This window comes from Orcinus orca, chromosome 10 (assembly GCF_937001465.1).
Source record: "Orcinus orca chromosome 10, mOrcOrc1.1, whole genome shotgun sequence".
NCBI classification, from domain to species: Eukaryota; Metazoa; Chordata; class Mammalia; order Artiodactyla; family Delphinidae; genus Orcinus; species Orcinus orca.
The window spans coordinates 84,010,645-84,271,050 of record NC_064568.1 but is presented as its reverse complement, the minus strand read 5'-3'; the positions used below and the strand labels follow the sequence as shown (position 1 = coordinate 84,271,050).

Below are 260,406 nucleotides of genomic sequence, written 5' to 3'. Positions count from 1 at the left end.
AATATCGAATAGGAGTAGTGGTATATGGAATATAAATAATGAAATGAAACAGAGTGGCTGAATGACTACTACAAGTAGTCAGAAAAGGCTTTTCTGGAGAGCTGACATTCTAACTGAAATATAAATGTCCAGCCTTGGGAAGTTCTGAAGAAGACCCTGTCAGGCAAAGGGAATTGCTTATGCAGTCTATACGGTAGGAATGAATCTGATGTGTTTACAGGAAATGAAAGAAAGTCATTGGGTCTAAAGCAGTGGATTAAGGGGAATGTGGTAATAAAACTAGGCTAGAGAGGTGAGCAGGGGCCAGGATATGTATTCTAAGCATGGTGGGACACCATTGGAAGGGAAGGACATGATCTGATTTTTGTTTTTAAAATATTCTGGTCCCTTAAGGAAGCAAGAGAGAAAAAAGCAGAAGCAAGGAGACCCGTCAAAGAGGCTACTGCAGTAATCCAGATGAGAGAAGATGGTGGCACCAACCACAGGTCCAAAGTGGACATGAAGAGAAATAAAAGGATTCAAGGTATACTTTGGAGACAAACCCAAAACAATTTGCTAAAAGATTGTTGTAGACTCCTAAATTCTCACACAAAAAGATGTTTAAATACTGGGTTAAACATATGAAGTTGCCATTTCTGTGTGTCAGAAGCAGTGAAATATCAGCAATTTCAAATGATTTAACCTAGTGGAAACAAAATAAGAACAGAGAAAAAGCTAGAGAGAAATGGAACAGGAGAAGGGACTTTGAATTGTGTGGGGGCCTAATTAATTTGTTAAATGAAAATTTGTATTCTTTTCTCCTTAAAACTTTCTGTGGAAGGCACCCTTTGTTAAGCCCTTTGTCTAAAGGGAAATTGCCAACAAACCTGATGAGATTCAGAACACCACTATAATAACATGTCTCTGTACAAACTTCCTTCTGGATAGCACGTTTCCTGAACTGATAAAGTCAAGGTTATCAATGAAAGGCAGTAGAGCAGAGGTTAAAAGCAGAATGCCTGGGTATGAATCCTTACTCTGCCTGTTACTAGTTATATGACCTTGGCTTACTTTCTGTGCCTCAGGTCTCCCATCTGTAAAACGGTGGTAAAATGGTTATCTACCTCATAAGGTAGGAATTACATAAGTGACCAAATGTAATGGGTTTAGAACAGTGCCTGACACATAGTAAGTGCTATGTTAGCCTCTGCCAATAGCGCAGTTAGGTCTTCTTGTTTATCAAAATGCATCATGTTCAGCATTTTCTTCCCCCCAGACTGCTTAAATTAGTTAACTGGCATTTGATCTTCATGAATTCACTGCATTTGTTGCTGTTGTGTGTGTTTTAAAATAATTCCTGTAATGTTAACAATTACCCTAATTCTGAACTGCTCCCTGCTCCCTAAATACCTAACCCCAAACCCAGCCCGGACGGCCCCACCCGTCCACCGGCGGAGAACACCACCCCGGTGACCCTCACTGGGGCACCCACCCGCCAGCTCTCGTCTCCTGGCGGTTTCCAGCCCCCGGCGCCGGGTCCAGCTCACAGCGCCGTTTACCGGGCCGCAAATCCCCGCCCGGGGAGCTCTGGAACCTTTAGCTACCGGAAGTGGCTGGGAGTCGCGAGAGCGCTGAAAAAGGGGGCCGGTCTTTCCCGGGTTCAGAAACACTGAGGTTGCCCCTGGAAAGAAGCCCAGGGCTCCCAGGTGGAGGAATAGGAGACCCGTTTGGGGGAGATCCGGAAACGCGTTGCCTTGCAGCCGGTTCGGACGCAGCTACGGCGGCGGGGGCATTCTCGAAAAGTCGACCAACCACGAGCCTGTGGAAACCTCCAGGATTGTGCGAGAGGCCTGAAAGTGACTTTGGGGACAGCCTTCTTCCTCGGCCCGCAGCTTCCTTTCCGCTCCCTCCGCGCAATTGTCGACCCCAGTCCGCGGCTCCCTAGAGCGCGGGTCCGGCGGGCCCAGGCCGGGAGTGGGCCGAAGCCTTAGGGGCCTCGGGTGCAGGAAAGGCCCGGTCAACCGCGGACAGGGAAAGGGGGTTTCTTCTGCTTAAGTTCATCCTGGAGGGCAGGTGCCTCTCTCCTGCGAGAGGGTCTGGCTGGGACGTTCGCGTCTCTGGGTCACACTAGGAAGGGGCACCGAGGAGCTTCCTCCACTCACGTCTCGGGGTTGCCAACTGTACCTGCTGTGCCCCGCTCACCGTGATCTGGCAGGACCTTGTGCACTAAGGGAGAGGAAGACTGGCCTCTGTTTAAACTTCTCTGATCCTTAGGGGAAATGAGGGCCCAGGATGAAATGGGTGAAGAGTACCGGCGCTAGTATTCTTTAAACCTGGATTCAAATTCCCGCTCCACCACTTTCCTGTTAGGATCAAGGGCAATGTTTTTAACCTCTCTAAGCCTCGGTTTCCTTGTTTGTGTAAATCAGAATAATATAGTGCCTGTTTCATAGGATGGTTGTGATGACTGTGAGAGTGCACGTTAAAAAACTTAGTCTTTAGACGTTTTCCTCCCCTCCCCATCACTCATCCATGTCAGACAAATAGGACTAATTAACCAACTGTCACTTTTGCTTTTCTGGAGCTCGTGTGAAGAAAAGTAAAGTGCAAGACTTGTGTAAGGGAGAAACCACGAAGAATACAAAAGATTGACAGTCATTGTGAGCTTCACATAGTTGCCCATCCCAGCATTTTCACCTCACTTGGCTCCTGGCACATGGTAGGTTCTTGATAAGTACTTACTTGGATGAATGAGGACAGATCTAGGGAAAAGGAATTAAAGAACAGAAGGGAGAAAGTGAATCAGACTGACTAAATTTAGCTAGTTGACAAAACAAGCGAAACCACTTTTCTTGTCAGAAATGTATGGTAGTCACTAGGCTCCTGTGTCAGACAAAGGACTTTACTTAATGACACAAGCATCATGAGCTTCATGCTCCCCTTGTCCTCGAAGCCAGAGGAGTGCCGAGGAGGGGCCCCAGTGGGTGCTGCTCACACAATGGGTTTGCATCCTAGCAGAGGAACCCCAAGCATAGGAAAAGCTGGTGTTTGCCCAGCCTTGCCCCAGAGTGAGGCAATATCTTTATTATCCTGGTCAGGAAACAAATCTGCTCCACAAAGAGATACAAACATCTTTGAAAAGATAATCTGAAAGAAAATCTGTCAGAACCCTTGGAGAAATGTGAGAGATCCTTGGAGAATTGTTTCCCAACACTCTAGGTAATAGCATCTGGGGTTAGAGGAGATGTCAGCCTTTTTTTTTAAAAACTTTATATACATCAAGATTCTAGTTTTTATCATATTTTGTTATTTTAATTTTTAAAAATATAATAAAAATAAAAGGCAAACAGAAGTTTACATTTGTTTTAGTAAGGGATAAGGAGCCACTCAGGGTCTGTGACTGGGGAAATTATAATGATGTTTAAGGAACATGAATCTAGTAAACATATCTGGAATGGACTAAAGTTATGAAGATTATCTCAAGGCTGCAGTCATGTAGGTATGAGGTAATTAGAGGAAGGTGGCTATAATAGAGAAGAGCAACATTTCAAAGGAGAAATCTGCTGCCTCCCACCCTGGAATTGATTTAAAGCAACTTTCACCTGGCCCACAGGGCCCCCGATCAAAACCAGTTCTCACAGTGAAAATTTAAAGTCACCACTCTGCAGTAATAATGAGGATATGGCAACACCAGTCACAAATCAAGTAGGTGGCCTGGCTCAGCTCCTAGCTGAGAAGCTGTACCGGTGCCTTGTGGCCTTCCCTAGCTCAGCAGGCCTATCCACCAAGCTTGCAACTTCTGCCCTGCTCACTGTTTTGCATTTTTATTCTGTTTCTGATCAGTAGAGATTCAAAGAATGTTTCAACCTAAATGTTTCTTTTTTCCACTTTTTTATATTAACCCATTTCTATGTTTAAAGCAGCGTGGATTAAATACTTAACATACTCATTTACCTAGAAGACATCTGCCAACTTGGTCTTCAGCATTCATTCCCCAACTGATTTATTTAAAGTTTCCTTCTGTTCTCTGGATTGTCTCTTTCTGTTCTCTGGATTGTCTCTTTCTTTTGGGGGGGTCAGATCTCTGTTACTCTTGTCCCGCCTTTCATGCTCTGCACCTGATTTTCATTAAATGTCCTCTGGATTGGATGCTTATATTTAGGAATGGGGTCCTGTGCTGGTTAATTTAGGTAGTATGAGTTTCCGCTACAGTTGTAGGAGGCTGCTTGTGCAGCTCGTATTATCCCAATGGAAATTCTCAGTCCGGGTTGTATGTAAGTAGGCAGGCCTCCCTTTAGAGTGAGTGGGAGCAAGCAGACAGGCTGGGAGCCTACACAGTTACCAAAATGAGAACCTCTTTCTCCTCCTCCTTGTTCCATTGTAGAGGTCCAGAGTCATTTCAAATTTTGCTATGCTTCTTTCTGAGGCCTCAGTTTTCTTATTAAGAGCCCTCCCGATCATTTTAGGAAACAGGTATCAAGCTAGAGGGCAGAAGCCCCAGCTTCCAGTTAAAAAAGGGAGATATCCAACTGTCCCAAATGCAGTTCTTAAATGAATAGCCCATTCTTGCCATTTGCACCTCTTGGTCCTGAGGTTTGAACTTCTCCAGGATTCTTCTGCAGATGCATACCTGGCCCTGGTGTCTTACAGGGCAATTTCCTCTGCTTCTTCAACAATCTGATCCCAAATGCTGATTCTTTTCCAGAAATTCCTCAAAATTTCTGCTCCACTCTTTATTTTCTAGCACTGTTATTTATTTATTTTGTTTTAAATTTTTTCAGTCATTTAAGTGTGTTCTTGGGAGGGAAAGGAAGTAGATATATGTCACCCTTCCAACTTGAACTTAAAACAAGCCATGTTCTTCTATACCACCTCTCTCTCACTTTCTCATTTTTACACACCTCATTTTTGGATTCTTAGAGAAGGCTTTCTGATTAAAGTGAAATCTGAGCCAGACCTCGAAGGATGGATAGAGTTTAGGTAAGTGGAGAGTAGTAGGAAGTACACTTCTAGCAGAGGGGTCAGTATGAGCAAAAGTGTGATACTGAATGAAGTAGCAGGTATGAGAACCAAGTCACCTCCTATTAAGCCAGACATTAAAGAGATTTGCAAAATGTGAAATGATTCCACTCCTTTTACTTTTTTTGAAAATATAGTTAAATTTCATAAAATATTAAAGTAACAAAATATGTTACTTAAGTTAACATGTAATGGGTATGTTATTGTTAAAGAATAAATATTTTTAATTCCTGTTTTAATTTCGAACAAAGTAAATCTTGATGGATATGACCCATATAAACATAAGCTCTTTGGAGTCCTCATTAGTTTTTAAGAGTATAAAAGGAATCATGAGACCAAAATATTTGAGAATTAATATGCTAGTCCATACACTATATGAAGTGATGCTTCTGAAACTAAAATGTAGAGCAACTACGGAAAATGTGGGAACACCCTTGTGGCCCTAGGTGTGGAAAATATTTGGAGCCTTATTAAAAACTTGTCACCTGCTTATACAAATAAGGAAAGTATGAGTAACCAGGGTCTAACTTTTTTTGTGCTTTGGTGGGGCTGTCATGGTTGTTGGACCTAGCGACTCAGGCAGTTTAAAATATGTTCTAAACCCTGTTGTGGCTAATTATAGTAGTGATTTAAAAGGGTGAAATGCTTACTTCCCATAGCAGGAAGTCAATAGATAACATATCTATACCTGAAAAATCAAGAAATGGCAGTGTTAGCGTGTTATTTATAAATATGGAGGTTATATCAAGAGTAAAAGGAAAGAGTTAAAGTGGTTGTCTCTGGGGAATAGATATTGATAACGGAAGGGAAGAATGAGGCCTGGTGTTTTTCACACCATAAACCTGAGAGTACTATTCAATTTTATTTACTTTTTTTTTTTTTTTTTAGGCTGCATTGGGTCTGTTGCTGCCTGCGGGCTTTCTCTAGTTGTGGTGAGGCGGGGCTACTCTTTGTTGCGATGTGTGGCCTTCTCTTGTTGCAGAGCACAAACTCTAGGCATGCGGACTTCGGTAGTTGCAGCACATGGGCTCAGTAGTTGTGGCTCACAGGCTCTAGAGCACAGGCTCAGTAGTTGTGGCGCACAGGCTTGGTTGCTCTGCAGTATGTGGGATCTTCCCGGACCAGGGATCGAACCCATGTCCCCTGCATTGGCAGGTGGATTCTTATCCACTGCGCCACGAGGGGAGTCCGTACTTTTTTAAAATGTATTTTTATTAGTAAAATGCCCAAATCAGGTGTGCAACTCAATGAATTTTTACATATGTATGCAACCATGTTAACTACAACTCCAATCAGTGGTAAACATTTTTTTGTCTTCTGTCACCAGAGATTAATTTTACTTGTTCATACAAGGCTACTTTTATTCAACATAATATTTTTTAGATTCATCTACATTGTTCATCTACCAGTAGCTCCTTTTAATTTCTGAGTAGTATTCCACTGTATGAACATAACACTATTTGATTCTCTGTTATCCTGTTGATGAGCATTTGGGTTTTTCCAGTTTGGGCCTACTATGAATAAAGCTGCTATGGACTTATGTTTTCATATCTCTTAGGTAAATACTTAAGGGTGAGATCACTGGGTCATAATGTAGGCATTATTTAACTTCATTAAAAATTGCCATTTTTCAAACTAGTACCATTTTACACTCCCATTAGGAGTGTATAAGAGTTCCAGTTGCTTCATATCCTCATTAGCACTTGGTATTGTCAGTCATTTTAATTTTAGCCATTCTAATGGATGTGTAGTAGCTTTAGTTTTATATTTCCTTGATGAATATGACCTTGAGTACCTTTTAATGTACTTATTGATAATTCATATATATTCTTTGGTAAAGTGTGTGTCCATAACTTTTGCCTATTTATGTTTGTCTGCTTATGATTGAGTTGTAAGAGTTCTTTATATATTCTGGATACCAGCTATCAGAAATATGTATTGAAAATACAGAACTATGAGATATGAGGCAAGAACTATGAGATAAAGAGTAGAAATAAGTGTTTTGAAAGAGCTGAAGCACTGTAACTTCTCAATGTTTATTGTTATTTGTTTCATTGTGATGATTAGATGACAAAACTCTTAAAAACAAATCAAAGCTACTGGGGGTAGACAAAATATTTTTAGGTTAAGGTTGGGGACTGGATAGAAACATCGGTGGTGGCTATCAGCAGGAACAGATAAGGAGGGGAAATTAAGATGAAGACTGTAGGGACTTCCCTGGTGGTTAAGAATCGGCCTGCCAATGCTAGGAGACACGGGTTCAAGCCCTGGTCCCACATGCCGCGCAGTAACTAAGCGCAGGCGCCACAACTACTGAGCCTGCGCTCTAGAGCCCGTGCTCTGCAGCAAGAGAAGCCACCGCAATGAGAAGCACTCACACCGCAACAAAGAGTAGCCCCCGCTCACCGCAACTAAAGGAAGCCTTTGTGCAGCAACGAAGACCCTACACAGCCAAAAATAAATAAATAAAATAAATAAATATATTTTTTAAAAAGTGAAGACTGGAGGGGAACCTGAAAACCCAAAATAAATGAGTAGTTAGAAAAAGTGTTAAAGGAATAAAAATGGGGGACCAAAGTAAAACAGTTTTCATGTGAAAATAAATTAAGGAAAAACCTCATTTAAATTGGAGTCAGGAAGCCCTGAAGGAGAGCTCTCACGCATGTACCACTGTTACAGCCTGCATAACCAGCAGGAATAAGGAAGATACAAATGATTTTAACGAGGTCAGCTTATACAGAATTCTTTGTATAAATTTTTCTCTGTCACAACTTCTTATCCATGATAATAAGAACGTTACTTCTCTTCTGGTACAAGGGAGGACATTTTTCACATGGGAACTGCATCACCTGCTTTCAAGAAGATCACTTCTTGTCCTAGCAACAAGGCACTGACCACTGCTTGCAGCTAATGAGAAACCGCCATAACAACTAACTCTTGTTCTTCTCCAATGAACTTTTATTCAAGACAACCCTCCCCAGTCTCCTCCTAAAACCTAGTAAAAGCTGACCTTCCCTTTGTCTCTTGCACTTGCCTATGATTCACTATGGCTTGCCTGACCGAAATTGCAATTTTCTGCTTTTCCTGCATAAACCCATTTTGCTGTTTAAAAAATTGTGTTTTATTTCTAAGGTTAACATCCACAACCTCCACCCCAAAATCCTACGTAGTCTGAAAAGTTAAAATTGTAAGGGTGTATAAAGAATGAACATAGATTTGAACTTAGGTTTTTCGAAATTTGTGGTATTAGAACTAGGGTCTACTACTGAAGCTTAAGGCACAGATTACGTCATGATGCTAAGCTTAACTCAGCACTAAAAATAAACTACAAAGCAGGTTTGGTAAGAGACTGCAATTCATTAAGATAGGAAAGGGTGGAACATATGTACAGACTCGAAGAGAATTTACATTTAATTATAATTATTTTTCGAATACTTAATAGTATATGGTATACTATTACTAGGTGCCGTAGGGGATTCGAAAAGCTATGAACCATGATTAACAAAATTCCTCAAGAGATCTGCAGTCTATGTGAGAGGACTGGACATATTTATGAAGCGAGAACAGTAAAGTACAGGGGTAACTAACCCGGCCAAACGCGAGTCTAGTTAATTAGCATCATAAGGATCCTTAAGGCGCATCCTCCTCCACCGATACCCCAGCTTCCGCCTGCTCTCATCGCTGGCCCCCGCACGCCCTCGGATCAGCCCGCCGGGGGACGGTTACCTCCCCAGCGACCGTGCGGAGCGGACTGGGTGAGCCAGGTGCGCGGGGCAGAGGTGACACCACAGTCCGTTATTCCCCACGACTTTCCCGATGCCCTAGAGCCGCGCAACCCTGCGACGCGTAGACGCAAGAGGAACGCTAGGCCCAGAGTACTGGTGAGAGGGGCGCGGTGCCCCCGTCCGCTTAGTCGGCCGACCATAGAGCTTTCAGACCTCCAGGATTCCTAGAGAGCTCCCGGAAGTGGCTTGGGGCAAGATGCTTGCTGGCCGGTGCTGTGCCTCCGCACGTTTGGAAGTTAGGGGTTGGAGGGGCCTGGTCCGGTTACAGCTTTCGCCCCTTTTTCTACCAGCCCTCCCTCCAGGTCTGTCCACACTTTGCAGCCTCACTTCCCCACCCGGGCCGCCGCTGGAACTCACGGTGAGTACGGTTCGGGCTCCGGGCCGGAGGAAGGGGAGGGCTTTGTGGCCAGACCAGGCCGCAGGTGAGAACAAGCGTGAGGGGTCTTGAGAGGGGACCTGAGCCGAAGTCGGCGCCCCGGTGATTCGGTGGATCAAGGGTCGCTTTGGTTGCCAGCGCAGGCCGAGTCCGCGTGCCTAAACTTTTTGCGAGGGAACCTTTAGTAGAGATTCGCTGTCTTCATCGCTAATCGTTTTGTGGCGTTATTTGCAGTCGATTTTGTCTTAAAATAGGAAACTGTTCCCGGGTTATCTTTTTTTTCCCCCTTGTTATCTTTCATCCTCCTCTTTCCACGATCTGAATTGTTTTTACTTAGCAATTTTGCATTTCCGTCACAATTCTTTTTTTTTTTAAGATATATTTTGCTTTTGGAAACCCCAGTTATCCTTGGAAGCCAATTTTTCCTGCTCAGTTATTTTGCTCTTTGTGGTGTATTCAGAATGTGGTGGTGTGTTGACTGCATAAATGTACAAAAGAAACATTTTTTGACAACTTCGTGGTGATGTAAAATTCAGACTTATTCAGAATACTTAGTTTATTAAAGCTAATTGAAGCAGATGCCTGGGAACTCTTTCGGAGGGGCCCCATTTCCAAAACTCAAGTGACTCATGAGTAATTTTTGTCAGGCAACATTAAGACTGCCACTACCACCTCTAAAAAATAATCCCTATTTCTATTTGATTAGTTCAGTTAAGTATACTTATGCAGTAATCATTGTTGTAGCAAATGCATACATATTTTGAATTTCTGCTGTGGTTAAGTGTAAAATGTGGTAGATGTTAAAACTTAACGCAGTTTGAGATACCTATAAAGCACAGTGTTTGCTTCACCTTTATCTTTAAAGCCTGGAAAATATCTTTGTTTTGTTTTATTTTCAGCTCTCAAACATCCCAAATTAGACTTAAATTAGTCTAAAGGAAGAAAACATTCTTTCGTCATCTGTTGAAATGCTGTTAAAATGGGTTGTGCTTTCAGTAGTTCACAGGATTATAGCGTTTGAGATGAGAAGAAGCTTTAAAGATTGATTATTTTAGCTTCTTAAATCAAGAAACTTGATGAGGTATTCTTAAAAGAGAATGTAAGACGCAGTCTTGATCCACAAGGTGCTTACCAACCTAAATACAGGTGCATATACTTTGAGAGGAGGGTACATAGTAGACTAATTTTGTAGTACATATCTTTGTACTTGTTTAGTTATAGGCTGTAATTTTCAAAAACTGTCTCATGGGAGAGGGAAGAGGCTAAAAATGGAAAGTTAGCTCTAAAAAGAATAATCAAATGGATAAGATTTGTTGGTTGATTTGGTTTAAAATATGAACAAATCTGACGATTAGATGACTCCCATCAGTTTCACTACTGAGATTTTAATGTCATTTAGTATTATTTTACCGTTTTAACATATCAACAATATAAAGTTCTTGCGTGATGCACACTTAACATTGAAACCTTTTAAAGCTAGTATTGACGAGCATTGATTATAAGATGGAAGATGGCTAGTAGTTCAGTACTTAAAGATGAACCTTGACTTTAGGAAATTCATAGGAAAACATGGTAAAACTATGACTATGCAGAATCACATTCAAAACAATTAGAGTTCAGAATTCATGTCCCATAGTAATGACCTTTTAAGTTTTTAAACTATAAGTATCTGTTTTAAGAATTTATTAAATTTTCCTTGATTTTTTAAATGAATTATTTTAAAACCATGGATGTTAACCCTGTCTGTTCAAAACAAAATTGTTTACCCCTTGTCTCAAACCCTCCACAAAATCTCAGCCTCTTGTCCAAATTCACTCTTCCCTCAAATCTCTGTATTCCAGGAAATTCACCCACTTCTCTGTAAAGTTATCATCTATGAATTAAACCCTCTGTTGTCAGTTACCATATTTAACGTTATCTCTTGCTCCTTGATTTCTCCTATCTGTAGTTTACTCCCAAAACTACTGTCACCAGTCTTGTCTGATTCTAAAGATAACTTTTCAAATTCTCTTCCTTTTCTGTCCACTCTCTCTAAGTAGGGGTTCTTAACCTTCCTGGAGTCCTTAGGTGGGCGTTTGGTGTATGAACCCGATGAAATTGAATGTAAACTTTTGTGCCTATGGGCTTTTTTATGGGGAGAAGTTCTGTGTTTTCATTAGACTGAGAGACTATGAGCCAACCCTACCCCACCCTCTCGGCCCAAAACCCCTGAAAGATAGAGACACTGCTTTGAAGACTCATGTCAGGAACAATATGTAATCTGATTTTCCTTATAAGTGCCTACCTCTTCTTTGCCTTGGCGGACTACAGGTCTGGGATTTTATCTTGATGTTCGCATTTCTTGCCAGTTGCTTTTGGATATGATGCCCTTGGTTATGCTCTTTTCCATTCTCTACAGTGCTGCCTTCAGTTATGTTTTTCTCCATCCTGTTTTCCACAGTGCTGCCATTGTGATCTTTCTGACATACAAATATGTAATATAACTTCCCTGCTTAAAAAGAGATACAAAGAAAAAGGTCACGGCTACAAACTAACATTTGCAAGAAAACCATGGCCATGGGCTGACATTTGCAGTACATACTGTACACAGTGTGATAAATCCTATGTCTGGACCATGTAAAAAATAACTTGGCAAGAATGAGCACCTTAGGGCTTCCCTGGTGGTGCAGTGGTTGAGAGTCCACCTGCCGATGCAGGGGACGCGGGTTCGTGCCCCGGTCCGGGAAGATCCCACATGTCGCGGAGTGGCTGGGCCCGTGAGCCATGGCCGCTGAGCCTGCGCATCCGGAGCCTGTGCTGCGCAACAGGAGAGGCCACAACAGTGAGAGACCCGCGTACCACAAAAACAAAACAAAACAAAACAAAAAGCAAAAAAACAAACAAAAAAGAATGAGCACCTTAATCTTCTGGGGCAGGGGGTTGGGGGTATTGGCGGCTGAGGAGTGAGGGCAACAGGGAAAACCTAATTTAAAAGGTAATAGGTAAGCTGAGACTTTTTAAGTTAGAGTTGAATGATTTCCACGAGACCAGGATTTATCAGCCTCGACATTGACACTTTGGACCAGATCATTCTTTGTTGTGGGACTTATGTTATGCATTGTAGTACGTTTTGTTTTGTTTTGTTTTGTTTTGTTTTGTTTTGTTTTGTTTTGTTTGTGGTACGTGGGCCTCTCACTGTTGTGGCCTCTCCCATTGCAGAGCACAGGCTCCGGATGGACGTGCAGGCTCAGCGGCCATGGCTCACAGGCCCAGCCGCTCCGCGACATGTGGGATCTTCCCAGACCGGGGCACGAACCCGTGTCCCCTGCATCGGCAGGCGGACTCTCAACTACTGCGCCACCAGGGAAGCCCTGTAGTATGTTTTTTGTTTGTTTGTTTGTTTGCTGTTAGTACCTCGACATATCTTTTTTTGGGGGGGAAACAATTCAACCCACAGTAAGCATCTTTATGGAACATGAATGGAAAGAAAGCATAACCAAAGGCAGGAAGAGCACTTACCACTGCTACTGCAGGCACGAGATGATGCCTAATACCAAAGGTAAAAGCCATAGACATATATCCCCCAAAGAAATAGGACCCTGTAATTGAACAGGTCTAAAGAAGACCTCAGGCCTTATATCTAAAACTTACTCTTCAACAAATATAAATACAGTCTGTGTCGGGTATTGTAAATAATAGCCCTCTAATGTTCTTCAATTCTATCAGTAAGATAAAAGATAAAAAGACCTGTACTCATGGGAAACATACAGTTAAGTTAGAAAGTCAAAACTCCTTTGCAACTAATAATACACAATTATGGCAAAAGTAACATTAAAGTAATACATACTTATGTAACAGATGTATAGAATAAGAGGGAAATCACTTCCAATTGGAACCATTAAGAAAGGATTTTAAGAAGCATTTTATCTTGTCCTTTGAGAATAGGTAAATAGTGTGGGTACTAATGAAAGAAATCGGAAGACTTAAATAAATGGACAGATATACCATGTTTATGGAATAGAAAACAATATTGTTAAGATGTCAGTTGTCCCTCAACTGAGTTACAGATTCAACACAAATCCTATTCCAGGAATTTTTTTTATAGGAGAAGCCAATTATAACATTTATATCAAAAGGCAACAGAACTAGAAAAGCTGAAACAATTTTGAAAATGAACAACAAAGTTGCAGGACTCTTAGTAATTTCAAGATTTTAAAAGCCACAGCAATCAAGACAGTTTTGTATTGGCAAAAAGAAAAACATATAGGTCAGTGGAACAAAATAGACTCCAGAAAGAGATCCACACATGTATAGTCACTTGATTTTTGACAAAGATGCGAAGACAATTCAATGGGTAAAGTTTAATCTGTTTTTGCAAATAGTGCTGGAACAATTGATATTTGTATGCAAAAAAATGAACCTCCATCCATACCTCAAACTCTGAACAAAAATTAACTTAAAAGCAATCATAGAACTAAAGGTAAAACTTAAAACTATAAAACTTTTAGGAAAAAAACAGGAGAAAATCCTTGTGACCTTAGATTAAGCAAAGATTTCTTAGATATGACACCAAAAGTACAATACCTAAAAGGAAAAAGTTGACAAACTTCAAAAATTTATGAATTTCAGGGCTTCTCTGGTGGCGCAGTGGTTGAGAGTCCTCCTGCCGATGCAGGGGACGCGGGTTCGTGCCCCGGTCTGGGAAGATCCCACATGCCGCGGAGCGGCTGGGCCCGTGAGCCATGGCCGCTGAGCCTGCGCGTCCGGAGCCTGTGCTCCGCAACGGGAGAGGCCACAACAGTGAGAGGCCCGCATACCACAAAAAAAAAAAAATTACGAATTTCTGTTCTTGGAAAGGCACTTTTAAAAGAATGTAAAGGAGGAAATATTTGCAAGTCACGTATTTCATAAAGGACTTGTATCCAAAATATGTAAGGAATTCTCAAAGCTCAATTATAAAAAAAACTAATTTTATAAATAGGCAAAAGTTTTGAACAGATACTTACCAAAAAAGATACAGTTGTCCCTTGGTATCCATGGGGGATTTGTTCCAGGACCCCTCATGGATACTAAAATTCGTCGATGCTCGAGTCTCATATAAAATGGCATAGTCTTTGCATATAACCTACACACATCCTCACGTATACTTTAAATCATCTCAAGATTACTTATAATACCTAATAAAATGTAAAGGCTATGTAAATAGTTGGTGGTGTGTAGCAAATTCAGGTTTTCCTTTTGGGAACTTTCTGGAATTTTTTTTTCCCCAAACATCTTTGATCCGTGGTTGATTGAATCAAGGGATGTGGAACCCATGGATATGAAGGACCAACTATATGGATGACAAATAAGCACAGGAAAGGGTGCTCAACGTCATTAGTCAATAGAGAAATGCAAATTAAAACCCTTGTGAGATACCACTATATGCCTTTAGGATATCTAAATCTATATATATGTCTATATATTTATTTATTTATATGTCAAATGCTGGTCAGGATATGGAGCAACTGCAGTTCTCACATCTTGCTAGTGGAATGCAAAGTATTATAGCCACTTTGGAAAACAGTTTGGCAGTTTCTTATAAAGTTATACATATACTTACAATATGACCTAGCAATTTTACTTCTGGATGTTTACCCAGGTGAAATGAAAACTGTGTTCACACAGAAACTCACGTGCAGATGTTTATAGTGGCATCACTTGTAATCATCAAAAACTGGAAGCAATTGAGATACTGTCAACTAGAGAATGGGTAAACATTCATCCATATAAGGAATAAACTCCTGATATGTACAACAGCATTGATGATCTCAAGTACAATATGCTACGTGAAAGATGCCAGACTCAAAAGGCTACATACTGTATGACTTTATTTATAAAACATTCTGGAACATCATTAGTGTATGGGACTAGGTTTTGGGGTTGCAGGTGTTGATAGGGCATCCAGGTTCCTTGGAGATGCAGGACCTGTGCCCCAGAGAAGAGTTACAGAGCTTGAGGTAAAGTCCATAGTAGAAGTTAACCTGGAGACAGGGGGAAGATGGCAGGGGGAGCACATGTATGATAATGTTAGGTAGAGAAGAAGAAAGTGTTAGGACAGTTCTTGACAATATCTTGAGCTAGATTATATGGAAATTAGTCTCATGTTGAGAGTGAGGGGCAGGTTGAGAGCCAAAGTGTGTAGAAACAGTATAGCTGGTATAGCGAATGTTGAAAGGAGTTAAATCAGCAGCCCTGAGGGCCAGATGAGGTTAAATGCAGAATTTCAGTTAGACCCAGTCTACATGGTTTCCTGACTTTGTTTAGCCATGTTCCACATCCCCAAGAGAGAAAGCAGAAGGAAAGGGTTATTCCCAGATGGGATTGGCATGCAGAAGGCTAAGGAGGCAAGGAGTTATTTCTGGAGAGGATCGCTTAAATGACTGAGCCATGAAGTCCATGTCATGGAAGGGAACTTGTTAAGATATCTCAGTAGATTACTATGACCTTTGACTTGCCTTTACACTATTTGTCATTTTCTCTTCCCAAAGAAGTACCCTTAAAGAAGAGGCCCTCAGGTTCTCTTAAGAAGATAAAGTAGTGGAAACGAGTCTCCTGAGCTTTTCTGGCCCTAAATGGCTGCAGAATCAAGGAAGTCTTCAGCCCCATCCCCACCAGACCAGGCTCCTGAAGAGGACCTTGTAATCATCAAGGTAGAGGAAGATCATGGTTGGGACCAGGAATCAAGTCTACATGAAAATAACCCTCCTGGCCAAGAGCTGTTCCGCCTGCGCTTCAGGAAGTTATGCTACCAAGAGACACTAGGACCCCGAGAAGCTCTGATCCAACTCCGAGCACTTTGCCACCAGTGGCTGAGGCCAGATTTGAACACCAAGGAGCAGATCCTGGAGCTGCTGGTGCTGGAGCAGTTCTTGACCATCCTGCCTGAGGAGCTCCAGACTCTGGTTAAGGAACATCATCTAGAGAATGGAGAGGAGGTGGTGACTCTATTGGAGGATTTGGAAAGGCAAATTGATATACTGGGACGGCCAGTAAGTAGAAGGAGGTGGGCATGCTCTGACTGTGAGAGTCCAGGAAGCTGGGTGGAGGGACATTGACACAACAATGGGAGAATAAATGCTGAGCATGAGTTTGTGTTGCAGGAGGATGAAAAGAGTTATCGTGTGGTATGGCTTGTATTTGTAGAGTTCTTTTTATTCTTGTAAAGGATATAAATCCATTTTTTATCCTCATAACATCCCTACAACTGTATTATTGTTCTGTTTGCTAGATGGGAAACTGATGCATAGAGAGCTTAACTTACTTTTTCAGGGGCACCCAAATAACTAAATGCAGATCTGAGCCCGTAACTCAGGTTTCCTAGTTTCTTATCAAAAGTTGTTTCCACTAAAGAGCACTGTTTTAAGCTTCTGTTTATCATTCTTCCCCTTTCTTGGGAATGCAGAATATCAGCATTGTGGGCAGGAGGGAGGGCATCAGCAGAAATCTTTTCCTTCAGTACTAAGCAGGAATGATGCCTTTCTGTGCAAATCAACATGTTTGTGTTCCTAACTAAGTGAGATTCTGCTTTTTCCTTCCCCCAGTATATATCCCTTTAGATGTGCTCTTGGTACTGTTACATTGTTCACTTCATTTCTCAAAGGGATTCCTTGTAATGCAGGTGTCTTGTTTCTAGGTCCCTGCTCGTGCACATGGACATAGGGTACTCTGGGAGGAGGTCGTGCATTCCAAATCTGCACCAGAGCCTCCGGATACTCAGCTCCAACCTGTGGCAACCCAGAATGAATCTCCAGTGCTCCAAGGGCCACAAGACAGAGGTGAGGAGCTAGATTTCATTGATGAGGAGTGGGAAAGCAGAGAGGAAAGAAAGTACCTTTGGGACACCTGTCTAGTTCCTGGAAGGAGCTAGCCTCTACTGTTTACAGACCAGCAATAAGACCTGATTTAAATGTTTATCTAGGCTTCAAATACAGACTCTTAGTTCCAGTGGTAAACTCATGAACAAATTAAAGAATTTGGGGGTTTTATGTATTCATACATTTCTGTTACCACAGTGTATTTTACAACATAGGCATTTTGAGGTTTTGCTGGTATCATGACACTTTATTTGTAAATATTTCAGTATGTATTTTCTTAAACAAGAGTGTTTTCATAGATAACCACAATAAATTGATCACAATTAGGATTTTTTTTTTTTTTTTTTTTTTTTTTTTGTGGTATGCGGGCCTCTCACTGTTGTGGCCTCTCCCGTTGCGGAGCACAGGCTCCGGACGCGCAGGCTCAGCGGCCATGGCTCACGGGCCCAGCCGCTCCGTGGCATGTGAGATCCTCCCGAACCGGGGCGTGAACCCGTGTCCCCCACATTGGCAGATGGACTCTCAACCACTGCGCCACCAGGGAAGCCCCCACAATTAGGAAATTTAACACTGATGCAATACTAATCTAGTCCACAGTTCATACTCAGTTTTTGCTGGTTGTCCCAATAATGTTCTTCCAGAGTCTAGTCCAAGATCCCACTTTGCAATTAGCTGTCCTGTCTCTTTAGTCTCCTTTAACTTGGAGTAGTTCTTCACCCTTCCTTTGCCTTTCACGATCTTGACATTTTTGAAGAGTACAAGTCAGTTATTTTGTAGAATGACAACAATTTGAGTTTGTGTGATGTTTCCTCATATGTAGATTCAAGTTGTATATTTTTGGCATGAACATCCCAGAAGTGATGTTGTCCTCAGGAATACAACAGGAATTTGCCTGTTATTGGTAATGTTATCTTTGATGACTTGGTTAAGGTTATTCTTGCTAGGTTTTTGTTACTGTTTTTCCCTTTGTAGTTAATAAGTAATTTGTGGGGAGATACTCTTGAGTCTGTGTAAATATCCTGGTCCTCATGAAACTTTTGTTGCTGAAACACTAGTTTCAGTATTTATTGATGCTTCTTGACTGAATCAGTGATTACTAAAGTGATTATTTTCTAACTCTGTCATTTCTTCTACATTTATTTATTTATTGTAATGGAGAGTGTTCTCTCCTTCCCGCATTTTATTTTATTTATTCATTTTTTATTTATCAATATGGACTCATAAATTCTTATTTTATTCCAGAAATGTTCTGTTACTATCTTTATTTTGATGCTTAAATTGTCTCAGAGTTGGCCAGAGGAGGCCTCTTCAGTCTGGCTCCTGTGTCCTATTGACATTTCTCCATCACTTTTTGAGAATTTTCTTACAGAACAAGATAAGGTGTTCTAGTCTCATCTCATACTTGCCCTGAATTTCTTATTTTTTCATTTGTGTGGTTTATAGTAATTTGTTCTAAATTAGTGGATTTTTAATATTTCTAAAGAAGTTTAGAAACATTTTCAATTAATAATACAATCCTTATGTAAAATTCTAATGCCTGTTGCCCAAGACACAGTAGTCTATGTTTATTTTGATATTACCCTGTCTGGTTTCTATAGGAAGCAGATGCTGGCAGTCATGGTAGACATTTCAAAAAAGTAGTAGAGTTAGTAGAGATAGATTGGTTCTCATATTCAGCTTGGCAAGAGATCAGGACCTAAAGAAATACTGTGTACAAGCACAAGGATGGAATATAGCTTTGGTGAGAAGAAGTTGTAATGCACTTCCTGTTAGGAAACCAGTACACTTTCTATTTTTGACATGTAACTTCAGGCTGAGTGGGACATCAAAGTGCAGATGTTTTGTGAGCAACCATAGGTATGAACCCAGAGTCCAAGATTAACAGCATTTCATATTCAAAATCTCTGGCATGCATATCGGCTGAAATACAAATAATTTTGGAATGTGTTAGTGCTGGTTCCTATAACCACAGGACAAGGCTGGTCTCATTCATAGCTCCTTTCTCCTCTCTCAGCCATATCTGCTTCACAGAGTCCTACTCCTTCCCAGAAAGGAAGTCCTCGAGACCAGGAGATGAGAGCTACACTTCTTACAGCAGGGTTCCAGGTGAGTTGTGCTCCTCACTGAAACCCCATAGCTCCATTAAGAACTTGCCCCATGTTCTTCTGCATAGAGACAGGTTGATCCTTGATTTTCCCCCAGTGAATCTGGTGCATTTTCCTGTTCTTTCCTGCTAGCTATGCAGATCCCTTTACACAGTACATTCCCACCTCTTGATCCACTCCAACCCTGGTGGATCTCTCTGACACTCTGGGTTTGAACTGTGGAACAGTCCCAGTCCCAGATGGGCATCTTGTTTTGTTTCAGACTTTGGAGAAGATTGAAGACATGGCTGTGTCCCTAATTCGAGAGGAATGGCTTCTTGATTCATCACAGAAGGATCTGAGTAGAGATAACAGGCCAGAGAATTACAGAAACATGTTCTCCCTGGGTAAGGAAAGCTCTGGTTATTATTATCATTTACAGTTTTGTGTTTGTTTATGTGTACAGTAGCTTTGAGCTTTCTGAAAGACATAGTTGAGTTTAAACTCAGGATCCAACAGAAAGATAAAATATTGAGACTTCTGGAGTTCTAAAAGGAACTTTTGCAGCCACTATGGAAAACAGCATGGAGGTTCCTTAAAAAACTAAAAATAGAGTTACCATATGATCCAGCAATCCCACTCCTGGGTGTGTATCTGGAAAAGACAGAAGCTGTAATTTGAAAAGATACATGCGCCCCAATGTTCATAGCAGCACTATTTACAATAGCCAAGACATGGAAGCAACCTAAGTGTCCATCAGCAGATGAATGGATAAAGACGATGTGGTGTGTGTGTATGTGTATGTGTGTATATATATATATATATATATATCTCAATACAATGGAATATTACTAGGCCATGAAAAAGAATGAAATAATGCCATTTGCAGCCACATGGATGGACCTAGAGATTATCATACTAAGTGAAGTAAGTCAGACAGAGAATCTAAAAAATAGTGGAATCTAAAATATAGTACAAATGAACTTATTTACAAAACAGAAATAGACTCACAGACACAGAAAACAAACTTATGGTTACCAAAGGGGAAGGTGAGGAGAGGGATAAATTAGGAGTATGGGATTAAGATACACACTACCATATATAAAATTGATAAACAACAAGGATTTACTGTATAGCACAGCAACTATTATATTCAATATCTTATAATAACCTATAATGGAAAAGAATTCTAAAAAAGAATAAAGATATATACACATATATATGTGTAACTGAATCACTTTACGGTACACCCAAAACTAACACGATATTGTAAACCAACTATACTTCAATTAAAAAAATAAATAGAAATAAAATAACCAGGATAAATAAATAAATTTAAAAAAATAAAAGGGCACTTTTATTCTCTAATCTAGGACTTACCTTACAGTTTGTAACTGGGTATTGGTCTCTTTGCCAGTTGGAAATTGAAATCTTTTAGTGCTCTCTGAGTTCACATAGATTCTCTCACTTAGACCTATTGTGCTCCTCCCTTTTAATGACTGGGACTTTTTCATTCCTTTTCCACTCATTAGGTCTTTTCATAGTTCCATATTCCTTCCCACTTCCCAACTTCCACTTCTCCGCAGTTGATCCCTTCTCTACTTTAGTCCTTCTTCCATCAACCCTATTTTTTTTTTTTTCTTTTTTGCGGTATGCGGGCCTCTCACTGTTGTGGCCTCTCCCATTGTGGAGCACAGGCTCCGGACGCGCAGGCTCAACGGCCATGGCTCACGGGCCCAGCCGCTCTGCGGCACGTGGGATCCTCCCGGACCGGGGCACGAACCCGTGTCCCCTGCATCGGCAGGCGAACTCTCAACCACTGCGCCACCAGGGAAGCCCCATCGACCCTATTTTTTGATGGCAGTTCTTCCCCAGTTGGTGTGTGGTACTTCTGTTTGACCCTGCTCCTTTCTCCCCATATTAACAAAGGCATTTCAGAGACAGGTGGGAGCTTTGCATTTACTTGTAGCTGTTCCAAGTGTATATTCCTTTCCCCCATCTTTGATTTTTTTCTCCTAGCACAGAGTATAGGAAGTGACGTTGGCTTGATGTTTATTACATTTTTATTCCAGGTGGTGAGACCAGGAATGAGAACAGGGAATTAGCTTCAAAACAGGTAATATCTACTGGAATCCAACCACATGGAGAGACAGCTGCCAAATGCAACGGGGATGTTATCGGGGGTCTTGAGCATGGAGAAGCCCGAGACCTTCTGGGCACATTAGAGAGGCAGCGGGGAAATCCCACCCAAGAGAGACGACATAAATGTGATGAATGTGGGAAGAGCTTTGCTCAGAGTTCAGGTCTTGTTCGCCACTGGAGAATCCACACTGGGGAGAAACCCTATCAGTGTAATGTGTGTGGTAAAGCCTTCAGTTACAGGTCAGCCCTTCTTTCCCATCAGGATATCCACAACAAAGTAAAACGCTACCACTGTAAGGAGTGTGGTAAAGCCTTCAGTCAAAACACAGGCCTGATCCTGCACCAGAGAATCCATACTGGGGAGAAGCCGTATCAGTGCAATCAGTGTGGGAAGGCTTTCAGTCAGAGTGCGGGCCTTATTCTGCACCAGAGAATCCACAGTGGGGAGAGACCCTATGAATGTAATGAGTGTGGGAAAGCTTTCAGTCATAGCTCACACCTCATCGGACATCAGAGAATCCACACTGGGGAGAAGCCCTATGAGTGTGATGAGTGTGGGAAAACCTTCAGGCGGAGCTCACATCTTATTGGCCATCAGAGAAGCCACACTGGGGAGAAACCCTACAAATGCAATGAGTGTGGGAGGGCCTTCAGTCAAAAGTCAGGCCTTATTGAACATCAGAGAATCCACACTGGAGAAAGACCCTATAAATGTAAAGAATGTGGGAAAGCTTTCAATGGGAACACTGGCCTCATTCAGCATCTGAGAATTCACACAGGGGAGAAGCCCTATCAATGTAATGAGTGTGGGAAAGCCTTTATTCAGAGGTCAAGTCTCATTCGACATCAGAGAATCCACAGTGGAGAAAAGTCTGAATCCACGGGAGTTTAGGAAAAAACTTTAGTCATAGATTGGGCATTATTCAGCATTAGAGGAACCATGTGCTAGTGAGAGGTCTTTCAGTGTAACAAAAAGGCAGAAAGTTCAGCATCATTACAACCTTATCTAGGGTCAGAATTGATAGTGGTGACAAAGTTAGAATAGCTCTTCAGTAGTTTGGGCACAGTGCCTTGATGCAGGTTGATTAGCTTGACTATCTTGGGAGGTGTCTGATGGAGTGGAGCTCCTGATGGCCTAAGGTATCCTTTAGAAGCTTAAAATAGCATTAGAGCAAGTTGCTCGTTGCGGCTTGAGGCACTTAACTTTGTCTTTTTGGTGAGTAGCTATAGGTTTGAGAGAGGCTACTCCTCCTAGTTCTCTGTTTCTTCCCATCTGTGATCCCTTCTCCCATTTATTCCCCTAAAGGTGCACTTGTGCTCCTAATCTGACCTAAGAAGCTGCTTTAGAGTTTGAAGCAGCCTCTATGTGAGACTTATATTTAGCTCTCTAAGATCCTAGTTCTAGGGAAATTTTTACAGACATCTCATGTATTTATGCTTAAGTGTGCATTTTATTTTATTCTAATGCTCCTGATAGTGGAAATCCATATTCCCATGCAAACTCAGAATGCTATATTTTTAACAGCACTCCAGCATTTTTCTTCATATATCACCTTCACTGACTCCACTGAGTCATTGAGCATCCATACGTATCCTTCACCACTCCCAGTCCCAGTACCTGTGTCAGCGAGGAAGTGGACGCATTAGTGATGGTTGTGGGAATGATGCAGAGAAAGAGGTGAGTGGAGACTCAGCCCCGCTGCTCTTGAGCTTGGATGGTTGTGCCTTTTGGTGACTTCTGACTCTGCTTTCCACCTTCCCAGTGTACACTGTGGTACAAATAGGTGTTTACACTATCCTTGTTAAGGCATCACCTGGGGAAAAAAAAGGAGACAGAGGTGCTTGAAGAAGACATAAAAATCCTTACAAAGAATGTATACTCATCTCTTTTGGCCCATTACAGTACCACTCTCTCAGGGGTCTGCACAAACCCCCTGACTAGATGGTCTACACTCTTGTCTTTACCCTGGACCCACCTCCTTAGATGGCCTCAGCACCTCCCTCATTCTTCATCTCTTTCTTGCCATATCTACAGCGGTAATCAGTTGAATACTTCACCTCACAGTTCCTCATTCTTCTGAATTCTGGTGCACTCCATCTGTAATCCAGCAAAGACACAGTATTAAACTCATCATCACCAAGCACTATATTTCATCTTTGAAGCTTTCAGTATACCAGGGGATATTGTATAAAGTAATGAGGCTGGTTTAAAGTAACACCTACAACTTCCAGAAGAATCCAAATATGGGTTGTCCTTTAAATTGGGCAGTTCTAGCTATTCCAGTAGTGCTATTATTCCAAGTGCTACCACTCCTCTAGATATTTGGAACATTCTCAAGATTCCCATTTAATAGACATACAAGAAAACTCTATTACTCTTGAATTTCATCTCATTTTTGACCACTTGATTACTCACTTATTCACCATATTTGGAATTGAATAACTTTTGGCTGTTTCCAAAATCAGCTGTCAGAATTGGAATTAATTCCATTAATCCTATCCAGAAGAAAATAATACACATTGTGATGAAAATTCCAAGAGAAATTATGAAATTTCACACTGTGACTATCATGAACAGGGACAGCACTTTCTAATCATGTTGTTTTATGATTGATGTTTTCAAAAATCAGTTGTAAAATCAGGTATCATAGAGGTCCACCTTTTGGATCATAAATTCCTTCCCTATAACATCCCTTCCCTACCCCAGTATGGCCCATATTGACCACTAATAACATCAAGGTTATCTACATCTATTTCATTGAACCATTGGTACCCACTTGTCATTTGTCATCCTGGTTTCCTTGGTTAACTTCTTCAAAACAATGCTTTTCAGTATCCTTTATTTTCTTATCTTCCCTCCTCCCTCCTCCCTCCTCCCTCCTCCCTCCTCCCCCCTCCCCCCTCCCCCCCTCCCTCCCTCCCTCCTCCCTCCTCCCTCTCCCTCTCCCTCTCCCTCTTTTTGGCCTATAGATTACTATTCCTAATTCCCTGGTACTTGAAATTACAAGAAACCAGAAATAAATCTAGTTGTCTCTAGATCCTTGCTCTCCACTTTAGTTGTGCCTTATTGTCCTTAAGATACTACCTGAGGCAAATGCTACCTGTGTACAGATATTACATAGGATGAGTACATTGTCAGAGGGAGAGTATGTGTGTGTGCATGTGCATGTATACACACACTCCTCCCATGTATTGATAGTTTAGGGGAACAGTTGTCTCCTATTCCAATGAAAGCTCTCAGCAGAGTACCATATTGAAATGACTGTAGATGTACCAGTTAACATCTCTACTCAGAGTAATGTGTAGCCAGACTTAAATCTCAGAATTACTAATATCTGGCAGAAATTTAAAGAAAATATGACCAGAAAGATTACTATTTTACTGGGATGCATGTGAGAAAAGAATATGACTTGAAAGAACGATATATACCAAGGCTGATTCAGCACACCTATAGAGATAGCCAAGTAGTATAAGACAGTAGAAAAAGGCTATTGTTTCTTTGGGGGCATAAGTAGAAGCCCATTCTTGGTCTCCTGTTTTCACTCTTAGCATTAGAATATTGTTGATCACTCTGTATGACCTTATTTTGCTCCTAACTATGAGTGACATGCACTAAGTTCCTTTATCCTGCATATTCTGTTTTTATGCTCTTAATCTGAAATGAACTGTTCACCAGTACTTTCTTCTCCCATCCTCAGCTTTTCATTTTAGGACCTGGTGTAATAAAGTGGTTCTTCCGTAACTGTTGCGATCCAGCATAGTCCTAGTAGAGACATCTTAGGTTTCAAAGATTTTCTCCATTGAGTAAGATGGCAGTATTAGAATGCAGTGATTGATTCCCATATGGGAACAGTTAGTTTTACTCTTGGTTCTGAGGCTCTAGATAATAATAGCTGACATTTATTGAGCACTCACTATGTGCCAAACCCAGTGTTACATATTTCTTATGCTTATGGTAGATATTGTATACTCCACTGTATGGATGGGGAAACTGAGGCTTAGAGAGCTGAATGAGTTGATCAAGATCACAACTAGTAAGTGATAGAGCAGGGATTCTAACCTACATAGTCTGATTCTCAAGCCTGTGCTCCTGACAGCTGGTCTGCTGTGTCTCTAATGAACACCCTAACCCTGGCCTGCCATTTAAAAATTATGTATTCCTGGGCTTCCCTGGTGGCGCAGTGGTTGAGAGTCCGCCTGCCGATGCAGGGGACACGGATTCGTGCCCCAGTCCGGGAAGATCCCACATGCCGCGGAGCGGCTGGGCCCGTGAGCCATGGCAGCTGAGCCTGTGTGTCTGGAGCCTGTGCTGCGCAACGGGAGAGGCCACAACAGTGAGAGGCCTGCGTACCGCAAAAAAATAAAAATAAAAAATTATGTATTCCTGGTTACTGAGGGAGGAAATGTGCACCGTAGTGCAAATCCATACAGTTACTAGAAAATTGGTTGAAAATGCCATTTTGGTTTATAATTATATCATCTTTAAATGTTGATACTTTTGATGCTTTGTAGTACTAGAAAGCTAAATTCTGCAAGGAAAACATGTTTAAAGAAGTAAAACATTTTTAAAAACTGGGAGGACAAAGCAGTAACTTATAGATTCAAGTACATTTCTCTCTGAACTGCCCCAGGGAAAGTAGCATTGTGGAGGGAAATGAAATATCCATGCCCTAGGCCAGGCAGATGGACAGTCAGGATGACACCAGTAAGTTCATCTACAGCATAAAATGTGTAAAAGCTTCAACTTTACTGCTCATTTCCAACTACCATTTTATTCTTCTGTCATTCATGGTTTCTCAAACATGTCATCCATTATTAAACCCCGTTTCCTCATTAATCTATTCTTAAAACTTCTCCTTGTTGGCTTTTGCATTCCACTGAAATATCCTCAGAATCATCAGTGGATAAATATTAATGCCTTTTCTTAGTTCTTGTCCTTCTAGATCTATATTTCATACTTGGGAATTTCCCCTGCATCTCAGGGATTCTCCTTTGACTTGTGGGATCCTTTTTGGTCAGTTTCTTCACTTTTAGCTTTTCTTTGTTGGTCTTTTCTTCCTCTCCACTGAGAAAATCTCCATGTCTTAATTTTATTCACTACTTTTTCTATACTCCTATTTAACCATTGTGATAGTTTACACTTACCTTCTTATATTTGAGTAACTTAATATTTCCTGCCCTGTGGGCTGTCTCCCACAGGTACTATAGGTACCTGTGAACTTTTCCACAGGTACCTATACAACTTGGTATTTGAAAACAGAACTCATCACTCTGTCCCCAACCCCTGTTTTCCTTTTAAATAGGCATCTTTGCTTAACATCTTTACCCTGAACAGACTCACTACCCTTCATATTTCTTATCCCAATCTTAGAGTGGTCTTTTAGTCTTTTTCTGGTCTCCATCGTTCATGTCCAAAGTCTTGCTAAGTTGTACCAATTCTTAGTCAGTTTTCTCCTTGAGGCTGGACTTTTTTACGTTTCTGCTATCCCTTCATATCCTTCTCTGCAGATCCATATCATCTGAGGCCCAGGTTATTGTAATTCTTTCTTTTCAGTTTACTTACTCCCAAGATCCCCACCTTGTATGCTTCCAAGATGGTCCTCCTCAAACTCCATTTTCATGATATCTCATTTTCACTCAAGAACACCCAGCAAATAATTCCTATCAGAGCAATGATGTTCAAAGCTCTCCATTACCTTGCCCTCCATACTTAATCTGCCTCAGCTTCATTACTGTCTAGCATATTCACCTTGATTTATCATGGTTAAACTTCCTGTGACCTTCCACTGTTGTCTTATAAGCCCTTGCCTCTGTGCCTTTCTCATGCTGTTCCTTTTGCTTAGATTTCTCTTTGGCCCCAGCTCATGTTCATTACTCCCTTCAAAGCCTAGCTTCCATTACATCTTCTGAATGAGCTCTCCCTGACGATTTCATCTCACACTGAGACCGCCCTTATTCTGTGCTGCCTCAGCACTGATCCTTTTGAGTTTTTACTATGGTCCATGCAGTTACTAATATGTTGTTTTGTAATTATTTTCTACCATTCTGTATTGTAGTTTCACATTTGTATTTATTTCCCAAGTTAAATTGTAAGCTCCTTGAGGGCAGGAATAATAACTTTTACATTTGTATCTTTGCACCCCTTAGTGCCTAGTACAGTGGTGAGCACATAGTAGGCGTTTAATAAATGCTTGTCGAATTATTGTGTGGATTATTTTTTTATATACAGAAAATTTTACACTGCTTTTGAGGATATATGTCTCTTCTTATTTTGTGCACAGACCCATTTCCATTGTACATCAATAACTGCCTGTACCTAAGACTAAAGACCAAAAAATTCAACTTTAGGAGGGTATGTGTGAAAAGTTGAAATGTGAAGCTTTCTGTTTGTTTGGTCAGAGTTATTTATTGGTTAAGAAAGAAAATAGGAAACTCTAAAGATTACTGTTTATCGTTGCAAAAGTGCTTGAGAATAGGCTTTTGTATCTCAAGTTAGACTGGTGGTTCTCAACTGGAGAAATCTGGCAATGTCTGGAGACAATTTCAGTTGTGCCTTTAGTGGATGGCTGGGATACCACTGGCATCTAGTGTTAAGGCTGGAGATATTGCTAAACATCCTGCGTGCACAGGACAACCCCCACAACAAAAGAATTATCAAGCTCCGTATGTTTAATAGTGCCAAGGTTGAGAAACCCTGGTCTAGATATATTTAAGGTAAATAGGAAAAAGAAGAGAGATGAAATACTAGATTTTTTTTACAATTAGAAAAATTAGCTATACCAAGCTTTATGAGAATCCTAAGTGTTTATATATTTTGTAGTTTGTAAGATTAGAAAAAGCCTTAACGTTTGGAGTTTACAGCAACATACCTGTATGTTTTAAGATTGCTTTCAGCATCAAATCTGCCTCCATCCTTTATACCAAGTGGAAGATGTTGTAGGAGTACAAGTCTAGTTTTAGCCTTCTATATCTTGGTTCATTACATAAAATACAAGGTAAAACACTGGGGCCTATCTCTTTAGCAGGGGGCCTGCAACTTACCAAAGATTTAGCTTTGGGGACAACAGATGACCCTCGACAGTCCCTTGGACAGCCACTAGACAGGAATAACTGTCAACTTCCCAAGGAAACCCCAAGCCAGAACGTTGTCAAAGTTTGCCAAGTATTAAAACACATCCCCACTTAAAAAGTTTTTAACATACTCTGTTAATCCTACTTAAGAAACACATGTAGGGGGAAATATTAGTAGGAAATTTAGTTAATTAGGAAATTGAGTAGTGTAAAAGAAGACTTTTAAAAAACTAGTCTCCTTTTGTAACTCAATGGTACTTCCTTCAACAGGTTTAAAGAGTAACAATCCCAGAGTTAGAAAAATCAGTTTATGTGACACAGCAAAGAAATAACTGTGTTGATCTGTTGTGTTTACTCATACAGTCTATAGAATGCTAGGTTTGGAAGTGACTTTTTTTTTTTTTTTTTGCGGTACGCGGGCCTCTCACTGATGTGGCCCCTCCCGCTGCGGAACACAGGCTCCGGACGCGCAGGCCTAGCGGCCATGGCTCACGGGCCTATCCACTCCGCGGCATGTGGGATCTTCGCGGACCGGGGCACGAACCCGTGTCCCCTGCATCGTCAGGCGGACTCTCAACCCTGGAAGTGACTTTTGAGATCATTTTCCAGCCCGTTATTCTGTAAATGAAGGTCCAGAGAGGCCATGTGGCTTGCACCAGGTCACCCATTAAGTTAGTGGTACAGGCGAAACTAGAATCCAGGCTTGCTGAGGCTTTGCCTATTTCTTTTTTGGCTAGTCATGACCCTTGTTTTATGTTCTTGTTTCATACTGTGCCATGGGATGTATTCATACTTATTGCCTCCACTTGTAGTGTTTCATTTTAGGAATTATTCCTTTCATCAGCTTGTATGTCCAAACGAGTATACTGACTGGTGTCTTGAGTTAAATTCTTTAATAAACGACTGAGTAGTCCAAGGGATTTTGCAGTACCGCCGCCCTTTTGAAAGTCCTGCCCTCTCAGGTCTGGTTCCTAATCTTGGAGAAAGCACATAGGATGTGCAGCATTGGCTTCAGAATACTAATAATGAAGACCAGAGCTCTTAGGGACCTGTGGGTCAGTTTTAGGAATCCTGTAGGGCCCAGACTGGAGATGTTGCCCTTTCCCAGCTGCAGTGTCTTTAAATTCCAATATTCAAGGGTGATCCTACCCTGGGTAAAATCAGGAAGCAAAAAATCACCTTCGTGACGGGTGAGGCAGGAATTCGGAGTCTTTCAAAGACTCGGGGCAGAGGAGCTCCCAGGAATGACAGTATTGCCCAGACCCCACAACTGCCTGTCTGGGTACAAGCTAGGCCCCGCCCCGGAAGTGCTGAGAGGGACTTCCGGTCGCGGGGAGCTCTCGGACCAGGTTGCTGCTCGGGCTGTAGTAGTAGGGTCCTCTGCGTTTGGGCGGTGGCGTGGTGGGCGTTGCTCAGCTGCAACCCCTCGGATTCCTTCTCCTTGGTCGGACCAGGTGGAGCGTTGGCATGAGCCCCGAGAGGCAGTCCTGGGACGGTGGGCGCTAAGCCCAGATGCAACCTCCCAGGGAAGGGTTTTTCTCGCGATTTAGTGCTGCTGGAGTCCATCCACATTTGGACTACTTCTCTCGGGATTATAACCCCTATCTTTCTGAGGTCTTCAGAGATTTATTGAGTCACATTAACAACGTGTACCCCTGGTACATTTGGAATCAATGCCCACCAGACCCCTCAGCTTGCCATTCCAAACAAAAGGGAGAAACTGCAAATGAGTGGAAGTATTAGGATCTCTAAATTTAGGAGAGGTTTCCTCTTCCACATCTGCGTTTCGTGCCCATACTTCCTTTAGAATGCAGAATACACCTCTGTATTTCAGCTTGGCAATAAATAATCGCCCTTCCCCTTTAGCAGTAACTTTTCCGTCCACACGTGTGCAGACCCGCCTACCAGCAACGGCGGTGCTGTTCTCTCCCGACGCACGTCTCCAGGCCCTCTCCCAGTAGTGCTCCGAGGCAATGGCAAGGAGATTCCTGTGGCACAGGGCCACGCCTGCTAATCCCAGTTGGTGATCTGACAGCCCTTCTTTGAAAGTTAGCCCCTTATTTGATATGGCTTTCTTTCTTTTTCTTTTTTTTTCTCCCATTACCCTCAGTAATTAGTGTAACAGCTGTGGCAATCTGCTTTTTCTTTGAGTAAATTAATGTTTCTTTTACAGAAGTATTCTGGAAAAGGGAGGCCCTCAAGAGGAATCTTACTGAATTGCAGACTCTCCAATTAACAAGAAAGCTGCATGTATGCATTTTTAGAAGACCTGCTTTTGCTGGTTCCAAGGATTCTGTTACTGGAAAACTGCTCTGAGCTGGCTCCAGCAGCTCGGTTGACAATGGCTGAGTCCAGTTCCTGACTATTCTGATGAGGAATGCCAGGTCTCGGAATGGGAGTGGCATTGGGGGGAGAGGTGAGAGGGTCTTTGGGAAAGTGACTAAGCTGGAGGACCTCAAGAGGGAGTATGATGAACCTAGACAAGAGGGCAGCAAAGGAGAGGTATTATCAAGTCATCTTAAAACTTTCAGCCTCTTAGTGATGATTCTTCTTTTTTTTTTTCCTACGTTTTATGTATGCGAGTCTAAAGTCAGACTGTGATAGTAGCCAAATAACTTAATCTCTGTGCTTCCATTTCCTCGTCTGTAAATGAGGATGATAAAAGCAACTGCCTTTTACATTACATGAACATTACCTGGTACAAAAGAAGTGCTATCTAGATATTTGTTGTAATTATTTCTTCCTCTCCTTACCTTCCTGGGACTTGGCCTGCTCTGCTGATTTATTTGTTTATACAGTGATTCCCCATAATTTCACGTGTTTAATTTTTTCTAGGTCCCATTTCTTGCACACAGTCAAGAAGTGATCTATTAATAAATGTCAGCTCTGGCAGCAGAAGGAGAACCACTGTCTCTGCAGCTCCTAGCCAGGAATACACTATTGAAATATCAATTACAGGGACCCTTCTCCCTACAGGAGTGTTGTTAGGTGTTAAACTTTGACATTCTGTAGTTTTCTGAAGGTTCTGGATATAAGGGACCTGAGGACACTTTTTTTTTTTCTTAAACTTCTGTTTAATGAGATCAGCATAACTGCGTGGTTATGACTGCTCAGCAATCTGGTTAAGTTCAAAATGAGGGTGGAACAATAGGGAATCCAGCTCAGCTTTGCCAATTCCATGATTTGTATTATTCAGAAGTTCTCCCTTTGCTGTCTGTTGTCTGAGCTATAAGTTGTAAGTATATTTTCCATTTTTTATTTGTTTTTCACTCGACTTAAGTGGGTTTTTTTGTTTTACCTTGCTGGAGTATGGATTCTTTGCGGGGTCAAATTTATCAATCTTTTCATTTATGGCCTCTGGATTTTGGTTCTTAATTAGAAAGAGAGGGCTTCCTACTCTGAAGTTATAAAAGACTTCTCCCATGTTTTCCTCTGGCACTTGTATGGTTTCATTTATAACATTTACAACTTCTATTTATTTGAAATATTTACCAGTGTACAGAGTGAGGTCGGAATCCAGTTTAATATTTTTCCAGATGATTACCCAGTTCTCTGCATACATTTATTAAAAAGTCTATTCATCTTTTTCTTACTGATTGGCTACCTTTATTATATGCTAGATTTCTGCCTGTGATTGCATCTATTTCTGAACCTTCTATTCTGAATCATTTGTTTATCTCCTTCACCAGTGCCACACTGTTTAATTATTGAGGCTTTATAATATGTTTAAAATTCTTTAGGACAAGTGCCCCTTCATTGCCCTTCTTTTTCAGTTTTCGCAGGCGGAGTCTTGCTTGTTTAGTTTTCTATGTGAACTTTAAAATCTACTTATTAAAAGGTTCGTATTTTTTTGGAATAGTGTTAAATTTACAAATTAATATAGGGATTACTTTCTAAGACCTAAGCCTTGAGATACCATTCGCTGGTTCTGCTGGGAGGCAAATGGAAGGAGTTGGGACTGTAACAGATCTAGGTTCAAATTCCACCTCGGCGCTTTTATTAGTTGTCCAACCTCAGAAAACTTATCTGCTTCTTAGATTTCTTATATATGAGAGGATAACTGTAACGTCTGCCCTGCAGGATTAAAGGAGCTAAAAAGCCTAAAATGCCTTTTTCTGTGTGAATAGAATCCTTTCCACTCTGCTCATTTCAGGGCCTCAGCTCATGAACCACTGAGAGGGAAGCCTCCAGGATCCCAGAGCGGACCACCAGGTGCCTGGGGCGGGGTTCCGCGGAAGTCGACCTCTCCGAGCCAGTGCGGGCGTCAAACGACCTGTCTATTCATCAAATCACGGTTTTCCAGGTGAGACCTCTCGCGTCATTCTCCTTGGGTTTGGAGTGAGCTGTAGGGCGAAGAGCAGCAGAGAGGGTTACTAACGCGCCGCACCTCGTTGCCTCACACCTGCCCCTCTACCTTGCTCCCCGACCCTTCCCTTCCCCTCACCCTGCCGCCTCTCCCCTTTCCCCGCCTTCTTTGCACACTCCTCCCTTCTCTTTTACTATATTTTCCTTTCTCATTTCCCACGGCTTCTTTTTCTGTCCTTTCCCTCCTCCTTCTCCTCTGGGCCGTTGCCACACTGGCATTGCCGACTCCCCCAGAGACCCCCGAGTTACCCAATCGCTTTTCTGGCGGGGCCGATTTCCAGGCGGGTGTGGGGAGGTGGAGTAGACTTTCTTTTCTCTTGGCCGTGTGCCCTCAGCTCTCCTTTGTTCTGATAACCTTAGTAGCTGACGGACGCTTGGCAATTTTATTTAGTTGTTCTTGAAATATTTTCATTTTGCCTCAAAGGAAAAAATCAGTTTAGCTGAATGCTCTACTCACGGAAACTCCTTTCTTTTGGTATCTATATCTCATTCCCCTCTGCCTCCAACCTTTTTCTTCTGTTTAAATGATGAAAGCAAATGTCCCTCTTTCTTCTTGATAGCTTTTCTTTGGAATTAAAAATCTTAAGGTATCTGATAACAGCTCAGAAAGGTAACTTTATACATATTTGTAGCCTTAAGATAATTTATCCAGAAAAAATACTGTATTTATTGTCCTTTGTAGTTGCCTAAAGTCAGTATCAGCAGTTTGGGGCTGTGAGGGGAATATATTAGGGAAAAGAAGGCACATTGAGGCAGCCACAGGAAAGGCTAATTCAAGTGTGAGCAAGCTACAGACCAGAAGGGGTTTGGGTAGGACTAGACGTTCTCTGTGTTTTGCTAAGGGCAAAGCGACTTGCACCACATGCTTCCATGGTAGCCATGTTTCTGGACTCTGGGCAAGCGTTCATTTGCATGTGACCTGTGCACTGAGTTAGCCTTTTTCAGTGTTGCCAAGGAGCTACTGTTCAGAGAAACTGGATAGAACAGCATCACTTAGAAATGGTACAGTTCGTAAGCCATGGAGAGTATAGTGCCCATATGAAAGTAAACCTGTGACTGATCTGTGGGGCTCGAAACTGGATTAAGGAAATCAGAGGCTTTAAAAGTACATGTTTCTATAAAGAAATATTGGAAAGACACAAGAAGCTAATAAAATTGATTACCTATGGAGGTGGCAAACTGAGGGGGGATCAGGGTGGAAACAAGTCTTCTTTTTATATATCTTTTGAGACCATTTTGACTTTTGAATTGTATATTACCTATTGAAAGACATAGACAAATTTTTAAATAAAATTTTTAGAATAGTTTCTGATCTCTGGGCATTTTGGATTAGCAGAAAAATTGTGAAGGTAGTACAGAGAGTTCTTATATCCCCCACACCCAGTTTCTTTCTTTTTTTTTTTTTTTTGGCTGCACCACGTGGCATGTAAAATCGTAGTTTCCCAACCAGGGATCAAACCTGTGCCCACTGCATTGAAAGCATGAATTCTTAACCACTGGATCACCAGGGAAGTCCCCAGTTTCCCCTGTTATTAACATCTTACATTATATAGAATACTTATCACAACTATTGAGTTACTATTGCCTATTATTATTAAAGTCCATACTTTATTCACGCTTCCTTAATTTTTACCTAATGTTCTTTTTTCTAGTCCAGGATCCCATCCAGCATACCATATTACATTTAATTGTCATGTCTCCATATGCTCCTCTTGACTGTGACAGTTTCTCAGACTTTCCTTGTTTTTGATGACTTTGACAGTTTTGAGGAGTACTTTAAGGTTTCTTTGTAGAACGTTACTCAATTGAAATTTGATGTTTTTCTCATTATCATGCTGAGGTTAGAGGTTTGGGGGTGTTGACTTATCACTATTGAGACATAAAACAATTTGTAAGATGGAAAAAGGCAGAGGGAGATAATTTGTGTAATTTGAGTTTGAAGCAAAAGTTTTATTAAGTTTGGAGATAGAATTGAGTTTGTTCCCAGGGGATAAAAGAGTGGGAGCAGTCCAACAAGTTATCCACACATTGGTCTGAATTATAAAGATGGAGTGGACCCTTCTTTGGAGAGATAAAGGGTCTGTTCTGTCACAGTTCCAGAGAAGACAAAGCACCCCTGTTGCTGAGATACTGTCTGTCATAGCAACATCAGCTGCAGCAATAGTAGAGGTAGCAGTAGACAGAGCTTCTTTTATCTCCATGTCTCTCTTCCAACCCAAATAGTGTGGACTTGTGTGAGTGATAAAACACAATGATAATGTTATTGTCATTTTTCCCAAACTAATTCATTATCAGTTGAACTTCTGGTTTTTTGCCTTCTCTGTTCCTGTGCTCCTTCATCTGCTCTGTTATCTGCAAATCTCTGCAACTCCTGTCTTGTTTCCCAATTTAATTAAATTTGATAAAAAGTCTTAAGTAGAAACTATCTATTATTTTATATACTCACTTATATCCCAGATTTTGTGCTTTAAATACCTTTATAAAGGGTAGACTTAAATAGTTATTTGAGTCAGGTGTTCATTCCAATAGTTCTGTGGTGGTACAGACTGAAGAAAAACATTTGATCTGGCCACCGTGTGATCGGTGTGTCCTGGGTTTGTGGAACATGTTTGAGAGTCCTAGTTTAGTCTTTATTACATCATATTGCTTTAGCATCAGGGAATAAATTACATTTGAAAGGTCTTTTTATTTCAGGAATCAAGGCCAAAGGTATGAACAAGGTGTCAATTCTGAAGGGAAGATTTTTGTAAGGATGGACCCACACCCGAAGGTCCCCAGCATATATGATAGGGATACTTTACAGATTCCTGAGAATGAAAAACCTTTTCAGTATGAGGACCAGTTAGAAAGGCATGTGGACAAGCCTGAAGAAGAAAGATGGTATAAATGCAGTGAGTGTGGAAAGAAGTTTGCCCAGAGCTCAAGCCTTGTTCGACATCGGAGAATCCACACCGGAGAGAAACCCTATGAGTGTGATCACTGTGGAAAAGCCTTCAATGCACGCTCAACCCTCACTGTGCATGAAAGAATCCACACTGGTGAGAAACCCTATACTTGTAATGAGTGTAGGAAAGCATTCAGTGTGAGGGCACACCTAATTATACATCAGAGAATCCACAATGGAGAGAAACCCTATGAATGTAATGAATGTGGCAGAGCATTTAGTGTGAGCTCAGACCTCATCAAACATCAGAGAATCCACTCTGGTGAGAAACCTTATGAGTGTGATGAGTGTAGGAAAGCCTTCAGCGTGAGCTCAGACCTCATCAAACATCAGAGAATCCACACAGGAGAGAAGCCATATGAGTGTAAGGAGTGTGGGAAGGCCTTCTATGTGAACTCAGCCCTTACTAATCACCAGAGGATTCATTCTGGAGAAAAGCCCTATAAGTGTGGAGAATGCAGGAAAGCATTCAGCCAGATCTCAACTCTTATTCTTCATCAGAGAATCCATACTGGAGAGAAACCGTATGAGTGTGACGAGTGTGGGAAAGCATTCCGTGGGAGCTCTAATCTTACTAAACACCAGAAAATACATGCCAAAGGAAAGTGTCATCAGTGACTTACATGGTGAAGATATTACAAAGGCCTTTTTTTTTTAATATCAGAAGTTGTCACCAAAGGAAGGGTATGGTAAAAGTTAATGTTTTAATTGACACTTCGTTTCTTGGACTATCAAAGAAGTGAGAAGTCAATGAAAAAGGACTCCATCATCGTAATGATTGACTTAAGTCTCTAAGATCACATCTACTTCTGAGAACGCAGTTTTACTACTCATAAGGTAAATTATAGCATAATATAGTTTGTTATGGTTTAGTAAGAGCAAACTTCAGTATTTCAAACATGATTTTTCCTTTTCTTATGTGCAAGCCTTTTGTTGTTGTTGTTGCTACCAGTATTATAGGTGAAACATTAAATTTTGAAATTGGAAGTAATGTTGGTTGGTGAGACAGGGACTACATGTCCTCATTGAATCTGCAAATAACTAACCTATTGGTCTTGATTTCTTTGGCTTTAATGTACTGCTATGCTCTTAGAGACGGTTAAATGAGTTAGTGACCTCGTGGCAGAAGGCATACTCTCTTTTTGGCTAGGAATCCCAACTGATAATTCTTCAAAGTTATTCTTTTTTTTTTTTTTTTTTTGACCATGCCATGCGGCTTGCAGGATCTTAGTTCCCCAACCAGGGATCAAACTCGGGCCCTCTGCAGTGAAGGGGCTGAGTCCTAACCACTGAACCGCCAGGGAATTCCCTCTTCAAGGTTATTCTTGCTTAGTTAAAGCCCCAGGCCTGGCTAAGACTCCGCATTCCCAACGCAGGTGGCCCAGGTTCGATCCCTGGTCAGGGAACTAGATCCCACATGCCGCAACTAAGAGTTCGAATGCCCAACTAAAGATCCCGCATGCTGCAACGAAGATCCCATTTGCTGCAGCCAAGACCCAGCGCAGCCAAATAAATACATAAAAATAGATGAATTTTTTTAAAAAGGCTAATTATAAGCCCCAGGCCTTTTGGACTTAATAATCCAATAAACCCCAGAACTTAACTGAGCTTCCTAAACCAAAAACCTCTCAAAAGAGTGTCAGGTGCTTCCGACCCTTGCATTCAGTGTTTCTCAAAGTGTAATGTGGCATATGCAAAGACTCAGAGGTATGAGAATGGAACAAGCTTGGGGAACTGTTGTTGAGTTGGGGTTGGCATTAGTCTTAGGATGGCTTTCAACGATCTGTTTGAGAATAGAGATGCAGACGTAGAGAACAGAGGTGTAGACACGGGGGTGGGGGGATGAATTTGGAGATTGGGATTGACATATGTGCACTGCCATGGTGTAAAACATGGCTAGTAGGAACCTACTGTATAGTGCAGGGAGCTCAGCTTGGTGCTCTGTGGTGACCTAGATGGGTGGGATGGGGTGGGGGTGGGAAGGAGGGGATATATATACACATGTAGCTGATTCACTTCGTTGTACAGCAGAAACTAACCCAACATTGTAAAGCAACTATACTCCAATTAAAAAAAACAATGATCTATCTGAGTGACTATGTGAAACGATATCTGTAATCAACCAGGAGAGCTCAGATTTGGGAGGTGGTAGAAAGTTAATGAATTCAGTTAGAGAAATGTCTTTGTTATATCTGTGGAAATCCCAGTAGAGCTGTTCACCAGACTATAGCCTAACTTCCTAACTATCCCCAGGCCTAAAACTCAAACTCTGTATTCTCTGCACATATGAAACTCAAAGGAAATCTGGACTTTAAAATTACTTTGTTATTATTTTTCTATTTTAGTAGTGATTTCTTACTCCTGGGTAATGGGCCTGAAATCCTTTTGATCCCTGAAACTTAGTAATTCGAGGTTCAAGGTGAGCACCAAATTGATAGAAATTGCAGATTGCTTTGGTCCACACTGTGGACAAGTAGGAGGGAACACTCTGTGGGAAGTTGAAGTGGTATTCACTTCAGAGTAAGACTCTGTGTTGCAAAGGATGCACAGTTTCCCTGAATTCTCATCAGCAATTCAAGCAAGTCAGCTATAAGGCACACTGGATTCCAGGTAGCTTAAGCTAACTTGTGCCCTCAAACACTGAGGTCACAGACGCATGTTAAAAAGCACATCATGAAGTCTCTGTTATTGAGATGGTGCTTACCACACTACTCAGGTAACTTTAGGCCTGGACATGGGGCCTGAAGGTAGAGAATGTCATGGTTCTGCAGCTCAAATTGAGGAGATAGGACCTCAATCAGGGCATGAGGCATGTTACAGAAAGTAAGGCACGTACTTACAGGCAGTGAAGGGCCTCAAAGAAGCACCAGGAAGTTGACTGTGCTATGCTGGGTTGAAGGTGTTAATTCTTTGCCTTACTTTTTCCTGTCTTTGGCAATTGAAGGACACTGTGGTTTCCCCCTGCTCTGCTCTGGAGAGACTTCCCTGTCACCCCCTGTCTATGTTGTTATCGCCATTGTTTTCAGTATTTACCTCTTTGGGCCCAGCTGTCTTGGTTTGTTCATAGGATGGTGGTTTGCAGGCAGAGTCGTCTGGGTGGAGCACACCCTTCTGGGATCAGCACTGAAGTGATGCCATATCCCACCCAGACCAGCACAACTGTGATTCCTAAGCAGTAAGTGGTGAGTATTTTGAAAACTTTGAAGGAACAGACATTCTGGAAAAAGAAATTTCATTTACTGAAGAATTGAGTGTTAGGATATCAGGATATATGTAACATGGTTATTCCTTATAAGCTCAGATTAAGGTATTAATGATTATCTATTTTAGGTTGGGCCTTGTGTCAGGTACTAGGAATACAAAGATAAATGAAAAAAGCACCCTACTCTCCAGAGGCTTACAGTCTATTTGCGGACAGGGAGAAAGGAGTAGATAGAAAATAATAATTACAGTGATAAAGCCATTGGATTTATACTGAATGCTTTTCATTGTAAGTGTAACAAGTACTTATGAGAAGGTTGGAAAAGCTTTGAAGGAGGATGAAATCTTGAAGAAAGAATGAGTTCTTCAGCCACGTGAAAAGGAATGAAGGAAGGTACAGTGGGAATAACATGTGAAAATCATGGTGCATCTGGGGGAGGAGAAGGAAGTTTTCAATGTGTATGATTTTTCAGACCTGACCATAGGCAGTTACAAAGGCTTTATCCCTCATGGGTGTAAAGCTACCCTCCTACACAAGGCTTTGAGGCACAGCCAGCGCATGCAGTCTCTGAAGGGAGTTGCAGTCAAAGACTGAGACCGCCTGGCCAGCCATGCTTTTAGGCATATCTGTACTCTTAGCCCAGGCACCTCCTTTTGGGGCCCTTTTTACTGGGGGTCTTGCCCGAGTAACTCTTCAAGATTCTCTCACCCTGATAAGGCAAGACACTTTTCTCCACTCTGACTCAGTACTAGTACTTCTACAATCCTAGCCTTTCCCCTCTTTCTTCCCCTGGCCTCCAGGTCCAGAAAATGACTGGAGCCTTTTGTTTGGTGCTGTGTTGGCAGTGACACAGTCCCCACACCTGTGCTGATTCACCTGACCCCTGCCTGGCACTGTTGCATGGATAAGAATAACACACTGCAGGAGCCAGCCCTTTTTTGTTGTTGGGCCTCTCTTGCTAATGCTATTGCAGTAAGTGATTAAAGGCTTGGCTGTTACTTTCATTTTTGCCTGTGTTAACTGACTAATGCAACACATTCTCACCACTCTAGAATCCAGGCTAGAAGAATGCTCCTACCTTGAATATGCTGCTGTTATGGCAAAAGAAAAACAGTGGTAGGACCACATGATGGCTTTTAAAGCATCTATTCAGGAGGAGCATATGTCATTTCCACTTACGTTTCGTTAGTCAAAGCAGTTCAAATCACCAAGCTTACTATCCATAGGGTGGAGAAAAATGAAGCTTACAAAGAGGACAGTGAATAACTAAGAAAAGTAATATAATTTACCATTGAGATAGTGGATCTACCATATTGGTCAATATTTTTGGAATGCTTCCTATGCTGGGGCTTTTTCTGAGTACCTTACATGTGTATTTTTCTCAATAAAAAATAATGAAATGAGATAACATACTACTATATTCCCATTTTACAGCTAAAAATATTGAGGAACAGAGACAGCTAGGAAATGGCAGAGCCAGGAATTGAAACCAGAAGTTCAACTTGACGATGTTTTCTCTTAACCACTCTGCTATATTATGAAAGTTTTGATCTGAAGGTTGTTTATGCACCACAGTGGGCCAGTGTGTTATGCTGGTAAAAACTTTAAAGGTGAAATTCAAGAGCCCTTGGTCTCAACCTATCTTTACCTCTAAGTAATCCTGTTACCTAGGCTAATGCCACCCAGCTGGGCCTCAGTTTTACATCCTTAAAAATAAGGAGACAGGCTAGATATTCTCTGATACACTTTACAGCTTTGAGGTTTTTATCATCTCTCCAAATAGATAGTAAAATGCTTTGTTATGTGATGACCTCTTCTTTAATCTGCTACTTTATATATTGTTATGTTCACTGGAGCTCTTGCACAAATGAGTCTCCTCACCAGTCCTTTCTGTTTTACTTCTCCTGCTTTACATTAGTGATGATACTAATAATGAGTAGCTTCCATTTATTTAGACCTATTCTGTTCCCGGTACTTTTTCAGGCTCCTTAGGGTAAATTATTTCATTTAAAAGTATAGATGCTATATTTAGAAAAGAAGCAAAGGTGAAAAAAAAATGCTCTAAACATCCCTTTTGAGAACTTAAAGCACAGGAAAATAAACCCAAGAAAGCAGAAGGAAGAAATTACTAAAGATAAGAGCAGAAAGTAATGGAAAAGCAAGTATGTATTCTTACTTAGAACTTTCACACATAAAGAGTTGTGTTTTATGTAGTTTCTCTCCGTAGGCTACTCTCATGTATGTTACATTTGACTCCCTCTTTCTGCCTCTGGGGAGAAGATGCTAATTTCATGATCAACCTGTTCTTTCAGATGGTAACTCCTGGCCTTAAGTAAGGAGTCTGTTTCAAAGCAGAGTTTTCCAGAAGAAGTCTAACAAACAAGGGAGATGTTCAGAAGACTAAGTGGGAACATCATCAGGGGCTCCACACTGGACAAGTTCATGGACTTCTGAATAATTTACCCAAGTGAGAGAGGAGCTCCTTTGAGGACGCACAACTTACATTGCCTCAAGCCATGGAGAATATCACTCCGATAAAGAGGCCTAAGATACCTGGGAGAATTCACCCTGAAGTTCAGTCCTGTCGATGCTGTGGGCATGGGAAATTCTGCATTCAGCTTGTGCACAATTTCCAACTTCAACTGTAATAAAAGAAGCAGCCACTCGTAAAGCGAGTGGAAGTCACCAAACCAAAAATATCCCTCCCTCATAAGACAAACCCTGGTACACCAGCATCCCTGACCAAGCACCAGCACATCCAAACTTAAAGAAAGCCCTATAGATCCTCAACCAGGAACGACCTTCAGTGTAATCCCAAGTCTCAATAAACAACAGAGAAGCCATCCTGAAGAGAGTTTCATGAGAATAAAGAATGTGGCAAAACCTTCAGACACTGGAGTGGTCTTAGACATCAGAGAACCCTTGGGGATATCTTCAGTGTCAGAAGCCTTCTCTGTGAGGTCAAGTCTCATTAAACATAAGCAAATTCATTTTGGACAGGGACTTTATCTATGTCACGAATGTGGCAAAGCCTTTAAGTTCTCTGATAGCCTTGCTAAACATCAGAGAATCCATACTGAAGAGAAAACTTATTGGTGTAAAGAGTATAATACTGTAGGATTCATTGTGTTTCGAGTCTGGTCACCCGCCAAAGAACCCACAATGGAAAGCACCATTATGAATGTAGTGAGTGGGGGAAGGCCTTTGTTTGGAAGCCAGCACTTAATTACCAGAAAACCCATGCTAGAGAGAAAATCCATAAATATTAAAATGTGGGAAGGCCTTCACTTAAAAGCTCAATCTTATACATTGGAAAATCCATACTGGAACAAAACGCTATGTATGTATGACCACTGTGGGGACGCTTTCAGCGTTAGCTCAACTCTTAAAGTGTAGCAAAGATTCCTTGTAGGGGAAAGCTCTTTAAGGGTAAATAATGTAGGAAAGCCTTCAGTCAAAGTTCATATCTTATCAGGAATTCCCTGGCAGTCCAGTAGGACTCCAAACTTTAACTGCCCCCCACCCCCATCAAAAAGAAAGAAAGAAAAAAAAAGTTCAGATCTTATCAAACATCAGGATCCACACTGGAGAGAAGCCTTATGACTGGGACAGGTGTGGGAAAATCTCTTGAACTCATCTCTTACTAAACATCAGAGGATACACAACAAAAATGAACCTCAATAGTCAAATATGTGGTAGAGGTATAACATAGAACTTTTCAACATCAAATGTCACCACTGAGAAAAAACCCAATTGCAAAAAATCACTTTAACTGGCATCATTTTATGCAGTTAGACAAGTATTACCAGAGAGACTTTGTCAGGTCACTTTGGGCAAAGCTGAATTAAAACAGATTCCTGTGACAAATCTCAGTGGATATTTAACTGTCTTTGGCACAGTTAGCTTTTCATTTTCTACAGTAAATGTAGAGAGAGTAGGGGGATGTCTTTAAAACTAACCACAACCTTGGATAATCCAAATATTATTTATTACATTTATTTTTTGTTTGGAATTCATGATGCTAATTAAATACTTTTTCTAAGAATGATTTTGACATTGATTCCTGGGATGCAATGGGTATACGCTTCTACCAGACTTACACCCTTTTACTTTTTTTTTTAAAACATCTTTATTGGAGTATAATTGCTTTACAATGGTGTGTTAGTTTCTGCTGTATAACAAAGTGAGTCAGCTATACGTATACATATATCCCCATATCCCCTCCCTCTGTCTCCCTCCCATCCTCCCTTCCCACCCCTCTAGGTGGTCACAAAGCACCGAGCTGATCTCACTGTGCTATGCTGCTGTTTCCCACTAGCTAGCTATCTTGGTGGTGTATATATTTGGTGGTGTATATATGTCCATGCCACTCTCTCACTTCGTCCCAGCTTACCCTTCCCCCTCCCTGTGTCCTCAACTCCGTTCTCTACGTCTGCGTCTTTATTCCTGTCCTGCCCCTAGGTTCGTCAGAACCGGTTTTTTTTTTTAGATTATGTATGTATGTGTTAGCATACGGTATTTGTTTTTCTCTTCTGACTTAACGTCACTCTGTATGACAGACTCTAGGTCCATCCACCTCACTACAAATAATTCAATTTTGTTTCTTTTTATGGCTGAGTAATATTCCATTGTATATATGTGCCACATCTTCTTTATCGATTCATCTGTCGATGGACACTTAGGTTGTTTCCATGTCCTGGCTATTGTAAATAGTGCTGCAATGAACATTGTGGTACACGACTCTTTTTGTATTACAGTTTTCTCAGGGTATATGCCCAGTAGTGGGATTGCTGGGTCGTATGGTAGTTCTACTTTTCGTTTCTTAAGGAACCTCCATACTGTTCTCCATAGAGGCTGTATCAATTTACATTCCCACCAACAGTGCAAGAGGGTTCCCTTTTCTCCACACCCCCTCCAGCATTTATTGTTTGTAGATTTTTTTATGATGGCCATTCTGACCTGTGTGAGGTGATACCTCATTATAGTTTTGATTTGCATTTCTCTAATGATTAGTGATCCCTTTTTATCGTGTTAGTATATCTGGGAAATGCAGCAAATATCTGTGTTTTGGTAAATCATTTCACAAAATTTCCTATCCTTTGTTAAAAAAAAAAAAGATGGTGAAATGTGGGTGGGCCATGTGTACATGTGATATGCTGAACACAGACCGTATTTACCCCATTCATCTTTGGGTCTCCAATATATAAAGTATTGACTGACGCAGAGAAGGCTTGTGACACATGCTGTTGAATGACTGCTTGAAGGGCTCTGTTTATGGGTTGGCATCTATTCAGCCTGAAGAGGGATCTCTAATCGTTTGCTATTGGATCTGCCCTCTTCCCAGACCTGGTCAAGAAATGACCTTGGGTGCTCAGTGGGGATTGATTACAAACTCATTTCATGGTGCATCATAATCATTGGTCTGTGTGTGGCCTTACTTTCAATTTTATACATTTAGGCTTTTAACCAACTCCTTATTATAAAGTCTTGGTCTGAACACCTTTGAGAGTTTTTCTGGAAAACATATGCAGGAATGAAATTGCTGGGTCATAGGTTATGCACTATGTCAATTTTACTAGCAGGTAATGGTTCCTGTTCCTTGGGAACTAAGAGATCTATCTGGTGCCTTACATGATCATGATATCACCTTTTCTGTGTGGGTTCCTAAGAGCAGCAGATATCCCAATCAGCCAGGCACCCTCTCATCTGATGAGGATGGGGTGAGGTGAATCTCCAAGATAGAATAAAGAAACTTCAATTTCAAAAATAATGCCTGACTTCTCAGGGTTTGTTGAAGCAAACTGATTCTACTATTTAAAATACAATGTGGTTAGGGACTTACCTGGTAGTCCAGAGGATAAGACTCTGTGCTCCAAATGCAGGGGGCCTGGGTTCAATCCCTGGTCAGGGAACTAGATCCCACATGGCACACTTAAGTGTTCGCATGCCGCAACTAAGAAGCCCACGTGCTGCAACTAAAAGACCCCACATGCCACAACAAAGATCCTGCATGCTGCAACTAGGACCTGGCACAGCCAAAAATAAATACTTTTAAAAATACTGAAAAAATAAAATACAGTGTGATTAAAAGCTACATATCAGACCATGTTGTGGATAAAGGGGAAAATTAAAGGTTTTTCCCTTCTACCTAAGAACATCATCCCAGAAAGGGAGTGTACCGAGTGCATAGGTCCTGACATTGGCCTGGAGACACCAAAATTGGATTCTGGGGACTGCCAAGGTGAGGGTTAGTGCTGGTAAATTCCTTCCCTTTGGTGTGGGGACCCCAGATGACCACACTCTAAATATAAGCGTGAACCACACACAGACAGGCTCACCCAGGGGGCTGCAGCTCAGCTTTTGAATTTCTCAATTTCTACAGTTGGATTTAAGTGATTCCATAATGCTAGTGTTCTCAGGTACCAGGAAATCCTCTCTGTAAGGACGTAATAGTCTATTAGCTCTCAAGTATTTTTACAAACAATTTTGTGAAAACCTTTTTTAAACTAGGCACAAGAGAAGACAAATAATGCAAAGAAAAGTCAACAGAAGCAATTGAGAGTAGAAACATTTCTACTGGGAATTCAGAATTTGAGTTACTGGGCACAGATTTTAAAATAATACGTACAATGTTCAGAAATGAAAGATAAGAATTTTAACAAAAAATGGGGAACAATGAAAAGAACTAAATGGAAATTCTGAAATTGAAAAACAAAAACAAAGAATTTGTGGATGCATATAGCAGCAGATGAAACAGCTGAAGAAAAAATGAGTGAACTACATAGTTGAGAAGAAAATATCTAGAATGAAGCACAAAAAGGACAAAAAGGATGGATTATATAGGAAAAGGGTAAGAGACAGAGAATACAGATCTAAAATATTTGTAATTAGGGTTGCAGGAGAAATTAACAAAACCAAAGCCAGACACGATATTTAAATACATAAGAACTTCCTAAAATTTAATTTAGACACGTGGTTAGCTCCACTGACAACAAAGCCCCAATCCTTAGGTGCTTTCCAAAAGTCACCCCATTAACATAAAAGATCTCAACATTGAGGAAATTCCAAGGTTTTTAGGAGCCTAGTACCAGGAATGAGGAGAAAGACCAAATATATTTCTCTTATTATAAATCACAATAATCACAGGCACAATCTACCAAAACCCCAACAAGGATAAGTAGATCATCTGATTGGCCTTTATCTATTAAAGAAATTGAATCAATAATTAATAATCTTCCAAAACAGCACCAGTGCAGGTGGGTTCACTGGTAAATTCTACCAAACATTTCAGTAGAAATTCTATAAATATTATTTCTTAACAGATAATAGAGGCAGAGGGAATACTTACTAATTCATTCTGTAAAGCTAGAATTACCCCAATACCAAAACAAGACAAAGACATTACTTGAAAGGAAAACTACAGACCAATATATTTCATGAATAGATGCAAAAATATGCAACAAAATATTAGTAAATTGAATCCAACAATGTATAAAAAGAATTATACAACATGACCAAGTGGGATTTATCCCAGGTATGCAAGGTTGGTTCACCATTTAAAAATCAGTTAATGTAATCCATCACATCAATAGGCTAAAGAAGAAAAAATATATAATCATATCAATAGGTGCAGAAAAAGCATTTGACAAAATCTAACACCCTTTCATAATAAAAATTCTCAGCAAACTAGGGATGGAGAGGAACTTCCTCAACTTGATAAAGAACATCTACCAAAGACTTCCCTGGTGGCACAGTGGTTAATAATCCACCTGCCAATGCAGGGGACACAGGTTCGAGCCCTGGTCCGGAAAGATCCCACATGCCGCAGAGCAACTGAGCCCACGTGCCACAACTACTGAACCTGCACTCTAGAGCCCGTGAGCCACAACTACTGAAGCCAGCGCGCCTAGAGCGCATGCTCCACAACAAGAGCAGCCACTGCAACGAGAAGCCCATACACCACAACGAAGAGTAGCCCCCACTCACCACAACTAGAGAAAGCCCATGTGCAGCAATGAAAACCCAACACAGCCAAAAATAAATAAATAAATAATAATAATAAAAGATAAGCAGTAGCTTCAAAAAAAAAATCTACCAAAACTACAGCTAACATCATACTTAATGGTAAAAAAAACTAGATGCTTTCCTGCTAAGATGAGGAGTAGGACAAAGATGTCTCTTCTCACTTCCATTCAACATTATACTGGAAGACTTAATGCAAATAGAGAGCCCAGAAGTAAACCCACACACCTACAGTCAATTAATCTTTGACAAAGGAGGCAAGAATATACAATGGGGAAAAGAGTCTCTTCAGCAAGTGGTGTTGGCAAAGCTGGACAGCCACATGTAAATCATTGAATTTAGAACACTGACTCACACCATACACAAAAATAAACTCAAAATGGCTTAAAGACTTAAATATAAGACATGATACCGTAAAGCTCCTACAAGAGAACCTAGACAAAACATTCTCTGACATAAATCGTAGCAATGTTTTCTTAAGTCAGTCTCCCAAGGCGATAGAAATAAAAGCAAAAGTAAACAAATGGGACCTAATCAAATGTATAAGCTTTTTTTACATAGCAAAGGAAACCATAAACAAAATGAAAAGACAACCTACAGAATGGGAGAAAATATTTCCAAATGATGTGACAGACAAGGGCTTAATTTCCAAAATGTACAAACAGCTCATACAACTCAATAACAACAACAACAAAAAAAACCCAATTGAAAAGTGGGCAGAAGACCTAAATTGACATTTCTCCAAAGAAGACACACAGGCCAACAGGCACATGAAAAAAATGTGCAACATCAACTAATTATTAGAGAAATTCAAAACTACAATGAGGTATCACCTTACTCTTGTCAGAATGACCATCATCAAAAAGTATACAAATAGGGACTTCCCTGGTTGTCCAGTGGTTAGGACTCCATGATCCCAATGCAGGGGGCCTGGGTTCAATCCCTGGGCAGGGAACTAGATCCTGTATGCCTCAGCTAAAAGCCTGCATGCTGCAACTAAAGATCCCACATGCCGCAACTAAAAAAACAGATCCCACATGCTGCAACGAAGATCCCACATATAGCAACAAAGATCACTCTTGCCGCAATTAAGACCTGACCCAGCCAAATAAATAAATAATTTTTTTATTTTTAAAATATACAGGGACTTCCCTGGTGGTCCAGTGGGTAAGACTCCATGCTCCCAGTGCAGGGGCCCTGGGTTCGATCCTTGGTCTGGGAACTAGATTCCACATGCACACCACAACTAAGAATCCGCATGCCGCAAGTAAGACCTGGCGCAGCCAAATAAATAAACAATAAAAAGGTAGATTGGTAATTTTTAAAAAGTATACAAATAATAAATGCTGGAGATGGTGTGGAGGAAAAGGAACGCTCCTACACTGTTGGTGGGAATGTAAATTGGTACAGCCACTTTGGAAAACAGTATGAAAATTCCTTAAAAAACTAAAAATAGAGTTACCATATTTTACAATTTTAATTTACAATTCCCTAATGACATATGATGTGGAGCATCTATTCATATGATTATTTACCATCTGTATATCTTCTCTGGTGAGGTGTCTATGCAGATCTTTTGCCCATTTAAAAAACTGAGTTGTTTGTTTTCTTATTGTTGAGTTTTAGGAGTTCTTTGTATATTTCAGATAACAGTCCTTCTTTAAAAAAATTCATTTTATTAAAGGATAGTTGATTTACAATGTTGTGTTTAGTTTCAGGTGTGGATCCTGCAATTCCACTCCTGTGCCTATATCTGGAGAAAACTATAATTCGAAAAGATACATGCACCCCAATGTTCATAGCAGCACTCTTTACAATAGCCAAGACATGGAAGCAACCTAAACGCACATTGACAGAGGAATGGATAAAGAAGATGTGGTATGTATATACAGTGGAATATTACTCAGCCATAAAAAAGAGTAAATGAAATAATGCCATTTGCAGCAACACGGTTGTACCTAGAGATTATCATACTAAGTGAAGTAAGACAGAGAAAGACAAATATCATATGATATTGCTTATATATGGAATCTAAAAAAAGAGAGAGATACAAATGAACTTATTTACATAACAGAAATAGACTCACAGACATAGAAAACAAACTTATGGTTAGCAAAGGGGAAGGAGGGGGAGGGATAAATTAGGAGGTTGGGATTAACACATACACACTACTATATATAAAATAGATAGCCAGCAAGGACCTACTGTATAACAGGGAACTATACTCAGTATTTTGTAATAACCTGTAAGGGAAAAGAATCTGAAAAAGAACATATAGGGAATTCCCTTGTGGTCCAGTGGTTAAGACTCAATGCTCTGATGCAGGGGGCCCGGGTTCAATCCCTGGTCAGGGAACTAGATCCCGCATGCCGCAACTAAAAGATCCTGCGTGCCACAACTAAGATCCGGTGCAGCCAAATAAATAAATAAATAAAAATAAATAATAAGAAAAAAAGAACATATATATATATATATATATTCTTTTTTATGGATATGTATATAACTTAGTCACTGAGCTGTACACCTGAAACTAAACACAACATTGTAAATCAACTATCCTTTAATAAAATGAATTTTTTTAAAGAAGGACTGTTATCTGAAATATACAAAGAACTCCTAAAACTCAACAATAAGAAAACAAACAACTCAGTTTTTTAAATGGGCAAAAGATCTGCATAGACACCTCACCAGAGAAGATATACAGATGGTAAATAATCATATGAATAGATGCTCCACATCATATGTCATTAGGGAATTGTAAATTAAAACAAGGAGATACCACTACACACCTATTAGAATAGCTAAATTGCTAAACAGTGACAACTCCAAATGCTGATGAAGATGTGGAGCAACAGGAACTCTCATACATTCTTTGTGGGAATGCAAAATGGTACAGCCACTTCAGAAAACAGTTTAGCAGTTTCTTACAAAAGTAAACATACTCTTACCATATGATTCAGCAATTGCATTCCTTGGTATTTATCCAAATGAATCAAAAACTTATGTCCAAAAAAAAAAAAAAAAACTTATGTCCACACAAAACCTGCACAAGGATGTTCATAGCAGCTTTATTCATAACTGATAAAACTTGGAAACAAGAAAGATTTCCTTCAGTAAGTGAGCGGATTAACTGTGGTACATCCAGACAATAGAATACTCAGCAATAAAAAGAAATGAACTATTATGCTATGAAAATCCATGGAGAAATGAATGTTATATGCTTTTGCTAAGTGAAGAGGCCAATCTGAAAAGGCTACAAACTCTGGTTCCAACTACATGACATTGTGGAACAGGCAAAACGATGGAGACATAAAAAGATCAGTGGTTGCTGGGGGTTATAGGGGTTGGAGTGTGGGAATGATGAATGGGTGGAGCATAGGGGATTTTTAGGGCGGTGAAACTGTTTAGTATGATGCTTGTAATGGTTGATGCATGTTATTATGTTTTCTAAAGCCATAGAATGTATTACACAGTTTATATTAACCTTAATATAAACTATGGACTTTAGCTAATAATACTTTATCAATATTGGCTCACTGATTGTAACCAAAGATACCGCACTAATGCAAGATGTTAATAATAGGGTTTTTGTGTAGCCGGGGAGGGGGTTTGGAGGGGCCATGTGTGAAGTCTATACTTTCTGCTCCATTTTTTCTGTAAACCTAAAACTACTCTTTAAAAATAAAGTCTATTAGGTTTTTTAAAGCTATTTTTCAGCAAAAAGACATCGGTTGGGAGTAAAAAGGGAAGTGGGAGCCGATATCTGGTGTTCATATAACAAAGAGCTCATATCCAGAATGTAAAAAGAACTTTCACTCATCAATAATAAATACACAACAGAAAGGGCTCTGGGGGCTTCCCTGGTGGCGCAGTGGTTGAGAATCTGCCTGCTAATGCAGGGGACACGGGTTCGAGCCCTGGTCTGGGAAGATCCCACATGCCGCGGAACAACTAGGCCCGTGAGCCACAACTACCGAGCCTGCGCGTCTGGAGCCTGTGCTCCGCAACAAGAGAGGCCGCAATAGTGAGAGGCCCGCGCACCCCGATGAAGAGTGGCCCCCGCTTGCCACAACTAGAGAAAGCCCTTGCACAGAAACGAAGACCCAACACAGCCAAAAATAAATAAATAAAGAATAGAATTCTTTAAAAAAAAAAGCGGGGGGGCTCTGAGCTAACTCCTGGAGTGTGGCAAGTCTCAGCAACCTTGTGGGTGATTTGAACTTTATCAACTGGCTCAGATTTCCTCAGGAGAAGGCAGGGGGTGAGAAAGAGGGGAATAAAAATCCAAACGCCGGAATGAAGCGCTCCTCCCGCCCTGGCCGAACCTGGTGAAGGCAGTAAAGCCGGCGGAGTAGTAAGGTTGATCATAGAGAGGACCGCGCCTCCGGATTCCTAGGCGGGCACCGGAAGTGGCCTCGTGGTCCTGGGCGCCTTTTGCTCGGCCGTTTTGGGTTCCTGGTTGGCCCGGCGGCACGGTGGCTTAAGATTTTGCCTTAACTACCTGCCAGGGCTAGTCTCCAGGGAGCGCCAGTCATCCCCAGAGCTGCGGGTGAGCGGTCGGGCTTCTCCCCAGCCAAGCTGCAGAACGCCCCATCACTGTTGTCCCACGGCCCAGAGGTGGGACGGGGAGGAGGTCTTTGCGGCTTGCGTGTCCTGTTCTCCCCCCAGCACGTGCACACAATGCTTGGTAACGAGCTCAGTGACGATTTGTCTCTCTACTGTTCGGCTTGGATTTGTCGCTGTTATTTTGATTTTATAGTATAGCATAAACCACTCAGATTTTGCTTAATTCTCATTCTTTCATACACGATGGAGGCGGGGTGGGGGGTTGCGGTGGGAGAGGGAAATGCCTCAACTGAGGGTTAGGTGCTTAATCCTTTATTCCCTGAACGAACACTATAACCAGTTTATGGAGCTGTAGTATATTACTCCTCTGTATAAGTAGTTTGATTCCTTTAAATGTCGTAAAAGTTTTACTGGAAAAATAACTATGACTCGGCTCATGTATATTGTCATAGTAAGTTTACTAAAGTGTGGCAAGATCCATCTTCCCTTACCTTGCTAAGGATCAGGAAGCCTCCTTTTCCCTCTACAGGAGTGTCCCAAGACCCATCCTGCCCTGCTGAAGCAGTTCTATGAAGGGGTGGTAGATTATGAGTATACATGAAAGAAAGCCTTGGTAAATGAGCTATGGTGGTCGCCAGCCTTGGCTCATGTGATTTTTTTCTTCCTGTAATGTAGTTCTTATAAACTAAAAAGTCTTTAAAGTCTGAGAATGTGGCCTCATTTCCCACAATAGAAGTTCTAATGCTAATATTTATGTAGCACTTTTCTGTATATCAGCAGCCAAGTGCCCTTTCTCAGTAATTCTGATCTATTTTCACGGATCTCAGGAATATTATCCTCCTAATGTTCCGCTACTCAGGAACATCACCTTGGCAGTGAGTCTTCATTATTAATGACATAGGTTCTTGACTGCTGTAGTTATTCTGCTGTTTTAAGTGTGTTCTCCTCCCACAGGAGTGCTCTGATCCTAAGGTTCTTCCTGATTCCTGGTATGTAAGACAAGTGAATCCTATCCTGAGCCATTGCACTCTAAGATGTCCACCAAGTTGAGAGAACATGCAGCCTTGATTCCTGTGGTGCACACTCGAGAGGAGCAGGAGGGACTGAGAATCGTGAAGGTAGAGGAAGAGGAGAACCATGCTTGGGAGCAGAAACCTCGCCAAGTAGGGAATGTGCACCCTTATCAGGAACTTTTCCGCCAGTGCTTCAGGCAGTTCCGTTACCAGGCGGCCCCTGGACCTCGAGAGGCTCTGAGCCGGCTCCGGGAGCTCTGCCAAAAGTGGCTGCGGCCTGAGATGCACACCAAGGAGCAGATCCTGGAGCTGCTGGTGCTGGAGCAGTTCCTGACCATCCTGCCCGAGGAGCTGCAGGCCAGGGTATGGGAGTATCATCCAGGGAGTGGAGAGGAAGTGGTGACTGTGCTGGAAAATCTGGAGACAGAACTTGGAGACAAAGGACAACAGGTGGGAAAAGGGTAATCTATTGTTCATTTATGAGAACCCCAGGGGTCTACCAGCAAAGAGAGTGGGCTGGGTAAGCAAGAGGATTTTATGACCATTATTTTCTGGGCTGACACATTATCCTATGTTTTCCCTTTAAAGCTCTGCTGCTTTTGTGAACTGATTAAGACACTGGTATCTTCATCATTCTGCTTTCTGTACCCATAGGAAAATTTATGTTTAATCAAACTTTGAGGTTTAGTTAACTATTGCTGATCCTCTCATGAACCCAGCTCTTCTTGTATGTCCTTAGGTCCAAGCCAGTGCACATTACAAACAAGAAGTGCTGTGGAAGGAAGTAGGACCTGTAAGCCTCGCAAAGCAGTCACTTAACATCCAGCTGAAGTGTGATCCTTGGGAGCATTTTCCTCTGCAAGAGAATGGTAAGCTTTAAAATGTGAATCTTTTGTGATCTTTTGGAAGCACTGAGTATAGCGTCTGCTAGGAAGCAGTATTTCTGGTGAAAAAAGTGGTATCTAGAATAGCAGAATAAGTTTAACACCAGAAGGTTATTTACAAAGTGAGCATATCTAGAGTTGATTTAATTTTGCATTGGGATATGTGGTATTTTTTAATTGGGTTATGATAGTGGTTTACAGTTCTAACTGTGAGTCCAAATCATTATGGAACCCTTTTTAACAATACAGGTACCCAGATCTACCATAGATTTACTATAGTGGGCTCTAGTACTATATGTTTTAATTAGCTACTATAGAACAATAGTGGTAGCTTATATTTTAAAAATCCAAGTAGTATAGAAAAATACGAAATGAAAATAGAAGTTCCATTCCGAAGAGTTAACCACTGTTAACATTCTCCAGTATATACTTCTAAAATTTTTCTTGTATGTTCAAGCCTCTCCCCACTTTTTAGGGAAAATTGTATCCTGACGTATTGACTATATTTTAAAAATTTTTTATATTCTTGATGCTCTGGCATTTGGGGCCTTGATCATGGACAGACTGGCCTTCCCAGGGCTAGCTAATTCCTAGAGACAGGAAAGGACTCCCCTGCAAGTGGGCCTTTCATATACAGTCCAACCAATATGGAGCCCAGTCCCCCAACCATCTCCTTTATCAAACCTTCACACACCAAGCCAATATTCCCCCTGCCCTAAATCACTCCAGGGTCAGATACCAGAGAACTAGGGACCATCCCTATAGCCCAGAGTGTGCCAAAAGTATTCAAATTATCCATCCTAAGCTTACTCAGCATACCTACCCTGCCTTATCCATTCCCTCCTGGGGAAACTCCAATAAAGGCTCTAGGCCATGCTCTCCCCTCTTCCCCTTCTGCCTCCTGATCGATCGTGGTGCTTTCCCATGCAGCCCTGCATGGCAGACTACGTCTTCTGTTCCTTGGGATCTACGAGTGTAAAAAATTTCTTTCTTCGTATAGTCCTTTCCATGTCTGCGTGTCTTACCATACCCACTTAAAACAAATCCTGGATACATTTTAACATACATATTATACACACCACTTTGCATTTTGCTTTTTTTTTTTACCTAATGAGAATATTCATTCATGCACCAAATATTTATTGAACATCAACTATGTGTCCAGCAGTATTCTAAGCATTGGGGATATAGAGGTGAACAAGAAGGCCAAAGTCTCTGCCCTCATGCAACTTACATTCTAGTTAAATCAGTGGGTACCACAATCTCAGTTCCTTCATTCAGTTGCAGTCGATGTTTGTGGCCTAGAGAAAACATGCAGAAATAATGTTATTCTTATCAGTAGAGTTATTTTATTCTTTTTGATGTTTAGTTTTCTGTTGCATACATGTATAATAGTTAATAGTCTCCTACTGATGTGCATTTAAGCTGTTTCCAGTATTTTCATTATTTTATTTATTTATTTATTTGGTCGTGCCATGTGGCTTCTGAGATCTTAGTTCCCCTACCAGGGATTGAACCTGCACCCTCAGCAGTGAAAGCATGGAGTCCTAACCACTGGACTGCCAGGGAATTCCCTCTTTTTGTTATTTTAAACACTGCATCAGTGGATGTCTTTATGTAAAAGTCTTTTGGCTCTTGTGTGAAAATATTGGAGGAAAAAAATTCCTTTAAATGCAGTGAGAGATTGATAGCCACTGGAGTAAAGTAGAAAACTTATTATGTAGGCAACAATGTTATAGTGATTACCTCTAGGGAAAGTAAAAGGGCACAGGGTGATGGAGAAAGATGAATTGGGATTTGGACTTTTTACTTTTATACCTTTTGTACTGTTGAAATTTTTACCATGAGTATCTATTCTTTTTATAGTAAAAATAAAGAGCGCGGTCTTTGAATTCAGATAAACCTGAGTTTCAGGCCAGGATTTATCACTTAATAGTCATGTGACCACAGACCAATTATTTAATTTCTGTGTTTCAGTTGCTATATCTATTACCCAGCTCATTGTGTTGCTGTGAGCATCACCAAATATTGGGTGATCACTTGGTGTTTTAGCTATCCCATTTCCATGTAACAAACCACTCCAAAACTTAGTGGCTAAAAGGAACAACCATTATGTTATCTCTCACAGTTCTCTGGATTGACTGGGATAAACAGGATGGTTCTTCTACTGTACATGATATCAATTTAAGCTGTAGTTATCAGGGGGCTTGCCTGGACTGTGATGCTCGAGATACTTCACTCGCATCTCATACTTTAGCAGGAGATGGCTAGAAAACTGGGCTTAGCAAGATTCTGAGATGCATGGGCCTCAGGTTATCTCATTCTCTCACTCTTTAGTGGGGTAACTGGACTTCTTACATGGTAACTCAGGGATCTCAAAAGCATCTTTTTAAAGTCTTAATCCTTGAACTGACGTATCATCACTTTCACCATATTCTGTTGGATAAAGCAAGCCACAGGCCAGCCTAGACCCTGTGTGGGAGGGGGGTGGACTACACAAGGGATGAATGCTAGAAGGTACGTTCATTGGGGGCCCTTTGAAGACTCTTGGGAAATTTACATTTCTTTCCTGCCATTCTGAGTTTTTAGATCTGGGCTGGGGCCCAAACGTGTTTTATTTATTTATTTTTATTCTCTATGACTCATAGGTGCAGTGAGTATCAAAAACCATTAGGATGATAGTTCTTGCTTATTTAGCACAATCCTTGATATTAATAAGCATTCATAATGTTATCAATTATTATTACTAATCTTACTTCCAAACATTTATGTGGGACATGTGGCACTTAAATAATCGACTTGCTCTTTCAGCAGGAGCTGAGACCAGGAATGTGACTGGTGAATTTGCTCCAAAGCAGATTTCTGCAGAAAGGAAATCATTGGTTGCTTTCCAGGATCCAAAGTGTGGAGAAATTTTTCAATATAGGGGTAAATCAGAACAGCAAAAGGTCAACCCCATGAGAGTAAAACGACACAAATGTAAGGAGTGTGGAAAGGCCTTTGCTCAGAGCTCAGGGCTTGTTCGACATTGGAGAATTCACACTGGAGAGAAACCTTATAAATGCAATCAATGTGGAAAAGCAGTCAGCTATAAATCAGCCCTTCTTTCACACCAGGAAATTCATAATAAAATAAAACGCTATCAGTGTAATGAATGTGGGAAAGCCTTCAGTCAAAACACAGGCCTGGTTCTTCATCAGAGGATCCATACTGGGAAAAGACCTTATGGATGTAAAGAGTGCGGTAAATCCTTTAGTCAAAGTTCACACCTTATTGGACATCTGAGGATCCATACTGGAGAGAAACCCTTCAAATGCAATGAGTGCGAGAGGGCCTTCACTCAGAGGTCAGGACTCATGGAACATCAGAGAAGTCACACTGGAGAGAAACCGTATATGTGTAAGGAATGTGGGAAAGCTTTCCGAGGGAGCACCAGCCTCACTCAGCACCTGAGGATCCACACTGGGGAGAAGCCCTATCAGTGTGAGGAATGTGGACGAGCCTTCATTCAGAGGTCAAGCCTTGTTCGTCATCAGAGGATCCACAGAGGGCAGAAGTCTGTTTCTGTATCCTAATTGTAAGAAGGCCTTTAATCATAAATCAGGCCTTACTGAACACTTTAGAAAGCTATGCTGAATACAGACCCAATCACTGTGTAATAAATTCAAGAAATTAGGGATGTGGTGTCTCCATTGTTATTCTAAGTAGCCAAACTAGAAGAGATTCTGATATCATCCAACAGATTGAAAGAAGCTGGTAGCTTGTCAATGGAGCAGACCATTCACATTTTGGCCTGAGTCTGTTGTGGATGCTGCTATTTCTTTCTCCCATTCTTTTGGTCCTTCTCCTTTGGTCCTTAAGCACTTTTGCTCCTTGAAGTCACTACCATCACATACCCTGAATAGCCTGATGATTCAGTGGCTCTCAGATTTTGAACGGAAGATCACTGAGACTGTTACCACTACTGTATACTATGCAAAGGAGAACTTAGCAGGATGAACAGGGAAAGTGATGCTGTTGTTAAAGTTATATAAATGAGGGGTAAGCTAGGTAAGTTACACTTAAAAGTGACTACTCAACGACATAGCTTGCTGTTTTGTTTGCCTTCTCTTCACCCTGTTGGTGAGGGAAGAAGTCCTACCCTAGGATTTGGAAGATGACCAAACACATGACACCCGACACTGGACAGATGGGATCGACAGCAGTTAATTAGCCGCTTATACTCATAGCCTAGGGGAGGAGGGCCACTTGGGAGCAGAGGGAACAAATAGGAGCTTTGGGATACAGGCTTTGTAGTAATAAGATGGGGTGATGTCTGGTTTCCTTGGGAGGATGTGATTGGCTTGTTTGAATAATTTCATAGGCAGGCAAGGAGGTGAAACCCAGTAGGTTGAGGAGTGTAGCTAGTGCAGCTGATGGGGAACGAGCCAAGTGGGGTCACTTCCTGCTGGGTGGGAGGCATATATAGCAAGAGCAGAGGAACCGATGGTTAGGCTTTTGGGTCCCTGTGAGGCTCAAAGATGTCAAGGCAGCACAGGAAGTTTTAGGCCTTGCTTCTCACTTTGTCAACTTAGAAAAAAGGCATAGTTTTTAGGAAAGAGTTATAATGTATATCTGTGCCCTCAAGAGTGCTGTTTATTCATATGTACTCTTTTTTTTTTCTTTTTCTTTTTGAATCTCAGTGATACACATTCCTCCTCCAGTTTATCTCTAGGAAAAAATCCCGGAAATACCTTTGACCATCCAGCATGCCAGTTGGACTTGATCCCATATTGGTAGTGGGATTGAAGAGACATCAGGTAGCAGAGTCTATAATGCTTCTCCTACATCTTTCTGACTTTCTTATGCTAAAAACCAGTAGAGATCTCAAGCTCAGCTCCCTCACTGTCCACTGTTATCGTCTGGATACCTATGTCCTCATTATGCTTTAGTTTATCTTTTCAACCTTTGGAATAGACAGTCTGAAAAGCATTGGTGTTGTCTTCTACTCTGAAAGAAATATACTTTTCACTATTAGGAGGATTTGAGAAACTAGAAAGTTTATAAGGTAGAAAGTGTATAAAAGTGGGGTATTTCACTATATTCATATTTTTATAGGGACGGTATAAATAAATACCAACCCAGAAAACTCCGGAGGTGCTAATTGTTCATCCTTAGTGCCATCACTTACTTTGTTTTGCCTTGTTTCAAGGCTCAGGTAGGAAATACCTTAGAGGTTGACATCTACAGGTCAGAGGGAAATACCTATGACAAAAATAAAAGAGAAGTGGATAGAACATTAAATCTCCCTGAAGTGAGACACCTTGAAATTTAAAATGCAGACTTTCACAGAATACTTGTACATTTGAGGAATTTTCAACCAAGTGGATGAAAGCTCCTGTGAAATGTGCTGATGAACTGAGATTTTCTGGCAGTGGGAACTATGCCAGAGATGAAAACTGGCATGAGATATATTTGGCAGACATTTGTGTAGCTCATTCATTGTTTTTAGGAACTGAATTAGCTGTCACCTTAAAAACACTTAGAAATTTTATGCAGAAATGGGATTTCCATATTATTTTGAAAAAAATAAGATCTGGCATCACTGGGCCAGACCTCTTACCTTCCAGTTCTTTCCATGTCCCACACTCTAGCTTCATTATGTGTCTGAGCCCTGGAGACATTTGAATTTGCTTATCTGGAGAATGACTACTTCAGAGGAGGGTTTTATTTAATAGCAGAGTAAACTAAATAGAAACAAGGTGAAGTCATCCTTGACTTTTTGATAGGTTGTTTGCAAAAAATGGAAAACCATAAATTGAGAAATTTGAAAAGTAGGATACAGGTTTCCCCTGCTACCTGAAAGTGAAGCATTACTATGAAACTTTTTGTAAGCCGAAATGACATAAAGCAAAGAGGCAGTTACCTTAGGACACATTTTGCTAACGAATGCACAAAATCGAGATAAAGCACAGATACTCACAGACACAGTTCAAAGCTATAGTGGCTTAATGCTGAGTGTAGCTCCCAGGGAAGGAGCTTGGTGGTGCCACTCTTGCTGCTTGATTTGCACGATACCTCTCTACAAGGCTGGCTGCAAAACAAATGTTGAACGCTATTTTTGCTTTTCACCCTTTTTTGGCAAACAAAATGCTCTTCGGCTTTCTTTCAGTTAGTGAAAACAGGTACTAATGTAGGTCTTTATTTGTAAAGGCGAAGAGGCGTAAAGCAAATTTTCAAAAAGCAGGGGATACTTGTATTTCTTGATTTAGTTTAAATAAAAATAATGAAAACATACATAAGTGTCAATAATGTTACCTTTGTGGACTTGCTAACCTTAAGAGTTAGGCATGTGTTTACAAAAGTAAATATAACAGGTCTCTCCACAGTGACTTGGCTAGTATACATTTCTGAAGATATGTGTTTAAAGAACGGTTATTGCGTACATATGTGTCATGCATTTTAAGGGTATTTAAAAAGGTAAATAAAACACGGATTCAATGGTGAATTTACAATTCAAGAAAGAAAATTTACAATACAAAACAAGGATAAATGAACACAAATCAAAAACAGTTCTGCCTGGGAGAATTGGGAAAGTATATAAAGAAGGTGGGCATTTGTGGGACTTTACGGATGAATAGGATTTTGGTTATTAGTCGAGATTCTAAGAGAAACAGTATATATTATTCTTTAAAAAAAAAAAAAAAAGGAATTGGCTCAGATGATTGGGGGCTACTCAGTCCAAAATATGCAGAGCAGGCTGGCAGGTGAACTCAGGCAGGATTTCTGTGTTACAGTTTTAAGGCAAAATTCCCTCTTGGGGATATCAGTTTTGTCTCAAGGGCTTCAGCTGATTGGATGAAGCCCACCCATTATGGAGGGTAATATCCTTTGCTTCAAGTCAACAGATTGAAGATGTTTGTCCCATCTATAAAATACCTTCACAGCAACATCTACACTTGTGCTAGAACAACTGGGCACCGTAGGCAAGCCAGGTTTACATATAAAATTTAACCATCACAGATATATAGAAAAAAGCAGAAGAAGCTGTTAACACCACACGTGTCACTGATATTGCACAGGGGTGTTATGTGCAATTCCTTTTCAAGGGTGCTGTGTAGAGTAGTAGGTTATATCAAGACTTGTTTCTCTGGGCTGTTTACATCAAAATTGTGTCTTATTTGCTTAAGTATGCCTTCCGTGTTAGAGTCCATTTTAAAGACATTCAAAGCACTTCGGAGGTACCAGTATACAGGAACAAACCCAAGAATGGCATCAGGGAAATCTCAACCTGACTCGCCCAGTGCCCCTTAGAAAGCATAAAACTTGGTTGGTGAGCTAAACAGGTTGGAAAAACTTCCCTGGGTTCATTTCGTTATCCATCCACACATTTTATAATAAATCTGACCTGTCGATATAATTGACTTTGGTCCTTGGAACAGAGAAAGTGAGTGACTTGTTTAAAGTGACCTAGTGCAAGGCTTTAAAATTTCTTGACTCCAAGTCTGGCATCCTTTATGCTACTGTTTTCCGACGTACATTTCCTGGGTGCAGTGGTCGACTCACAAACACCGAGAGGGCGCCAGGCTGCTCTCTAGAAGAGTCTGGGTCTGCAGAAGCTGTGAAGGAGGGGGAGCTCTGCAAGGCGGCCTGGAGAGGCCGGCGGCAGGGCGGCCCGGGTGAGGAGGGAGCGCCTGGTAGCCACCAGTGGGGCGCCAGCGAGATCATAGAGATGCTCAGACCTTCCAAGTTCCTGTACAAACCCCGGAAGTACAGTCTCCGGGACCGAGATCCTAGGTGACTTGTCCAGCTGTATACTTGTGTGCACGTGTCGGGTCACACTCCAGCGCTTCTCCCTCTTTTCTCTAGAGCAGAGCCGGCCGTTTTCTGGCTTCGGGGTGAAGAACCGGGGTTCCTGAGTGGGTTGTAAAGAGAGGGCAGATGCTAGAGTCGAGTTTGGGGGGCGTGGGTGGGGGCGACGCCCCGCTCTCCGTGCGCAGCTGCGGCTGCCAGGTGCGCCCAAACACCCACGAGACCCCCATAGCGCATGCGGAGTGTGACTTCGTTGGCGCAGGGGAAGCAGGGTGGGCTGGATTTCCCTGGCGTTTGCTGCCATGCAAAGACATACCTGTCTCCGCAGCCTTCGCAACAGTTTGTCCCTAAACTGTTAGGCTTGGTTTGTCACTATTTTATGTCATAAAGTTAACAAGCTTATGTAAATTCTTGGCCGCCCAGGTAATTTTGTTCTGTTTACAATATGTTCCTATCCCCCAGAGCCCAGGAGAGCCTTCACCTTGACTCTGTACCCTAAGTCAAGTGAACTTTGTCTTGAGCCATCATAGCCCAAGATATCAAAAGTTTGGTGTAACCCTGACTTCTGTAGTTCATGTTACTAGGAGCAGGAGGGTTTGCACATAGTGAAAGTGGAAAAGAAGCACATGCTTGGGAGAGGCCTAGGTTGCCTGGGAAGGTGCATCCTCACCAGAAGTTCTGCCCCTAGCGTTTCAGGCAGTTCTGCTACCAGGAGGTCCCTGGACCTCACAAATTTTGAACTTTGTCATTACTGGCTGAAGCCAGAGATGCACACCAAGGAGCAGATCCTGGAACTGCTGGTGATGGAGTAGTTCCTGACCCTATTGGAACGGGAGAGCTTTGTACTTAGATACAGGAGAATCATCCAGCTAAGAGGCAGTAGTTGTGCAGGAGAGTCTGAAGACACAGCTTGGATATGCAGGCCAGCAAGTGGGAAAGGGGTAATCCAATATTATGTTATAAAAATGCTGAATCCTGAGCTTCCAAGTATGGGAAGGGATAGAAGCAAATCAAGATTTTATGTCCTTTCTTTACTGGGGCTAAAGCAGTGTCTTTCTGTTTTTCTTCTTCAAAGATCTGCTCTTGAGACTGTGATATTTGTCTGTCTCCTAACTCCATTGGAAATTTTCTTTTTAACTGAATGCTGAGGTTTTAGCTATTAGCAATGATTTCCAAACCAATTGGGCCTGTTTGTAAAGGAGCAGTAAGTGTAGTGGTCAGACTGCAAGAATTTATATCTAGAGTGTACCGCTTACTAGCTCTGTGATCTTAGGCAAGTTATTTAACCTCATCAGAATCCTTTACGTGTACAATGAGAAAATTTTTTTATCCTTAGGTTCAAGCCCATGCACAAAAGCAGAAAGTATTCTGGAAGGGGGCAAGATCTTTAATCAGAGAAGTCATTGAATATCTAGCTCAAGAATAACCCTTGGGAGCCCACCCCTCTATAGCAAAGTGGTGAGTATAAAAAAGAGCCTTCTGGGGAGAAGTAGTTTCTTTAGTGGCAATATGACATGCCTGTCTTTATGCTTTTCATAAGGACAGCCAGGTCTGATCTGAGTAGGAATAAGGCAGAAAATTCATCATACATGTAATGATGCTTTGCCATCAGTTACACAGAACCGAGAACTTAGCTTTGGGGGGAACTTCTCAGGTACCATCTTAATGGGGGCTTGGCCTTCGGATGTTCCTGCTCTTTACACTGTTTATTTATTTTTATATTTATTTTTATTATATTACTCCTTGAGTGACCTTTATACCACCATTTAATTTTTGGTCAAAGAAGCAAAGATGCAAGGACAATGCTTTCCATTTAACCTCCTATTTTCTATTAACTTTTGTAAAAATAACCTGTCAGGGTTAATGAGAAAAGGTATGCTGCTTTTACAAAAACTCAAATCAGAGAAAACATTTGAAAGATGAGGGGTATGCATATCATGAAACAACCATGTGAAAAAGATACACATTTCCCTCAGATTAATGTATGATACAATCTGAAAGGCACCTGTTTCCCTCAGAGTAACTTATTTATGGTCTACGGAACTTTAGTTTGCCATGCACAGTTTCTTGCTTGGGGAGACTTAATGAATACTCAGTTTCCTCTAAGGAATTAAGTGAATTGCACTAATAGTATCTCCTGTGACAAAGGGAAAACAAATTCTACCTGACCTTATTCCCATAGAAGCACTATGTTAAGTCAAAATGATGTAAAACACAAGCATTTAGGACCTGTAGACTTTTTCTACTTGTATATTAAATTTGTTATGTTTGAAATTCCTATCAAAATATAAATATGGCCGTATATCCTATTATTAATTTCATCTGTATGAAACATTCAAGTATATTCCCTAGTCGTCTTCTTTTTTTTTTTTTTGGTTGTGCCAGGTCTTAGTTGTAGCATGTGGGATCTTTAGTTGCAGTATGCAAACTCTTAGTCACAGCATGTGGGATCTAGTTCCCTGACCAGAGATAGAACCCGAGCCCCCTACATTGGGAGCACGGAGTCTTAGCCACTGGACCACCAGGGAAGTCCCTATTCTCTAGTCTTTTTCCCAGTATATTTAAGGCACAAAAAGTACACTCCAAGTTAAAGTACAAAATACATCCAATTCTCTTTAGGCTGTCCTTCCAGAAGGAAAGATGGAAAACTGCATGATTGGGATATGGTGGGATATGTCTACTACTTATTGGTGGACAAGGAACAACTGAGTTTGAGGGACCTCCCAGCTTTTAGTGTAGGAAAGTAGGAGTGGGGATCCTTGGTGTCTCTGTGTCAGATGTGTCTTCAGCCCGTAGACAGGGCCTAGAGTAGTGCAGCTAAAGGAATGGTACTCACTGGCCAAAAATGTCTCTTGGATTATTTTCTCAGGTCACATTGGAACCTGATATTTAAAAAGACATTTGGGACATTTGATATTTAAAAACAAAGGAAATAAGATCAGATACATGAAAGCCAGAGATGGGGAAAGTGATATAAGTCTTCCGCATACTGGCCTCTTCTCCCAGGTTCATTGACATATTGAATAGTTGTATCAGTCATTCAGCCAGCTAATCCCCTGATGTGTGGAGTTCCATGGTTGTGAGAATTCAATAGAGATTAAAATTACAAGAGATTTTAGTCTAATGACAGGGGAAAATACAATGTCCCTTCTTTATGTGATATATTCAGTGGGTGTAGCTGTATCAAATAGTGAGAAGATGTAAGTTGAGGAAATTAATAATTTGATTCTTTAGTCTAACATTATAATATTAAAGAAAAGCAATAAAGCATACCATAAATATCAACCTGAGCTTTTTGGACCTTCCTCAACCATAGAACCAAGAGCCTCCATAAATCTAATTATAGCAGCCCCTCAGTGTTAACCTAACCCCAGCACATGCTTCTAAAAGTATTAATCATACAGAGTATGTATTTATGAAGCCCTTCCTCTGTGTCATTAACTATACCAAGGACATATGCAGAGATAAGTAGAACATGAATTTATAATCGATTAAAGCAGAATAGGCTACATAAACAATAAGTAATTATATTATAAAGTCCAAATAATGTTAAAGCACATTAATTCTGACTGAAGGAGTCAGCAGAGTCTTCACAGAAAAGAAGACATTGGTGGTAGCTTTTAATAAGTACAGCTTTGAAAAAAGGGAGAGAACTTGTTGACACCTTATTTGTAATTGTAATATACAAAGATGACATTCAAAACAATGTGAGATTTCTTTACAAAAGAACACTTGGTGACAACACATTTATGTGTGTGGATATGTATACACACCTACATATACAAGCATACATTTCTTATACATTATTACAAATCTATTTGAAAAATAGTGCCAAAATAAAATATGATTAGGAAGGCACATTATGCCAATAAAATATATGAACAGGGACTTCCCTGGTGGTCCAGTGGTTGGGACTTCGCCTTCCAATGCAGGGGGTGCAGGTTTGATCCCTGGTTGAGGAGCTGGGATCCCACATGCCTCGTGGCCAAGGGGCCAAAGTGTGGAACAGAAGCAATGTTGTGATGGGTTCAATGGAGACGTTAAAAATGGTCCACATAAAAAAAAAATTTATTTTTTAAATGAACAGAGTCTTTTTTATTGAGGTACACTTCTATTTTTGTGAATTGTCTGAAATTATATTAGGAAATAGACACAATCCAACATTGAGACAAGATTGCATACCTTCCAGGAACATCCTGTATGGAAGAGGGAAAATGGTTTGGTTATTGAACTTACATCCCATTTGTCTAGTGAAAACAGGTTGTCCTTGTTGTATGGTCTGTAATTTACTAAGAAACAAACAACACCACAAAAAGTTGACCTAATTGTCTACGTGGATAGATCCTCTAATCAGTAATATATCCTTCAGGGGTGGTTCACCAACACTTAATCAGAAAGGCCACACTCCAGAGGAAGTTAGCATTAAGCACAGCAATTAGCTCTATCTCCAATTAATAGCAGAGGTTTTACTAATTTACATACTGAATGTTAGAAGTGAGTTTTCATTGGTGGAATTTGTGATATTAAAGATATATAGTGACTAAAAGAATTTAGAGTCTCTTCCTTCTACCTTTGCATGAACATCTAGAGTCCTTCATGGCTCACCTTTTAGAATGGCACTCGAGGCTTGATTCGCAACCTTTTCTGATGTCAGAAGATTCCGTTTGCCTGATCCTGACTCTAAGATTAACTGCATCCTTAGCAACATTTCCTTCCAATGAACCTTTCACCCAAGATGTGAGAGGAGCAGCCACGCAGACAGAGAAACTGGGAATTCATCATTCTCCCAGAACGGGCTATATGACTTTTGTCCATGCTTGCTGTCAATGTTTCACTCTTAAATTAAGGAAAATGTTTCTTATAAATATTAGGTTATAAGCATTAGAGGAAGCAATCATTTCATATAGCTCATTCTAACAAATAATGAGCAAGTGTCCAAATTTTATTTAACTCATTAATGGAGGAGCCAACAGAATGGTAGACTTGATTCCACGAGAATATACAAAATTGAAATTCATATAATTAGTGAGGGGAAAATATTGCAATAAAATTGCTAAATTAGATACAAAATTGGTTAGTATTCTCTTCTGGGCAGAGGAAAATTTTATATCTTTTCAGTTTTCTATAAGTTAACCTCTAACTTTATAGGACTGTAAAACATTTGAAATCTAATCAATTGTAGGTCAATGTTAAATTCCCCGAGAGTCAAAATGTTCTAGCATATTTTTGCCTATTTCCAATTTTTGATAATTTTCCTGAACATTGCTAATAAATGTCTGTATGCATAGCAGATTTCAGTCTAAAACCAGAACTGATAGCTGGGGGAGAGGATCCCAAAGCCCTCATGAATCTCGATTGCTGGCTTCTGATACTTATCAAAATGAGCCTAATAATTATGAATGAGAAAATTAGCTATGTTCAGTACATTACAGTCATGTTCAGTCTTGAGACCCCTCCACGTTTTCAGAAGTTGGCACATGTAGATATTTAAAAATCACAAGTAAATAGGAGCAAGATTGATGTAACATGTTTTCTGTTTTGTTTTTGAGGTTTTTTTTTAGCTAGGCTATGTGGCTTGTGGGATCTTAGTTCCCCAACCAGGGATCGAACCCGGGCCCACAGCAGTGAAAGCATGAAGTCGTAACCACTGGACAGCCAGGGAACTCCCAAGATTGATGTAACATGTTTAAAAGATTTGCCTTTTCCTTGGGTTTAGTCTGGGAAAACTCTTTATGTAACCATAGCGAGCGAAGCAACAATTTCAGGGTAAGAGTGGACGCAGGGCACTCCCTGAAGAGGATAAAGATCTGAGCAGATCTTTGACAGCCTTTCTAGACTGTGCCCTGCTGGTCGTCTCCCCCATCCTGGTGGCCTCTGGCCAACTGCTGTTTGCCAGCCTCCTATTCAGTTCACAAGCCTCCTTTCCATTGCTAGCCCCAGGATGGTTTCCCCAACTCCTGAACCTTTCCCAACCTGAGAAGGAGGAATTCTTAACTTGCTCCCTTTCTCCAGGGCCCATCCTGCCTTCCACATCTCCCGTAAAGACTCTAACCACTGGGCCTCAGTGAATCTCCATACTTGAACTCCTTCTACATTTAAATCCAGGACCACATAATATATTTACATATTAACACTCTGTTGTTCATCAGTGTCAGGTGTTCTAGGTCTGTGCCCTAATTACATAATAGGCCTCTGGATTATAAAGATTATGTAATTTTTTTGGTATATGGTTCAGGCCCAAGGAGGACACTAATTTGCCCATTTTATATCTTCTGCAGAACAACTGACCCCTTGTGGGCAGGCTCAGTAAAAGTGTGTACTTTACACATAAACACATTAAATGGGATGGATATATTAGTCATTTCTCCTTAGACTCTTAAGACTCAGAGTTTTTCACAAATGATAAAGCTATCCATAGTGTGTACTCTTGTCAAAAACTCTGCTCGTGGTTTTCCCTTGTGTGATCTCGTTTAATCCTCTTGATGCCCAGTGCTCTTAGTTTTCTTACTGTCCCCTAATTGGAAACAGATTTAGAGAAGTTAAGTGACTTGCTCAAGGGGCACTGCAGCACAGGAACCTGAATTCAGTGACCCCAAATTATAAGCTCTTAACCACTGTCCTATACTATCTGATCTCACTTATTGGATTTTTGATATAATTCCTAGTAAGTATAATTTGACAGATGTTTAGCCACTTTGGACGGGGAAGGGAAGAAATGTGAGGGATGTTTACAAGGCAGGGCTCGTTTTGCTCTGGACTCTGCTCTGTCATTCAGCTCTCCACATCCCCAAGGTGCCAGCCCTTCTGTGAACTGAAGGTCCTGGGTGTGGGGTTCAGAGGCTTCAGTTCCTACACATGTGAGCAGTGGTCAACTCTCCAGTCTCCTCAGGAAGCCGTGGTTGCTTTGTGGTGTTGTCCTTGGTATTTGCCTTGAAACGTAGCATCTTCAATGTGGCTTTCTAAGATCTGACCATTAAGCTCATTCCAGGTGCTTTCAAAATAGCTTGCTTTCCCCTTTTCTACTCAGTAATAATCCCTTCAGTATAACAACAGTGGTGTCCTTTCCACTCTTTCTAGGTGAAGGGATTTTGAATTTTCTCTGAGGTATCAAGAATTGAGAGAGAGGGACTTCCCTGGTGGCGCAGTTGTTAAGAATCCGCCTGCCAGTGCAGGGGACACAGGTTCGATCCCTGGTCTGGGAAGATCCCACATGCTGTGGAGCATCTAAGCCCGTGTGCCACAACTACTGAAGCCCACACGCCTAGAGCCAGTGCTCTGCAACAGGAGAAGCCACCACAACGAGAAGCCCATGCACCGCAATGAAGACCCAACGCAAACAAAACCAAAACAAAAAAAAAAAATTAAGAAAAAAAAAGAAAAATTGAGAGAGGAAAAAGAATTGAGAGAGAGCTAGATTGTTTTAAGATATGCACGTCCTGCACTGTGAAGAATGGGGAATATCTGCCTCAGCACAAGAGAAACTCCAAAGTGAGCAACATTGTTTCTGTAGGGGCAGTGTTCTGAGAGTCTTGCTTTCCTGTGGTAATAGCCATGAGGAATCTGTTCCCAATACACCACGGTCTCTGCACAGTGGGACAAGGACAACTTTACAGTTCTGGCTGGTTTTTCAAAATTCCAGCACCCCACTTCATATGTTGATTCTCCTTTTTGTGTCTGCTATTCCCTTTATTATTCCCAACCCTGTGTTGCTGACTGACTAAAGCAGCAACTCACTGAGGAACCTCCCTCAGAGCAGTGAGCTCACCTACTTTGATCGCCCCCTCTTCCAACTCTTCCACAGTAGAACCTCTTCCATCATTTAATCCTCTTCTGCGCTTAGGGTCATGCATTCTCGCAAATTTCCACTGCCTTCTGGCCCAAGCTTTTTGCCTTAACAGCTCCCACTTTTCGACCATCACTGTTTTCTGTGTTTCTTCCTGGTTTCAGTATATTCACGAGATCCTAAAGGCTAGCTATCGTGTTCCTTCCTGAGAAGGAGAGGGTTCTGGGAACAGAGGAGATGAAAGCACCCAGGAGAAGGGCAGAGGGGAGACAAACAGGTAGCGATGCTGACCGCCAACGGCCTACTTCCCGGGAACGCTCTTTATGGAAGAGAGCAATCATTTTTCTTCTCTGTTGTCATCTAGCACTCCTCCCCTACATTTTCAGTTAAGAGGTCCTATCAGGTTGGCAAGAGGCGGGTGTTCGAAACTTTTTTTTTTAATTTCAGAGATCCAGGAACTGGGTTTAGTGTTAATTGTCAAAGCACAGTTGCTGCTTTCACCGCCTTTAGTCCCGAACCGCTCGAACTGAACACGCAGCGTACCCGACGGCAGGGTAACTGGGAGACGCTGCGCACGTGGGCGGAGGCGGGTCGCGGGCGCGCGCTCGGGGGCGTGACCTCCGGGAGACGCCGGAAGCCGTTGCGCCGGAGCGTCCGGTTCCGGGAGCCGAACTTGTGCGTCCCTGTCAGGTGAGTGTATGGGGGCGTCCCTCCGCCTCGATATCGGATTCGTCCTTGCGAAGCCCCGGACGTGTTGAGCCGCGTGGGGCAGCCAACACCGGCCCTGGTTCCGGCTGGAGGACACTCTGTGCCTGGGGAGGTTCGGGGCTGCGCGGCCGGGAGCAGACGTCTGTCTGGGAGGCTCCGGAAAGGCCGGCCCCAAGGCCCGCAAGACAGGACCCTGTCCCGGGACTGGGGACCCCCTTCTTGGGAACCATAATTCCGAAGCTCTGACTAAACCAAGGCCGCCAGCACTGTGTGAAGCGAAGTGGGATTTCGCACTCAGTTTTGCCAGATTAACACGAAAACATCAATAATTTTCTAGCTGTGACTAGTAACTTTTCCTCTCCCACAGGTTGGATCATATGTATTCAAGTATGGAAAAACGGTGCCAAGTGATAACTTGAAAATTTGCTTTAGGTTAGGGGCCACATACATGTATTTAATGCCGGATTTGGAGGAACCTTCCTCCATTAAGTGCAAGCCTTCATTCCACACACACCCCCCAGCAATTATATATTCTTACTTATCAGCCTTCATTCCACACACACACACCAGCAATTATATATTTTTACTTATCTCCGTAACATACTCTACACTTTTCATATTTGTTGTATTTATTGATTGCTCCTACTAGAATGAACACTCCATGATGGCAGGGATCTTTGTACGCTAATGCGTCTCAAACACCTAGAACAGTTTCTGTACAAGGTAGGCCTCTAAAAAATATTTGTGGATTCAGTGAATTAATAAAATTAGTTACCCTGCTTACAGGTCTTCTTTCTTGTGTGCGTTCTTCGAAGTATATGCCGTGTATCCCTTTATCACTTAATTCTTATTCCCCAGGGTGCCCTCAGAAGCCTCCAGTTGAAACTCCAGCAGAAGCCAGGAATGATGGCCGTGGACACAAGAAAGTCTGCTGGCCAGCTGTTCCAAGCCCCATGGGGTCAGCAGGGCCTGTGATGGTGAAAGTGAAGTTGGAGGAAGACCACCTCAGGAATCAGGGTCTCAGCCTTCCAGAGAACCAGCCTCCTGCCTGGGAGATCTTCAGGCAGCAGTTTAGACACTTCTGCTACCAGGATTCCCCTGGTCCCCAAGAAGCACTGAGCCGGCTCCGGGAGCTCTGCCATCAGTGGCTTAGGCCAGAGACACATACCAAGGAGCAGATCCTGGAGCTGCTGGTGCTGGAGCAGTTCCTCTCCATCCTGCCCCAGGAGCTCCAGGCCCAGCTGCAGGAACATCATCCAGAGAGTGGGGAGGAGGTGGTGACCATGCTGGAGAATCTGGAAAGAAAGAGAAATGTACACATAGGAAGAGACTAGTATGATGTGGTTGCAGGGAACTGGGAGCAAAACTTTCTCAAGTGTGAAGGCTCTGAGAGAACAGTGGGAAAACCTAGCATTCAGCAGGGAACTGAGCTTCTTGCTAAGCCAGTCAGGAGGGGAAGAAGGGGAAGGGTGGGAAACAGCAGATTCGGGGATGGTGAGTAAAGATACTGAAGGCATCGTGCTCCTTTACTGGTCATTCATCGTTCACAGCAGCAAAGACGTAGGTGGTATCACACATGACAACTAAGTTCGGTGAGGTTGTGTAACTTAGCCAAGGACACATAGCCAATAAATGAAGTGACAGAAACAATATTTGATCAAACTTTACTTTGCTTACCTTTCTGGCTGCCTCTCAGCACCCTAGGGCCTGGTTTCTAGCTTCTTCCTCCTAATCTTTGTTGGGGGATGTTTCTTGGGGACTCCTCCCTGAGGTTTGGTTCCTGTTAAATTCATGATATCCTTACAGGCCTAATGAGTGCTGCTTGTCTCTAGCTTTCAGCCTGTGCTCTGGAACAGAAGATCCTTTTGCAGACAGTGACACTTAAGACACTAGATGAAGAATCTTCATGTACCAGAGTTCAACCTCCAGCAGTCCAGTTCAAGGGCAAAGGACCTTAGCCCCACGCATCAGAGGAAAGAGGTGAGGCAAGAATTTCTCTAAGGAATTTGGACTGAAATCAACTCCCCTTTGGGTTTTTTGTGGAGTGTGACTTGTTAATTCCTTGTGATGAGAGTTGTTAAAGAGTGACAGAGCTGACATTTTAGGTAATAATTATTAACAGGTGATAAGTCATCTCAGAACAACCTCAGCAGTATGTCGGTTTTAAACATCCACAGTTGAATTTTCTGCAGATTGTCTATAGCAAATGTTACTTTCAAGTATTTTGATGCTTACATAAATAGACCCTGATAGGATATTAACATTGTAAAACTACATTGACTTTTTTGAAAGTTACCTCTTATTATTACCAGAGAAGTATATATGCATTGTAGAAAGTTAGAAAATACAGAGTTGCAAAATAAGAAAGCAAATCATGATATTCTTATCACCCAGAGATTACGATTGATGACTTTTTATTTTATATCTATATATCTTTTATGTGCACATGTGTGTATACACACATACACACATTCCTTTCACCAAAAAGGGATCATTTCTATGTGCTATTTTATAATCTATTTTGCTCAGTTAATAATCTTCCCTTTTCCCTGTCAATACATCTTAATGTTATCTAAACTCAATCCAAATTCAAACTGGTCCATTTTTTTCCAAAATGTCTATAAAGTTGATTTGTGCAAACCAGGATAGAAGCCAGGGTCACATAACACATCTGGTTGTTATGCCTTTTAATTCTTTTTTACTTTAGAACAGTTTCACTGTCCCATTTTCCCTCTCACAGCCCAGACTTTTTGATGAGCCCAGGCCAGTCTCTTTCCCTCTGTATTTTTCTGGTTGCTTCCTCATTGTATCATTTATTTTGCTGCCCCTGTACCCTGGATTTCCATAAACTGGAAAAAAGATTGAAAGACTCAAGTTAAACATTTTTGGCTAGAATTAATATTAGGTAAGTAGACATGAATTCCTGGGTGACCCACTATAAAAGCCCTGGCTGGCTTAGGATGATGACAGTATGATCCCTCCATTGAACAGCTAATTTTCCCCCTTGTAATGGTGTGGTGTCACTTTGGCAGTTTGTGAATGGCCAGTTTCCTATCAACAAAATACAAAATATTTGAGAATTCTTGTGTGGGTCAACCATTTTATTAAGGGTTACAGAATGATTTTATAATTCTTTCATTCCTTCTGCATTATTAACTGACTTTCTTCTTTATAGTAAAGAAACGGTCAAATCATCTATTTGTTGATTAGATTGACTTGACTTCATATTAGACAGTCAAGATTGACGCTTAGTTTTCCCCCTTTATTTACCAATTTTCATATTCAAGGAATGGTTTAATAGGTACCTCAAATGGCAACGTGAGATTTTAGGACTTTCTCTGTGTTAGTATCATTATGGACTTAGTAATTTTCATTGAGTCAGTGTGTTTCAATCTACCAGTTATTACTCTTTTTAATGCTCAGACTGACACATCTTTGCCTTGTATGGATGTCTCACATCTTGCCCCTGTCTCTTTTTGCCATGACCCTATGAATTTTGAATCCTTGCTTTCTGAACAAAATTAATTGTTCCAGGCTCACCTTGTACTTTCCCTAGACCCAGATTTGGTATCAACCCTTAATGAAGGAGCCTTGATTCTTCTTAATGGAGAATGCTACTGAGGTATAAAATCTGGGTGCTAGGGGAGTTCTTTACCACTAGGGTAACAATATTTCTAGCACATTTTATGGGTAGAGCTAGAAGTACATTTTTTTTTCCTAAAAAATATGAGTTCACAATGGTGTATTCACACTACAATGTTCCATTATTTTTCTATATTTTATTTCTGCATTTATTTTTGTTAATTCCTACCTTATGTTCTCACTTGTTTTTTAAATTTATTTATTTTACATTGTAGTAATTTGTATCAGAGGTGTTCCCAGGAAGCATAAGGAAGGGGAATGAGACACAGAAGGGAGAAAAGCCAGTAAAGTGTTCCTAAATGAGCAAGTTATCTTGGTTAATTAGTTGTCCTTTTTATTTTTTAACTTTTGAGCTGGATTGATCTATATATCTGTTACTAATATAAATATTTGATGCTACAGATGAACACAGGTTTTGATGAATCCCAAATGTTTTGAAATGTAGTGTTTTTGTTATTTTCTAGAAAATCAGAAATGTATGCTTGTATTTTGCCTTTGAACCAATAATTGGAAATTTTAAAATTTTCAGATGGAAGGGCTTATTTTCTGATTTTGTTATTAATTTTAGATTTATTCTATTGTAATCAGAGAATGTTTGTGTTGTTTTTACACCTTTGGGACTTTATTATGGTTTTCCTATGACCCAAAAACTAGTTTTCATTAAAGGTCACTGCACATCTGAAAAGATGTTCTATTTTCAGGATACAGAGCTTGATACACATATTTATCCATAAGATTTAATTTTGTTGATTTCATTTTGTAAATCTTCCGTATCTTTATTTTTTTGCCCATTTGGTGTTTTTTCAGACAGAGAAAGGATGATTAAAGTCTGTTATTTGTTTTGTCTCTTTATGTCATCTATAATTTCTGCTCTAGGAAAGTTGCTCCTCTGTTATTTTCTGCGTAATTAGACATATCTGTTCCATTGTCACTGTAAATTGTATATTTAGCATTATAAAGTTCTCTTCTTTGTCTAATTTCATGCTTTTGGCCTGAATCTCTCCTTTTTTCTGAAACTGAGATCATGATGCCTTCTTTCTTTTATTTGCATAATTTTCTCTTGTTCATCATTTATTCATAACTTTTCTCTATCATTTTATTTTAGATGTGTTTCTTGTATATATAATAGAGTTGGGTTTTGCTCTGTGACCAAATCTATTTTTTTTCTTTTTCTTTTTTTTTTTCTGGCCACGCTTTGCTGCTTGCAGGATCTTAGTTCGCCAACCAGGGATCAAACCCGGGTAGTGAAAGCGCCAAGTCCTAGCCACTGAACCACCAGGGAATTCCCTAATTCTTTTCTTTTAATAGTTAAGTTAAGCCATTTGCGTTTATTGATAATAAGTATGAACATATATATACACATATGCATAAATATTTATCTGTGTGTGTTCATGTATGTATGGATATACATATACATGCATATGATTTTAAGTGTGTGGTTTGTTTTCCCTCCTCTTTTTTAAATTGTAGTAGTTCTTATAGTTAGGAAGCTTTGTATTTTTGTAGTAGTGGTACATTAGTTATCAATTGCTGCTTAATGAATTACCACAAACCTAGCAGTTAAACGACTCACGTTTATTGTCTCATAGTTTCTATGGGTCAAGAGTCTGGGTATGGCTTACCTGGGCCCTCTACTTCTGGGTCTCTCACAAGGTTGCAGTCAAAATGCCAAAGATGGGATCTCATCTGAGTTGTGACTGAAGGATCCACTTCCACCCTCACATGGATGATGGCAGGACTCAGTTCTCTGTCAGTCACTCACACAGACACAGGGCCTCAGTTCCTTGCTGGCTACTGGCCATAACCCACCTTCAGTTCCTTGCCACATGGGCTTCTTCATATGGTGGCTTTCTTCATCAAAGCCAGCAAACCAGCAAGGGAGAGTGTCAATAGAGAAAATCTCATAGTAGGTGGAACTTACAGTCTTAGGTAATCACAGAAGTGACATCCTATCAATTTTACCATACTCTATTGGTAACTTGGCCATGCTTTATTCTTTCTCACTCCCACACCTGTATTACTCCCATTCCTTCTACTTGGCTGACCTGTTTCTCTGAACCCCTGACACTAAATAAAGAAAAAATATAAAATCCTCTGTTAAATCTAAAATAAAGATTAACCCTCCTACCTGTCTGTTTCTTAATTTTGAGTTGCCTTTTCTCCTCGAGTTATATGATGTGTTGTTTCAGATGGTGGTGTGAGGACTGAGAACCTGACATTAGAAGTGAAGCAGGAACCTTATGAAGAAATATTATGGTGTAGGGAGGGGTCTGATGGACATCATGAAACTGTGTGTCAGCATGCCACATACAGAGGAGACAGTGAGCCTAGTGGAAGTTTGGAGTTGCAGGATGAGGATGCCACAGGTGAAAAAACATATGAATGTGATGAATGTAGGAAAACCTTCACTTGGATAAGAGGCCTTCAGCTGCATAGGAGGATCCACATTGGGAAGAAACCATATTCCAGTACAGAATATGGAAAGGCCTTCATCAGACATGTAGAACTTACCCAGCATCAGGGGCTTCAAAGCAAGGGAAGACCTTATCAGTGTAAAGAGTGTGGCAAAGGCTTCAGTCAGAAAGCAGCCCTCTCCCAACATCTCAAAATCCACACTGGAGAAGAGCCCCATCAATGTAATAAATGTGGCAAATTTTTTAGTCAGAGATCGGTTCTTACAAAGCATCAAAGCCTCCACACTGGAAAGAAACCTTTTGAATGTATATACTGTGGGAAAACCTGCCATAGTGCAGACCTCACTGAACATAGGCAATTCCACAACAAAGAGAAGCCTTATGAATGTAATGAATGTGGGAAAACCTTCAGGCAGTGTTCAAATCTTACTGAGCATCAGCGAATTCACAGTAAAGAAAAACTCTATGAATGTAAAGTATGTGGAAAAGCATTCGCTCAGTATGCAGGACTTAACCAACACCGGAGAATCCACACTGGAGAGAAACCTTTTGAATGTCCTGTATGTGGACGAGCCTTTAGCCGGAGCTCAGAACTTATAATACATCACAGAATTCACTCAGGGGAAAAACTCTATGAATGTGCCGAGTGTGGAAAAACCTTTAGAGTGAACTCAACCCTGGTCATACATCAGAGAATTCACACTGGGGAGAAGCCCTATAAATGTGATGAGTGTGATGAAGCCTTCAGTCAACACTCAGGCCTCAACAAACACAAGTTAGGAGGGAAGCACGGAAACCCTCCTAAACCAAGAAAATATACGTGTGATATATGCGGGAAGACCTTCACGCAGTTAACTGGCCTCAGAAACCACAAAAGAATCCACACTGGGGATAAGACCTACCAATGTCCTGAGTGTGGCAAGGCCTTCACAAGGGGAGAGCATCTTATTGAACATCAGGGGATTCACAACAAGGAGAAGGCTTATATCAATGTAAAGAGTGTGGCAAAGCCTTCAGTCAGAAGACAGGTCTTAGTCATCATCTCAAAATCCACACAGTAGAGAAACCTTTCAAATGTTCTCAATGTGGGCGAGCCTTCAGCTGTAAGTCAAATCTCAATAAACATAAGAGAGTCCACTCTGAGGAAAAATCCTATACATTTAAGTAGTGTGGGAAGGCATACAAGCAGAGAGCAATACTGATCCAACATCAGAGAGGCCACATCCTACAAAGCCCCAGCAGTGGTGAATGAAGCCTGCAGTAGAAGCTCGGTTCTGATTAAGCACCAGAGAATCCACTAAAATGACTCCTTGCCAAGGTGTTTGGTGACAACTTCAAGTAGAATTCAGAATTTTTTAAAATTGAGATAAAATGTTTCTTGAACTTCCTTATTTAAAGAACGTCAGAGATAACACATTGAAAAGTTGTTTAAAGGTCATAAGTGCTGGAAAAATTGAGATTTTGGAAAAATAAACATCAACAAGAAATTTACCTGTGATTACCTTTGTTAAATGCAGTGTCATTTAATACAGTGAAAAGGTACACAAGGGCAGCTGTAAAAAATATATTTTTTATACTGAATTCAAGAATATGTTTTGCTTTTTCAAATCATTCTGATTTCTAACTAGCCTTAGCCTAGTCTAATGTTGAAATTGCTTCTCTTAGTACCAGTTGAGGTCACAGGACTATCCGAGAGCTTAGAATGTGTGAGATGAGTTGTCTCTGTTTCCCTCCCACCTTGGCTACCTAACCAAGCCTCTTGACCATACGTGGATGGCCTGCAGACCCTTCCTGATCCCCACCCACAGAACTAGCATTTCCTGGTGAAAAAGGACATGTTATATTCTAAGTGATATGGAGAGCATAGAGGTTTGGGCCCCCAGTACATCAAAATCTAGTGTGGCCGTCATGGCTAAAGCACAAAGCATACATTTTGATTGTGAACACAGCTCCTTGAGCTCACAACAGAGGACAAAAGAGAAGAAGGGAAAGCAAGCCTTTCATTCCAGCATTTTCCATCTCCTACAAAGTATATACAACTGAAACCTCTTTCAGCTTCAGCACTGCCTATATCCCTCAGTCAATGTAGTGAGGGACTTTGCTGAAGCTGATGATAGTTTTCAAGTACTGGAAGAATATTTCCTCATTTTTGTGACTGCTTCTGACTTCTAGAGTTACAGTATTTATAGGGCAACATAATTCCCTGTCAATAGAAACTCTGGCCCAGCTGTGGTAAAAAAATTTTGGTGAATTTAAGTCTCCCTTAGGCTATCTAGTCTGCTAATTTGTCATTCTTTCGCTTTTCTTTTCTGCTCTACTGCCTCTGATCCTCTGAATATAAGACTCTTAAAACTTTCCTGGTCATAGAGAATGTTTCCCATTGTCTCTTTTTATAGGTTTTTGTTTGTTTGTTTGTTTGTTTGTTTTGGCGGTACGCGGGCCTCTCACTGTTGTGGCCTCTCCCGTTGCAGAGCACAGGTTCCAGACGCGCAGGCTCAGCAGCCATGGCTCACAGGCTTAGCGGCCATGGCTCATGGGCCCAGCCGCTCCACGGCATGTGGGATCTTCCTGGACCGGGGCACAAACCCGTGTCCCCTGCATCGGCAGGCGGACTCTCAACCACTGCGCCACCAGGGAAGCCTTCTTTTTATAGTTTTTACCTCTCACTTCCATGGTGAATAGAAGTGGCGTTTCTCTTACAGGCCAGTGATATTTAACTATCTCCAGGTTCCAGCCTATCCATATAAATACAATGTTTTCTTAAAAGAAATGGCAAATATGGGAGCATCAAAAGTTATTAAATGTTGTGTCAGTCCTTAAAACCCAACTTAAGTGTGAATTGCCACAAGTCCAACACTTTTTTGAGATGTAATTGACATAACATTATATTAGCTTCAGATCTACAACAAAACAATTCAATATTTGTACATACTGTGAATCACCACAATAAGTCTAGTTAATATCCATCAACATATACAGTTAAATTTTTTTTCTTTTGATGAGAACACTTTAAGATCTACTCTCTTAGCAACTTTCAAATATACAGTACAGTATTAACTATAGTCACCATGCTGTACATTACATCCCCATGACATTTATTTTATAACTTGAGGATTGTACCTTTTGACACCCTTCACCCATTTCACCCCTACCCTCTCTCCCAACTCTGGCAACCACCAATCTATTCTCTGTATCTGTGAGTTTGGTTTGTTCTTGTTGTTTTAAATTCCACATATGAGATCGTGTGGTATTTGTCTTTCTCTCTCTGACTTATTTCACTCAGCATAATGTCCTCAAGTTGTTGCAAATGGCAAGATTTTCTCTTTTATGGCTGAACTGTATACACACACACAACATTTTCTTTATCCATTCATCTATTGATGGACACTTAGGTTGCTTTCATGTGTTGGCTATTGTAAATAATGCTGCAGTGAACAGGGGCGGGAGGAGCATTGCGGGCTGGTGCAGATATCTTTTTGAGTTTATGTTTTTGTTCCCTTTGGATAAATACCAAGGAATGGAATTGCCGGATCATGTTCTATTTTTTGAGGAATCTCAATACTGTTTTCCATAATGGCTGCACCTATTTACATTCCCATCAACAGTGTACAAGCATTTCCTTTTCGCCACATCCTTACCAACACTTATTTCTTGTCTTTTTGATAATTGCCATTCTAACAGGTGTGAGGTAATATCTCCTTGTGGTTTTAATTTGCTTTTTCCTGATGATTGGTGACATAGAGCTCCTTTTCGTGTACCATGAAAAGGTACATGAAAGGTCATGTACCATGACCATCCGTATATCTTCTTTGGGAAAATGTCTATGCAGATCCTCTGCCCATTTTTTAATGTTTTCTTTTTTTTCCTTTTGAGTTGTATAAGTTGTTTATACATCTTGGATATTAACCCCCTACCAGATAAGTGATTTTGCAGATATTTTCTCCCATTTCGTAGGTAGGTTGCCTTTTCATTTTGTTGATGGTTTCCTTTGCTGTGCAGAAGCTTTTTAATTTCATGTAGCCTCACTTTTTTTTTCTTTTACATTTGTTTCCTCTGCTTTTGGTGTCAAATCCAAAAAATCATCACCAAAACCAGGATCAAGGAGACTACCCCCTATGTTTTTTCTAGGAGTCTTACGGTTTCAGGTCTTATATTCAGTCTTTAATCCATTTTTACTTAATTGTTGTGTATGGTGTAAGATAGTGGCCCAGTTTCATTCTTTTGCATGTGGTGGTCCAGTTTCCTTAACACTATTTATTGAAGGGACTGTCTTTCCCCGTTGTATATTCTAAGATCCTTTGTTGTAAATTAATTGATCATATATGCATGGGTTTATTTTTGGACTCTGTTCTGTCCCATTGATCTGTGTATCTGATGTATGCCAATACCATACTGTTTTGATTATTATAGTTTTGTAATATAGTTTGAAATCAGGAAGTGTGTTGCTTCCAGCTTCTTTCTCAAAGTTGCTTTCGCTATTTGGCATCTTTTGTGGTTCCATATGAATTTTAGGATTGTTTGTTCTATTTCTGTGAAAAATACCATTGGAATTTTGATAGGGATTGCACTGAATCTGTAGATAGCTCTGGATTGTGTGGTACAGTGTCAAAGTTTAAAGTAACTTCTTATAAGCAGTTTTTTTTTTTTTTTTTTTTGGCGTATGTGGACCTCTCACTGTTGTGGCCTCTCCCGTTGTGGAGCACAGGCTCCGGATGTGCAGGCTCAGTGGTCATGGCTCACGGGCCTAGCCACTCTGCGGCATGTGGGATATTCCCAGACCAGGGCACAAACCTGTGTCCCCTGCATCGGCAGGCGGACTCTCAACCACTGTGCCACCAGGGAAGCCCAGGGATTCTTATCTCAGTGAAAATATTGGTTCCCAGCCTTCAGCACTGGGTTATTAACCAAAACAAGTCCTTTATAAGGCACAGCCTTACCCACAGACAGTAAAATCTTGTAAGGCATTCTGAAGACCCTCAATAAAGACAACTAGTCACTTCCAGAAAATGGAAAGAGGTTTTTTTGAGATTCTATTCTTTAGGAACATGAGAGCTTTGTATTCTCTTAAAAGTGATGTTAAAGGTAGAATTTCAGGAAAGTTTGTAATTTCTTTTAAAAATGAGAAATATCCATTTTAAAAATAAGTGTAGGGAAGAAAGCAACTGAATAGTATTGATTCATCAGAGACTGTGGGAAAGTAAGCCTACCATATGACCCAGCAATTCCACTCCTGCTTATATACCTGAAAAAAATTAAAACACTAAATCGAAAGGATACCACGCACCCCAGTGTTCATAGCTGCATTATTTACAATTGCCAAGATATGGAAGCAACCTAAGTATCCATCAACAAATGAATGGATAAAGATGTTGTATATATATACAATGGAATATTATTCATCCATAAAAAACAATAATGCCACTTGCAGCAATATGGATGGACTTGGAAGGGTATTATGCTAAGTGAAATAAATCAGAGAAAGACACTGTATATCACTTATATGTGGAATCTAAAAAATAAACTAGTGAATATAACAAAAGGAACACAGATACAGAGAACAAACTAGTGGTTACCAGTGGAGAGAGTGAAGGGAGGAGGGGTAATGTAGGGGTAGGATTAAGAGGTACAAACTATCATGTAAAAAAGAAGTTACAATGATATATTGTACAACACAGGGAATATAGACAATATTTTATAATAACTATAAATGGAGTATAACCTTTAAAATTTTTGAATCACGATATTGTACACCTGTAACTTACATAATATTGTACATCAACTATACTTAAATTAAAAAAACAAGTGAGCACTGATTCATCAGAGACTCTGGCAAAGCAATTCCTTCAACTACAGAGAAACTTGGCAGAAAGATAGGGGTCTTAATCTCAAGGTCCAAGCAATACCCAGGGAGTGCTCCTGCACTGGACAAATTTCCACGAAGCTCTTCCGGCATCCAGCTCATTAGCATTCCCGGGTAAGAGGAAAAGTCAGCCACGCTCCCCACCAGATTTTCCCTATATCTGGTCTCCTGGAAACAGAGAAGGAGGGCAATTTGAAAGAAAGGTCTGTGGTCTTGGGAACCTCCGAAAGCTAGTTGGGTGGATGAAAATGATGGCCCTGCTAGGATCCAGATATTAACACGGGAAATTGTTGGATCCTTTTCCTAGTCATTATCCACCCTATCGTCCCCTCTCTCCCGGCTTTGACTATTTCGAAATTCCAAGATACTCTATTAACACTATACCTACAGAAAGAACTGGAGGGATACAGCCCAAGGGAGGGATCGTCCTGCTTTCCTGGGATTTCACAACCTAGACTGATTTCAGAAACTCAGGTGCATATCCCAGCGGGAGTGAGAAAGGCTGCAATCACGTCACCGCCTCCGAAATTCCCTGCAATTCACGTTATCCTCCTTGACTTTTCTTCTCCGTGCGCCTGGGGACACATACTTCTCGGAGAGGGTGGTCAGTACCTGGTCCCCAGTTCCCTTCAGGATGCAAAGAGGCGCAGTTTTGAAATATTAGCTAGGATTGTCCTTCAGATGGGAAAGGTTCGGCTCTGGGCAACTGATTTGAATAGAAGTGGGGATTGTGACCAGGGCAAGAAGAGCCAAGCGGAGCGCGTTATAGAGCTAGTTACAATCACAGCTTTCTCCGTCTAGAGAACCGAAGCCCAGAGCAATATCCTTCAAAAATCTCCAGAAAAATCGAGGGAAGCCTTCACCTCCGCACTGAGCAGATTTTGTCTCCCGGCTTTTGGTTTGTTATTTGGCAAATTAAGTCCTAAGAATGGCTTCTGGTTTTCCCAGCGTTCTGTTTCTCTTTAAGACTTTTGACACCACTGGTTTCCCCTTCTCCCTTCCCTCTCAAGCCTAAAACAAACCACTCAATCAAACACGATCGCGTCTCCATTGAATTTTAGGAGAAAATAATTTGCCATTTTCGCGTTTGAAATACTGCGTGGTAGTTAACAGCATGGGCTATGGAGACGGACTGCCCCGTTTAAACCGCATCCCGGCAACTCTGCGTGAGGCCCTTGGCAGGCACCCACCTTACCAGGACGGTGCTGAGATTGCCTTAAATTTTTAAAAATTTATTATATTGAAGTATAGTTGATTTACAATGTTGTGTTAATTTCTGGTATACAGCAAAGTGATACAGCTACACACACACACATATACACAATTTTTTCCATTATGGTTTATCACAGGGTATTGAATATAGTTCCTTATGCTATACAGTAGGACCTTGTTGTTTACCCATTCTATATATAATACTTTGCATCTCCTATGGGATTCCCTTAATTAATGCATGTAAAGCACTTAGGAGTGTGCTAGGCAAAGTAGGCTCTGTGTAGGTGTTTGCCATTATTATTATTATTATTATTACCCAGCTATGAAAGACTTTAGAAGACAGAAACCAGGAATTTTGTAAACCTCCAGAGATGTCCCCACCTCCCCCAACAAGGAGCATGTCCGGTTTAGCAGCATCGCCACCAGCTTGTGCTCCACAACCGTCTGCGCTTTCCAGGGAATAAAGTAAAAGCTAAAGCTTAGAGCGCGGGGGCGTTGCTGGCGAGGGGTCTTCACCGTCGGGTGGAAAGGTTTGCCGCCTGCGGGCGGGTGAGCACTTCTCATGCAGCTGTCAACCCGTGGACGGCGACACTCTTCAATTTTGCAGTTTTACCTGCATGCCTTTAGGTTCTCGATAAGGAGTTTCCGACAAATAGGGTATTAACCCCTCCCTCACCTTTTCTTGTCAGCAGTTATATATGTCTTTGCTTATTTACTTGTACTCTCCCTGACCACTGCATTAATTCTTCCTTGCAGGGACCATGACATCGGGCATATTTATGCAATAAAGTGAAGTTAAACATATTATAACTTTTAGTATGAACATTTAAATACACAAAATAAAATGATATGATGTAGCCTAATGTATTCATCACCCAACTGGAAGAATTAGCAATATTTTTGCCAATCTCTCTCCATATATATATATATATATATATATATGTATATGTATATATATTATTTATTTATTCATTCATTTATTTATTTATATTTCCCGACCTTTTTCTCCTGTATTTTAAAGAAAATCCAGGCATCATATAATTTTATCCATAAGGACTTCAATATGTAAGAGAGATAGAATTTCTAAATATATGCCCTTCTTATTTAATGGGGATGGCTAGCAGGGGGGAAATGGCTTCTTTAGAGTCCTTTGTTTTTTCCTATTTTATTTTGATCAGTGTGTTAATTTTCTTAGAATGATCTTAAAGGCTTAAGAGAACAATTCCGTTGCACAAAGTTGTTGGGGTGAGTTTTGCTTTACATGGTCAGCAAAATAATTTTCCTTCTAAGGATCAGTGTTAAATATTGATTTTATCTTTATTAATTTGCACTTAATCAGCAACATTTTTTAAGAACCGAGCCACCTAAATATTCATGCTCTTGGCAGTGTGGGGTATCTTCCCTTACTTCTCAGCTCTACTTGAATGCCTTGCAATTGTCTCCTAAAAGTCTCCTTTACTTAGGTTTTATATTTCTCCTTATTTTTAACCTAAGACATTGTTTTAGTCAAAACACACTCTCTTTATAGAAGTTTGCACTTAGGATCTTCAGTTTTCAAGACTGACCTTAAGTCTTTTTTCACATTTGCTAAGAATTTCACTTTTGCTAAGAAGACATCAACTAAACAATTATTTTTATTCCAATTAATGTGGATTCAAACAAATTGGCTGTCAAAGCTTTTGCAAGATTGGAGGTTTTCTTAAAAGTTTTTTATCTTCTTTTTTTTTTAGGGTTTTTTTCTTTTGGAGGAAATTTTTGTTTGTTTGTTTGGAGGCTTCCCTTTTCTTTTGAATAAATTAATCTGTACAATTTAACCTTGCAGTATTTAAATGAATGGACAGGGTTTCCCTGGTGGTCCAGTGATTAAGACTTCACCTTCCAATGTAGGGGTTGCAGGTTTGATCGCTGGGAGCAAAGATCCCAAAGGCCTCGTGGCCAAAAAACCAAAAGATAAAACAGAAGCAATATTGTAACAAAGATTCAATAAAGACTTAATAAAAACTGTCCACATAAAAAAAATCTTTAAATAAATGGATAAATGAAAGAATAGAATCATTTAAAAATGGGAAATAAACCAAGGAATCACCAAATAATTTCCTGTGAATTAGTTTTATAGCAAGAAAGAAAAAATTCCAGAATCTTTACCATTTGTAGTTAAAATCTTGAAAGAGGAAAGAAGTTACTCATTATGGATATAAATCTGATTTTTTTTACAGTCCTTTAAAAATCAAAATTCATCAGCTGACTCTAATATGAAGGAAAAAATATTCTACTTCAGACATCTGGCTTAATGAGGTTATGTCCAGTCTCAGCATAGAAAAGCTAAATTGTCATTCCCACAATACCTGTTACTCCCCCAATCCTCCCAGTTTCAATATACACTTTCTCCATTTGCTCCATCACTCAAGTCAGAAGCATGAGAATCATCCTTTGTCCTTCCCTGTTACCAGATGTTTGGGTTTGCTTGGGACTGAGGGGGCTCCCAGAGAGGCAGGTCTTTCAGTGCTGAAACAAAAAAGTTCCAGAATCCAGCAGTAGTTAGTCACCCTACCTGTCCCTCACAGTGTGTATCCAAATCATGATCAGGTCCCGATGATTTTATCTCCAAAATATATCTTGGATTCATCTACCTCTCTCCATTCCTGTAGTCATTCTTTTAGCCCACCATCATCTTTCAAGCCACCAACCATCTTTCATGCTGACTGCTGCCATGGCTGCCCAATGGATCTGCTCAAATCTATTCAACCTGTTCTCTCCAGAGCATCCAGAATGATCTTTCAAAAATATTAAACAGATCACATTCTTCCTCTACTTTTAAGCTCCAATATGTTCCCATTGCAATTTGGATAAAAATGTCAAATCCTGAACATGGCATTCAAGGCCTGTATTGATTTGGCCAACCCCTCCAGTGCCATTTCCCCACTGTCTCCTTTGCTTGCTTCTGTGCAGGTCACACTGACCTTCTCTCAATTTTCCTAATTTTCCCAGTTCTTCCTGTTTTGGGAACTTCACACATGTTTTTCACTCTGCCTGGAATACCCTTTGCTTCACTTTCTGCCTCCTTGTCTCCTACACTTCTCTTGAATTTTATCCTGTCACCTATTTATCTAAAGGATATCTATTTAAGAGACACATTTCCTAATTTCCCAGTTAATGTTAATTCTCCCCCCATGGTTTTTCTCATGACACTCTATGTTTTCATATCCCTTAACAAAATTTGTGATCATATAACTTTTTGTGTTCTTTTTTGTCTAAATATCTGTCTTCCCCTCTAGACAGTGCACACTGTGCATGACACAGTGCCTGGAATAGAAGAGACATTTGTTAAATAATTGTTGAGAGAATGGGTACATAGATGGTGGATGGTGTGATTTTATCATGCTTAAAGTACAAATTTGTGGACTTCTCTGGTGGCGCAGTGGTTAAGAATCCACCTGCCAATGCAGGGGACATGGGTTCAAGCCCTGGTCTGGGAAGATCCCACATTCCGTGGAGCAACTAAACCCGTGTGCTGCAACTAATGAGCCTGTGCTCTAGAGCCCGCGAGCCACAACTACTGAGCCTGCGTGCCACAACTACTGAAGCCTGCATGCCTGGAGCCTGTGCTCCACAACAAGAGAAGCCACCACAGTGAGAAGCCCATGCACTGCAACAAAGAGTAGCCCCCACTCGCTGCAACTAGAGAAAGCCCACATGCAGCAATGGAGACCCAAAGCAGCAAAAAATAAATAAATTTTTTTAAAAAAGTACAAATTTGTTTCCTGGCAGACTTGCTGCTACTATAGATTATTAAAAATGATCTAAACAGAGAGGTTCCAAGCTTCAACAGTAAGTCCCCAGATCACTCAGTGATTTGGCCCCATCTGTACATGTAAGGAAGGAGAGAAAAAATAGAATAACAGGCACAGAGGACAATGAGATCTGAAGGTCCTCAGAGCTGAAGGATCAGGAGGATAAGCAGGTTATGAGGGAAAGGGGCTAATGCAGGGCACCAAATGGGAATTCTGTTCAGACTCTGCTTCAGAGAGGTTTGTAGTCAAATATCTTTTTCTGGAAATTATATACTCTACCTGTGGAAATGGAAAGTGAAACCAAATCCCTCTGAGAAAAGGTGGGGACATAAAGCTCCAATCCTCTGTAGTTTGGTGAGAAGTAAGACATGAGATTATGAAGCTTTGGTAGGAGGAAAGCCCAGGAAGGAGCTTGAGGTACAAAAACAGCTATTACAATCACTACGCTATAGAACACAATGAAAAGGATGCTTTCATTGTGCTGTGCTGAAGTAGTCTGTGGAATCAGACCTCTTACAAGTAGTGTAACCTTGACCTGTAAAGATATTATGATGACACTCTACCTTATCATATGTAAAAATTGTTGTTGTTAAATCTAGTGGTCATTTCTTTCTTTTGTTTTTAAATTTATTTATTTTTGGTTGCGTTGTGTCTTCGTTGCTGTGCGCGAGCTTTCTCTAGTTGTGGTGAGCGGGGGCTACTCTTCGTTTCAGTGCGCGGGCTTCTCATTGTGGTGGCTTCTCTTGTTAGGGAGCACGGGCTCTAGGCACGTGGGCTTCAGTAGTTGTGGCACGTGGGCTCCAGTTGTGGCTCACAGGCTCAGAGCTCAGCCTCAGTTGTTGTGGCACACGGGCTTAGTTGCTCCGCGGCACGTGGGATCTTCCCGGACCAGGGCTCAAACCCATGTCCCCTGCACTGGCAGGCGGATTCTTAACCACTGCACCACCAGGGAAGTCCTTAGTGGTCATTTCTTAATTAATATCTCCATTTATGAGTAGGATTTGGCTCTGTTCACCACTCTTCCGTCTTTAAAAAAAAAACTTGTTTAAATTTTTCTTTACTTAAAAAAGTAAATTACTAAATAACATGTACTCATGGTAAAGAAAAAAATCTTGAAAAATGTTTTAACATAGAAAAGTTTAAAGTTTCTGATACTAGCTGTTTACAATTTGTATACATCCTTCAAGATATTTTAATTTTATATCAATCAGAGCCTTCCAGAATTTGCAAAAGGTTCATGTCATCTTCATTACCAGTATATAAAAAATAAAGAAACGCCAAATAAGGTTTGAAGATATTGAGATATGTTTAAGACCCTTCAGTTAACTCAAAAAAGAAACAAACATTTGTTTATATAATATATGTATAGATATACACATACATACATAATACTCCTTTGAAGACAATATGAAAATCTAAGTGTGGGGCCTTCATAAAATTGAGGTTAAAGCTAAATGGCCTTCACTGATATTAAATATCTACTCTCTCAGTCTATCATCTAAAACAAACAAAAATACTATACATGCTGTTCTGCAACTTGCCTTTAAAAAAAAAACTTAACAGTGGGAAAATATTTATTTGTAAGTTACTACATGTAGATATGTATTAGTCTTATTAATGAACACATACTGCTCTAACGTTTTGCTTTTCATAAGTTATTTAACTCAATATTACATTTGGTGGACATTGGATAGTTTTTAATAGTTTAACTAAAAAGTAGTGCTTCACTGTATATATATATAATGTGTGTGTATACATAATTTTCACACTAGTGTTGGCATTTCTCCAGCATAATTCTCTGCTAGTAGGTTGACTATTGGGTTTCAGGAAGGGAGGAAGGAAGGAAGGAAGGAAGGAAGGAAGGAAGGAAGGAAGGAAGGAAGGAAGGAAGGAAGAAGGAAGGAAGGGAGGGAGGAAGGGAGGGAAAGAAGAAAGGAAGGATATGAACTTCGTAAATTTTAATAGTTCTTATGCAATTGTCCTTCAGTCTGATTGGGCCGATTTACGTTTGCATGGACAGTATTTCAGAAATCTAAAGTGGGAGTAGGGAAGGAGAATGATATATTATTGCTTTAAATGGCCCATCCTTACATGAGTTAGGTGGAGCATCCTCAGGTACATTTATTAACCATTTGGTTTCCTTTTGTGAATTGACCATAAGTGTTCGGGGTTTTTTTGTTTGTTTGTTTTGCCGCACCAGGCTTGCGGGATGGGACCCTGGCCATGGCAGTGAAAGCGCCGAGTACTAACCACTGGACCGCCACGGAATTCCGACCATACATGGGTTTGTTTGTTTTTTGTTTTGTTTTGTTTTTCCTCCCTACTGGGTTTTCTTTTCGTGTTGAATACAATTTCATGTAATTAATTATTAGTGTATTATTTATTTTGTTAGTAATAAAAATAACTACCATAATATCAAATGATTTACACAGTAATTACTATTTGCAAGACAATTATTTTTGAATTTTTGAATTTTATTTTATTTTTTTTTATACAGCAGGTTCTTATTAGTCATCCATTTTATACACATCACTGTATACATGTCACTCCCAATCTCCCAGTTCATCACACCCCCAGCCCCGCCCCCGCCGCTTTCCCCCCTTGGTGTCCATACGTTTGTTCTCTACATCTGTGTCTCTATTTCTGCCCTGCAGACCGGTTCATCTGTACCATTTTTCTAGGTTCCACATATATGCGTTAATATACAATATTTGTTTTTCTGTTTCTGACTTACTTCACTCTGTATGACAGTCTCTAGATCCATCCACGTGCAAGACAATTTTCTAAGCATTTCACTGATGTTAACTAATTTAATACTCATCGTAACCTTATGTATTTTTAAAAAGTAGGATTATTAACCCAAAAGTTTTAATTAATTGAAAATATCCTTTCTAGGAGCCTTAATTCTAAGGCTTAGATTTGGTATTAAATCTGTGAAAAATAGTTATCATTTGCTTACACGGACACTGGTGTATTAAGACCAAAACAAATACCTTCCATGTCCTCTTGCTGTAGCGAGAGTGGTCTAAGTCAAACTTCACCGAAGCTCTTAGTTAACAGCAGAAATCCAGCCCCTCCCGAGGCTTTCCCTAGGAACAGTTCTGAAGTCACTGGTGCGAAATGAGCTTGCCTTTGAATCTCTGAAAAGTAAGTGTGAGTGGTAGCGGATGACTCAAAGTGTAACAATACTCAAAGGAACAAGTATTGTTTCATTCAGTATTGCGGATGAAGTACCTCTAAAGGTTTCATGCTGATCGAAGATATTTTGAAATTCGGTGAACTGGGGTGAGAGAGAAGAGTCCCTCCCAACAAAGCTGAGAATAGAGCTAAGAGATTTCGTAGAGAGGAAAAAGGCAACAACATTTTTGTAGAAAAGAACAATTCAACCTCCAAAATTCTGCACTAAATATTTAAAAGTACACAAACTCTCACGAGTGGGAGAGGTTTTTTGCTTTTGTTTTTGTTTTTTTGCCGCGCCGTGCGGCTTGTGGGATCTTATTTCCCCCACGAGGGATCGAACCTCGGCCCCCGGGATTCTTAATGGTCACTTTATCACAGAGGTTGTCAGAGCTGCAGGGGACGTTAGGGGTTACTCCGTCCGGCCTCCCTAGTGGGGCTTAGGAAAGAGCCACAACCAGGAACTGCACCCTGCCTCCTGCATCAGGGATTACCCACCTCACCGGCCCTTCCCAGCGTTAATAGTAGTCAAGCTAAGCCGCTCTTGCGCTATGATACAAGTATCTTCCCATTGGGGCTCTTTCTCTTGTCTACTTTTTTCCAAAACATGTTCTCATGCGTTGCTGATTTTTCATAGACTGATCAATACCAAGTCCTAAAGTGGATAACAAAAGACAAATGAGGGCGTCTCCAGGCTGGCGGGCATATCACAAAAGCAAATGGAAAGGAATCGCAGAGCCGGGATTCTTGTACCACTCAGAAAACGGGAATCCCGGGATTTCTGATCAGGTGGTGGGGAAATCAGTCCCTCGAATGCGGAATGCAGCGGCGGAGGGACCCTGTGAACGTCCGGGTGTGTGTCTCCCCGGCACGCAGAGCTGAGTCGGCCAGCCAGGGTTGGCTTGCGTCCAACAACGTGTGTCAGGCCTAGTTCCACCTGTTATCAGGTATTTGCCAAGTAAATTCACCACTCCAAGTGTTGTGCATCAGTTTTGTGGTGGTTGTGAAATTTACTTTGACACCTGACTCACACTATGGTTGTGACGATTAATCCAGGAAAAGAGCGATCAGATGCATTGCTATAAAACGCCTGGAAGTACTGCAGGAAGAAGCTGAATAAAAGAGAGTCACATGTGACGAGGTGGCCGAGTGGTTAAGGCGATGGACTGCTAATCCATTGTGCTCTGCACGCGTGGGTTCGAATCCCATCCTCGTCGGTTTGCTGTGCATAAGAAGAGTGAATGTTCCTTTTTGGTGAGTTAATTCTTTACTCATCACTCACTTGAGTAGTTCCTTCTAATCCCCCCTATTCTCCACTTCCTCAGTAGCATTTTCCTGGCTGTGAACTTTGTTAACTGATATGCTTGATTCATGTTTCATTCTCCCACAAAATGTTCATTCCATTACAAGTTTTGCTTAGCAGGGATTCCCCATTGAGGAAATAATTGAAGAATTAATTGAGGACCATAGAAAAACCTAATAAATTTAGAGGAGCTGATAAAATTGTCTGTAGAGTAATGTACACAAAATTATGGGTTATTTAAGGCATTATCGGGCTGATTTTATCTCTATGCAATTTTTGTCTATTATCTTTTAACTTTAAAAGCAACCATTATTGTCTAGGTATCCCAGTCTTTGACAAGGAAGAGTATGTATCTCTTAGAGATATGACAAAACTAAAAAGTACACGCTATACAACATTCTCAGTTAGGGCTAAATATTTCTTCCTGAGAAAAGGTAATAAAAATATAGGACTCCCCTGGTGGTCCAGCGGTTAAGACTGCATTTCCCCTGCAGGGGGCAGGGGTTTGATCCCCGGTCGGGGAAGTAAGATCCTGCCCACATGCCGTGCGCGATGCACACCCCCGCCCCCCAAAAAATGTTAGTAACATGTAGTTTCTACATGTGACTTCCATATTAGACCTTGGGAGAAAAAAAAAAAGAATAATGTATTTCTTCATTTTTTAATTTATTTATTGCCATTCTGGAGTAAGTACTACATTCACATGATTCAAAAACTATAAAAATCTAGACACCAAACTTTTGTCACCAATACTGGCCTTCATGTGTCATTCCAGAAAAAAAGAATGCACGTATAATATTAAGTTCTCCAAGGTATATTATTTTTTAATTGAAGTATAGTTGATTTACAATATTGTGTTAATTTCTGCTGTACAGCAAAGTGATTCAGATACACACACACACACACACACACACACACATTCTTTTTATATATATGTTCTTTTCCATCGTGATTTATCACAGGATTTGAATATAGCTCCCTGTGCTATACAGTAGGACCTTGTTGTCATCCATTCTATATATAATAGTTTGCATCTGTTAACCCCAAACTCCCAATCTTTCCCTCCTGAACCACCCCTCCCCTTGGCAACCACAAGTCTGTGCTCTATGTCTGTGAGCCCATTTCTCTTTCATAGATAAGTTCATTTGTGTCATATTTTAGATTCCACATATAAGTGATATCATATGGTATTTGTCTTTATCTTTCTGACTTACTTCACTTAGTATGATAATCTCTAGTTCCATCCATGTTGCTGCAAATGGCATTATTTCATTCTTTTTAAATGGCTGAGCAATATTCATTGTGTATATGTACCACATCTTCTTTATCTATTCATCTGTCGTTGGACATTTAGGTTGTTTCCATGTCTTGGCTATTGTGAGTACTGCTACTTTGAACACAGGGGTACATGAAACCAAGATATATTGTTAAATGAAAAAGAGCATAGTGCAAGACAATGTGTATAATACTACTTATAAAAAAAAGGTAAATATATCTATATCTGAATATATACAACATTTTGCATATGTGTGTCTATAGCTATAATATAAATGTCTAGAAGGAGATAAGCTGTGTTCTAGGGTGTATTCATTTGTAAGATGTTGCCACATTTCCTCCATAGGAATTGTACTGATTTGCACCCCCAACCGAATAAGTAGAAAGGAGACCAGACCACACCTGCTTCTGCAGCCCTGTAAGAAGGATTATTTCAACTAGCATTGTCACAGATCATCTAAATGGAAGCACAAGCACCCACAGTGGAAGGAAATAGGAATCCTGATTTCTCATAAGCTTGGTGACTTTGGTTTATTACAGACTTTCTGGATAATCAGTGGCAGTTTATAGACTGGACTGATTAAAAATTCAAGATTTAATGGATTTGGGATATTGGTGAGATTGAGCTGCTGTGTGGTTTTAAGGTAGAACTCATTTGATTGTTTTATTAGAATGAAAATTTTATATGTCTAAATCAGAGATCTGAAATTAGATCACTGGATTTGAAGCATTAGATCATATGCAACTGATGAGATTACTCTAGTTCAGTCGTTCTCTAAAGTGCAGTTCCTCCCAAGCAACAGCATTATTATCACCTGCAAACTTGTTAGAAGTACAAACTCCAGGGCTGGGACCCAACAATTTGTGCTTGAACAAGCTCTTAGGATAATCCTGATTTATGCTAAAGTTTGAAACTCTAGTTTTGTTTTGTTTTATTTCAAAACATGGTTAACCTAGTTTCTGTCCATCTTGGTAATATCTTTTCTCCCCAGGATGCACATTTCTCCCATCATTCCAACATCAACATGAGTGTCTATCTTGATTTTTCCCTGCTCTGCCAGGATTAATCGTTCTAACCCCTACTCTGCCTACAGAGCTAGGACCCACAGAGCAAGCTAATGTGGTGTAAAGACACCAGCCAAAGATCACCAGAACCAAACCTGACAAAATCAGTGTAATGAATTAATGCAGCGACAGGATACTCCAAGGTAACCGGGAAATACCTCTCAACAAGATAAATGAGAGAAACCTCTTTTATTAATAATTGAGTTTAGACGACTCTGAAGAGGCCCTAAGGGGAGCGGGTCTGGGTTGGTGGCTATTTCTGAGGCGGGATTAGAAGAAGCGCAGATTAGCTAGGGATTGGGTATGGTCATGAAGAGAGGGCTGTTATCCCAGTAATAGGTGGACATAGCCGACCGGGTCTGGGGCGTCGTAAGAAGGCAGTTATCACTCAAAGTGGGGGCCGTAGTGGCATTTTACAGCTGCTGCATGATCTTGGGGAAAACATTGTTTCCTGTTTACTTTGCAGCTGGCATTACCTGTACCTGTCCTCCCAGCCCAATAACAGCAGCTTCACTTTTTTCTTTTTCAATTGAAGTAGGTTTTCTTCCTTTTAATCTAGACAAGGTTCCTGAGCCTCGGCTTCAAGGAACTACTCCCCGGTTGCTTCGACTTTGGTTGTTCAAGAGACTTTTGAGAGGAAGGAGGCCGAGGTTTCCTCCTTTTCACCCCAATCCAAGGGGCCTAAGAGACGAGGCACGGGAGAACGGCCCGCAGAGGGAACTTACGCTCTCGCATTCTCTGCCTGCTGCTGGGTTTTGAGGCCTTTTCGGGCTAGGGTTGGGGTCGTGGTGGGTGGTGAGGAAGGTAGAACAGAAGGCCGACTCGCGTGAATTATCCCGGCGAATTGCGAGGTCTCCTCCCGCGGACGCCCAGCAGCGAAGAAAGCTGGAGGTCGGCGGTAGGGTTGCCGGGTGAAACAGAACTCCCAGTTAATTTGAATTTCAGATAAAGAACGAACAATTTTTACATACAAATGTGGCAAACCTAATTGGTGGCTGCGCGTCCGTGAGCGGCCTTCAGGGCAGGGCGGGCGGCAGGGAGGGTTCCCTTCCTCGACGATTCAAAGGCCAGAGGGCGTCTCCATCTCAGGAAATGTCACTCTCCCGCCCTTTCCACCGGCTCCCAAGGGTTTGTAAACTTCCAAGAGAAAATGCCCATTTCTGATCTCTCCCGGGCTCAGCCCACTTGGGAATCTCAGAAAGAGGCATTAAATGATGGCTTGAGAACTCCTTCGCTTTGAAATACAACTCTCACTCCTTGAAGCTGAATGAATATATCATTACGTCGGAAAGGAGTGTTACTCAAAAAAAGGGGAGAAATGAGCTCCTTCAAGTCACTTAACCCGAGAGGCAAATGCAAAACTAGACCCAAAGGTCGCATCGAGATATGAACTCCGATCATCAGATTCAAAGCCCATAATGCTAACCGTTACACAGCAGGACAGTTACCTGGCGGTGTTTACGGTGATGTTTAAGTGAAATGAACTAGCGGCTTCGGCTGCGGTGGAACGGGCGGCCCCTGAGCTCCCACTGCCCCGGCGGAATCCCCCGGCCTCCGCCTTCCGCTCTCTCAGTCCGCTTTTTTGCTCCAAGTCCAATTCTTTCGTTTCTTCATTCTCTTGCATCTCCAGTTCCCGCGAGTCTTCAAATAACCTGGCTGGAAGAGCGAGCCTGTCGAAATGGTGTGTTATGCGGCGATGCGGTGCCCCCTCCCGCTCCAGTTTCAATCCTGAGGTTCGCTGTTCTCTTTGGGGTGAGCTCCTGAAACGCTGTCGGTCGCCGGGCACAGCCCGTGGTGGCCGGAATGTTCGTAACCGCAAATGCAGGTAAAACTAAAAGATACTACCCTAATCAACGCTATGCAGAATAGTTTTAAGAACCTGGTTGCAATGTATATGTACTTCTAGAAAATATAATATACCGAAACAACTTTAGAAGAAATAGAAAATCCGAGCAGACCAGTTACAATTGAAGACATAAAGTTGTCAACACACTACCCCCGAAAAAATATCAGACATAAGTTTCACAGGTGAATTTTAATAAACTAGTTACAGAACAGATAATTCCAATGCATTTAAAACTGTTCCAGAGTATAGATAAAGAAGAGAATCTTCGGTCTTGGAAGGCGGGGTGGGGGAGGGGGGCGGAGAACAATCCAAATAATGATCTTGAAACCAAAACTGATTACCAAAAAGAAAACCACATATTCTTATTCTTATTTATGCTTAATCCTAAATAAAATAGGAGCAGAACCCAGCAGCACGTTAGAGTAAATCATTTACTATGGCAAAGTGGAGATGAGATGAACATTGTTTAAAATTTTCAGAGCTTTAAACACAATTCACCATATTAGCATATCTAAGGAGAAACAGCATACATGCATTTAATACACGTGGGGATGGCATTTTATTATGTTAACATCCATTTTGATATATTAAAATTTTAAAATAAAAAGAATAGATAGTTCCTTACTTAACGTGATAAACATATCTAACTAACATCAACATCATCCTGCTTTTCAGAGGAAACATTTTATGCCTTCTCTTTGAAGCTAGCTAGCAACATGTTAGAAAAATGTCCATTCTCACTAGTATTATTTTATATTGTTCTGGAGGAACTAGACAATGCATTTAACAAGAGAAACAAATGAATTTGAAAGAAAGAGTTAAAATTATATGAAGGTATCCAAGGATTTGATAATAAAATTAAATATATTTATAAAAATAAACAAGAGAAATCAATTGCCTTCACACACACACACACAACATGAAAGACCCCCATTTACAATAGCAACAAAAGAGATAAAACGTTGAGAAATAAATTTTCTTCAGTTTTGTTTATTCATTTGTTTTTTTAAGATTCCACATATAAGTGATAATATTATAAATATAATATAATATTCCATTGTGTATATATACCACATCTTCTTTATCCATTCATCTGTTGATTGACACTTAGATTGCTTTCACATCGTGGCTATTATAAATAATGCTGCTATGAACAGTGGTGTGCATGTATATTTTTGAATTAGTGTTTTCATTTTCTCTGGACACGTACCCAGGAATGGAATTCCTAGATCATATGGCAGTTCTATTTTTATTTTTTTGAGGAACCTCCGTACTGTTTTTCATAGTGGCTGCACCAATGCACATTCCCACCAACAGTGTATGAGGGTTCCCCTTTCTCCACATCCTCTCTAACATTTGTTATTTACAGACTTTTTGATGATAGCCATTCTGACAGGTGTGAGGTGATATTTCATTGTGGTTTTGATTTGCACTTCTCTGATGATTAGAGATGTTGAGCATATTTTCATGTGCCTGTTGGCTATCTGTATGTCTTCTTTGGAAAAATGTCTATTCTGGTCTTCTGCTCATTTTTTAATCAGGTTGTTTGTTTGTTTGTTGATATTGAGTTGTATGAGCTGTTTATATATTTTGGGTATTAACCCATTATCAGTCATATCATTTGCAAATGCTTTCTCTCATTCAGTAGGTTCTCTTTTCGTTTTGTTGAGAAATAAATTTAAGAGCAAATTACAAGATCAATAGTAAGAAAACTTTAAATATTGTTGACTGAATCAAGATATGGAGAGGAAGGCATATCAATTTTCTCTACATGTTAGTCTAGGTGTTTAATATAATGCCAATAAAAATTAACATAGAATTTCATTTTCAGATTGGATAAACAGCTTCTAAAGTTTATGTAAAAAGTAAACAAGCATTGGTAGTCAGGAAAATTCAGAAAAGAATAACAAAGAAGACACAGGCCTTTTGGGTTTTAAAATATATTACAAGCTATAATGAATAAAATATTGTAGTATGAACAGGATAGAAAAATCCAAGAGTAGGCACAAATATTTAAGAATTTGATAAAAATGGCATTTTAAGTCAGTGGAGAAAAGATAGATCATTCAGTAAATGGTACTGGGACATCTGGGTAGACTTCTAAAAAAATTAAGTGTAATCCACACCTCACAGTTTACAACTGAATAGTTTCTAGGTGGTTCAAAAATTTTAAAAGGAAAAAAATAAAACCATAAAATTCCTAGAAGAAACCACATGAGAATTTTCCTTTATAGTCTTGGCACAAGGGAGGCCTTTCTTGAAATCACAGGAAACATAAAGGATTAGTAAATTTACTTAAAAATTTAAAATTTCTGTGTAACTAAAATGAACATAAACTAGAGTGGAAAAATTCCAAATTACCACAACGGGCTAATTTCCCTAATATAAAATGATCATGCAAATCAGTGTAAAGACTGTCACAAAAGGAAAAAGGGAAAGGGTATGAACACAAACTTCACAGAAAGAAAATGTACATGAATATTAATTTATTCAATTTTGTTCATATTTAAAGAAATGCTAATTAATACTACAATAATATACCATTTTTCTTCCTTTGGCAAAGATCAAAAAGTTTGTTGAAGATTGGGGGTGGTATCACTTTCAGATATTATTAGAGAGCTGCAAATTTTCATAACTATTAATACTTTTGAGGGCAATTTAGTAGTCTATATACATAGTGCATATATTCTTTGACTCAGAAATTCTACGTCAGGAATTTACCCTACAGATATACTCATACATGGGTAAGATGATGTATGTATGAAACTATTTAATTTAGTATGGTTTATAAATAGAAAATAATTGGAAGTAACGTAATTGTTCATCCATAGAGGACTGCCTAAAAAAAAAAAAAATCTACATGATGAAATATTATACAACTGTCAAAAATAAAGAGGTAAATCTATGTCTATGGCTATGGGAAAAACTCCAAGATATATTTTAACTTAAATAAGCAAAATGGAGACCTGTATGCATAATATTCTACTATTTGTGTAAAATAATGGAGATAAATTATAAATAAATATTTGCCTCTATATGTATAAAATATTTCTGAAAACGTACAGAAGAAATCAAAGGTTTTGGCTGTTTCTAGGGGATGAAATTAGATGACGGGGGGTAGGAGTAGGATGGAAATTTTTATTAAATAGTTCTTAAATTTGAAAATGTTTAAATAGACGGGGAGGGGGGAGGAGAGGGAGAGAGGGAGACTAGTACATATCCAGGATCCCTTATCCACAGTTCCAAAATCTATAAAATTCTGAAAACTTTTTTCCCCCATGAATTTGGCACTAAAACTCATCTGAGGCAAATCTTGAAGTGAACTGAACTTGGATTTTTTTTTTAATAGTCTTAAAAAATCTGAATTCTGAAACACAGTTACTCCCAAAGGTTTATGTGTAACGAACACCATATACTCACCTACATTTATAAGTATTCATTTTGCCATATTTGCACTCTCTCTCACGTACTCTCTGGCTGAAGTATTTGATAGCAAATTATAGACATCATGATATACCACCCTTGAACACTTCAGTTCCCATCTCTAAAAAATAAGGACATTTTCTGGGACTTCCCTGGTGGTCCAATGGTTAAGACTCTGTGCTCTCAATGCAGGGGGCACAGGTTGAATCCCTGGTTGGGGAAATAAGACCCCACATTCCACACAGTGCAGCCAAAAAAAAAATCTTAAAAATAAGGATATTTTCCTACAGAACTGCAATACCATTGTCAAGCTCAACAGAAGAGAAAAGTCAAAGGGAGATGTTTCAATGTATTCCCTTTTGTACTTTTTGTATTTTGAATCTGTGGCTCTATAACTTATTCAATAGATAACACAATTTTAAATTAGAAACAAATTGGATGAGACCTTTAATACATAAAATTGACCAGAAAGCTTGGGATCTGTCAAGCCATCATTAAAGGACAGGAAAGGATTCACAAGTACCCAATTAATAATAGAGATTGAGAGAAAAATCATTTCACTTTAATGTCCAACTAATTTGGGGCTGGTGTGCGTAGAGCTTTCATCAAGTCAGTACTGACAGAAGCATGGTAGGCACAGAAAGCCAACCCAAATCCAACACAAGTGTCTATTGCTTTGAAGTAAGATTTTGTTCTCTCTGTCATAGAGAGTCCAATGTAATCAACTTGCCATTAGGTGACTGGCTGTTCCCACTGGGATATTACACCATATCTAGGGTTTCGGATTTGTTGTGGTTCAACAGTGGTGCTGTCTTGATTAGCTTTAGTGAAAGAAAGGCTTTTTTTCTTTTTTTGAGTGTATGCACATCCTTTATCATGGTAGTCATGGTCACCATGTTCAAAAGTTCCTTGATCAAACACTGAGCTGAAAAAACAGTTGCTGACATCCATAGGGCAGATCAGCGTACCCACTTGCTTACTGAAACCTCTTACCTGGTGGGTTAATGAAGATTTGTATGGGACACAAATAGTTTTACACTTGAATCTCACCACATACCAGCTAGTTCCCTCAATCTCTGTGTTACCAATCCTCCAAAACATTTCCTCCTCCTTCCCCTCCTCCTTCTTCTTTTCTTGAACTTACGACATAACACACAGTAGAGTCAGTATCCCAATATGCCTGTTTCCAGATTCAGGTGACCCTCGATCTTTGTAGTAAGCCATGTAGTCAGCATTTCTTCTTGTCTCTGAGCTAATGGCATTTTAAATATTTTGAGTAGAAAGCCCCAATTCTAAGTTAAAAATAATCCCTTCTGTACCAAGACACTCATCAAGGTACTGCTATAGGGGAATCTTCCTCCAAACAGACAAGTGGGAGCCAGTCTTTCTCTGGACCACAAGGAAGTCCAATGTGCTGTCCACTTGACCCTAGAGTCTAACTGGCCTGAGTCCTATAGTTGACCTACTTAACAAGCACACATAAGCCAGTTAAAGAGCCTAATTAACTGTTAGTGAGACATTTGAGAGCGTGAAAACTGTGTTTACTTGTCACAGATAGGCATCAAAAATGGAAGAGAATAACACATTTAAAGCCCAAGAGAAGTTGAGCATTTACTCCCATTTTTTAGTTTTTAGGAAAGTTGTACTGAGGGCTTTGCAAGTGAGGTATGCTGGAGAAAGTGATCAGGATTGGGGGCAAGTTTTCTTCATGCTGGTGCTCTTAATACACAGTTATTGGATATTTGGAAGAAGCTAAAGTAAAGGATGAAGCTTGAGCTTATTTAATGACCTCAGATGGCTAGGTTGTGTAAAACAACTAAAGAAATTTACACAGCTACAGTTTTGGAGTTAAAATGCATCATGGGGGGCTTCCCTGGTGGCGCAGTGGTTGAGGGTCTGCCTGCAGATGCAGGGGAGACGGGCTCGTGCCCCGGTCTGGGAAGATCCCACATGCCGCGGAACGGCTGGGCCCATGAGCCATGGCCGCTGAGCCTGCGCGTCCGGAGCCTATGCTCCGCAACGGGAGAGGCCACAACAGTGAGAGGCCCGCATACCGCAAAAAAAAAAAAAAAAAAAAGCATCATGGAACCTCCATTAACATACAAGATGCTTTTTTATTACTGTGATAAAATAAATAAACAACGAGGTTCCATTAAAACAAAGCAATGAATTACTTTGAATTACTATGAATTACTATGAATTACTTTGAATTACTATGAATTACTATGAATTACCACCATTCTTTTTGGCATAATAAAATTAATGAATGACAAACAGTACTTATAATTATGCTCTTTGGTACTAATAAAGGTAATTTAATAGGTTTTGGACTGATTTTATATTACTACTAAGAATCCAGACAACTTTGTAGCAAACAAACAAACATATAAAACCAAAACCAAACCAAACAAACAAAAAAAAGGAAGGAAGGAGGGAAGAAAAGTAGGAAGGAAAGAAGACCTCTATCAATATGTAAGGGCCTGGTCAAATAAATTGCCAGGCATGTACTTGATGTACTATTATTATGCAGCCACTAAATGAGTTAGACCTGCCTGACTGATAAAGATGTCTGGGATACATGACGTGAAAACGTTAAAATAAGTGATGGGGGAAAAGCTAAATGTAAAATAGCTCAATTCCTGTCTATCCATCTATCTATCTAACGTGTGTGAGAGAGAGACAGAGATGAGAATTATACATGCAAATTCCAAGCTAACGGTGACAGCGGTTATCTCAGGGAACTGAGGCTTAGGAGGGACAGGATGGGATTTCACCTTTTACTTTATTAATTTTGGCATTGTCTAAGCCTTTTAAAAAGTCATAGGTAATGTATTAATTTTTTAAATGTGTTAAAAATAAGCATTTTCAATAATTAACGTTTTGTGCTTCATAAGACCTATCTGGGGTCCACACACGTAACGAATTCTGATTATGTGATTCACAGTTGAAATCGAAGCGGACGCCCAGGAAATTGGCGGCTGGTTCCAGGTGAGGCACGCGTAGGAGGTAGGAAACGAGACACTGAATCCTAGACCGGCCGGAAGTGCCCGTGCGCGGTGGGCCCCGCGGCGGGCTGGCGTCTTTCCCGCAGGGCCATTGTTCCCGGCGCGGTCCTCCCAGCGTCGGGGCGGGAGCTCCCAACCTCCTCACCTTTTCCAGGTCCGGTGAGTCGGCCCGGGAACCGGGGTTGGGTGGGTGTGGCTGAGAAAGGGGTGTGGAAAGTGAGCCTCGGCCCCGGGGAGGGCGGAGTTGGGGGAGGGGGCAGTGGTCGTGCCCCGCGATCCTGGAGCCGATCCGTCACCCGGGCTGGGGGGACGTTACGCGGGAGAGGTCTCGGGGAGGTTCACTGCGGTGAATAACGGCAGCAGGATTAGGACTCAGGGCAGGAAACGCCTGGAGTCTGGGGAAATATCCTCGGGGACAAGGAAGTTAAGGACAAATTTGTAAAGACTTTTTGCAGCCTTCCTCGTGGAGAGCCAGTGTCTATACACTCTCACTCTTTGGTTCTAAAAGCAGATGAAAGGGCGTTGAATGACTGCTTGTCAAGTGCAGAATGTGACATTTTCCGATTCCCTTTCCCTTAGTTCATTGATTCTCAAACCTTGGAGTGCGTACAAATCCCTGGGGAGCCTAGAAATTAAAAGTACATAATCAGGGCTCCCTGCTCTTCCCCTCCCACCCCTAAGCCCCGGATTCCGATTCCCTAGCTGTCTGCCACAGGGCCTGTCAAGCTGGAATTCAGCTTCTGGTCTGCACTCCTGACATTTTGGAGACACTCAGTCCTCCTGGGTCTCAGGCACTGCCTGGATATGAGCACACTTTTCTCTTGGGCTTCTGTGGATTCTGAGAACTGTCCGCACAAAGAATTTGACCTTAAGAAACTTACTTAACTTCCCCTGGCTCCCATTTCTTATCTGGTGAAATAGTGATTGTAATCAAACCTCAGAGGGTAATTGTGAGGATTAAATGTGGTCTTGTATCTGAAAGCATGTTGTAGACTGTTGTACAGTGTTGGCTGTTACTCTTAGGAAGCAGCAGAGCAGTGTGGAAAGCTCACAGGACTTGCAGTCGACCTAAGCTTTCCTTTCTGTAAATTTAGTAAAAATGAAACCAGCCTTAATGGTTGTTTTGAAGATTAATTTAAAAAACTCAAGTAAAGATTTCAATAAAAGTTAGTTCATTTAGTCAAAGACAAGAACAACAGGGACTTCCCTGGTGGTCCAGTGGGTAAGACTCCGCGCTCCCAATGCCAGGGGCCCGGGTTCTATCCCTGGTCAGGGAACTAGATCCCGCCCCCCTAACTAAATGATCCCCCGTGCCGCAAATAAGACCCGGCGCGGCCAAATAAATAAATTTTAAAAAATTATTTTTAAAGGCAAGAGCAATATTTCCATTTATTCTTTCTCTAATTTGATTTTTATACAGTGAGTCTGAACTTTTTAACCATTCTGAGTGATCTGTATGGCCCTTAATTCCTCCATGAACTCCGTATGGTATTATTGCTATTTCTTTTTCACATTAAAAAACTGAGATTGAAACAAGATAAGAAATTGGCACAAGGTCAAACAATTAGTAAAAGTTAGAACTGGAATAAAACCTAGGTCTGGGTAACTTGAAAACCTATGCTTTTTGTACATTATGACCTTATATTTTCCACTATTCTCATCTTTGGTTACCAAGTCACTTTACTTTCAGTGAAGAGCTTTAGGTGTATGACAGTTGCTTATATTATCAGTTTTTTGTCATTAACTATTGCCATTTTTCTACCTAAACAGTGATTTTTACTGCTTAGGAGGGAACTTCCAAAGGTGTTTCTAAAACATAGCTCCAGCTAGAGGGTGCCTTTTAAGCTGTTCAAGATCAAAATGAATACAGACTCCAAGGAGGTTATATCCCTGGATGTTCAAGCTCGTGATGTTTGGGAAGAACTGACAGTGAAAGCAGAGGCAGAAAGTCACCTCCAAACGCAGGAATCCGGACTGAAACGCAATAATCCACTGGCAAGGGAGATCTTCCGAAGGCGCTTTCGACAGCTCTGCTACCAGGAGACCCCTGGACCAAGGGAGGCTCTCACCCGACTCCGGGATCTTTGCTACCAGTGGTTGAGGCCGCATGTGAGCACGAAGGAGCAAATTCTGGACCTGCTGGTGCTGGAGCAGTTCCTGTGTATCCTGCCCAAGGAGGTGCAGGGCTGGGTGCAGGAGCACTGTCCAGAGAGTGGGGAAGAGGCAGTGATTCTGCTGGAGGATCTGGAGAGAGAGCTCGATGAACCACAACATGAGGTAGGAAGGGAGATTCGCTAGGGAAAGAGTATATGTAGGTCACCAAGGACCTTTGTGTCCTCTGCTTTGTATCCTCTTGACTTTGCTGATTAAATGAGACTCAGCTTTCTGCTTCTCTCTGGGAAATGTTTCTTTAGACAATCAATTTCTTCAGAATTCACATCTTGTCTCTTTATTTCTAGTTGGTAGCCTACAGACACCGACGAGAAGTCCTCTCTAAAGAGACAGTGTCTCTAGGAGAGCAGATGTCACTGGGCCTTCAGTCCCAGCCTAAGGAGCCCCAGCTCACATGTGACCCTGCTCAGGAGCCCCACCGTATCGGAAAGACAGGTGAGGGACAGGATTTATCTGGTGTTGAACATATCCCACCTGGTCAAGTACAAACCAACAAAAAAACAGAGCTGGGAAACCAGGGGGTCAGAAGACGCTTTACCAGCAATGTTCAGTGCTTCCGAGTGCCTAGTGTGCTTGTCTTTGTCCCGATCCTCTGCATGCAGTCTTCCCCTGGGTACCATCCTGGAAGCTCTCTTGTCTGCTGGCACATGGTACATTAAGAAGACTTTTAGGAATCACTGTGGAGCACAACTTTAGAGAATGGGCTTCAAGGTTTGACAGACAGGTTCATATCATGGCTTTGCCTCTTGGAAGCTGCTTGTACCTGGGCAGGTTACTTAACCGATTGATCAAGGTTTCTTCATCTGCAAAATGGGGTTAATAATAGTATTGTCTTAGTCTGCTCAGGCTGCTGTAACAGAATATCACAGACTGGGTGGCTTAAACAACAGAAGTTTTTTTTCTCATAGTTCTGGAGGCTAGAAATTGAAGAGCAGAGTGCCATCAGAGTTGGTTTCTGGTGAGACCTGTCTTCCTGGATTGTAGAGAGCGGCCTTCTTGCTGTGTCCTCACATGGGCATTCCTCTCTGCATGTGCCTGTGGAGAGAGAGAGAGAGAGACAGAGTCAGAGAGCGCTCTGGTAGTTCTTCCTCTTCTTCTAAGAACATCAGTCCTATTGGATTATGGCCCCACCTTTAATTACCTTAATTATCTCCCTAAAGACCTTATCTCCAAAAACAGGGCTTCAGGGCTTCCCTGGTGGTGCAGTGGTTAAGAATCCGCCTGCCAGTGCAGGAGACACGGGTTCGAGCCCTGGTCTGGGAAGATCCCACATGCCGCGGAGCAACTAAGCCCATGTGCCACAACTACTGAGCCTGCACTCTAGAGCCCGCGAGCCACAACTACTGAGCCCACGCTCCTAGAGCCCGTGCTCCGCAACAAGAGAAGCCACCGCAATGAGAAGCCCGCACACCGCAACGAAGAGTAGCCCCCGCTTGCCGCAACTAGAGAAACCCGGGTGCAGCATCGAACACCCAATGCAGCCAAAATTAAACAAATAAATAAACAAAAACAGGGCTTCAACATACGAATTCGCAGTGGGGATAACACAGTTCAGTCTATAACAAAAATGTACCTCAGAAGGTTGTTGTGAGCGTTGAATACAAACAATTTGTGAAAAACACTTGGCACGCATTATGCTTAATATATAGTAACTGTTCTTATCAGAAACTACCAGTGCCACCCTTGTCAATTTGGGTTTACATTTGCAGTCAGAAGATATGAGATATGCTTAGTAGGTGGCAAACTGGATGAGAAAATCCAGTGGAATAGACTTTGCCATTTCCTTGTATGCAATCTCCTTAGTGGTGTCAGTACTGGGCACCAGTGGGTATAGTAGTGGGCACTTGGGGCTGAGTCAGCTGCCTTCCCATTCTAGCTCTCCCTGCAGAATTTGGCTCCAAATTCTGTCTAATTTCCCACACATAACATCACAGCCTCTTTCTGACTTGTTACCCTTCTGGTAACCCATCTACAGCAGAGGTTTCCTGTTTTCATTTTCACATTACTCCATATGTATCCAAGTCACAGCTTTTCTTGCTGCTCTGCCTCCTGCTTCTATTCATTTCATTTATCCTACCAATCATACAGTTATCTTGGATTTTGGAACACATCTCTTGATTTAAATTAAAATTATATTTGATGAGTAAATTCTGTGCACACTGCAGACCTTCCTCTGACTCCCATGACTTCATCTTATTAAAATTCTTTCTGGTTTCATTTTCCCCCTTTATGAGCATCTTTCCAGTCAGTTTCTTTGCTACTTTCTTCCTCCTCTCCCCATGAACTTGGATTTTTCATTTTCCATTTATTTTCTCCTTTCTTCTACTTTCCAAACTGCACCTAGAACCCTGCTGAGAACCCTTCCTCCAGGGTACATCTGAGTAAGTCTGTTCCCCCATCCATCCATCTAGTCATTCATTCATTCAACAAATATTTATTAAGCATCTACAGTGGCTACAGGAGAGTATCCAGAGGGCATCTACAGATCAGAGAATTCTCCCTATAGGACTATCAATGCAGGTGTGTGTTATACATTTAGGACAAGCTTATTTTGTAAAGCAACATAGTGTTTGGGATTAAAAGGACCAAATCGAAGTTCCAGCTGTTTGGTTTTTTAGCCAAGCAACATTTAAAGTTACTTTATATCACCGAGTTTGAATTTCGTTTAGAATTCTTAGTGATAGTAAAAGAAAATACAAATAATGCATAAGTTTACATGGTAAAAAGTAAAAGTTCTCCTCTAAGTCCAACTCCCCAGGAGTAACCACTCTTGTCAAATTGCTGTACATTTTCCAGACTTTTTTCTAAATATAGAGTCTGTCTAGCTATATGTCTGTCTGCCTTTTATTTTTTTCCTAGTTCTTTTTTTTTTCCTAGTTCTTTAAAGAAGTGGGATAATAGCATCAGGGGGTTTGTGGTGAATTAGTTTGATAATGTATGTGAAAGTGCTTTGTAAGTCATGGAAGGCTGTATAAATGATAATTATTAAAAGGTGAGAAATGTCTTCGTTTTTATATTCTACCCAGTTCCTTTGTGCATTTCAGATATAAATGTGAAGTTTGGGCAGCAGTACTGATCTCACTTGTGGCCCATTTCTTCTCTGCAGGCACATTTCTGTTTTGCAAACCTGTTGTCATCTCCCAGCTAAAAGGAGGAGAAGAACCATGGTCTCACCCCACAGGAGTCCTAAGAGGTACCTATCCAGGTGTGTGAGGGACAGTGCAGTTAGATATGGGAGAAAAAGCCAGATGTTGGTTAAAGGAGGGGGTTGGGGGCAATTTTCCTTGGGCTTTTCTGGGTTGCAAGGTGGGAATCACACCTTGGGAACCCTAAGAATTCCACAGCAGCTGCTCTCTAGTGTTTAGACAGTTTGGGTCTGTTTGTCTCCATTCTCACCTTCAACTCTTCCAAGCAGAGAGGGTCTAATTGGGTTGGTTGGACACTGTCCAACATGAACCAGTCCTACAGGCAGCCTTTGCCTCAGTGCTGGTCCCTGGGCCAGTCAATTGAGGCCATAGTAGTAGCACTGATTTCAGTCCTTTCTCTTTTATTCATTCAGCAAATATTTATTGATCAGCCACTATGTGCCAAGCTTGCTTCTCAGGGAATAAACCAGAAAGATCCTGTTTCCGCGGAGATGAGATTGTAGCAAGGGGGAGACAGACAATAAGCATATAAATAAGGAGATGATATGTTAGGAGGTGGTGTTATGGAATGAAGCACAAATAGAACTGCCTAAGGGGGTTATGACTGCTATGGATGGGGCACACAGATTGTAGTTTTAAATAGAAGAATTAGGGTGAGAATTGAGCAAAAACTTGAAGGAAGTGAGAGAGTGAGGGTTGCTGTTATCTGAGGTCCGAGCTTTCCAGAAAGAGAGAGGCGCTAGAGCAAAGGCTTTGTGCTGGGGATGTACCTGGGATGGTTATGGATTAGAAACATAAAGTACTGCCTGAAGCACCTAGAATAGGAGAAGCTCAGCGCTTGTTCCATAAATGACTGACTGAATGAATGTATACATAAGGTCAGTTTCCTTGGAAAGGGTCACTTGGAGGCTCCCTGCCTCACAGAGGGGAGGGAGTTCTCAGGGAAGACTCCAAAGAAGCCACTCTGATCCTGACCCTTCTCTTCCCGTGAAGAAGTATAAAAAAAATTCTCTCCAGGCCCCATCCATGTTGGGGTGGATCAAGCTGCATTTCTCCAAAGAGGGCAAACCTCCCTCATTACCTAGAAGAAGGTGTTAACACACTGGCCCTTCTGCTTCTAACCTCCTGCCTACTCTATGACGTAGAGCGACATCAGAATAGAAGCACCTTGCATTTCTGTGCACATAGTGACCCTCCTGTCACTAGGCTCAGGGGACAAGTGACATTTACCTGGTCTTTTTTGTTTCAGATGGAATGACCAAGACTGAGAACAGAGAGTTGGTGCTAAGGAAAGACTGTCCTAAGAGAGTGGAACCACATGGGAAAATGTCTTACGGACAGACCTGGGAGATATCACAGCAGGATCCGCGACACAGAGAAGTTGGTGACTGCAAGGGTGGGGTAGAGAGGCACTGGGGAAACCCCTTAGGAACCGGACCACACAGATGTGAAGAATGTGGGAAGAGCTTTGCTCAGAGCTCAGGTCTTGTTCGACATCAAAGAGTTCACACTGGAGAAAGACCCTACGAATGTAATGAGTGTGGGAAAACCTTCAGTCGGAGTTCGGGTCTTTTTAATCACCGAGGAATCCACAATATTCAGAAACGGTACCACTGTAAGGAGTGTGGGAAGGCCTTCAGTCAGAGTGCCGGTCTCATCCAGCATCAGAGAATCCACAAGGGAGAAAAGCCCTATCAGTGCAGCCAGTGCAACAAGAGCTACGGTCGGCGTTCATTTCTCATCGAGCATCAGAGAAGCCACACAGGGGAGCGACCTCACCATTGCAACAAATGTGGGAAAAGCTTTAATCGCCACTGCAACCTCATCCGCCATCAGAAGATCCACGTGGTGGCAGAGCTGGTCTAATCCAAGCTGTGTGCAAGTTTTCCAGATCACTGGCCAAGTCGTGCGGGGTAGGTTGAGACTAGAAAACGCCTTTCTTCCTGTCTCCACTAAGTGTATTTTGGTCTGGGGACATTCAAAGAGGGAGGTTTGGGTTTTTGAAGCTGCTACTTTCCCTTTGGTTCCTTTGCGCTTTCCTGTTCTTACTACCCCCATCTCTCTTATTTATTCTTTTTGAGATGGCTGCTAAACTTTTCTAATAATGTAATAAATGGCACTGCTATAGCCAACATGCCAGAAAGATCTGTATCTGTGTTTAACCCCTAAAGATCCCGTAGAGCTCTGCTGATGTTTTACAGTAAATGGGTCTTTGGTGTTCCCCGTGACCAGTACCTGCATAGTAAATACCTTTTGTGCCTACTGCTTCCCTCTGACACCTGCGTGATGCTCCCCTGGGATAGTGACCAGCACTGGCTGGGTTCCACTTACTTAACCACAGTTGGTCCTCACAACAACCACACAGGGAAATGAGTATTATCATTATCCTGTTTTACAGATGAGGAATTGAAGATTCACAAAACCCAAGCCTCAGCACCAAGGCTTAAACCCTGGACTTTTATTTTTAGTAACTTTAAATTATGGAATAATTTTAGACTTATAACAAAGTTGCAAAGATAGAGTGCTTATATACCGTTCACCCAGCTTCCTCTAGTGTTAACATCTCACATCGGGTCTTCTTAGTTAAACCCTTGGCTTTTGACTCCAAATTCCAATCTGTTTACAGTGTCATGCTTCATACTGGTATTCTCAGATTCCCTCATTTGAGCTTAGTCACCTGAAATTCCCTTAGTGCTTTCCCGTCACATCTTCAGCGTTACAAAAAGTCATCGGTATTCTGAGTACAAGACATCGGAGCATTGGGTCATCATCCATAAGATGCTTTAAAAACTACCATATTAAATGTCCTGAGTTTTTCCCTTCTGTCGCTTTGCTTAGGTCTGGAGTTGTCTGCTGATGTTCTGATCTAATCTCATGTCCATTGTTTTTTTCACACTTAGGATCCTGGTGAATGCTCTCATTCAGTGTTCTACATACCTTCCCATATAACTGTATTTTCTTTGGAACTGCTATCCGTTTATCAGTCCTGACCTTTCCATCTGAAACAATAATCCAGTGAAAAGAAGGGACCTGTTGTAAGGGAGAAAATCTTCCAAATGAAATGCAAGAGTAGGAAGTTTGTGTATATCTGAAAAGTATATGAAGAGGGAATAATATGAGAAGGGCATGAGAAAGATGAAATCTGTGGTGCCAGGGGCCAGAAAGACAGAGAACATGTACGTGGGATGAAGAAAGGAAGGAAAAGTTCAGACAGTGGACATCAGTCGGTAAAAGGACTGAAGATGGGCATAGGAACTTATCCAGAATGGTACAGAATGGTTATGGATGCGTCAAGATTTGACTGTGCAGGGCAAATATGCAACAAACTGTCAACATGGTAACTAGGGTGGATGGGGGATTATATGGCCCTTTCACATTCTGTGTTACTTATCTTTGAACTGTGAATGTGATGATCCTACAGAGGTGGTATGGACCCCGCTTCCCAGTTACTAGAGATGATGCCATGCACACACACAAGAATGTATGAAAAATTTATTACTCTCATCATGGAACTCTCTGGAGATAGCAGGGCAGCACCCAAGCTGGTCCAGAACTGGCTTGAGTAGCATAAGGAGAGTGAGAGTTAGTGGCCCTGGTTTTTATTGTGATTAGGGGATGGGTCCAGGAAATAGTTCTCATTGCACAAATAGATAAGGGCTTGCATAGCTTGAACTTCCTTCAGGTGCCAAGTGAGGAGGCACTGGGATTTCTTATAAACTTGCCCAGATGTGGGGCAGAAGGGAAGGGGAAGATAGAGGTTGAAAGCTGTCAGTGATCAAACATCAAAAATGGAGTCAAGATTTTTTAAAAATTACAGTTTAAAGAGAATCAGTTCAGGAGATGCTTTTATTTACCATGTGATTCTGGTCTCTCTGTCCTTATAAACTAAGGAGTAATTACAAATTTAGCATTCAATCAATTTTTAAAAAAATGTGTGTAACCAGAAAAAACATGTGTTAAAAAACCAAAAATTCATACTTGTCCATTTGACTTCCTGAAACTCTCACTTCTGCAGAGTGGCTCACCTCCCTGTGAAGTCAGCTGAGGCTTTCTAGAAAAGGTGAGCCCCCAGAGGCAGCCTTTCCCCTCACTAGCCTCTTAAAGGGGATGTGGCTTATGGGACCAGAGGTGAAATTTCAGGGGTTCCTGATCTGTTTGGAGACATAACAACTCCTTCTTTCCTTCTCGAGAGGATCAGCTGGGACCTATGAGTAATTAAGAACATTTAGATTCAAAAGGGCATTACTATGGTAGTGATTAATTTTAATACACTGAGGACCCATAATGTCCATCATATTTTCAAAAGGGTTGGAGAACTAAATGAAGTCAAGAACCACTGCTCGAGGGGTGGTGGAATGACAAGAAATAGGTGTGGTGGAGCCTATTCAGAAAGAGCCCTGACTCACCCACTTTTGTTTTGTATCAAACACACACACACACACAAACACACACACACACACACACACACACAGAGTCCCACATCAACCTTTTCATCTGCTCTCCTGGTTCACCAAGTTCTCTCTCCAGATCCTCCAGCACAGTCACTACCTCCTCTTCACATTCTGGATGACATCCTCACACTCGGACCAGTTGCTGGTCATCCTACCCTTGAATATTTAACAAGATGATACCCAATGCATCAGAGGCCAATGCTTTGGGGGCACTTTCAAGGTATAGAACTAATTGTTGAACAGAAAGGTATTAGTATCAGATGAGCTAGATGAAGGCTGTAACCAGGAGATTCTCTGAAGCTCATATAGCAAGAAGTTAACTCAGAACTCAACCCACAATTTGGGAAATCCTAGATGTCTTCTACATTCTGTTCACCCTTAGGAAACTTTCTTTGACTCGTAGAGAAAATGCAGGTATCTGAGGCAGTGTTTCCAGGTTTGCCCAATCCCCTTGGGAGCAAGGTAGAGAAATGGAGAGAGAAGGAATATACTAGACTTCTCTTTGAGATCACATCAAAGGCTGGCTTTCATCACAGCTCATGCTGTAGCCTTTCACAGTGGCAGTACCTAACCAAGTGCTTGATGTCATTTGCCACTTTCCAACTTCCTCCACTTCTGTTATTTACTTTCCTGAATCTGTTTCCTTAGGTCTGACTGAAATTCCAGTCTTATTCATGGGACTGTGGACTACCCAAGCCAGGAGAGTCACCACTGTTACCTGTACAACAGCTGATGAATAATGTAGGTGAGGGGTACTGTTCATGAGAAACAATATAGGTGGGTAGAAATCTTACTGGATAACTGAAGCTCTGGGTAACAAAGCTTCTAGTGCTAAAATTGCTAGTAATTAGATGGGGAACTTGAGCAGTCCCTAAATTTCTCTGTGTTTCAGCAGAGAAGTGAATCTTTTAGTTTCAAGGGGGTCTTTAAAAGTGACCATGGGGAGGAGTTAATAAACTGAAATATTTTTAAGGAGTCTACAAATTAGCCATAATACCTTTAATTTTGTCTGGCAGCAGGTGACTGTTCCTCAAGAGGTAAAAGCAGTGCAAGAGTTAAAATGTGTCTAGAGTGAGTGCTGGCCTCCTATACCAATATATGTATATATCTTGAGGGAATTTGAATTATTAAAAAATCATTATGCATGCAAAGCTTTATCACTATAATACTGAAAGGGAATATATGTCTAAGGAAAATTCATAAGTAATGCTCCAAATCATGACATAGGTGTGTATGCATAACCAGAGTCTTTGACCCAAGAACAAATACGTGCAAAAGGACATCAACAAAGACTGTTGGACATATTTTCTCAGATTTTAAGGGTCTGGGATTTCATTTTACTCTAGTAACAAGCTAATTAACTTAGCCTGTGATTGTTTCATGGAATCTGGCATAAAATACGAGTTCCTGGGCCAGAAACAAAGGATTTTATATGATTCTAAGGAGGCCCAATGCCTTTCACATTTTGCCTTCAGAATTTCATTGTGTTTCTCCAATGCATCGATGCCCGCCCACCTCCCCACCCCCCAAATACCCATACTATTTAAAAGTCCTTGTAATTGTTATTCTTCTCCAATTCTCAAAACCCTTAGGCGTGACAGTCCTCCTTGGGCCTTTTGTGCTCCTACATGTCTTGTTGCATGGGTCCAGGATATAAGGCCCTGATCTTTTTTTTACTTTTTTTCTTTTTTTCCCACCCCATTTCTTATAGATAGCAAGCCTAACACTTGTTATTCATAGATAGCAAGCAGCATGAGATCATCGTATTTACATCAGTTGCCCTTGCCCCCAAGTCCCAAGGAGGTGACATGATGGGCTCAGGTGGATGCTCTACACACAACATGCCTATGCTGCATCCAGGGAAGCCTGAATTTAGGAAATCCTCAGCTTTTATAACAAGCAGTAAGTAAGCCTGGTAATTGACCACTGGGATGTGTTATCTCATCTTTCAAGATTACCAGCTACATAAACAATCTTGAGGAATAGACTGGTAAAAAAATGACCAGGGTCTTGTCCTAATTCTGTTTTATTCTTTTATTCCTTTTTTTAAAACATTGTGCTCGTGACGTCCTATTAAAATTTATGTATTTATTCTTCTCATAGTTTATTTTTTTGTTAATCCCCACTGGAATATAAACTCCATGAGGGCAGAAATCTTTGTTGTTTTTTTGTTACTGTTGTATCCTGAATATCTAAAACAGTGTCTGGCTCAGAAAAGTGACTCAATTAACATTATTGTTCATGTACAAGACTCCTACAGGTTAAATAATTTAAAGCTGTTAAGTCCATGTGTATATCATTTTCAACTTTACTATACAGTATATACTGACATAGTTTTGTTTTTTTTTTGGCCGTGCCATGTGGGATCTTAGTTTCCTGATCAGGGATCTAACCCATGCCCCCAGCATTGGGAGCACAGAGTCTTACCCACTGGACCACCAAGGAAGTCCCTGACATTGCTTTTTTTTTTTTTTTTTTTTGGCTGTACGCGGGCCTCTCAATGTTGTGGAGCACAGGCTCCGGACGCGCAGGCTCAGCGACCATGGCTCATGGGCCCAGCCGCTCCGCGGCATATGGGATCTTCCCGGACTGGGTCACAAACCCGTGTCCCCTGCATCGGCAGGTGGACTTTCAACCACTGCGCCACCAGGGAAGCCCCTGACATTGCTTTTTAAGATGAGCATACCGGCTTACACACCCATCAGCTGTGTACAAGAGTTCAAAAATTTTCACATTCTTACTAGCAAATATTATTGAAACTCTGCAAAATTTTGCTGAGGTATGGGTATGAAATGGCTTAAAATTTATCTTCTCTTAGTAAATAATGAGGTTAAGGATCTTTGCTTATGTTTGTTGGTCATTCCAGATTCCACATCTATGAATTGCCTGTGTATGGTTCTTGTCAATTATTCTGTTTGATTGTTGGCTTTTTTCTTGTTTATTTGTTAGTGCTCTCTGTATAGTCTGTATATTGATCCTTGTTGATCATATGGCTTGCAAATATCTTCTGTCAGTCTTCTGTTTGTAGTTTCTACTTGTTTCCAGTGTCTTTTGATGTAGTTTTAAATTTTAATGATGTCAAATTTACGAAATTTTTCCTTCACATTTTGTGCAGTTTGTGTATTTTAAAAGAAATCTTGCTTTATTCAAGAGCATAAAAAAATGCTTCTAATTTTTTTCTAAAAGTGTGAAAGTTTTCCTTTTTGACTTTTAAGTCTTTAAACAACTGGAAGTAATTTTTTATTTGTCAACCAAATTTTTTTTTCCATTTATATCAAAACATTGCAGTGCTATTTATCAAATACTGTATATACACGTATACACCTACATGCCTACATCTATATTTATTTCTATAAGTAACTGTAGATATTGGGAATTGAGTTCATGCTGATACCTTCAATTCCAATCCAATACCACAGGATACATTTCGGCCTTTCTCTTTTTCATGTTTGTAACTCCTTTTCTGACATGAGGAATCTGGCTCCCAATATCTGTGTATTTACTTAATTGATTAATCCTTCCTGTGTGTAATCAATTTCCCCATGTCGTCTTGCTCCTCTCATGGGCTCAGACCTCAGATCTTACGTTGGTGAAACTTGAATGGGGTCTGTGGAGTAGGTAGTTGTAATATATCAGTATAAATTTTCCTGCTGTAGCTTCCTTCCTTCACCCCTCTGAACACTCTTCTCACTCACTGGGGCTCCGAACTCACTCTGGGCTGGGATGCCACCTCCTCTCCCACTTCCTTTGGCCCTGCCTTTTGGATGGAATTATTCTGGAAGGAAGGTAGGATTTTGTTTAATTTAAAAGAAAATTACTATGGAAAATTTCAAACATATAAGTGTAAAGAGAATATTACAATGAACCCCCCTCTGCCTCTCACGTAACTTCAACAACTCTCATCTTTGCACCATTTTCTTTTTTCCTCTGTTTCTTTCTGAGTATTTCAAAGCAAATCTAGACCTTATATCAGTTCACCCACAAGTACAAATTTCAGTATGAATTTCTAACAAATGAGGACTTTTTTCTTAACATGAACATAGTATCATTATGGCAACTAACTTGGTAGTGATTCCTTAATGCCATTGTGATATAGTTTTCCCAGTTGTCTCAAATATGCCATTTTACAGTTGTTTTGGTCTGATTAGGGCCCAAATAAGGTTTACCGTTGCATTTGGTTGGTATATCTATTCAGTCTCTTTTAATATATGACAGCTCCCCTTTCTCCCCTGCCCTTTTGAAAGATGCCATTTATTTGTTGAAGAACCTGAATCTTCTGTTCTATAGAATATAGAATGTCCCACATTCTGGATTTGGTTGATTACTTCTTTTAAGTATCATTTAATTCATTAATTCTCAAACTCAGCTGCATACTGGAATCACCTAGGAAATATTTAAAGTCATTCATGCCTGAGTCCCACCCTCTGACATTCTGATTTAATCGATTTCGGTTTCAGCCAAGGTATCAGGATGTTTTAAAAGCTCCTCAGTGATCCTAATGTGCTGAGGTGTTTGAAAACTGCTTAACTTGCTTCTGTATCTCACCTATACAAAGGCATTAGGATCTAGAAACTAGATTCAGGTTCACTTATTTTGCCAATGCTTCATGGCAGTGCCCTGTACCTAGTGTGGCAGCTCATCAAGAGAAGAATATTTTCTAGTAGTTTTCCTTTGTAACAGCCTTGACATCTCTCATTTTCTTAAGTTTTATCTCTTTGTTATCCCTTGAACTGCAGAGGGAACAAAAACTAGGGAATAAAAACTCAGGAAGGGAGCTTCCCTTGTGGCGCAGTGGTTGAGAGTCTGCCTGCTGATGCAGGGGACACTGGTTCGAGCCCTGGTCTGGGAGGATCCCACATGCCGCGGAGCAACTGGGCCCGTGAGCCACAACTACTGAGCCTGTGCGTCTGGAGCCTGTGCTCCTCAACAAGAGGCCGCGACAGTGAGAGGCCCACACACCGCGATGAAGAGTGGCCCCCGCTCGCTACAACTGGAGAAAGACCTCGCACAGAAATGAAGACCCAACACAGCCAAAAATAAATAAATAAATAAATTTATAAAAACAAACAAACAAAATAACTCAGGAAGGTATCAGCATGGTATTCTTCCATTTAATGAACTTCTACCAAACTTGTATTCCATTGGGTAGAAAGGGGACTTACTGACATCTTGGTCCACCAAAATAACTTTGCAGTCATTTCTGGCTTAAAATCTAATCCTGCCTGGTTCAAAGGAATCTCGGGGCTTCCATTTTAGGGTAGGCCTAATTTATTATAGGCCAGGCATTGTTCTAAGCACTTTACACAAAAACTCACCTTAATGCTCACAACATCCCTTTCATCAATGCAATAATCAATAAACAATCTATAATAATAATAGAAAAGAGTTTTATTTGAGCCAAACTGAGGACTGTAACCCAAGAGACATGGATTCAAGAAGCACTTGAATGGTGTTCTGTCAGACTACAAAATGGGGGGCAGGGGCTTAGGTAGGCAAAAAACAATTTGTACACAAATTGTCAAGAATTAGGATTGGAGGGGACTTCCCTGGTGGTCCAGTGTTTAAGAATCTGCCTTCCAATGCAGGGGACATGGGTACGATCCCTGGTCGGGGAACTAAGATCCCACATGCCACAGGGCATCTAAGCCCACGTGCTCTAGAGCCCACGTGCCACAACTAGAGAGCCTGCATGCTGCAACTACTGAGCCTGCACATGCACCACAACGAAAGATCCCACATGCCACAACTAAGACCTGACACAGCCAAATAAATAAATTAGGATTGGAGCTGGCAAGAAGTAAGGGTACTTGCTAAGCAAGGGTTGGTTGGGGCCCAAAATGGGTTACATAGTTACAAGGGGAGACCTTGAGACCTTAAGGTTGCAGCTGGCAGCTACTAGCAGATATTGTTTTGAGAACAGCTGGTAGTGTCCTTGAGTTTGATACAGTTTAGAAAATTCAGGTTCTCAGTGACGCAGGAACATTTCTGAAACCACATGCACAATGGTTACCCGGTTCCATTTTGGATGCCCGAACCACAGTTTCATATCTTGTCAGAACAAAGAACAAATATCAAACATGACGGGTGCATTCCTTCAAGGTTTCAAAAGAGACAGATTAGCACATACACAGCGAGTCAGCATGACCTTGGTGTCTGGGAAGGGACCCTTATCTTTGAAGGAGTAATAGCATTGGCATCATGGGCAGGCTGGGGGGGGATTTATCTCTGTCTTCAAAGTGGAGATTGTGAACAATATGGTAAATGCATTCTTTTTTAATGGTTAGAACAGATGTACACCATATAAGTCAGAATGACTTCCCCATACCTCAACAGGCAAAAATTTCCTCCATCACTATCTACTGTTACTATCCCCATTTATAGATTGGGTAAGTCAGGCACAGAGAGGATAAGTAATTTACCAAGGTCACCCAGCTAGTACGTGGTACAGCCAAGATTACATACCCAGGAAACTTGGCTTGAGAGTCGGCGGATCTAACCACTATTCCAGACCATAAATGAGGGCTGGAAAGAAACAAGAATGAAAGCCCAAGATAGTATGGTCCCTGATGCCAGGGACTAGAGAGTTTCTGATAGTGGGAAGCCTGGAAATTCTGGTTGCCTGAGAGGAAGCCATGGAAAATACAAAGTGGTAGCTGTTGTGTGTGGAGGGGAAGAGGGACAGAATCTCTAGTTACTTTTGCAGGAGCAATCTCAATGTCTTTGTTGGCAGTTTGCCGCCTACAGTGTGTTAAGGTGAGGACTAGAGTCAGAGATAGGAGGGCTTTCCTTCAAGTAGTTTAGCCTTGAAAGGGAAGGAAGAATGGCAGCTGGAGTGGAGCAAGAGCCAGGGGCAGCCACTGCTTCTCCAAGCAAGTGCCTGGTGATGTGGTCTTCGATGTTTCTGAGAGAAAGGGCATGTCCTCCTGCCTGGTGCTCTGAGGAAGCTCTGCTTTCTACTGAATTTTAGTGTCAATCTTATGCCAGCTCTGTAGTCAAGCTTTACATCAGAGCATGGGGGGGGGGCACAACAGCATTCTTACAGGACTGAAAGATCTAGTCTTATTTCTTATGATACAGAGCCTGTCATCCTTTTTTTCTCCTTCCCCTAACTGCTTCCCTTGAGTGGAGGTAAGGGCGTGGTTGCTAACGGGTTAACTCGGGGACAACCACCGAGAGGTGCTTCCTAGAGAGCCCGGGAAGTGGCATTGATTCCCACCGAGGCTTCCTGTGCCCCATCCTCAATTTTTCTCCAGCATCTGGAATCTGTTCATTCCACCAAGACATCCTTTGGGGTTACTTATTGTGGGATTCGGGGTGGGGTGCAGAGGAGGACGCTGCAAAGGCACGGACTACAGGGGGCAATCTGTGAAGTTGCGCCCCAGGGGTGTCCTGGGCCCCTGGACACGCGGAAGGGGACCACTGCAGTTTTACAGTATAATTGTGATTTCCCACCTTTCAAGAATTTTCCGAAGAAATACAACTCCCAGCTAGACTGAGGCCCAAGTACTGCCTTGGTCCAGGATGGCTAGAGAATCGAAGGAAAGCGCAGCCTTGGACGCCCAGTCTGCAGAGGACCGGACCGGGATCCTGACCGTGAAGGTGGAGAAGGAGGAAGCCTCCGCCTTGGCTGCTGAGGCGGTCGCCCCAGGCAGCCCAGCTCCGGGCTCCGAGCACTCCCGCCAGCGCTTCCGAGGCTTCCGCTACCCGGAGGCTGAGGGGCCCCGCGAGGCTCTGAGCCGGCTCCGGGAGCTCTGCCGACTGTGGCTGCGGCCAGAGGTGCACACTAAGGAGCAGATCCTGGAAGTGCTGGTGCTGGAGCAGTTCCTGACCATCCTGCCGAGGGACCTGCAGAGCTGGGTGCGGAAGCAGCATCCGGAGAGCGGGGAGGAGGTGGTGGTGCTCTTGGAGTATTTGGAGAAGCAGTTGGATGAGCCGATGCCGCAGGTAGAGAGAACAGGTTTAGCCTCTGAAAGCTGTGGTCTGTTTCTTCCTGAAATCTCCAGATCAGAGTGAGGGGCTTTTCTTTAAGATCCAGAAGTTCTCAGTCTCTTTTTGTACCTGAACCTCTTTGCCAGTAAGGTGAAGTCCCTGGACTCCTTCACATAATAGTATTTTTTAAATACATAAGGGAAAATATAAAGGATTAAAAAGAACTCAATTATATTGAAATACAGTTAGCAAAGCATTAAATGTATTATAAAGTTATATATGTGCTTTTTAAAATTAATGCACTAAATATTAACATCTAGAGACAGGCCTAATAACTAGTATAATTTCAAAGTGGCGATGAATGACTTTGACATTTACCTGATTGTAATGTGGTATGAGAACATCTGCAGTTTCAGTTGGTGACAGATTCCTGTGTACTGCTTATAACACCTTGGTTTGTTGCTTCCATTCATAATTGAAGGAAATGCTAAATTTTGCTTAGAAGCTAGTAAAAATAGTTATTTTTCCTATTCACATTCATGGAATACGTGGGAGGGAGTCGGTGGACCACAAGTTAGAAACCCCAGGGCTCATTTTTACTTGCACCTTCCTGAATGTTGTATGAGTCTATTTTCCCTTTGCAGTATTCTGTGTCCTTGTGTGTTCCTTTCAGCATGTACATAACCAGACCAAAGACTTCTAACCCGTGACCCAGAGACCAAGGTTCTTGAGTTGGCATTTGTGCCCCTTAGCCCTGTAATAGAGAAAAATCATCTCAAGTCTCAGCTTCAGGCTCTTCATTCTTTACAGAAGATATGGGAAATTCTAAGCTGCACATGAGCTAATTATTATGAAAGTGACTCGAAAATTAATTAATGACAAATGTCTGGAAGGAAACCTTCATTTAATGAGGACATACCATGTACCAGGCCCTGTGTTAGGTGATTTCGCACACTGCAATCTTATTTGCTGGTCTCCAAAACCCTATAAGCTAGAAATTATTATTTTCATTTTTTAGATAAGAAAACATATTAGTATTCTCTGAGAACTTAGCCCCAATTCCCAAAGAGTTTTCATAAAAGCACAAATATATGTAATGAGGGAGTACAGAGTAATGCTTAAGAGCGTGGGCGCTAGATTCATTCTGCCTGAGCTCCCATCCTAACATTTCTGCTTTTACCTGGGTGACCTTGGGCAAGTTGCTTAAACATTGTGCCTCAGTTTCCCCATTACAAAAATACAGATAATAAAAGTACCTAGCTCATAAGGTTGTTGTGCTCTACATCAAGTGACTTAATATTCATGAAGCTCTTAGAAATAGTGCCTGGGAAATAGAAAGTACTAGCACATAGAGAGTGTGATAGAAGTGTCTGATGAATAAATAAATGAATGACTTCTAGGTCCCAGGTGGTGACCAGGGGCAAGAACTGTTCTGTTGCAAGATGGCAGTGTTGACACCAGCTCAGAGGTCACGAAATACCCAGTTCCAGCCAAGAAAGGCTCCACTCAAGCATGAATCTCTGGGATCCCACTCCTTACCAGACAGAAGTGAGTATTATCTTCTGGGCAATATGAATTCTGCAGACTCCAACCAATTTTATTTAAGGATCACCTACAAGATCTATTGATGGGTGTCTTATATGCCCCTTGCAGATCTACTTTACTTTGAGACTGAGACTAATAGGGAAATTTCAAACAATAGTGGAAAGCTTTCCTAACCAAACCTAGACAGGGTAAATAAGACTTTATTAAAATTGGTGTTTGGAAAGAGTTGATTTTTGTAGCAACACAGTGATCTCCATTCATTCAACATATATTTCTGGAGGCTCCCTACGTGGTAGCCAGTGTTGTAGGTACCAGGGATAGCATTGTCAGTAGGACAGATTTCTTCCTCCAATGGAACTTACATTCTAGTAAGGAGAATAGCAAATAAATTAATATGATTTCAGATATTGGTGAGTGCTATGAGGAATATAAGGCAGAATATGTAAAGCCAGTCAGAATATTCCAGAATTGTAGGATTTCTACAAACCAAAGAGTATAAATCTTCTAAACCTGTCACTTACAACAGGGTGAAAATCACTCAGTAGGAAACTTTTATGTTCCCGAGTGTTCCCCACATACTGTGAACATCTGGGCAGATTTCCAAGACAAACAACACTGGGATACACCAGCCAACAGGAAATCTTTATTTCTGAACAGAGGTCCTAGCCTAACCTAACTTGTTTACTGCCTCCAGCAAAGTTCACCTTTCATAGGAAAACCTAAAGTTCCCCTTTACTTCTCTCAAATCTGAGCAAGTTCTATATAGGCAGACTCCCATTTCCTCCTTTCTGGGCCCAGCCTTATCTGACTCCTCTTAGTCTTTCAGAACTAAAGAATAAAGCACCCAGGGCTTCCCTGGTGGCACAGTGGTTAAGAATCTACCTGCTGATGCAGGGAACACGGGTTCGAGTCCTGCTCCGGGAAGATCCCACATGCTGTGGAGCAACTGAGCCTGTGCACCACAACTACTGAGCCTGCGCTCTAGAACCCACAAGCCACAACTACTGAGCCTGTGTGCCACAACTACTGAAGCCCATGTGCCTAGAGCCCGTGCTCTACAACAAGAGAAACCACCACAATGAGAAGCCTGTGCACCGCAACGAAGAGTAGTCCCCGCTCGCCACAACTAGAGAAAGCCTGCTCACAGCAACGAAGACCCAATGCAGCCAAAAAAAAAAAGAAAGAAAAGAAAAGAATAAAGCACCCAAAGAGCTACTAAAGAACTTTTAACAACAATGAAAATCTTTGGGACTTCCCTGGTGGTCCAGTGCTTAAGACTCCGTGCTTCCACTGCAGGTTGCACAGGTTCAATCTCTGGTCAGGGAAGTTCCTCATGCCGCATGGTGCGGCCAAAAAAAGAAACCACAGAAATCCTCTTATTCCCTCTCTCAGCAAAATTCAAGATTAAAGACTCTTCAGATGGAATGCTTTGTTTTGTTTTTATGTTGCTACCACTTCTTACCAAGGATCCAGCCCATTGTTTTGTGCATCTGTGGAGTACATCACATCTCTTCAGGCCATAGGATTTGAGCTGCCAGGGATCAGGAATTTTGGAAAGACACACTGTATAAACTTCTTTATGGGAATTTATGCAGTTTTTGAACTTGGACTTCACGGCTCACGGAGGCTGAATGCCAGGGAGGTTGAATGTCAGGGTCAATCTCATCCAGAGCTTCTTTCCTTCTTAGTTCTCCAGGTTCCTAGGCTTGCCTCTGGAGGGCGCTGCAGAGGAGATGAAGTGGTAGCCGCCAGGCTTGCCCCAGAGTCCCAGGTGAGGTGGAACCCCTGTCCCTCCCCCAGCACCCAGCACCCTTCACTGCTGATGGGCTTCCCATCAGATCCCTTTCTCTCCATGCCTCCTCCACCCTCATCCTGGATCTACATGGAGTTTGAGTATTCTCATTTATCCCAAGGTTGCTAATCATCATCTGTCATTATTTTGGTATTCACTTAAGAAGATTTTCCTGTTTCACTCCTAGCTTGGAGACTGTGCTTCCCTGCTCTTCCTAGCCATCTGTTTGGTCAGCTCCTTCATCAAGGAGATTTTCTCTTCAGCAAGGGAAATTTAGCAAATACAAACTGAAGATTTTGTTGTGATGGTGATGTAGTTTTGTTTTTTTAAGTATCATAAACTGTGCTGCTAGTGAGGGATATAGAGTCATGCCCGCTGCCCTCTAGGAACTTAAACTTGAAGGAACAGATAAGGCATGTGCTTTTAGTGTAAGATTTAATATTACAATTTGAATAGTCTTTACTTAACCTGGATTTTAATTTCTTATCCAGTCTTTCATGTCCTGCTTGAAGATCTCAGTATTTGAGGCTCCGTAGAACCTATTTTCCCTGATTTTTCCTCACCTCAGACCTAGATTTCACTGTATTTTAAAATCATTAATACAAATAAGCCCCCATCCCCACTTTGCCAAAGCACACCACAAATATTTTGAAAAGTTTGGATATGGTTCCACTCCTTTCACTGCACTGGCCCTTGTTTTTCCAAACCTTTCACCTTCTGGACTGTTTAGATGTTTATGTGAAAGTACTGATAATGTGTGTATTTCTTTCCTTTAATGGTTATTTTTTTGACAGAGATGTTATTAGAGATAGGGTTAAGTAGGCATAAGTATGCCATACTTGCTTTTTTGTAAAGAGCTCCTGTAAAGGGGATGCTCCTTCATTGCATGTACCCAGCTTTGGGAGTGATTTTGGGCAAGAGGAATTACATGGCATTACTCACTGTTTCAGGGGCTGCTGAAAATGGAAGATGTGGCCCTGACCCTCACTCCTGGATGGACACAGCTGGATTCATCTCAGGTGAACTTCTACAGAGATGAAAGGCAGGAGAACTGTGGCAGCCTGATCTCCTTGGGTAAGACTAATGGGCACTGATTTCTTATAAGGTTTCCTGGCTTCCTTTGTGTATTAGAATCTACTAGGCTGTTAGAAACTGTTTGAATTATGTTTGGAATTAGAACCACCATTTCTGAATCCCAACTACTAACCAGCTGTGTGACTAGTTTATTAACCCTTCTGAGCCTTGCTTTTCTATCTGTCCTGCCAGTGTCCTGGTCAGTTCAGTTTAAGTGGGATGAAGGAGGTACAGCCCTTAGTACAGGTCCAGCTCATAGTAGATACTCAGTAAATGCTGATTTCTTCCCCTTCCCTTCCTGTTGCTAGCCCTGATAGTGCAGGAGAGCTGAGGGATCTCTTCAGGAAGTGGGCCATGGGACCATTGAGTGAGAGCTAGAAGTGAGCCAGAGATTGAATGCAGAGCCTGGCCTTAGAGATGAGCATGCAGTGCAGAGGCGCACAAGATTGCCTGGCTTGTCTGAGTTCACATAGCTCACTGGCAGCACAGTGGGGGCTCCAGCTCAGATCTCCCAGCACTGATGCCAGTTTTATTTGGCAGACCCTGCCTCTGCCTGGGGTGCAGCCAGAGATGACTGCACCTTCCAGTGGTCAGTGAGTTCTGAGTTCCTACTTTCCCTGTTTCTCATAGAACATTTTAGAAATCCTTTCACTTGCCTTGTTTACTGTCACCTTCTGCTCAGCCCTTTTAGTATCTAATCCTAAGCACATGGCCCCGCCTTACTTTCTTAGAACTTAGAGCATCTGCATTTATCCCCAGCACAGTCTTCAGGCCTCACCACCTTCCCTCCAATCTCTCCATTCCCAGATTGTAGCCTTCTTCCAATGGCCCCATTCTCATTCTCAGGTCTCCCTCCCCAGCACCCCTGTTCTCCCCCTTTGTTCCCATCTTTATTCTAATACTTAAATCTTCATCCATGGCATGTATACACCTCTATAATTCTTGCCTCCCTGGGACTCATCACGAAGCTCTCCCCTGTGGCAGGGCGTAATTGACAGTTGCTGGTCATTTGTTTTTCAGGTGGTGCAGTGCAGACGAAGATCAGGGACCTGCCTCCAGACGAGGACCATCCAGGACAAGAGTCTGGGCAGATGCCATGCCACCTGGGTGAAGCCATTGGCCAGATTCCTGCACGTGCAGAAGCTGGTGATCAGGAGGGCAGGTTACAAAGAAAGCAGAAAAGTGCTGCAGGGAATAGGCGGCATTATTGCCATGAATGTGGAAAGACTTTTGCTCAGAGTTCAGGCCTGACTAAGCACAGGAGAATCCACACTGGGGAGAAACCCTATGAATGTGAGGAGTGTGGCAAGACCTTCATCGGGAGCTCTGCCCTCGTCATTCATCAGAGAGTCCACACTGGGGAGAAACCATATGAGTGTGAGGAATGTGGCAAAGTCTTCAGTCACAGTTCAAACCTTATCAAACACCAGAGAACTCACACCGGGGAGAAGCCCTACGAGTGTGATGACTGCGGGAAAACCTTTAGCCAGAGCTGCAGCCTCCTTGAACATCGCAAGATCCACACTGGGGAGAAGCCATACCAGTGCAATGTGTGCGGCAAAGCCTTTAGGCGCAATTCACATCTCCTGAGACATCAGAGGATCCACGGCGATAAAAACGTTCAGAATCCTGACCGTGGAGAGACCTGGGAGAGTCAGGGGAGGATGGGAAGCCAGTGGGAAAATGTTGAGGCTCCCGTGTCTTATAAATGTAATGAGTGTGAGAGAAGTTTCACTAGGAATAGAAGCCTTATTGAGCACCAAAAAATCCACACTGGTGAGAAACCCTATCAGTGTGATACATGCGGAAAAGGCTTCACCCGAACTTCATACCTTATTCAACATCAGAGAAGCCACGCTGGGAAAAAAATTCTGTCTCCATGACCCATGTCTTATATGCCAGAGTTGGTGCTCACTCCTCGTTGAACTGAAGCCACCCTGGAGCCCTTGCTGACTAGAAAATTGTGAGCTGGGCTTTATTTACTCCCACACATCATCAGGTGTTTGTTAGAAATAGAGACTGGCTGAGGTGAATTATCTTCTACATCTTAGAAGGTGATTGGAAAAAAAAAACAACTTGTTTGATAAGAGGCTATGGGAGAGTTGTCTGGAAGAGGTCAGACCTGAAATGATTCTCACCTTTTAGACTTAAATGGGCTTCTAGACTGGCTAATTAATCACCCTCGGCCAGCACTTTATGACGTCTCCTGGGTGGATGGCTCTGATTTGGGGGGCTGCTGCTCTGACTGTTCATTTTGCCTATAATGAATTCCTCACCAGTTGGTTGGATCAATGATGTCTTATACCCCCATTGTGCCTTGCATACAGGTGCTATAAACATTTATTAAATATACCAGTGAAACGACCTTCATAGCTCTGAAAATCTAATGTTGTCTAGATTTCTGAGGACTATCTAAGGCCATTTGTGTTTGTCTAATTCTCTGAGGTTCTAGATTCTGGGTCTAGAATATTTATCTAAATTCGGATTCTAGTATATTTATTGTCAAATATGTAAGATTGTCAGAGTTGGGGTGGAGGAATCCATATTTCTTCACCAGCATAGTAGTTATAGTAAGAATGCCTTAAACAGCTTCTTAATCATTAAGACATTGTGAGACTGCTCCATCTGTACAATTCCAGTCTATAGTCAACATTAACTACATTAGTTCATATTAATTTTAATCAATTAATTAATTAATTTGCTACTCTTTAGGGGGAAACCTTTCACATTCAGGTAAATAAAAATCAATTTATCAAGTCAGATCAAAACTATTATGAATCTTGATGAAAATCCTATGATGCGAGAATTCCCTGGCTGTCCAGTGGTTAGGACTTCACACTGCCACTGCTGAGGGCCCAGGTTCAATTCTTAGTTCGGGAACTAAAATCCCACAGGCTGTGCAGCCAAAAAAATTTTTAAATTAAGAAAAAAAAATCCTATGATCCTCAACAGCTTGTTTCTCACCTTTCGGTTATCTTGGGCCTAACCAAGTGCCAAGACACCATCCATATCCCTCTCTCCCAACTTAAAGCCAAGTGTGCATGAAAGCTCATGCCAGCTAAGCTTAAACTCCCTCCAGGTCAGAGGATTCACACCAAACGTTTATAACAAGTATTGTTCATGTTTTTAAAACTGCCCTGTGGTTGGGGAGAGGGAGATTGGGTCAGAGGCAGCCAATGTTGATAGAGCCAAGTATGGGCAGTAGGAGAAAATGTATCTTTTCAGAAACACATTGGGAGTCCTGGGTATCTGACCAAAACAATTCCACAACATTCAAAGTATCAACCTGTGAAGTCAAGACTCTCAAGAATTTCACGATATCTCCTGTTTTCACCCAGATCACCTTCTGCTAAGTTCTTCAGAGACTGCTACCTTCTTCGTAGGTGCCTGAGTGCCCGTCCCCAGCTTCCAGCTTTAACAAGAATGGGTTCTGCCTCTGAGGAAATCGTCCCCAGCATAGCGTTTTCTTCTGTTCTCAAGTACCCTTGCTGGATTCCTGCTCTGAAGTACCCCTGGCTGACTAGGGACTTTGCAAACGGTGGGGCTCTTCCTTTATCATTTCCCTACAATCTTTCATTGCCTTCATTATCCCCTTGTTGCAGTATAATTTAAAACTTTAGTGTTCTAAAATCCTGTAGACGTCCTCCAGTTAATCTTTTCTAGGCTTTTAAAATTTCCTTTTAAATTAACCGTATTTTTGTTACCTCCGCAAAGCTAGCCATTTCCTCTTGTCTCCTTATCTTTATTTTTCCTAACGATTTGCTAATAGCCCTGATCTTAAACATTGTTCATTTTTCTTTGGTGTTTGTTTCTTATGTCATGTAAAGAGATACATATAAAGCCTTTTACAAACCAGAAAACATTATACACTTAATAAGTATAATTTATTGAGATCAACAAAGGACCACTGCACCTCCTTTCACTCTTTCTGCTCCTTCCAAACCTAAAAGACTTCTCCGTAGAGGAAGGAAAGATTATAGAAAAATACTTTTGAGTGCCTACTATGCCTGACAATGAAAGCGATAAAGCATACACACACACATGCATACATACTTGGGCTTAAGCTTTCAGTATAGTAATATTGATAAGACTTGCACATAAAAATAAGACAGTGCCATGGTAAATAACTTGTGAGTGGTGAACTGAATGCTGTGGAAGTTCAGAGGAGGGAAAGGTTACTTCTGGCTGTGTGCTATTGCATGGACAGGGTGACATGTTAGCTGAAAAGACTAAAGGAGTTTGTCAAATTTAGTAACTAAGGCAAGTTTGAAGAGATACATACATTGTAGCGGCCTTCAATGCCAGAGCAAGGGGTTGAAATTTTATTCAGTAACACTGGGGAGCCACTGACATTTTATGATAAAAATATTATTTAGGAAACTATCTGGCATTATTGTATAATTAAAAAGTTACTTTGCTGATAGTCTTTTAGACACCCCACTTTTGTATATAACAAATGTGTGTTTATAAGTAAGTGAATTATAAAATGGGTTTAACTCTAGCCTATTTAAAAGGATGGTCAAAAAAATTATTTTCAGATGAAATTAGACCCCATAGAATAAGCTGCTTAGTTAGATATAAGCAGTATATAAAGTGGAATAAAACGTCACTTTTCATGCTTTTAAAAATTGTATTTAGGAATTTTAGTGTCAATTAGCCATTCTGTTGGATTGGCCAAAAAGTTCATTGGGGTTTTGGAAGTTTTTGGCCAATCCAATACTTCACTTCTCCAATTGAAACAATGCTGAAATCCCCCATTTTCTTTCTTCTTCCTTTTCATTAATAAGTAACTAATTATAGCTATTTTTTCTACTTGGGTAGAAAAAGAGATTTTTGATGAATAGCCCTCCTAGATGGGTTCTTAATTTTGGTAAAGATGTGTGTATTCCTGCAAAAGATTCTGTTTCTTTTCCTTCTCCGGCTGCGTTGGGTCTTCGTTGCTGCGCACGGGCTTACTCTACTTGCGGGTGAGCGGGGGCTACTCTTTGTTGCGGTGCATGGGCTTCTCATCGTGGTGGCTTCTCTTGTTGCAGAGCATGGGCTCTAGGCGCCCGGGCTTCAGTTATGGTGCAGGGGCTCAGTAGTAGTGGCTCACAGGCTCTAGAGCATAGGCTCAGTAGTTGTAGCACACGGGCTTAGTTGCTCCGGGGCACGTGGGATCTTCCCATGTCCCCTTCATTGGCAGGCAGATTCTTAACCACTGCGCCACCAGGGAAGTCCCTCTTTCTCCTCCTTTAGTGGGAAAAAAGATAGTAGGAGTGCCAACTTACCTCACAGGCTTGCGAGGATCTGCTCATACAAATAAGAAGTGCTGGATAAATAATCTGAAAACGTTAATATTGATAGAGAAATGGAGGTTAAACACTTTGTTAGCCAAAACCTCTATATATTGGAATGACAATTGTTTAATAGTAAAGGCTCTCTAAAAAAAGTGTCCTGACACAAGCGTGTGACAGTGTTGATCTTATCTTGTAGTGATGTCCCAAATCATCTGTGTGGTTCCATCTCAATTATTCATAATGAGAACTTTACTCAGTAAACTTAACTTATCTACTTTTCTCTAAACACACTTTTTAGTCTATCTTTTGTTACTCCTTGTGATAGCTAAAATTGGGTCTGACGAATTCAAATGCAGGAACTTTTTTTCAGTCAGCTCTGAAATGTGGTACCTGTTTTGTACGTTTTAAATGGAGTTGCTGCTACAGAAATATCTGGGGATGACTACTTTCCTGTGGACTTTTTTTGTTAACATAACATTTTATTGTAGAAATATCCTTTTATTTCTGCATCTACCCACATTTCTCACTTTGTCTGTAGCATTAGCAAGTCCTTTCTGTTTACCACATCAATCTAAGACCTTGGAATTTGAACATAGCAAGTGCTTCTGGTCTCCTTTCCCAATTAATGGCTGAATACTGTGATGTATTCCTGCCTGTTCGATGTATTTTGTTTATTAGGAATTGGGTTGTCATCCAAAATCCTCTGCACAACTTTCCAAATTCCCATTTTTATTCAAATTTCTAAGCTACTTCAAGATTTTTAAGGGTCTAGGGAAAAAAAAATCTGAACAACCCTAATGTAACTTATTTGTATAATAGTAATAAACCATGTGATTATTCCTTTCATCTGAGCGAATTCTTAAACAACTAACACATTGCATAATTTCCAAGCTGTCAGAAAATAACTATAGTTTCAGGTATTAACTAAAGTGTTAAAAATTTTAACCGTTTTCTTCCCTCTGTTCCTCACCAATTCTGCCCATCAGCATTGGGATCCTCGGAAATGAAGTTTGTAGCCTTTCAGACCCGCTACAGCAGGGGGTATAGAAGGGCTGAGACATATGTGTAAGATAAATGACAGGCTTACCAGAGCATCCTTAGCCCCTAGCAGAGTTCCTATTAAATGAGTGAATCTGGAAATTGATCCAGCTTGTTCTTTTGTATTATTTGTGAAATAAAATTCATATTTTATGGCAAGACAAGGAAAACTTAAACATAAAAAATTTTCTCTGGGGACTTCCCTGGCAGTTCAGTGGTTAAGACTCTGCATTTCCACTGCAGGGGGCCTGGGTTCGATCCCTGGTCGGGGAACTAAGATCCCTCATGCCACGTGGTGTGGCCAAAAGAAAAAAAATTTTTTTTTTCTCTGCTCTTTGGCCTCCTCTCTTTCCTCTACTGTGCATTGTGTATCTGCATTATGCATCAACCAAACCTCCCCATCAGCAGAAATACCTGTTCAACCATAAAGAGAAACATTCTAGCACCAACAAGGTACTCCTTAAAAGGTAACATTCCTTCTTAATGGGAAAAAAAGCCCCTTAAAATGAAATGTAGAGAAAAGCTCTCTCTCCATGTTTGGGCCTCTGTCATCTTTAGAAAAATTCACTCTGGAGTTAGTTTATAAATGTGATCATATTGTCTATGGCACTGCTTTTGCTCTACAATGGCAGCACCCCAATTAAGCAAAATGTTATTTTCTCAAAAAATTTTTTTCATTCTTCCCATCAGAAGACCTGTATTACGAAAAATTGTACTCAATTATTATAGTTTGAATAAGATAATTATATTTCATTAATAAAAATGTGTGGAAATTTGTTTTCTGTCTTATTATATAAGTGCATATGTAATATCCTCAATTTTGTCTCTTGGTCCACAAAGTCTAAAATATTTACTATTGGCCTGTTACAGAAAAAGTTTGCTAATCCCTGTTCTAGATAATAGTTTTCTTAAGGAACAAAACTATATTCTAAAACTAATTTTCCCATATATTATCTGAAAGAGATATTCCATCAATCAATCAATATTTGAAAACCCCATCTAATACTAAGTGGCTTAATTTTATCCAAAAGAATATTTTTTTACATATAATATGACATTTTTACTTACAGAGAATCTGTAATACTTTATCCATTGTGATATTTTCACCATACATGTGACCATTCATTTTTAATACTCCCTCCTATTTGCCAGTTCCTAAGGTAGCATAGTTTATGGCAGGGCACCATGCCAGTCCTTGTCTCCTTCAATCACATTACTAAAATTTTACTTAGATCAAATGACCTCATTTGGTTCTATTTAATTTCTCCATTTTATTCATTTAGACGCCTAGCATCAGGAAAGCACCATTCCTAAGTTCTGACTTAACTTTTCTGTCACTTTCCAAGTCTGTCAATTAACTGAGCAGGTCAACTTAACTATAGAGAACCAAGATGACGGTAATGTCTATGCACATTTAAGATCCAGGGGAAGTAATCTTCCATGAAATGTTTGCCATTTTAGAGAGTGAACAAAGTGTGTGCAGAACGTGGTTCCCAAACAACAGTTTCTGAAAAGCTCAATTAGATAAGGAGACATCTACAAGCCTGGGTTAGATGCTTCCCTGTGTTTTGCGAATTTAAGAATACAAATCATGACTCCAGTCCTCACTTAACTCAGGCTGAGCTCAAACTTTGATTTTAAAATAAGTTCTGGGTCTTGCTTCCAAGTGGGATTTGGTAGTCATTAATAAACGTAAACGTATCTCTGACATGAAGATGGTGGACAAGGTCCTTTTTAAGGAGTTAACAAGAGGAGCGTGAGAAGTAGGGAAACTTCACCAAGGGGTAAAGATAAAGAGGGCGGAAGTGAGAATGATAGGAGAGAGGGTATCAAGATGCTTAACGGCAAGTAACCATGTAGAGAAGGGAGTGTTTGAACAGTAGAGGGATTCACTGATGCGAATTCCTCTTTTAACGTTCCCACGGGGCTCAGGATGGGGAATGTAAATCCTGACAACAGGCGCGGCCACGCCCCCTTTATCCGCTCTTGCGAAGAGGCCACCACGCAGCCTCAACCAAAACAGTGGCCTCACAGTCCACATGCTGATTGGGTTTTCTTCTGGCAAGCGCCGGAAGCGGAAGTCGTGCGCAGGACCGTTGCTAGAGCGCTTGCGTGGTCGGGAATCGCCGTCAGTCCCGGTCTTTGTAGTAACTGCCCTTGTGAAAGCGCGGCTCGTGGTGCCAGTGTCCCGGTCGCGCTACCCCGAGGACACCCCAGCCTCTAGGAGACGGCGACGCAGCTCGTCGGGGAGCCTGCCTTCCGTGCAGACCAGACCATCACCGTGGGGACAGCCGTTCCCAATCCCACTCGCACTCCCGCGGCCGCGAGGGCCTCAGGCCTCAGTGGGGTGGGTCGGGCGTCGGCGCTCCTTGTACCTTTAGCCGCTCTGGATCTCGGGAGCGGCCCACCGGGCTCCGCAACTACGCTTTCTCGTCCTCTTCTGTCTACTATGGCGGATACCGCTACCATCACCACCACTATGCGGGCGACAGGCAGTGGGCGGAAGACTATGAGAAGGAGAAGGAGGAGAGCTATCGTCAGGGGAGGCTGAAAGAGAGAGAAAGGACTGGGGAGTTGGGAGCACCTGAGGTGTGGGAGCTGTCTCCAGAGTTTCCTGAGCCAGATTCTGGTGAACGCACCCCAGTTGAGGATGAAGAGGTAAAGACTAAGAAGAACAGCAGTTCACGTTCCCGCTCCGAAGAAAAAAGGAAAAAGGCCAGTCGTTCAAAAAATAAGAAAAGAAAGAAAAAGTCCAAAGTCTGATAATAGCGACAGTAATTCAGACTATGACACTAGCTCTGATGATGATAAAAAGAGAGCAACAAAAGCCAAGAAGAAAGAGAAGAAAAAGAAGCACAGAGCTAAAAAGCCCAAGAAAAAGACGAAGAAGACTAAAAAGAATCCAGTGTCAAACGCTCTAAGGATTCAGAAGGGGAGTTGCCAGAAGATATCTGGATTGAGCAGTCAAAGATTGCAGATAACATGGCTCTAATAGGTCCAGAGGCACCTATAATACACACCTCTCAAGATGAGGAAGCTTTGAACTACGGCCATGCTCTGCTTCCAGGTGAAGGTGCAGCTATGGCTGAGTATGTAAAAGCTGGAAAGCATAACCCACGAATAGGTGAAATTGGGCTGAGAAGTGAAGAGATTGCTTCTTTTGAATGCTTAGGTTATGTTATGAGTGGTAGCAGGCATTGCAGAATGGAGGCTGTGCAACTGCGTAAAGAGAACCAGATCTATAGTGCTGATGAGAAGAGAGCCCTTGCATCCTTTAACCAAGAAGAAAGACGGAAGAGAGAATAAGATTCTAGCTAGTTTCAGAGAGATGGTGTACCGAAAGACAAAAAGGAAAGATGACAAATAAGAACTTCTGTTCTATAGCTGGACTTTTAAGAATTTTATCTGACCAAAATTAAAAGGCTTTATGATGCTGCTGTACCTACTATAAGTTCCTCAAGAAAAAACTGCTTTTTGAGATCTCTTTAGCAATTTATTTTTTGTTATTTTTAATTTTAAAAGTAAAATGTGCACGTTTTTAAAAATATTCAAACACTACAGGAGGAAAGTCAGTAAAATGTAAGTCTTTTACCCCAGCCCCTGATCCTTCTCCCCAAAGAAATCTCTTTTTGGAATCTTCTATATCTGTCCATAAGTTCCGTGTATATACAAGCATGTATGTTGCAGGCTAAAAATTGGATCTATTAACCTGAAGGGTTTTTTGTTTTTTTCCCTGTTGCTCTGACTTTTCTCTCTTTGAGGGCTTCATTGCCTCATGGAGCCGTTCATTTACCCCAGGGAGAACCAGAAGAACCCCACAAAGAACAAAGGATTCAATTGAGTGTATATTTCTGGTTTCCATTTAACACTGAGTTAAAAAGTAGGGGTTTATTGGCTCATTTTCCTCTTCAGGCTGGTTTCCCTTAAATAACGAAAAGGCTGCCAAAGCTCCTGAGTTTGGTTATATATTTTCCTGGTCCACCTATGAAGAGAGAACATTTTTGTCCTGGCATTCCAAACAAGAATACTGAGATGCAGCCTAATTAGATTAGCTTAGGTCACATGCCCTTCCCCACAAAAGGAATTGTTGCAAGGGAAATAGAATGGCCTACTCCTGAATCTGCAGGTTTTGTCACCCTAATGGGCTACATGGGCAAGGAATGGATACCTGAGTGAAAATCAGAATAATGTTGGGAAGGGGGGGGTAGGCAACCAACAAATGCCCACTACAGTTTTGAATGATTTTTTTTAAAATATAGACTAGAGAGTACAGGTGCTGAAAGCCAAAGTTTTCTTGAAGAAAAGCTTGGCTTTGACTTAGAAGCCGAGTACCTGATTGAAGGGGTGATAGGATTTATCCGTAAAAATAGACATAAAAAAGATAACGATCCAGAGTGCTTGAGTATTCCAAAGAGTAGATTAGGCACCAGCTAGACTAGGAGGAGAAAGAACAAAATGAGAATAAAGGAGGAGCTCATGAAAAGGAGATCAGATCAGGTGGGACCAGGTGGACAAGAGAGTTAGCATTGAGAGACTGGCTAGCACCAATGCTGGAAAAGACTTTTAGAGTGAGCTCCACTCATGTTCTGTGGTAAGGCTTTTGTTGTCATCCAGTGACATCTTCCTGAACTCTGAGACTTCAGCGCTAACCAAGCTAATTTGGATAAGCCCCTTTTCAAGGCTCAAGACCCTGGTAACCCCACAGAGCTGAAGGAGAAGGAGTGCAGTTCTAGAATCTGGCAGGGCAGAGTGATGTAGAAGGGCACTTTTACCCCAGTATGTGACTTGATTGACACTGGACCACACTAGCTTGAGATTTTCCCCAAAGAGAGTTGGGTGAAAGCCGCCTTGTTACATATGTATATTTCCATTTTTAGAAACAAACCATACCACACTATACAGATGGATCTATACCTTGCTTTTTTCACTAAACAATATATATTGGAGATATTTTATATCAATGCATGTAAATCTATCTCTTTTTAATGACTTTATAATATTCTATTGTATGGAAGAACCATGTTTTATCCAATGTTTAAGATGTTTTCTGTATTTTGGTATTATACAATACTTGCAGTGAAAATCTTTGTGGATGTATGAGAGTATTATCTGTAGCATACTCATATAGAAATAGAATTAATTATTGGGTCAAAAGTCCTTTGGGTCATCTAAAAATGGCCATCTAGAAGTGGAATTATTAAATCAAAGGGAAGATATTTATAAGTGCTTTCTATGTGCTAGGCACTATAGCAGATATTAGGGATAAACCAAACAGCAAGTTAGGCTTGATCCCTGCCATCAAAGAATTTTACATGCTACTGGGATACTTGTAACTCATGGCTGTAATGCAACAGTGCCTCTGATCATATAGAAAAGGAAGCTTTTATTTTAAATATCCTATGAATGGACCTGATGGAAACATATAGACGACAGTTTTGTTTACAAAAATGAGGATAATCCTGGAAAATGAAAATCTCAAGTTCGAAAATTGATTTGTATTATTAGTGAAATGTAGCTCTGTCCTGGTAAAGATTGCGTTTTGATTTGTTCTCACCTTATCTACCTCTACCCCTTCCAAAAGATACAAACAGACTACATAAAAATGCACACCTTGAATTTTTGTTGAAAAACTCTTGTTTGTCAAGCTACATTAAGTGTATTTATTTTCATGGGATAAACAACGCAATGCCAATAATCTCAGCCTTGATAATATGAGTGACATTTAAGAAGCCAGCCATGGTAGGGAGTTTGAAAGGGGGTAAATGAATTAGAATACATTTACTTCCTTTTAAAATTAAAATTTATGTTTACTCCTTGCATAATTTTTTTGGGGGAAAGCACTAATTTATAAATTTGAAAAATCAGTTGTATGTTTTCCCTTCAGGACAGAATATTAACTTCTAATTAGTAAAATATTTGCATTGACTGGATTTGTTAGCCTAAGGAAAAGTTTGTTTTTTGTTTTTTTTTTGCGGTACGCGGGCCTCTTACTGTTGTGGCCTCTCCCGTTGCGCAGCACAGGCTCCGGATGCGCAGGCTCAGCGGTCATGGCTCACGGGCCCAGCCGCTCCGCGGCATGTGGGATCGTTGCGGATCGGGGCACGAACCCGTGTCTTCTGCATCGGCAGGCGGACTCGCAACCACTGCGCCACCACGGAAACCCAGGAAATGCTTTTAAGTAAATATATTTTACTTTAATTTTTTTTTTTTTTTTTTTTTTGCGGTACGCGGGCCTCTCACTGTTGTGGCCTCTCCCGTTGCGGAGCACAGGCTCCGGACGCGCAGGCTCAGCGGCCATGGCTCACGGGCCCAGCCGCTCCGCGGCATGTGCCACCAGGGAAGCCCTACTTTAACTTTTAAAAGATATTTTCGAGCTCTGACCCTCAAGGAGAAGGTAACTCTCCTGATGATAGAATTTTTTTCTTTCCTGTTATGAAAATTTCAGGCTTGAAACAATATGAATTATGTCATAAAACCATGGTTAGTATGATATTTGTTTCAAAATTATCAATGATGAAACCAAAGTTTGTTCAGGTTTTTTAAAGGGTTTATTTTGTTCACAGACTATAAAAATACAGTGTGTGATGAGGTGGGCAAGAGAGGGAATATTTGTTTTCTTCTGCAGAATTTATTTTTGTAGTGATATATGATCCCCTCACCCCCATACATTGCAGAGAATAATCGTTGATTATTCTCTCCCATAGTAATAGACAGACTGTAACTGAGCAGGACCCTATGGGGCCTCCCCAGGACAGACACCTCCCCCATATCCTCTGCTGTGGCTCCTCTCTGAAGTATAGATACATAGATAATAGTATCTGATGCATTCTTCCTGAGTTGTTTTACAGATGCTAAAATTACCACCAAATGGAAGAAATTAACTACTTGATGATCATGAGCCCGCAGACCTACAGGCTCCAAAGAACTGATAATGTTAACCGCCTTGTTACCGCAACACCAGCCAATCAGAGAAGTGTGCAGGAGCTTGACCACCGTCACCTGGCTTTTAAAACAATGCTTTGCTGAAAACCTTTGGGGAGTTGGGAGTGTTTTGAGCACGGACCACGCGTTCTCCTTGCTTGGTCCTGCAATAAACCTTTCTCTGTTCCAGACTCCGACGTTTTGGTTGGTTTGGCCTCACTGTTCGTCCAGCTCACGAACTTGCGTTTTGTAACAATTCTGAATTTTTTATTACCTTAAACCCTTCAATACAAATATACGTTCATTGTTCAATTTAATCTTCAAAATACTTCGACATTTCTTTTTTCCACTGTATTTGATGACTTTTTAAATTGGGAAGACATGGTAATATATGTGTCCGTGTTTTAATTACGTGAGTAAGCAAAGTGGAACGCCAGCTGTTTGTGATAACAGTAAAGTGAGCTGGCCCGTTTTTTACATGAATAAAATAAATTTCGGCTTAAAAAATGAAAAAACAGTAAGCGCACAACGGGACGCCCCTCTCAGCTGCGGGGCTTGGAGAACGTTCAGCCAACCGTTGGGAGCTTGGCCGCCTCCTGCGAGGCGGGAGCAGAAGGCCATCGAGCCGCAGTCCTCCCGCAGTCCTAGAGCGACGCTAAAGTGAACCGCGGAGCGAGAGTCGGAGATCAGCAAAGAGCTAAGACGGAGCTTGGCAGCGTTTGCCCTTTCCTGCCGGTCGTTGGAGCGGTGAGTGGTGACTGTGCCCCAGCTTGGGGAGGAACTGCAGCCCGTGGGCTGGGGATTAACTGATTGCCTGAGGGTGGAAGTGCAGGGAAGCCTTACCCGACAGAGAGGCCGTGTGGACTTGGGGCGGGGGCGGGCGAGAGGTGTCAATCCTGGGCCCTAGGAGGGGAATGATGCTGTGGATCTAGTTATTGGGGCACAACCTTCTGCTGCATATTTTTCATCCACTGAGCTCAATTTTAAATACCTATTAAAGGTAAACCTTGGTAACATTTGAGCAGAAACCTGAGGGAGGTTAAAAGATCTGTGTGGCCTTTGGGGGTACGAATTTTCTAAGCAGGGTGGAACAGCAAGTGCAAAGGCCCTAAAGCGGGAGCTTGCTTAACATGTTCGAGGAATAGCAGGGAGACCAGCGTGGTTGGAGCGCAGTGAACAAGGGGGAAGTGTGTAGAAGATGATATCAGAAAGATTGGGGGGTGGGAGGAGGCATGTAGAAAAAGTGGGCATTGTATTGTGTAAGGAATTTGGTCATTTCTTGGCGTGAAGAGTTGTCGGAAAATTTTAAGCAAAGGAAAAACAGCTGACATGTTTTAAAGCATCTACAGCTGGGAACTCGTGATGAGAACAGACTGTAGGAAGGCAGGAAAAAAGCCGGTCCCAGTTTGAAGGCTGTCAGGCAGGGAGAATTCTCTCTTACTTGGGGAAAGTCAGCCTTTTTTTTTTTTTTCTATTCTGGCCTTCAGCTGATTGGATGAAGCCCACTCACATTAATGAGAGCGATCTGCTTTACTCAGTCGACTGATTTAAATGTTAATCTCATCCAAAAACGCCTTTACAGAAACACGAGAGTAATGTTTGGCCAAATATCTGGGTACTCGGTGGCCCAGTCAGGTTGTCACATAAAATTAACCATTTTTATTTTCTGTCTAAGAATCATTACTTTCGCAGACTTTTTTTTTCAGTTTCATTAAGAGTTCCATTGCCCCTTGAACAATGCCGGGGTTAAGGGCTCCTACCCCCAGTGCAGTCGAAAATCTGAGTATAACTTTACAGTCAGTCCTCTGTATTCACAAGGCCGCATCGCAGATTCAGCCAACTGCAGATTCAGCCAACTGCAGATTCAGCCTATTTATTGAAAAAAAAAAAAATCCATATATCAGTATAAGTGGACCTGCGCAGTTCAAACTTGTGTTGTTCAAGGGGCAACTGCAGCAGGATTGGCTTTTTGAATTATAAGTCCATTTTTTTTTTTTTTTTTTTTGCGGTACGCGGGCCTCTCACTGTCGTGGCCTCTCCCGTTGCTGGAGCACAGGCTCCGGACGCGCAGGCTCAGCGGCCACGGCTCACGGGCCCAGCCGCTCCGCGCCATGTGGGATCCTCCCGGACCGGGGCACGAACCCGCGTCCCCTGCATCGGCAGGCGGACTCTCAACCACTGCACCACCAGGGAAGCCCTATAAGTCCATTTTTGACAGAAAAATATCAGCTGGGAGTGCTACTCTAATACACATCCAGGAATATATAACAGCTGGGTGGTATTTTTCAGCTAGCTGTTATATATTTGGAATTTGGAACCTAACTGGCCGCAGCCACTAACTGAGCCTCACGCATATTGGTTCAGAAGTGTGTGCCAGCAATTGGCAGACACTAGTCACTGATTTCTAGAGTCACTCAAGAGTTGTCAAAATCAAGAATGCTCACTCTACACATACCAAGAGGCTGTTTCAAAGGACGATGGTGGAATTCTCTGAGTTCAGTTTTGACATGTTGGGTTTGAAAGGCTTTTGTAAGGTATCCAGAAACCAGATAGCCAGAAGGAAATATAGATCTGGCACTCTTGAGGTATCTGGGCTGAAAAATAAAGAAGTCATCAGCATAAAGATAGTAATTGAACTTACAGACATACCTGTCCTCTACATTACCCCCTCCTATCTTATGTCCTATTTCTCTCCTTCCTTTCAATGTCCTATTTTTTGAAAGTAATTTTTGCTTACTCTTGCCATTTTCTCATTCTCCTGTGGCAAGGTGACTGTCCTCCCTATCCCATGACCAGAATTGCCTTCACAGAGGTCACAATGACCTCTTTGTTTTTTAATTAAGTGCATATGTCAGTTCGTAGGTGAACGCACCTTCCTATAACATTTCACTCTCGAACACTGCCTCTTTATAATTCCAGTTATAAATCAGTCAGTTGCTATTCTTTTTCTGGGGGTGGGGGGATGTTCCAGTGCGGACCAGAAAACCTGCTAAACAAATTCTAAAAGAGCTGTACCACTATTTAGTTACTATTCTTTACAATTATTATCTCATTTACCTCAAAACATCTCTGTGAATTAGATATTACCTTCATTTTACAAATGAGTAAACAAACAGTGTAAGTGACAGAGCTAGACTAGAACCCAGGCCTGTCTGAGGCCCAGGCTCTTTCCATCACTCCACACTTACAGAAACAGATCCCCTTGGCCTTCTAGATACTACTATCCTTGTTTTCCTACCTCTGCAGTTGTTCCTTCTTACTTCTCTTCCTTACATGTAGGTGTTTCCCAGGGTTCCAGCCCACTTAGCCTTTTCCCAGCCGTAACTAACAACTACCCTGAACATGTGAGGTTTTCCAACAGTTCTGTGCTTAGACTTTTCTGTCTGAAAAACCCTTTCCCGATTTTCTTGCCTAACTTTCACTTGTCTTGTAAGAGTCAGAAGGACTCACCTCCAGAAAACCTTTTCTTTCTTTCTTTCTTTTTTTTTTTTTGCTATTTAATTGCTTTATTAGCTTTACATTTTCCCATGCAAATGGGTGAAACTCTACTGTTGACAGAAACTTAGATTGGGTGCCCAGGCAACCTCCAGTGAGAAGCTGGTAACACAGAACCCACCTGACACATGGAAATTACATAAGGTTCACAGCAAACGGATCAGTAAAGGCATATCAGGAAAATCTAAGGAAAAGGAGAATGAAAATGGGAATCACAGTATTAATCTCGTGGAAAATGGCAGGAATCAAGGCATAAGGCAAAATTCATCATGATGGTCATGGTGATTAGAGAGCTCCCCCATAAGGATACGCAGACAGTTCCTCAACTGCAGCTCCCTAAGTTTTCTCCTGATTTCTCTCATCTCCTCCATGAGCATTTCCATATCATCTCCATCTCCACCCATCCCATCGTTGACCTGCCTCTTGGGTATGGCCCATGGGAAATTAGGGGCAAGTCGGCGAGCCTGTCCCTGTCTGTTATTTCCTGCTGGCTGGTGGCCTTCGCCCCCTCCCAAAGGGCGGTCTTGCTCTGCATTCTGCACAGGCTGCTCCACTTCTCCGTTTTCCTGGACCTATCCTCGCTGCCTCCTGCTCTTGATTCTTGCCACGAGTGCGCCTCCTAGACGCTTAGTCCCGCAGACCTGCAAGGGGCCGGGGTGGGGGCAGGGGGCTTCAGAAAGCCTTTTCTGACCTGCTAATTCACTTGAGATTTCTTATGGAGCAGAGAGCTGTAAAGGCCAAGGAGTTCTTTTATCTCTGTGTCTCAGCAACTAAGAGAGTCTGGCACATTGTAGACAATCTGTAAATGAGATGAGTTATGAATATCCATATATTCTTTTAGTTAATTCTGAAACTGGCTTTAATTAATGAACCTACAAGCAGTTTTACTCATTTTGTGTCTTTTTTCCCCTCTCAACATTTGGAGAATTTTCAAATCTACCGAAAATTTGAAAGAGTGGTACAATTAATACAATATACCCCTCATATAGCAGCAGCTGTGAACTTCCTGCTACATTTGTGTTCTCTGTCTCTCTCCACACACCGCCCCCCATAATCCCCCCTCCCCAAAACATTTGAAAATAAGTTTTAGTACCATCTCCTGAGAATAAGGATATTCTCTTACGTGACCACCTGAGAAAACTCTTAAGATCTACACACTTTTTCTGTAAAGGGCCAGATAGTAAATGTTTTGAGCTTTGCAGGTGATACGATCTCTATGGCAACTACAGTTGACCCTTGAACAGAAGGGTTTGAACTGCATGGGTCCACTTTTGTGCGGATTTTTTTCAATAAATATATCAATAGTATCAATACCTGTGTTTTCATTTTACAGATCTTTAAGTGTGGGGAAAAGTTTGTGTTTGATTAGAGATCACAATATGTGGAGTCAAAAGAACTAGAGTTTGAATCCTGATCCTATCCAAGCTGTTTCAGCTTCCTACCCTTGGTCATCTACCAGTTCCTTTGTGTTTGAGGCAGAAATAGTAAGTAGTATACGGATTTTTGACTACACAGGGGTCAGTGCGCCATTGTTCAAGTACTCAGTCCTGCAGTGTATTGTGAAAGCAGATGTAAACACTATCTAAACAAATGGGTTTGGCTGTATTCCAGTAAAGTTTTATGTACAAAAACAGCCTTTGGGCCCTATTTGGTCTGCTGGGCCATAGTTTGCATATATATATATTATTCATATTCAAATTTCTGAATTCTTCAAAACATATTTGTATCTTTTTTTTAACTTAAGAGCAAATTTCACACATTGCATTTTGCTGTATCTCTTTAATCTAGAAAAATACCTTCCCCACACCTTTTTATTTTCACGATATTGATTGTTTGGAAGAGTACATGCCTATTGTAGAGAAGCTGCGTTCTGGACATTCTGGATTTATCTGAAAGTTTCCTCATTGTTAGATTCATGTTAAACACTTTTAGTAAAAATGCTACCTAAGTGATAAGGCACAAGCTCAGTTGTCTTGCTGTTGGTGTTACTAGGTTTCATTTGATTAAGTTTGTGACTGCCAGATAGCTCCATTCTTCCCCTTGTAATTCATAAGCAATCAGTGTGGTGATTCTCTGAGACTATAAGCTTGTCCTTTCCCCCAGTGATTTCACCCATTTGTGGTCCTTGATTGAAACAGTTATTTCCTCAAGGGCTACAAAATGGTGATTTTTTTCAAATCTGTTATTCCTGCTATGTTAGCTGGTAGTCTTCTGTAAAACAGAGTCTTCTCATTTTGTATGGTTGTTTCAGAGAGAAAAAAAAAAGGATAGTAATTATTGGAAATGTATAAACCCAACAAAGGGGTGTTGCTATTGTTGTTATTATCATTACTACTACTATACTATTACTGTTTCTGTGATTCTTGTTATTACATTTTCAGGGGTATCCCTGAGGAGGCAGTCAAAAGAAAGTTCTCCAGAACAGAGAGAGCAGTCTGAAGCTGGGGATGGCAACAGCATTGGTAACCACTCCTTCCCCGGCTCCTCTGAATCTGAAGAAGGAGGGACTTCACTTAGTGAAGGAGGATCACCGCTCTCCTCGGGAACAGGGGGCCAAGCTGCAAGGAAACGGCGCAGGCCTCGGGCAGGAGCCGCTGTGCAAACAGTTCAGGCAGTTGCGCTATGAAGAGACCACAGGACCTCGAGAAGCGCTGAGCCGGCTCCGGGAGCTCTGCCGACAGTGGCTGCGGCCCGACGCCCACACCAAGGAGCAGATCCTGGAGCTGCTGGTGCTGGAGCAGCTCCTGACCATCCTGCCCGAGGAGCTGCAGGCCCGGGTGCGGGAGCATCACCCAGAGAGTGGGGAAGATGTGGTTGTTGTACTGGAGGATTTGCAGCCAGAACTGAGAGGAACAGGACAACAGGTGGTAAGGGTCAGATGTGCTTTTTTGTAGGAAAGCAGGAATTGAGACCTCTGGCCAGAGCAGTGGCCATGAGCTCACCAGTGGGAGAATCGCTAAGCTTTGGTTCAGTTTCTTTTCAGTCTGGCTGTTCATTGCTGAAGGTCTTACCTCAGCCTTACCTGTCTCTGGTGGGAGGAAACTGAATGTGCTCCAGCTTCTCCAGCCTCTTTTCTTTGCCCTTCTGTGGTTTCTCTTCGCTCTCTTTTCTAACATAGAAGTGTTTTTCTGAACAGCAGTTTCCTCCTAAACCCACGTGTACCTAATCATCCCTAGGACCCAAACCAGGCAAAGAAACAGAAAATGCTTGTGGAGGAGACGGCCCCTCTGAAAGCAGTGCTGAAGCAGCAGATCCAGCCTGAGGGTGAAATTCCCAAGCCCAAGAGACAGAAGGGTAAGAAGTAGACTGCATCTTCCTGCATGTGAGATGTGGTGGGCTTCATGGTCCCCCCCGCACCCGAGGCCCTGCTCAGCACACTTGGCATTTTGCGTCTTGTTCTTGTTTTGAGTCAGGTTTACTGAGGTGTAAATTACATGCAGTAAAATTCACTCTTTGTAAGTGTACAGGCCAATGACTTTTCACAAACATGAAATAATTGTACTTGTCTAATGATCACCACAATCAAGATATAAAAGTTTCCATCACCCCAGACATTTCCTTTTCCCCTAATCCTTGTTTCTGTTTTTGCATGTTTCTAGTTTGGGTGTTTTTTTTTTTTTTTTTTTTTTTTTTGCGGTACATGGGCCTCTCACTGTTGTGGCCTCTCCTGTTGCTGGAGCACAGGCTCCGGACGCGCAGGCTCAGCGGCCATAGCTCACGGGCCCAGCCGCTCCGCGGCATGTGGGATCTTCCCGGACCGGGGCACGAACCCGCGTCCCCTGCATCGGCAGGCGGACGCTCAACCACTGCGCCACCAGGGAAGCCCTGGGGTTTTTTTTTGTTCAGTTAAAACTGAATGTTTCTCCTGTGTAGACGTTCACCTTCCTCTTCTCCCCATTACTGTAGGGGTGAATTAAAAAAGGAGTGCTAGTTTCTTACCCAAGGCAAAGAATTCCAGCCACATGATTCATTACTCATTTTTTCTTACCACATTCAAATTATTATAAACGACTACTGTCTTTTACTTCTAAATGTTACCTGAATTATTTTATTTTGCTCTATCATATTTTCTTTGACTCTGAATTTCTCTTTCTAATCTCTATCCCTTTCATTTTCTCCTCTTTCCAGTCTGATACAAGCCCTGCTTCTCTTTTTGTTTTACTGTCTGTCATTTTAGTGCTTCCACTGAAGTTAAATTACCTCCTGTTCATTCTCTGTCATTTAAACACATTCATTAATGTTGCTCTCCTTGTTAAAGCCCTTCAGTGAGCTAAGTAATGTTATTCTTTCAATTTTTTTTGATGTTTGAAAAATTCCATAATAAAAAGTAAAAAATAAAAACCAACCACCACCTTCAGTGACTCCCAATAGCCTTTAACAAAGGCCTCACACGGCATGTTCTGGCATTTGCAGACCTTGCAGCCCCATGTCCACTAGCATCACCAGCTTGCTCCGATTTGCTTGAGACTTTTAGCTCCAGCTGTTGCATGTGCTGGGAAACCCCTTAGTCCTAGACACATTGGGCTAATTAATCGCCCTTTGTCCCACCTGATCACACTGTGTGTTCCCCTCATGTTGAGTTGCATTCCATTTCCCATTTGCTCCTCTTCTGTCTGGAATACTTTTTCCTCACTCTCCCTGGCTAATTCCTCCTCATCCTTCAGGACCTAGCTTAGATATCACTTTCTTTGTCCTTCCCTAATTTCTCCAAGTCTGGATCAGTTTCCCCACCTGTGCTGCTAGAGCTCCAAGTTTTCTCCTACCACGGAACTGATCGTATTATATTAGAGTTGCTGGTTTACTTCTCTTTTTCTCCCACCAGACCAAAAGGGCATGGGCTTTGTTTTGTTTCCTGAGTCTGCTACTGTCCCTGGACTAGAGTAGACCTTCAGTAAATGTCTATTTGATGAATGGCTGATTTCAATTCTAAAGGCTCCTTTTACCTACTACCTACTCCCCCTGCTCAATTTCTGAGTCTGCTTCAAAAGTCCACTTCTTCTGGAAGCTTTCTGAGTAAAGTCACTGAAAGAGAGAGGCCTACCTTTTCTAAACAGCCTTGCAGAAATGAATTTATGCCGTGTAATCAGTGATGGGTGTTTAAGTATGAAAAGTAGATTTAGCAATAGTAGATTCTTGAAACTGTTCCTTACCCTCTAGATCTGTTGAAAATGTTATTTTATATTCTTCTTTTATTTATTTACTTTTGGCTGCATTGGGTCTTCGTTGCTGCATGCGGGCTTTCTCTACTTGTGGCGAGTGGGGGCTACTCTTCGTTACGGTGCACGGGCTTCTCATCGCGGTGGCTTCTCTTGTTGCGGAGCACGGGCTCTAGGTGCGCGGGCTTCAGTAGTTGTGGCGTGCAGGCTCAGTAGTTGTGGCTTGTGGGCTCTAGAGTGCAGGCTCAGTAGTTGTGGTGCACGGGCTTAGTTGCTCCATGGCATGTGGGATCTTCCTGGACCAGGGCTCGAACCCGTGTCCCCTGCATTGGCAGGCGGATTCTTAACCACTGCGCCACTAGGGAAGCCCCATTATTTTATATTCAAGTTCAGGTTGTTTTTCAGTTTTGGAGGCCCCTGCCTCCCCTTTTAGTTGTGTATGTCATTATAAAATCACTGGAAAAGAACCTCTTATTCTCATCCCTTAACTCTCACTCCCTCCCCCATGGAGCCTACTTCATCCTCTTGCAAAAGGCCTTTACACATAGTACATGTTTTTAATCTTCCCTCTCCCGCATGTGCTTTTACTTTCCCTGATGTCTCCTTCCCACACCCTTCACTTTCTCATCTACTCTCACTCATTAAATGATCTGCTGCCTTTATCTTGCTTACACGGGGTAACCCTCATTTGCTTGTTATTAGTGCTGCTTAGATGCTCCCTCTTCTATTTTCTCCATCCATCTCCCCTTTTACTCTCTCATTCTGACTGCATCCCCTTTCAGGCTCCTGGACTTAAAAGACTTATCCTATCTACTGTTCCCTCTCACCCTCTTCCCTGTGTGTCTGAGCTAAGGTTTTATTCAGCACACATTGTTATAATTTGCTTACATGTCTTATGTTCCAGACATATAAGCAAATTATTACAACACTGAGATATAATAGCTCCATTGAACCACACAGGAAAGCAGTTACTGCCGTCCAAGGAGATCAGGAAAGGCTAAGACATTTTTGTGGACTTCATGTTACCCTCAAGGCCTTGTGGCCCAGTGTTTTTGATTTATTAGTGAGGAGACTGAGCCCAGAGGAATTACCTAAGATTACGCAGTTAATCATGATAAAATTGGCAGCACGTCTGCATGTCTTCATTTCCAGTTTATTTCTTCATTTCTGGTGCTAGCCCTTTCTTATTGGCCCCAGGGTACTCAGTTGACCTAGCTTTCTAATTTTCCACATGAGGCCATTATCAAGAACATACAGCCATGCCCTTTATGACAGTTTGCTTGCTTGCTAACTTCTGTTTGTGTGTATGTATGTATAGATGTACGTATCACATGATAAACCTCAAACCATTTAAAATAAGTTGCCTCTCACCATAATCCCCCAAAGGCAGCCACTGTTAAACAGTTTCTTATGTATCATTCCATGTATGTTCTATGCAAACACGAGCACCCACAACATTTCCACTTTGCACACATGGCTTGATTCAATTTTTTTCCCTCCTAATTGTAGATTCCTTTCCCTAAGCACCAAAAAACAAGTAACTGGTGGTATATATTTAATGTTTCAGGTGAGGAGACAAGGATTGAGAATGGGAAGCTGGTTGTAGAGACAGACTCCTGTGGAGGAGTGGAATCATCTGGGAAAATATCTGAACCCAAAGATGCTTATTATGAGGACTCTAACTTGGATAGGCAGCAGGACAAGGCCAAGGAGAAGACTGACTATAAATGCTCAGAATGTGGGGAGGGGTTCATCCAGCACTCAGACCTGATTAAGCATGAAGGTTCGCACAGGGGAGAAAAGCTCTGTGAATCTGAAGTGTGTCAGAGTTCTAGTCTTACTGGACATCAGAAAATCCACTCTAGAGAGAAGGGTCATCAGTGTCATGAGTGTGGGAAAACCTTTCAGAGAAGTTCACACCTTGTCAGACATCAGAAAATCCATCTTGGCGAGAAGCCTTATCAGTGCAAGGAGTGTGAAAAAGTCTTTAGCCAGAATGCAGGCCTTTTGGAACATCTCAGAATCCATACTGGAGAGAAACCTTACCTGTGTATCCACTGTGGAAAGAACTTTCGGCGCAGCTCTCACCTTAATCGACACCAGAGAATTCACAGTCAGGAGGAGCCCTGTGAGTGCAAGGAGTGTGGGAAAACCTTTAGTCAGGCCCTACTCCTCACCCACCATCAGAGAATCCACAGCCACTCCAAAAGCCATCAGTGTAACGAGTGTGGGAAAGCCTTCAGTTTGACCTCAGACCTTATTCGACACCACAGGATTCACACTGGAGAAAAACCTTTCAAGTGTACCATATGCCAGAAAGCCTTCCGACTAAACTCACACCTTACTCAGCACGTGAGAATCCACAACGAGGAAAAACCGTACGAGTGTAATGAATGTGGAGAAGCCTTCAGACAGAGGTCAGGTCTTTTTCAACATCAGAGATATCACCACAAAGACAAACAGGCTTGATGAGGTGTCCTCTCCTTACGGACCATCAGAGACAGTACATTAACAAGCAAGCCGGCACTTCAGGAAAGGCACTCTAGCCAACTCTGGCAGAGAACTCTTGGGGACCAAGTTGGAGGCTATCTGCCTCCTCTCTCTTTCCTTCGTTTTCCTTGTTGTCAGCTTTGGGCCACAGTAATTTGACTCTAGACCCTGGGGGATCAAAGGTAAATAGCATTCTTTACTGCAGGACTTCTCAGAGCCTTTAGCATGCTAAATGCATAGCTATGCATCCCCAAGTAGTAGAGAGCCTCATGATTGAGTGAGGGCTTTAAGTCAGCAATGAATCAAGTGTCCACAGATTTACAGGCTTAAACAGAAAAAGAGCAGGTTGATATTTTCGCATATGCTACAGCAACAGACTCCTATACAATAAAACCAATGATGTTTGGAAATATATCACACTCAAAGGTATCTTAAAGCACAGGTTAATGGTAAACATTTTCACCCACTGGTTTTATTACCCTGCCTGCCCCTAGCATTATCCTCTCCTTCCCTACCCCCAATCAGCATTTTGGAAAGCAAAGATGATCTAATTTTACCATTTCGCAGCCCCATCCCTGCCATAATACCTCATTGATTCAAGTTAGAGAGTAAGGTTTTATTTAGACTATGGAAGAGATTTCATAAGCCATTTGAATGAACTGGGCTGAATTAATCCAAGTAGCAACTGTCTTCATAACTCCAGTGTCAGTATAGTGGCTGCTGCATAGAAACTTCAAAAAATGGGGAAAGAAATTGGACTTTTTTCCTTTAATACTGAGGACAGAATTTTAAAATGCTGCTTGTTCTGGAATTTTGAAAGTCAAATCAGAAAAACAGCTTGGAAGAGATCATGATCTTCATGTTGTGAATGCCAAAATGTCATGGTAATGATGAAGAATATTAAGCTTAGGGAAGTCCACTTCTGAATATATCACCAGAATGATAAACATCACTTGCTGATTGGTGGTAGCTGCTTGGGGTACTTCTCACTCTGTCACGTGAGTGGGAAGACTGGTGAGTCCTCATATTTTGCTGAGGTTTTTGTTCAGCTGAGTATAGTTTAAAAACAACAAAAAAAAGTGGGAATGATGTAATAAAAGTTCGTTTTTCTCTTAAATAGAAAAGGCCAGAGACAGCAGTCCAGCACTGGTAAGGTGGTTTCATGACATCACTAGGGAACCCAGCTTCTGCCTTTCATGCCATCATTCCTTAAGGTCATCATCCTTGATGGCTGCTGAAGCTCCAGCCATCACATGCAAAATGTGGACAAAAGGCAGAAGGACAAAAGAGACTCCTCCTGGTCAGTCAGCTCCCTTTAAGCAGCCTTCCTGTAAATCACTTCAGCGGTTGTATCATAGGCCAAATCTTAGAAAAGGGAAGCTGGAAAGTGTGTCTTATTCTGGGTTGCAGAATGCCCAGCTGAAAATCAGTCTTCTGTCACTAAGAGTAAAGAGGAGAGTGAAGGCTGAAATAGGCACTTGGGGGCCTTTTATATAGATATATTTTTTTTATTATTTTTGGCTGCGTGGGGTCTTCCGTTGCTGTGCGCGGGCTTTCTCTAGTTGAGGAGAGGGGGCTACTCTTTGTTGTGGTGGTGAGCTTCTCATTGTGGTGGCTTCTCTTGCTGCGGAACATGGGCTCTAGGTATGCGCTTAGTTGCTCCACGGCATGTGGGATCTTCCTGGACCAGGAATCAAACCAGGGTCCCCTGCATTGACAGGCAGATTCTTAACCACTGCGCCACCGGGGAGGTGCCTGGCACTTAGGAGTCTTTGGCCCACTTCCCACTCGGAACTGAGTGGATGCAAGCTGAGCAGAGCAACAGTTAATACCATTATCTGGAGGAGGACCAAATCAGCAGGAGAAGCAGCTGTAATTTTATGAGAAATTAAAGAATTTCATGGAAAGTCAGTCATGTTCCATTGCTTAGGAAACCATAAAGGTATGTGTCTTTATTCTGCCTTTATGAGTAAAATTAAGTTGATAACAGGGATTTTTCCAAGAGTTTTGAGGGGTGTGCTGAGGTTTGTACCTAAACATTTAGCTCCATGTCATAGTTTAAATCTATTTGATTCTGTTCAGTTTAAGGAAAGAACATGGAATATCTTTATTATTCTCATTAAAAAGCAAAGATAATTAAAAGATTCAAAGTATGAACAATTGATATATACCTTAAATATATGGAAAATTTATTTTGGCTTTCTCTTTTCATGATGATTCCATAGTATAGGTATTATAAGCATTGTAAGTTCATTGACACCTTAACCTAATTCTTCCTTACGGTTCCAAAGGAAATGGTGTTCTCATCTGTACCCTGGGGCAGATCCATAACCACCTGGGCAAAATTTTGGATACAGATATATTTAAATAACGTGTTTTCCTTATTTATTCCTGAAAATTATAGAAACATTGAACAAAGGGCAAATGTTATAACAGATCTTGACTGGGGTTTTGCTTGCAATGTAAGACATCCTAGACACCCTAAAAGGCAGTTAAAAATCTTTTCAGAGAGCAGAAGTCCAGGAAGACTAACTGTATTGCAGCAGTATCTTCTACTGGTCAGCCATTTCTGTTTGGGTCTGCTTTTTTTTTTTAATTAATTAATTACTTATTGGCTGCGTTGGTCTTCGTTGCTGCGCGTGGGCTTTCTCTAGTTGTGGCGAGCGGGGGCTACTCTTCGTTGCCCTTGCGGTGTGCGGGCTTCTCATTGCGGTGGCTTCTCTGGTTGCGGAGCATGGGCTCTAGGCACATGGGCTTCAGTAGTTGTGGCATGTGGTCTCAGTAGTTGTGGCTCACAGGCTCTAGAGCGCAGGCTCAGCAGTTGTGGAGCACAGGCTTAGTTGCTCCGTGGCATGTGGGATCTTCCGGGTCCCCTGCATTGGCAGGCAGATTCTTAACCACTGCGCCACCAGGGAAGTCCCTGGGTCTGCCTTTTTTTTTTTTTTTTTTTTTTGCGGTACGCGGGCCTCTCCCATTGCGGAGCACAGGCTCCAGACGCGCAGGCCCAGCGGCCATGGGTCATAGGCCCAGATGCTCCGCGGCACGTGGGATCCTCCCAGACCGGGGCACGAACCGGCATCCGCTGCATCGGCAGGCGGACTCCCAACCACTGCGCCACCAGGGAAGCCCCCTGGGTCTGCTTTTTAAAGAGTTTTTAAAGAATAGTTTTACTGTCAAAATTGAAAGTCTTTTCACATGTTAATTGGTTGGTAAGTAACATGTTAATTCTGATTTTGAACCGCCATGTTCACCTTGGCTGAATTATTCTATTAGATTCTCCTTTTACTCTTAAACAGCAGTGCCCTTAAAAATTAAATAAGGGAGCTGTATATCAAAATTTAAATGCACATGCCCTTTGACAAATAAATTTCAGTGTGTAGTATTTACCCTAGAAATATACTCATAAAACCATGTAAAGATATTCAATGGTGTTCTCTACTTAACAAAGAAAAAATATAGTAGGAATAGTTAAGTAAATTAACCCATACAATGGAATACTAATTAGCTGTTAAAAGATAAAGTGGTATGGAAAGATCTCCAAGCTTTCTTAACTGAAAAAGATAAGGTGCAAAATTATATTGTGATGCCAGAGGTGGTTTAAAATACATACTTATTAAACAGATGTTTAATGAGTGCTACTATGTGGCTGTTAGCGTCCTGGGAAGATATACACAAAATATTAACAATGGTTAAATGGGGAGTGGGATACTTTTCATTTTATAGTTTCTATGCACCTTGTGTTTTAATTGTACATATATGATCTGTATATTTAAGTTTTTAAAATTTGTGCTGCTTGCTGTATTGTAATCGTTATTAATCTGTTCCCCCAGCAGCCTGTGAGGACTCTAAAGACAGAAACTCAGTTTTGTCTTCATCATCGAGTTGGTTTTTAATTGAAATGATTGCAAAAATGAGGGGCAGGCTGGGAACATCCCCATGGCCTGGTGGGGACTCAGCAACTGAGCAGGGCGGGCGGGGGCTGCGGGGGTCCGCCAGGCGCACCAGTGAGACGTGCGGCCGCATTCCTAGAGAGGCATGGAGCCGGCCGGGCTGAGGTTCGGCTGCTCGCGCGGCAGGAGGGGAACTCTGACCCCGGGTCCCGACGGCCGGAAGCGGCAGACGCCTGGGCCCTGCGGGGGCAGGCGACTGGCTCATCCCGACTGTGGAGAGCCGGGCCTCCGCCCTCCGGTGGGGCTTTTCACTGGGTCGGCCATGTCTTCGTTGTGCATGTTCCTTGAACTTTTGGTCCGTTAACCAGCAATTAGACACTCACTCACCGAGTGCCCGCTATATGCCAAGCGCTAGGAGCTGGGGGGCAATCGCAGTAAGATGCATTCTGGGCCCGTCGCAGGTCCCGGCTACCGACATCCCAGTACATCTACGTGTCTCCGGCAAGACGTTCGCCAGTATTTGTTGAATACCAGGTAAGCCTGGGCTCGCTGAGGTCATGCAAAGATAAACCCCTGTCCTCAAGGGGCAGGGGTGGTGGCGGTGGTGCGGGGTGTGATCCGTAATGCGGGTTGGAGAGGGAAATGGGTTGGTGAGGCAGGTTTGGGCTCACTTCCATGGGAACACCCTCCACCTGAGCGGCTCAGAGGACAGAAGACTGTCTGTACATTAGGTTTGGGGGTGGCATTTGCACGGAGCCTTGGGAATATACCGTTAGAAGACTGGTCGTGGCCATAAACTACAAGGTTGGTGGAACAAATCTGAGTATCAGCTGGCAGTGTTACGAGGCATTTGGGAAGACGATGGTTTTCTTGGAGGTAGGGTCTATGTCTTTTCTTATGGGGTTAGCGTTATGCTTGGAAAATGACGTGCTTGATAAATGTTTATCGAGTGACAAACACACAAGTCAAACTCAGTTAAGATCAGATCCTGGGGAGTTTGAATTTAGTTCAACCCGCTTTTTGGTGGGACAGGTGTGTCGAATATGTTTCGAATTGTGCTTTAGGAAATATCGATCCAGTGATGATGGAGTGTGTGGTGCGGCAGGAATACCACACAGAAAATTATTGTAATAGTGAATGTAAATCGTAAAGCAGGAGTAAAAAGGAAGGAGTGGCTGCAAGAGGCGTTGTGGAGGAAGAATTGACTGGACTCAGGGTGATTATATATAATATATGTAAGCTGGTTTTGAGCCTGAATGCATGGAAGGTGGTGGTGATGCCAGTAGAAACTGAAAAATACAGAGTGAGTGCAGCTTTGAGGGGATTCTGATTTCAGTTTGGGATGTGTTGAAATTACAGTGCAGGAGAGGCCCAAGATGTGAGTTTGGAATACGAAAGGCAAGTCAGAGCCAGACAGAGATTTAAGTGTTCTTAGAATAGAGACATATTGAATTTTGATTGAGATCACAAAAGGAACAGGTGAGAAGAGAAACAGAAGTTGAAGTGTTTCTACTGTTTGTTATCTATTGTTACATAAAAAAATAAAGCCCCAAACTTAGTGGCTTAAAACAACCTCAGCTTATTCTTATGATTCTATGGGTTGACTGGGCAGTATTACTGGAGTTACTCATGTGGCTGCTGGTCAATCAGCTGGGGACTAGGCCCAGCTGGGGCTCCGTGGTTCTCTTCCACGTGACCTCTGCATGGCTAGCTTGGGCTTTCTCACAGCATGGAAGTCTCATGGCTGTGTGTCTGGCACTACAAGAGCACTTCCTCTTACATTGTCATTTCTGCCATATTCTGTTGGTTAAAACAAGTCACAGGTCAGCACAGACTCAAGGGAAGGAAAAGTAGACTCCACCTCATGATGAGAAAAGTGACAAAATCTCATCATAACAGGTTTTAGGGGATGGAGGCTTTGGAAACAGTCTACCTCACCTACATTTAAGGTGGAGTATTCTGTGAGAAATATGCAGAGATAGATGAACTTTAAGGGTATATTAATCTGTCCATAAAGGCAGCCATCTGGCTCCTCCATGGATCAAATTATCCCTTCCCTCCATCTAAAGTATAAGCTGCTCAAGCATTCTTATTGTTAACCCTTCTTCCCTGGTGTCCCTTACCTTACATCCCTTGCCTCTGGGCTCAACTCCCTTAGGATTCAAGGTAGACTTCTGATTAATTTCACTGATAATATTGACAAGCAGGCTCAGTTTTTGAGCATCACTTAGAGTGGGGACAAAAATATAATATGTTACATAGAGTTTTGAAGCTCTTATAATTTTTATGTTACTGATCAATTCTTATGCTTCAGATGTACATTTGGAAAAACATTTCTGGAGCATAGACCTCAGCTAAGTGAACCTTTTTCTAGCCTTTAAGGTCAACATGGATGAAGCTTCGCCAGGCCCCGCTCCTGAGAATGGAGACAGCCTTGTGAAAGTGAAGGAGGAAGATCCCACATGGGAGCAGATGTGCAGCTCACAGGACAGCAGCTCCCACACTCTGGAGCTTTGCCGCCTGCGCTTCCGGCGGTTCTGCTACCAGGAGGTAACCGGGCCCCGGGAGGCTCTGGCCCAGCTCCAAGAACTTTGCCATCAATGGCTGCGGCCGGAGACCCACACCAAGGAGCAGATCCTGGAGCTGCTGGTGCTGGAGCAGTTCCTGACCATCCTGCCCCAGGAGCTCCAGGCCTGGGTGCAGGTGTATCCTCTGGAGAGCGGGGAAGATGCAGTGACAGTGCTGGAGAATCTAGAGAAAGACACAGGAGACTCAGGACAGCAGGTGGGAAGAGAATGTGTGTGGTGGCCTGGGAGATGTAATGGCGAACATTTGTCTGTTAAGTTTTAACTTTTTACTTTGAAGTAATTTACAACTTATAGAAGTTTTGGGAGAGTAGTACAGAGAACTACTGTGTACTCTTCACCCAGATTCACCAGTTGTTAACATTTGTTACAGGATGTGCCCCTCTCGTGTGCGAGCACGTGCTCCCTCTCTCTCTCTGTATATGTACATATATGTGTACACACACACACACACACACACACAGGCTCACACATTTTTTTTCTTGAACCATTTGAGATTGGAGTTAGTTGGAGATACCATACCCCTTTATCTCTAAACACTTCGGTGTGTATTTCTGAAGAAGAAAGATATTCTCTTGTATAACCAGAATACATACTATCAAGTTTTGGGAAATTAAAATTTTTATGATACTGTCACCTCAACAGTAGTCCTTGTTTAGATACATCCATGATAGCCCAGTAGGATTCTTTATGACAGTTTTGCCCCAATCCAGGATACAGTCCAGCATTACACATTACATTTAGTTGCCGTCTCTTCAGTCTTCTTAGATCTGGAAAGGTTGTTCAGTCTTCCTTTGTCATAACAATGACATTTTTTTTTTTTTCTGCGGTATGCGGGCCTCTCACTGCTGTGGCCTCTCTGGTTGCGGAGCACAGGCTCTGGACGCGCAGGCTCAGCGGCCATGGCTCACAGGCCCAGCCGCTTCGCGGCATGTGGGATCTTCCCGGACCGGGGCACGAACCCATGTCCCCTGCATCGGCAGGCGGACTCTCAACCACTGCGCCGCCAGGGAAGCCCAACAATAACATTTTTGAAGAGTACAGACTAGTTATTTTTTGGAATGCCCCTCAATTTGGGTTTGCCTTGTATTTTCTCATGATAAGACCCAGGTTGTGCATTTTGGCTAGAATACCACAGAAGTGACATTGTGGTCTCCTCAGTGCATCACATCAGGAGGCACATGGTGATGGATTGTCCCATTACTGATGAGGTTAAGGTGGTATCTGTCAGGTTTCTCTACTATAAAGTTACCATTTTCCCCTTTGTAATTAATAAGAAATTTGTGGGAGACATTTTGAGACAGTGTACATATCCTATTTCTCATTGAACTTCCACCCACTAGTTAAGCAACCATCTGGATTTTTGTTTTGTTTTTCTAGGCACGGATTTTTGCCTGTCTTGTGTCTCTTCTTTGGCACTATATCCCCAGCACATAGAACAGAGCCTGGCTTTTAGTAGGCATTCAGCCCATATTCATCAAATGAGTGAAGGAAGTCTCTGTCTTGCTGCTGCTTAAGGATTAAATGGAGCTTCTCTGGTGTTCCCTTGAGGATATCCCTAACTGCTGTTGGGTCCAGTTCCCACCAGGATGCCTTTTCTTTTCTTTTCTTTTTTGATATCTTTATTGGAGTATAATTGCTTTTCAGTGTTGTGTTAGTTGCTGCTGTATAACAAAGTGAATCAGCTATATGTATACATATACCCCCATATCTCCTCCCTCTTGTGTCTCCTTCCCACCCCAGGATGCCTTTTCAAAGTGAACCTTTTGTCCCCAGGCTTCTGTCTACACTCAGGGACAGGATATGCACCTACCGGTGACAGAATATCAAGGAACCTCTTTGGAGTGTCAGAGGCCCCAGCTACTGCCTGGGGTAACCACCTTGAAGTGTGAACCCCCAGAGCCCCACCAAGAGGTCGCCCAAGAAGTGAGTGGTGAGTGCCGGAGGGTGAGTTTAGTAAGGACACTGGGAGCAGGCCGCTGGCAGGTGCATGGCCTTCTAAGTAAAGCTTGTTTATCTGTGGGGTTTTTTTGTTGTTGTTGTTAGCCCTATACCTAAGCAAACTTTTAAAAACATTTGGAATTGTAAAATGTTAGAAGTCTAAGATATTCTGATCCAACACCCTTAATAGTTAGGAAAACCAAAACTCAGAGTTTAAGTGACTTGACCAGGGTCAACAGAGGCAGAGTTAAGTCACGTGACCTTCTGACCAAGATTCTCTCTTTACTATATATCTCTATTCCACATTTCTAATTCTACACTTGTGAATATTTTAAATATTTACTTGGTAGCTTTCCATAAATTTGTCTTTTCCCCATGGTAACATTTTCTTCAGTAGCCTCCCTGCCTCTAATCTTTCAGTAATTTACATACAGCTTTAGGTTTAAACAGGTTCTCTCCTTCCTGCACTTGGAGTGTACCCTCCTGTGTGCACGGCTCTCTCACTTTCCGTATCCATCCCAGCTACTGGTTATATTTCAGCTGTGTGCAGTAAGATAGGCCGTGCAAAGAAGGCAAAGTCTGCGGCCTGCAGTTTGCAGATGGTTTGAGAACACACAGAAGTATACAGATCGTTCAAAAAGGAGACCTCAGAACTCTGTAGTGCAATGTTTTTTAACCTTTGTGGTGAGGGATGCTATCATTTTCCCCCAGAATTTATTGAAAAGGATTAACTCTCTTCCCTAGAAAAGGCATACAAAATGACACACACAACTTCATGATTTACCACATTGGTTTACAGTCACCACATTGGTGATCTGTGAATACTGATATTTTGATATTAAGTGCAGAATAAATGGTTCATATAATAAATGATTTAAAAACATTCAAGGGAGATAAAAGAAAATGTATGAGGCTCAGATTACTTGTGATATTTACCCATTGGAGCATAAATAGAACTTGATATTTCCCTACTTACTTGATTGATAGTTCTTATTTCTTTGGTTATTAAAAACCACCATGACATGAAGCCCAAATGTTTTACGTGAAGAAGTTTAGACGTGGTAGGGAGCCTTACGGCCCTGGGGTTGGGAAAGCTTTCCTGGAGTCATGAGCTTGCATTGAGCCTTGATACATGAGGATTTGCAGTGGAGCAGGCATAGGGTGAGTATTCCCATCTACCTGTGAGATGATGAACATGCATCTGCTGAAATCAGTTTCATCTCATTTTGACTGTGGAGGGGGAGGGGGTAATGAAGAATGGAGGTACTTGTCAGAATGGTGATGATAATTGACAGAAAGATAACAGCGGTCATAGGATATAAGATTCTTTCGTGTGAGCATGAGCTGGCTCTCAGAACTGGACTCCAGCAGCACCTACTGGGCGGAGGGGGGGCTTCTTTGGTTCTCTAGGTCCCCGTGCGATGCGCCACTGCTGTGGTGTGTGTAATCAGGTTGCTCTGTTGTCCTTTAGGAAGCACACCCTGTCATTCTCAAGGGCTTTTTATACCCTCTAAGGCCCTCCCAAATATTCTGGAGACTGGCTAAGGGCCTCCCTGCTTACTAGTCATAACCCAAGCACATTTCTCCAGGATACCTGCGACCAAATGAACTGAAGATCAGTTTCCCAGGCTACCTGCATTCCCTCCTCTCCTGCTAGTATTTTCAATGGGGTACTAAGTCAACCAGCATGACAGGATGGTGGGGTCTGTTTAGGGGAAAGAGTGGGTGGGGGGAATGGGAAGGTCAGTTGGGGCCATTTTATGGGGTGTTTAAATTCAAACCAGGAGGTTTGGACTTTATCATTAAAAAGTTGGGTGCCACTGAAGCCCTTTTTTAAAATCAAAAATATGATTTATAGTGACTGTTATTTGTGTGTATATAGTATTTCATTCTCACCTGTCGTGGAACACTAGATTTAAAATGAAAACTATTGAGTACTTTATTGTTGCCAGTCTCTTAATGCTCAAATGTGATTGATTCTTAGGGTCAGACACATTGTTAAATTTTCGATATGTTGATGGAGAAGTAGAAAAGACCTTGAGATCATTTTATTCATTGCAACTTAAGCCCATTTTCTCTTGTTCTGTCTTTGGCAGAGATATAGAGCAACAGATCAGTGTGGTATTTGTAGTGAACTTTAATATGTTTGAAAACATTCCTCCGCCTTCTTCCCAGGCTTAACCCTAATGCTTTTCCACCTCAGGAGGATTATAAGAGGCAAACACAGAGTCTGATCTGACCTTTGCTCTCTCAAATTTCCCATTGCTGTTGCTCTCTTTCCTCACTGCATTATACCGTTGCCCCCTTCCATTCTCTCTTGCCATCCTGCCCCTCCTCAGCTTAGCCCTTTCTCTGACAGCAGACCTGCTTTACACTGCGCTTTTTAAGCTGTTGGTTGTTTGGCATATATGCATTGTGGGGAGGTAAGGTAGTAACAGTGAATCAGGGGCAAGGCTATTTTATTGTCCTAGCAAGCCTTATTTGCTCTAGATACGAAACAACAGCAACAGAAAGATTATACAGTGATCCACTGTGTCTGGAGCAAGGAAAAGTGGCACTATGTTCTGTGTTATATTTTGGGTTAGAATTATCCCCTGTGCTCTTCATTTAGTAATTTTGGGCTCCTTATATTGTTGCCATCTTGAAAAATAATGATACATTACCTTGTGTGGGGTCTTAGAACTTACAGAGGGCTTTTACAGAGAGTTTTTATGTTACCTCAATCTTCATTAACCTTGTAAAGTAGACTGTGTTCTCCCCATTGTACAGATAAGGAATTGGAAAGAATCTTTTTAAGTAACAGTGCAGTGCCTGGCACCTTGCAATCATTATGACTGTCTGAATTATTGTTACAGTTTCCAGTGTGGCAGATTCTCAAAAGTTCTCCTAGCTCAGGGTTAGCATCTTTTCTATGTATGTATGTATGACTGTTTTTGTGTGTGTGTGACTTTTTTTACTGATGTAAAGTTGATTTACAATGTTGTGTTAGTTTCAGGTGTACATGTATGACTTTATTTTTTTAGAGCAGTTTTATGTTAAGCAAAATTGGAAGAAAGGTACAGAGATTTCTCATCTACCCCCTGCCTCCCCCCATACGTTGCCTCCCCCATTATCAACTCTATTTTTTGTATCTTTATTTTCTCTTTTCATCTTCCTCTTATCTGCTTTCCTGTTTCCCCTTTGCCTTCTCTCTCTGTTCTCCGCTTCTTTTCTTTCTTCTTTGTTCTCTGGTTAATGTTTCCTTTATCACCAAGTTCTGCCTTCCCTCTCCTTATTTTCATCAATGATTTCTAATTTTTCTTTATGAATGTGAAAGTGCATCACTGTAGAGCACCTCATGAGTTCATAAACACCACTTATTTTGTGGGTAGGGACCCTAAAGTTTTAGAATTTTAGAATTCTGAAAGAATGAAAGCAGATATGATGTTCTAGCGTAAGATCTGTATCTTAGTTCCTGGATGTTTAACAAACATAAGAAGAGTTGGGGTCTGGGTCGCCCACAAAGGGCTCTCTCCTAAAAGCCATTGTGTCTCATTCAGGACTCTTGTCTCCTCCTTCCACAGGGCCTGCTCCCCAGGGACCAGCCCCTCCCCAGGAAGAGAATCCCAGAGACCAGGGGTTTAACTCAGCCAGGTCCCAGGTGAGCATGGTGCCCGGGCTATGCGAACCTCAGTCGCAGCCCTGCTTCCCTCAGTCACCTGTCCCTGCCCTTTTCTTGGCTCACACTGCTCACCCTGGAGCCTTCCAGGTGGCACCGTCCCTCTGCCTTCACCTTGTCACAGAATATCACAGACCACTTATGCCTCATCCGGGGAGCTCACATAGATCACATAGATTATGCAGTGGCCTCATTCCATACCGTATGCAGGAGGCACATCCAGATCTCAAGGTATGAGAATAAGGGGCAGAGTTAGGCCCTTGGTTTCAGAAAGTGCCTCTACTCATCTGATGCTCAGTGACTGATGTTTTATCTTTTGAGGGGGTCTCTGGTTTCTCTCCCCAGTCTGAGAAGCAGTACTCTTCCTCATGTTACCTTATAGTCCCAGTGTTCTGCACATACCCAATTAATATTTGGTGATGATAATGGAAATTCTGTGTATCCAAGGCAAAACTTCACATCTTCACAAAATAGACTCTTGGTTTTTTTCCCCCTTATTCTCTTAGTGGTCCAATCATTTTCCTAGTCATTTAGTTAAAAAATATTTAAGTCTCCTATTTCCTCACTGTGACTTTTTTTTTTTTTTTGGCGGTATGTGGGTCTCTCACTGTTGTGGCCTCTCCCGCTGTGCAGCACAGGCTCCGGACACGCAGGCTCAGCGGCCATGGCTCACGGGCCCAGCCGCTCCGCAGCATGTGGGATCTTCCCAGACCGGGGCACAAACCCGCGGCCCCCGCATCGGCAGGCGGACTCCCAACCACTGCGCCACCAGGGAAGCCCCACTCTGTGACTTTTAATTTGTTCTTAATCCTATCAGACCCAGTGCCTCCTGTTCTTAACAAATACTTCACCTTCCTGAAAAGAAATGTATAGCAAGTAAAACTTAGCTATATGTATATTTAAATCAATATAATTATCTAAAATGCTATATAATGGAGAAACAAAAAGCAATTTATTAAAAAAAAAAGTATTTCAAAAATGTAGGGCTTCCCTGGTGGCGCAGTGGTTGAGAGTCCGCCTGCCGATGCAGGGGAAGTGGGTTCATGCCCCGGTCTGGGAAGGTCCCACATGCCGCGGAGCGGCTGGGCCTGTGAGCCATGGCCGCTGAGCCTGCGCGTCCAGAGCCTGTGCTCCGCAACGGGAGAAGCCACAACAGTGAGAGGCCCGCGTACCGCAAAAAAAAAAAAAAAAAAGCAAATGTTTGGACATGATCACACCAAGAAATAACAAAGTAGTTAAACGTTTGCACTGATGTGTAATCATTAGGTTTGAATTAAGGAGGAATAAGAAGATCAAAAGGCTAGGAAAATGAAAGGGCAGAGATGTGGGTGGACAGTAGAATGAAACTAGCATTGAGTCGAATAATGAAAGACCAGCCAGAGAAAGAGAAAAATAACATTAATTGAAGTAGACCTAAGATGAAGTTATGGCTTGTATTGTGTCCCGAAAAGATATATTGAAGTCCTAACCCCAGGTACCTATGACTGTGATCTGATTTGGAAATAGATTCTTTGTAGATGTAATCAAGTTAAGATGACGTCCTACTGGAGGAGGGTGGGCCCAGCATCCGACGGTCGATGTCCTTATAAGAAGGCCATGTGAAGACAGGGAGACACACAGGGAGAAGGCCATGTGACGGCAGAGGCAGAGACTGGAGTGATGCATCTACCAGCCAAGGAACACTCAGGACTGCTGACAACCCCCAGAAGCTGAGAGAGGCAGGACAGTCGTCCCTTAGACCTTCGGAGAGAGCAGGGCCCTGCTGGTTGGCTTGGTTCGACTGGTCTGCAGTGTGGTGTTCAACACCCTTCACACCTAGACCCCTTATCCTTACCACAGTGAAGACTGAGAGGCCATTTTTTGCCTTTTTAGACATCAGTGAAGACTGAGGAAGCAGCAGCCCAGGCCCTTGTCCCAGAGCAGTGGCCACATCTGAGTCTGGCCCAGAGGAACCTCTATGGAAACTCGGCTCAGCAGAAGGTTACAAACATCAGTCTGATGCGTAAGGACAGGCCTCTGGCTGGTCCCCAGCTGTGCTCACCTTTCCCATCATTAACCCTGACTCGGCCCTTGTGAACCCACATTTCCTACATGCCCTCACCCTTCCTTCCCCTTCTTCTGGCCTCTGCTTCCATACTTCTCTCAGCCCCTGCCATTTTGAATCCTGCCCAGTCCCCTTATCTTCTTCTGTTGCTACTCACTACTGATTCTTGCTGTTATCTTCTCTCATCATGATTCCCTCAACATCTCCTCCTCTGCTCCCTTTTTTCTTCCCTTTTCAAGGGTCCCATATAATTTGTCATTTTCAGACATCCCTTAATATCTGAAAGTTCCACAAACACCTCTGCCTGATCCCTTCTTTATCTCAGAGGAAGTTTTCTTCACTCTCTGTGAGCACTACTGTCTATATGTAATATGCTTTGCCCTGTTAGATACTCTCCCCTGCAAATTGACCTTTCTTACTATCTTCCCATACTCTGCCACATGTTTAGGACTGTTGTGACTGCACTCCTGGTACACCTGTTGATTTTTTGTTTGTTTTAATTTGGAACATCCTATTCCTTACCCTAGAGATTGTTTTTCTAGATTCAGGCAACAAATGACATTTAAATTATTAACATATTATTTTAGCTGAAGAAGTTGTAACTAAAGATGGATTGTTTAACACAAAACAAGAAACTTCTGAAGAAATGGAACGAGGTGCTGAGGTCTCAGGAATACCCAACAGGTGAGTGTCCATGGTCCTAAGTAGAACAAATCCTATAGCTGTGAGAAGAAATTGAAATGAAAGTAGAGAAACCAGTTGGTAAAAGCCTGCTTCCCTGGAATAATACAGAAAGAGTAACGCTCACTTCTGTGATCATAGGAGGTCCCACGCCAAGGAGGTGACCTGTCAGTATATCATAATTATACAAAACTTCCATTTGGTACACGGTTGCCTCCAAGAATCCTCTCTGACTCAGTTTACCTTGCCTGATCACTCTTCCCCTGGCTCCTTTATGTCGTGGGGCTACAGATACTGAAGCCAGAAAGAAAAGAAGATAGAGAAGCAGAGGATTTAGACAAGAGAGTGAGGTCTGCAGGTAAGGTTTGTTGCCATGATGGTTAAGAAAGAAATATCATCAGACCTGGAAGAGGACTTGGGAAGACAGGTAGGGTATCTTCGACCTCCATTAGGAGAATCCTGAGCAAGGATTAAAAGGAGAGTAGCTGATGACAAAGGACAAATTAAAGGTAGTAGTGGGTGCTTAATGAGTGTTGGTTGTGGAATGAATGTCTAGCATAGGTGCTCCTAAAGCAGAAAGAGAGGGACCGGATCATGAGCAAAGGTTGGGTTCTGGTGAGGCCATTAACTCCTTGGAGACGTGAGGAAAGAAGAAAAAGGAAACAGTGTGCGATAATTACACTGAAGAGTAGGGCAGGGGATGAGGATTCTCCTTATTGACATTTGTTCATCTTAGGGAAACAGGGAGCTAAATCTCAGTTAAAAGAGAAATGTCTTGAAGCCTAAGAAGAGAAGTAAGATCTTTCATAAAGCTGGTGAACTCCGAGCCAAGCTGCACTAAAGTAAGAGAAAGAACACTGTGACTTAGCTCAGAGTTATAACTGGAGAATAGGAACCTGCTGTTGTGTCTGTCAGGTACGTTTACATCAGGTAACTGAAACCATCACTCACAGTGCCTCCGAGAATCAAGATACCTTACTGTTTCACGTGACAAGAAGTCTGAAGGGGTAGGATGTTCTAGGTTTGGTGTTCCATCATGATGTCAGAGACTGAGTGTACCCCCCCCCCGCACCCCCAGCAACCTCCCCACTCATTCAGCAAGCATTTTATCACTCATATTCAGTCATGTATAAGACAGAGACCCTACCTTCAATAAGTCACATGAGGGTACAGCAGATGAGAAAACACAGAACACAATGCAGTATGATGACGTGCCCTGTAGCTATGACAGAGCTTGCAGGAGAGGACCCAACAGAGATCTGGATACTGGAGAAGACCTCCCAGAAGAGGTAACATTTGAAACAAGCCCTGATGAGTAAGCAGGAATTTACCAGCTAAAGAGGAGGTGGATCAGAGAGAGGCAGAGAAAGAAAATGCAAATGCCTAGAGAGGACAGGAGAAGACTAGGAGAGAAGAGTTACAGGAGCCACAGAAGATCATTTTTTTATTTTATTTATTTAGCCGCGCTGGGTCTTAGCTGCGGCATGCAGGATCTTCATTGCCGCATGCAGGATCTTTTAGTTACGGCATGCGGGATCTAGTTCCCTGACCAGGGATCGAACCCGGGCCCCCCTGCATTGGGACTGCAGAGTCTTAACCGCTGGACCACTAGGGACGTCCCAGAGGATCATTTTAAAGAGCAAGTTTCTGCTTGAAAAACTCTGGGTCCTCTTTGGAGTAGGAAAGGAAGTCATGTTTGGAGATAGACTGGTAGATTTGAGAAGAGTGATGAAACACCTGTTGTGGGGAACAGGGAAGAAAGGGACGAGAGGACATGAGAAGGATTTCTGGGCAGTGTTGAGTAACTAGGTGAGTTTTGGAGACCATCATATTTAGCAGTGTCAGTCTACCTCGTTGTTTGATTTCTCTGGCACTACTCACTCCTGGGTGAGGAACAGAGACGACTAAGTATGGGGTTGATCTGGTGCTGAGTTTTGCTGGCCCACCACTACAGAAGGACACTGGGGCAGGGTGATTGATGATCCTGGCAAGAGAAGGACTAAGGTGGTGATGGATCACGAGATCTAGACAGAATAGGAAGGGAGGTAAAAGCAGGAGGAAACAGAGGAGTCAGAGTGAGATGGAAGAACAGGTGTTGTGGGACAAGAGTGCAAGGAGGCTAGAGTGAAAAGGAATTGGCTACAGAGTGAGCTCTTGGAGTTCAGTTTTCACCAGTGGAAAGTTCAGTGTAGTGACAGGATTCAAGCAGGGCCCCTGAAGTTGAAGATGTCAGGGAACTCTAAGATGGATCTACTGAATGGATCATACATGCAGACATTAAAGACACCCAGGATGATAAATGCTCTAAGCAAACAAGTATATATAGTGTAAATTATATTACAACATACTCTTTTCACTGCTTTTTCCTCCCTTATGTCTTCTTAAATTGGTCTAATTTAATGTACCAACAGGACATTTGTAAATGACATGCATATTTCTAGAATTAAAGAAGTTTGTGTAAAATAATACTTTCTATCTTAGTAACTTCAGCTATTTCCTTGAAAACTGCATAAAAATCAGTCCAAGGGCAATAAGTTTGAGTTTCTCTTTTGTTTCTCCCCAGAAACAGTGCATCCACCAGATGAATGCAGAACTAGGGGAGGCTAAGTTGTTCCATGTTCAGAAATTCTGTGAGAGGTGAGGGGGCTCAGTAAATAACAACCCATTTCCTTGTCCAAATTCAGAACCAATTGATAGAGACACAGGAGTAAAACAGATGATTCTGGAAACCTCTGCTTTATGACTGACACAAGCTAGACTGATAAAGCCACTCAGAGGCAGAGCTAAGTGGCCGCATAGTGACAGCAGACCCTCCCCGCGCATAGGCCTTCCTGATGCATCTTGGGGGAAAAAGGAACATGGAATGTCTGCAACTGGCTTCTGAAGAGGACAGCCCAGTTCTTTCTCCCAGATTCAACAATTAGTTAAGTCATGAGGAGTGAGTGGGAAGTGAGAAGAGGCCAGAAATGTTCAGTCTGGCCAAAGCCCTCCCCATGGAAACATGAGGAGTGAGAAGGAAGTATTCCCCACAAAAGAATCCTTAGGCATCAGTGGATTTATCCTGTATCAGTGAATGAGACAGAATTTTTATAGCATACGTTCTTTTTTCTTTCCCAGAGATTGGGTACCCCAGGCCCCTTGTAGTACCCCTGTTCCTGCTGAAAGAACAGTTGCGCGTTTGAACACTCTGAAGGACCGTCACCCTGCTGACTTGTGGGCTCGGATGCACATCTCATCCCTGGAATATGCTGCAGGAGACATTACCCGAAAAGGGAGAAAAAAAGACAAAGCTCGAGTGAGTGAACTACTCCAAGGCCTCGCATTTTCTGGTGATTCAGATGTGGAAGAGGATGACGAGCCTGAGACTCAGCCTGCTCCAAAAAGACCAAAGGTGTCAAGTGTCCCAGAGAAGAACTGGACTAAAAGAGACATTAAACCCAACTTTCCAAGCTGGTCAGCACTGGATTCTGGACTTTTGAATCTCAAGAGTGAAAAGTTGAACCCAGTGGAGCTCTTTGAGTTATTTTTTGATGATGAAACATTCAACTTGATTGTCAGTGAAACCAATAATTATGCTTCTCAGAAAAATGTCAACTTGGAAGTCACAGTTCAGGAAATGAGGTGTGTGCTTGGTGTCCTGCTTTTGAGTGGCCTTGTGAGGCGTCCCAGAAGGGGAATGTATTGGGAAATGTCTGATGCCGATCAGAACCTGGTTAGAGATTCAATCAGAAGGGACAGATTTGAATTGATTTTCTCATACCTGCATTTTGCAGATAATAGCCACCTAGATCAAAATGATAAGTTTACAAAATTGAGGCCTCTCATAAAGCAAATGAATAAAAATTTTCTCCTGTATGCTCCCCTTGAAGAATACTATTGTCTTGATAAGACAATGTGTGAGTGCTTTGATAGTGACCAGTTCCTGAATGGGAAACCTATTAGAATTGGCTATAAAGTCTGGTGTGGTACAACCACACAGGGTTATCTGGTTTGGTTTGAGCCCTATCAAGAAGAGTCAACTATGATGGCAGGTAAGGATCTTGATCTTGGTTTAGGTGGAAATCTAGTGATGAATTTTGCTGATATTCTTTTAGAGAGAGGTCACTATCCCTATCACCTGTGTTTTGATAGCTTCTTTACAAGTGTCAAATTGATGTCAGCCTTGAAGAAGAAAGGGGTGAGGGCAACAGGAACAATTCGTGAGAACAGGACTGAAAAATGTCCCCTGATGAGTGCAGAACATATGAAAAAAATGCAGAAGGGGTATTTCGATTTCCGAGTAGAAGAAAATGATGAGATAATTCTGTGTCATTGGCATGGTGATGATATTATCAGTCTGTGCTCCAACGCTGTTGGCATAGAGCCAGTCAATGAGATATGTTGTTTTGCCGATGACAAGGAGATCCCTCAGATAAGTCAGCCTTCCATAGTGAAACTGTATGATGAATGCAGGGAAGGCGTAGCTAAAATGGAACAGATCATTTCCAAATATAGGGTGAGAATAAGAGGCAAGAAATGGTACTCAGTTTTGGTGAGCTACATGATTGATGTAGCCATGAGCAATGCATGGCACCTGCACAGAGCCTGTAACCCAGGTGCCTCTCTAGAACTTGGGGATTTTCGGAGAGATGTTGCCCATTTCTACTTGGCACATAATGCAAATATGTCAGATTAAGGCAGGTAAAACAGATACAATGCAGACATTAGTAAGACACAGAAAAATCAAAACTACATCAGATTGTACCCAAAACAAACCTGATGTATGTATACAGTGAAATTATTAATTAAATGACTAATATTTCTTTTAAAAAATCTATGTAGAGTTTCAAAAACTGTTATAACAATGTTAATGATCTGTAAAAATGTTGAAATCTATTGGTATCTTTTTCTAGGTCTAATTTTGATATCAAACGTGGGAACTCCTTTATTAGTTGAATTGAATTGATTAATTTGTGCATTTAAAGAATGAAATCCTACCTCCTTTTCTTTTTTTCCTGGTAGTTTTCTCTGGGGAATGCCTTTTTTTTTTTTCTTTTTTTGGCTGCGTTGGGTCTTCGTTGCTGCGCAGGGACTTGCTCTAGTTGCGGCGAGTGGGAGCTACTCTTCATTATGGTGCGTGGGCTTCTCATTGCGGTGGCTTCTCTTGTTGTGGAGCACGGGCTCTAGGCACACAGGCTTCAGTAGTTGTGGCACATGGGCTTAGTTGCTCCACAGCATGTGGGATCTTCCCGGACCAGGGCTTGAACCTGTGTCACCTGCACTGGCAGGTGGATTCTTAACCACTGCACCACGAGGGAAGCCCCGGGAATGCCATTTTAAAATGCAGGCAGAATTTAATGCCATCCCTATCAAATTACCCATTAACACTTTTCACAGAACTAGAATAAATAAACCTAAAATTTATATGGAATCATAAAAGACCCAGAATTACCAAAGCAATGCTGAGGAAAAAAAACAAAGTTGGAGGCATAACCCTCCCAGACTTCAGACAATACTACAAAGCTACAGTAATCAAAACAGTGTCATACTGGCGCAAAAGCAGACACATGCATCAATGGAACAGAACAGAGAGTCCAGAAATAAACCTACACCTACGGTCAGTTAACCTTCGACAAAGGAGGCAAGAATATACAATGGAGAAAAGACACTCTCCAGCAAGTGGTGATGGAAGAGTTGGACAACTGCATGTAAATCAATGAAGTTAGAACACACCCTCACACCATACACAAAAATAAAATGGCTTAAAGACTTAAATATAAGGCATGACACCATAAAACTTCTAGAAGAGGACCTAGGCAGAACATTCTCTGACGTAAATCGTAGCCATGTTTTCTTAGGTCAGTTTCCCAAGGCAATAGAAATAAAAGCAAAAATAAACAAATGGGACCTAATCAAACTTACAAGCTTTTGCACAGCAAAGGGAAAAATAAGGCAAAAAGACAACTTATGGACAGGGAGAAAATATTTGCAAACGATGTGACAAGGGCTTAATTTCCAAAATAGACAAACAGCTCATACAAATCAATAACAACAACAAAAAACCCAATCAAAAAATGAGAAGACCTAAATAGACATTTCTCCAAAGACGACATACAGATGGCCAAAAGGCACATGAAAAGATGCTCAACATTGCTAATTATTAGAGAAATGCAAATCAAAACTACAATGAAAAGATGCTCAACATTGCTAATTATTAGAGAAATGCAAATCAAAACTACAATGAGGTATCACCTCACACCAGTCAGAATGGCCATCATTAAAAAGTCTACAAATAACAAATGTTGGAGAGGATGTGGGGAAAAGGGAACCCTCCTGCACTGTTGGTGGGAATGTAAATTGGTGCAGCCACTGTGGAGAACAGTATGGAGATTCCTTAGAAAAACTAAAAATATAGCTACCATATGATCTAGCAATCCCACTCCTGGGGATATATCTGGAGAAAAAACTAATTCGAAAAGATACATGCACCCCAGTATTCATAGCAGCACTATTTATAATAGCCAAGACACAGAAGCAACCTAAATGTCTATTGACAGATGAATGGCGAAGAAGATGTGGTACATATATACAATGAAATACTACTCAGCCATAAAAAAGAATGAAATAATGCCATTTGCAGCAACATGGATGGACCTAGAGATTATCATACTAAGTGAAGTAAGTCACACAGAAAAAGACAAATATGATATCACTTATAAGTGGAATCTAAAATAGGCTACAAATAAACTTATTTACAGAACAGAAACATAGACATAGAAAACTTATGGTTACCAAAGGGGAGAGGGTGGGGGAGGGGTAAATTAGGAGTTTGGGATTAGCAGATACACACTACTGTATATAAAGTAGGTAAACAACAAGGTCCTACTGTATAGCACAGGGAAGACTAGAGCAGAACTGGCCCAGGTGCTCTATACACACCAGTACCTGCTCAGGAAGTGATGGAGTAATAAGCTAGAAGGAACCTGGTTCCCTAAAGGCTGGAATAGAGCCCTGGAAATTGCCTCCCTCCAAAATTTACATGTGAGGACATAAACATATCTTGGTGAAGTCACTGCTACTGGGAAGAGGGAGGGGTTGGGTCTTTGTTACTTCCAGATCTCGCAGAGATGGCTCAGAGCCAAGGCCCAAGGAAATCCTGGTAGCAGAAGTGCTATCTGCAGATTTCCTGGTGTAAAGGACTCTTTCCTAGCAGGCTAGATTCCTGATTCTATGTGAAGCTGTTTTTCTCCACCTTGGTTCCTGTAGCCCTTTTTTGTTCTGGAGGGAACTGGCATGGCCACAACTGGGACTTCTCTTGCTTCTCCAGATAGTCCAGATAATTCAGTAGCAGGTTCACTCTGCCTGGAGCATGGGATTCAGCAGGACTCCAATTTAGCATCTTGGCTTCAGAGGTAGTCCTATTTTTTTAATGACACGTGTGTGTGTGTGTATACACACATATTAATATGGATTAACTAATCCATATTAATTAAGGGATTAATATACAGACTATAAAGAATTTCTGCCAATCAATAAGGAAAAGTTAAAAAGCCCAAAAAGAAGCTGGACAAAGGATATGAATAAGGAATTCACAAAGGAAGAAATGCAAATGGCAAATAAGCATATAAAAAGATCATAATTCTATTAGTATTTGGAGATTAAAAATAAAAACAACACACCATTACACACCTAAGAGATTGGCAACTATTTAAAAGTTTGATTAATATTGGCAAGGATATGGGATATGGGATGTAAACTGGCAAAGCCAATCTGGAGTTACTTTAGTATCTATTAAAATTTTAAATGCATAAATGATGTCTTTTTTTTTTTTTTTTTTTTTGCGGTATGCGGGCCTCTCACTGTTGTGGCCTCTCCTGTTGCGGAGCACAGGCTCCGGACGCGCAGGCTCAGTGGCCACGGCTCACAGGCCCAGCCGCTCCACGGCATGTGGGATCTTCCCAGACCAGGGCATGAGCCCGTGTCCCCTGCATCGGCAGGCGGACTCTCAACCACTGCGCCACCAGGGAAGCCTGATGTGATATTTTAATTTTATCATCCCACTGTCCTTGGTAACTAGAATTCTTGACATGGGAGAAAAGTGTGGTAGGCAGGCTGTAAGATGTCCTCCAATGATCGCAGTTCCCAGTATTCAAAGCCTTATATAATCCCTCACCCCCTTTCAATAGCTTGCTTCTAACCAATAGAATACAGTAATGTTGAGGGGATGTAACCTCTGTGAATAGGCTAAAAATTTTTTTTTAAAACTGTGATTTTTGCTTGATAGCTGATGCTCTCCTCTGGGGATTTACATGAAGCAAGCAATCATGTTTTAAACAAAACGAAATGACAACTTATGGACTGGGAGAAAAATATTTGCAAGTGATGTGACCGATAAGGGCTTAATTTCCAAAATATACAAACAGCTCATACAACTGAATAACACAACGACAACAAAAACCCAAACAACCCAATGAAAAAATGGGCCAAAGATCTGAATAGACATATCTCCAAAGAATACAGATAGTCAAAAGGCACATGAAAAAATGCTCATCATCACTAATTACCAGAGAAATACAAATCAAAACTACAATGAGGTACCACCTCACACCAGTCAGAATGGCCATCGTTAAAAAGTCTACAAATAACAAATGTTGGAGAGGGTGTGGAGAAAAGGGAACCCTCCTACACTGTTAGTGGGAATGTAAATTGGAGCAGCCACTATGGAAAACAGTATGGAGGTTGCCATATGATCCAGCAATCCCACTCCTGGGCATATATCCAGACAAAACTATAATTCAAAAAGATACATGTACCCCAATGTTCACAGCAGCACTATTTACAATAGCCAAGACATCGAAATAACCTAAATGTCCATCAACAGATGAATGGATGAAGACGATATGGTATATATATACAATGGAATATTACTCAGCCATAAAAATGAAATAATGCCATTTGCAGCAACGTGGACCTAGAAATTATCATACTAAGTGTAGTAAGTCAGAAAGAGAAAGACAAATACCATATGATATCACTTATATATGGAATCTAAAATACAATACAAATGAACGTATCTACAAAACAGAAACAGACACACAGATATACAGAACAGACTTGTGGTTGCGGGAGGAGGGATGGAGGGAAGGATTGGGAGTTTGGGATTAGCAGATGCAGACTATTATGTATAGAACAGATAAACAACAATGTCCTCAAAATCCTGCAACTCAGTTGTGGGGAAAACCTAATCTTGATTGGGAGACAAGACGGCAGAGTAGAAGGACGTGAGCTTACCTCTTACATAAACACCAAAATTACAACTACTGAACAACCATCAACAAAAAAATGCTGGAACCTACAAAAAAGATACCCTACGTCCAAAGATAAAGAAGAAGCCACAACAAGACGGTAGGAGGGGTACAATCATGATAAAATCAAGTCCCATGCATGCCGGGTAGGCGACCCACAAACTGGAAACTAATTATACCACAGAAGTTCTCCCACAGGAGTGAAACCTCTGAGCCTCACATCAGGCTCCCCAGCCTGGGGGTCTGGCAATGGGAGGAGGAACCCCCAGAGAATCTGGCTTTGAAAGCCAGTGGGGTTTGATCACAGGAATTCCACAGGACTGGGGGAAACAGAAAGTCCACTCTTAGAGGGCACACACAGGGTCTTGTGTGCACCAGGATCCAGGGGAAAAAGCGGTGACCTCATAAAAGACTGGGCCAGACTTAACCTGCTAGTATTGGAGGGTCTCCTGAAGAGGCAGGGGGTAGCTGTGGCTCACTGCAGGGACAGGGACACTGGTGGCAGCAGTTCTAGGGAGTACTCATTGGTATGAGCCCACCTGGAGGGCACCATCTTCTCACCAAGATGTGGCCCCACCCAACAGCCTGTAGGCTCCAGTGATGGGATGCCTCAGGCCAGACAACCAACAGGGCGAGAACACAACCCCACCCATCAGTAGACGGGCTGCTTAAAGTCTTCCTGAGCACACAGATTCCTGATAAACACACTCCCTGGCAGGGCCCTGCCCACCAGAGGTACAAGACCCAGCTCCACATACCACTGGGCAGGAACCAGTCCCTCCCACCAGGAAGCCTGCACAAGCCTCTTAGACAGCCTCATCCACCAGGGAGCAGAGAGCAGAAGCAAGAAGAACTACAATCCTGCAGAATGGAAATCACAATCACAGAAAGTTACACAAAAAGAGATGGCAGAGGAATATGTCCCAGATGAAGGACCAAGATAAAAACCCAAGAAGAAAAACTAAGTGAATTGGAGATAGGCAATCTACCTGAAAAAGAATTCAGAATAATGAGAGTAAAGATGATCCAAGATCTCAAAACAGAATGGAGGCACAGATCAAGAAGATACAAGAAATGTTTAACAAAGACCTATAAGAACTAAAGAATGAACAAACAGAGGTGAACAATACAATAACTGAAATGAAAAATACACTAGAAGGAATCAATAGCAGGACAACTGAGGCAGAAGAACAGATAAGTGAACTGGAAGACAATGGTGGAAATCACTTCCATGGAACAGAATAAAGAAAAAAGAATGAAAAGAAATAAGAACAGTATGAGAGAACTCTGGGACAACATTAAATGTGCCAACATTCACATTACAGGGGTCCCAGAGGGAGAAGAGAGAGAGAAAGGATCTGAGAAAATATTTGAAGAGATAATAGCTGAAAACTTCCTCAACATGGAAAAGGAAACAGTCACCCAAGTCCAGGAAGTGCAGAGAGTCCCAGGCAGGATAAACCCAAGGAGGAACATGCTGAGACACATAGTAATCAAATTGACAAAAATTAAAGACAAAGAAAAAAAATTAAAAGCAATGAGGGAAAAGCAACAAATAACATACAAGGGAACTCCCATAAGGTTATCAGCTGATTTCTCAGCAGTATCTCTGCAGGCCAGAAGGGAATGGCACAATATATTTAAAGTGATGAAAGGGAAGAAGAACCTACAACCAAGAATACTGTACCCAGCAAGGCTCTAATTCAGATTTGACAGAGAAATCAAAAGATTTACAGACAAGCAAAAGCTAAGAGAATTCAGCACCACCAGACCAGGTTTGCAGCAAAAGCTAAAGGAACTTCTCTAGGCAGAAAAGAAAAGGCCACCACTAGAAACAAGAAAATTATGAATAGAAAAGCTCACTGGTAAAGGCAAACATACAGTAAAGGTGGAAATCATCTGCACACAAATATGACATCAAAACCAGCATCTGTGAGAAGAGGAGAGCACAAATGCAGGATATTAGAAATGCATTTGAAATTAAAAGACCAGCAACTTAAAACAATCTTGTTTATATATAGTCTGCTATACCAAAACCTCATTGTAACCATGAACAAAAATCTACTATAGATACACACACAAAAAAGAAAAAGGAATCCAAACACAACACTAAAGTTAGTCATCAAATCACAAGAGAAGAGAACAAAAGAGGAAGGGAAAAAAAAAACACCTATAAAAGCAAATCCAAAATGGGCATACGAACATACATATTGATAATTACCTTAAATGCAAGCGGATTAAATGCTCCAACCAAAAGAAACAGACTCACTGAATGGATTAAAAAAACAAGACCCATATATATGTTCTCTATAAGAGACCCACTTCAGATCTAGCGACACATACAGACTGAAAGTGGGCAGATGGAAAAAGGAATTCCATACAAATGGAAATCAAAAGAAAGCTGGAGTAACAATACTCATATCAGACAAAACAGACTTTTTTTTTTGGCCGCACCATGCAGCATGCGGGATCTTAGATGCCCAACCAGGGATTAAACCCATGACCCCTGCAATGGAAGTGTGGAGTTTTAACCATTGGACCTCCAGGGAAGTCCCCAAAATAGGCTTTAAAATAAAGACTGTTACAAGAGACAAAGAAGGACACTACATAATGATCAAGGGAGCAATCCAAGAAGAAGATGTAACAATTGTAAATATATATGCACCCAACATAGGAGCACCTCAATATATAAGGCAAATACCAACAGCCATAAAAGGAGAAATAGACAGAAACACAATAACAGTGGGGAGTTTAACACCCCACTTTCATCATGGACAGATCATCCAGACAGAAAATCAATAAGGAAACACAGGCGTTAAATAACACATTAGATCAGATGGACTTAATTGATATTTATAGAGCATTCCATCCAAAAGCAGCAGAATACACGTTCTTCTCAAGTGCACCTAAACATTCTCCAGGATTGATCACATGCTGGGCCACAAAGAGAGCCTCAGTAAATTTAAGAAAATTGAAATCATATCAAGCAACTTTTCTGACCACAATGTAATGAGACTAGAAATCAACTATAGGAAAATAACTAAAAAACACAAACATGTGGGGGCTAAACAATATGTTACTAACCAACCAATAGATCACTGAAGAAATCAAAGAGGAAATAAAAACATACCTAGAGACAAATGAAAATGAAAGCATGATGATCCAAAACCTTCTGGATGCAGCAAAAGCAGTTCTAAAAGGGAAATATATAGCAATACAATCTTACCTCAAGAAACAAGACAAATCTCAAATAAATACCCTAAACTTACACCTAAAGGAACTAGAGAAAGAACAACAAACAAAACCCAAAGTTAGTAGAAGGAAAGAAACCATAAAGCTTAGAGCAGAAATAAATGAAATAGAGATGAAGAAAACAACACAAAAGATCAATGAAACTAAAAGCTGGTTCTTTGAAAAGATAAATAAAATGGATAAACCTTTATCCAGACTCAACAAGAAAAAGAGAGAGAGGGCTCAAATCAATAAAATTAGAAATGAAAAAGGAGAAGTTACAACAACGGACACCAGAGGAATACAAAGGATCACGAGAGACTACTACAAGCAACTGTATGCTGATAAAATGGAAAACGTAGAAGAAATGAACAATTTTTTAGAAAGATACAATCTCCCAAGACTGAACCAGGAAAAAACAGAAAATATGAAGAGAAGAAATAGAAAATATGAACAGACCAATCACAAGTACTGAAGTTGAAAATATGATTTAAAAACTCCTAACAGGGGTTTCCCTGGTGGTGCAGTGGTTGGGGTTCCACCTGCCAATGCAGGGGACACAGGTTCGAGCCTTGGTCCAGGAAGATCCCACAGGCCGTGGAGCAACTAAACCCATGCACCACAACTACTGAGCCTGCACTCTAGAGCCCACGAGCCACAACTGCTGAGCCCACATGTTACAACTACTGAAGCCTGCGCACCTAGACCCCATGCTCCACAACAAGAGAAGCCACTGCAACTAGAAGCCTGTGCACTGCAAGGAAGAGTAGCCCTGCTCACTGCAACTAGAGAAAGCCCATGCACAACAACGAAGACCCAATGCAGCCAAAAATAAATTTAAAAAAAAAACTCCTAACAAACAAAAGTCCAGGACCAGATGTCTTCACAGGTGAATCCTATCAAACATTTAGAGAAGAGTTAACACCTATCCTTCTGAAACTATTCCCAAAAATTGCAGAGGAAGGAACACTCCCAAACTCATTCTATGAGGCCACCATCACCCCGATATCAAAACCAGAAAAGGATACCAAAGGAAGGAAGGAAGGAAGGAAGGAAGGAAGGAAGGAAGGAAGGAAGGAAGGAAGGAAGGAAGGAAAGAAAAAAAGAAAATTACAGGCTAATATCACTGATGAACATAGATGCAAAACTGCTCAACAAAATACTAGAAAACTGAATCCAACAATACTTCAAATGGATCATACGCCATGATCAACTGGGATATATCCTAGGGATGCAAGGATTTTTCAGTATCTGCAAATCAATCAGTGTGATACACCACATCAACAAATTGAAGAATAAAAACTATATGATCATTCAATAGATACAGAAAAAGCTTTTGACAAAATTCAACACCCAATTATGATAAAAACTCTCCAGAAAGTGGGCATACAGTGAACATACCTCAACATAATTAAGGCCATAAATGATAAACCTACAGCTAACATCATACTCAACAGTGAAAAGGTGAAAGCATTTCCTTTAAGATCAGGAAAAAGACAAGGATGTCCACTCTCAATGCTATTATGCAACATAGTTTTGGCAGTCCTAGCCATGGCAGAGAAGAAAAAGAAATAAAGGGAATTCCAATTTGGAAAAGAATAAGTAAAACTGTCACTATTTGGGACTTCCCTGGTGGTCCCATGGTTAAGAATCCGCCTTCCAATGCAGGAGACGCAGGTTCAATCCCTGATCAGGGAACTAAGAGCCCACATGCTGCGGGGCAACTAAGCTCACGTGCTGTAGAGCCCACATGCCACAATTAGTGAGCCCATACACTGCAACTACTGAGCCCGCACGCTCTGAAGCCCGCATGCCACACTAGAGAGAAGCCCACATGCTGCAACTAGAGAGCCCATGCACCACAACTACTGAGCCTGTGCACCACAACCAGAGAGAAGCCTGCGCACTGCAACTAGAGAAGCCCACGCACCACAACAATAGATCCCGCATACTGCAACAAAGATCCCGTATGCTGCAATAAAGATCCCACATGCCACAACTAGACCCGACGCAGCCAAATAATAATAAAATTAAAAAGAAAAAACAAAAACTGTCACTGTTTGCAGATGACATGATACTATACATGGAAAACCCTAAGGATGCTACCAGAAAACTGCTAGAGCTCATCAATGAATTCAGTAAAGTTGCAGGATACAAAATTAATACACAGAAATCTGTCGCATTTCTATACAATAACAATGAAAGTTCAGAAACAAATTAAAGAAACAATCCCATTTGCCATCGCATCAAAAAGAATAAAATACCTAGGAATAAACCTACCTAAGGAGGCAAAAGACCTGTACTCCGAAAACTATAAGACGCTGATGAAAGAAATGGAATATGACACAAATAGATGGAAAGATATACCATGTTCTTAGATTGGAAGAATCAGTATTATCGAAATGACTTTACTATCCAAGGCAATCTACAGATTCAGTGCAATCCCTATCAAATTATCAATGGCATTTTCCACAAAACTAGAACAAAAAAATCTTAAAATTTGTATGGAGACACAAAAGACCCCGAATAGCCAAAGCAATATTGAGAAAGAAAAATGGAGCTGGAGGAATCAAGCTCCTGGACTTCAGACTATATTAAAAAGCTACAGTCATCAAAACAGTATGGTACTGGCACAAAAACAGAAATATAGATCACTGGAACAGGACAGAAAGCCCAGAAATAAACCCATGCACCTATGGTCAATTAATCTATGACAAAGGAGGCAAGACTATACAATGGAGAAAAGTCAGTCTCTTCAATAAATGGCTCTGGGAAAACTGGACAGCTATATGTAAAAAAATAAAATTAGAACATTCTTAAACACCATAGACAAAAATAAACTCAAAATGGGTTAAAGACCTAAATGTAAGACTGGATACTGTAAAACTCTTAGAGGAAAACATAAGCAGAGCACTCTTTCATATAAATCAAAGCAATATCTTTTTTGATCCATCTCCTAGAGTAATGGAAATAAAACCAAAAATAAACAAATGGGACCTAATTAAACTCAAAAGCTTGTGTATAGCAAAGGAAATCATAAACAAAATGAAATGACAACCCACAGAATGGGAGAAAATATTTGCAAACAGTGTGACAGACAAGGGATTAATCTCTAAAATTTACAAACAGCTCATGTGCCTCAATATGAAAAAATAAACAACAACCCAATCAAAAAATGGCAAAAGACCTAAATAGACATTTCTCCAAAGAAGACATACAGATGGCCAAGGGGTACGTGAAAAGATGCTCAACATCGCTAATTATTAGAGAAATGCAAATCAAAACTACAATGAGGGAATTCCCTGGTGGTCCAGTGTTTAGGACTCCACGCTGTCACTGCTGAGGGCCCAGGTTCAATCCCTGGTTGGGGAACTAAGATCCTGCAGGCTGCACGGCAAAACAAAACAAAATAAACAGAAAACTACAATGAGAGGGACTTCCCTTTGATCCAGTGTCTGGGACTCCATGCTCCCAATGCAGGGGGCCAGGGTTCGATCGCTGGTCAGGGAACTAGATCCCACATGCTGCATGCTGCAGCTAAAGATCCCACATGCCACAACTAAAAAAGATCCCATGTACCGCAACTAAGACCCAGCATAGCCAAATAAATAAATAAATATTAAAAAAAAAAAAAAGAAACTACAATGAGGGAATTCCCTGGTGGTCCAGTGGTTAGGACTCTGTGCTTCCAATGCTGGGGGCCCGGGTTCCATCCCTGGTTGGGGAACTAAGATCCTGCAAGCTGCACAGCATGGCCAGAAAAAAAACCCAAAAAACTATGAGACATCACCTCACACCAGTCAGAATGGCCATCATCAAAAAGTCTACAAACAATAAATGCTGGAGAGGGTGTGGACAAAAGGGAACCCTCCTGTGCTGTTGGTGGGAATGTAAATTGGTACAGCTACTGTGGAGAACAGTATGGAGGTTCCTTAAGCAACTAAAAATAGAACTATCATATGATCCTGCAATCCCAATCCTGGGCATATATCTGGAGAAAAACATGGTTCAAAAGGATACATGCACCCCAGTGTTCATTGCAGCACTATTTACAATAGTCAGGTCATGGAAACAACCTAAATGTCCATCAACAGATGAATGGATAAACAAGATGTGGTACATATATACAATGGAATATTACTCAGCCATTAAAGAGAATGAAATAATGCCATTTGCAGCAACATGGATAGACTTGTAGATTATCATACTAAGTGAAGTAAGTCAGAGAAAAACAAACATCATATGATATCACTGATATGCAGAATCTAAAAAAAAATTGATACAAATGAACTTATTTATAAAACGGAAATAGAGTCACAGACTTAGAGAATGAACTTATGGTTACCGGGGGGATGGGTGGGGGGGAAGGACAGACTGGGAGTTTGGAGATATACATGTACACACTGTTATATTTAAAATAGATAACCAACAAGGACCTACCATACAGCAAAAGGAACTCTGCTCAATACTCTGTAATAAACTAAATGGGAAAAGAATTTGAAAAAGAATAGATACATGTATATGTATAACTGAATCACTTTGCTGTACACCTAAAACCAACACAACATTGTTAATCAACTATACTCCAATATAAAATAAAAATTAAAAAAAAAATCCATAGGAACTGAAATCTAAAAATAAATAAATAAAAATAAAACAATAAACAACAACAACCCAGAAACAAAGTCCTATTTATAGCACAGGGAACTATATTCAATATCCTCTGATAAACCATAATGGAAAAGAATATGAAAAAGAATATATATATATATATATATATATATATATATATATATAACCGAATCACTTTGCTGTACAGCAAAAATTAACACATTATAAATCAACTATACTTCAATAAAAATTTTAAAGTATATAAAGGCAGCCATGTTAAAGAGGCCTACATGGCCCTCTTGTCAACAGCCAGCAAGTAACTGAGTAAATAAGGCCCTCAGTCCAAGAACCCTCAAGGAACAGAATCCTGTCAACAACCACGTGAACTTGGAAGCAGATCCTTCCCCAGTCAAGCCTTCTGATGAGACACTAGCCCTGTTTAACACCTTGATTTCAGTCTTGAGAGACTCTGAAGCAGAGGACCCAGTTGAGCCATACCTGGATTCCTGACACATGAAAACTATGAGATAATGTGTGTTGTTTTAAACTACTAAGTTTTGAAATAGAAATAACTAACACAAAAGGAGATACAAATGTAAGAGAAGTAAACACCCTATAGTCCTGAATTTTAATTGGAAGTATCAATAAAATATAGATGCCCTAGGTCTTTCTACTAAAAAGGCTTAGAAACAGTGAACATCCCCTGGCATCCAATTTGTGGTCTTGAAATTCTGTTTCCCCAGGAAGAAACCAAGGCTCCTTGGAGAAATGGCTGAATACAGATCTGAGGCAGGAATTATATGACATAAGCCTGAAACATCTTGTCACCATAAAGCAAGGAAGTTCCTGACTATGAGGGTCTAATGTCAGAAGCCAACTTGAAGAACTTCCCACTTGAAGACGGGAAAATTTGAGCATCAGTAAAGATAATGACAGCAGTGGATTGAAACACTTTAAGGATGTTTACATCCATGAATTCATAATTACTCTTATTTTAAAAAACTGGATTGGTCACCAACTAACTATTCTGAAAACTGGTAAATAAAAGGAAACAATCAAGGATTTATCCTGCCTTTTCCATGTGAATTATAACACTTGGTAACCAAATAGATGATTAGAAAAAGTTTCTTTTAATAAATGTATTCTTCTAGGGAATTCCCTGACGGTCCAGTGGTTAGGACTCCGTGCTTTCCCTGCCAAGGTCCCGGGTCCGATCACTGGTCAGGGAACTGAAAACTCCCGCAAGCCAGGCCGCGCAGCCAAAATAAAAGTATTCTTCGAGTGAATAAAGAAGGAATGATATAATTAGAATATTGTGATTTTGCCACCAATTATGAATTAGTGGATAGAGACACTATTCATCAGTGGCTGCTAACATCACAAAGAGAAACCAGACATTCTTTCTTGATGGAAGAAAGTGACACCAGGATTAAGTGGTCTTGCCAGAAAGGCTGAACCTGAATACGTTCAAGCCTCCAGACTGAACTACCAACTCCCAGGAAGTAGAAACAGAGAAAGGTGTGAAAGTACACTACAGGGAAGCATTTATCAAAATGCATACTGGGGGGCAACTACAGGATAAACAACCCCCACGCCCAGGAAATACAATGCAATGGGAAGAAAGAAATGGAGCAGAAATCCAATTAAAAGAGACAAGAGGGACTTCCCTGGTGGCGCGGTGGTTAAGAATCCACCTGCCAATGCAGGGGACACAGGTTCGAGCCCTGATCCGGGAAGATCCCACATGCCGTGAAGCAACTAAGCCCGCGAGCCACAACTACCGAGCCCACGCGCTGCAACTAGTGAAGCCTGCGCGTCTAGAGCCCGTGCTCCACAACAAGAGAAGCCACCGCAATAAGCCCACCCACCGCAACAAAGAGTAGCCCCGCCCGCCGCAGCTAGAGAAAGCCCGCTGGTAGCAACCAAGACCCAACGCAGCCAAAAACAAACAAAAAAACAGACAAGACCTACCAAACACATTTTGTAGACATAATGGGGAACCTGATTCAACTAAACATTTATATATATATGATATATATATTTAACTAAACATATATATACGATAATAAAAATTGGAATGTAAGCACTTACTGGATATGTAATGACATAAGGAATAACTATTAAGCTTTTATGAGATAAAGGCATTATGCCTATGTTTTAAAAAGTATTTGTTAGAGATACATACTGGAATATTTACAGGTAAAACAGTATATATTTTTGCTTCAAAATAACAAGGGAAGGGAGTGGGTGGATGGGGACACACATGATACAAGACTGGTCAAGAGCTGCTAAATGTTGAAGGTGGGTGAGCATGTAAGGGTTCATTATGTTATTCTTTCAGTCTTTGTCAACGTTTTAAATTCTTTGTAATTAAAAAAAAAGCTTTTAAAACATGTGCATATGCTATGGTTCTGCACTTAACACTTGTGCTCAAGGAGGCAAGTGCACGACCTGGCACTGCAGTGTTGTTCCTAATAGTGAAAACAGGACACAACCTCAATGTCTATCAGTAGAACTGCTAAAGAAACGGGGCTCTCAATTCTAACTAGGGTAGCAGTTAAAACGGAATCCAGTACAGCCTTGACAGCACTGATGTAATACTTTATAGCTTCTTACTGAAATGGGGTCAAGAGCACAAAGGGGGCCTTCAAGCTGTGTGACCTTGAGCGAGTGACTTAACCTCTCCGTGCCTCAGTTTCACCCTCTTTAACATGGAGTTGATAATAATCATATAGATTTTTTTTTTTGGCCACGCCCCTCGGTTTGCGGGATTTTAGTTTCCCGACCAGGGATTGAACCCAGGCCCTCGGCAGTGAAAGTGCGGAGTCCTAACCACTGGACCGCCAGGGAATTCCCGTATACAGACCATTTTTTGACGCTTAAATGAGTTACTACCTGTTAAGCGATTAGAACAGTGCCAGGCTCGTGGTGAGCGCTACAGAAGTATCTATTAGTAGTCGTGGTATATCTATTCCTGGAAGGCCGGCCTTCGTTCTTGGCACAACCCGCACTGCGCGCCCTCTTTCCTGGATTTTAACCTGGAGCCCGATGCACCGCCCCCGCCCGTCCCGCTCGCCCAGGGACTCACCTGAACCCGGCCGACCCGCGACCGAGACTCTTGAAACGCCGGTGGGGCCTTGGGTCTTGGGCCGAAGGAGCACCGCGGACCCTCTCTCCGCTCCGCTAGGCTGACACTTCCGCTGTCTCTTTAGGCCGCTCGGAAGCTGTTTCATGTTGTCGGCCTCCACGCTTTGGGCCCATCCAGTGCAAAGAGGCCAATAGGAAACTGTCCCCCTTCCCCCGCTGCCCCCAAATCCTGGGACCTCCTGTTCCTGTTCCATACAAGCCTGGCTCTTCCCTTCCATTTCCTAGCCCCACCCCATCCTGACCCCGACTTGCCCCACAAGTGAATTTCATTTGGCGATCTGAGGAGCAGCACCGAGAGACCCAGAGAAAGGGTCGCCTGCATTGCCTTACCCCTGAGAGCTCCACACACCCGCCTGGCCTTCTTGTCTTTCCACTTGGGCACAGAGAGGTGAAGTAACTCGTCCACAGCAACACTAGTGGACAGGGACAAACCACAGCAGCGCCCTGCTACCAAGACACTCAATCTCCCACCCCGCGGCTTTCCCCGCCCTTCCTTCCCATCAGGCTCTAGCTGCCTGCGGAGTGCCTGCACCTGGCCACCCTCACTCCCCGTGCCTCCCACCCCACATTAACATCACCTGACCTCCAGGAGTCTCTCCATTTCTTCCTCTTGTGCACCAACAGGGTATGTGCACCACCCCCTCTCCCAATCCTTTCAGGACACAGCTAGTCACACAAAATAATTACTTGACAACTAGTTATGTGGCAACACCTATGTTTTCTAGATAAGGAAGAATAATAACTTTCCAGGTAGGGAAACAAAGTTTCTGGATGCTTAATAGGAAAGAGCACTAGACAGAGAGTCAGTCTCACATACAGACAACTGTCACCTCCCAGGCATGCGACGTTGGGCAATCACTTCATGTCACCAAGCTCAGTTTACTCAACTGTAAGTGTGAATGTTAAATGCCCACGCCTTGCTCTTCTCTGGGTGATTGTGAGGAGCATCTGAGAAACCCCATGGGAAAGCTTTTTAGTCTATACCCTGAGGCCTTTTCACCAGCTGGTCCCACTTCCTGGATTACCCTCCCAGGTAGCACTGAGCTGACTCCCTCATCTGCTCTGTATCTTAGCTCAAATGCCTCTTAACGAAGCCGCCCCTGACCACCCTAGATAATGAAACCTCACTCCTTTAACCTGCTCCACTTTCTTCTGTTTCCAAAGCACTGTATCACCTATATATTACACTATACCGTTTATGTATTATACTTATTGTTTTTCTCAGGCAGGGTTCTCTGCTGTGTCCCAAACCCCTGCCGAGTGGCCGAGTGCCCTGTTCACTGCCTGAACTTCCCTTCTTCTCTAGGTGCTCTGCTGATGACAGGCACTGAAAATCCTTCATGACACTGTCAATGAGGCTGAATGGAGGGGAGTGGTATCAGCGCCTATAACACTTTGGTCTAGATTGATGAAAGAGAAACTGAAAAAAACCTGCAACATTCCCAAATTCTCCCTTCAACTTTCTCTTTGCTGCAGGCTTACCCTATCAGGCCCTCTCTTCTCCCCCGTCTCTCCCTTCCCATCTCGAGGCCTCTCCTCCCCTTTGCTTTTCTCCTTTACTCCTTGGGCCTCTTTTGTGACTGCTTTCTCCTCTGTGAGCTTTTCTTTGCCTCTCTGGGTAGGTGAGAGAGGAAGGGGCTGTCTGAGCACTGGGGTTGGAGTCTCAGAGAGACCAAACTGAAATTCAGTGTTGAAGGTGAGTGTGGTCTGTAGTAGCAGCCTAGATAAGGACACGGCGGCGGAGACTTTGTCCCTGTGTCCTGAGATGCTCAGGGAGCACAGGGAGGACTGCAGGTCTGCACTGTGCTCTAAACATGCAACAGCTGCTTTCCCCTCACCCTGGGAGCTCACGTGAAGGGGGAGGGAGGAGGCAGAGCGGAAGGTCTGTAGCAGCGGCTTTTTCCGAAAGCAAACGTTTACAGGAACTGCTTAGACTTCCCAGATAAAGATTTGGCTGAATCTGCCTATGCTAGAGCAGAGAACACTGCCTGGTTTCCCAAACCCACCTCAGCCCACCTGCCCATTGCACTTCTGGGGCATCTCACTCCTCTGAGGGTGGGGTAGGCAGTGGGGAGCACAGGTATAGGGGCAACATGCTGAGGCAGAAGTTGCAGGTGGAAGAAGGATGGGAAGGAAATGGATTTGCTGGCACCTCTAACTGATTACAAGGACCATCAGGACTGTCTGGGGCCTTGATACTCAAAGTGTGTTCCATGAACCAACAGCATCAGCATCACTGGGAGCGTACTGAAAATGCAGATTCCTGGGCTACCTTCTGAATTAGAATCTGTATTTTAACAAGATCTCGGGTGATTTGTAGATACTCTAAAATTCAGTAAGCACTATTCTAGGGCCTTCCCTGGTGGTCCAGTGGTTAAGACTCCATACTTCCACTGAAGGGTGCATGGGTTTGATTCCTGGCTGGGGAACTAAGATCGCACATGTCACGCAGTGCAGCCAAAAAACAAAACAAAACAGAACAAATTCAATAAGCACTATTCTAGGTAGTCAGCATTTAGCCACTGTTCTATTTACAAATGAAAGGGTCAAGGAATTTTAGAGTTTTTTGGTTGTTGTTATGGTCCCTAAGCTATAAGGAAAACCAAATATATATACATATGCATATACATATATACACACATATATAGACTTCTTTAACTTTTTAAAAATAGACTTTGAAGACATATTTAGTACAGTATACTTTTAGGTTGAACTTTTATTTCCTTTCTTTTGAAATTCTGATTCAGATTTTGACTGTGGAGAAAAGTATAATGAGCCTGTCAGCAGAGGCGTTTAACATTCTATTTCGTTCAAGCATGATACTTACAATTCCACCTACATTCATTAGATGGTATTATTTCTTTATGTAAATCATAGTGCACGTTTATTGAGAGTTATGTTTTCAGTGCTTTACAAGTTTGTATTAATTTATTCTTATGTTCCCTATGAGAAAGGTACTCTTATCCCCTATCTTACAGACAGGGAGACTGTAGCATAGGGGCATTTAATTAAACTGCCCAAAGTCACACAGCTCACAGATGGAAAGGCAGGTAATGAACCTACACAGTGTGGTGCCAGATTTGTGTGTTTAACCCTGACAGTAAATGGCCTGAGAAAGCTGGACTCCCCAGTTAAGCAGCAAGCTGCCCGAGGTCAGAGGCTCCTTTTCTTGATAGAGTCTCAATGATTCTGCTCGCAATGGCCCTCCAAGTTACTGACTAGCCTTCAAAAGGCAGTGGCAGAAAAGGCTATGAATAAAACCGGCACACTGCAAAGGTTTTAAAGTATCATCTTATTCATTGTTTATAACAAAAATGGAAACCTTAATATGGTAATGACCTGCACTGGGAATTTGGAGTTAGATATCAAAATGGGACATGGATTTCTAAACCATCAAATCTATAGGTTTCACACCATGGGTAATGCTGCTTAATAAATGAGTTTGCCACCCATTCCGATGAAAGCAACAAAGAAATCATCCATTAAATTCCTGGGGAGACTGTGGCAATGATTTCCTATGGGAATGGGAATGACTCTTATTCCCCCAAATCTTAATTGTGTTTAAAATGTCACTTTTACAAAAAAAAAAGGCTCATCTCTGAATATCTTTTGAATGTACCCAATCTTAAAAAAAAAGTATACACAATTGCTAGTCATTTAGAGTTATTCAATATTAAATATTACTCAATAACGGCCCATCCATACCAATTTATCTCCAGGTAAGATTTGGTCCTTTTAAGAGAAATTGTTAGAAATGAACCAACGGATAGGGAAGAAGGAGGTTACCAAGCAACTGCCAACAGTCATCCACCCAGGAGACAGCAGCACTTGGTCTGCAGAAAAGCCACACACTCCAAAGCAAAATAAATTTCACAAGAGCAAAATTAGCCACTTGAAAATCTTACTTTCCAAGATCACCTCATTTAGGGGCCCTGGTGGTCCATGGGATTAGTCCAGTTTGGCAACAGTATGGATTCTAAAATGCCTAATGAGGTTGCAATGATGACTGAAGGCTTTTCCACACTCATCACACTCATACGGTCTCTCTCCAGTGTGGCTTCTCTGATGCTTTATAAGGAGTGTTCGCCTACTAAAGCTTTTACTACACTGACTGCATTGATAGGGTTTCTCACCAGTGTGGATTCGGAGGTGCTGGAAAAGCCCCGCATTCTGGCTGAAGGCTTTACCACACTCGTTACAGCGATAGCGCTTCTCTCCAGTGTGTATCCTCTGATGCTGAACAAGGTATGAGCTCAGGCGGAAGGCTCTCCCACACTCTTCACATTCATATGGTTTTTCCCCTGTGTGGATCCTTCTGTGTCTAATGAGGCCATTGCTGGCACTGAAGGCTTTCCCACAATCCTTACATTGATAGGGTTTCTCTCCAGAGTGGCTCCGCTGATGTTCAACCAGGCCTGACCTCTGGCTGAAGGTCTTTCCACATTCTTCACATTCATATGGCTTCTCCCCAGTGTGGATTCTCTGGTGCTGAATGAGAACTGAACTCTGAGTAAAGCTTTTCCCACATTCATTGCACCTGTGACGTCTCTCTCCAGTGGGATGTCCCCTCTGCTTTTCTACCTTGCTCTCATGTTTACAAGTTTCTCTGTACTTAGAATCTAAAGGAACATCTCTTTGGAGTCTGCTATTCTCAAAATGTCCCATTTCTTTTAAGACTTCTTGTTTCGATGCCAAATCCTGGTTTTCAAGTACAGTTTCACCATCTAGAATAATAAATAGATCAAACAATGTCATCTCTTTCTTTTATGAAAGAGTATAACCACAGGATGGGGAACAGGAAGATCCATATCAAGCACACATATTCTAGGAATCCAAAGAAGACCTAAATGGAGATATTGAGACCAACAGAGTAAGGGGTCATCAGCACCTGCTGAAATGGCTGGAGGGGGTCACCCAGAGAAGGCGAGGCTTCCAGAGAGGATGTACTCAGGCAGGCACTGTGGAATGCTTACTAGGAAGCAGGAACTGTTCTAAGTGTTTTATGTATACTAATTTATTAAATCTTCAAATGACTCTTTGACTCCATACTATGATTATCTCCGTTTTTACAAATGCATAAACTGAAGGCACAGGAAGGTTACTTGACCTGCCCAATGTCACACAGCTTCTAAGTGGCAGTGCTTAAATTCCAACCCAGGCAATTTGGTGCCAGAGTCCACAGTCTTTACTACCCTATACTGAACCACCAGAGATCCCCTGAATGGACCTGTGAAAGTCCTTACCTTGTTCTCCAAATTTGTGGGACCCAAAAGATTCACATTTGAGCTGTGTCACCATGGACTGAACCTGGAGAGCTGTTGATTCCTGCTTGGCCTTCAAATGCACTGCATCCCCTGAGAGCACTTCAGAATGTCCATATTCACAGTCTGGGGCCTGAAGGCAGGTAGGTATATTTGGGTTCATAAGAGGAGGATTAGAGGAATCCAGGCTAATACTCAATGAAAGAGATCATATGGAACCATATGAGACATTTTGTAGAGCAATGGCACAGTGGAAGACCCAGAGTTTAAATCCACACCCAAAAGCAGAAGGGGGAGAACAAGAGTGGCCCAATGTGATATGGTGGTTTAAAATATGTTTATAAGTTCTTTGATGCTCCTTCCATTAACTCCTCTCTCCTTGAGTGAGAGCTGTACTTAAAATGACTCATTTCTACTGAATAGAATGTAAGGCAGAAGTGACGGTATATAACTTCTGAGACTAAGTAGTAAAAAGGATGTGGTTTCATCCTTATTCTCTCTTTCTCTATTTCTCTGTCTGTCTGTTGGGGAAGCCAACTGATATGTTGTGAGGACACTCAATGAGCCCTAAGGAGAAACCCATATGGTAAAGACCTCCCGCCAACAGCCAGTGAAGAACCGAGGCCCCCTACCAACAACCATGGGAGTGAGCCATCTTGGAAGTGGGTCCACCAGCCATAGTCAGGTCTTCAGAGGACTATAGTCTTGGTTGACACCTTCACAGCAACCTCATGAGAGGTCCTCCTAAGTGGCTCCCAAAACCCTGACTCAGAAACTGGGAGATAATATTTGTTTTTTGAAGCCATTAAAGCTTAGGGAGGCGGGTAACTTGTTACCCAGCAACAGAGAACTAATACATGAGGCTATGGCCAACCAACCTGGGTCACCAAACTTCACCCTTCGTTTAATATTCTGTGTCCAGGAGCCTATCTTCCTCCTCTCACCTGGTTCTCTGGCTCACTTAGCTCTCGCTCCAGATCTTCAACTGCAGCCACCGCCTCCTCCCCACTCTCGGGATGGTGCTTCTGCACCCAGGCCTGGAGCTCCTCGGGCAGGATGGTCAGGAACTGCTCCAGCACCAGGAGCTCCAGGATTTGCTCCTTCGTATGTGTGTCTGGCCTCAGCCACTGATGACAGAGTTCCCGGAGCCGGCTCAGTGCTTCTCGGGGACCAGGAGTCTCTTGGTAACAAAAGTGCCTAAAAAGTTGGCGGGAGGCCTCCTGGCCAGAAAAGCTGTTCTTCTTAAGGTAGGTTCCTTGGTCCCAGATAGGGTCTTCCTCCACCTTCACAATCTTAAGTCCATCCTGTTCCCCTGTTGAAGCCATTCTGGGATTAACTTAGAAGGGCTCACTCCAGCCTGAGGCAGAGGGGTCACTGATTTAAGATCCCCTGATTTAACCTTCTTTAGGAGGATGTACCTGATGAGAAAAATATGTCTTAATGGAAATTAAAAAGTAATGGGGAAAAAAAACAAAGTATAAGAACAATAAATATTATGCTATCATTTATGTTAATAAAAGGTATATATAGTATTTTACTTCTGTACGTTTAGAAATTAGAAGAAAAGGCATATGGCAGAATACATTACTGACCCCAATTCTTCACCCTTCCCTGTAGACATGTACTTTGTTGTGCCCTCCCACTGTGATTCTGGGCTCAGCCATGTGACTTGACTTGGCCAGTGTGTTACTAGCAAGTGTGATACAAGCTAGACTTGAAAAGTACTTGTGTGATTGGGCTTGCTTGCCCTTGCCTGCTATAATTACTAGGAGGATATGCTGGCTTTCAGATGATAAGAAACGTGCAGAACAGAGCCAAATCACCCCCAGAGGGGCAGATGAGACCATCCTAGGTCAGCTAACTGCCAGCTAATCCCCAGACATGTAAGTGAGCCTAGCTGAGATTTGCAGAGCTGCCTGGAGGACTCACAGCTGACTGCAGATATACAAGTAAGCCCTACCCCTATCAGCTGAACCCCAGACTCATGTGCTAAATAAATGTTTATTGCTATATGCCGCCAAAGATTTGTAATTGTTACACCACATTATTACACCAATGAAAAACTAATACAGAGGGGTGGCCTCTGGGGAGGGAACTAGGTAACTCAGAATAAGACAGGAAGGAAAATAATACTGTCTGTATTTTTTCTGATTGTTGAGTTATTTCAAATAAAGTACTTATTCCAAGAAAATAAACAAATAAATAAATTGTAGTGATTTAAAAGCCTCATAGTCAATATATGGTAGCTTTAGGGGAAGAACAGGACATAGAAAACTAGCCATAATATCAAATGATGAGTGCTATATAGAGGCTTCAACAGAATATCTAGGGAGTGATGAGCAGGAAAAACATAATTCTGACAGGGTATGGAGCAGTGAAAGAATGTGGCTTAGGGGCAAGTACATTTGAATTAGGCCTAAAATAATGAACAGAAAGTTGTCAGGCAGAGAAAGGGTGATGGGAGGAGATTCAACATGACAGGCCAAGCAAACAACAGAATCAAAGGTATTTAAGGTTACACGCCACAGTGACTCTAAGGACAGGCAGGGGGTCCTGGTGGCTGAACTACAGAGTATAGCGTGTGGAGAGAAAATGCATGACAAGAGATAAGGTTGGAAAGATGCATTTCATCGGAATAGAGAACAACCCTGAACTCTAGGCTAAGATGTTTAGACTTTACGATATGGAAAACCGAGGGTCATCAAGGTTTTTATTCCACTGTCATAGAGTTAGAGCTGTATTTTAAAGGAATATTGAGTAAGATTCAGGAGGGAAATGGTAAGAATATGCTGTAGGGTTGTGGCAGTTTAAGTTGGCAGGTTTAATGGTGGTTACACTGATACAATGTTTACTTTAGCGGTGGAATTTAAGTTTTATATATGACTTTAGTCCTGTTTTTTGTTTGGTTTTTTTTTGCAGTACACGGGCCTCTCACCGTTGTGGCCTCTCCTGTTGCGGAGCACAGGCTCCGGACGCGCAGGCTCAGCGGCCATGGCTCACGAGCCCAGCCGCTCCGCGGCATGTGGGATCTTCCCGGACCGGGGCACGAACCCACGTCTCCTGCATCGGCAGGCGGACTCTCAACCACCGCGCCACCAGGGAAGCCCTTTAGTCCTGTTTTAATAGAATCATTAAGGTCTGACAGAACTGAGAAAAGTTTCTCAGTTATACTTTATTGGGGGAAAATGTATTTATCCCATTCATTCAAATATCATGTGCCTACTAAATGCCTGGCATAGTGTGGGCACTTAGGTCAAAGCAGTGAAAGGGAACAGACCTGGTCCTTGCCTTTATGGGATTTGCAGTGGGAGAGACAGACTTTAGTACAATATTCACATCAACTTACGTTGTAGTGTTAAGAATAGAGAGCGTTACAAAGATTGTGGGTCTTATTCTTTGTCCACGTCCAGCATCAACCCTAATTTTTTACTCCTTACTGCAACATCTGGGTATCAGGTTTGTTGAATCTTCAGTCCAGGAAGATTTGTAAGCCTGAGAATTCTTATGAATTTACATTGGATTCCACTATTATTAAAAATGTGGCAAAAATTGTTCTGTGACTATAGGCTCTGAACCTGAATGCTACTGAGAAACCATGGTTATCAGGTTTTTCTCTTGAGTACCACAGGCAACCCCTCACAGACCCAAAGCCCCAGGTGGGGCAGCCTCTGCATTCGCTGTGCTGCTCTCCCCACAGTTGGTGGACTTAGGATTTACCTCCTGATCTTGTGCCACCATGAACTCTGTCTTTATCCCTGTTTTCTGGATAAATAAGTGAATTCTCCCTATCTACGTCCCTTTTCCTTTCATCAAGCCATGGCAAGGGCAGGGAAGGGAGAAGGCAGAGAAAATGCACTCTTCGTATTCTCCCCTATGCCACCACTGCTCCCAGGATCTGTATGTGTTACCCTATGTTACCAGCTAGTCCTCCCTTGTTTCCTGTCTCCTCTCCCACCCATGTCCCAACCTGCTACAGATCCCAGACGCCTCTTGTACTTGATACACCTCTGATAAACTGAATGGACTGAGTTTTTTAAAATCATCTTTAGAGAAGCACTGCAAGGTAGAGACTAATGTTCAAATCATGTGGCCTCTCTAAAATGGGACTGACCAAAGCACCCCTCTCACAGAACTGTGATAATTATATAAGGTAATGCATATAAAAAGCTTAGCACGGTACCTGGCCCATAGCAATTGCTAAACATTAAAAAACTACCAGGTATTATTAGCAAAGCAGTACTAATAAGTTGAATATCCTCTTTTTATAGAGGAAATAGACCCTACAAAATAAACCATTGAATTCACAGGCCAAATTCAGTAGACAGTTGAAAATCTTGGAAGAAATATTTTCTGATGCTAGAGGCTTCAGTGGACTTCCACACTCATGAAAGGGGATAGGAAAAAAAAAAAGACTGTAGGCTACTGACTCAGGCTACGGCTTTATCAGAAACTATGGACCCAGGGGCCAAGGGACAGGACCAGTCTCATCTGCAGTAACTAAGCCCTGAAGCTGCTGGCCCCATACTAGGTCTGCCCGCCCTAAGAACTTCTTGGGGCAGCAACACTCAAACACTGGGTGTAAGTCCCAGAAAGGGTCTTAAATATAATAAATATAATGCTGAATGAAGAAGAGAGAGAAATCTAAAACAGAAAGCTGCCCACACAAAATAAACCTACAAATTAAATTCCAAAATGCATGAATAACTCTAACCCTAAGAAAAATAATCAACAAATCAGAATAGAAATTCACTTGGACTATAAAATTCATTTTATAGTCCAAGGAGTTTTTTAAATAAGTGATTTTGAGAAATACATGAGATAATGAAACCAAAACAGGCAAACAATGCAACATTGGGTAGATATAAAAAAGGACTAATGAGAAATCTTAGGATTTAAGAAAAAACTTTGACATTTAAAATGCATTAGAGGATAAACAACAGAACGGACACAGCTGAAGAACAATAGTGATTTTTAAGACAATACTGAAGGCTTTACTCTGAATGCAGCAGAGATGAAAAATATGAAAGAGCAGTTAAGAAGAAAGAGAGAATATTTCATATATATATATATATCTTCTTAACTGCTCTTTCATATATATACACATATATAATAAATATATATATATACTATATATATAAAATGTTAAGAAAATACAACATTAATATACAGGAGCTTCAGAAGATGAGAATGTAGTGAATGACTGAGAAATAATAGTTGAGAAAATAAATTAAGAATTTTCCAGAAATGAAGGCCTGACTTCTCAGATCAAGAGTGCACACCTAGACATAATATAGTGAAACTGCAGCCTATTGAGGATAAAGAGACAATCTTAAAACCTGCCAGAGGAAAAGAGACAGATTACCTACAAAGGAAACACAGCAAAGTGCTCATTAATGGAGTCCAGAAGGCAATCAGAGTGGGGAAATGACTGTGAACACAGAATTTACTCCCAGCCAAATATAAATAAATAGAGCAAACTGAAGCCATTTACAACCCACGAACCCTTCCTAAGAGAGTAACTGAAGGATGTAGTTCAGCAAACAAAAGTGAACTCAGAGAGAAGGTATGAAACAGAGGAAACAACATAAGTCCAAAAACTGACAAAATATGGCAATAAATTTAAATGATTATGGGAAAAAAAACCTCCTGTAAAGTAATATATTCATTTACATGTAAAATGATGTACATAAAAGGTTATTTACTGTAGCACTGTTTGTGAGGCAAAAGGTTGGAAACAACCTAAATGTCCACCAATATGGGACTGGTTAAATAAATTAGAGTAATCCATATATTGGACTACTACTATGCAGTTTTTATAAATGAGGAAGCTCTTTATGTACAGATATGAAAGCACTGGCAAGATACATTTAGTGAAAAAAGCATGGTGAAGAATCACTGTGAAAAATATTATCAGTTGTATTTAAAAAAGGGAAAAAAATATATATATATTGGATACCCAAGCAACATTACCTGTCTCTGGGGATGGGAAACATCCCAGAGGGAGCAGGCATGATGTGGAATTTTTCAATGGATAACCCCTATTACATTTTTTTACATGAGAATGTTTTACTACGCAAAAGGGGAAGAATATAAAACTAAAATTCTTTATAATAACAAGATGTGGTAGATGGTCAGTTCAGTAGAAAGAGTGTATTAAGGCCCTTGTTGTCAGGAGAATAGAAATACTGAACAGACCTCATTTTAAAAAATTCTAAAAGTAAATACACATCTTATAATTTAAGGGTAAATCAGCAAGGAATTGGAGCAAATGGAACTCTCATACATTAATATGATAGTTTAATGGGTACAACCACTTTGGAAAATTCTTTAGAACTATCTCTTAAAGCTTGAGAATAAAAGAAGTTCTGCAGCTGTGGTATCAAGTAGCCCAGAACTGACCTAAATGGGAAGGAAATCCAAAAAAGAGGGGATATATGTATACGTACAGCTGATTCATTTTGCTGCACAGGAGAAACTAACACAACGTTGTAAAGCAACTATACTCCAATAAAAATTAATTTAAAAAAATAGCCCTGAACTGGTCTGTTCAATCAATCAACAATTCACTTCAGAAAACATGTTTTTGTAAGTCCATCAATTAGTGGCAACCCATAGCTTCTGAAAATCAGCCAATCTGTAATGACTCGTTCCAATAAACACAGCTCTGAGAGCCAACTAATCAACAACAGTTTGTCCCGTGAAACCAAGCCCCCAGAGATGATGTCAGCCCACCGAACTCCATGCTTCTCAAAATGCCTGTGTAAGAGCAGCAATCTCTTCTGTACCTAGTGAGGTGTTCCTAGTCAGGATCTCTCCAGCTCTCTTTTCATTTCAGATATTGAGTGATGGTCTCATCATTCTTTGACAAGCTGAACATATGTGTACGCCATGACCTAGTAATTCCACTCCCGGATATGTACCCGAAAGAAACAAGTGCTTTCGTCCACTAAAAGCTAAAACTACAGGAATGTTCAGAGCAGCTTTATTCAAAATAGCTCCAAATTAGAAACAACCCAAATGTCCATCAACTGCAGGATAAACAAACAGTGGAACTGTGGTAGGCAGAATTCTAAGATCGCCACATGATCTCCGTCCTCTATGATTGTCATCATGTCACTTAAGATTGTTAGTTTACATGATAAAAGGTGTAATTAAGATGTAATTAAGGTACCAATCAGTTGACCTTAGGAGATCTCTAGGTGGGCCTAACCTACTACATAACTCCTTTAACAGCAGAGTTTTCTCTGGCTGGTAGCAGAAGACGAAGTCAGAGATTTGAAGCATAAGAAGGATTAGATACACAATTGCTGACTTGCTGATGGAGGGAGCCACCAGTAAAGGAATGCAGGCAGCCTCAAGAAGCTGAGACCAGTCCCACAGTGGCAGCCAGCAAGGAAAGGGAGACCTTGGTTCTACCAGGGACTTCAGTTCTACAACTGAAAGAAATTAAATTCTATAAATGGTTTAAGACTCTTGTATTTTTAAAACACAGTCAGTAAATTCAGTGCCATTTATATTAACCAAAGATTTCCTATTTGATTTCCTCTGCTGTCCTGCCTCCTGGCTGTGTTCCAAAGAGAACCAGTCTCTGTGTTGCTAGAGCTTTCATTCTAATGGGGAAGACACTGAGTTATCAAATAAATGGAGGACCTATTAAGATAGGATGGTGAGAGGTGAGCCCTTAAGAACAAAAAGGAGTGAGCCCTGTTCAAAAGCCCTGAGGCAGGGCATGGTGTGGTCAAAACAATGAAAGGAGGCAGAGTGCCTACAGTCATGTGAGAGGAGAGTGGCAAAAATTAGGCTGGGGGCTTCCCTGGTGGCGCAGTGGTTGAGAGTCCGCCTGCCGATGTAGGGGACACGGGTTCGTGCCCCAGTCCGGGAAGATCCCACATGCCGCGGAGCGGCTGGGCCCCGTGAGCCATGGCCGCTGAGCCTGTGCGTCCGGAGCCTGTGTTCCGCAACAGGAGAGGCCACAGCAGTGAGAGGCCCGCATACCGCAAAAAAAGAAAGAAAGTAAAAAATTAGGCTGGTAAGATAAGGCAGATCATGCAGGGCACAGGAGTTTATTTTTTAATTCTAATTACACTGAAAAGCCACTGAAGGCTTTTAGGAAGGTAAGTGACAAGACTGGGTTTACGTTTTAAGAAGCTCTGCTACTGTATGGTAGGCGAGCTGAGGGAATGAAGGTGGAGGCAAGAGAGTGGAAGCAGAAAAGGCAAAAGTTGAAAGCGTGGTGGTGGAGGCTATTGAACTGGATCCAAAAGACTGCCACTTAGGTATAATGTTAATGTATTCATCAAATTAATTTAACTTCGAAAAATACAACTGAAAGGCAAAACAGCTTAACTTTTGTTTGAAAAAAGTGCTTCAGTCTTTGGACAGATATTTATGGAGCTGTGCTAAGGGCTGGGTATACACAGGAGTTTATAACTCATGGAGATAAAATTATAATAGAATGAAATAAAAGCCATAATCTCGAAGATGTGCATAAGGTACACTCCTGGAGGAAGTAGGACAACTCATCCTAAATTCAGTGCATTACCTGTAACCCGCAAAGGAATTCACTTCAAAAATATTTACTAAGTGCCTATTACGTGTCAGGCAGCAAATACATGATAAAAGAGTGATACAATTGCAGAATTTGATGTGTTCTCATCTCCCTAATTGAACTAAAAAAATTAAAACATGACGTGGCGTAAAGAGCGTTTTCCTTTCTTTCCCCGGCAGGGCCCCGCGGTTTGCGGAATCTTAGTTCCCTGACCAGGGATCGAACCCGCGACCCCTGCGATGGAAGCGCGGAGTCCTAAACACTGGGCTGCTAGGGAATTCCCGAGCGTTTTTCTTATTAACTTCAGCATATTAGCATATCAGCACAACGAAGAGATAATGAAAATCATAAACCACCTGTGTCGCAAAATAAATTCCAAAGGAAAACTGATCACAAAGGCAAGGAAAAGAGGAACAACTTAAATACCACAAGGAAATAGGCAAATCCGGAAATTAAGATACTCTACGGGACGACTGGCAAGTCCTTCAACCAGGCAATAGGATGGGAAGAAGGTAGGGGAAGGATAGGACTGTTTTAAATTAAGAGACTTAACTACATGCTTCGAATGGTCTTTAATTGGATCCTAGTTGGTACAAACTAACTGCAAAAAACATTTGTAGGACAACGAGGGGAAATCTGAATATGAAGTAGGTGTCAGGTAATACTAGGGAATGCGCTTAGGTTTAGTTGGGTGTGTTGATATTGGGGTTATGATTTATGTATGTAAAATGTCCTTAATTTTCAGAGATGCACATACGAAACTATTTAGGGGTGACAAGTCATGATGCTTGTAATTTATTTCGAAACATTTAAAGAAAAAATAGATCCGATAAATACTGTATAATGTTAACACTTGTTAAATAAAAGTGATGGGTATATACGGAGTCGGGCTTTTGACAGAGAGCGAGACTCCCAGTCGGACGCTCCTCCTCCACCTCCCCACATCCGCTCAAGACCACAAAGCCCCGCCTGGGCAGGGGCGGGACCTCCTTCTACTCCACTGGGGCTTCAGCCTTGTGTCGAGGCGACGGCGAGAGGATGACAAGGCCACGCCCGCGCAGACGTCCCCTCCCGGTCTACCCCAAGTCACCGACTTTAATCTTCCCGGGGCGGGAGGATCGGGACGAGGGGCCTGGGACTCACCTTCGGGGTCCCGGGAGCTTCGGATCCGTGGCGAGGGCAGCAGCGCCCGTAGAACCCACAAACCACAAAGACCGGAAGTGCGTCATCGTTCTGAGCCCCGTTGCTGAAGCCGAGCAGCCCTTTCCGCGATCTTGTTCTCTCTAGGAGCTCCGGAGGTTGGCGCACTTTATGACTGCCTCATTACAAGGCTCGGAACCAGAAATCCAGCCCGAGGCGGGGAAACCCAGCGAGATTTCTGTACGGAGTGGCTCCCGGCATCTGGGAATCAGATGGTCATAGCAATGCAAAATGTTAGGGCCGAAAGGGACTTCATAGTTCCTCTAGTCTAGTACTTACCGCCCATTGCTTCCTGAGGCGCTCTCCTAACTCTGGTCCCTTTGACACCACAAAGGAGAGATGGTAGTTGTGGTTGGGGGTTTTTGTTTGTTCATTTTTAACTCTCAACCTCTGTTTTCTAGAATCGCAGTCTAGAAGGAGACACGGGCACAGAAACAAGTAACTATATACAGCTGATTTGTATGTGAAATGAAATAAAAATGAAGTAAATGTTTGTAAATAGATTAGGATAGTCCCTGTACCATAGTAAATGCCGTGTAAGTATTTAGAAGATAAATGTATGTATTAGGCCAAAGAGGAAAACTAATGGAGCAGATCAGGAAATTGTAGGAGTTTGCCCTTGTATTTAATACCAGGGAAATAGAACAAGAGAAAGGAATTTCCGGAGATGGAATAAAAGAATAAAATCAGAAATGGGGTGAGATACTTTGGTCATCCAGAAAACTGGGCAAATCACGATGGCTGGAGAAGAGAATATACAGCAGGGGGCACCTGCAGTTACTGTTCCTGGATCCCTAACCAGAGAGTTTGGGCTGATATGATCAGATTTGTCCCTAGAAATGTTACCATGGCAGCAGTGTGGAGAGTAGACTGGAAGGATTTGAGATTACAGGCAGGTAGACCAGTTAGGAGACAACTGCAAGAATCCAGGGTAGATATAGTGAGGGCCTGAATCAAGGCAGTAGCCACAGTAGTGGAGAGAAGGGGATAGATAATATATGTTAAGAAGTTGAATTTATTTTTTTATCCATTCATTTAACAAATTCTCTTTGAATGTATTCTTTGTGCCAAGGGTTTCCTCTAAGGACTGGATATAATAATAATGAACACAGATCTTGACCCTCAAGAAGCTTAAAAGAGAAATATAGACAGTGTGAGATCTAATATATATAATTTGGGTGAAACATAGGTATGAAAATGGAGATTTGGAATGGAAAATCACATATTACAAATTTTAAAGTCTTAAAAGCATCACAAACATGAAAGTCAGAAAAATAATAAAATATTTTTATTAATTAACTGCCTGATGCACTTCTATAATAATTTTCTCCTAAATTGGTGTCTTTATATTCTTAGACTGTCTTTTAATGTTAATTTTGTAATTTAAATTTTTCTAAAAAGAATGAAAAGATAATGTAGCAAAATCTATCCTCTAGCATAACTCATCAAAAACGTTTTAGGGCTTCCCTGGTGGCGCAGTGGTTGAGAATCCGCCTGCCAATACAGGGAACATGGGTTCGAGCCCTGGTCCGGGAAGATCCCACATGCCGCAGAGCAACTAAGCCCGCGAGCCACAACTACTGAAGCCCACGCGCCTAGAGCCTGTGCTCCACAACAAGAGAAGCCACCGCAATGAGAAGCCCGCACACCACAACGAAGAGTAGCCCCCGCTCGCCACAACTAGAGAAAAGCCCGCATGCAGCAATGAAGAACCAACGCAGCCGAAACTTAATTAATTAAAAAAAACATTTTAAGTTGTTATTTGGGTAAACCTCTATCAAGTTTCTTTCTTTTTTTTTTTTTTAAATGAAAGCTTATTTATTTATTTATGGCTGTGTTGGGTCTTCGTTTCTGTGCGAGGGCTTTCTCTAGTTGTGGCAAGCAGGGGCCTCTCTTCATCGGGGTACGCGGGCCTCTCACTGTCGCGGCCTCTCGTGTTTCAGAGCACAAGCTCCAGACGCGCAGGCTCAGTAGTTGTGGCTTACGGACCTAGTTGCTCCGTGGCATTCTGGGATCTTCCCCGACCAGGGCTCGAACCCGTGTGCCCTGCATTGGCAGGCAGATTCTCAACCACTGCACCACCAGGGAAGCCCAAATTTCTTCCAATTTTGAGCTACAAGATTTTAGGATGTTTTAAGTTTTTTGAGGACTAATCTGAGAATCTCATATCGATGACACATTAACCAGATTGTTTTGATGTCCTCATTGTCAGTAGCAGACATCGTCAGTGTCAGTATTTTATGTCAAATGTGCAAGAAATGTAAATCTCTTTTCACTGTGTTCAGCGATACACTGTTCTTCATTAACTAGATTGTTGAACAATTCAAGAGCTGATTTATTATTTTATTTAATATTTAGCTTTCCTCTTATTGAATTACTGTTTTCATGTAATCTGAAATTTGTTTTGTTATAACTTGCTTCTTTATATCAGAACAAAAATCTGTTTATTTCATTTAATATCTTTATTCCTTTTGTTTCTCACATTACATCCTTTTAATTTGAATTTTCTCTGTTCTTTAATAAATAATCTTTATTTCAAAATTTATCATTTGTTCCTTAAATCATATCAAAATGTCTTTCCAAACTGCAGATAAAATGACTTATTTCTAACCTCGAAAGAGGTTTGGATTACACAGGGACATGCATTTATGAAAACTCAAAGAATGTACAATTAAAGTAATATATTTTATTATACATAATTTTACCTCAGAAGAAAAGAGCTATAAACAAATATTGAAATCTAGCTAATGACATGCACACTGAAGTATTATATTTAGGGGGAAGTATACTGCTTGATGTTTGCAATTTACTTTGATATATTAAGAAAATATAAACATATTAAGAAAAATGAATAGATACGGGAATAGAGATGTGGAAAAGCAAATATAGTAAGATGATAATTGTAGAATCTCAGTTGTGGACAAATATCATATGCACTGTAAAATTTTTCAAACTTTCTGAATGTTTGAAGGTGTTCACAATAGAATGTTAGGGGAAAGGAGCAAAGGTTCACAGCAAGTGAAGTAGAAATGCAGAACTGCTACTGCAAACGGTGGAGGCAGGGATCAAACAGTTCAGAGAAGTGTGCACGCCAGACTGGACACAGCACGTAAAGCTAGAAAACCCATAAGCTGACTACATTCTGTGGGGTTGATGAAGAATCCTCTATTAACCAAACTGATAAGAATATGCTGATGAAAGATGTACCAGCATCACTGAGGTCTGTGGTGAGTGTCTGCTGGAGACCAGGGCTGACAGTAGGAATATTAGTTTTCTAGGCATGGTACCACAAACTAGGTAGCTTAACCTACAGAAACATATTGTCTTACAGTTGTGGAGGTCCCAGATCAAGGTGCTAGCAGGGTTGGTTTCTTCTGGATTCTTCTGGTGAGGGAAGAATCTTCCAAGTATATCTCCTAGCTTGTGGTGGTTTGCTGGCAATCTTTGGCATTCCTTGGCTTTTTGATCTCTGCCTTCATCTTCTCCTGGTGTTCTTCCTGTGTGCTTGTCTCTGTGTCCAAATTTCCCTCTTTTACTCATACTGGATTAGGGGCCAAACGTACCCCAGTATGACTTCATCTTAACTAATTACATCTACAGTGACTCTATCTCCAAATAAGGTCACATACATTCAGGGCAATGATGGATGTCATGGCTAGTTTGTGGGGGCCTGGAAAGAAAAAGTTTGAAAAATCAAAAACGAGGTCTGAGGAAGAGGCGTCTGGATGGACTTTTGAGAGTGAGCAGAAAGTCTGAAGATCATTGTACTACAAGTTAAAGCCCTTCATAGAACATACGTCATGGAAGAGGCAGCAAACAACTTTATGAGTTTGAGTTCTCCCATACACAGACACGGTATCTCCATGGTATATATCTCCATGGAAACATGTATGTTTCCATTCAAGTACTGTATTTCTTTGCTCCTGTAATTTCTGTCTTAAAAATTACATTTTTTAACTTGTGCTGGTGATGGGAAATGCAATTATGAATATGAATTTTTAAAAATTCTACAAGCTTGCTAAACTCTTTTATTAATCATCATAATTTGAGTGTTCAATTATCTTGGACTTGCTCCTTAAACAATTCAGCATGTTCCTTATAAAAGTCATGCACTGTAAAAAAGAACAAGGAGTGTTGCTCATCATCCAGTTATACAAAGGGTTAAGTCACAACCCACTGCAGTTGCCCACGGAATGAAGATTCTGGGCTTTGGATAAAGGAGCCCCTAGATAGTTAAGATGCAAATCTAAGGAAGAATTTCAATGATCCCCCAGATTCTTGCATCTTCCTGTGCATAGAAAAGCACTAAAATCATTAACTTGAGACACTTATTCTTCGTGATTAGCAGTGATCTTTTACCAAAATGTATGTTGACTACTTGTATTTCCCAGGGGGGGAAAAATCATATATACTGGCTCCTCTTCTACCTTCCCTACTACTGAGAGGCTGGTTCCCTAGGCCCTAGTCCTCAGGTCCCTAAATAAAACTTAACTCACACCTTTTACATTATGTGTTTTTCTCTCAGTCAACAATATTTATAATTAATGTTTTAATTAGGTAATACGATCAGCTCTAAAATTTACAATATATTTAAAATACTTAGAGTAACACTCTTCTTCTCACACTTGTCCTCCTTTTCACTGAGTTTCTAACCATCGTTGACTGGAAAATAAAATGCACAACATGAGAGTCATGAGTTAAGTTTTATTTGGGGCAAAATGGCCGGGAGACAGCATTTCAGATAGCTCTAAGAAACTGCTCCAAAGAGGTAGGGGGGGAAGGTCAATATATATGTGATTTTGGTGAAGAGGGAGTACATGCAATCAAGCACATACTTTTTGCAGAAGGTTGCTACTAGTCATGAGGAGCAGACGTCACCATGAAGGATTTTAGTGCTTTTCTAGATATGAGGAGATGCAAGAATTGGGCTCGTAAAATCTTCTCCTGAAAATATTTCACTGTCTGAAGACTTGTTCCGCCAGTTTTCCCCAGAGTACAGAGTGCCTCATTCCTGATCTCTACCCTGAACTCCTTTCAGGGGGTGTTGAAGGTCATAATTTAATCCTTGTAGAGGTAGATGGCTAGTGCCAGTTTGTAGTTGACACCATTCACCTCTTACAGGCAACCACTATTATTAATTTTCTTATGTGTTTTTCCAGAGTTTCTTTCTGACTATACAATCGATGAAAAATTAATCAGATGATCTAAAAAAGAAATGGGAAATCTTATTCGAGCCAAACTGAGAATTATAACCTGGGAATAGCCTCTCAGAAAGCTCCAAGAACTGTTCTCCCGTTATAGGTCAAAGCAGTCGTGTAAGTGTTTGAGACAGAGGGCTGTACATTAAATGACATATTGACAGTTTATACAATCTAGCCAGTAGTGGGTCATGAGTCATTGCAGTCCTTACAAGATTAAGAAGGAATGCTATCTTTTAAGGAGTTGTCTTGGTGCTGGGAGAACGTTGCTCTGTATGGTTGAGCAGCTTTGGTCGATGCATCATGCGGGTACACAATGCACAGTGGAGGGGAGAGAGGAGGCCAAAGGGCAGAGAAAATTTTTTATGTTAAAATTTTTCTTGTCTTGCCATAAAGTATGAATTTTATTTCACACTTCAATTCACAAATGTAGCAAACTATAGACAGAGACCTGCACCTTTCTTTCCTCCCTTTGTTACAACTGAAAAAGTCATTTACTAAAAGCCTCTTCAGTAGCCAGAGGGGAGGGGAGCTGACGGGGCAGGGAGCTAGTAAAAGACTGAGTGTCTGTCTGGGAGGTGGAGGTAGCTACAGAGGCCTGGTAGCGGTGGTTTGCTAGTTTGGACACGTGGTGAGTGTGGGGTGAGCGGGGTATGCCCGCTGGGCACCCACACCCCAGTGCAGGTTTAGGTCTCCTTTCCAGGCTCTCCTCTGGCACACCCACCGTTCTTCTGTGTTACCTGTGTGTGTAGAGAAGCCCCTCCCTCGCCAGTCCCCTGCAGTCCCTGGAAGAGACCCTGGGAGAGGCTGTGTGGAATCGACCGAAGGGTGCTCTGCTGTGGTGTAGGGCTCCCCACCTAGGTCCCACTCCCGTATCTCTTGTCTAGGGCTGTTTCTGGGAGCCTGGGTCCGTGCCTCAGGGCATCTGAAGACAGGATTCTTGGGTTGCTTTCACAGACGAGCCTTGAAAATGGGAGTCGTTACATTTTTGCTCCGCCTGGAGACCAGGTCAGTACAAGGGTCTTTAAATTACTCTGTGGTACTGGATAAGAGCCTGGATTTTGGAGTCAGACTGCCTCGTTCAACTCCTGCCTTATTCCTGCCATTTGCTGTGTGACTTTTGGCCAACATCTTAACCTCTCTGTGCCTCATTTTACTGCTTTGTAGAATGGGGCTAATGATATCACCAGGAATCACATTAAACAAATTTGTGATAAAGTTATATATGCTTTTTTATTGGTGCACTAAATAATAAGACCTAGGGACAGGCCTAATAACTGGCAATTTCAAAGTTGCTCTAAGCACGAATGACTCTGACAATATTTGCCTGGTGGTAATGTAATGTGATGTGAAAACATCTGCAGCTTCTATTGCTGACAAAGTCCGGGATATGCTTATTCCATATTGTGATTTTTGCTCCCATTTATAGTGGAAGGAAATGCTAAACTTCTCCTGGAGGCTAGTAAAAATTAAAATAGTTTTCTCCATCCAGGTTCATGGACCACTTGGAAAGGAGCCCATGGATCACAGAAAATGGGTTGATTTTACTGGCATCTTCTTGCCTGTATTATGAGATTGTTTCCTCTTTGCATTATTTTGTGTCCTTGTGAATGTTCCTTCAGAGGATGTGTAGCCAGAGCCTTCTAACCAGTGACCAAAAGGCCAAGGTTCTTCACTGGGATCTATTGCACCCTGTAACACTGAAAAGTGATTTCAGGTCTCTTAGCTTCAGGCTCTTCATTCCTTACAGAGGATGTGGGGAATTCTGAGTTGCACATGAGAAAGTAAAACTTCAAAACTGTAATTTAACTATAAATGTCTGGACAGAAGCCTGCATTTAACAGGGACACATGTGCAGGGTCCTGTGTTAGGTAATTTCACATAATGTGATCTTATTTGCTGGTCCCCCAAATCCTGTAAGCTAGAAAATATTATCCTCATTGTTTTCAGTAAGAAAAGATATTAGTATTCTAAGAACTTAGCACCAATTCTCAAAGAGTTTTCATAAAAGCACACATATGTAATAAGGGAGCACAGAGTAATGGTTAAGAGCATGGGCTCTGGACTCACTCTCCCTGAGCTCCCATCCTAAGCATTGCCACTTATTAGCTGGGTGACCTCAGGCAAACTTCCTAAACTCTCTGTCCCTCAGTTTCCCCATCAGTGAAATGGGTTAATAATAGTCCCAACCTTAAGGTGGTTGTTGTCTATATTAAATGAGTTAATTGTTTTAGTGCTCTTGAAACAGTGCCAGGCACATAGAAAGTGCTATAGAAGTGTTTGATAAATAAATGAAAATAAATGAATAACTTCTAGGTCCCAGGTGGTAGCCAGGGGCAAGAATTGCTCTGCTGCAAGATGGCACTGTCGACACCATCCTGGGGTTCACAAAGCAGCCAGTTCCAGCTGATGAAGGCTCTACTCAAGCATGAATCTTTGGCCCCTATTGTTTTAGGGGCCGCTGAAAATGGAAGATGTGGCCCTGACTCTTTCCCCTGAATGGACACAGCTGGATTCAGCTCAGGTGAACTTCTACAGAGCTGAAAAGCAAGAGAACTGTGGCAGCCTGACCTCCTTGGGTAAGACTGATGGGCACTGATTTCTCATAAGGTTTCTTGACTGCCTTTGTGAATTAGAACCTACCAGGCTGTTAGAAGCCATCGAACCCACTTATGTTTGGATCAGAATCATCATTTCTAAACTCTGCTACTGACCAGTTCCTTAACCCTTCTGATCTTGCCTTCTCCTCTGCCCTGTAGTAAGGTTAAGTGGGATGAAGCACTTACAACCTCTAGTACAGGTCCAGCTCATAGTAGATGCTCAGTAAATGCTTATTTCTTCCCCTTCCCTTCCTGTTGCTAGCCCTGATGGTAGAGGAGAGCTGAGGGGGTATCTTCAGGAAGTGGGCCATAGGACCATAGAGTGAGAGCTAGAAGGGACCCAGAGATTGACTGCAGAGCCTGGCCTTAGAGATAAGCATGTGGTGCAGAGGTGCACAAGATTGCAGGGGTGGCACTCCAACTCAGATCTCCTAGTGTTGAAGGTTGAAGCCAGTTTTGTTTGGGGATCCTGCCACTACCTGGAATAATAGGAGAGATGGCTGCCCTTGTTATTGTTTGGTGATCAATTTTTGAGTCCCCACTTCCCCTGTTTTCTTACTAAATGCTTCAGAAGTTCTTTCACTTGCCTTGCTTACTGTTGCCTTCTGTGCAACCCTTTTAGTATTTAATCCTAGGTGCACGAGCCTGCCTTACTGTCCTTAGAACTTAGAGCCACTGCATGTATCCCTAGCACAGTCCTCACAACCTTGCCAGTTTGTATCGTTCATCCGATGGACCCATTCCCATCCTTGTCTCCTTCCTCCCCAGTACTCTGTTCTCCCTCTTATTTTCATCCTTATTTTTGTACTTAACTCCTCATCCTTGCCATGTATAGACCTCTATAATTCTTGCCTCCCTGGAACTCATCACAAAGCTTTCCCCCGTGGCAGGACATAATTGACAGTTGCTAGTCATTTGTTATTTCAGGTGGTGAGATATGGACTAAGATCAGGGACCTGCCTCCAGATGAGGACCATCCAGAACAGGAGGCTGGGCAGATGCCATGCCACCTGAGTGAAGACACTGCCCAGATTTCTACATGTGCAGAAGCTGGTGCACAGGAGGGCAGGTTACAAAGAAAGCAGGAAAATGCCTCTGGGAGGAGGCGGCACTATTGCCATGAATGTGGGAAGACCTTTGCTCAGAGTTCAGGCCTGACTAAGCACAGGAGAATCCACACTGGGGAGAAACCCTATGAATGTGAGGAGTGTGGCAAGACCTTCATCGGGAGCTCTGCCCTCGTCATTCATCAGAGAGTCCACACTGGGGAGAAACCATATGAGTGTGAGGAATGTGGCAAAGTCTTCAGTCACAGTTCAAACCTTATCAAACACCAGAGAACTCACACCGGGGAGAAGCCCTACGAGTGTGATGACTGCGGGAAAACCTTTAGCCAGAGCTGCAGCCTCCTTGAACATCGCAAGATCCACACTGGGGAGAAGCCATACCAGTGCAATGTGTGCGGCAAAGCCTTTAGGCGCAATTCGCATCTCCTGAGACATCAGAGGATCCACGGCGATAAAAACGTTCAGAATCCTGACCGTGGAGAGACCTGGGAGAGTCAGGGGAGGATGGGAAGCCAGTGGGAAAATGTTGAGGCTCCCGTGTCTTATAAATGTAATGAGTGTGAGAGAAGTTTCACTAGGAATAGAAGCCTTATTGAGCACCAAAAAATCCACACTGGTGAGAAACCCTATCAGTGTGATACATGCGGAAAAGGCTTCACCCGAACTTCATACCTTATTCAACATCAGAGAAGCCACGCTGGGAAAAAAATTCTGTCTCCATGACCCATGTCTTATATGCCAGAGTTGGTGCTCACTCCTCGTTGAACTGAAGCCACCCTGGAGCCCTTGCTGGCTAGAAAATTGTGAGCTGGGCTTTATTTACTCCCACACATCATCAGGTGTTTGTTAGAAAATAGAGACTGGCTGAATTATCTTCTACATTCTAGGTGATTGAAAATTTTTTTTTGTTTGCTAGGAGGCTATGGGAGAGTTGTCTGGAAGAGGTCGGCCCTGAAATGGTTTGTTCTGACCTACTGAACTTAAAAGGGCTCCCAAACTGGCTAATTAATTACCCTCAGCCAGCACTTTATGATGAGTAGAAGGCTGTGATTTGGGGGCTGCTGTGCTGACTATTCATCTTGCTTATAATGAAACCTCCATGGTTTGTCAGATTCATGAACTCTTATACACCCATCCCCCCCCACACACATACACTGTACCAGTGAGATTACCTTCATAGCTCTGAAAATCTGATGTCTAGATTTCTGAAAAATTTGTCACCAAAACCATTTGTGCTTGTGCCTAATTTTGAGGTACTAGGTTCTGAGTTAGTGGTAGTGCATGTCTTGTCAAGCACACAGGAAGGGCAGAGTAGGGTTACGGTAGGGTTACTGCAACAGAAGGAATCCAAATTTCTTTACCAGCCTAGGAATTCTAATATGAATGCCTGAAACAGCTTCTTTATCATTAAATCAATGTGAATATATGTCAACCATCGAATTACATTCTTTTATTAATGTTTCCCTGACGCTAATTTTGCTACTTTTGAAGGAGAAAATTGTTCCTATGCAGGCAGTGTGAAAATCAGCTATCACATCAGGATAAAATAATAGATTCTCTAAAGCTCAGCATCATGGTTCTCACCTTTTAGTTCTCTTGGGCCTGACCAAGTGCTCTCTAAAGCTCCTGGCACTATCCTGCCCACAAACTTTCTCCCTCCCCGCAACTGTATCATAGACTACATCAAGACTTATACTTACTAAGTTCAAACTTTCTCTGGGTCAGTGGATTCACACCAGATATTTACAACAAGTATCACTTATGGTTTCAAAACTCCATTTTTAGTGTTGACCATCTTGGTCTTCTTATATATTGAATCCCAAACAAGCTGTGTGGTACCTCTTCCTCCATTATTCATGATGAGAACTTTAAGCATTAAGTTAACTCCTCAGGCTATCTACTTTTCTTTAAACACACTTTGTAAACCATCTTTTTTTTCTTCCTGATAGTCAAAATTGCAGTCTTATGAATTCAAGTGACAAAAGTTTTTTTAGTCAGCATTATGCAAGAAGTATTTATTATGTATATTTCAAATGGAATTGCTTTTTAAAAAGTATTTCAGGATGACTACTTTCCTGCAAACTTTATTTTGTATCACTTCTCTTTATTACAGAAATATGCTTTTGCTTTTGCATCTACTCACACTTCTCACTTGGCTTCTGGCACCAGCAATCTCTTCCCTATTTACAATATCATTCTAAGACTATTTACAATATCATTTACAAAATTTACAATATCATTCTAAGACTCAGGAATTCATATAGCAAGGTTTTCTGGCCACTTTTCACAATTAATAGTTTCACCATTGTGATATATTCTCTCTTGCTTATCCAAAATCCTTTGCAGATCTGAGTCCCTGTTTTTATGCCAGTTTCCAAGCCTTGGTACTTCATAGTTTTCAGGGGACACAAATCTAACAAATCATTATGTAAATTATTTGTATTACAGTAGTAAACAATATAGTTATTTATTTTGTCTAAGTGAATTCTTAAACCAATAAAAATCTACTGTATGATTTCTGAACTTCCTGAACATACTCGTATTAGTCTGGGTCCTTCAGACAAACAGAACCTATAGGATGTACATGTAAAGAGATTTATTATAAGAAATTGACTCACATGATTATGGAGGTTGAGAAGTCTCAAGATCTGCAGTTGGCAAGCTGGAGACCCAGGGAAGCTGATGGCGTAGCTCCAGTCCAAAAGCCAGTAGGCTTGAGAACCAAGAAGAGCCAATGATGTTTCAGGTCAAGTCTGAAGGCAGGAAAAGACAAGTCTGAAGGCAGTTCAATGAAGTTAGGCAGGAGGAGTTCCCTATTACTCCAGAGAGGATCAGCCTTTCTTGTTCTATTCAGGTCTTCACCTGACTGGATGAGGACCATCCACATTAGGGAGAGTGATCTGCTTTACGAAGTCGACCAATTCAAATGTTAATCTCATCCCCAAACACCTTCACAGACACACCCAGAAAAATGTTTGACCAAATATCTGGGTATCCACCTCCTAGAGAAATGGAAATAAAAACAAAAATAAACAAATGGGACCTAATGAAACTTAAAAGCTTTTGCACAGTAAAGGAAACCATAAACAAGACCAAAAGACAAGCCTCAGAATGGGAGAAAATGTTTGCAAATGAAGCAACTGACAAAGGATTAATCTCCAAAATTTACAAGCAGCTCATGCAGCTCAAAATCAAAAAACAAAAACCCAATCCAAAAATGGGCAGAAGACCTAAATAGACATTTCTCCAAAGAAGATATACAGATTGCCAGCAAACACATGAAAGAATGCTCAACATCATTAGTCATTAGAGGAAATACAAATCAAAACTACAATGAGATATCATCTCACACAGGTCAGAATGGCCATCATCAAAATTTCTACAAACAATAAACGCTGGAGAGGGCGTGGAGAAAAAGGAACCCTCATACACTGTTGGTGGGAATGTAAATTGATACAGCCGCTATGGAGAACAGTATGGAGGTTCCTTAAAAAACTAAAAATAGAACTACCATATGATCCAGCAATCCCACTACCGGCCATATACCCTGAGAAAACCATAATTCAAAAGGACTCATGTACCACAATGTTCATTGCAGCTCTATTTACAATAGCCAGGACATGGAAGCAACTGAAATGTCCATCAACAGATGAATGGATAAAGAAGATGTGGCACATATATACAATGGAATATTACTCAGCCATAAAAAGAAACGAAACTGAGTTATTTGTAGTGAGGTGGATGGACCTAGAGACTGTCATACAGAGTGAAGTAAATCAGAAAGAGAAAAACAAATACTGTAAGCTAACACATATATATGGAATTTTTAAAAAATGGTCATGAAGAACCTAGGGGCAAGATGGGAATAAAGATGCAGACCTACTAGAGAATGGACTTGAGGATAGGAGGAGGGGGAAGGGTAAGCTGGGATGAAGTGAGAGAGTGGCATGGACATATATACGCTACCAAACGTAAAATATATAGCTAGTGGGAAGCAGCCACATAGCACAGGGAGATCAGCTTGGTGCTTTGTGGCCACCTAGAGGGGTGGGATAGTGAGGGTGGGAGGGGGGGAGATGCAAGAGGGAAGAGATATGGGAACATATGTATATGCATAGCTGATTCACTTTGTTATAAAGCAGAAACTAACACACTATTGTAAAGCAATTATACTCCAATAAAAACATTAAAAAACATTACAGTAAAAGTTGTGATATTTTTCAATGAAAAAAAAATATCTGGGTATCCAGTGGCTCAGTCAAGTTGACACAAAATTAACCATCACAATACTGTAGTTTCAGGTACTAGCTAAGTATTACAACTCTTAACCATGCTCCCCCACTGTTGATCTCTAGTTCTTACAAGTGACAGTAGGAGCCTAGGAAATAATGTTTGTAGCCTCCTTACCCTGCTTACAGATCGGGATAAAGAAGGGCTGGTATGAGGCTGAGTGACAAGAGATAATGACTGGCTTACTACTGTATCCTCAGCACCTAGCAGAGTTCCTGATGAATGAATGATTCTGAAGATTGGTTGATTCTACTTGCTCTTTCACTGCAACATAAAATCCCCCCGGCACCTACTGCTTGAGGCCAAAGTGTTCACATACCTATTTCCAGAAATAACAGTTTTTCTGTTGTAACAGAAAAGAGTCTCTGAGACTCAATAGCATATGCTACCTGCTGATGAATGTTTAGGAGTTAAGTCCCTGAAGGCAGGATTGAATCCAGCTTTCTAATGCCTTAGTTATTAAAAGTTTGTTTCTTGAGGCTGAGTAGACGGCCACTGAAAAACGGAAGTCAGTGCAAATCTACGCTTACTGGTGTGGAGCTGATCCTCTGTGCCTCCTGATCTCTTCCCAACCTCAGTTACTTTAAGGAAAAAAGGGTTCCCAATGCTCTAGCCATCTCTGTAGGATGGACTCCACATTACTCCCTGAGCTCCCAGTCAAGCAGACAGACAATACTCTCCTGGTAGTTGGTGTTGTAACCCTTGAAGTGTCTGTATTACACTTCTTTCTCCACATTTTTGTTTTAAAAAAAAAAGTGTCTAAATTCAACTGATGGAATTTAAGAAAATCTACAATGAAGAGAAAAAAGTTAAAGTAACCTTGGGAGTGAGGGTGACTGGGATGTGATATGGGGGCATGAAATGATGAATGACACAGTGCCTCCATTTTTAGGTACTCTTCAGTAAAATGTCTGTTCATGAGTTTTGCCCATAGCTAATTGAATTGTTTGTTGTTTAACTGTTGCGATTAGGTGAGTTCTTTTTATATTCTAGATACAAGTCCTCTGTCAGATATATGGTATAAAAACATTTCCCCCGTCTGTAGCTTGTCTTTTAATCCTCTTAATAGAGTCTGTCACAGATCAAAAGTTTTAAATTTTGATGAAGACAAAATTATTAATTTTTCCTTTAATGAATCATGCTTTTGATGTCAGTTCTCAGAATCTTTGCCTAACTCTAGGTCCTGATGATTTCCTCTTATGTTTTCTTTGAAGTTTTAAGTTATGTCTTATGTTTTAGCCCCATGATCTGTTTTCAGCTGATTTTTGTATAAGGTGTGTGGTTTAGGCTGAGTTGTTTTTCTTTTTGTTTTTTGCCTATCAGAGTAATCTTAGCAACATGAAAAGAGTTGGAAGAGTGGCATGGACTTATATATACTACCAAATGTAAAATAGATAGCTAGTGGGAAACAGCCGCATAGCACAGGGAGATCAGATAGGTGCTTTGTGACCACCTAGAGGGGTGGGACCTAGGGGGGGTTGGATAGGGAGGGTGGGAGAGAGATGCAAGAGGGAGGAGATATGGGGATATATGTATATGTATAGCTCATTCACTTTGTTATAAAGCAGAAACTAACACACCATTGTAAAGCAATTATACTCCAATAAAGATGTTAAAAAAAAAAGAGTTGGAAAATATAACCCATCTATTTTCTGGAAGAAATTGTGTAAAATTGTTGATAATCCTGCCTCTAATGTTTGGTAGAATTCTCCAGTGAAGCCCTCTAGACCTGAAGATCTGGGAACTTTTAAATTATGAATTCAATTTCTTTAATGGCTAAAGGACTATTCAGATTATCTATTTCATCTTGGTTGGATTTTGGTTGCTTGCACTTTTTGAAGAATTGGTCCATTTCTTCTAAGTAGTCAAAGTTATGATTATAAGTGCAAAATTGTTCATTGTCTGCACTTACAAAGCTTTTAATAAATGCAGGATCTGTAGTAATATCCCCAATTCATTCCTGTTACTAGTGATTTGTATCTTTTCTCTTTTTATCTTGTCGGTTTTACTAAAGGTTTATGTTTTATTGGAAAATTTTTTGAAGCAACAGCTTTGTTTCATTAACTTTTTTCTATTGTTTTCGTATTTTCAATCTCATTGATTTCTGCTATTATCTTTATTATTTTCTTCTTTCTGATGTCTTGGGTTTATCTTGCTCTTGATCTTTAGTTTCTTGAGGCAGGAACTTCAATTATTGATTTCAGACTATTCCACTTTTCTAATATAAGCATTTAGTGCTATAATTTTCCCCGTCAGCATTTCTTTAGCTGTGTCTCACATACTGTGATAGTTGTATTTATTTTCCTTCGATCTATGTATTAAAAAAAAATTCCTTTGAGACTTCCTCCTTAACCTGGGCATTATTTAGAAATGCTTTCCTTAGTTTCCGAATATTTGGAGATTTTTCTCTTTAGTTTGGTTTCACTGTGATCAGAGAATATACTCTGTATGATTTCAATTACATAAACAGCATTTTCTGCCACTGCTAGCCATATGGTTATTTCCTATACTTTTTTTTTTTTTAATTTAGCGGTCCTCTCTTTCCTGTAGCCCTAGAAGACTCTCTTTGCCAGCAAACTGGCACTTCCCTCCTTCTGGATGCACTTCTGGGTCCATTGTAGGATTGTAGGAAGGCCTCCAAACTCCGTTGCTCTTGAGAAGTTTGAAGGACCCTAGGCCACACAGACTGAATGGACCTCTTCTCTAAGCTGGACTTCCCTTTCCTTGCTGAAGGAGACACTCTGTACCCCCTATCTGGCAATGTCCAGTATTGATTGTTATGGCCATGGACTACTCAATTCCCTTTATCTGTAAAATTCTGACACTTCATATATGGTTGGTTGCTGACATTACTGGACTTTTACATCTATAGCATCTAGGGACAGGTAATTTGTATTTGTTAAATAAGGTACTGCTTTACCCATATTGGCCTGACATTCAACTGTCGTACCTTTGACTGATTAAAAAATGGGCAGAGGAGCTGTGTAGCCATTTTTCCAAAGAAAACATAATATAAATGGCCAATAGGTACATGAAAAGATGCTCAACATCACTAATTATTAGGGAAATGCAAATCAAAACCACAATGAGCTATCACGTCATGCCTGTTAGGATGGCTATCATTATTATCTTTTAAATAAATTTATTTATCTATTTTTGGCTGCATTAGGTCTTCATTGCTGCACGCGGGCTTTCTTTAGTTGCGTCGAGCAGGGGCTACTCTTCGCTGTGGCGTGCAGGCTGCTCATTGCGGTGCTTCTCTTGTTGCGGAGCACGGGCTCCAGTAGTTGTGGCATGCGGGCTCTAGAGTGCAGGCTCAGTAGTTGTGGCGCAAGGGCTTAGCTGCCCTGCGGCACGTGGGATCTTCCCAGACCAGGGCTCGAACCCATGTCCCGTGCATTGGCAGGCGGATTCTTAACCACTGCACCACTAGGGAAGCCCCAGGATGGCTATTATTAAAGAGACAAGAAATAACAAGTGTTGGCAAGGATGTGGAGAAAAGGGAGCCCTTGTGCTCTGTCGGTGGGAATGTAAATTGGTGCAGCCCCTATGGAACAGAGTATGAAGACTCCTCAAAATATTAACAGAACCACCATATGATCCAGCTATCCCACTTCTGGTTATTTACCCACAGAATATGAAAACACTAATTTGAAAAGATATATGCACCCCTACGTTCATTGTAGCATTTATTTAGTCAAGATATGGAAACAACCTAAGAGCTCAACAGATGAATGGATAAGGAAGATGGGGTATATATCTACATGATAGACTACAACTCAGCTATTGAAAAAGATGAAATCTTGTCATTTGTAATATGCTAAGTGAAATAAGCCAGATGGAAAAAGACAAATATCATATGATTTCACTCATCTGTGAAATATAAAAAACGAAGAAACCCCCAAAACACAAAATAAATGAACAAACCAAACCAAACAAAATCAAACATGTAAATATGGAGAACAGAATAGTGGTTACCAGAGGGGAAGGGGCTGACAAGAGGGTGAAATGGGTGAAGGGGATCAACAATATGGTGATGGATGGAAACTAAATTTTTGGTGGTGAGCATGCTGTAGGGTATACAGAAGTAGAAATATAATGTTGTAATCATGAAACATACAATGTTATAAACCAATGTTACCTTAACCAAAAAAAAACCAAAACCTGTCATGTTCAATCATATACTTGTGCAGTTTACTGTGTATCAATTTCCCTCAATAAAACTGTTTAAAAAGTCATAACAGATTATACTGCAGATTTTAGGCAAATAACTTGAAAGTCTAGACAAAATGGAGAGTTTTATAAACAAATAATAGATTATCAAAATTGACCCCCATTATAAATAGCCTAAATAGACCATTTTTGTAGAAGAAATAGAAAAAAGTTACCATGGAACTATCCCACAAAAAAGTACCCAGCCCAGATGGTTTCACGTCAGAATTCAAGTTTCAAAAACCAGATAATTTCAATGCTTTACAAATTGTTCTAGAACATTAAAAAATAAAAACTTAGTCCTTTTTATGATGCAAGTAAAATCAAAACCTGAACCTGAAAAATACAGAAAATTACAGACCAGTTTTACATAAATATTGAATAAAAATGTACTAAATAAAATATTAGCAAGTAGAACCCATAAACACATTAAGAAAACACCATGCCTAAGTGAAATTTATTCCAGGAATGCAAGATTGGCTCAATGTCAGGAAAGCCTGTCATGTAATACAAGAAAATAATAAAATTAAGGGAAAAAAATAATGTCGTTTCTATGGATGCTGAAAAACCCTTTTACAGAACAGAATCCATCTTTTAAAATAGTGACCGTAATGCCTATTCAGAAAATTTAGGCATATACAGCAGATATAAACTCCTAATTGTGAAATAATCATTTCAAAGTTTTGAAATCTGTGGTTCCTATATTTAGTGACCTACTATAAAATCCATAAGCCTCATTTTCATAGAGATTGGGCTACACTGCCAATTTGCTGAATTGCAGCTTCTAAAGGATTCTTCTAAAGGATTCTTTCCTCTTTTAGCCTGTAGGTTTTAGAACTGAAAAGAATAATAAACAAATTACTTAAAGTATTAGCCTTCAGGATATTATGTGTTATCTATAAGGGAAAATACCTCTATTATTATCTGTCAATAAGCTATATGTGAAATATCTTTTATAAAATAAATTTATTTATTTTATTATTTATTTATCTTGGCTGCATTGGGTCTTTTGTTGCTGTGCACGGGCTTTCTCTAGTTGTGGTGAGCGGAGGCTACTCTTCGTTGCAGTGCACGGGCTTCTCATTGCGATGGCTTCTCTTGTTGCGGAGCACGGGCTCTAGGCACACGGGCTTCAGTAGTTGCGGCACACGGGCTCTAGAGCACAGGCTCAGTAGTTGTGGTGCCCGGGCTTAGCTGCTCCGCAGTATGTGGGATCATCCCGGACCAGGGCTCGAACCCATGTCCCCTGCATTGGCAGGCGGATTCTTAACCACTGCGCCACCAGGGAAGCCCTCTTTTTCTATCTTTAAAAAAACAAAAACAAAAACACCAAATCTGGGAAATATATACTCTGTGAATGACACCTATATGGCCTTCTGTTGCGAGAACATAGAGGCAGTGCCAAATTTAGGAAAGCAGCCAACGTCCAACAATTCAGTGATGTGGTTCCTTTCATTATGTTTACTGAAACTTCAATAATGTCATTTTTGTGCCCTGATGTACTCATACAAGCCTATTTAGCCCATAAAAATAATATATATGTGTATATATATATAGTTACAATAAACAGTAAACAATATTGTTTACACTTGAATGAATTTAAGATATGAGATTAGAGTGGGCATGGGAAAATAACATGTCCCCAGTAAAGAGATAATCATCTCAGAGATAGTGTCACAAGTCCAGGGATGCAGGTAAACAACTTAATTTCAAAAGTCCTGGTTGCTTATGTTTACAGACTCCTTTGAGAAGCGAAAAGAACTTCTGACTTTTCCATTTCTTGACTTGAGACGTTCATTGAATGTTTTTAGTGGCTACAATGGGAAATTTAAGATATCCATTCCCCATACATCTTGCCCATTTACATTAATTATATTAATTTTCCAATATCATGGAGACTATTGTTGAGGCTTGATGTCTGTCCATACAACTTCCCACAATATTCTCATTTAAAAGAGCCTCCCTAATATGGACTCACTGCTGTTTACTAAGGCCAAACCTCTATCTGAAGACTTTTCCATACTCATCACACTGTCAGTTTTTCTTTAGTGTGATTTCTCCAATGCTGAATAATGCTGGTGATCCCGTGGAAAACATTTCCACGTTCATCACGTTTGTAAGATCTATCTCCTATGTGGATTCTCTAGTGCAGTCAGTCCTGACTTCTGGGTGAAGGCCTTCCTTCCTACTCCCTTCACATATGGTTCTATAAGGTTTCCACGCTGAATAAAGGCATCCTTACAGTCATCACATTTTATGCAGTCTCTTGCTCGTGTGGATTTTCTGATATCAAATAAGGCTGCTTTGGCTGATGTCAAATACAACTTTCCCACATTCCTTATACTGATAGCATTTTCCCCTGTGATGGATTTCCTAGTGGGAAAGGAGGGGCCCACTGTAAACAAAAGCTTTTCCAAAAGTGTTGCTCTCAGAGACATTCTCTTTGGTATGTACTTCCTAATGCTGAATAATGACTCATCAGTAACTAAAGCTTTTACTAACTTACTGCATTGATGCTGTAATTCTACAGATTCCCCCCACATGATTTAGCATCTTCAGAAATTTTTTTGTGTTGGAGACAAGTCCTTATTTTCATTCTCAGTAACACCATCTAAAAAAAATGCAGACAATTCAAATGTCAGTTGTCACTTCCGCTGAGATCATGAGACTTATGATGAGAAACAGCGATAAAAATAAAACCCAGATTTATCTAAAGTGCATGCCTTTTCAGTATCCCTAAACTACCAATTCAATTTTGAAAAGCATGCAAGAAGGCATGTGAAGTTCCAGTTTGAGAAGAGACAGCTGGACCGTCAGAAAGAGACTGGAAGAGCATACAGAATTTTCTCACAAAATGTGACAAAGAATCAGAAAGGTATAATCAAAAAAGTTAAGAAGAGATCAGTTTGAATCTGGAGGTGAAAAAAAGGGAATATCATGAAACCAAGAGAAATTTTAATTTGCTAAAGGGTAGTTAAAAGTACCATTTACACCAAATGAATGTACCTAGGCCACTAGTATAGACAAAATGCTCCATAAATGTTTGTTAAATGGATCAATAAACAATGGCACATAATAAAAGTTAACTTGAAACAACAGGCAGATCAATTTCAAAATGCATACTATTTTGATGTGGGGAAATCAGTAAACTAGAAAAATAACAGTAGGGAAAATAATTTTTTCAGTTAATATGCAGGATTAAAAGATAAGAAAAACATTTTGAAGCTAAAGGAGTTGAATAAGTCAAAACAATAACAAAACAAAACACAGACACCTCCCAAATATTACCCAGAGTTTCCACCTAAAGAATTGGGCAAAGAGACCGGTAGGGGCAAGGTTTCCAGGGAAAGGACACTAACAAGAGTTCTAAAAACCTTCTTTTCAAGGATGTCTTCTTTCTCTGCAGACATTCTTTCTCATCTGCTTTCCGTTTCATAAGGTAATAACGTGAGAGTTAAACTAAGATAGGGTCTTAATAGACTGGACCTGACACCTCTTGATTCCAGGGTACTATCTTGCCATAAGCATACCTTGTTCTATCTGGGCCCTAAAAGCAATGGGATGAAGATGGTCTTGGAAAATTGAATTTGAAGCTGTCCTTCAGTAAAAACACCCAAATAACAAAAAAAAACCAATATAGGCAGAGAAGGTTTCAGAGGTGTACATGAATACCCGGCGGAATTAAAGCCCATGAGGGAGATACTGGGTTATGGCTCCAGAGACATCTGGTGGATCCTAAAGTTGTTTTGCTGCTTTCTGTTCTATTCCTGAAGCCTTTCACTAGTCAAGCCATAAATGATCCTCCCAACCCTTCCCACCTGATGGCTTGTCCTTCAAGCTGTCTCTTCAACCTCTCTAGCATAACTGATGCCTCTTCTCTACGTTCTGAATGATATTATCCTCCTTAGGTCTGCAGCTCTACAGGCAGAGGTCAGGACCTGCTTCAGCGCCTGCTCCTTGGTCTGTATTTCTGGTCTCAGCATCTGTGGGGAGAGCTCCCCGAGTCTTCTGACAGCCCTGTGAGGTCCAAATATCTCTTTCCTGGTAGCAACAACTTAAAGTTGGAAGAAAGATTTTGTTTTGCCAGTCTGATTCTTGGTCTCAGGCACAGCCCTCTCCCTCTACCATCAGTCACTATTAGAGATCTTTCCTGCAAGAAGACTGCCATTCTGGAATAAGCGAGCTCAGGAGAAGATTCACTCCAGCTTGGGGTTCACACTGATTTTTCAGAAGTATATCCTTGTAGCTAGTCTTCTTCCTGAGGCATAGAACAACACTGTTAACAGAAACTCTAAATTTTATTTAGCTCTTACCCAAGAACTCACTTACCTGACAACGCACTAAAATAAAAAAGGAACTCTGTCAGAAAGCTAAAAAAATTAGAAGACAGAGTGGGAGTGACTGCAAATTATTAGTAAACACTATCTGCTATAATCTCTTACTTCCTAGTTTAAGTTAATAAAGCTTGAGAGAAAGACCATGACCCTCCTCCCTTTGGTTCTCCCCTTCTAAGAATCCCAAATGGTAAAGAACATTAGAGATCAGAAAATAATGGCTAATATTTATTGAAAATTGACTGTGAATTTACTCATCTAAGCAGATTTTATCATTCCACTGACAGATCAATGATACTGAAGCACAGAGGGATTAAGTAATTTGCTAAAAGTCAAACAAGTGGATTCTATGTCGTTCCTTGTGTTCCGACTTATTCTAGGGAGTCATGAGTGGGATCATCTCAAAGGAACCCAACTTCCCTTTTACCAAATTGGGATTCCAGACCTTCCTCTTTCTCTCAACAGCCCCAATAACCTAAGACAACTCGGGACTTGGAAGCCATCTTTAACTTTCGCCTGCAACTCAATTCGTCCGACTGAACTTCACCGGAGTCCCTAAAGGGCCGAATCACACACTGAGTCGAAGCCGGAGTCCACGAACCCTCTAGCACCACCACTTACGACCCAAAAGCCAAAAGAACTCGCAGTTCTAGGCCTGCGGCTGTCAACAATGCCTCACCCTCAGGTCTCCTCTAGGAATCTGGAGGTTCTCTCCTCTCTGTGGTTGCCTGGCAGCATCCCCGCCCCTGCTGAGTAGCGCAGGCTCGGGCAGCTAGGTCAGGTAACTCCAAGGGCCTGCGCTCTGAGGCTGGTGCAAGGCAGACTCCGCTCAGGGTCCGCCTCCCCCCTCCCCGCCACCGTGCGCAGAACTTCAGAAGAGCAACTCAGACAAAAAGGGAAACTCCTTAGCTGCTAATTATCTTTAACAGGGGTGGAGACAAAAGAGAGGAAAGTCTTTCCTTGCCAGTTTAGGCGATGTTTATCTCCTGCCAGCCACTGTTCATTAGTTCCCAAGGTAAGAAAGTAAAAGTAGACCTGAGCGGGAGCTTTAATCCCAGCGGCAACAACGCAGCAGTCCTGGGAAAAATGCAGCGTAGTTACAGGTAATTTCTTGCCTGGGGCTGGAGCATCTAGAGGCAACGCATTTGAGAAAGCTCATTGAGAGAGCCCACGGCAATAGAACAATAGCAAACGGCTATAATGCACTTACGTGCTAACCACTGTTCTAAGCACTTTATATAAACCCCCCATTTATCCGTATAACAATTATCCTCCCTAGGTCTGCAGCTCCCCAGGCAGAAGTAGGTACTATTATCGATATTTTACATTATGAGGAAATGAGATTAAGCCGCTTGCTCAAAGTCATTGAGCTAGAGTTTGGCTACAGCAAGCTGAAGAGTTCCTAAATTTCCTCCTCCTTTATCAGGGATGAAATAGTGATATACCTACTCTTAAATATTTCACTTAAGTAGGCTGAGCTGAGGCGCTAGATCAAAAAGTAAGATACGCATATCAAGCTTAGACAGGAATAATGACGATCTGCATAAATCAGAGGTGACAAATGGCCTCCTCTTAGGAATCCTCGGGACACCCAGGACCAGGCCATTTGGGCTTAAGAAGATGATTGGTAAAGCAAACATATATTCCCCAAAGATCACCTTGAACTGTGATGGGTGAAAACTCTGGGCGCCTTGACTGATGGGTTTTCAGACCTGGAAAAGGTCTTTCATAAGTGTGGGGAAAGAATCAACTGTTTACAAGAAATCAAGGGATAAACGCTGGCTCTCAATAATGATCTCACAATGTGGGCTAGGGAGCTAAGCAACTGAGAAGTTTCAGACACTTATCGTGGTTGGCTTTGTCAAAATCAAATTATATGTATATAAAAGTATATGTATAAAGTAAAAATTAAAAACATATTTTATACAAAATATATCCATACCTACTTTTTATATTCAAATATGGTATAAAAATACTATGTATAAGAAATAAGGTGCAAGAACTCCTTACCAGTTATACCCAGAAACATCGGAAGGAGAGAGGACCCAAAGAAATTCTAATAAAATGATGAACTGCTGGAGGGGCTTTAAAATGTAAAATTTTCAGTGTGAAAGGTTGAAAGTTGAGAAAGTTCAATTAAAGTTATCAAAATGATTATCCCTATATTAAACAAACACTTGTTGCTCAAATAAATTCTGTGCTTGTGGAGTTAGGAGGGGCATCTGAAAGAACTATTTTATATAATATATACTTATCTATGGTACTAGCTACAAATATTAAAACTTTCAAAAACCCTCATCAAAGGTATATCCATAGTGAGTTACTGGATAGATCCACAATGGGGACATCTCTCTAATCTTTGTATTAGTCAGATATCCCTTATTCTGTCAGAATAATGCAGAGAATAATGGTTCTAAGCTAGGTATGTGATCCTTTCCTATAAAGAGCTCATCTTTAAAGCGAAATGTCTCCCGCAGACACCCTCATTGTGCAGGCAACAAGAATTAGGGCTGATATTTATGCTGGCCCAAACTTCATCCAAGATTTAGTATGCAAGAGGATGGGGATATTATTACCTTTGGTGTTTGGACCCAGGACTCTGTAGAGTTTCTTAAGTATTTTCCAGAATACTGATAGGAATTGAAATTTTTCTACAGGTAATAACTCAAAGCACTGAATACCACTGCAACATGCAGTTCGTTCATCTGAAATAAACAGAGGAAGAGTGGGCTCTGAAACTGCTTAGTTCGTATCTTGGTCCCACCACATACTAACTTTGTGACCTCAAGCAGCTTTATTGATTTGTTTCCCCAGCTAAAAATGAAACAATGTGAGTAAAGCATTTACTAATGTCTGGCCCTTAGTAAGCAGTTAACAATTACATAATACTGTTAATAAATCCTTTCCTCTACTCCTAAAGATTGCCAATAATAAGACTTTGACTGTTAACAATTTTATAATCACTGGATATTAACAAAAGAAGCTACTTCTGTTCTGAGTATAGGAGTGCAGAGCTTTTCTAAGTGCTTCTATCTGATTGCTCCATCCTCACCATGCCCCATGGTGAGGATTCCTCCATCCTCACCATGCCCATGAGATTTCTCAATCCCAGAGCCCTGCTCAGCACCCTTGTTTTTTTGTTTGCTTTTGTTTTTTTTCAAAAGGGGCCCATCTTCCTTCCCTTCACAGTCCCTTTCTATTACACTCTCTGGAACCCTTTTGTGATTGTCAGGTTACTTTTTCATCCAAAGCCCATGTTTAAGCTCATTTTACTTTTCACTGCTTTAGAAATTTGATTCTCCCCCAACCTCTCCAGGTGCTTTTTGCCTTAAACGCTCAATATTTTGTTTACCTTCAATCAATCAGAAAACAGAGGCTAGTCAATCTTATTCTCATCCTTAATGTTATTTCTAAGCTGCTGCTTCATGATTCATTTGAGTTTTATACCACTTGTTCTACCTGGCTATTGTATTACTGGCTGCCATTACTTCTCTTGTGGACTTGCTTCACTTTCATACTCTTTTCTTTCCATCCTGCCTCCTGTTATTGATGACTTAAAAATCCACATAGATGAACTGCTTCAAGGGACCCTGATTTCCTAGGTACTGTCATTGTCACACCACATCTTTTATAAAGATGTACTCCTGACTTCATCTCAAGGCATTTTCTGTTCACCGCACTCCCCAATTCCATATCTAACACGTCATGTCCTCCTCCACTTGCCCCTCAGGGCCTTCAACTTCGCTGCATGGCCAATTTAGTTCCAGATAGTAACCTTATATCTTCTCCTTTTCTAGGACTAGTTTGACCCCCTTTGATGCCCACCTGGAAACCCCATGCCACTCTGCCTTTTTGGTTCTACAACTGTATTTAAGCACAAGAAACCACCAGAACAAAACCCCATTTATTTTTAAATAAGTTATGAACTGTATTCTTCTATGTAATAGGCATATTCTATTGTTCTGGGTCTTTTTTTATGGTTCCTTTATAATATTACTTAAGAGAGTTATAGGCAAATGGAGGAACCTGTGTGCACTGAGAGAACATGTTAAGCAGAGGCTGAACTGGAGAGACTGCAAGTAACAGCATGCAGAGTAGACAGCAAGTTTAAAATAAGGATTGCATTCCATCGAGCAGTCAGATTAAAGAGAGAGGCTCTGACATTATGAGGAGCAATTTCAGTTTGGAAAACATGTTTGTGAAATAAGATTAGATGACAAGTATGGACAGCATCAGTTTGGTAAAGAGATGTTCTCATGAAGGCTCTTGTTACTAAGTCAAGTCCCCTCCAAAGAGACGAATTTACATGAGAGAAATTTGAGACAGGGAAACCTTAGGGAATAAGCCTCATATACTTACAGCTACAGAGCTCTCAGGGCTCAGTTCTAGGATCCTTGTTCGTTTCCCGGACATAAAAAAAATTAGGTTTCCAATCCTAGCTGCCTCAATGCCTGGTGCACAACTCCAGTGTTGGTCTTATGAAAAAGCCTAAGCAGTCCTCAACTTGTGAATGAGTTGTTTTTTAAATGTTCATTTGCTTTCCTATGTTGTGAACTCAGAAAGTTTTCCCACAGTCAACGTAAATCTAATCCCAAAAGCCAATGTGACACATAATATGCCTAAGTTATAGCACTAACACCATTATCATTTTCATGGGAAAATGTGCTCACAATTACAATTTAGAAAGCTAGGAACATATATATTTCTATAGGACTAGGGACTCTACTAGTTCCAAGCCAGTGATATTCCTATGTCCTATATAGGGATTATGGACGGAGGGGCAAGAGACTAGGGCACTAGGGAAATGGGGGTAGAGTATATTATAGGAGTAGAGAGACGGGATAAAGACAGGGCTGGGCAGAAAGGTAGTTAGGAATAGTTAAAGAATGGTGATTACCCTCCTTTTTCCTCTTCTTCCTCTTTTGTCACTATCCTACCACTTCAAACCCACTGACCAGCTAGAGGTGAAGGGAGATGAGGGGACTGAAGTTGTGTGGGGTGAGGTGGGAAGGCAGTCCTAGAAATTGTGGAGTTTGCTGCAGCAATGTAGAAAGGGAAATAAAAGGATATCTCAGTAGAGATCAAATATGACTTCTGTAAATAAAAAGATAAACAGACCAGGAGCTGTGTGTACTTCTTTGTGGCTTGCCTGCTATCCACTACAATGATCATCACAGGTTCTCATCAAAAACAGAATTGTTTACTCAGTAATATACGGGTAATGTCAACCAGTTTTTGGTTGATTTGTTGTTTTCTGAAGCCCCAAGGCAAAGAATCACTAATCTTTGGCTCTTTTATGTGCTCAAGTATACAAACCAAAAAATTATAAGCCAGTTCTCTCAAGAAATTATTAGGGGATTCAGAACACAATGGTCACTACAGAGGTGGGAAAAAAGGGAAGCGTAAAACAGGGAAGAACACCAGCACCCCGCCCCTAAAACACACATACACACAAGCCTTGCACTCAGAAGAACCTTGGGAGCCTTGGAATACAGGTCAGTCTTTTTTGAAACATTTAAATTTGAAGGGACAGAAAGGCCATCTTGAAGACCTAGTTTTTAGGCATGATGGTGGTCTAATTCCCTGTTCATTGTAAAGACCTGGTGGCTCTTGTCCCCTAAAGGGCTTTCCTCATGCTAAAAATCTGCAGCGGCCTGTGTTCATGCTTCCTCACTTCACTGGCAACCACGAAGGTAGCAGTGATTCAGCGCAACGTTTCTCAAAATTTAGAGTACATCAGGTGACTGTGGAGCTATAAAAATGAAGATTCTCAATCCCCATCTCAGACCTAATGAAGCACACAGTATCTGTGACTGGGACTCAGGTATGTTAAACAAGCTCCACAGGCGATTCTGATGTTCACTGATGTTGAGGAATCACTAGTGTAACGAACAGGACTTGAAGTCACAAAACTGCACTTACGCTGCTGGTCTTTTCCTTTGTGTGATATTGTAGCTATGTCACCATCTCCATAAGCAAGAGTATCCTCATTTTTAAAATGGAGAATAATTTTAATTTACAGGAACATTTTAGGAATTCAATGAGAAAAGTGCTTTGTAAGTGTCAAAGTATTAGGTGAAATTATTGGCATTCTAACCCTCCCAGAGTCTGTCCTCAAGCTGTTTCCAACATAGTGCCATCAACTGCCCAGTCTGAATGAACTCTACTTTAGGCTGGCTAGTCTTGTCATTGATGCTTCCAAACTACATGCACTCTGCTTACATTTGTTCTACCCTAAATGTTTTCTCCCTTTTGCCTTCCAAATATCCCCATCAAAACTTTATCTTAAATAAAGTCTTTCCTGACCACTTCAGGTAACAGTAATCTGTCCTTCAGAATTTATAGCTTGCCAAGTGCCACTTAATTCTACACTACTTTGAGCATCAATTCTATTGTCCTATAGTCTTGACTAAACAGTGGACCTTATATATCCCAAACTAGGTTGTAAACTCTTTGAGAAAAGGAATCTGGTGTTATGCTCCTTGTTCTCCACAGCACCTAATGAAATGGGCAGCAGAGTGTATTTTTTATGAAATATCCAAAGTTACCTTATAGCAATAGTGACTAACATTTTGTCCTAAATCATCTCAAAGCTAGTATTTCTCTCCAGCCTGCACTCTGTGAGACAGCTTCCCTGCAGTCTTCACACAGAACCAGAGTTTTCTGCTTTGTGGGTAGTCTGATGTTGAGTAAGAGCTGAGTTCTGCCTAAACGACTCCCCACACTCTTTACATTTATAGGGACCACCTCTATTATGGATTCTCTGGTGTTTACTAAGATCTGACCTCTGTCTGAAGGCTTTGCCACATTCGTCACATTGGTAGGGTTTCTCCCCAGTGTGGATTCTCTGATGCTGAATGAGACTGGTGATTCCTCGGAAGGCATTCCCACACTCATCGCATTTGTAGGGCCTCTCTCCGGTGTGGATTCTCTGATGCTCCGTGAGGACTGATCTTTGAGTGAAAGCCTTTCCACACTTATCACATTTATAGGGTCTCTCTCCAGTGTGAATTCGTTGATGTTCTGTAAGACTTGTCCTCTGAATAAAGGCTTTTCCACATACATCACATTTGTAGGGTTTCTCCCCAGTGTGGATTCTCTGATGCTGAATAAGGCCACTCTGACTGAAGGACTTCCCACATTCCTTACACTGATAGCATTTTTCTTTGTGGTGGATCTCCTGATGGGAAACAAGGGAGGAGTTATAAACAAAGGCCTTTCCACACTCGCTGCACTCATAGGGCTTTGCCCCAGTATGGACTCCTTGATGCTGGGTAAGAATTGAACGCCGACTAAAACTTTTATTACACTGAGTACAATGATAAGGTTTGTCTCTTGTGTGGATTTTGAGATGGTGAAAGAGACCTGCTTTCTGGCTAAAGGCTTTGCCACATTCATTACAGTGGTAGTGTTTCTCTCCTGTGTGAAGTCTCTGATGTTGATTAAGAGCTGACCACCGGCCAAAGGCTTTGCCACACTCATTACATTTATATGGTTTCTCTCCCGTGTGTATTATTTTGTGTCGAATAAGCACAGTTCTCCCACGGAAAGTTTTTCCACATTCTTCGCATTTGTAGGGCCTGTCTCCAGTATGGATCCTCTGATGTTCTACGAAGCATGACTGTTGACTAAAAGCTCTTCCACAGTCATCACATTCATAAGGCTTTTCTCCTGGACAGACTCTCTGGTGTTCAGAAAGGTCTGAGTTCTCAGTCAAACTTACTCCATTTTCATCACATGTATGTTGTTTATCTTCCCTGGAGTATCCAGAAGGCTCTCCTATTTTTTCTTCAGGTTCATAAGTTTTTTCATACCTAGCTGACTGAGACATTTCATTTTCAAATTTGCTAGATATATTCCCATATGGTTTCATTTCTTCAGAAACTTCTTGCTTTAAATTCCTATACTCATTTCCAGTCTCAACATCTGAAACTAAAAATGGATCATAAATGTTAACTAGTTTCTTGTGATAGCAAATAGCAACTTCACTAGGCAACATAAACTTATTCAAGTGAAAAATTACATAAGAACCTAGAGTTCCTGCATGACTATAAAATGGCACTAGAATATACGACAGACTAATAAACAAAGCATTCCAAAAACTGTTAAGGAAAAAAGCAATAACCCAATAGAAAACTTGGCAAAGAAAAAAACTGATGGTTTCCAGGAAAGGAAATACAATAGTTCTTAAACACAAGAAAAGATGCTCCACCTCACAATAAGAGAAAAGCAAATTTAAACAATATTGAGTATAATTTTCACCCATCAGATTTGCCAATAGCTTGATATAACACTATGTTCACAACATGGATATCACACATTGCCAGTGAGAGTGTAAACTGACCCAAGCTTTACAGAGGGCAAGTTGACAATATATATAAACATTACAACTATATATATAAAACCTTTGACCTAGTAATTCCACACAGAACAATTTATGCTACAGATATACTCACACATACAGTTATTTACCACAGTACTATTTGTTACAGTAAAAGAGCGGGGCCAACTTAAGTGTCATCAGCAGGGGAAGTTAATTGCATGATATATCCATACATTTTAATATTAAACACCTGTTAAGAAATAAAAAATGCAAGCTTCTACAATCTTAGTGATAAAGAGGGGAAAATATATTTGAATATGAAAAACATACATATATGATTAAAAAATCTCTAGAAGGACACACAAGAAACTAGTAACAGTGACAACCTATTTCAGAATAGGGGTAAGGAGACCAAATGGCTAGGGAAATTGAGTGGAATGAAAACTTTTCACTGGGTAACTTTAAATTATTGTTTTTTGGACCATGTGAATTTTCACCTATTTAAAAAAATTAAATGAAAAAAAAATAGAGGAAATAGAAATAAGGAAGGTACTGAGTCTTTCACCCCTTCACTAACTTTGAACATTCTACCCCATTTGCTTTATTACTCCTTCTCTTTACAAAATACACACACACACACACACACACACACACACACACACACACATACACATTTTTTCTTTCCCTGCACCATCTGACAGTTAGCTGCAGACATCATGGAGCAAAGGTTTATTTAAGTGAAGGAGGCAGGAGATAGTCGAATTGGAAGATAATGGTACTGTCTGCTAGGATAAAGGCTAAAAATAGCAGGGAGGTCAGTACAGAGGAAAATAACTGTCAGAAGAACTAAACTAAGTGATTTCAAATAAAATACAGCCAGAATTTAAAAAATATTAATATAAAGAGAAAAAAAGAGCTGTAGAGTGACAAACCAGGCTGCCTGAGGTCTACACATGAGCCGTCAGATTTCTAGAGAGACTTTCCTGACTTTAATGATCAGAAACAGCACAAAGTACAAAAGAGCCCCAGTGCCCTGTGTTAGCCCCATCTTCCCCTTCCTCCCAAGGTGGGTCTTTCTTCTTTACCTTGCTTCTTCTGGGCTTCAAGTTCTGGAGATTCACACTTTAGCTGGGCTTTCACAGACGGGAGGGACATTCTGGGTTCTTGTTCTGTTCTTAGAGCTACCATCTCCTGCAAGAACATTTCCTGTTCCTCAGTGTGGACTGAGACCTGAGGTAGATGAGATATAACTGAGATACTCACTCTGATAACATTAAACAGAACAGTATACTATTCATGGCAGTGGACCCAGCTCTCTGAAACTTGAAATAAACTTCTTTCCAGATATCAGCTTACCATAATCCTACTCATTCTTCAAGGCCAACATAAATGTCACCTCCTCTGAGAAACCTTCCCTTCCCCAGCTGGAAGTAATTTCCCCTATTCTTAACAGTTAAAGAATGTTGACTGTGCCCCCTTTTACTTCTTTGTCTATGCTCAAAGAAATGGAGAAATGAAAGAGAAAAAAAAGAGAGAAGGAAAAGAAGGTAAAAAGAGGCAGAAAAGGGGGGAAAAAAACTTAGGGGGAAATAAAACAGAAGTGAGAAAGAAGGAAAGGAAAGGGGAAAAGTAAAGGGAGAAAGTAAAAGTGAAAGTAAAGAAAGGAAGGGAAAAAAGGAAAAGGAGAGAAATCTCTTCCATATTTACCCCAAAAGCTGTTCCTAATAGACTCTGCTCTTCTGAGGTCCCCACCCCACTTCTTTCTGGCAGATGATCTTATTTTCTATTTATCTAAGATCACAATCATCTCAAAAAATCATCTCCCCTTCACTTTATCTCCACTCTCATACTCTTCTCCTTCCCTTGTATCTTAAAGGAAGATGTCTTTTCTTTTTCAAGGCTTGTATCTACTTTTGCCTTCAACCTCATCCTTTTCCGCTTCCCTTTGACCCCTGCTCCTTCAATTAACTCATTTACTCAGCAATTTCAGCCACTCTGTAGCTTCCACTACTCCACGGGCCCATTTCCTCTTGCATTTAAAAGTAATAGGCTCCCCCAGCATGGTATTATAAAAAGCAGGGATCTGGAATCACTCTAGTTACTTACTCTGATCCTTAGTTTAGTAGCTCTGTCACCATGGGCTAGAAATTACTCTGAGATTATGACACCATGCCATGTAAAGCACTTCGCACAAGGACTTGGCATATGACAGGCCCTCAAGTTACTTCCCCATCCCCTTCAATGGCTAAATTTTGTAAATAAGAAATCACCATACACTGGCTCTATTTCCCTGACATAGTTTCATTTTGTAATCTCTCCCTCAGAATGAGAGCCAAAATCAGCAGGTACTATCTCAAATGTACAGAAAAAGTTGTTTTGATACTTCAAATTTTGGGGAGGGGAAAGCAAAAAAAGGCCAGTATAGTGAACTGTGTCTTCTGTCCCTGGATCTTCAGTTAGGCCTCATAAATCAAGCTGTAAACTCCACTAGCTACTCTCAGCAGCCCTCAAGGGAAAGGACTGGTTGGCAATACAAACTCAACATGACTAAAACCAAATTACTTTTGCCTGCACCTGAAAATCCCATTCTTTCTTTTGGTTCTCTTCCTACCTTCCTGGCCACTCCCCAGTTTCCACTGCTGGTTACTCCCCTGATGATCCCTTTGTGTCTCATGGCTTTAAATACCACCCATATTCTGGCAAGTCCCAATTTTATATTTCTAGCACAGATTTCCCCCCACTGAATTCCAACTTTTTATATCCAGTTGCTTGCTCAATTTCCACTTGGATTCTAGTAAGAATCTCAAAATTTACACATCCAAAACCTAACTCTTGATTCCTTTTACCATCTCAGTGAATGACAAACCCATTCTACCTGATGTTCAGACTAAAACCCTTGGCATAATCTTTAACTCACGTTCTCTCACATCCCGCCACCTATACAGAAACAAATCCTCTCAAGCTCTACCTTCAAAAGGTATCCAGAATCCAATCACATCTCACCACTTCCACTGCTACTATCCTAGTCCAGGCCACCAGCATCTCTTGCCTGGATTACTGCTTATAGCCACAGCCTCCTAAACTGGTTTCCCTGCTTCTAACTTTGTCCCCTATGCCTCCCCTAGTCCCACCATGAGCCCCAATGCAGAACTTTTCCAACATAGCTGGTAGTAATTATGTTAAAATTTAAGTCAGATTAAATCTCTCTTCTGCTCAAAACTCTCCAACGACTTTCCATCTCAGAATAAAATCTGAATTCCTTATAATGGCCTACAAGTCCCTTGTATGGTTTGATCTTCTTGTAACTATCTGATTTCATCTCCTCCTTGACAAATACATCTCTACCATGACAAGCACATTCTCACCTTAGGACCTATCCATTTACTACTGATATTTCCCCTGCCTGAACACTCTTATCCTAGATGGCTGCATGGCTTGCTCTTTTAATTCAGATCTCTGCTCTAAATGTCACCCTATCTGAAAATCCTTCCCTGACCAGTCTATTGAAAACTACACAATCTTCATTTCATTCACTATTCCTTTTCTCTGCTTTACTGTTGCTTCTTTAAATATAGAATTTATGACCACCTGATGTATTACACATTTGTTGATTTTTTTGTTTACTGTCTGTCTCCTCTCAGTAGACTAAAATCTATCAACGTAAGAGCAGCAACCCTCTACACTTTGTTCACTGGTGCATTCCCAGTGCCTAGTAAACAATAGTCAATAAATATCTGCTGAATGAATGAACTTTTCCCAATCCACCTTCGCCTACAATCTTGCACTCTGTTAGAAGTGTCTCCGTTATGCTCCGTCTTTCAAGCTTGAAATCCCTACTGCTTAGCCTAGAATAGACTGCTCAGTAAAGAGTTCTCAATTCTTTCTTCCTTCTTTACACCTCTACTCTGTCATCATTTTCAATTAATTCTTACCTAAGACATGCCTCTTCCTTCCCAGTCACACTTTCATGACCCTATTTTAAACTTAGATCTTTTTGCCACATGCTCCTTTCCTCTTCAATCTTTGTACTTCAATGCTAGATTATATTTCCTTTTTATTATTTCACCGTTTACTCTCTATACCAAGCTTTCTTAGCCTTGATTCTACTGACATGCTGGGTCAAATAATTTTTTGTTGTATAAGGCTGTTCTTTCCACTGTGAGATATCTAGCAGCATCCCTGTCCTTTAGCCACTAGATGCCAGGAGTACCTCCCGCCGTTAAGACAACCAAAAATGTTCCACGACATTGCCAAATGCCCTCTGCGGTACAAAATTGTCACCGGGTGAAAACCACTGTCTTTTATCAACGCTAAAACAAAACAAAATAGTCCTATGTAATTTGGTTCTTTTTTATATCTTGGTGTTAGTAAAATTCATTTAGACTCAGAGAGAACAGATTAGGAGCTTCTGTCCTACAGAATAAAATCTAAACTCAAGAGGTTGGTATTCAAGGTCCTGGACTCTCTGTGCTCAACTCTTCTACTCACCTTTCCAACTTAACTGGGCTTTCAACTACTCAAAGAAACATGGGTCCCATGACCTGCCCCTCCCTCCTAACTTTCCACTCTGCTCCTACATCTCATTCCTCTGAGATGGTGACTTTGATTTCTCCATCTTTTAATCCTTTTTTTTTTTTTTTTTTTGCGGTACGCAGGCCTCTCACTGTTGTGGCCTCTCCCATTGCGGAGCACAGGCTCTGGACACGCAGGCTCAGCGGCCATCGCTCACGGGCCCAGCCGCTCCGCGGCATGTGGGATCTTCCCGGACCAGGGCACGAACCCGTGTCCCCTGCATCAGCAGGCGGACTCTCAACCACTGTGCCACCAGGGAAGCCCCTATCTTTTAATCCTTTAATGGAGACAAGGCAGTGGATATATCTGCAAAACCTGATTTCTTAATTATTTGTATTGTTCAGCAGAAGTGATGCCCCTTCCAAGAGGCTGCTGCCCACTTTGTTACCATAATCTCTCTAACATTTTCTCTCTGTCCTACAAGTCTTCGGTTTCTAATGTTTCTGGGCAGCATTTCATCAAACAGAATTTTGTAGCTTAATGCAGAAATACATGATCCTTCTACAGAAAAGATATAAATAAGTTAGGATTATGTTAACCAATGTTCTATGACACTCAGGCCCCTTTCTGATGCACCAAAGTGTTGAGAATACGTTTTGTGAAATAATGTTAGACTTCATTCTGGCCTAGAAATCCCTAATTCATCTTTTCTCAAACAGAAACCACATCTTTGTTCTCACCTGATATCCTGGCTCATCCAACTCTCTCTCTAAATCCTCCAGCACAGTCACCACCTCTTCCCCACTCTGTGGATGCTGTTCCTGGACCCAAGCTTGGAGCTCCTCGGGCAGGATGGTTAGGAATTGCTCCAACACCAGCAGTTCCAGAATCTGCTCTTTTGTGTGTGTCTCTGGCCTCAGCCACTGATGGCAAAGTTCCCGGAGTTGGCTCAAAGCTTCACGGGGTCCAGATGTTTCCTGGTAGCAGAACTGCCTGAAGTACTGTCGGAAGACCTCCCTGCTGTGGGTAGTGTTCTTTTGCACGTTCTGATCCTGTCTGGCGGTACACTTATTTTCCTCCTTCACCTCCTCTTCCTCTATCTTTATTTCCAAAAGTTCATCTTGCTCCTTGTTGGCCTGGATGGACCAAGTAGATGCCATCATAGCTGTGCAAATGCTTATGAATGCTTCAAGCAAGATCTCCTGTGCCGTCTCTTTCTGGCTGGAACTGAAGAAGAAGCCATCATCATTAACACAAACTACACCAAAAACAAAAACTGCAAATTCTAAGAATTTAAAAATGCACTTTGAAAGCCGCCTCCAGGTTAATTTTCTATACGCAGGAAAATACTCTGATAAAAAAGACTCAAGAATAGACTAATTTAAAGAGAAATATTAAGTAAAAGGTGCTAAGTTGTTTCAGGACTCTAAGAAAGAAAAGTAAGACTTGGTAGGAAACATTTCCACTTGATGATAGAAAAAAGAACAATTAAACGGAATAAACAAACATTTACGGCAAACAATAATAAAAAGTTGAGACATCCTTGATTGGCTGCTTTTTAAATTTTTTAAATACCCAGATGTCTGGTGGAAATCATTTAGTCATAAAAGCAGCAAAGTCACATGAATTTATTCCCTCAGGAGCCTAATCTCTCTGCTCCTCATTCTTCATTTATCAAGCGAAAAGGCTGAAGACATTGGTCTTTAAGACTTTCTTCTACCCTCGCGTTCTGTGATTTTAAATCTAAAGGCAGGCCCAGGAAAGAGGCCCTAGGACGCCAGTCAGCGTCTGTGACCCAAGACTGTTCAGAAATGTCAGAAGGCGCATAATTCAAGAAGGGTACACCGCGCGAGACAAGCCCGGGAGGAATGGAGCGCACAGCCGGGTCTCTCCTTCATCCCCGGGCTCCGACCCACTCTCCGAGGGATTGGGGGTCGGGGCTAGCTTCTGCGTCAAGGAGCTTCTCGCGGATCCACCTAGGCAAGTGAGGCCCGGAGGCCGCCCCACTCCAGCCGGGGCCGAGAAGGCTGTAGCACCCCCGCCTGCCGCGTCCGCAGCACAGGACCGCTCACCCACAGCCCCAGGACGCCAGCAGCGGTTTCTCTCCGGGGACAAGGGGTTGACGCCTCGAACCGCTTCGAAACCGGAACCCACCAGCAGCGACCCATAGAGGCCGGAAGCGGCCGCGAAGTGCGGAAGACCGGTTCACTTCCGCCGCCGCTCTAGGAAGGGGGCGGGAGGGGCTCGCAAATTGGTAGATCTCCCGCGCGCCCATGTGAGAGGACAACTCACAGGCCCGCGGTGTCGCGATATTGTTTTCTCCTGCTCCTCTTCCGCTGGCTAGTATCTCCACTTCCCCCGACCCGATGGGCGGTCGAGGCTTGGCGAGCCTACCTGTGCTAGGGAAATCCCATGCTTTTTCCACTCTCACTTTTATTTGGGTTTCTGCACCTTTGATGTTCAAGATGCCTCAAAAGGATGTTTTCCCGAGGTCCTTCCCGACTCAGGAAGGGACCTCTTCCACACACACTTCTCAAGGGTCAACCTGGTGCTTTCTGCCTGCTTTTTCACCTTCTTCGGTTCTCTCTTATGCGCTGACGATAATTATACATCTGAAAACCCATAGGGTTCAATGGGAAAACTAAAAGATCATTTAGTAAAGTAGCAAGATATAAAATTAACACACTAAAATCAAGAGCCTTCCTATATGCAAATAACCAGTGATAAAGTTACAAGATATAATGGAAGAGAATACCGAATTTACAATAGCAACAACCAAAAAGCAAGCAAACAAAACAAAAAACAAGAAGAAAGAAAGAAAGAATAATTGGGAATAAGCTTAGGAAAAAATATGCAAAACCTGTATGGGGAAAACCTCCTGAAAGGCCAAGTGTATACTTAGACAAATAGAAAGCCATATGCCAACAAGACTAATAAGAGTTTTGGCTCGAAAGACTCAATGAAGAAGTCAGTCTTCTAAAATAAAAGTATCGACACATATTGTTCTAGAATTAGACAAGTTGGTTATAAAGTTGATATGGGAAAATAAGAATAGCCACAATACCCTCTGAAAAAAGAACGGTGAGGGACAGCCTAAATTAGCACATGTTATAAAGCCTCTACAATTAGGAGTGTGATATTGTGTACAAACAGAAATAGACCTAGGTACCTATGGATATTTAGTAAATGATGGTGGCATCTCAAATTAACAGGGGAAATGACAGACTTGTAAATAAGTTGTGTTGGGACAACTGATAGCCATTTGGTCAAAAATAAAATTGAATTAATATCTCCCATCACACGGCACAGTCAGGATAAATTCCAAATGGATCCAAAAACCAAATGTAAAAAAATGTACCTATACTTGTATTAGAAGAAACATGAATAATAATTCTAATTCCCTGAGAACAGGGAAACCTTGCCTAATAGTGCCTCAATCTCCAAAAGCAATAAAAAATTAAATTTAATCAGATAAATCTGACTAAATAAAAATCAAATGAATTGGTTATCAAAAAACACCATAAAGAAAAGTCAGAAGACAAATGACACGCTGGAAAAATGTTTGCAACATATCACAAAGGACTAATATCCCTAATATATAAAAGATTCCTAAAATAGTTCCTAAAAAGAAAATAGCCAATAACCCAATAGATAACATGGGCAAAAGAAATGAACAGTTGACAGAATAAGAAATTGTAGCAGCCCTCAAATGTCTGTAAAGATGCTCAGCTTCATTCAAAATATAAACATACAAACTAAATACCGAGGTGCCATTAGTCATTTTATCTGATTGGCTCAAATCCAGAAGTTTGACAATATACTCTATTTATGAGGAAAGAGGAACTCTTATACATTCTCAGTGGGAACACAAAATAATACAACCCCTATTTGGAAAAATAAGAAAATGTAGCAAAAGCACTTATGTAAGTTTACCCTTTGCCCCTGCAATACCACTTATAGAAATCCATCCCAAAGACATATTAACAAATATATGAAATGACATGCATACAAGGTTATTCGTTCAAGTATTCAAGCTAAAAGACTGGAAACAAACCTAATGTCCATCAATAGGTGACTGATTGAATAAACTGTGGCATAACTACCTAGACAGCTATAAAAAGAAATGAGAAATCATGATGTACTGCTATGGAATGACTGACAGGTGCTGATAGCACACTACCTGTGGTAGACAGAATAATGACACCCCTCCCCCAAGATGTTTACTCCTCACCTAATCTCCAGAACGTGTGAATTTATTATGTTACATGACAAGGGGGAATTCAGGTTGCAGATCAAATTAATCTAATTCTATTCAACTGATCTTAAGGTAGGTTTTCTTAGTTGAGAACCAACTTGTTTTGTTCTAATAAAGCTTGATTTCTGGACACTGAAGTTTGAATTCAATATAACCTTCTCATATCACAAAACACTACACTTCTTTTGGTTTTTTAAATTAAATTTTATTTTAATATAATTGTAGATTCATATGCAGTGTAAGAAATAATGCAGAGATCTCATTTACTCTTTACCAAGTTTCCACAAATAGTAATATGTTGCAGAACTATAGTACAATGTCACAACTGGAATATTTACATTGTTACAGTCAAGATACACAACATTTCCACCACTACAATCCCTTTTATGAACACATCCACTTCCTGCTCACTCCCATCTTCTCATTAACTACTGGCAACCAGGACTCTGTTCTCTGCTTCTATAATTTTGCCATTTCATATTTGGTTTTTTCATCTCTGTTTTCTTCTCTTGCCTTCTTGTAGGTTACTTGAATGTTTTTTAAATTGTATTTTAATTTATCTATAACATTTTTGGTGTATCTCTTTGTATAGCTTTTTTAGTAGTTGCTCTAGGTTTCATATCATATAGACACAACTTAGCACATTCTATTGGTGTCATCATTTTACCAGCTTGAGTGAAATATAGAAACCTTACTTCCCTTTACATCCCTTACCCTCCCCATTTATAATTCTTTTAAATATTTCCTCTAAATGTATTTAGCAACACATTAGACAATGTTATAATTTTTGCTTCAACAGTTAAACATAATTTAGAAAAATCAAGAGAAGGAAGCTTATTGGATTTACCCATATTCCTTCTTCTTTCCTGATTCTTCTATTTAGAGAAATTCCTTTTGCCATTTTTTAAAGGTAGGTTTCCTAGTGACAAATTCTATGTTTTACTCATCCGAGGATGTCTTGATTTTCTCCTTTACTCCAGAAGGATATTTTCACCAAGTATAGGATTCTGGCTTGACAGTTCCTTTCTTTCAGTTCTTTAAAAATACTATGTCAATTCCTTCTGGTCTCCATTATTACTCATAAGAAATCCACTGTCATTTGAATTTTCTCCTATAGGTAAGATGTCATTTTTCTCTGCTTTCAAATCTTTTGCCTTTTTTTGGGAAGTTTGACGTGACATGGTTTTGAATGGATTTCTTTGGGTTTATCCTGTTTTCATTTTGATCAGCTTCTTGAATCTGTAGGTTTACATCTCTTGCCAAAACTGGGAAGTTCTCAGCCACTACCTTTTCAAGTACTTTTTCAGCCCCATCCTCTTTGGGACTTCAATGACATGAACATTACATCTTTTCTATAGTTGCACAGGTCCCTGAAGTTCTTTGTATTAGTTTCTTTTGGCTTCTATAACAAATTACCACAAATTTGTGTCTTAAACACAACAGAAATTTATTCTCTCACAATTTTAGAGGCCAGAAGTCTGAACTCAAGGTGTTGTCAGGGCTGTGTTCCCTCCAGAGACTCTGGGGTACAGACCCTGTTTCTTGTCTCTTCCATCTCCTGGAGCTGCTTGCTGGTCATGCCTCGGTGTTCCTTGGGCTCGAGGCCACATCACTCCAATCTCTGCCTCCATCTTTCCATCACCTTTTTCTCTGTGTCTAATCTCCCTTTGCCTCTCTCTTATAATGATATTTATTATAGCATTCTGGACCACCCTGGATAATCCAGGATAATCTCCTTGTCTCAAGATCCTTAACTCAATCACTTATTTTGCCATATAAAATAATATTCACTGTTCTGCAAAATAAGGTAATATTTATAGGTTCTGGTGATAAGGAAGTGAACATACCTTTGAGGGGCTATTTTTTCAGCCTACTACATTCTGTTCCCTTATATATTTTTTTCTCCAGTCTATTTTCTCTCTGTTGTTCTGATGGAGTTATTTCTGTTGTTCTATCTTCTACCTCACAGATGCTTTTTCTCCATTCTGTTGTTGAGAACATATTTTTCAGTTCTCAAATTTCCATTTGGTTTTTCTTTATATCTTCTATTTATTTGCTAGGACTTTCTATTTCCTGACCGAGGCTTTCCATACTTTCATTGTCTATATTTTCATTTTTTTTACATGTGTTCACAATTTCTCATTGAAACTTTTTTTTTTAATCGTGGTTGCTTTGTCAGATTAATTCTAACATCTCAGCTTGGTGTTGGCATCTTTTAATTTTCTTTTTTCATTCAGTTTGAGATCTTCCTGGTTTTTGGTATTTGAGTGATTTTTTATTGAAATGTGGACATTTTGTATTGTTATGAGACTGGATCTTAATTAAACCTTAGGTTTCAGCTGGTTTTCTCTGAAACTACTGTGGCGGGGGAAGTAGGGGAGGGTGACACTGAGGCAATGCCAGAAAAGGGCCAGTAGAGAGTCAGGACTTTCACCATCACCCAGCAATAACAAGTCTGCGCTCACACAGTGTCTGTGGTGACCATGTGGAATCCAGAACTCCTACCCCTACCCAACAGTAAGGAGGAGCTCAATGTAAATCAGGTGGGGAACCTGGACTTCTACCTCTATCTGGCAGTAATGAGGTGCTACCTTCCCCTACCACACTCTTTAATGTTTTCTTAGCCACAGAAATTCACGTGGCACTTAGCTTTGTTTTGCAAAATTGCGAGGATCACATTATAGTAAAATACTTTTTAAAAGAGCTAAGCTTCTACGGTACAAATATGTAATCATGACCATTACTATAACGGATTTTAATGAAAATTGAAAAACTCAGATAAATTCAGGTAAGGTATAAGAAACCATCTTTTAGCCTTAAGGATCCGTCAGCCGATGGACACCGGAGGGTGCTCCCCGCTGGTGAACCTATGTCTCCTTCGAGAAGCAAGTAGTCTGCACAGACCAGGCTCTGTACAGCATTTGTGTTCAGTTCTCTGCATCTCTGAAACGTCCGGAAGCACCGACATGGAAAAGGGAGTCGGATCCTGAGGGATCTATGTAAGGCAAGGGAGAAGAACCCAAGCCAGTCCTGGAGAAAGGGGGCAACACCCCAAACTCCAACCCCAAGGTCTTTGCAGAGGTACAGAGCATCCTGCGTGGGGAGGAGCCAGATACCCACCTATACCTGACCAGAGTCGGGAAGCATCAACGGAAACGGGATATTTGGGCTACAGCTCACACCAGGAACTGGAAGTAAGTCACAACGCTTGACCGCATCTCCGCTGGCTCCTCAGCCGCCTCTCTAGGAAACTTGGAGGACCTGTTATCTCAGTGGTTGATCTGGCAACCTGGCACGCCTTCGCGTGCTTGGCTTCCTCCTAATGGCTCAGGCAGGAAAATCGACGAGGGCTTGTAACCTCTAGGGTCCAGCAGCCACTCAGTCTGGGCTAATATCTTTCTACTCCACTGAGGACACCTGGCCACTCTCACCGGATTCTCGCAACCCTAGGTTCCCTTAGGACCCGGTCCTCTGACGTCCCAGCCTTCAGGGTCCCTCTCCTGCAGTCTCTTAAGGTACCAACTGTCAGTTAACTTCCAGCGTCAGAAGCAATAATGAACATCCACCTAAGGGAAGCGCCAACAAGAGGGGCAGAAGTCGGCTTGCTCCCCACTGTTTTAAATCTTTGCATAATCGGGTCCCTCTGAGTAACCTAACCACTGATTTAGTCAGTCTGGGGTGGGGCCCAGGCAACTGCACTTCAAACAGCCCAGGTGATTCTAATGCAGGTATACACCAAGAAACAGTGGCTTCATCATAAAGCTAAGGTAGCTGGCATGGAAATCTGGATGTGGGTCCAGAGAGACCTAAAAACATCACAGAGTAATTTATAGACTGTGCTCTTCTCCCTGTTCTCCTTTTTATGGAAAGTACTAAAATGAGTGAGGAGCGAAGGCAGTGAGACTATTTTCACTGCTTGAGACTCCTGTACCTAAGACACTTGGAACAACTGAGATGGAGGAATTTCTAATAAGTACTGTGAAGATGAAGCACTTATCTTGGTAATGCTGTCTCTGCATCTATCTTATTTTTCCTTCTCTTTGGTCACCATTGTTGGCCAGAGTTTTGGTGTCTCATTTTGCTTTCTGTCTAATTCCTTTTCATGTTCTCACATTTTGTCCATCCTTTTTCTCTTTCCATCCCATTTGTTTTTTGCAGATGCCTAAAATGTGTCTCAGGGCTCCAAGTCTAAGTGTCCATGAAACTACATATAATTCACGATGATCTTTGTTCATAGTTTTGTTTTAAAAAAACAATGTGATTAAAAACTAGAAAGATCACTATAAGTACTTAACCACTTGGGTTTCACTTTTCTCATGTAGGTATGAAGTGAGCGAAACTCCAAATTTTCTTTTTAAAGCTCAATATTCTCTGATTCTATAGTAAAAAGCTCCCGTCACACACACAAAATACTTTTGATGATTCTATACTGCTTATCAAACAAAGACTCAATGCATTAGGAAAGTGTTCAAGGCTCTCTCAATCTGGCCCTCACCTACAATCTCCCACTCCCGCACTTCTTTGCAGGAACTCCGTGACCCAAACTGGAAAACCCCTGGCTCTTGAGCATATCTTAAAATGGGGGTCTTGCCTCACCCTATTCCCTGTGCCAAAAACACTTTCCTCTGTCCTCCACCTCCCTCTGCAAAGAATCTACGTTTCTCTCAATTACTAATTCAACATTTAACCAATGACACATGTATATTCATATATATTTTATATTTCAAAATTCTTCCACAGAAAATACTTATATTTTACAATAATTTTGACCTATTTTTATTTTAAAATTTCCTCAGAGATAATTTTTGTCTTACTAGAAAAATATAAAACAATCTTCTACTATAAATTATAACTATGTTTTTTAAAAGAAAAGTATTGTCAGATATAGAAAATAGGAGTCATTTCCAAATACAAAATATGGACAGAGACTTGATTCTCCTGTTATCCTGACCTTCAACTCAAAATTATAGTGAAAGAGAATCTTCAGGGCTCTATCTACAGCTCTAGGCAGGTTTTGGTTGCAAGATACTTAGCCATTTTTTGATGCAGTGTCCACTGTCCTAACAGTGCTCAAAGGGGTGCTGGACTATCCTTCAAGAACCAGTAAGGCTATTTAATTGGATTTGAATCAATATTTCTTACACCTTGCTCAACCATAAAACCAAAATCTGCTCTCTCAGACTGAACTTTTCAAAGGGATAGGGAGGGATGGATACTGGTCCAGGGAACACCTGAAATGAGATCAATACTAGAGACTTCATAGGCTGAATAAAAGGAGCCAGGGCGGAAAAGAGAGGAGAAGTGAGGGAAATTTAGAAATGCAAAAGGGAGACAACTAAGGACTTCTGGCCAGGAAGACTGGAATAATCACAGAAGAAGTCAAAGTCTACATGCCACTGTCTATAGGTTGAGACAAATATTATTTCTCACATAATGAGGAATGTGCATCCTAGATAAAAGAATTAGCATGAGAGAATTAGTACGATTAGTATCAGAAAACAAGGAAAGTTAGTTTGGTGAACTGTCAGTCATTTTAATTGTGTTAACCATCATTGCATTCTAAGCAGTACATCTGTCTCTACAGCATATATAATGTATTTTGTTTCTTGGCATTTTACCAGTTGTTGAGAAAATTGAGAATGTTTGAGAAGCTGTAAACAAAACAAAAAACAGGCACAGAACAAACCAAATATCCAACCTTCAACTGCAAGTGTAAAAACTCAGTCCATTAGAAATTCATCCTCTAAAATACTAATCTGCTCATATTTTAAACCTTTTAAGAGCTGATATAATTGAATTATCCAAACATACTGCTTCAGCATATTGGAGAAACATTTAAAATACTTATGAACTCAGATTGTAATAGTATATGTACTATATCACTATATGGAATATATATTTAACTTGAGAAGTTGAGTTTTTTTGAGAAGTTGATTTTATTTCAAACTTATATCTACTATATTTTCCTTAACTTCATCCTAAAATCCCTATGTATTTCTCTTGGATATAATTTAAACCTCAAGACAATAAAATATACTCTTGAGGACATTTAAGACTTTTTTTCTTCTATGATTGTTGATAATACCTAAAATTAGTCACAAGTAGTGACACAAATAGTTTCAAATGTTAGGTCTAAGAATATAAAACAGAACAAAATACATGAAACTGAAAAATACCACCTATCACTTCTCCATTCTCCACAGAAGCATTATGTGTAATTCTAGTCATCCAAACCTTGTTTCCTAGCTCATGTGGATGTTGTTAGCTTTTAAATAGAAAGTGTTTGACTTGGACTAAACTGGGGAGAAGAATGAAACAATATATAACATTTTGAAGTAGTGATTTTTCATCTGTAGGAGTATGTTGAACTATGGAGCACCAACAAATGAGATATTGTCAACTTGTAAATAGAATAAGGAAGCCCTCTGTTATAATGCAGAAATCTCTAAAGATTATATTGTTTCATGAAAATAAGGTGTAGAAGAATATAAATAGTATGCCATCGTTCTGTGTAACAAGGGAATAAGATTATATATTCATATTTTCTTGTACTTATATAAAGAAACACTGAAAGATACATAAGAAACTAGTAAATGACTACCTATAAGGGAAAGATAGCGACCTTTTTTCAGTGTTGTTTCGATATTAGAACCAGGTCAAGAAAGAATTTTTTTAAAAAACTCCTTCTAAGTAAATTAAAATTTAAAGTTAAAAATAATCACTCACTACAAAAAAAAATAAAATGCCTCAAATGAGAGATAAGTGGAAGGAATCTTTCCTGGAACTCCACTGTAAATTAAATAGGCTGTACATTTATTGAAACATATAGATGGGAGGGTTTGTTGAGCTAAAAAGCAAAACCTCAGTGCCTTATAAGTGCTCTAAATTCTATATGGCAACACAGTGCTTCCAGTGGCTTAGTAGAAAGAGCATTGCACTAGGAATTAGGAGAGAGGGTTTTAGTTCCAGCTCCATTAACTAGCTGTATGATCTTACACAGTCACTTCCTAGAGCTTCTGTTTCCATATCTGTCAAATAAGGGCATGCAGAAGTGATCTCTGAGGTCCCTTAGAGCGTTTCTATTACTCTTAAGTTACCTGTGTGTGTATTTGGTATTCCAATCCAGACTGTTATCACCATAGATTTTTCATTTTTTTGGTCTCCTGGCCTTAGTATAAAGTTTTTTAACACTCAGTCAGTGTTAAGGGAAAGAAATCTTTTTATGTATGACCTTGATAATAATCAATAGGTAGTGCTGAGAGGCATGGAGGTTATAAAAAGCAATCAACATGCAAGACTGATCATACTTTTCTGTCTACTTTTGTATATGTTTGAAATTTTCTATAACAAAAGTTTAAATAAAGAAAAACCCCAAAATGCTCATAAGTCACAGGAAAAATACAATGAGGCCTATATTTTCACAATAAATATCTGAAGTGAGATATCAGATTTTTAGCTAAGTGTCTTGGTCTTTGCAAAATTTAAAATCATGAGCAATATTTGTTATGACTAGCCATTGAGCTACTAATAATATATGGTTGCTTCAATACCTTGGTTCCTAAACTGAAGGCTGAATTACTAAACCTCTACAGGGAGAAGCCTTCTGTATATTTATGGGAGGATTCATCTGCCCCCTTTTGTAGGTTAAAAGCAAATTATCCTATCTTATGTGAATGGAAACTAATCTAATAGTTTACATTACAGATTTTACTGCAATTATTTTTAAATTAATTTTTAAATACTCAGTGCTACCTTTGACATTTTGTATTCAGGCTGCATATAATTTTTAAGACTTTTTTTTTAAAGTTTTTAAAAACTAGGATGAAGGAGTTTTCCTGAAGTACATGTAGAAGACTTTTGGGACAGATGTGTGTGAGACTATGTTGATGAAGTCAACACAATATTCAGTATTGCAAAGTATGGATGTCACTGACCAAAGAGATTCCGACAGATATATTTAAGATATTATGCATCTCTCAGCATAAAAATAAGAACGTTTTCACTGGTCTTCCTTGGAGCTTCCTATACTAGAGGATTAATCTCTTATTGTTCTCTCAGAGACAAAGTAAGAACCAGGACCCTTGCTACCATGCCTAGTGGTCTGACATCATGAAATTTTGCCCTACCTGTTCCAAGGAGCTAGCTGGATTCAGCCACAGGGTGGACTTTCCGATGCTGGACAAGGTTGCAGTGGTAACTGAAGTTCTTGCCACATTCCTCACATTCATAAGGTCTTTCTCCAGTGTGAATTCTCTGATGCTTAATGAGGACAGAACGTCGACTAAAGCTCTTACTGCACTGACTGCACTGGTAAGGTTTCTCCCCCGTGTGGATCCTGAGGTGATGGAAAAGCCCAGCGTTCTGGCTGAAGGCTTTACCACAAACGCTGCACTGGTAGCGCTTCTCCCCAGTGTGGAGTCTCTGGTGCTGGAAGAGGCCTGACCGCTGGCTGAAGGCCCGCCCACATTCATCACACTCATAGGGCTTCTCGCCCGTGTGCGTTCTCTGGTGCTCGATGAGGATGGAATTCTGGGTGAAGCTTTTCCCACATTCACCACAGATATAGGGTCTCTCCACTGAAGAGCTTACCCGTTGCCTTTCCCATCTGCCTTCATGGTCACAGGTCTCTCCACACTCAGGCACTGGAATAATATTACCATTCAATTTTTCAGGTACTTCCACACGAGATTTCGTTTCTTTAGACAGATCCCTCTCTGGGGCTAACTCCACATTCCAAGTCCCAGCCTCATCATCTGAAATAGTAAATGGATGGCATGAATGTTATGTCTCCAAAGAAGAAAGAAAAAAACTGGTCAGGAGAGTGGGTGGAAAGGGACAAGCAACACATTTTCTGTTTACTTTCCCACTCTCAACAATTATACCAGGACTTCAGGAGAAGATGCCGTGTATCGTAACCGCTTGCTTACTGTCTGCGTCTCCCACCAGACTGTAAACTTCCTGAGGGCAGGAACCACATCTACCTTCCTCATCACTGCTTCCCCCGTACCCAGCTCAGTGCCTGGCACACAGCAGATACTAAGTAAATGTGCTGAATCAATGACCATTCAGGGAATGAGTTAGGCTTCCTGAGGAAATTCTAATCCTCACCAATCTCCTGAACCGGGCACATGCCTCGCAAGTTCCACTGAGGCTGCTCTTCCAAGGTTTGGAGCTGGCCACCAGACGACTCCTGGGCTGCTCCTAGAGTTCCTTTCTCCTTCACAAGCTCTTCCTGTTCATGATCATGGACTGGGACCTGGTAAAAATCAAGGACAGTTAGGAACGAAATATCAGAGAAGACATTGCAAGGCCTTCTCAAGACCAGTGGATAGGAAAAGAAGGCTCAACAAACTGGCAAAGAAAAAAAGGCAGAGAGATTAAGAGCCTATTACAGATCAAGTTAGGCATAAAGAAATCCATCTTTTCCTCCTCCTCCTCTTACTGCACTGAAACCCCATGCTTGATCATACAAGTACAAACCCCTGTTCGCCCATCTTCCCACCTGCTCTCCTGGTTCATCCAGCTCTCTCTCCAAATCCTCCAGCACAGTTACTGCCTCCTCTCCACTCACTGGGCGGTGCTCTCTCAGCCAGGCCTGGAGCTCCTCGGGCAGGATGGTCAGGAACTGCTCCAGCACCAGCAGCTCCAGGATCTGCTCCTTGGTGTGCATCTCTGGTCTCAGCCACTGATGGCAAAGTTCCCGGAGTCTTCGAAGAGCCTCTCGGGGCCCAGGTGTCTCCTGGTAGCAGAATTGCCTGAAGCGTCTACGAAAGATCTCTCTGGTGTGAGGGTTATCTCTTGACAGGCCAGATTCTTGCCCATAGGCATGGTCTCCCTCTTCCTCTTTTACCTTCACTGCTATAAGTCCCTCCTGCATCTCTGGAGTCTGAAGGGCCAAGGCTGTGGTCATTTGAGGTTTAACTATTCAGAAAATGAATCTATTCTTGATAATTCCCCCTTGATCTTTTCTTCTGGAAATCCCAAAATCTAAAAAATAATTTGCAGGAAAAAAAAGTATTAAAATGTAGAAAATCTTGTCTGCTGGTAGGCACTGGGAGTACTTATACTAAAATCAGTAACTTCATCTAATGAAGAATATAAATGCATAATTAATAAGGACTATTCAAATACTGATGAATATAGGAAGGAAAACAAAACCAAAACAACACCGCCCCCGCCCTGAGTTTTATTGAAGGAAGGGACCATTTTGATCATCCTGAATGAATCAGCTCAAATAAATCAGCTTGGATGTACTGGGTTTCCATTTGAATGCCAAGATACTGCACTCATAGTCAGTTTTTAGATGAATGGGGGTAAACAAACACTTTGGGCCCAAGTGGTCACAGAAGACACTAAGAATCAAAGAGAGAAAGGAAAGAAAAAGGAGGTGGAAGGGAAAGTAAAGAAGATAAAAAGACACAATGAGGAGCAAAAAAATGTGCTTGGGGAAGAGAAGCAGAGTCCTTCACATCAGGTGAGGTGTGGAGGAAAGAGATGTATGCTTGGAGTGGGGAAGATCTGGGATTGAGACTGATCTTCCAGGGACTCCCTGCACAGTCTTGGGCTTCATCTTTTGAGCCTTAGTCTACTCGATCTGTAAAATAGGGATCCTAAAGCCAACCTTGTCTACCTTTCTAGGTTGATATAGAAATAAAATAAGATCACAGATAAAGAGCACAAAGAAGCTGGCAGTCTGGTAAACTCGAAAGTATTATAAATTACCACTATTGTTATTTTTCTTATAAATTTTACTGACAGATTAAATGAATATCCTAGTGATCTAAACACTAAGGTGAAAGAATCAGGAAGTAGTCAACTGGAGTGGTCTTGGTCCATAGATATGAAAATGAAGGAAATATTAGTTCTAATATTTTTAAAACACAGAACTTTAGCTCTTTCCTGCTCTTCAATTTCTTGGAAATTGTTTCTCTTTGAAGTTCCTTGAGGATGGAGAGTGGGCAATCGTATGTAAAATAAAATAAGCGCTAATAAAGAGACAAACGTCTATGACCACTTAAATCTTAATCAGGATAGTAATTAATGAAGGCAATTTTCTGAAAGAAAAATAATTATGTGACCTAATGATTTCCAAGCACCATTTTTTTTCTAGTACATACTTTATTTATTTTTAAACATCTTTATTGGAGTATAATTGCTTTACAATGTTGTGTTAGTTTCTGCTGTATAACAAAGTGAATCAGCTATATGCATACGTATATCCCCATATCCCCTCCCTCTTGCGTCTCCCTCCCACCCTCCCTATCCCACCCCTCTAGGTGGTCATAAAGCACCAAGCTGATCTCCCTGTGCTATGTGGCTGCTTCCCACTAGCTATCTATTTTACTTTTGGTAGTGTATATATGTCAATGCTACTCTCTCACTTCGTCCCAGCTTAGCCCCTTGTCCTCAAGTCCATTCTCTACATCTGCGTCTGTTATTCCTGTTCTGACCCTAGGTCCATCAGAACCATTTTTTTTTAGATTCCATATACATGTGTTAGCATATGATTTTCTCTTTCTGACTTACTTCACTCTGTATGACATACTCTAGGTCCATCCACCCTACTACAAATAATTCAACTTTGTTTCTTTTTATGGCTGAGTAATATTCCATTGTATATATGTGCCACATCTTCTTTATCAATTCATCTGTTGATGGACACTTAGGTTGCTTCCACATCCTGGCTATTGTAAATAGCACTGCCGTGAACATTGCGGTACATGACTCTTTTTGAATTATGGTTTTCTCAGGGTATATGCCCAGTAGTGGGATTGCTGAGTCATATGGTAGTTCTATTTTTAGTTTTTTAAGGAACCTCCATACTGTTCTCCATAGTGGCTGTATCAATTTACATTGCCACCAACAGTGTATGAGGGTTCCCTTTTCTCCACACCCTCTCCAGCATTTCTTGTTTGTAGATTTTTTGATGATGGCCATTCTGACCGGTGTGAGGTGATACCTCATTATAGTTTTTTTTTGTTGTTTTTTTTTTTGCGGTATGCGGGCCTCTCACCGTTGTGGCCTCTCCCGTTGCGAAGCACAGGCTCCGGACGCGCAGGCTCAGTGGCCATGGCTCACGGGCCCAGCCGCTCCGCGGCATGTGGGATCTTCCCAGACCGGGGCACGAACCCGTGTCCCCTGCTTCGGCAGGCGGACTCCCAACCACTGCGCCACCAGGGAAGCCCCCTCACTGTAGTTTTGATTTGCATTTCTCTAATGATTAATGATATTGAGCATCCTTTCATGTGTTTGTTGGCAATCTGTATGTCTTCTTTGGAGAAATGTCTGTTTAGGTCTTCTGCCCATTTTTGGATTGGGTCGTTTGTTTTTTTGATATTGAGCTGCATGAGCTGCCAAGCACCATTTCTGGGCAGAGGCTTTCAAACTTATTTGACCAGGACCCTCAGTAAGAAACATTGTATATTGTGACCAGAACACACATACATGTGCTTATGAATACGTTTGTGCATGTGTGAGATACACATATACAAATAATTTTTTTTACAAAATACTATGTACCCTTACATTATGTGATACATACTCTTATTTTTTAAATCCTATTTCATAAAATGAAAAAACAAAAAACCCTGGTCATAGCCCACTACATAGATTTCACGACCCACAAAGGGATCATGACCTATAGTTTTAAAATGTTTTTGTTTTAAGTAAAATTATTGTAATTCACTGTAAAAATAACCCTACACTATTCTTAAGTATTGGCATACATCGCAAAATTTAAAAAACCAAGGGTAGATTATTTAAATTATAAGTGAACACTGATCATACTACAACTAGAAGAAAAGTTAAATTCATATTGACATTATTGGTTATAATTATCAAAGACAAAAAAACCCACATTGGTGTGGGACAGCATCCTTCTGGATAACCTGTGAACATTATCCTCTCACAAATTTCTAACATCTTTGGCTTGCTTGACTTCTATAGACCACCCTAGGAAGAATGGAGAGGGTTTTTACTCAAAAGATAGGATCCCTGAGTTCATGTTTTCCCCCAACTCACCACCACTCTGACCACCACATTATCTTTTTCTGTCAGAACTTTTCATATTCCACTCATTCATTGAGCAAATATTTACTCAGAGCCTACCACATTCCAGGTACTGTTCTAGGCTACAAACAAAAAAATTTTCTCATCTCAAAGAATTTACATTTTTACAGCAATATAATAATAGCTGACATTTATAGTGCTTTTAATTTACCAGACACTGTTTTGGACGCTTTACATATATTAACTCAATTAATCCTCAAAGCAACTATGAGTAAGGTACTATTATTACCCCCATATTGCAGATGGGAAAACTGAGGCACAAAGAGTTTAAGTCATTCATGCAGTGCTTCACAGGTAGTAAGTGGTGAGGCTGCAATTCAAACCCAGCAAAGCTAACTCTAGAATTTATAGTCTCAATCACTACACCACTCTCTCTCCTCTACGTGGGGGTAAGAAGGGGACAGGATGAGGAAAGGGGGCCATAGGAAACAGACAATAATTATATGTCAAGTAGTGATAAATGCTTTATAGAAAAATAAAGGTAAAGGAGATAGGCAGTAAGGGAGAAGAAAGGTCTCTATTTTATGTGGGGTAGTCAAGGAAAATCTTGTTGACAAACCGTTATTTGAGCAGAGACCTGAAGGAAGTGAGAAGCAAGTCACATGACTATCTGGAGAAAGACTGTTCCATGCAAAGGGAACACTGAGTTCTTGGAGGTAGAAGCATGCCTGCATTTTTCAAGGGACAGTAAGTTGACCAATGTGGCTAGAATAGAGGAAGCAAACAGGACAGGAACAGATGAAGTCAAGTTAGGAACAGACCATGAAAAGCCATCGTAAGGGCTCTGCCTCATACTCTAAGAGATGAGGAGGAGGTTTTGAGCAGAGGGGTGATAAAATTTTATTCAATTTTAATATAAAAACATAACTGGTTGTTGTGACAATAGACTATTGGGAAAAGCAGATGCAGGAAGAGAAGCTACGGTAATAATCTAGGGGAGATATGATGGTAGCATGAACCATGGTCTGCTGAGCTTGCTCTAGGGTGAGAAATTTGGGGGGTACAAATATCAAATCGGTAAATTAAGAATATGTGCTCTCACATTACTCGGTTAACCCAGCATGGGTTCAAAGAATTAAACAACCACTTGTTTTCTCAACCTTCCAGGCCCCTGAAAAATGTCTTCTTCCTATCTGCTGCCTAACAACCTTGGTTTCAAGTCAAAGTTTTTCTATTCACAGACAATGCAGCTAAAGCTTTGAGCTCTGCCAATAGAAAATCATTTCTGGTATATGGTGTTTCAAATCTTTACTCAGTTTCACTAAGATCAATTTCCCTCCATTCTCTGTATATCCTAGGTTCCCTTTTGCTTTCCCTCCCCTGAATTTGCTTTTATCTGGTGGCCTGAATACCCAGGTCTTCACAGCAGCATATCTTAGTTCTTTGAAGCCACTGTCTCTGAAAGGCTTCCCAAGTTTTTTTTTTAATAACCCTGCCCTCCTGGTCACAAGCATACAGCTACTAATCTCCCATCCAGGATCACCACCCCATTGTATATGCCAGGTATATAATTAACATAATAATCTCCCCTACCTTAAAAAATACATCTGCATTTTAAAGCTGGTGTCTCCTAGAGCCTTGGCAAGCTCAACACCCTTAAATCTACATCATTCCTGTGGAGCAATGCTCTTTACCAAGGATATGCATGTAGTGAAGACAAAGCAGCACGCAATGCAAAGGTGCCTTCATCGTAATACATCCCCCTACCCTCACTTCTGATGTCACCATCTGTGGCTCCTCACTACCTATCCCAAACTCTCAAGCCTGGCTAAAGACCAATTACACTTCTAGCTTCCACTGTCTGGCCCCACTCTTGTTTTCCTATATTCCACATGCAGAAACTGCCAGCTCTACTTAGGCGTTTCTTTAACCAGGCTTTTCTCGTCCCTGTTCCATGTCACTGGTCTTGCCTTCTGCATTATTCAAACCCTACCCGATCTCTGCAGTTTGATTAAAATCTCACATCCTCCCTGATGTCTTCCTCATCCATCCCAGTCTACTCTTATTAAAACAAACAAAAAAAACCCAAAAGTACAGAATTTAGAATTCCTTCACCAAGTTCTACTCCTGAGAAACAGACACTGTTAAAAATTGGAATGTATCCTTTCTATGTATCTGCAATCACTCACTCACACACACACACACACACACACACACACACGACGTAGCTCATATTTTTCCTATTAACTAAGCTAAGTAGAAGATAGTATGAGGCAGCAGAGAACATAGATAGGCAGATCTGGTTGTGAATTCTGACTTACTAACAGTGTGATCTTGGGCAAGTTACCTGATTGATTTTTCTGAGCCTCAATCTCCTCATGTATGCAATGAGGACAACTACCTTGCAAAGTCTTTGAGAGAATTAAATGAGGTAATGCTTATAAGGTGGTTTTGCACAAAGGGCACAGCACATATGAAACATGCCAATTAACCACCTTTTAATGAGATAATGTACAATTTAATGTACAATTTTTGGTACAAGGGTGGCTTGATCAACAGCTGCCACCTACCTTTAGGGCCAAGACTCATCTTTTCTATTGCTCAAAGCACCACACCAGTGAGTGGGTGGGGAAACACATGTACACACACAAAAGAAATGGCTGTTTCATCAGGTTTGCAGACACACTCTGACAGACTTACATGTCTTCAGGTATATACCTCTCTCTAATCTTAAATCCTAACTAGAAGTTCAGGATTACTAAGGTAGAAAAGGGGTAGGACCAGATTCAAATAAGGGAACTCACTTCCTGGGTTGTGACTGTAAAGCTAATACAGAGAAAAAGAGAGAGTCAGCATAGCAAAGGGTTTAAGAAAATAGACTCTGAAGCCAGACTCCCTGGATTTGAATCCTGACTACACCCCTTACCAGCTGTATCAACTGGGGTGAGTTACTTAATCTCATTTTCTTCCTGGACCTTAAATAAAGGCGGGAGGAGGGAGAAGTTCCATACTACCAGTGCCTACCTCATAGAGTTATGAAAAGCAAATAAGTTAATATTTGGAAAGTGCTTTGAACAGTGCTGGCTGACACATAAGTGCTATTTAAATATTCGTGTTTTTTTTAAATCAACAGGTGGCAAGAGCCTGTACACTCTTGAGTGAATCAGACTAAGAGTGCCTGTGGCATGTTATAAAACTATCCTTGCTCGTTGTTTAAAATAAGCCCCCAGTCGAGAATGGTAGAAACCATCCTGGATATCCGAATCTACCCTTACCCTTAGATGCGGGGAAGGAGAGTTCCGAGGGGCACGGGGGCTAGGACGGAGTGGTTGTAGGGCTCAGGAACAGACGAAGGGGATGGGGGTGGGGGCAAGGACGCTGACTCGGTTAACGGGGCCCTTCTAGTTTCAGGGGCAGCCTCCTCTGCTCCTCAACTGTCCGGCCAAGCTCTGGCCAAGAAGACCCGCTGCCTCCTCCCCACGCCCAGTCCAGAGTCGCAGCGCACAGCCCGGACCTCCCGAAGGCCCTGCAGCAACCAGACTCCGAAGCTCACCGGGTAGCCGTGGCACCACCTCTGAATCCTTGACAACCGCAGCCCGGATAATGATAGACTACAAAGGCCGGAAGTGCGTCACACCGCCTCTCTTCGGGGGAACAGCGGTTCAGGCCGCGTTCCTTCTAGTAAGCCCGGAGGTTTTCACACCTCTGTGGTCGCCAGGCTGAATCCCCTTCCAGGCGTAGTGAGGCGCTAAGTGTCATAGTCTCTTCCAAGGGGGTTAATATACAGTAATAACAGCTAATATAATGTTTTACGCATACTAACTCATTTACACATGCTAACTCACTCTACATTAACAGTCCTGTGAGTTCGGTATAATTATCCCCATTTAGCAGATGAGGAACCTAAGGCACATTCCTTCTACATTTATCAGTTGCAAAGAAAGTTTCCTGCAAAGAAAGTTTTTGTGCACTTTACTTTCTCGCACGAGATATTCCAGGCTCATTTTACACTTTTTCTGCCTTAGACCTGGAATCCACCATTGCTCCATGAAGCCATGGTTCCTTTTAATGGAGAATAATATACAGAGACCAGGATCTAGATTTTGAAAAATAGATAAGCTCATTGCTACTGGGATAGGTCATTGCTTCTAGGCCCTATCAGTGGACCTTAGAGCTGGAATAAAATATACATATGATAGGGATTTTATAAGATATTTCCAATTCAAATACAACTTCACAGATTTTTTTTTTTCATTTTCACCATTGCACATTTGATTTTCCTTTCTTCCACAGTGAACACCCTGGCTCCCAGCAGCATCAATATATTCACTCAATTTTCTCTTACAATCTTTTTTTTTTAATTTTCAAAATTAAAATATCAACATCACTAGCAACAACACACCTACTATGTACAGTTCAAAATTTCTTTGCTTGCTTTATTTGTTCTTGAATTGTATCCCATTAAGGGAGTATAGTTCAGAGTACATATACATACCTTATTTGAATTCTTTTCTCTGTGTAGTTATGTTATAAACTTGATATACAGTTAGTCATTTGCTTCTGTTTTAATTTCAAGATTTGCTTTCCTTTCATCTTTTTCATTTCCTTTCTGAATATGCAAAACAGTTCAAAATCAAAATTATATAAAAAGATATATTCAGAGTTTTGCTTCCATCCCTAATTCCTTTATCTTATATATACTCTTGTTCCATTTTCATTAGTTTTAAATTTATCCTTCCCTTCCTTCCTTTCTTTTACAAAAATATGCGTTTACCCTTTTACCACTGTAAATTATATTATACACACTCTTTTGCATCTTGCTTTATAACTTAGTAGAATAACCTGGAAATTATTCTAAATCTTGTGTTCTAAATCTTATGTTCATAGAAATATTCCTCTTTTTCTCTTTACAGTGGTATAGTACTCCATTGCGTAGATGTACCATTATTTTTTCAACCAGTCTCTTAGGGATGGGTATTTGGATTGTTTCCAATATTTTGCTTTAACAAATAATGCTGCAATGAACAATGAAGAGAGGAGAGGAGAGAAGTGTCTTTGTAAGGGTTGTATCATTTTGCACTTTCAACAGCAATGCGAGATAGTGCCTGTTTTCACACTGCCTCCCCAACTGTATGTTTTCAGGCTTTTGAATGTTGCCAATATGATAGGTCATTAGGTATTTGTTAAGAAACCTCAAACTGAAAGCTGAAATCCCTGTTAAAAATGAATTCACAGTGTGAAGTGTTGGCAAGGATTATGGAGCAATGGAAATTTTCATACACTGTTGATGAGAGTGTAAATTGGCAACAACATTTTTGGGAAATTCTTTGATATATCTGCTGAAGTTGAACATATGCATATTCTATGACCCAAGAGTTTCACTTCTAGTTATATTGCTGCCAGAAATGCATATATATTTACATCTAAAGACACACTTTAGCAGCATTTTTTATAGCTCTAAACTGGAAACAACCCAAAATTCTATTAAGAATAAGATAAGATAAGATCAGAGCAGAAATAAATGAAATAGAAACAAAGAAAACAATAGCAAAGATCAATAAAACTAAAAGCTGGTTCTTTGAGAAGATAAACAAAATTGACAAACCTTAAGCCAGACCCATCAAGAAAAAGAGGGAGAGGACTCAAACCAATAAAATTAGAAATGAAAAAGGAGAAGTTACAACAGACACCGCAGAAATACAAAGCATCATAAGAGACTACTACAAGCAACTCTACGGCAATAAAATGGACAACCTGGAAGAAATGGCCAAATTCTTAGAAAGATACAAACGTCCAAGACTGAACCAGAAAGAAATAGAAAATATAAACAGACCAATCACAAGCACTGAAATTGAAACTGTGATTAAAAATCTTCCAACAAACAAAAGTCCAGGACCAGATGGCTTCACAGGTGAATTCTATCAAACATTTAGATAAGAACTAACACCCATCCTTCTCAAACTCTTCCAAAAATTGCAGAGGAAGAAACACTCCCAAGCTCATTCTATGAGGCCACCATCACCCTGATACCAAAACCAGACAGAGATACTACAAAAAAAGAAAATTAGAGACCAATATCACTGATGAATAAAGATGCAAAAATCCTCAAAAACTACTAGCAAACAGAATCCAACAGCACATTAAAAGGATCATACACCATGATCAAGTGGGATTTATCCCAGGGATGCAAGGATTCTTCAATATATGCAAATCAATCAATGTGATATACCATATTAACAAACTGAAGAATAAAAACCATATGATCATCTCAATAGATGCAGAAAAAGCTTTTGACAAAATTCAACACCCATCTATGATAAATACCCTCCAGAAAGTGGGCATAGAGGGAACCTACCTCAACATAATAAAGGCCATAAACGACAAACCCACAGCAAACATCATTCTCAATGGTGAAAAACTGAAAGCATTTCCTCTAAGATCAGGAACAAGAGAAGGATGTCCACTCTCACCACTATGATTCAGCATAGTTTTGGAAGTCCTAGCCATGGCAATCAGAGAAGGAAAAGAAATAAAAGGAATCCAAATCGGAAAAGAAGAAGTAAAACTGTCACCGTTTGCAGATGACATGATACTATACATAGAGAATCCTAAAGATGCCACCAGAAAACTACTAGAGCTAATCAATGAATTTGGTAAAGTTGCAGGATACAAAATTAATGCACAGAAATCTCTTGCATTCCTATACACTAACAATGAAATACCAGAAAGAGAAATTAAGGAAACAATCCCATTCACCATTGCAACAAAAAGAATAAAATACCTAGGAATATACCTACCTAAAGAGATAAAAGACGTGTACTCAGAAAACTATAAGACACTGATGAAAGAAATCAAAGATGACACAAACAGATGGAGAGATACACCACGTTCTCAGATTGGAAGAATCAATATTGTGAAAATGACTATACTACCCAAAGCAATCTAGAGAATCAACGCAATCCCTATCAAATTACCAATGGCATTTTTTTACAGAACTAGAAAAAAAAATCTTAAAATTTGTATGGAGACACAGAAGACCCTGAATAGCCAAAGCAGTCTTGAGGGGAAAAAACTGGAGCTGGAGGAATCAGACTCCCTGACTTCAGACTATACTACAAAGCTACAGTAATCAAGACAATAGGGTACTGGCACAAAAACAGAAATATAGATCAATGGAACAGGACAGAAAGCCCAAACGTAAACCCACGCACCTATGGTCAACTAATCTATGACAAAGGAGGCAAGGATATACAATGGAGAAAAGACAGTCTCTTCAATCAGTGGTGCTGGGAAAACTGGACAGCTACATGTAAAAGAATGAAATTAGAACACTTCCTAACACCATACACAAAAATAAACTCAAAATGGATTAAAGACCTAAATGTAAGACTGGACACTATAAAATTCTTAGAGGAAAACATAGGAAGAACACTCTTTGACATAAATCACAAGACCTTTTTTGACCCACCTTCTAGAGTAATGGAAATAAAAACAAAAATAAACAAATGAGACCTAATGAAACTTAAAAGCTTTTGCACAGCAAAGGAAACTATAAACAAGACAAAAATACAACCCTCAGAATGGGAGAAAATATTTGCAAATGAAACAATGGACCAAGGATTAATCTCCAAAATATATAAACAGCTCATGCAGCTCAATATTAAAAAAACAAACAGCCCAATACAAAAAATGGGCAGAAGACCTAAATAGACATTTCACCAAAGAAGACATACAGGTGGCCAAGAAGCACATGAAAAGCTGCTCAAATCACTAATTATTAGAGAAATGCAAATCAAAACTACAATGAGATATCACCTCACACCAGTTAGAATGGCCATCATCAGAAAATCTACAAACAACAAATGCTGGAGAGGGTGTGGAGAAAAGGGAACCCTCTTGAACTGTTGGTGGCAATGTAAATTGATACAGCCGTTATGGAGAACAGTATGGAGTTTCCTTAAAAAACTAAAAATAGAACTACCCTATGACCCAGCAATCCTGCTACTGGGCATATACCCAGAGAAAACCATAATTCAAAAAGACACATGCACCCCAGTATTCATTGCAGCACTATTTACAATAGCCAGGTCATGGAAGCAACCTAAATACCCACCAACAGAGGAATGGATAAAGAAGATGTGGTACATATATACAATGGAATATTACTCAGCCATAAAAAGGAACAAAATTGGGTCACTTGTAGAGACGTGGATGGACCTAGAGACTGTCATACAGAGTCAAGTAAGTCAGAAAGAGAAAAACAAATATTCTATATCAATGCATATATGTGGAATCTAGAAAAATGGTACAGATGAACCAGTTTAGAGACACGGATGTAGAGAGCAAACGTATGGACACCAAGGAGGAAAAGCGGGGTCGGGGGTGGTGGTGGGATGAATTGGGAGATTGGGATTGACATATATACACTAGTATGTATAAAATAGATAACAAATAAGAACCTGCTGTATGAAAATAAAATAAAATAAAATTCAAAAAAAAGGATACTTCAAAAATAAAATAAAAAGATAAAGTTAAAAAAAAAAGAAGAAAAACCCTTCACAAATAATCCATGACCAGAACTGCTGTAAGTAAAAGTAGATGGTCGCTGACAGCGCACACACACACACACACACACACACACACACACACACACACACACACACACGAGTTAGTATCTGCACTTTAGAACTCAAAATGCCATGACTTTATTTGGGACTGTGGCAGGCTGTTGATTGGCTACTAAATAAGTAGCTCCTTTTTATTAGATAACAGAAATCTTTTTTTTTTTTTTTTTTTTTTTTGCGATACGCGGGCCTCTCACTGTTGTGGCCTCTCCCGTTGTGGAGCACAGGCTCTGGACGCGCAGGCTCAGCGGCCATGGCTCACGGGCCCAGCCGCTCCGTGGCACGTAGGATCTTCCCAGACCAGGGCACGAACCCGGGTCCCCTGCATCGGCAGGCGGACTCTCATCCACTGCGCCACCAGGGAAGCCCCAGAAATCTAATTTTTTATTTGTGTCCTTTGGCACCTGGAATAAAGATTACATTTCTCGGCTACCCTTGAAGCTGAGTTGTGGTCATGTGACTAAATTCTGGCTAATTCAATATAAGAAGAAATATACTGTCCTGAGAAGGCTCCGTGAAAGATGCTGACTGATTTGGGAGTCCTTTTTGGCCCTTCCTGCTGACTGGAATGTAGAATTGATGGCTGGTGCTTCAGCAGCCATGCAGAGGATGGTGAAAACTGGAAGGGACCTGGATCCCTGATGATTCCATGGAGTAAAAGCAACAACCCTAAACTATCTACCTTTAGACTTCTTTTACTCGAGAAGAGTACAGTTTGTGTATTTTTCAGATCTTTATTACCAGTAGGTGATCATAAATTCTGATATAGGTGTCTGTACTTTGACTCCCTATCTAGGGTTTTCTTTTCCTTTTTTTTTCCTTAAATGTGATGCCATCATCTCTAATTGAACCCACTATCTCTGCTTCCTCCTCTGAAACAATGATACTTAGGAAACGCAAGTTTGAAGGGAAGGCAGAGAATTAGAAAGAAATGACGCCTATAGTATTATAAGTGGTCTGAAAAAAAGGGAAGAGAGATTCTCAAGAGGGTCAATACTATTTAACCCAAGCACATTTTTAAGTGACACCTTAGGATTACTGCATACAGCCTCTGGGAGGTTCAGTGCTCAGAAAACTTGTTTATTCTAAGTGGAGTTACAGTAAGACATACATCAAATTTAATTGGAGAAACAACAAAGATAAAGAGGGCATGAAGGGGGTTAGAATGGAAGACAAAGACATGGAAGCTGGAGTGTACTGGGGGAAGCTGGGGAAAGTGAGACCAAAACAATAAGAGCAGAGAGCTCTTGTAGGATAGTGAAGAAAATAACATTTCTTACTGGGACTAATTTGTAGAGGAGCCTCTTGAATGTCAGGTTGAGGAATTAAATACAGAAGTTTGAAGGCATTCACAAAAATCAATTGTAGAGGTTCAAGGGATCTTTGAGAGAATATATATTCTAGTCCCATAATTCACAGATGAGGAATCTAAGGCCTAGAATGTGTGGGCGACTCGCCTAACATCACAGTGGCGTAGTGGATACTAGAACCTAGTATCTTTCCTCACCCCATGTCAACCCCCTTTTAAAGCAACATCTAACAAGTTACTAAGGTCTTGATCACCACACATAAAGCAAAGGAAGAAAAAGTGAGGAAGAAAAGCAATGTCTAAACCTTTAACTACTCACTTGAGAAATGTTGTGGTACTTTCAACTCTGGGTTATGGGTGTGCATTTTTCTCTAAATTTCATTGTGGATAGGATGAAACAGGCTATTCTGAAGCTTTACATTTTAAATTAGTCAGCCTTGAGGCCTAGAAATAGAAAATCTGGCTTAGCTCACTCTGAGAGAGAATCTGGTCTGTAGATACTTTGATGTCAGAGAAATTGAGA

The 260,406-nt window shown here is 41.3% G+C and overlaps 13 protein-coding genes and 2 non-coding genes across 25 annotated transcripts; 10 read left to right on the top strand and 5 right to left on the bottom strand.

Annotated features, from left to right (window-relative positions):
• The first annotated feature begins 8,862 nt into the window (after positions 1-8,862).
• ZKSCAN8 (zinc finger with KRAB and SCAN domains 8) lies at positions 8,863-42,850 on the top strand. 2 transcript variants are annotated; one of them, XM_049693678.1, is made up of 8 exons: positions 8,863-9,141; positions 15,669-16,169; positions 16,814-16,955; positions 19,009-19,100; positions 19,362-19,485; positions 21,151-22,090; positions 35,534-38,782; positions 41,115-42,850. In XM_049693678.1, exons 2-7 carry the CDS (start codon positions 15,753-15,755, stop codon positions 36,216-36,218), a joined length of 2,400 nt encoding a protein of 799 aa, XP_049549635.1. In that variant the 5' UTR covers positions 8,863-9,141; positions 15,669-15,752; the 3' UTR covers positions 36,219-38,782; positions 41,115-42,850. The 2 variants fall into 2 exon arrangements, with proteins under 2 accessions (XP_049549635.1, XP_049549634.1); XM_049693677.1 differs by lacking the exons at positions 35,534-38,782; positions 41,115-42,850 and having other exon boundaries at positions 8,883-9,141; positions 15,672-16,169; positions 21,151-22,189.
• Positions 42,851-51,259: 8,409 nt separating this feature from the next.
• Positions 51,260-57,040, top strand: LOC125960319 (zinc finger protein 397-like). Its single transcript, XM_049693692.1, has 4 exons — positions 51,260-51,511; positions 52,345-52,853; positions 53,143-53,272; positions 56,099-57,040. Exons 2-4 carry the CDS (start codon positions 52,425-52,427, stop codon positions 56,860-56,862), a joined length of 1,323 nt encoding a protein of 440 aa, XP_049549649.1. The 5' UTR covers positions 51,260-51,511; positions 52,345-52,424; the 3' UTR covers positions 56,863-57,040.
• A 12,519-nt stretch (positions 57,041-69,559) lies between these two features.
• On the top strand, positions 69,560-77,218 carry LOC105748905 (zinc finger protein with KRAB and SCAN domains 7-like). Its single transcript, XM_049716159.1, has 4 exons — positions 69,560-70,292; positions 70,428-70,902; positions 72,310-72,332; positions 75,401-77,218. The coding sequence occupies exons 2-4, from the start codon at positions 70,523-70,525 to the stop codon at positions 76,684-76,686; spliced, it is 1,689 nt and encodes a 562-aa protein (XP_049572116.1). The 5' UTR covers positions 69,560-70,292; positions 70,428-70,522; the 3' UTR covers positions 76,687-77,218.
• A 13,582-nt stretch (positions 77,219-90,800) lies between these two features.
• On the top strand, positions 90,801-90,882 carry TRNAS-GCU (transfer RNA serine (anticodon GCU)). Its single transcript has one exon. It is a non-coding gene; the product is annotated as a tRNA-Ser (tRNA).
• A 10,723-nt stretch (positions 90,883-101,605) lies between these two features.
• ZSCAN9 (zinc finger and SCAN domain containing 9) lies at positions 101,606-112,092 on the top strand. 2 transcript variants are annotated; one of them, XM_033417057.2, is made up of 6 exons: positions 101,606-101,741; positions 103,370-103,859; positions 104,042-104,189; positions 106,861-106,959; positions 108,150-108,813; positions 112,000-112,092. In XM_033417057.2, the coding sequence occupies exons 2-5, from the start codon at positions 103,443-103,445 to the stop codon at positions 108,764-108,766; spliced, it is 1,281 nt and encodes a 426-aa protein (XP_033272948.1). In that variant the 5' UTR covers positions 101,606-101,741; positions 103,370-103,442; the 3' UTR covers positions 108,767-108,813; positions 112,000-112,092. The 2 variants fall into 2 exon arrangements, with proteins under 2 accessions (XP_033272948.1, XP_033272949.1); XM_033417058.2 differs by lacking the exon at positions 112,000-112,092 and having other exon boundaries at positions 106,861-106,947; positions 108,150-108,905.
• Positions 112,093-113,858: 1,766 nt separating this feature from the next.
• On the top strand, positions 113,859-207,884 carry LOC101279885 (zinc finger protein with KRAB and SCAN domains 4). Of its 3 annotated transcripts, none has more exons than XR_007469890.1 (6): positions 113,859-119,295; positions 120,681-120,828; positions 122,514-122,596; positions 123,568-123,691; positions 124,712-125,690; positions 207,856-207,884. XR_007469890.1 is itself a non-coding variant. In XM_004286089.3 (5 exons), the coding sequence occupies exons 1-5, from the start codon at positions 118,873-118,875 to the stop codon at positions 125,572-125,574; spliced, it is 1,641 nt and encodes a 546-aa protein (XP_004286137.1). In that variant the 5' UTR covers positions 113,859-118,872; the 3' UTR covers positions 125,575-126,056. The 3 variants fall into 3 exon arrangements, 1 of the variants encoding a protein (XP_004286137.1); XR_004480136.2 differs by lacking the exon at positions 207,856-207,884 and adding an exon at positions 127,030-130,785 and having other exon boundaries at positions 124,712-125,745; XM_004286089.3 differs by lacking the exon at positions 207,856-207,884 and having other exon boundaries at positions 124,712-126,056.
• NKAPL (NFKB activating protein like) lies at positions 132,029-136,180 on the top strand. The gene is given in 5 exon segments (XM_012539180.3): positions 132,029-132,302; positions 132,304-132,749; positions 132,751-132,899; positions 132,902-133,310; positions 133,312-136,180. Coding segments are annotated over 5 exon segments (1,323 nt in total). The 5' UTR covers positions 132,029-132,047; the 3' UTR covers positions 133,376-136,180.
• Positions 136,189-148,054, top strand: ZSCAN26 (zinc finger and SCAN domain containing 26). The gene is made up of 4 exons (XM_033417054.2): positions 136,189-137,676; positions 142,806-143,291; positions 143,601-143,718; positions 147,148-148,054. The coding sequence occupies exons 2-4, from the start codon at positions 142,872-142,874 to the stop codon at positions 148,047-148,049; spliced, it is 1,440 nt and encodes a 479-aa protein (XP_033272945.1). The 5' UTR covers positions 136,189-137,676; positions 142,806-142,871; the 3' UTR covers positions 148,050-148,054.
• Positions 139,134-141,750, bottom strand: LOC105748903 (protein BEX3-like). The gene is made up of 3 exons (XM_012539179.2): positions 141,739-141,750; positions 140,546-140,996; positions 139,134-139,523 (listed from the first exon to the last, which is right to left on the bottom strand). The coding sequence occupies exons 1-2, from the start codon at positions 141,748-141,750 to the stop codon at positions 140,670-140,672; spliced, it is 339 nt and encodes a 112-aa protein (XP_012394633.1). The 3' UTR covers positions 139,134-139,523; positions 140,546-140,669.
• Positions 139,888-139,949, bottom strand: LOC117198904 (U7 small nuclear RNA). The gene has a single exon (XR_004480160.1). It is a non-coding gene; the product is annotated as a U7 small nuclear RNA (small nuclear RNA).
• PGBD1 (piggyBac transposable element derived 1) lies at positions 152,355-167,844 on the top strand. Of its 3 annotated transcripts, XM_004286091.4 has the most exons (7): positions 152,355-152,494; positions 154,335-154,744; positions 156,322-156,478; positions 160,050-160,126; positions 162,017-162,146; positions 162,776-162,872; positions 165,987-167,844. In XM_004286091.4, the coding sequence occupies exons 2-7, from the start codon at positions 154,349-154,351 to the stop codon at positions 167,542-167,544; spliced, it is 2,415 nt and encodes an 804-aa protein (XP_004286139.1). In that variant the 5' UTR covers positions 152,355-152,494; positions 154,335-154,348; the 3' UTR covers positions 167,545-167,844. The 3 variants fall into 3 exon arrangements, with proteins under 3 accessions (XP_004286139.1, XP_049549625.1, XP_049549626.1); XM_049693668.1 differs by lacking the exon at positions 152,355-152,494 and having other exon boundaries at positions 152,507-154,744; XM_049693669.1 differs by lacking the exon at positions 152,355-152,494 and having other exon boundaries at positions 154,624-154,757.
• On the bottom strand, positions 182,073-212,731 carry ZSCAN31 (zinc finger and SCAN domain containing 31). 2 transcript variants are annotated; one of them, XM_012539191.3, is made up of 6 exons: positions 209,635-212,731; positions 198,095-198,352; positions 189,348-189,821; positions 188,386-188,536; positions 187,276-187,866; positions 182,073-184,500 (listed from the first exon to the last, which is right to left on the bottom strand). In XM_012539191.3, exons 3-6 carry the CDS (start codon positions 189,726-189,728, stop codon positions 184,481-184,483), a joined length of 1,143 nt encoding a protein of 380 aa, XP_012394645.2. In that variant the 5' UTR covers positions 189,729-189,821; positions 198,095-198,352; positions 209,635-212,731; the 3' UTR covers positions 182,073-184,480. The 2 variants fall into 2 exon arrangements, with proteins under 2 accessions (XP_012394645.2, XP_033272946.1); XM_033417055.2 differs by lacking the exon at positions 182,073-184,500 and having other exon boundaries at positions 186,698-187,866; positions 209,635-212,726.
• Positions 205,708-207,878, top strand: LOC125960321 (zinc finger protein with KRAB and SCAN domains 4-like). Its single transcript, XM_049693703.1, is given in 3 exon segments — positions 205,708-205,802; positions 205,804-205,928; positions 206,877-207,878. Coding segments are annotated over 3 exon segments (1,083 nt in total). The 3' UTR covers positions 207,740-207,878.
• Positions 212,732-213,803: 1,072 nt separating the features above from the next.
• On the bottom strand, positions 213,804-234,866 carry ZSCAN12 (zinc finger and SCAN domain containing 12). Of its 4 annotated transcripts, XR_007469889.1 has the most exons (6): positions 234,760-234,866; positions 233,428-233,914; positions 229,261-229,405; positions 226,638-227,784; positions 219,337-219,776; positions 213,804-218,129 (listed from the first exon to the last, which is right to left on the bottom strand). XR_007469889.1 is itself a non-coding variant. In XM_012539184.3 (5 exons), the coding sequence occupies exons 2-5, from the start codon at positions 233,848-233,850 to the stop codon at positions 219,656-219,658; spliced, it is 1,836 nt and encodes a 611-aa protein (XP_012394638.2). In that variant the 5' UTR covers positions 233,851-233,914; positions 234,760-234,866; the 3' UTR covers positions 213,804-219,655. The 4 variants fall into 4 exon arrangements, 3 of the variants coding, with proteins under 3 accessions (XP_012394638.2, XP_049549633.1, XP_033272939.1); XM_012539184.3 differs by having other exon boundaries at positions 213,804-219,776; XM_049693676.1 differs by lacking the exons at positions 213,804-218,129; positions 219,337-219,776 and adding an exon at positions 221,878-222,557.
• A 4,100-nt stretch (positions 234,867-238,966) lies between these two features.
• ZSCAN23 (zinc finger and SCAN domain containing 23) lies at positions 238,967-253,633 on the bottom strand. The gene is made up of 4 exons (XM_012539192.3): positions 253,504-253,633; positions 246,445-246,929; positions 246,051-246,198; positions 238,967-245,695 (listed from the first exon to the last, which is right to left on the bottom strand). The coding sequence occupies exons 2-4, from the start codon at positions 246,850-246,852 to the stop codon at positions 245,082-245,084; spliced, it is 1,170 nt and encodes a 389-aa protein (XP_012394646.1). The 5' UTR covers positions 246,853-246,929; positions 253,504-253,633; the 3' UTR covers positions 238,967-245,081.
• Between the last annotated feature and the right edge of the window lie 6,773 nt (positions 253,634-260,406).

Coding starts and splice junctions, on each gene's coding strand:
- ZKSCAN8 (XM_049693678.1), top strand. CDS start 15,753: ATGGCTGCAGAATCAAGGAAGTCTTCAGCCCCATCCCCACCAGACCAG. Junction 16,956..19,008: donor CCAAGGGCCACAAGACAGAG/GTGAGGAGCTAG, acceptor CTCCTCTCTCAG/CCATATCTGCTTCACAGAGT. Junction 19,101..19,361: donor TTCTTACAGCAGGGTTCCAG/GTGAGTTGTGCT, acceptor GTTTTGTTTCAG/ACTTTGGAGAAGATTGAAGA.
- LOC125960319 (XM_049693692.1), top strand. CDS start 52,425: ATGTCCACCAAGTTGAGAGAACATGCAGCCTTGATTCCTGTGGTGCAC. Junction 52,854..53,142: donor TTGGAGACAAAGGACAACAG/GTGGGAAAAGGG, acceptor GTATGTCCTTAG/GTCCAAGCCAGTGCACATTA. Junction 53,273..56,098: donor TTTTCCTCTGCAAGAGAATG/GTAAGCTTTAAA, acceptor TTGCTCTTTCAG/CAGGAGCTGAGACCAGGAAT.
- LOC105748905 (XM_049716159.1), top strand. CDS start 70,523: ATGGGGTCAGCAGGGCCTGTGATGGTGAAAGTGAAGTTGGAGGAAGAC. Junction 70,903..72,309: donor GTACACATAGGAAGAGACTA/GTATGATGTGGT, acceptor TCCCTCTCACAG/CCCAGACTTTTTGATGAGCC. Junction 72,333..75,400: donor AGACTTTTTGATGAGCCCAG/GCCAGTCTCTTT, acceptor GTGTTGTTTCAG/ATGGTGGTGTGAGGACTGAG.
- ZSCAN9 (XM_033417057.2), top strand. CDS start 103,443: ATGAATACAGACTCCAAGGAGGTTATATCCCTGGATGTTCAAGCTCGT. Junction 103,860..104,041: donor TCGATGAACCACAACATGAG/GTAGGAAGGGAG, acceptor CTTTATTTCTAG/TTGGTAGCCTACAGACACCG. Junction 106,960..108,149: donor CCTAAGAGGTACCTATCCAG/GTGTGTGAGGGA, acceptor TTTTTGTTTCAG/ATGGAATGACCAAGACTGAG.
- LOC101279885 (XM_004286089.3), top strand. CDS start 118,873: ATGGCTAGAGAATCGAAGGAAAGCGCAGCCTTGGACGCCCAGTCTGCA. Junction 119,296..120,680: donor TGGATGAGCCGATGCCGCAG/GTAGAGAGAACA, acceptor AATGACTTCTAG/GTCCCAGGTGGTGACCAGGG. Junction 123,692..124,711: donor TGGCAGCCTGATCTCCTTGG/GTAAGACTAATG, acceptor TTTGTTTTTCAG/GTGGTGCAGTGCAGACGAAG.
- ZSCAN26 (XM_033417054.2), top strand. CDS start 142,872: ATGGCAACAGCATTGGTAACCACTCCTTCCCCGGCTCCTCTGAATCTG. Junction 143,292..143,600: donor GAGGAACAGGACAACAGGTG/GTAAGGGTCAGA, acceptor AATCATCCCTAG/GACCCAAACCAGGCAAAGAA. Junction 143,719..147,147: donor CAAGCCCAAGAGACAGAAGG/GTAAGAAGTAGA, acceptor TTAATGTTTCAG/GTGAGGAGACAAGGATTGAG.
- PGBD1 (XM_004286091.4), top strand. CDS start 154,349: ATGGATGAAGCTTCGCCAGGCCCCGCTCCTGAGAATGGAGACAGCCTT. Junction 156,479..160,049: donor GGTCGCCCAAGAAGTGAGTG/GTGAGTGCCGGA, acceptor CTCCTTCCACAG/GGCCTGCTCCCCAGGGACCA. Junction 162,873..165,986: donor GTCTCAGGAATACCCAACAG/GTGAGTGTCCAT, acceptor TTTCTTTCCCAG/AGATTGGGTACCCCAGGCCC.
- ZSCAN31 (XM_033417055.2), bottom strand. CDS start 189,728: ATGGCTTCAACAGGGGAACAGGATGGACTTAAGATTGTGAAGGTGGAG. Junction 188,537..189,347: donor TAAGTGAGCCAGAGAACCAG/GTGAGAGGAGGA, acceptor ACCTGCCTTCAG/GCCCCAGACTGTGAATATGG. Junction 187,867..188,385: donor CCACAAATTTGGAGAACAAG/GTAAGGACTTTC, acceptor TTATTATTCTAG/ATGGTGAAACTGTACTTGAA.
- ZSCAN12 (XM_033417048.2), bottom strand. CDS start 233,850: ATGATGGCATCTACTTGGTCCATCCAGGCCAACAAGGAGCAAGATGAA. Junction 229,406..233,427: donor TGGATGAGCCAGGATATCAG/GTGAGAACAAAG, acceptor CATCTACCTCAG/GTCTCAGTCCACACTGAGGA. Junction 227,785..229,260: donor TGAAGCCCAGAAGAAGCAAG/GTAAAGAAGAAA, acceptor ATCCATTTTTAG/TTTCAGATGTTGAGACTGGA.
- ZSCAN23 (XM_012539192.3), bottom strand. CDS start 246,852: ATGACCACAGCCTTGGCCCTTCAGACTCCAGAGATGCAGGAGGGACTT. Junction 246,199..246,444: donor TGGATGAACCAGGAGAGCAG/GTGGGAAGATGG, acceptor GATTTTTACCAG/GTCCCAGTCCATGATCATGA. Junction 245,696..246,050: donor GTGCCCGGTTCAGGAGATTG/GTGAGGATTAGA, acceptor TTACTATTTCAG/ATGATGAGGCTGGGACTTGG.